This window comes from Acomys russatus, chromosome 6 (genome assembly GCF_903995435.1).
Source record: "Acomys russatus chromosome 6, mAcoRus1.1, whole genome shotgun sequence".
In the NCBI taxonomy this organism is placed as follows: Eukaryota; Metazoa; Chordata; class Mammalia; order Rodentia; family Muridae; genus Acomys; species Acomys russatus.
The window spans coordinates 34,066,365-34,303,544 of record NC_067142.1 but is presented as its reverse complement, the minus strand read 5'-3'; the positions used below and the strand labels follow the sequence as shown (position 1 = coordinate 34,303,544).

Sequence of the window (237,180 nt, the reverse complement as noted above, 5' to 3'; positions counted from 1 at the left end):
TCTCTAGCCCTTCCTCTCTGTTCCTTTTGAATGGAATAGAAACTCCTCATCCTTCTGGCTCAGCTACAGGGGAGCTTGTTAGACTTGGTTAAAAGGAAAAATGTGGGGCTGACTCCAATGGATATGTGTTCCTTCAGATGCAGGATCTGAGCATCCAAGCAAACCAAAGCCCAGAGAGTCCTGGCATGGTAGGCTTTTATCTAAAACCAGAGGCTGTTCTGCTTGAGACAGCTCTGGGTTTGAGCCAGTAGGACTCTGGTACTAGTCACGCATTCCCACCACGAGCCTACTCTGCTGCACTCTGTGGGCCCGTTTTTTTATGTCTATCTGCTTTGCACCACAGCCAACTGCTTTCATTTGTTTAAATGTTTTAATCTAATTTTTGAGCAAGTATTACATTGACATGGTTCAAACAGCAGAAGTCAAGTCTGTCTCCCCTCTCTGCTCTTATTTGTTCCACTTTCTAAACATTCACTGGTTACCACTGCTGTCATTGTCTCATCCTGCCAGAATGGGCATGCATAATATACATGCGTACACATCCATAATACACACACACACACACACACACACACACACACACACACACACACTTTTTTTTTTTTTTTTTTGATAGTCTCATTACTGCACAGACTGGCCTCAAACTTGTTAATTAGCAGAGGATGATCCTCCTGTCATTACCTCCTCCCCTGTGCCAGAATTACAGGCATTTGTCTCCATTTTTAATTTACATAGTGCTGGGGATCAAGCCCTGAGCATTATGCCGGCTAGGACAACATTCTGCCAACTGAGCTACATTCCTAGCATTTTCCCTTTTATTTGCAATACTGGTGATTGAACTATGTCCTTCTGTATGCTAGGCAAATGTCTACTATTTGGTCAGGTTCCTAATTCAGAGGGTTTTTATTTATTTATAGTGTGTGTGTACTTACTTTTCAATCCATATATATGCACATATATACATAAATAAGTATATATTTGTAGTATACCACAAGAATGCTTCTGCTTTAAAAAAATTCCTAATATATTTTAAAGTCTTTTCATTTTCTCATAACAGTTTATATCCATTGTGTGCTGGGTTTTTTTTGTTGTTGTTGTTGTTGTTTGTTTGTTTTTTTGTCAACTTGACACAAGTTTGGGTCATCCTGGAAGAGGGAACCTCAATTTCTGAATTGATAAAATGTTTCCTTAATATTGGCCTCTACAGGCCAATAAAATGCCCCTTAATGACTGATGAGGGAGAGCCCATTGAATATAGAGTTGTTATCCCTGGGCAGGTGGTCCTGGGAGGTACTAGAAAGGTAGCTGGGTTTTTTGGGCGGGGGATTAGGTCTTTTTGTTTGTTTGTTTTTGTTTTGTTTGAGACAGGGTTTCTCTGTGTAGCTTCGCCTGTCCTGGAACTCACTCCAGTCCCAGGTAATCTGAAACCATCTTCTGGCCTCTGTGGGCACCAGGCACACACATGTCATACAGTCATAAGTAAGTAAAAAAGAAATTGGAGCAAGCCATGGAGGGCAAACTAGTAGGAAACATTTCTCCGTGGCCTCTGCTTCGGTTCCTGCCTCCAGGTTCCTGCCCTGTCTGAGTGCCTGCCTTGTTCTCCCTCAATGATAGGTTGTGATTGGGCCATGTAAGCCAAATAAACCCTTGTTGCTTTTAGTCAGTGTTTTATCACGGCAGTATAAAACAAACTAAGACACAAATGGTAGCAGGATTGTGAGCTATCGCTGTGACAGCCCTGCTCATGCTGTTTCGGTCAGATTGTGAAAATAGATCCGACTTTGGGCTGGAAAAGCCATTGAGTGCTCAGAGCTTGAGAGATAAGAAGGCTGAAAATTATGTAGATAGTCGGGGGCAGGACTGTAACATTTCAGAGGGACATAAAGACTCTATCAGGGCTGTTCGTGTACGCAGATAAAACCTTTGCTTTTCTGGGACAGTCTAGGTTGGCTGGCTGGGGCTGAGAAAGTAGCTGTGATTAAGAAGAGAGCAGCAGTGTTGGGGTGAAATCTTCTGGGACTGTTTCTTTGGAGTCAGCACACAGAGGCCGTGGTGTAGAGGGTCCATGCCAGCAGCTAAGAATTTCCCAGGTGTTCCTGATTTTGAAAGTGCGAAGGGGTCATGGAGAGCAGCTGAGGCTTGGCACTGTGAGAGGCTACTGGTAAAGGTGCAGTCTCAGTTCAAGTAGAGACCGCAGGGTTGAAGGGGTCATGGAGAAAAGCTGAGACCTGGCACCCGGCGGTGTCGTCCACTGCATCCTCCATTCTTTCTTAGGGGATCAAAGAGAGAGAAATGCTTGGTAACTTTTTGTTGAGAGGGAAAGATCAAAAGTGAGCTAGAAGTGTGTGGTGTATGGATATTACGCCAGCACTTGGGACATTCCAGGCAGGAGGATCAGCAGTCCAACCTGGGCCAAATGAGATTATGTCTTAGAAACACTTTAGTTTTTAAAGAGTCAAATTAACAGCCAGGTGTGGTGGTGCAGGCCTTTAATCCCAGCACTCAGGGAGGCAGAGGTAGGTAGATCCCTATGGGTTTGAGGCCAGCTTGTGTGTGTGTGTGTGTGTGTGTGTGTGTGTGTGTGTGTGTGTGTGTGTGTGTGTATTGCCACAGAGTTTATATGGAGGTCAGAGGACAAGCTGAGGGAGTCAGTTCTCTTTTTCCATCATGTGGCTCCTCGGTAGCAAAGGTGGCACGTGCCTTTTCCCACTGAGCTATGCTACTTATATTCTTGTCTGAATTAAGAATTATATTCTTGTCTGTCTCTAAGAACTGTCACTCTGATTCTCCATTTCCAGGTCTGTGTCGTGATCTTTAGGTCTGTCCTTTGGTTTTATAAGATGGTATGAAGCGATGGCTCAAATGTTAAAAGCACTTGGCAGTCTTACCAAGGACCCAGGTTCAGTCCCTAGCACAACCATGGCAGCTCACAACCACCCACAATTCCAGTTCCCAGAGATTTCATGCCTTCTTCTGGCCTCCGTGGTCAGCAGGCACATGGTCATACACATAAAATAAATCTTAGAAGAAAACAATGTGCACAGATTATTTAGAAGGCAAAGTTAAAGGTCTGAGTCTCTGGCCCTCCTCTCATGGTAGCGTGATTGAAATGATACAGGTCTTGTTACTAATTCCTTTAGAGTAGATGTTTCCTGCCCAGTAATCACTTCCTTCCTTCTGGCAACAAGTTCCTTCAGGAAATGCACCACTGCTCTTACAGCATGTGGTTCAATTCACTCCAGGTTTCACGGGTGGGAATGTGATCTGGGCCTTATCATCGTTATCTTTGGCCTCACTGATTGGCCAAAAGAAGGGCTCACAACCAAGTCTTGCCGTAAGATCTGATCCAAGAACTTTGGTGGAGTGATAAGAAGTGCTGTCCCTGGAGCTGCTGGGCTGGCAGGCTGCAGGGGCGCTGGTGTCTGTCTTGGCTCTCGGAGAACAATGAGTCCTGACAGCATCATTGGAGCATCTGTACTAGCCATGCCTAAAAACCCTTCTGGACTTCACAGGCGATGAGCCAGTGATTTTTGTTTGCATATGTGTGGATTTTTGGTACTTGCATGGAAAGAGGCCAGAGAGTCTCCTTTAACAAGTCCCACCTGCCATCTCCTCCCCAAGTCCAACGCAAGTGGAATTCATCAGTTCTCTTAGCATCTATTTTGGTGGTCAAGGAAGATTGTCAGGATGGTCAGGATAGGCTATTGACCTGATGATGCAACACCATGACCAAGAGCGAGATGGGGGAGTAAGGTTCATTTGGTTTACACTTCCACATTGTAGTCCACTGTTGAAATCAGGACAGGAACTCAAACAGGCCAAGGACCTGGAGGCAGTGCTGCTTACTGGCTTGTTCCTCATGGCTTGCTCATCCTGCGTTCTTATAGAACCTATGTCGCGAGCACTGAGTACTTCGCACTCAGGATCCCGAATGAACTCAATCTGAGACTGATCAGTGGTTTTGCAGTTGCTAAGTTTATTAACATAAACGGGTTCAAGAATATCAGTCACCACTACACAAAAACAACACCAAATCAGTCCAAAAACACAAATGGCCAAAATCATATAATGATACCATTCCATACTATTCTATCTTATACTCAAGCATTCATAACTATCTTAATTCTAATAGGAGTAGCATCTAACATTCCTAATCAGGGTTATACGACCTGATGGAGAGTCGTGTCAGCGACGACAGGTCCAGAGCTGCGACTTCTGGTTACAGCAGTAGGGTCCTAGGAGCTTGAGCCGTCATTCGTGTTTGGGTATTTGGGCAGAGTCTCGGTCTGTTCGGTGGATCTCGTTCCGGGCAGTCAGGATTATGCGGCCATGGTGGAAGCGAGATACTGAATGGCTTTCAACCGCGGTTTATATACTTTTCACCGAGTTTGTTTACTCTTTATCACATCACACACTCAGGTCTGCTTATCTATTACTATACGCCACTCATGTTTACTAGCTCAGCTGGCTACAGCTGTCCTTATCACCTCATAACACACTTATTATGGTTTTCTACACTGAGCAGTTGACATTGCTCTTACATGCTCATTACAACCTAGGGCCACCAGACTAGGGGTGGCCCCACCCACAATGGTGGGCTGAGCCCTCCCACACCAACTAATAAGAAAATGCCCAACAGCTTTGCGTGCAGCCTCATCTTAAGGAAGTGTTTCCTCAATTGAGCTTCCCTCATCTCTGATGACTCTAGCTTTTGTCAAGTTGACATAAAACTAGCCAGGACAGCTATCATATGGACATGGGGCTAGGTGGGGACCCCAAGGGAGTAACATAAGGCAAGAGGATGCCGAAGCAGGAGGCAGGAGAGAATGGAAAGAGCAGGTGAGAACCACTGGGCACTGCCCTGTTTGGTGTTTGCAGTTAGCATCAGAACTACATAACTGCTCACCGTCAGCCTTGGGGACAAAGTGCAGGGAGCATCCACTGTCCTTAGGTTTTACTTAACCTCTCTCAGTTGCATTATCAGTAAAGTAAGAACAACAGTACTGACATGCTGCAGGTTATTGGAAGACTCAAAGGTTTTTGTTTGTTTTTTTGTTTTGTTTTGTTTTAGTGTAAAGAGCTAGTATCTGACGGTGACTCTTGGTCTAAATAGAAATGCGGAGATGGAGAACTCAAGCCCTAGGTGTTTTTGGTTGGAGGTCTGAGGGAAGTTGCTTGGAGAGGAGCTCCTTGCCCAAATGAAATAATCTCAGGGTCTTGGGTAAAGAAGGCAGGCAACAATAGGAAAGGGGCAGTCTGGTGGGATGTGGTGTCAGAAAATCTAAGCGAGAACAAGGACATAAAAGGTAAAGCCCTAGAGTGGCATAGGAAGGATGAAAGACACTAGAAAGACTTTCATCTCTGGTATAATAAACTACTTGTTAGAGGGATGGCCACGCCCCAGAGTAGGGGGCATGTGGCAGCAGGCAGGAGTGACCCTTGCCAAGCTGCAAAGTAGAATGTGTTGTTTCTACACATAGCATGTCTGCGTCCATTGCCCCGCCTCTCCTGGGTTTCACAGGCAGCCCTGCAGAGGCCTGGATTGCATGCTGCCCTGCAGCCAGTTATCTTGGGGAGTGGGTTCTAAAGCCACCCCCACCCCATCCTTCCTTCCTTTAAGCCACCTCAACCTAAACAAGACAACCTGCGCGGGAGGGAGGGGGTGACGGGGACACGCTGATGGAAAAATACACATTTGGCTGGAAAAAGTAACTTTATTTGTATGTGTTGAATTCCCGAAGCAGCCGAAGGATAAATAGCTGCCTGCCCACTAGGTGGGTGGTACAATCTGTTCTTATTTAGATAGCTTGCGGGGAGAGGTGAAGAGGGGGACTGGGTGGGTGGGGGGGCAGCAGCAGCAGCAGAGGGGAACTTGGGAGTCTTCAATGTTTATATGATCAGTCATGGATGTCATCTCTCCTCTTTAATTAGGGGTTTGGAGTTTAAAGCACTGCTCAGTTTGGTTGTCCCAGGAACAAAGCAGGCAGGAAAGCAGGCTGAGGACACTGCAGCTCCCCAGGGCTCACCTATGGTTGGATCACTGTCTCCACGCCCCTGCAAGTGCTCTACAGATGTCAACCATGCTGGGCCCCATGCAGGACGCTTTACAAGCACCATTTCATCCCATGCTCACAAGAGTCTCTGTAAGTACCACAAGGTGGCTATTTTACAGTGCTATGTACCAACAAAAAGGAAGATTTAATACTAAGAGCACACAATTGGTAAACAGTACCTATCAGAGGTGGAACTGGCTTTTCTTTCTCCTTTAAAAAAATTAAATTACATTTTAATTAAAAAAAAACAAAAACAAAAAACAAAAAAACAACTAAACCAAAAACTAAAACAAGGTCTTGTAGCCCAACCTGGCCTCAAATTCCATATGTAGCCAAGGATGGCTTTGAACTCCTGATCTTCCTGTTTCTACCTCCCAAGTGATAACTAGGTCTTGAATTCATCCATGTTTTCAGCCACTTCCCATCCTTCCCCGACTGAGAGAGGGAATTTAGACTTTTCTAATCTTTGGAGATGTCACGTCTCTCCCTAGCCCAAGTCCTCTGCAATCACCGTAGAAGAGATGGGCCAAAGACTTCCACTCTCAGCTCTTTTATGTTTGTAAAAAGTCTCCTGTAGCCTCTCTCCTCAGTGCCTGGAGCCAGGCAGTAGACAAATATTCTTAGTTAGGCTATGAAGAAGACTGATTGAGTATGAGTTAGGGGCTGGAGGCCTGCAGAAGCTGTGGTGCTGCTTTAGATTGGAGGATGGACTTCTGAGGCTGCATCTGAGCTGATGTTATCGTCCAGGTGGAGGAGGTGTATAAGAGGAAGGAAGTAATGAGGATAAAACGGGGTCTTCTGGGTCAGGAAAGTAGGCTAGTTTTGTTCTTGTCTTCATTGCACACCTGGAGGGTTTCAGGAGGAAAGCCAGTGGCCAGGAAACCAGAAGGCTATGGGATCCAGTAAGGTGAGAGGGGTGGCAGCTCAACTAGCACATTGGCCGTGGATGTGAGAGGGAGCTGCTAGAGACAAGCGGTCTAGGTGACACATTAGTGTGTAGAGGGTTTTGTTCTGTGGTATACAATTTCCCTACAACTGTTTAAGTCACATTTTGATTTTGCATCTGGTTAGGCCTGAACCAACCTGCATTTCCCTGGCACAGTGGTTACTTTTAAGGTGGACCAATGAGAGATTTTTGTCTAATGGAAAGTAGAGCTGCAGGGCCTGCTGGATGTAAGAAAGTATGACTGCCCTTAGTGTTCACCTTAGAGAACTTCAAGGATAAACGGCCACAGAGAGAGTTAGCAGATGAGGTGGCCAAGATCTCCACAATATTGCTGAGCCTCTGAACCTACCAATCCACATTTACCCTACTCCTTTCCATTTGAGAGGGCAATGGATTTTGTTACTGCCAGTCTGACAACTGAAATCACCCTAATATATTAATAGTTATCTAGGAACTCCAAGTCTGCCTAATAAGATACAAATCTGGGATACAATTCCTAGATTTTAGATCATAGTAACTGACTGAGAAGTGGGTTCAAGAGTTCTGTGCCAGGTGGTGGCGGGGCACGCCTTTAATCCCAGCATTCGGGAGGCAGAGGCAGGCGGATCGCTGTGAGTTCAAGGCTAGCCTTGTCTACAAAGCGAGTCCGAGACAGTCAAGGCTACACAGAGAAACTCTGTTTCAACCTCCCCGCAGCCAAAAAAAAGAGTTCTATGAGGGGGGCTGGAGAGATGGCTCAGCAGTTGTGTGTTTACTGCTCTTGGAGAAGACCTGGTTTTAGTTTTGAGTTTCCACACTGCTATTCAGAGCCATTTGGAACTCCAGTTCCAGGGGATCTGATGCTCCTTGAATTCTTGCATGCATAAATAGCTTGAAAAAGAATTCTATGAGGGTAGGTGATCTAACTCAGCAACAGTGTTTACCTACCATATCCAAGGTCCTGAGTTCAACCCCAGCACTGAAAAAATAAATCTGTAGAAGCTAGAAATTTGCATTTTTAATAAATGTTACCTGTCACTAATGAAACAGATAACTTCACATTTATCTCCTTTATGAGTTAGCACATGTACAGCTGCCTGCTCCTGGGTGACAGCGTAAGAATACCTTACCCAGCAGGTGCAGAACACATGCTTATTCTGATGCATTTTTCTTATGTATCACCTTATGTATAAAACCATCACTGCTAGACCAGGATAGAGACATTATAGTCTCTGTCTAGGCAGCCCCGGCCTGTACACCCTCAAAGTCTTTCACACAGCACCGGTAACCTTTTCTTGCATCAGCAAATTTACACATCAATTTGTAACTCTGTCATTTAATGGGATAGCAGGACTGGGAGGATAAAGTGTTGGCCATTTAACACCCCAAATCCACCATAAGACAACTGTATTATGAAATCACAATAGGGGATTCAAGTCTGGCAACTAATTGCTCAGAATAATATTTGTCATGGGCCAGGCATGGTGTTATATGCCTGTAATCCCAGTACTTGGGAGGCAGGGACATCCTCTGTGCATTTGAGGTTAGCCTTGGCCACATGGCAAGATTCTGTCTCAATGTACAACAAAACAGACTGCTGAACAAAGGAAAGTTACAGCACAGTAATTCTGACCAGCTATGTAAGTCCCAAAGTGAAAGCTGAAAACAATTAGACACCGACAAAAGGATAGACAGCCTTACTCCAGCTTTAAGGGTTCTGGAAAGCTGCACTCCCCAAAGCATAGGGGTATGATTCCTAACAGCTATTGTGCATCCACACTCTGTGTCTCCAGTGATGGTAAGCTGACAAAATATTTGAACATTCTGATCATATAGCACTGTGACCAGCGCACTCCCAGACACACATTTACTGTAAACACACACTTAACATTAAGTATTATTTATTTTTCAAGTTTAAAAGTTTTCAAAATACATATGTACAAGATAAATAAAACAAATCATCCTTAAAGAATAGTTGCATGGCAGAATTCGTAAACATACAAGGTCTTTTATAAGGATACAAACATTATGTCATCAAACACAAAGGGAAACATTCAAGAAAAGCAAGCAAGAGAGACCACCTTGTCACAGCCTGCACTAAGAGGGACCAGGACAGACTCTCTGGGCATCAGGGTGAAACTTCTTTTCTGTGCCTCCTAGTGGCCTGGCCTTCCTTTTCCGCGTGGAGTTGCTTTCCTCAGAGTCACCAAACTCTGATGAGGTGCCTACCTCCTTTTCATCAGCCTGCAAAGGAGAGAGGGAACGAACACAATGTTCACACAGTATTCATGGAAAAAAACCAAAGCTCTGTAATGCTATTGCCAGATACTCTTTAAGATTTTAATGTGCACGTATTTCCTTCAAAAGCCATCATCAGAGGGTTTTTTTGCATACCTTATTTTTTCATTTTAAACTTTATCAACTCAAAGAGCTAGTCATAATGGTGTACGCCTATAACAATCAGGAGGCTAAGGCAGGAGGACTGCTGGGTTTTAGGCTAGCCTTGACTACACAGTAAATTCAAGCCAGTTAGGGCTACATCAAACAAACAAACAAACAAACAAACAAACAAGCAAACAAACCTGTCTCAACAAACCACTCTATCAACTTAAATACCCGCCTGTTGCATCAATGGTTTTACTTTTTTTTTTTTTTAAATAAGAAATCAAACTTTCCCTCCTAAGCCTACCTTCCTATTATTTTGTAACTAGTCCCTGGCTCAATATAAAAAGAACAAATATGAAAAAAAATGAGTCACCTTCCCTCTATGCCTGCTACTCACAAGAACATGAGACTATCAAGCAGACGCTGCCTGCCCTCTAGTGTTGTCAACAGATGACAACTGTTAGAACAGAGGCCAACTGTTAGTTGAGCATCTAAGTAAGCATTTTGCTTAATAATTTTTAGATAGCTACAACAGGATAAAGAACCTAACTAGCCATTCTAGAGCACAGCATGAATTTAATAAATTTCTTAAGTATTATTTAGGCATATTCTCTATTTTATTTTTAAGTGCTTTATCTGGGATATGAATCTGTATTTTTGTTTGTTTGTTTGCTTGGTTTTTTTGCTTTTGGAGACGGTTTCTCTGTGTAGCCCTGGTTCCCTGGATTCACTTTGTAGACCAGGCTGGCCTTGAACTTATAGTGTTCACCTGCCTCTGCCTTCTGAGCAATATTCTTTCTTTAATTATGTAACTATCTGTGTGGGTTTGTGTACAAGTGAGTGCAGGAGGCACAGAAAAGATCCCTAAAAGCTGCAGTTATAGGCAGTTGTGAGCCTACTGATAGGGATGCTGAGTACTGAATTAGAGTCTTCAAAAAAGAAGCATGCCCTCTTAACCACTAAGTTGTCTCTCCAGCTCCTGGACATATAATATGTACATATACATATGTGTACATGTATACATCATGATTTATTAATTCTTTGAGAATTTCATACAATGTATTTGATGATATGCATTCCTTACTTCTCCCCTACCTCCTCCCAGATCCATCCCCTATCTTTCTCCAACATTATGCCCTCTTTTTATTTTTAATTTAAAACATGTTTTGACTGGACTGGAACTACTATGTAGATCAGGCTGGCCTCAAACTCACAGATACCTGCCTGCATCACCATACTGGGCCTTGTTTGTTTTTAAAATATAACCCACCATGTCCAATTTGTACTGGCCATATACCCATGGGTGTGGAGCAGTCCACCAGAGCATGACCTGAGAGGCCTTAAAGAAAGCTGATTGTCCATCTTCCAGGGCTATCAACTGTTCTCATTTTTATTAGCTCCTCAGTTAGGGATGAGGGCTGTTAGTCCTTCCCTTCCCCACAGGTATAATACTCAAACTGATAATATTAGCAATTATCATACCTTTTGTTTCTGTCTTGCATGAGTCTCTGTCCACTGCCTGGCATTCTTGAGAAAAGCTATCTTGTTATATTTAAATTCTGAGGACTGAAGTAAAATCAGAGTTAAAATAGAAACAGTAATGTGCTGTGATGATCTCCAGGTGCTAAGGTATTAAAGGTACAGATAAAGTAGGCTATTACTACTGAAGAAATGGGAATACGTACAATGTCAGCCATTAGTGGGTCATCAGGATTGGGCTCTGCCATGAGCAGCTGAATAGAGGTCAGTACAGTGGCGATGTTGAGGCATGGTCTCCACGCACCCTATATACAAATGAACAATTGCTTTTGTGCTAGAATGCAACATTGTTGAACCAGGGATGGTGACCCATGCTTGTAGTATCAGTATTTATGAGGTAGAGGCAGGAGTGCCAGGAGTTTAAAGCCATCCTTGGCTATGTGATAGTCTCAAAAAATAAAAATAAAAAAGAATGTGACACTGTAATAACCCAAAGACTTTTGGTTTGTCTGTTTGAGACAGGGTTTCATGTAAGTCCATGCTGGTCTTGAACTTGCTGTGCTATTATGGATGACCTTTAATTCCTGATCCTCCTGCTTTCCCTTTCAAGTCCCAAGAAGACTGATCAGGGTCAATTTGTTAACCCCTACTCACTTTTGGTGGCAATTTGAGAATATCTAGACAAATCCTTCCACTAGAATCAATGTTTGGATGATAAATTGGAGTCAGGAATCGGACCTGTGGTGGTTCAAATGGGTACCTGTGAGTGTGTAAGAACAGATTATTTGAGGATGGAGAGATGGCTCAGTGGTTAAGAGCACTGTCTTTTCTTCCAGAGGTCCTAAGTTCAATTCCCAGCAATGACATGGCGGCTTACAACCATTTATAATGTGATCTGATGCCCTCTTCTGGTGTGCAGGCATACATGCAGACAGAACACTATATACATAATAATAAATAAATCTTAAAAAAAAAAAAAGATACTCATTTCATCCTTTCTTCATTCTACACAAAACTACAGTTATAACTTACCTGACTAGAGACTTAAAGGAGACTTGCCTTAAAGGAGGGGCCTTAACACAAATGGTAGTTGCCAAGGGTTGGTGTCAGGGAAGACTTGGGGTGGGGGTGGAGGTGGGGGTAGAGTTTTAATGGGTATGAAATTATAGTTTGGGAAGATGACAAGTTCTGGAGATAGTATTAATAGTTGCACAACATATGAGCAGTGGTGGCATACACCTTTAATCCCAGCACTTGGAAGGCAGAGGCAGGCAGATCTCTATGAGTTTGAAGAGCTAGTCTACAAAGTGAGCTCCAGGACAGCCAGGGCTACACAATGAAACCCTGACTCTAAACAAGTGGGAGGAAAAAGCACAACAATATGAAATGTATATCTAAAATAGCCACAAGAGTTAACTTTATGTTATATAAAATATATATTTACCATAATCTTTTTGGAGGGGTGGGGCTCAGTTCTGATGTAGTCCATTATTTCAGAAAAGGAAATTGAACCCAGGGAGACAATAACAACTTACCACATTCCTAGTCATGGTAAGACTAGGATTAAAACACTGGTCTTTTTGTTTGTGTGGGGTTTTTTTTTTTTTTTGTTTTTTGGGTTTTTTTTTTTTTTTTTTTTTTTTTTTTTTGTCTCTAAGTGTAGCCTTGGCTGTCCTGGACTCACCTGGCTGGTTTTGAACTCACTAATCCACCTGCCTCTGCCTTTCCTAATGCTGGAATTACAAGTGTGTGCCACTATATCTGGCAAAACACTGGTTCTTAACTGCTACATTTAATGCTCTAAATACTCTATGTCTGTCTTCCAGCGGCCATGCCTTACCTTATAAGCTGCCTCTAATTCACACTTACCTCTCAGGAATGATAACTGCCAGTGTGAAAACACCTTTCTCATATGGTGTGTTGACTGCACCTAGTATTTCTTGAGGAAAGAAGGAAAATGAAAAGAGAACCAGATGATTTGACTCACCACATGAAGGGCTGAGGATGTACCTCAGCAGAGCACTTGCCTAGCATTCATAAAGCCCCGAGTTCAACAGGAAACAGTAAGTGAACCATACATGGTGGCATAATTTGAAATCCTAGTACTCTAGTGGCGGAGAAAGGGGAATCAGAAAGTCAAGGTCTTCCTTGGTTACATAGCAAGTTTGAGGCCAACCTAGGCTACATGAAACCCTTTCTCAAAAGGCAAAACAACAGAAACTATCAAATGAACCTAGTGAGGTGTACAGGTCTAGGTATAGGGGCTGGAGAGATGGCTCAGCAGTTAAGAGTGCTCAGTGTTCTTCCAAAGGACCAGAGTGTCGTCCTGACACCCACATCAGGTGCTTACAACTACTGCCTGTAACTCCAACTCAAGAGGATCTGATGCCCTCTTCTGGCTCCCTCGGGCACCTGCATATGTGTGCATGTAATCACAAACACACACAAATAAATAAAATCTAAAAAAAAAGGAACTGCGTGTAGGACCGTATTTAATTAGGGCTTTAGCTGAGTCTCCATGCAGTGCTTCCTGTCTGCCCATCTGCCCAGGAACACCACTGTACAACTAATAGCCAAATCTGGTTTGTATTCTTTTAAAAATTATAATGTATGTGTGTGTCTACACATGCTATGCCATGGACTTAGAAGTCAGAGAACTACTTATAGGAGCCGGTTCTCTCCTTCCACCACATGGATCCTGGAGATTAAACTTGAGTCGTTAGGCTTGGTGCCCTTACTTACTGTTCCTGCCTTCTACACCCCAACTCCTGCACTAGCTTTTTTATTAAGACAAAATCTCATTCTGTAACCTAATTGGCTTTAAGCCATTGAAGCAATCCTCTCCTCTCTCTCTCCCTTCCAGAATCCTGGGATTGTAGACATGTATCACCAATGCCCAGCTGACAACCTTAATTACAAACCAGTAAAAGATATATCAAGTCAAAGAAACAGGAAATGCTAAGCAAACTTTATGAAAGCAAACCAACTAAGGAAGAAAGATGGCAGTGCTCCTTCACCTTACTACACCCTACTTTCAAATATACCATGTGTGAAATTTAGGATAACCTTCAATAGGGCTACAACCATCACCACAGGCAGGATGAGATACCTACGAGCTCGCAAATCATCTACTCGGTCCTTTTCTTGCCAGCACGTGATGCCTGGGGGAGGTTCTATGGCTAACATGTGCAGTTCTCTCTTCAGGCGTGAGGCTTTCTGCATGGTCGCAAGTGAAATGAACCAAAAACAGTTCACTAAGGGTGAGCGAGGGCGTACTGGAAAAGAAAAGAAGCAACCATGAAATAGCCACAATGACTAGCATTTTCAGCATAGCTTCAGTTTAGCGAAGAACAGATTCTTATTACTCTCTTGTGACAAAAAATGCATCCATTAATAATTTATAGTCATGAGGATAGAGCCTGAGTCCAGTTCTGCTCACAAATGAATCCTAAGCATGCCTGGGCAGTGAGGGCCTGGGCAGACAGTAGCTGTGTGCTGTCTGTATGCTTTGTGAGAGCAAGATCAATGCAGCCAACATTCGGAGACACTTTAAGTTAGTGTTTAAGTGTCTGACATTCTCTCCATGTATTATGGACTCTACAGTTTCCTGATTCTTCAGGGAACTCAATCTATTAGCCCACTCTATTCCAGCATTCCTAACCCTTTTGTCTCAGTCATCAACATCAAGCATGCTCAAAGAACACTCACAAACATACCACTCAACTCGTAACCACACAAAGGATACTATTATTTTGATGCGTATTACAAAATAATCTCACAAATTATAGCTTTTTTGCTGCAAGTCAGATCAACACATCTTCTTTTCTTTCTTTTTCCTTGTAGTGCTGGACCAAGAGCCTTGTTCATAAATTTTACTTCAGCCTTTTTAATTTTTTTTAATTTTGAGATAGGTCTCCCTTAGTTGCCCAGGCTGATCTTGAGCACTCAGTAAACCCTTAAACTTGTGATTTTCCTACATCAGTCTACAAAGTAGTTGAGATTAAAAGCCTGGGCCACCAAGTCCAGCTAATGAATATATATATATTTTTAAAAGACTTATTTATTTATTATGTATACAGTGCTCTGCCTGCATATATACTCACAGGCCAGAAGAGGGCATCAGATTAGGCAACCATGTAGATGGTTGGGAGCCACCATGTGGTTGCTGGGAATTGAACTCAGGACCTCTGGAAGAACAGTCAGTGCTCTTAACCACTGAGCCATCTCTCTAGCCCATGAATATATTCTTAATGTTAATCTATTTTAAATCTTTTCCATACTCTCACATTTAAATATATTTTCCTATATACTCTTTAAATTTAAAAAAATACAACTTTTGTGCTGGAGAGATGGTTCAGTGGTTATAATCATTTGTTGCTTTGCCAGATGACCAGGGTTTGATTCCCAGCACCCATGTAGCAGCTCACAGCCATCTGTAACATCTCAGGTACCAGGCATGCATACGGTACATAGAATACATGCAGGCAATTTTGTTCTTCATACTTAAATCTTTCAACTACCAGTAACTGGTTTTTGGTTTTTTGTTTTTGTTTTTGTGTGTGTGTGTGCATAGCAAGAGGTAGAAGATCTAATTTTAATCTCCCCCACCAAAGTGAATAACCAATTGTCCTAGCACTATTTAAAAAAAAGAAAAAAGGAAACTCCACCCTTCTAATATGACCATAAAATTAAATTTCTAAACATGTGTGGATCGGTTTTAAGTCTTCTAAATTTGTTCCATTCATCATCTGGAACATTCTGAATCAAAACCTCACTGTTCTAGTTACTACAGCCTATTTATTTTTCATTTAAATTGTTTTCAGTTCAGGGACTGGGGATGTAACTTACTGCTATGTGCAAGACCCTGCACTAGTAAAGGTGGGGTGGGAGAAGGCTGCACGGCAAAACAGCCATCAGGTAAGTACTGCATATATTATGCTGGGCATGGGTGGCCCACATCTATAATCTCATCAATTGGGAGGCTGAGGCAGGAAGATCAGCAATAAACTGTCACCCTTGACTATACAGTTTGAGGCCAGTGTGGGGTATAATAAGATCTTGTCTCAAACTAAGAAAGCTACTTTCTGGCCCTGTGTGGTTGCTCACACTGGTAAGGAGAGCACTAAGCAAGCTGAATAAGAGGATTATTCTAGGTCTGAGGTCAGCCTGGGCCACAGTGTGGGGTCCTATGCATTAGTTTTCTCCTTCCTATGACAAAATACCCAATGAAGGCAACTCAAGAAAAGGAAGTGTGCATTTTGGCTCACAGCCTGAGGACGCAGTCCTGAGTAGTGGAGACTGCACTGCCGCAGGAATAGGAGGCAGCAGATATAACAGCTGGTGCTCAGCTCACTCAGTTCTGGGACTCTTGTCCACAGAATGGCTCCACCTATATTTATGGTGGGTCTTCCCACTTCAATCAATTCAATCTAGAAATGTCTTTACAGACATGCCCAAAGGTTAATCTCCTAGGTGATCCTAGATCCCATACTTTTTGTTATTTTGTCTTTTTTTTTCCCCCAGAGCTGAGGACTGAACCCAGGGCCTTGCGCTTGCTAGGCAAGCGCTCTACCACTGAGCTAAATCTCCAACCCCTAGATCCCATACTTAAGTTGACAATATTAGCCAACCTCATCTTATCTCAAAACAAAGTTCCTCTATTTTACTTATTTCTTACCAGTACATCCTTACTAGTAAACATAAATGTAATTTGTTTTAACTAAACCTTAATTCTGAAGTTGAATCTGCTGGGGGTTAGGAAGAAGGATGATTATTATACTAGTCAATACTTCTTCCTAGTTCATTTCGGTCCTCTGTTTTGGAGATAACTTCCAATGCCCTGACTAGATCTGACACCTCTTTTGATTTCCAACCTCAAAGGGAAAGCTTCCAACAGTGTGCTGAAGGGTACAATTCGCATGTAATTTTTTTTCCTAATCTTGTCCTTATCAGTTTGCTATGTTATGCCAGTCTTATGAGTTAGAAAGTATTGCCACTTTTTAATATATTGATAGTTTAGGAAATGATTGTCCTGGTGTTAATGTTTAGAAAATTAAATTTTAATTTAAACCCATTTTAAAAATATGGAAGCTAGTATTCATTTTCAATTTGTTTTCAGCCAATTTTGATAAATTTAATTTTGCTAGAAAGCATGGTGGTGCACACTTTTAAACTCAGTATTCAGGAAGGCAAAGGCAGATTGATTTCTGAGTGGGAGGCAGCCCAGTCTATACAAGTACCAGGCCATCTAGAACTACATAGGGAGACCCTACAAACTTATCTGTTCATTCAAAAATTACTGTGGTAGTGCTTTTCATTTCTAACCTTGTTCATCTAGACCACACTTTCCCCCTTTCCTTATGTTTTCCAGGCATGCATCAATTTTATTAATCTTTACAAATAACATTAAATAATTCTGTTGACAATGTATTCCAACAGTGTCTGCTCCTGTCTTTCTTACTGACATCTTGGTACTTTCTTAGCCTTCCTTTCCAGACTAGGCTTAGGGTCATGCTTCATTTTCCTCCTTTGCAGGGAACTCTTCCCCCCTTCCCCCTTCTCGCATTTGCTTTGAGATAGAGTCTCATGTACCCCAGACTGTTTACAATTTGGTATGTAGCTGAGGATGACTTCTGATCCCCTACCTCCACATGTTGGGATTACAGGTGCACACCACCACATCCAATTTACATGGCAATGGAGGCCGAGCCAGGGCTGTGCGGATGTTTGGCAAGCACGGCACCAACTGAGCTCTATCAGGTTGCTAATTTTCTTTTTAAACGTAAACACGTAAGGCTAAATATTGCTTTCTAATGTGTATATTCTCCTAAATTTTGATACAAAGTACAGTCTCCCATCCTTGGCCTACCAAGGCTGGCCTGGTAGTCTCTATGTATGTAGTCCATGCTGGCACCATTTTCTTCTGCCTAGGCTCCTAACGTGCTAGAAATCACAGGCATGTGCCACCACATCCAGTCTTGTTATTGGTTCCTCACATATTATTCATATCCTTAAAAATTGTTGGGTCTTGCTCAGAATGTCCTATAAAAAGGGAGACAGTTCAGTTGTTAAAATGCTTGATATATAGAGGACCTGAGTTTAATCCAGAACCCTCATAAAAAGTGGGGTGTGGTGGTGGTGGTGCATGAATATAGCCTTAGCATTTGGTTAGGGGAGAGAGAAGAAATAACTCTTACTAAATTGTTCTCTGGCCTTCCCACAGGTGCTAACACACACAAACACAAACACACACACACACACACACACACACTGAAGTAAAAATATGTACTGATCACATATGCAAAAATAAATTTAGTGCAAAAACAAAAATATCTCCTCAGCAACTTAAATAAATAGCTTAGCTAGTTGTGGTGACACAGATCTGCAATCTTATCACTTGGGAGGCAGAGGCAAGAGGATTACTAAAAATTCTACACCAGTCCGGTCTACAAGACAAGGTCCAGACTAGCCAGGGCTACAAACAAGACCCTGTTTCAAACACAACAAACTAAAACAAAAGTGGATGCTAGAGCAGAGTAGCTCCGTGATTAAGAGAATCTGTTTCTTTCACAGAGGTCCTGGGTTTGATTCCCAGCACCCATATGATGATGTCTCATAACCATCCATGACCTCAGTTCCAGGGGACCCAACAGGCATGCATGTGGCACAAAGAATTTATATACACACAGAGCAAAGTAAAATCAACTGGTCCATTGACTCCCATACAATAGAAAAGCCTCAGAACAACTTAATTTTTACTCTCGATTTCCACTATTTTGTTTCTTAATTCTATCTATCATTTTCTCTCTCTTTTGGTTTGTTTTGCTTATATTATTATTAGTATTATTTTAGTTTTTTCAAGACATGGTTTCTCTGTGTGGCCTTGGCTGTCCCAGACTCTCTTTGTACACCAGGCTGGCCTTGAACTCACAGTGATCTGCCTGCCTCTGCCTCCTGAGTGCTGGGATTAAAGGTTTTTAAAGATAGAGTTTCTCTTCGTGGCCCTAGCTGTCTTGGAACTTGCTTTGTAGACCAGGCTGGCTTCAAACCCAAAGACTGGCCTGGCCCTGCTGGGATTGAAGGTGTATGCTCAGCCTCTTTCATTTTCTTTAAACCCAATGAAGCCTTGCTATTTTGGGGGGGAGGGGAGCATTTGACTTACACTTCTACATGACAGTAAATTGTTGAAGGAAGCCAGGAATATTTGAATAGGACAGAAAGTTGGAGGCAGGAGCTGATGCAGAGGTCGTAAAAGGGTGCTGTTCACTGGCTTTCTCCCCAGGTCTGCTGAAACACTGCTATTTTACACAGTAAATCTGAAGAACTACTTTCAGCAAAACAAAACAAAAGCCTTCCAAATATGGAAAAACAGCTTAATGGGATAAAGCACTTGAATAATAGGCCTAACAACGTGATTCAATACCAGTAATCCACAACAGGAGAGAACAGTCTCCTCAAAGTTGTCTACTGACAATCAGTTAAAAAACAAACAAACAACCCCTATCCACAGCTAGGCGTGGTGGCACACACCTTTAATCCCAGCACTAGGGAGGCAGAGGCAGGTAGATCTCTGTGAGTTCGAGGCCAGCCTGGTCTATAAAAAGAGTTCCAGAACAGCCAGCGCTATAACATAGAGAAACCTTGTCTCAAAACAAAACAAAACAAACAAAAACACCAAAACAATTAATAACAACAACAATAATGTAAAGTAAAATAAAATGAACTATCTACAATTATAAACTGTATCTTTATATAAAATAAGAACACAGTGGGAAGGCATGCTAATTAGATTAGAATAAGAAAAAACATAAGCAATTTCTATCAAAGAAGCAACTGCAACCAGACTCTATGTTAACACAACTGGCATATACAAAGTTCTTCGGGGGCTGGAGAGATGGTTAAGCTGTTAAGAGCACAGCCTGCTTTTCCTGCGGACTCAGATTCAATTCCTAATACCCACCTGACAGCTCAGAACTGTTAACTTCTCTGGCCTCCGTGGACACCATGCATGCACGCGGTGCACATACATATATGCAAACACTCATATACATGAAATAAAAGTAAATAAAAAAATTAAAAGTCATTTGACATAAAAACCATCTCTTATTCTGTATTTTCTGAATATAAAGGCTCCTTATAGACTTGGTGGCATTGATACTGGAGGCTTCTAGGCAGAAGTCAGTTTCAGGTCAGCCTGGGCTACAGCGACAGCTGTCCCCCAAACAAAACAAACCCCTCAACCAACCAATCATACCAAAAAAGCTCCTTACACTGTAGCTTCAATAGGTGTTTTTCTTTCAATTTTTTTAAGCCGATGTTTTTAGCCTCTTTTCCAGCAATTACTCCTCACAAACGAATATTTACACCGCACTGACTATTCATAACATTCTTCCACACCTGTGTGTGCGCCCCATCAAAGGACAATTCCTTCCCGTCTGCAGTAGCGCACCCCACCCAGTCCTTCCACCCTCTGTGCTTCTTCATAAACCTGCAGCCTGTACTGTCGATTTACCTCAGATTCCCGAGAGCTGGCGTTTTGTTTTGTGCCTCAGGCCTGAGGTAAATAATCAACGCACAGAACCTGGGTAGGTGGCAGACGCTGGAGGTAGGACCTGCCTTGGCGTGCACTGGGCGGTTCTCTCTCCCCCCGCCGTGTTCCTCCTGGGTAGAAACGGGGCTCCTTCCCCCAACTCACTGTGACCTCGGGGTACGTTCCCTCGGGTAGCACCCGCAATACTCTTCAGCAGCTCCGCTTGCAGGCGCGAGAGTCTGCAGTACCCACGCAGCCTTTCCACCTACCCACCCAGAGACCGTTGAAATGACTCCACCCCCTCCGAACAAGGACTGTGATTGGCCAGCAGCAATCCCGGGAGGAGGGCGTGCACGCCTATTGGCCAGCGTCCGGAGCGTGCGTCCGCTTACGCAGGGCTCAAATTGGCGCGCGCACCGGGACCTGGAATCCCTTGTTCCCGCTGTCTGGGTGGTTGGAAGTCCGCTGTGAGCCGGGAAGACCAGGAAGTCACTTACAGGAGAGAAAACGAAAGCAGCTGGACATACTTACAATGGGGACTCGACTGCTAAGTAGCTGCCTTTATTTCTTGTTTTGGTCCTCCCTCCCTCCCTCTCCCTCTCTCTCTCTCTCTGCACTCTTGCGTCAGCCTCCTAAGTGCTAGAATTAGGCGCACAGCACGTCGCCCAAACTTTAAGGATTGTCAAAGGAAACTCCACTACTTCATTTAAGACCAGTGACCAGTAAAGGGACCGGGAATTTGAGACTAGCCTAGGTTACGTAGATTTCCTCCAGCTGTTAAACAAAAGACAACAAACCAACAAACGTACAATTCTGGTGGACAAAGGATTCCATCAGAACTCTGAATAATAAAGCGGATAGGTTAGATTTCTTCACCACTCGAAGTGTTCGTATGGAAGCTGAACAAGTTAGGGGTACTGCGAAAGAGATCCTTTGCACTACGGGGGAGCTTAGGATGAGGACCGCCCTCTGCCCTGTTAGTCAGTCCTGTTAGGAATTCTTTGTTACAGTAAAATGTTTTCCGTTACCATGTTGGAGTTACTGCTTAACTTACTACTGACATTTCTTGATATCTAGTACTTTCAGCGTCTTTTCTTATGGTTCTCTAGAAAACAGAATTCAAAATTGTCTTTGAGAAAAATCACAAACTGTATTGAGTTTGGTGGGAAGGATCAGCTACAGTTTGGACAAAGGAAAGGAGTTAGAGAAAGAGAAAGGGTCCCATTCTAGGTGTGTAGTTTCCGTTTTGTCCACCAGAGGGAGATATGTTAACTGGTGGGAATAAGCCAGAAAGATTGCCCTAAATGTTATTCTCTTTTCAATTTAATTAATTAATTTAGGATTTTTTTTTAATTATACAAGGGTCTCACTTTGCATCCAGGGGCTAACTATTTAGACCAGCCTGGCCTCCAACTCACAGAGATCTGCCGGCCTTTGCCTACCAAGTTCTGGGTTCAAAGGCATGTTCTATCTACTACACCTGGCCCTAATTAGGATTTTTTGCAAGGGCTTCTTTCTGAACCTCAGCCTGGCCTCAGAGTCACAACCGTCCTCCTGCCTGGGTATTACCACTATTTACTTATTTTGCTTTGTTTTGTTTATTTGAGGCAGGGTACCATATAGCTCAAGCTAGCCTCAGGGTTTCCCTTGTAGTCCTGGCTGTCCTGGTCTTGCTTTGTAGACGAGGCTCTCCTTGAACTCACAGAGATCCACTTGCCTGTGCCTCCCAAGCGCTGGGATTAAAGGCGTGCACCACCATGCCTGGTGCCTCTATTTTCTATGTGTTAAGATTATAAGCATGTGATACTTGAAAAGTAGATTGCTCTGATGTTACAACTAAAGTGTGAATTTGGAAAATTATTACTTGATAAAAACTTTATTTCTGCCAGGTGTGGTGGTGCACGCCTTTAGTCCCAGAACTTGGGAGGCAGAGGCAGGAGGATCTCTGTGAGTTCCAGGCCAGCCTGGTCTACAAAGTAAGTCCAGGACAGCCAGGTCTGTTACACAGAGAAACCCTGTCTCAAAAAAACAAAACAAAACAAAACAAAAAAATTTATTTGGGGCTGGAGAAATGGCTCAGTGGTTAAGGGCACTGGCTGCTCTTCCAGAGGACCCGGGTTCAATTTTCAGCACCTACATGGCAGCTCACCACTGCCAGGAGACCTGATACCCTCACACAGACATACATGCAGGCAAAACACCAATGCATGTAAAATAAAAATAAATTATTTAAAAATTTATTTCTTTTATACAATGACATCTGTGTTATTTAGTGAATGATTGTGGTGTGTGGTATATATGCGTGGTACATTCCAGTGTGCAGGTAAGTATGTGCACCCATGTAGCTCACGTGGAATCCAGGATGTTGGGGATCTTCCTCTGATTCTCTATATTTTATAGCCTGAAGACAGGGTCCTTAACATACCCAGACGCACATTGTTTCATAGGTTGTCTGGCCTGCCAGCTCTTGAGACTCGTCATGTGTTTCCCAAAGCTGGGGTTATAGGTACAATCAGCTGAGCTTGGCTTTTTATGTCAGCGTTGGGGACTTGAACTCAGGTCCTCATGTTTGCAAAGCAAGCGCTCTTACCCATTGAGCCAACTCCCCAGACCAGTGACCTGGAAAATATAAAAATTATGCTTTATTTGTACATGGGATCACTTGTTTGGGTTTAACTTGTAGTGACAAATGTTTTATTAGAGGGCTGGAGCATTTGCCTCAACCTTGAGGCCCAGCACTTGTTTATCAAGCTGGGGTCCAGGCAAACACCTGTAACTCCAGGGCTCAGGGAACTGATGCCCTTTTCTGGCCTTGGTGTATACTTGCACTCACTAAGGCATGCACAAATAAGTGCATAAATCTGTAAAATATTTTTTAGAGTATTTAAGACACTTAAGCTATCAAGCTCGTTTGTATAAGTTTATTCTCTGAGAGTTTTGCTTAGGTGAAGCTGTTTGGGGGGAAAAGCCACACTCTGCTTCAATTTTAAAAAACAAAGGTTAGCCAGGTATGGAGGCACACACTTTTAATCCCAGCACTCAGGTAGGTAGAGGCAGTTGGATCACTATGAGTTCAAGACCAGCCTGATCTACAAAGGGAGACTAGGAAAGCCAAGGCTACACAGAGAAACCCTGTCTTGAAAAACTATAAGCAAACAAACAAAACCAAAAAACTTTTCAAGTCATAGGAAGACAGATATGTAGTGGATGTAAACATGTTTTTGCTTTGACCCAAAGTGTGGGGTATGAAACAGACTTGTGTGAGGATGGATGATGTTTCCCTGCTGGAAACAGACTCGTGAGAGGGCAAGTGATGCTTTTCTGATAGAAGGGGAACTCCCACACATGGAGGCATGTTGTTTGCCAACTCATCAACATCCTGGTATGGACTCTGAGAAGAGATGTGTAGCCCCCAAACAGAGGTTTGGCTTTTGCATCCCTTCATATCGCTTGACTGTTAATCACTTTGAGATGGTCCCAGAGACAAATGCTCTGCTCCCGAGAATGCTCCGGGTTCCAGCTGCTCTTCCAAGTTCTGGCTGCTGTGGTTGCAGTCACTTTTGCTGAATTTCTGGTTTGCTGTTTAACGAGTCTGCTGGAATCCTGAAGACAAAGAGTGGAATCGTTCTAAGGAACTGAATCCAAAAAGTTTACTTCTCCTGTCCCCATTAACCTCTTCTCTCTCCTATCTAGGGTAGGTGGGTTGGAAGGGAGGTATAGTCAATAAACAACCCCAAATAAAGCAGGTTTGTAAAAAACAAAAAACAACAACAACAAAAAAAATCCAACCAAACAAAAACCAAAGCCTATACAGATATTTTTGTGCTATAATTTTTGACTAATGTAGTTAACTAATTATTTGGTAATACATAGCTGGTATTGTTTTTTAAATTACACGTATTACCTGTAGGCCTGGCTAGCGATCGATCAAGACACAGACCTGGGGCAGGGCAGATATCAATCCTCTAAACTACCTCCCATAGTGGGGCAGGCATGGGATCCTTTCCTCAATCCCATACCATCTGTTTCTAATAACTTCTATCAAGCTACCTCCCGTCCATAATCCCAAATACTTGCTAATGTTCTTCATCTGGGCCGGATTCTCCATCCACGCTGCGGGCCATGTGTTTCTCCTCCAGCTAACCCATAGCGGCCTACCTCTCTTCACTTCAGGTCTCTCTCCTTCCTTGTGGTGGTCTGTCTTCTTCCCAGAATTCCTCTCTCTTAACCCCACCTATCTCCTGCCCTGCCCAGGTGGGATGGCTCTTTTTTAAGCAAAAGGTGGGTCAGAGCCGGCAAGCAGTAATTGGCATCAAAATACATCAGACCATCCCCCCAACATCTCTTTTCTGTCTAAATAAAAAAGGCCATTTTTATATACAGTAAATACAACTATGAAAAATTATAAAAACCAATAGGTAAGACTTACACACATAATTTTTAATCAAAATATATTTGGCAACCCTGTAGAAAATATTATCTATTTTATCTTTGTAAATCTAAAGTTTTTCGCCTAAATTAACATCTATTGAAGTTCAAATCCATTAACCTAAAAGTATCTATCTAGACTTAAAAGTATCTTTTTAATTTTTAAACAACTAAGCTTAATTTTAAAATCAACTATCTGGTCTTTAATCCCATCAGAGACTTGAGAAAGAATAAGTTTAACTACCTGAGTAAAGGGAAGTGTAGGGTAGCAGGTTCCAAAATGAAAAAATGACAGAGACAGTTTACTGCCTGACCAGTTTCCTTTGTGGCTTAGGCTGTAGCAAGACCTTAGACTCTTGATCTTCTAAGATTATAGGTGCCTCTGTCACCATGCCCAGCTCCTACCTTATTTTGATACCAAATTCTCTTTGACTCTTTAGGCAGAGTTCTAGTTGGGAACTTTAGACAATTTTAATTATCAACAAGAAGTAGTTCTATGTGGACAAATTACTATGAAAATTTTCATTATTTGAAAATGTTTGTTTATTGAGGCAGGGTTTCTTGGTGTATTCCAGGCTGGCCTTGAACTCACAGAGATCCACCTGCCTCTGTCTTCTGAGTGCTGAGATTAAAGGTGTGTGCAACCACTGCTCAACTAAGTTTTTGTTTTATTAAAAGTTCAGGATATCATATAGTCTAGGCTGGCCTGGAACATGCTATGCAGCAAAGGATGACCTTGAACTCCTTATACTTCTGCCTGAACCCCCCAAGGCCTGAGAGGACAAGTCAGCTTCCATTTTTTCATTCCTCCTCCTTGTTTGCTGTTTTTGTTTTTTGGAGGGGAGATTTGAGGTGGTCTCACTATGTAGTCCAGGACGACTTTGAACTCAGTATATAGTCCAGGCTGCTCTAGAATGCCTGGCAATCATATATTAGTCTTTTGGGTGCTGAGATTACAGGTGTGAGCCGCCTAGTCTGGCCTAGTTATTCTAGTAGAAAAAGGGATGGGCAAGTGTTCATATGTTTGGAAATAATAAAAAAATTTTTTTTTAGAATGATCTAGTCACTCACATTTGTTATGAAAATTTTCCAACTAGTTATGAATCTTTCTGGACCTGGAATAAATGTCATATTGAAACTAATTTATGTAAAGCTGTATGTGCATACATGCTTTTCTCCATGTGGATTCACAACTAAAACGTGTTAATAAAACTAGATGTAAAACTAGGGCATGAATTCTAGTCCTTCTGGTACTTTATGTTTAGTCCTATCTTCTAATTACTGCTGCTGTTTTACTCTTCAAGTGTTAAGTGACAGAGAACTAAGCTTAGCGGTCGCAACAGTAATAAACTACTACTCCCAAAATGCCTAGAGAAAGAGGTTGCCGCTGGTCGGGGAGACTGTAGTAGCAAAGGTGCTCGACCCAGCAGTGGAGAAAGGTGCAGCTTGTCCTTGACTGGTTTCTAATGCATCCAGGGATCTGTAGTTCCCACAGGGCCACAGCGTGCCCTCAGGGCAGGTCTCTTACTTCAAGTCCCGTGATGACACGGGGCTTGGGCAGCGCCTGCGTGCTGAAGTTAAAGGAGCGTGTGGGCGGTGCCAGTAGCGGGAGGAGTAAAGATGGAGGCGCGGGGGCCTCCGCCTTCATTTCCCAGCTGAAGCCCTCCGAGGGAGGCGGCGGCGGCCACCCAAGGCTACCAGCAGTCTGGTGGTGATAGTTTTGGCAGCAGCTGCGGAGCCTCGAGCCATGGCGGAGCTGGAACACCTGGGAGGGAAGCGGGCTGAGTCGGCGCGAGCGCGGCGGGCTGAGCAGCTGCGGCGCTGGCGGGGCTCACTGACAGAACAGGAGCCCGCGGAGCGACAGGGCGCGGGGCGGCAGCTGCAGACAAGACGCGGGAGCCCCAGGGTCCGCTTCGAGGATGGTGCGGTCTTTCTGGCTGCTTGCTCCAGCGGGGACACGGACGAGGTGAAAAAGCTTCTGGCAAGAGGTGCGGACATCAACACGGTCAACGTGGACGGCTTGACAGCCTTGCACCAGGTAGGACTTCTCTTTCGGTCCTGTGGGTCTTTTACCTGCAAGCCCGTCACCCTGCGAGCTGTCTAACCAAGACTATTATCAGTGTCACCGCAGAGCTCTGTTGCAAAGACCATGCCACTTCAGTTATCTCACATTCTTGGCCGCCTCCTTTCACTCATTAAGTCTTTTCCTGACCCCCAAGGTTAGGGTCTTTTACTGGAAGCACTAGTGTCACCTGGGTGACTGGTCAGTGTTTGTATTTCCCTCCACCTACTTTGGTTGTCATGGTGACTGATGATTTGGTCCTTGGTGTTTTCTCTATAGATTAATCGTCTTTACTTCTGTCTTGTGCCTCTACGTCATGCCACTCATGGATACACTTAGTGTTATTAGTCTGATACCTTTTCAGAAAATTCAACTTTCGATTTGTGTGGCCTAGTTATCAAAATGTCTTAGGTCAGTTAAAGAAAAGTCCCCGTAGTGGATTAAGACCAACAGCTCTTTTGAAATGACACTTGTTTTGCTGATGTGTGATTTGTGCCTTCTCCAGGCCACCCTTAGAACACCCTTGACCTCATTGTTATGGGTGCCTTATTTTCCCTGCAGCAGTGCTACTTATGTCAGGGACAGACTTGTTTCTGTCTGGTACTTATGGAATAGACTTTGAATTTTATTTCTTAATCTATCTGTAGAAATGATAATATTTGAAGAAAATGACCATATATATGGATTTCAGGTAATCTGCTTGATAATAACACCTTGATTTCTTTCACTTACGCAACAATATTCTCTGTATACTGTCATAACTCCACCTTCTCTCCTCAATTGAAGTAAATCAGTTATTTTGGTGAGCTGAGAGCTGAGCACACACTCTTCCTTCCTTCATCCTTTCTTCCTCCTCTGTTTCCTTCTCCTCTTTTTTCTCTTCCTCCTCCTCACAGAAGCTCATATAGTTCAGGCTGACTTAGAATTCTCCACGTAACTGAGGATGGCCTTAGAGTTCTGATCCTTCTCTGTGCCCAGTGCTGGGACTGCCCCATCTCGGCCGTGCTGAGGATCCAGCCCAGGGCTTTGTGCGTGCCAGTCAAGAGCTCCACTGACGGAGCAACACCACCAGTCCTCTTTATTTTTCTTTTGCTCTATGTGCAAAGTGAATGTGTTCACAGAAGAATCCACTTTTACCCAGACATGGTGGCCCACATCTTTAGTCCCAGTACTTAGGAGACAGAGGCAGGCTGATATCTGAATTTGAAGCCAGCCTCATCTACAGAGTGAATTCCAGGACAGCCAGGGTTACACACACACACACACACACACACACACACACACACACACACACACACATCTACTTTTAAATAATAATTCAAGTTTATGTTAAGTCTCTTCTTTAAATATGTTTAGCTGACAGCTTAAAATTGTTCTTATTGCTCTCTTCATGTGGAAGAAAACTCTTCTCTCAGCCTATTACATTTATATATAGCAACCAGTATTTATATAGTACTTTGCTGTTTAAAAATGACTTCACGTGTGTTCGCTTATGTAAATCTTGGTAGAGTTCTTCTGCAGTGGGTATGGTTAATAATAATGTGACTCACATGTCACAGAGGAGAAGATTGAAACTACAAAAAGTTGTGTGTGAGAGAAGCTAGGAAGGAGGGAACTTATCCCTGCGTATTGATTTTTCAGATTTGAATCACAAAGCCCTATACTCCACTGAGTAATGTGGTAATGTGTAAAATGTGGTAGAAACTAAGAGAACTACATTCAACTTCTAAAAAGACTTAAATTAAGTTTTTTAACGTTTTGGAAGGGTGAAATCCACATACATGTAAGGGGCAGAGCTCAGCCAGTGTCTTCTTCAATCATTCTCCACTTTAATAATAATAATGTTGTTGTTGTTGTTGTTGTTGTTGTTATTATTATTATTATTATTACTTAGTTGAACTCAGTAACCTTGCTATTTTTAGTTTGATTAGTGTGTGTTTGTGTGTATGTATGTTGGTACATCTGTGCATGTGTCGTCATGTATATGTGGAGTTGAAAAGGACAACTTAAAGGGAGTCAGTTTTTTCCTTCCGTTGTGAGTCTGGAGCTGGAACTCAGTTGGCAGGCTTGCTCAGCAAGCATGTTTTCCAGCTGAGCCTTGTTTCTTTTACAAGTGAGTCTGCAAGCTAAGTTTAGTCCTCCCCATACATTTTAGTGTTACTCTGAGAAGTCACTCATGCCAGAGCTGCCCCTTTCAGTCCGGTCTCTCTCACTCCTGCGAGAGCCTCAGCCCTCTGTCTTTCTGACTTTATCAGGAGACTGCCGCGGCCGCGCCTCTCTTCACTCACACCCTCGATTGTGAAGTGCGCTGTCTCTCAGTTGCTGCACTCTTTATATTCAGGAACCTCTGGAAGTAGGAGAGGCAGGGATGCTAGCTGCAGAATGTTTCTTTCTCATCTGCAAACGTAATAGAAAATTTCTTTCACTTTTATAGGCCTGGCAGTCGAATTAAATATGCGTACTCAAGTTCTAGACAAATTCAGTTAAAGATTAACTTCTCAAAGATTTGATGTCAAGTTAAACAACTTTCTGTTTTGTATGTTTTCCCTCTTTGAGAAAGGGTCTCACACCCTTTCTTAATTTAGGCTAGCACCAAAGTCACCACGTAGCCCAAGCTGGCTTTGAGATCATGGCAGTACTGCTGTGTGAGTTCCCCAAGCTGAGTTTATAGAGGTGAGCTACTTCATCTTGCCTGCTCTGATGGAGAACCATCACTTTGAACCAAAACAAGGACCCTTCAATTGGCCTAAGAACTCCTAGCAGCCAGTTGGCAGAGTTACAGCGTGCCTCTCCATGATCTGAAGGGCTCTTAAGGTACAGGAAAGTTTTCCAGCCGTAGGACTGGAGCTACTAGTCACCAAGCAACCCACGTTACCACCATGTCACTGTTCAAGTGAATGAAGATTGGTTAGAGTCATCAGTTATAGTCACATGACAAGCATTATCTGGACAGTTGCTTCTTTTTCCTTGGCCACGGCCATTTGAACAGCTGTTGATTATCATCTTGGTGTGCTAGAAAAAGTTCCTATATGATGTTTGGGTCAGATTTTCTCTTTTTACAAGATCACAGTAGATAATTTGTATTATAGGTCATAATACCTTGGTACTATTTTTGACATAGAGACCTTTTCTGGTACCTCTGCTGAGATCGCAGGGACTCAAATCAAAGATAACAAATCCTAGGAGACTGTTCATAATACTTAAAATAGGCTGTAGCTAGCTCAAAGGCTAGACCAACTTTGACAAACGTTTGGAAACTGAGATAGATTAGCCAGATCTGCATATTTTTTCTTAATTAAATTTTTGCTTTGTTTTTCAAGATAGGGTTTCTCTGTGTAGCCCTGGCTATTTTGGAACTCACTCTGTAGACCAGGCTGGCCTTGAACCCAGAGATCTGCCTGCCTCTGTGTCCCAGGTGCTGATATTAAAAGTGTGAGCCACCACTGCACTGCTTAGCTAAAGCATTTTTTAAAAAGATTTATTTTTGGAGCCAGGTGCAGTGGTGCATGCCTGTAATTCCAGCACTCATGGAGGCAGAGGCGGGTGGATCTCTGTGAGTTCAAGGCCAGCCTGGTCTACAAAGTGAGTCCAGGACAGCCAAGGCTACACAGAGAAACCCTGTCTTGAAAACAAAACAAACAAACAAAAAACACATAACAAAAACCAAAACAAAACAAAAAAGTTTACTTTGGGGGTCTGCAGAGATGGCTCAGCAGTTAAGAGCACTGGCTGCTTTTCTAGAGGATTCAGGTTTGATTCCCAGCATTCACATCGTAGCACAAAACTGGCTATGATTTCTGTTCCAGGGGGTCTGCCCTCCTTCTCTGGCTTCTGTGTACCAGACATGTGTGTGATGCACAGACATACATGCAGAAAAATACTTATCCATATAAAGTAAAATATTAAAAATTAAAGTTATTTTTATATTTATCTTTTATGTTTCACCCTGTTGTACATCTGTACATCACACATATGCAATTCCCACTGAGGTCAGAAGAGGGCATCAGGTCCCCTGGATCTGGAGTTACTGATGTACACCACACATGTGCAATTCCCATAGACATCAGAAGAGGGCATCAGATCCCCTGGAACTGGAGTAACTGATGGTTATAAGATGTTTGATGTGGGTACTAGGAACTAAACTTAGATCCTTTGGAAGAGCAGCAAGTGCTTTTAACCACTGAGCCGTCTCTCCAGCCCTAAATTTTATTTTTTAAATCAGCATACAAAGTATTAGGTATGATGTTCTTTTTGATTTTAAAAAAAATTCATAATGGCGTTTTACAACAAAGCATGTTTCGGTTAATTCTCCATTCCCACGCTCTCTCTGCCCTCCTCCCCTCCTCAGACCCCTCTTGAACTCCTCCTCTTCTGATTTCACATCACAGTTGTCGTTTTGAACATCTCCCCTTCCTTGGCACCTCTTTTCGCCCTCTCTTGTACTCCTTTCCAGGGGTTTTGAGCCTTTACCCTTGTTCATGCCCATATGTACATGAGAGAGAACATGTGGTGGCTTCCTTTTTGAGTTTGGTTCACTTTATTTAATACAGTTTCCAGCTCATTCCATTTTTCCTATAAAGTTTTCTTTATAGCTGAGTAAAATTCCATTGTATATTGTCTTAGTCTCTGTTCTATTGCTGTGAAGAAACACCAAGACCAAAGCAACTTATTGATGAGAGCATTTAATTTGGGGGCTTGCTTATAGTTCCTGACCCTCATGTCAGGGAATGTGGTGACAGGCAGGCCGGCGTGGCACTGGAGCAGTAGTGAGAGCTCACGTCCTCATCTACAGGCAGGAGGTGGAGTTGGGGGTGGGGAGGGAGGAGGACAGAAAGAAGGATGGAGGGAAAGAGAGACAGAGACAGACAGATGAGCCTGTCCTGGGCTTTTTGAAGCCTCAAAGCACCCCCAGTGACACACCTTCTCCAACAAGGCCACACCTCCTAATCCTTCCTACATAGTTCCACCAACTAGGGAGTAAACATTCAAATAGATGAGCCCATAAGGGCTGTCTTCATTCAAACCATTCTACAGTTATCACATTTAAACCTTCTTTATTACTGTGTGTGTGTGTGTGTGTGTGTGTGTGTGTGTGTGTAGTTGCGTGTCACAGTACTCATGTAGTAGTTAGAGGACATGTTTTGGGAGTTGGTTCTTTTCCTTCCAGCACGTAGGACCTGGGGATTGAACTCAGGTCATTAGTCTTGGTGGCAGAGACCTTACCTAACCTGCTGAGCTGTCTAGCAGGCACGTTACTATATTTCATTATCTGTTCACCTATTGTTGGGCATCTAGGCTGGTTCCATTTCCTTGCTATTGTGAATGGGGTAGCAGTAAACATGGCTATCCAAGTATCTCTGTAGTAGGATAAAGGAGACTGAATGTATTTTGTTGAATAAATTAAAATTTGGTATGCTGCAGTCAGTGTCTTAGAGGCCTCCGTGAAGAAGGCGCTAATCTGAGGCTGTGATCCTTGGAAGCCCTTGTTTCGGCACAAAGGCTCCTCCATTTTATTTATATATACTCAACAAGAAATGTATGTGTTCCTAATCCAGCTTCTTTACTTGCTGAGGGTAAATCCCACCTGTCTTGGTGTCCTCACAGTTATGGACTTGTGTGGTTTAGGTTCATGTAGAGGTTTGTAGCCATCCATATTCCAGACTCAAATTCAGCTCGTGTGGCCTCTGTCATCTTTTTTGAGCCAGGTGTCACTATGTAGCCCATGACACCTCAAACATGGAATCCTCTTGCCTCTGCCTCCTGTGTGCTGGCGCTTCAAGCCTGGCTACCCCTGTCATTGGAGAACTGCTCCAGGTGACCATGTGACTTTAGAAAAGTTACAGTCACATATTTCTCTGAAAGAGAAGGGAAGAGTGGGGTAGCTGAGGGGAGGGGGTAGGGCAGTATGTGGTCCAGTGGGTGAGGGAAGAAGACGGACATGAATGGCTGTTCAGGTGCTAATCTATATGTAAAAGTAAGGCTTGTCTCTTAGCCGCTCATCTCTCATTCCAGTTCATGATGTGTTTCTCTCACAGTCTGTTCTGTGAAGTGACGTACTTACGCCTTACCCCAAGTATTGACTTAATTGCTTAGTGTCTGACGCATGACGCATGGCAGTATGGGATTTGGAAAATCCTGTTGGCTCCTTCAGGGCTGTGTTTGTAGAACCATCATCGTCCGTATCATTTCAATAGCACACCCTGTCACACTGTTTAATATGATGCATCAGGCTATGTTGGGCACCTGGCCCCTTGCCCTGTGTTAGTCCCAAGTTTCCATGCCTGAATACATCCCAGTAAGATTTGAACACTGCATTTTTTTTCCTTCTGTTTTGCAGTGCACATGCAATTCACTCTTAATTGTACTCATTCCCTGGCCAGATATCTTTGTTCTTTTTATTCATATCCTCTCCCCTCCCACCATCCTCCTCCTTTCTCTCCCTTTCGCTCTTTCTCTTCTCCCCTCTCCCTCGTTGCCCCCCTGGTGTGTGTGTGTGTGTGTGTGTGTGTGTGTGTGTGTGTGTACATACACTTGGAGGTCAGGGGACAGCTTCTGGGAGTTGTTTCTCTCCCTCTACCATATTCTTTCCAGGGAGTGATCAGGTAGCAAATGCCATTACTAGTTGAGCTATCTGGCCAGCCATTTTTAAATATTTTTAAAAGTGTGTGTGTGTGTGTGTGTGTGTGAGAGAGAGAGAGAGAGAGAAAGAGAGACAGACAGACAGACAGATAGAGAGAGACAGAGAGAAACAGAGAGAGACAGAGAGAAACATTTTGGTTATTTCCAAGTTGCTATCAACATTTGCAGAGTTTCACTGTGTGATAGCCTAGGCTGACCTTGAACTTGTCTTCCTAACTCAGTCTCTTGAGTTCTAGGATTATAGGTGTGTTCCACCTTGTCTGGCCCAAGACAGATTTTATGGTTTTTTGTTTTTGTTTTCTTTTTGTTTGTTTGGTTTGGTTTTTTGAGACAGGGTTTCTCTGTGTAGCCCTGGCTGTCCTAGACTTTGTAGACCAGGCTGGCCTCAAACACACAGTGATCCACCTGCCTCTGCCTCTGCCTCCCGAGTGCTGGGATTAAAGGCGTCCGCCACCACTGCCTGGCTCAGATTTTATAGTTTGTAGCATTCACCTTTTGATTGAGAATTCTGTGAGTTCTGATACAGGTGTATAATTTCACCATAATGAAGGTAAAGAACGCTGTCACCACCGTCACAGTTCATCTTCCCTCTCTAGAGCAATCATGGACCACAAGGGTCTTGAGATACAAACCAACAGATGCAAGTCTTGCTTGAAGCATGATTCTAATACACTGTTTGTTTTGTTCTGTTCTGTTTTGAGACAAGGCTCCTCAGTAGGTCTGCCTGCTTCTACCTCCAGAATGCTGGGACTAAAGGTGTGCTCTACCACCGCCTAGCTAATTCTACTAAACTTTCTTTAAAAATCAGAGAACAGAGAAACTTAAACACTACTGAGCGTTTTTTATGGCTTTAAGGAGACTCTTTTAAGGTGCCCACACTCATTCCTCTTTGTCCTATGTTAAACTCTCTTTCAAAAGAGGGGGGGGGGAGAGAGAGGGAGAGAGAGAGAGAGAGAGAGAGAGAGAGAGAGAGAAAATTTGATATTTGCATAAACTATTGAAATTGTGATTGCTTTTACATAAATGTCTATTTCTTAGAGATACTTGTAATTTGCTAATTGAAATACTTGCAAATGGGATGATATGTTGTCTGTAATCGAATATAAAATATCTATCTTGAGGTAGGGTTGAGGGACTGACACAGGAAACAAGATTAGTCATGAATTAATCATTTGAGATTCATTAGACCATTCTATTTTTGTATTTTAAGTATCCCTGCCCCCCCCCAAGCCTTGATGAATGTGATATCCAAAAGTAAAGTTTCTCTGATGCATTTTTTTTTCCTTAAACAAGGTTTCTCTGTGTAGCCCTGGTTGTCCTGGAACACTCTCTGTAGACGAGGCTGGCCTCAAACTCACAGAGCCGTTTGTTTCTGCCTCCTGAGTGGTGGGATTAAAGGCATGTGCCACCATGCCCAGCAGTCTCTGCTGTATTTTTATACCTGTTTTTGTTCATGCTCTCCTCTCCAGGCCAGGCTTTGCAAGTGCTCTACCACCAAACTGTGTTCAGTCTGTTCTGTTGGGACTGAAGAGATGGCTCAGCCTTGAGAGCACTGGCTATTCTCCCAGAGCACCTTAGGTTAAGAGTCCCAGCATCCACATGGAGGCTCACAACCAAGTCTGTAACTCAAGTTCCAGGGGGTTCAACACCCTCTTCTGGCCACCAGCCTTGCATGTACTGTATAGATATTCATGCAAACAAAACACTCATCAAATAAAAATAAATAAATATGAAAAAAAAAAAAAAAAAGATTTCTTGGCCTCACGACAGCCAGTAGTCCATGGTCCATTGTGAAAGAAACTTGAAAGTCTTAAAACAACCACTTCCCCAGTTTGGAGAACAGATATGCAGGGTACTTTGGCTTCGTGAAAGATTTTCTGCACAGGCACTGCCTCACAAAGGAGAAGGCGGGAGGCATCCAGGCCAAGTGTGGACAGATGATGGGCTTGTCTCAGGAAACGGAGCTGACATTTGGACATTTGGCGCATTCATATGGAGATTGGGTTGGCTGGCTTCTTGCTCTCTTTGAGGTTAAGGAAAAAACTGCTTTCCTAACGGAATAAATTTCACAGTGAGATGTTTGGTTTATGAGCTATGCTGTACTTTCATGCAGTCATTTCATGTGACACAATTTACGGGTTTTTGTTTTTGTTTTTGTTTTTCCTTTTTAAAAATGTTGCCTTCTTGGCAACCTTTAAGATTAAAAAAAAAGGGGGGTGGTGGCATAAGTATGAGATGGGGCTTTAATATGCTCAGACAGATTGACTGACTGTGTTTGGGTCCTGTGGACAAAGCTTCAGTTTCACGAATTGTTTCATATCAGTTTTCTTCCCCACACTGAGACCGCTACCCTCGACAGTAAGTAACATGAAAAGTGAAGGTGGAAGAATGGCTCATTATAACTCACCCCGGGTGATGGACAGCGGCTGTGGGGAACAGCCAAGCCGTAGACCCGCTAGTGAGGTTCAGCTCACCTGCCAGAGAGTTCCTGTAGCCTCATCAGTGTGTGTTAAGGCAGTAGCTGGGGAGTGTGAGTGCCCAGCAGATATTGAAACAGACCAGAATTACAAGCACAGCCGCTTTCAAGTAAGAATGGAGACTTTCCTGCTTCAGCCCTGTCTGTGCTGCTGTCATTCCGTGTCAGGATCATCAAGGCTCAAGGGTTTTGTTCTTGAGACTGGTTTTTCTGTATTGCACTGACTGGAATTCCTGGCCTCAGGAGATCTGCCCACCTCAGCTTCCTGAGTGACCTGGGCAGTGGGCACACATCCCTGCCGCTGGCTGAAGGCTTTTAAATAGGGAAAACTGGGACATACATGATGAATTTCATCTTTCTGTACAGTCTGTAAATTATTATAGTAAGGGTTCCTTTTTGTAATATTTTCCTGTATTGCCTCTATAATGTGCTCCTGTATTTAAATTATTAAAAGTCTGTTCTTTTCTTTCCTTTTTGAGACAGGATCTTACTATGTAGAGGTCTTACTGCTTCTGCCTCCTGAGTGCTGGGATTCCAAGTGTGCACCATCATCGCTGTGGCACACGCCTGGAACCCCAGCACTCCGGAAGAAGGCAGAGGCAGGTGGATCTCTGTGAGCTCAAGGCTAGCTTGGTCTACAAAGCAAGTCCAGGACAGCCAAGGAGACATAGAGAAAAACCCTATCTCAAAAAACCAAAAGCCAAACCAAAACCAAAAAGGTATGCACCATCATGCCCAGCCAATCTCTTTCTTCTCTGAAACAAGGGTTTGTTATTGGCTCAGGCTGGCCTTGAACTCTTGGTCCTCCTGCTTAGACCTGTATTGGAATTCTGCTGTACCAGCTCTGAATGGTCTTTGATTCTTCCCAACCCTCCATGTATGGAGATTGAATTTAGGCCTCTTGCATGTTAGAACACTCTATCACTGTGCTATATCCATTGCCCCCTTTTATTTTCTTTCTCTGAGACAGGGTATCACTGTGTAGCCCTGTGTGTCCTAGAACTCACTTTGTAGACCAGGCTGGCCTCAAATTCAGAGATGCCCCTGCCCCTGTTTTCTGAGTGCTGGGATTAAAAGCATGTGTCACCACACGTGGCTCCTTTTTAATTTTTGGCTTTTTTACTTTTTACATTTTGAGGCAGGATCCTGCTAAGTTGCCCAGGCTTGTCTTGAAATCACTCTGTAGCTGCCTATGCAGGGCTAGAACTTCCAAACTTCCAATCTTACTCTCTTGGCTTCCCATGTACCTGAGGTTACAGGTCTGCACCACCAAACCAGGCCTAAATGATGATTAATTAAATTATTTCACATAATTAAAAAATATGTTTATGGGTGTTTCTTCTAAACGTATACGTCTGCACACCATGGGTGTCTGGTGCCTTTGGAGGCCAGATGAGGGTGATGGATCCTATGAAGCTAGAATTACAGACAGTTAAGAAGCACCATGTGAGTGATGCTGGGAAGTGAACCCAGGTCTTCTGGAAGAGCAGTCAGTGTGCTTAACTGCTGAGCCAACTCTTCAGACTAGAAATGCTTTTTACAAAACAAGTATCAGGGCTGGTGAGATGGCTCAGCAGGTAAAGGTGTGACTCAGCTTTGGATGGAAAGAACAAACTCTCACAAATTGTCCTCTGACTTCTTCATGTGTACTTTTATCTGCACCTTCCCATACAAATATAAATAAAGACAGAACAAGATACAATTCAGATTTCTGGGCTATTGTTTTTGTTGATGTTCTGAATAAACTTTCCTTTACTATGGTTTCTAATCAGCAGTTTGTAATTATATTAGTAAAGGTCTTTCTTTCTTTCTTTCTTTTTTTTTTTTTAGTAAAGGTGTTTCTAATAATTAGTTGGCTGATGGCCCGTGTCTGTAAACGCCAGCTCTTGAGGAGGATGAGAGAGGAAGTTCGGCCTGAACTATGCTGGCAGTCAGTTTGTCAGGGCTTTGTTTGCTTTTGCTTTAGCAAGCTCTCCCTGTGCAGCCCTGGCTGGCCTGAAACTCGCCAAATAGACCAGGCTGGCCTTGAACTAGAGTCAGTCGTTTTGCCTCGGACTTCTGCATACTGCAGGCATTCCATGCCTGAGTCACCGTGTTGGTTAAACCTTGGGTTTTCCATTTAGATGTTAGCATCCATTAGCTGTGGTATCTTTTAAAACTTTTCTCTAAAGTTTTAAATTCTGATACTGATCATGAGAGTGAATATCTTTTCACACCTATGCTTTGTGTATACATATCTATGAGTATGTGTACATGTGTGTGCACATGTACACATGTGTACAAAAGAGGTTGTTGGCACCTGCTGTACGTGACAATCTCTCTGCCAAACACCTGCCCTCTTGGCAAATTCAGCTGTGGGTGTCTTACGAAAGGTCATCCCAGCTGGGCTTGTTGCCTGTTAGGCCCCTCACAGAAGGGCAGCGAGGCTTCACTAGCCCCTCACCTGAGCATCCAGCTGCTTCACACCACCTGCCTCAAGCAGCTCTGCCCTGATTGCACACGGCCTCTGGGAGGGGCTGGAGTATATAGGCCGGGAAGGGTCGGGGTGTGTTTCCTTCTCATCTGCAGGCCTCTGGGACAGCCATCATTCCTGTTGGGTAAAGACTTTCTGGTGTTGCCTCTTCAGGAAGAAGCCCCCTCACTCCCGTAAGTAACTCCTCACCCATGCTCTGTAAGGAGGCCTAATGAACTCATTGTTCTGCAGCGTGAACTCTGGTGGAATCAAGCCTCAGTTTGTCGTTGGCCTTTAGGAGGAGGGGTAGACCTTGGTTATGTCTCTCCCCCAAGGACGGAGTTTTAGGATCACCCCCCCCAGAGCTGGACTTAAAGGCGTTCATGGGACACCTGGCTTTGCTCTTACCCACTGAGCCATCACTCCAGACCATTCCTATGCTTTTGATGTCCTTTAAGAAAGAACCCAAGTGCTAGAAAGTTGGCTCAGTGCTTAAGAGCACTGGCTGCTCTTGCAGAAAACCTCAGTAAGACTTCCATCACCTATATGGCAGTCCATAACCATCTGTAACTCTGGCTCCAGAGGATCTGATATCCTCTTCTGACCGTTCCAGGCACCAGACACACATGGGGTGTAAGGAGGAGCCAAATTGAAGCCATTTTGAATAAAACTTTCTATTTAAATAGGGGCCAAGTAAGGTTTACGTTCCCAAGACCTCCCTGAGTAACGACATCCTGCTTGGTAGAGAGAGAAAAGTATGGGGTAACTGACATCCTGGTTGGCAAACTGAGACATGAATACTACGCACGTAGCCTCGCCACACTTGAATAAACCAACCAATGACAACAGGATAATTGTACCACAAAGACATGTTCCTAAAGAAGTCCCCTATTCCTAAATCCCGATTGGTGAGAAAATATAACTTGGCACAGGTGTTTGTGGTTTTTAAGCTTAAAAGCTCTAAATTCTGGCTCAGTTCATCTCCTGAGTCTGTTCTGGGCCCTGATTAATCAGTAGAGGCTCCATTATAGTAAATTTTTGTCATCTGCATTGACCTTGTGTTTGAGTTGTGTTAGATTTAAGTGGACCCCATAACAGGGGTATACATACATACATGGAGGCAAAGCACCCAAACATGTTAAATAATAAATATAAGAGGTAATCCAAGGTCTTGAAGATGTACAGTTGTGGTACCTCATCCCCAAGTTGCATAGTTTTAGAGCCTTCAGGTCTTCAAGTTGGTTTTTATGTACAGTATAAGGTAGGGAACCAATATCACTTTTGGGGGGTATGTAACTATAAATCTTTTCCAATATTGTTTGTTAAAACAAAACAAAACTAGTTCCTCCAAAAAGCAAGAAGAGTGCATTTCTATTTTTTTTTAACAAAAAAAAAAAAAAAAAAAAAAAAAAAAAAGAAAGAAAGAAAGAAAGAAAAGAAAACTCTAGTTTTGCTTTTTTTGTTTGTTTTGAGACTGAGTCTCATATTGTAGTCCAAGTTAGCCTATAAATTGTTTTGAGATTGGGTCTCAAGGAATTACTGTACGTCCCAGACTGGTTGAATTTTTGGCACTCTTCCTGTCTCAGTCTCCAAGTGATGGGATTATACTGGCAATAAATAAACAAACAAAAAAAACTTGCATTATTTATTTGTTTTGAGATTAGGTCTCATGTTATAGCCCAGATTGGTCTGGAATTCACCAGGAGAATAATTATTTGGAAGCTGAATTTATATTACCATTCTTGTAATTTCTTTTGCCTCAAAATATTTGTTGGTTTTCTCTCCTTAATAATTGTTTTTGTTTTTAATTTGGCTGTGTTTTTTGTTTTGTTTTTTTTTTTTATTTTTGAGACAGGGTCTTGCCATGTAATTTTAGCTAGCCTGGATCTTGCCTCATAGACCCTGCTGCTGGCCTTAAACTAACAGGGATGCACTTGCCTTTGCTTCCCAAGTACTGGGATGAAAGGTGTGTCTGTGCTGCCGCTCTTGTTTTAGATTTTATTGGTTAAATGTTGGTTAGCTGGAACATACTGGGAATTATATGTCTGATAGCACATTCCTATGCTTTTAAAGACCAAGAGAACTTAGACAGAGAGCATAAGCTAGGTAAAAATGTTGGTAAAACATTGAAGAATTTTGATCCTTGGCTTTCCTTGTGGAGAGCATATTAGTATAAGGTCTGCAGCTGTGAGGAATAACAGCCTCTGACGTTGAAAGCTCTTGCTTGCTTAAGCCAGTTTACTGTGTGTCACAGGTGTCACAACTTTGGAATCAGATACATGCAAACTGGAAATATAAATTGAATAGATTGCTAGAAATGTGAGAATGGTAATAAGGAGAAAACTAACGATGGTATACCTTAGGGCGTGGTGCATAAATGAGGCCTTATATAGAGAAATAATACAGTCCTTTGACAATTAAGAATAATTGACATTTATCACTTTTTTGATATAAAGTTATGCTTGAAGTTGTTGATTTGTAGCAAAAAAAAAAGTTCAGAAAGGGTCATTAAAGTTACAATAGGATAATGGACAACACCAGAGCACATTGTATATGATACACACACTGAGACTCACATTTTTAAAAATACTCTTAAGGCATTTATTTATTAATTTGTTCTCTGCCAGAATTTCACATTAGCTTACAGTTCAATTCAGTCTTTACATTTCTCTGAGGCTGTCACCTCAGAGTTTTATAAACCCCCTTCTCCATCAGTCAGTGTGACCAGCATCCACATGAAGAGCCCCATGTTGGCCTCCCTGTTCCCCTGGTGAACCAACTAGATGTTAATACTGCTCTGCTACAAGGCAACAGCTCCTAACTCAAACGCATCTGAAAAGGTGAGACTTCTGCAAAGTGCACTTTGAAGAAGAGGCACTTTTCCCTTATGAGAAGAAACCAGTGAATCCTCTAAGAATAATAAAAGGTAGTATTTAACAGTGAAACACATGATTTGGAGTGGAGACTTCAGATGTTGCTCTGCTGATCCAGGCTTCTTAATGCTCTTCTTGTTCCTCCTGTGGGCCCTCTTCATCAGGTATCACAAGCCTTGATCTGTGGCATAAAGAATATCTACAGTTGCCTGCAGTACAGGCTCATTCCCACCCCCCCTTCTCCTGGCTAATCAGTTCAGTGTTCCGTAGCTTTCCGCAGCAGACATCTTTCTCCTTCTCCCCATCTTCAGTAGTGAGCTTCAGTGCTTTGACCTGCTGTGTCAACTCGCTGCTTCAGCATCTCCATTGCCACACCAGGACTCTTCTGCACCGTCCCTGGGCCGGCCTTAGGAGCGGCAGTGGGTCTCTGTGTTGCAATGGGTCTCTGTGGAGCTGTAGTGCCAGAGCTGGGAGGTTTCTTCGGTTTACTCAGAGCTGGAGTGATAAGAGAAGGAGCCACTGCAGTTTCTTGACCTTGTCTGGCAGCTACAGGATCATACTCTTTTCCATCATAATTGGCATCAAAAAACTTCTTGAACCATTGAACAAATTCAAAATTGTCCTGAAATTTTCCTTTTACTAATTTATCCAGAGGACTAATTTTGTCAACACCCATCCTCCTGAAACCTGCTTATAGTATTTTGAAGTTCTGGATATATTCATGTTCTAGCTTAGCTTGAAATTTCACTTCCTTCAAGGCGATGGGGCCAGGGAAGAGCATATCCATAAACTGACAGTATGCAGCCCCTGAACACAACTGTTCTATCTTTGTCACATTCATCTGCAGAGATTCATTGATCCAAGCCAGCATGTCATGTTGTTAGGTTGTCACTGGTGATGGACGTTGAGTACACACTGACTGCCATCTTTGGCTCTGAGGGGACCCGTGTCTGCTCTCCGTGCACCTGGCTCCAGTTTCGTCTTCGCCTCGTTCAAACCCGAGACTCACATTTGAATGCTGAGAAATTGTTGGTCAAATAGAGCCAAAGGGTTTCTTAAGTGCATAGCACCATATCTTAGGTGTCAATGGAATTTTTAAAAAGCAAGCATTTTCTTCCTTTAGGAAATATAGCAAGACAAAATTACATGGAAAAAGAGATCAGGTGACCAAGTAGGATAACAGTGGGGTCCTGAGTAAATGGATACATTAATGTGCCTGTTCTCAAGAGCTAGCGTTTATTTTCAGTTAACTCCAGTTCCTGGGAGATTGGTCATCTTAAAAGGTGTTTATCGGGTAAGTGTGCTGAACATTTTGGAGCAGTGAAGGAATGTGTAAAGGGTTTTAAAGGATTTGTTTGATAAGATTGTGTCAGGTGCATTGATTTGAAGGAAGAGACACAAGATGCATGATTGGAGGGCTGGCGTGTAACTCAGTGCACTGTGGAGCAGGCACTGACAACTAGATCTAGTCCCCAGCACAAAGTCAAATAAAATGGCTGGAAGCCATGGTTAGGGATGAGGAGACAGTCCTCTCTCGTGCAGCTCTCATTCTACACGCTAGTGTGAGCACAAATAGGAAGGCAAGCAAGGGAGCAGGAAAAGGGGAAGAGTAAAGCTTAGTTTTAAGCATTTATGCGTTCAGGTAAGATTCTGAGATAACCAGACTGTTAATGTTTCAGGAACAATTGGAGTGCAGACCAAATATTTTATTTTCGGCTATCTCCAGCAAGGTGGCTACATGCCTCTTGGTTTAGCATCAAAAAGTGGAGGCAGGAATATGACCAGTTCAAGGCAGTCTGTGAGACCCTGGGGAGGGGAGTGACGGAGAGGAGAATAAGAGCCAGCTGGATCCTCAGTCTATTAGTCACCATAACTTATCATGTTATAAGTACTATCAACATAATTGCATGTTTTTTTAAAAATGTATTTCTTTGTGCCTGTGTCTTCACTAGAGTTTCTATTGATATATAGATCACAGGGTCAAAACAACTCGGGGAGGAAAGTGTATATTTTATCTTACAGCGTGTAGTCCATTATCCAGGGAAGTCAGGGCAAGAACTCAGGGCAGGAACTGATGCAGAGACCAGGGAGGGATATTGCTTACTGGCTTGCCCCTGACCTGCTTGGATGGCTTTCTATAGCACCCAGGACGGCCAGCCCAGGGGTAGGGGTGGGGGCAGCACTGCCCACAGTGAGCCTGGCCCGCTCATATCAATACAGTGCTGTAACTGTGTGCACACATATGTGTGGATGCCCAAGGAGGCCAGAAGAGGGCAACAGATTATCAGGAACTGGAGGTAAAGGTGGTTGTGAGCCACCAGACCTGGGCACTGGGGACTGAACTCAGGTCCTCTAGAGGAGCAGCAAGGGTTTCTAAGCACTGGTTCATCTCTCTAGCCCTTCCACTGAGTTTGTAAAGTTTATTGTATTTCTCTGCTTATTGCCAATGCTACTGTTCCAAGCTTCTGAGTAGAGCTAGATAAAAACTTAATGATATTCCTTGTTTGGCTCCTTAACACATACATTGACTTTTGAATTAAAGGGGCAGCACCGTAGAGAGGTTGAAAGCACAGTCCCAGACCGTGGCCACTTGGTGTGAATCCTGATCCTGCCACTTGGGTGCTTTGGACAGTTCACTTAATCTCCTTGTGCTTTAGTTTCATTGTAGGTGAAATGAAGGTAATAACAATTTCAAATGATGGAGTTATTATGAGAAATAACTGTTAATGTGCGGAAAGTGCTCACAACGCTGTCTGGCACAAAGTAAGAACTTATATGTGTTTTATTAAAGGAGATAAAATACCCTCATTGGATTTTCTTACAACTCACTAAGGTTGTGATAATCCTTGTTGGCTTTCTTACTCATTTTTATGCTTCTAACCACATTCACTTTTCCTCCTATTAACAGCTGATTATCTGGCTCTGCCCGGTTTCTTCTCCCCAGAGATATTCAGGAGCTATCATCTACACCTCCACACCGTCTGTAGCATTCCTCATTTCTTCCTCTCGTACCGGCTGACCAGTTTTCTGAGGATAACACCAAGCCAATTGTCTCTTGATTTCGGTTTCCATTCTCTTGTCCCCTGCTTTCTCCTTCTGATAAAGCATCTCTAGCTATGTCTTTGTTGTTGTTGTTTGGTCAGCGCTGAGGACTGAGGTTCTGCCACTGAGGGTACAGAGCAAGCCCTAATGTTTACCTTTTAAAAAATAAAAAGAGCTTCCAGAAGAACCTTCTCTCAGTCTTTTTATTTATTTATTTTTATTTTATGTGCATTTGTGTTTTGCCTTCATGTGCCTGTGTGAGGTGTCAGATCTCCTGGAACTAGAGTTACAGACAATTGTGATCTGTCCTGTGGGTGCTGGAAATTGAACCCGGGTCCTCTGGAAGGGCAGCCAGTGCTCTTAACCCCCGAGCCATGTCTCCAGCCCCACCTTCTCCTAGTATTACCTCCCTTTGAAACTACTGACTTGCTGATTTCTCTTTTATTCATCCTCTCTTTGCATGGCACACCCTCCCTAGTCTGCGGTCCTGCCATTCTATGGAAATGGTACCTTACTGTCCTTCTTTGTTCTCTATACTTTTGGGCCTCTTAATATTTTATTGACTTTTGTTCTTTATTACTTAAAATGTTTATCCTTTGGTTTGCAGAGCAAAGCTTTGTTTTTCAGATTCTTCTCATACCTCCTGGATCATCTTTTTTATTCCTCTTCCTTGGCCTACTTTCCCTCCGAGTTCCGGCTGCAGTCTCACTTTCTATCTTGTCTTCATTTGTAACCATACTCACTCCATGACCTCATCTGTCCCTTGAGTACTTATGATGTCCAGATCTTCTGCCCTTGACCTTTCTAGGCTTGACACTTTTCCTGGACTCCAGAAGTGTTTCGAGCTGCATACTAGACATCCCAATCTAGATGTCCTGTTTGGGTTATCTTGCACCCAGTATTTCCAGAGCAAAATCATTCTTACCCATTACAGTTTAATTGCTCCTCTTCTGCATTCTCTTCTTGAAAAAAATACCATTAGCCACTCTCATTTGAGGCATTTGTTCCCAACTGACAATTCCAGGGTTGATTCCTAAATGGCTACATAGAAATCATCTGGGTAGATGGAGCCACATGTTGACAGTAAGCTCTTGGACCTTATCTCCCTAAGTGCTTTTAAGGAAGATCTGAGGAGTAGTAGGAACCTTCTATTATTCTAAGTCTGGGAATGCCAACGAAAACTGAAATTTGTTTCCTGCTAATAGTTTAGATCTAGGCCAGGGTGGTGGCGCACGCCTTTAATCCCAGCACTCGGGAGGCAGAGGCAGGTGGATCACTGTAAGTTCAAGGCCAGCATGGTCTACAAACCTTGTATTGAAAAAAAAAAAGAAAAAGAAAAAGAAAAAAAGTTTAGATCTAAAATATTCCCCCGAAGGCTCATGTGGTGAAGGCATGGTTCTCAGTACAGCAATGGTGTGTGTGTGTGTGTGTGTGTGTGTGTGTGTGTGAGCATGGGTGCATATGATGCCATGGTCCACATATAGAAGTTAGAGGATAACTCATGGGAGTTACTGTTTCCCTTCCCCTGTGGATCCTGGGGATGGAACTGAGGTTGTCAGGTTGGAGGCAACTTGCCGAACTGTAGCACCAACCCAGAATTCATATGAAAGTATAGGCCCCTGGGCTCTGGCTCTGGAAATGCTAGTTTAGCAGGTCCAGAGGAGAGCCGGTGTTTCTGTATTTTTGCCCAGCACCTCAGGTTATTTCAGTTTTGCTTGTTTGAAACCATAGCAGGCAGAGTCAAAGACTTATTCCTTCATGGCATCGAAACTCTTTGAGCCATCTGACTAGTTTTTTCCTCCCATCCATCACATACTGCTCAGTGGCTGCTTGCTCTTCTTCAGCACTCTTTTGTCCATGCTGTTTTCTTTGCCTGTACTATCCCTCTGTGCTTCCGGACTTAGTAATCATTCTTAATTCCGTGAGGCTCAGGTATTGCTTTTCCTGTGAGGGCTGCCCTGCCAGAACCTCTTCCTTCTCATACCATGTTGTTCTTGCTGTTAGTTCAGCAAGTGCACATACTAAATTTCTTACTAAATTTCATTCTTGACTTGCCCTACACCAGTCTGAGTCTCTGATGGCGGGAACCATTTCTCAGTCATTTTCCTCTCTCAGGGCACCACGTGGATGCATGAATCAGTTCAGGGATGTTCTGTAAGGTAAAAACTTGCAGCATTAAAAAGAGCAGCGAACAGAAGACTGACCTTTGGTGAATTTAGGTATTTAAATTAAAGGAACCAAAAAGTGATTGGGGCAGGGGCTGAGGAACTAGTTAGTATATATCCTGGAAGTGCCTAAGGAAAAAGAATTTGTTCTTTGTTTAACTTGTCATTCATCCGTTTTCTTTACAAATGTCTGTTTATTGAGCAATGAATGCTATCAGGCACTATTCTAGAGAACCAGGAACGCCATGCTTTATAGAACTTGAATGAGCATTTGTGTCTAAAATAGTCTCACACACTGTTGGCATTCCTGTTCAGATGGAAAGGTATCCTGAGACCCAGGAGCCCAGGAACCTCACAACTCCGAGGTGGGATAATGTCCCAATGAAAGGGTATGTGGAGACATGGCTCCTGCACAGCTCTGAGAGGATGCCTCCTCTGCAGAGGTGTTTGTGCCTTGAGGGAGGATATCCCTAGCTGAGCTGGAGTGCTGCAGTGTAACAACTCTGCTAGCCCCTCCTCTTCTTGAGCCACTCCCAGGGAAGGGCATCCCTAGCAGAGCTGAGGAACTCAGGCCTCAGGCCTGCTTCTTCTCTTGCTTCTTTGCTTCCAATGAGAGAGTCACACCAGGCAGCAAATCTCCTAAGAGAGTTTTTGGGAGGGATGAATCTAGGGTTGGCTGCCTCTGCTCCTGGGAGAGAACAGCAGGGAACTGAGCAGAGACAGCCTTTATATAGGATGTCCTAGTGGGTGGAGCTTTCTAGGGCAGAGATTTCCAGGGTGAGGATTGGTGGGATTTCAAGTCCTAAGTTTGGGAGAGTTCAGGGATTTGTGGGCTTTCCTGCTCAGGGGTTTGGTGGCTCTTTTTAGACTTTGTTGTAATAAAGGAAGGAGCTTGACAAAGTAGTCATAAGAGGGCAATGTCAGCTCTAGTATCAAAAGTAGTAGAGTGGGTGTTATTAAGGTTTCAGGATGCAATCTGGTCCTCTGTATTGTTCAGAATGCCCTTTAGGGGGCCTGCCAATGCCAGCTTCCCTGACTATTGATGTGAATAATGGGCAGCTTTACTCAAGTGGCATGTCAGATCCATGATGGATACCCTGTGAGTAGCAGTGTGGACGGTCATTTCTGTGAGCTTCCAGTTCTGCTCTGGGATGAGTTTGCCCTGAGTCCTGGCTGCGCCTGCAGATGCAGAGATGGTGTTTTGGGTAGCGCCATGGCTCTCATTCCATTTCCCTCAGCGGCCTTCTATCATCTTCTAGATGGCAGTGATGGCGTGGACTGTTGTCACACGTCCTTTGATGATGCTGAAATCATCATGGATGACCTTGGCCCTAAGGACTAAGTAGTTGTTGGTACAGAAGACGTTGCTGACAATCATGTGTGAGTTGTGCTTCATGTCCATTACCTGTGTGGGAATATTGGCAGAAGGGGCAGAGATGGTGACCCTTTTGTCTCCACTCTTCACATAGGCCTTGGCCTGCATCATAGTAGGTAAAATGGCAATTGTTCTATTGCAGTGATGAAACACTATGACGAAAGGGAATGTGAGGAAGAAAGGGTTTATTTATCTTATTAGTTTTTTTTTTTCGTGTAACATTTTTGGTTCTCTGAGAGTTCATATCATGCACTCTGATCACATCCTTCCCAGTCCTCTCACGTCTGCTCCCCTTGCAACCACCCGATCCCCAAAGAAGTTAAAAAAAAAAAAAAATAAGAAAAACAAAACAAAAACAAAAGGGGAAAAAACACAAATAAACAGCAACAATTGACATCACAGCAAAAGTAGCCTTTTTGCTTTTCACAGTCAGCAGGAGTACAGATCATGGTCCTCCACACGGTTTCCAGCAGCAGCGTAGACCACGAGCATAGCCCCCTCTTGCAGTAGGACCCCAGGACCAGACAAGGCCTTTAAGGCTGTCTGGACCCTGAACATCAACATGGTAGCACAGGCCACTCACATCAATATGGCCCTCAGCAGCAGCATGGCCTATAGGTATCAACATGGCTTCAGGTGGCAGCACAGATCAGAGACCTCATGGCCTTTGGTGGTGATTGGACCATGGACATCAACACAGAACCAGTAGGACTACAGATTCAGATGTGGCCCTCCACAGCAGCACGGGCCCAGATACCACTATGGCTTTAGGTGGCAGCGTAGGTAACTCAGATCAATATGGCCCCAGTAGCAGCATGGCATAGGGACATCGGTGTGTCTTCAGGCTGCAGCACAGATCATGGCCCTGGGTGGTAACATGTGTCACAACCCTGGGTTTTTGGCCCATGGGTTAGTGCGTGAGGTGAGAGGAGGTGGTGTGGGCCCAGCTGCAAGAGAGAGTTAACTTTGCTTCCACTTCCACATTACACTTCATCATCAAAGTCAGTCATGACTGAAAACTCAAACAGGGAAGAAATCTGGAAGCAGGAGCTGATGCAGAGGCCGTGGAGGGGTACTACTTACTTGCTCCCCATGGTTTCCTTTCTTACAGTGCTCAGGACCACCAACCCAGGGGCGGTACCACCTACAGTGGGCTGGTCCCTTCCCCATCCCGCACTAGTTAAGAAAATGCCCTAGAGGCTTGTCAATGCTTGATCTTATGGAGGCATTTTCTTAATTGAGGTTCCTCTTCGGGTGATTCTAGATTGTACCAAGTTAACATAAAACTAGACAGCATACGGGTAGTCTCCACAAGATACTTGGTACCACCATTACCCATTTGGTGTTGGTGAGATCTTGCTCTTGAAAGATAGAGATGGCCTTCTCATCGATAACAGGCTTTCTAGTCTCAGCCTTGACTGTGCCATGGAACTTGCTGTATATGTCCCTATGCTAGAACATGTAGATCATGTAGTGAGCCAATGAGGAATGTCATTGGTGGTGACAGAATCTACTTTGATGGGATTGAAGACAGTCCTACTGACCAGATGGTTGATATGGCCAATCCATTCAAATTGACCTTTACTACTATGTCTTGGGATGAAGCTGGCACAGCATCAGATGTGACTGTCTCTACAATGAAGAGCAGAGATCCTTTTAGACAGCCTTATTATGAAGCCCTGGCTTGGCTGAAATAGCCCATGCTGACCTCAGACTTGTAATTCTCCGGTCTGTCTCCTGAGTCCTGAGATCATGCATAGGCATGTCCAGTACTGGTTCCACTTGCCTCTCGCTGTGATTATTGTCAGAATTGTGATTCCTGATTTCAGATGTTACCATCAAAATAAGAGTATTAAGTGGCCTGGGGACACAGTTTATAGTCTCCACACTGGGAGGTGGATGCAGAAAGAGTAGGAGTTCAAGGCTACCCTCAGTTACATACGGAGTTTGAGACATAGACTTTGCCTCAAGAAAAGGTGTTACATTTTGAACACAGGCAAAACTTTTCAGACCAGGTCTCCAAACTATCATCTAAATGCATGAGTTGAAAAATTCTTTCCACCTAAGCTGGGCATGGTGGTGTGTGCCTTTCATCTTGGCACTTGGGGTGTAGAAACTGGTGAATCCCAGAGTTTGAGGCCAGCCTGGTCTACAGAGTGAGTTCCAGGACAGCCAGGGCTACACAGAGACACCCTGTCTTGAAAAGGCAAACAAATAAAGAAATTCTTTCCAACTAATCAATCAGAACTGAGGTTTAGAGGCATAGAACCTATGTGCTGCATAGGCTGCTGTGTAAATCTATTTCAGTAAACATGCTGTGTGATAAGCAGAAAACTTAGATGATGAGACAGCTCTCTGCCCCTCTCTTTCTCTGTGTGTGTGTGTGTGTGTGTGTGTGCGCGCGCGCGCACGCACATGTGCGTGTACAAGGGTGGTACAGACATCAACGTGTGCATATGTGTGGAAACCAGGCACCAACCTTGGGTATCATTCCTTAGGCTCCAACCATCTTGCTTTGGGGGAGCAGAGTCTGACCTGGTTAGTTTTTGTCAACTGGATACAGCCTAGAATCACTTGGGAGGAGGGAGCTTCCACTGAAGATCTGATCACCCAGATCAGACTGGCCTGTGCCCAGGTCTGTGAGAGACTGTCTTGATTGATTGACATGGAGAGAGGACTGGACCCCTGTGGATGGTATCATCCCTAGGCAGGTGGCCCTGGCTCTGTAAAAAAAAAAAACAACTAGCCAAACAGGAGCCAGTGAGCAGTGTTTCTCGTGGTTCCTGCTTCAGTTCCTGCCTTGACTTCTCTCAGAGATGGACTGTGCCCTGGAAGTGTAAGCTGAAATAAACCCTGTCCATCCCTAAGCAAACCAGAGCAGGGCCTCTCACTGGGCCTGGAGCTTGCCACACAGGTGAGGCTGGGACAGCAAGCTCCAGGGGTCCGCCTGACTCCACACCCCCAGCATCGAGACGAGAAGCATGTACCCAGGTCTTTATGGTTGTGCAGCACACACTTCTGTGGCTCAGCTGTTTCTCCAACCTTAGAGCTTTCATGCTAGAGTTGCTGTTGCCCCAGTGGAGATACTTGTTAATAGTTTGGATATGGCAAGTGAATAAAGAGGAAACCGTGTTTCAAATAATTTTTATGAATGTTATTTGGATTCTTGTACTTGGCTCGTCTTCACTTCAGAGTGACTGTTGCAGTTCTGTACCCACTTCCTCTGCTGAAAGCCAAGCTTAAAGCTTCAGTGTTCAGCTCTCCCTACCCTTTCTCAGTGTCAATAGACAGCCTGCTTTGGTTAATCATTTATTCCAAGATTATTTTCTTCACATACAATAGTTAATTTCTCTGAACTTGAGTGTATCCCTTTGGAGACCTTTTAACTTCTCCAAAGAAATTCTTGGGTTTCTTTTCCCCCAGTGTTTTCCTTTTTGAGTCACGTTCTGTTCTAATACTCTAAAGGACTTAAGATACCAAGTATTAGAACTGGAGAAGAGACTCAGTGATCTGTTGCTCTTGAAGAGGACTGGAGTTTGGTCCCTAGTATCCACACGTTTCAGTCACAGCCAGCCATTATTCCAGTTCCAGGGGATCTGACACTCTCACCCTCTTCTGGCCTCTGTAGGCACCAGGCATGCACATGGTGCACAGACACACATGCAGAAAACATATCTATACATATAAAAATTTTTAAAAAAGTTATCAAGTGTCTACGGTACAGTTTCTGAGAGTCCTGTCTTTATCAAGGCTTTGTGTGGTTGTTGTGGTAACTGGATTGTGTCGAACCAGGGAGTCGCTTGCTTTGCCATGCCTAGCTATGTCCTCTTTCTTAATGGTGTCCTCTCATTTTTTTTATTTTATTATCCTTTATATATATATATATATATTTATATATATTTTTATCCTTTATATAAATGTACATATTTTATATACTCATTCCATACATAGAAGTGTACAAAAATACATACTTGCAAGGTTATTAAAATCCTCAGAGGATCTCAGTTATTTGTAGTTATTCAATGTAATAATAATTCTGTAGAGAGGCTGAAGCAGGAAGCCTGCAAATGTGAAGCCAGGCTGGGTTACATAGCCAGACTTCTCAAATAGTAATAATAAGGAAAGAAGAGAAAAATAAATAGTAGCTTCATTTTCTTCCCTCTGAACTGTAGTGGGGACAAAAGTCCCTAGCGATCACGTATTTTACTTTCACAGAAAAAAGGGTCATTCCATTTGATCCGGTGTAGATTGTGTAAGTAGTGTGTGAGTGAGTGTTGGGTGGCTTTGAACTGTGGGGGGCATGTGCCATCATCTTTCAGCATCCTCCTGTGGCCTGTGCCAGGACTCATGTAGCGGTCCTTTCCTTTCCAGGTAGGTTGCTGTGTATCTCGGTCTTTAGTTATGATTGTGTGTCCCTCTGTATCTGTGCTAAGCTAATGGGGAGCTACCTGCAACTACCGACATAGCCTACCCTGACCTTCAAACCAGCTCAAAGACTTCAAGCAGGAAAGCCAGTGCTTTACTTTCTGCGGTTTCTACGGTCCAAGAAGGAGACTCTTATTCCAAACCTTTTTATGTATCTGTTAATGTGTAGTATATTAAAACTGCTTGCCTTTGTCACTTCTTTTGACCCTCTTGCACACAAATACATTACTCTTCTCATCATTCTGACCAAATTCCAGACAAGAAGCAGCTTAGAGGAGGAGAGGGTTAGTTTGGCTCACAGTTTGAAGAGAGGCAGTCAGTCATGGAAGGGTAGACACGGCTGCTGTGTGGCTGTGGCGGTGGGTTGTTTGTCAGAAAAGAAGCCAGGGAGAGCATATACCAAGGCCTGAGCCTCCAGGGACCTGTCCTTAGGCTTCACATTCTAAAGGATTATGCTTCCCAAAGCAGCTTCACCACTTGGGGACCAAGTGCTCCCATGACCCATGGGAGACATTTACATCAAGTCAAACTCTGTAGTTTAAGATCAGAATTATTAGGGCAGCAGCCAAAAAGTAAAAGAGCTAAAGGACTATGAGGAGCCTGTCAGCCACTGTCAAATATATGAGTGTTCATTCAGCACTCACAGAGACAGATTATTTTAGAGTCACTTACGTCAGAGCCTAGGATTCACTATCTCATATATATATATTTCTTATAGACTTACTGTTTGTTATGTGTGAGTGTGTGCATGCCACAGAGAGTGTGTAGAGATCAGAGGATGATTTGTTGGGTTAGCTCTTCGCTGGGAAAGGGGTTGGCAGCACGTTTCCATCACCTCCAGTTTAGTGTAAAAGCTCTTGTTGCCCCCACATGCTTTTTGTGTTTCTGTCATTTTTTCACATCCCTGATTTCTCAGGTGAAAACTAATATGATTCTTTATTTTTCCAAGAGTACTAGCAGAGTAATGCCATTTATAAATCTCTCTTGACTTGCTGCATAGATTTCTTAGGGCTTAGCAGCAAAATACCAAAGGGCTAGTGAGCGTATTGTTTGATGGCTGGGCTCTGTGCAGGACCAACATTATGTAAGGCTTACAGGAGCCACAGAGAGGCTGAGTGTGGCAGCTCACGCCCCTAATGCTAGCAGGAGCTGAAGGTGAGAGGATTAGGAATTTTCTTGATGCCTCATTCTTTACAAAAAGACTGACGACGTGAATAAATTATAGGTAAGGAATATGTTTTCTTCTTTGTCAGTGCAAACTCAGTCCATCCAGAGTGTCGAGCACTAGCAGTGCTCAGGTCTAAATGCCGTGGCTGGCTTTGTGTGAGGAAGCCTGCAGGCGCCTGCCTTGGTGCTTCCAGTACATGGCAGGCCAACCTGGAGTAATGGCGCTGCTTGAAAAGAGGTAAATTAAGTTACTTTAGACTTTTGGTTTTTGCCACCCGGCCGTAAACTGGAGTACGCTTGCTAGTGATGGCATTGTGGTATATTAACAAGTAGGAAATACGGTGGGTTAATAAAGTTAGATAAGGTATCTCATTGAGTTGTAAAAGTTTTCAGAACAAGAAAGAGGAAGTTGGGTGTACATTTGTGACCCCAGCAGTGGGGAGACAGGGACGGGAAGATGCCCTGGAGGAGGCCGGCCACCCGGCTTAGCCTCCTTGGTCAGTAGAAGACCTTGTCTCACACAGAAGCTTGACAGACAGCTCCTAGGGTTGACCTTTGGCATCTGCATACGTGTGTACCCATGTTCACATGTGTGCGCTTGCACACGTGGATGCACGTACACATACACACAAAAATACATAGGTGGTCTCTGCTTACAAGTAAAGGCCTTGGTAGTTTAAAAGCAAAAGGGGCCTGTATTGTGTTATATGCTGCTCTTTAATTGAATTGAATAACTTCTGATGCTGTTAGCAAGATAGCCGTGACTTTCCAAAAGAACTTAAACGTACTATTTGGCTACTTCTTAAACTTAGCCTTGTTTATTGCTTCGTTGGTATAGGCTTTATTTGTGATGCCTGTATGGTAGAAAAGGATTTTTTGGAATATTTTTTATTACATTTATTTGTGTGTACGCTCAGCAGTGGAGACCAGGAGTACAACTTAATGGGAGCTAGGTCTCCCCACCATGGGGGTTCCTGCGATCAAATTTAGATATTCAGGCTTGGTGACAAATGCCATTACCCTCTGAGGAATCTCCCTGGTCCTGGAGAAAGTGACATAGTGGTTTCTTTAAGGCCAGTGATTAAGCTGTTCAGAGGTAAACTACAAGTATCTCGTCCCCGTCTGCCTATTCCCTCAGCTTTCTGAGGTTTCCTGGGCCAGATCCTCTAGAGTGAGAAGCCTGCTTCCTAGATGTGCCACACAGTGGTGCCGTAGGGGAACCCTGGGCAGCTTTGGGAAAGTAGCACCTCCCGAGGCCAGTCACTGAACTGGCCTTCGTCGTGCTGTCAGGGATGCTGTAATGAGCCGTGTATAGGAGCATCTTCAAAAGTAGCCAGTGTACAGAAGCAGGTTAATTCTAAAGTGGGGGAAACCTCTTTTTAAGTTACATAAAATTAATTTGAATCTATGCAAAATAGCTTCCCAAGTCACCATTTGTAATAGAAACGCAGTGAAGAATGTAATAAGGCTGGATGTCGTGGTGCACACTTTAACCTCAGCACTCAGGAGCAGAGGCAGCAGATTTCTGAGTTCAAGGTCAGGCTGGTCCACATAGTGAGTTCCGGGTGTAAAAGTGAGACCTTGCTTCAGGAAAGGAGAGAGAGAGAGAGAGAGAGAGAGAGAGAGAGAGAGAGAGAGAGAGAGAGAAGGAGGGAGAGAGAAAAGGAGGGGAGGGAGAGAGAAAAGGAGGGAGAGAGAGAAAGAAAGAGGAGAGGGTGGGGCTGAGGATGTAGTTTAGTGGAAGAGTGTATGCATAGCATTTACAAGGCATTAGGTTCAGTTCCTCAAGCCACAAAGAACAAAAAAAAAAAAAAAAAAAAAAAAAAAAAAAAAGGCGAGAGGGATGGAAAGAAGGAAGACAAAGAGGTTGAGGGAGTCAGAGAGCCAAGCCTGAAGATCCGGGTCCTTGTCCCTGGGACCTACATAGTGGAAGGAAAGGTGGACTCTCACAAGCTGTCTTCTCACCTCTACACATGCCATGGGTGTTCAAATGTTTTTTAAAGGAGCATGCTAGGAGAGGATCCTTTCACATTTATGACCTTAGAGCTGCCTATAACTCTAGCTCAGGAGAGCTGACGCCTTTTGGCCTCTACAGACACTTGAATGTGAGTGGCTTGCACACACCACCACCACCACCACCACCACTACAATAATAATAATTTCTTTAAAAGGATAAAGTTAGACTCTTCATATCATGTACAACATTTAATGCAAAATAGATCAAAGACCTGAAAGTCTTAGGAGAAAAATTCAAAGAGATGTTCTCTATGACTTTTCATTTAGAAAAGGACTTTTAATTCTGGTACCACAGTATGAGCAACAAAATATAAAACATAGTTTGGGCTCCCCTTAATACTTGAAAAGGACATTATTAAGAGAGTGTTGGCGGTTGGAGAGACTGCCTAGTGCATAAGAGCGCTCTCTTTACGCCAGAAGACCTGGGTTCAATTCCGAGAACCCACACAATGGTTCACAACTGTTTGTAACTCCAGTTCTAGGAATCTAACCCCCTCTTTTGATCTCTGTGGGCACCAAGCATGCATGTGTCACACAGACATATGTGCAGGCAAAATACCCACACATGTACATTTTTTAAAAATGTTGACAACTCATAGAATGGAAGAAAATCATGGCAAACTGCATAGCTCATAAGTAACATTTGCTTAGATTATATAAAGAACTCTTATACATCAATAATAAAACTTCAAATCTTTCATTTAAAATAGACAAAGTCACATCTCCAGTGAAGAGATAGATACAAGTGCCCAATGAACGTATGAAAAGATGTCCAACAACAGTGGCTGTACTGGTTAATTTCTTGTCATAGTTAGCTTTGCCATCTGACAGGAGAGCCCCAGCTGAGGATCTCTATATAGGTCAGATTGACCTGTGGGCGTTCCTTTGAGGTACTGAATGTTAATTGATAGAGGAGGGCGCAGCCTGCTGTGGAGGCAGCGTGACTGTGGAGGCTCGTGGTCCAGGGCTGTACACGAAGCTAAGCATGATGTAGTGAGCAAGCAGTGCTCCTCTGTGCTTTCCAGAGTCTTGCTTGAGTTCCTTTTCTGACTTCCCTCCACGATGGACTGTGACCTGGAAGTGAAAGCCAGCTCAGTGCTTTTCCTAAATTGTGTTCCATTAGAGTAGTACGTCACAGCAGGGTAGCACACAGTGCTGTATCAACAACCATCCTGACAAGAAGCGTCTTGAGGAAGAAAGGGTTTATTTCTGCTCACATTTAGAGTGGACGGTCCATTGTAGTGAGAAGGTTTTAGCGGCAGGAGCTTGAGGCAGATGTCCCATAGCATTCCTAATCAGGAAGTGCAGAGAGGACCACCACCACCACAGAATGGCGCCACCTACAGTTAAGGATTAACTTTGCAGACATGCCCAGAGGCTTGTCTCCTTAGAGAGCCTAGAGCCTCTGAGGTTGACAGTATAAACTATCCAGCGGTCTTCAGAAAAATGCAGTCAGAACCACCATGAGAAGGCTGGAAGTGTATCTCAGCGGCGGAAGACTTACGTTAGTACACAGGAAGCTCTTGGTTTGATCTCTAGCAAAACAAAAACAAGCATTTACAGTGAGACTTTAGATCACTGTTGCCATTAGTCATGATAATGATGACTAGAGTGTAGAAGTCATAAAATGGGCTGGCAAGTTAGCTCAGTGGATAAGGGCATCTGTTGCCAAACTTGATGATCTGAGTTTGATAGCTTTGGCACTCACACGGTGAAAACAGAGAACCAACTCCCCCATGTTGTTCTCTGTCCTCCACACATGCACTGTGACACAACCCACCCCTCCACGCATACACAAAATAAATACAAATGATAAAAAGTAAAAAAGGTAGTAAATGTTGGTAAGGTATGGAAAAATTAAGAACCCTCATACACTGTTGGTGGGAATGTAAGATGGTATAATTAATGGGGGAAAAGGCTATTCCTTACTCAGTGAATATATAGACTTCAAGTATCATGTGACCCAGCAAGTCTACTCCTAGGTATCTAAAAGAGAGATGAGTGGGTGGGAGAGATGGCTCAGTAGTCAAGAGCATTTGTTGCTGCTGCAGAGAAGCTGGGTTTATTTCTCAGCACCCACATGGCAGTTCACAGATGTCTGTAACTCCAGTCCCAGGGGATCTGATACCCTCTTGATATCTCCTTAGGCACTGGGCATGTAAGTGGTGCACAGACATACAGTCAAGCAAAACACTATTATTTAAAGTAGATTTTAAAAACACCCACAAAAACCTCAGTGTGTCACCTGAGTTTCATACTTTAAGTAAATGGTATGTCAATCATGTCTCATTAAATGTGCTTTACGTGCAAGAAATTATTTAATTTCATTATTAACAAAATGCATATCGAATCATTGCTTTTTTGTGTAGTATTTTAACAGAAAATTTAAAATTGCTTCTATTAAGTATGGATATTGAGGTGGACTTGGAGAAATAGTCTCAAATACTGTCTTGTAGACAAGAAAATCCTCTTCAGAAGGCAATTTTGCAGAATTTATAAAAAATATAATTTGTTCTTTAAGAGTCTTTAAATATGTAAAAAGGTATATGCACAGAAATGCTCATTAGTTATCTATTATTTATTACACCAAAGCAAGGGCCTGCACATATTATGACGTACTCTGCCATTACTGAACCCTTAGTCCCAGAGGTGTTCTGTCATTCATTGTTTATAGCAACAAAAATTAGCTCTATATAGTATGACATCTTGTTTGTTTGTGACAGGGTGTCTCTGCGTAGCCCTGGCTATCTTGGAACTCTCTCTTTGTAGACCAGGCTGACCTTGAACTCACAGAGATCCACCTGCCTCTGCCTCCTTGAGTGCTGGGATTAAAGGTGTGCACCACCACTGCCCAGCCAAGTATGGACATCTTTTGTGGTTATAAATAAACAGTAGACCTACACAGACCAATCTACCTCACAGAAAACATGTAGCGTATGTCCCCATTTATATCTTCAAAATTCTAGACTTAGGAAAGTCATCCCTGTGTAAGCATGTCAGTGTCTGGACAGCATTGTGCAGGATGTGCACTGAGCTGGGACAGGGTGTCTTAGTTAATTTTCTGCTGCAGTCATAGTATCTGAAACTGAGTAATTTATAAGGAGAAAGGCTTATTTTCACTCTTCTATTGTGGAAGCTGGGAATCTAAGGATACACCAAAGGCATCTACTTGGCTCTAGTAAGGATTTTAGATTGCTTCAACTCATTGTAGAAAACAGAAGGGCAAAATGGTTATAGAAGAGACACAACAAAAAAAGATAACTTTGCTTTAAAAACCGAACCAAAGTTCTCTAGCCCTAAAGTTCCAGTCCCACGAGGGCTAGAAGTCAATTCGATGAGATGGTATTAATTATCTTGAAGGGAGAACCCTTGTGGCTCAAATCCCCTCAGTGTGACTGTAGGCATGTGTGAATCCAACTGCCACACAGCAGCCCTATTATGCACCTTACTGACATATTGAGACCCTTGAGCTAACAGACTTGCAGGTGCCAGGGTTTCTCACCTGGGGAAGTAAGTTTGTATCAAAGAGGGGGGCATTGGTGGCCACACATCCTGCTCCCCACTACTTCTATGCCTTATGCCTGGGAGTCAGAGAGCCTGGCTGCAGTCTTGTGCTATGACATCATCACCCTTGAGAGGTGTTAGAAGAGACCCTACTACTGCCTAGTGGGCCATGACTTCCTGTGTTCAGAGTTCTGCCATGTTGTTTGTCTAGGTGCTGGGGCCTGAACTCTCCCCCAGAGACCCATCATGCTGTTGCCTACCTGCCAGTCTATGACATTAATAACTTTTAAAATAAACTCCTTACCCCAAGACTCCATCTCAGGGTGTCCTTGAACTCCTATCTGAGACCTTTCAGTGACTTGAAGACAAACCATCACTATTAGATTTTCATTAAGAAAAAAAAAAAAGGATTGACGTATATGGCTGTTTTGCCTGCATCCATGTTTGTGGGCCGAGTGTGCAGTGTCCCCGAGGCTATTGTTTCAAACCCTACTGTTTGTCTTTGTCTTTGCTCTGAAAGGATCATTTCATACTGTGTGCATACCTCAACCTTTGGCCAACCCTTTTCCCTTTTCTCAACAGATGATGTCACCCTTGACTTTGCTTCCCTCTTCACAGCCTACTCTGATCTGTTTTTGTCTTTTCTCACAGCACCAAAGAGCTTTTAAGCAGTCTTATTAAAGTCTTAATGACCTGAGGGTTGCCACAGTAAGTATGGCTCAGAAAGTAGGCTCTGAGCCAGAGTGACTAGATTCGGATGTTTGTTTCATTTTTATCTATGTGACCTTAAGCAAGTTAGAACTCTGAAAAATGAGACTAGTGATGCCCCTCTTCTAAGCTTGTTAGGAGGATTAAGTGAGTATATATATGGGACAAAGCTCAGCCCACAGTAAGTTCTTAGGTAAACATTATCACTACTGCTATGGCTACCTCTGCTTCTATAAGACGGTTGCTGCTTTCAGTCTCTCTTCACAGTCCACATGGCCTGGAACTCAGTGTTCAAATCAGGCTGGTGCAGACTGTGGGCTTATCTCGCTAGCTCTGCCTTCCTAGTGCTGGGATTTCCACCCCCATGCCACTCTGCTCATCCTCGTTGCCTTCCTCCTGCTGGGTGCAGAGGTGTTCCCCACCTCTTCTCATTTCCTTTACCCCTACAAAAGGCAACATAGGGAAAGGGGGGTCTCTGTAGTTACCAGGCCACATTACAGTCTTTTATTTCATACTGAAACAAAGAAAGGGGTGTCTGGGGAAACTGATCACTCTCAGCTAGTGCGTGGAGCGATGCCCATTGCCACCAGCGGCACTACGGCAACAGTCAAAACACAAAGCCAGAACAAACCATTCCTCGTGTTACTTCTACAGCAGCCAGTAGAGAGTTTGCAGCGTGACAGTGACTTAGAAAACTGAGGGAATCTGAAGCCCTTGCGCATCCTCAGGGCCCTGGTAGGGTTAGTCTGTGGGCAGTACCCCGAGCCATCACTGGACTCTCTATACACTATGAAGCATTTGGCTGGTTTAGATGACAGTTAAGTTGCCCTTTGGAAAGGTTTGTTGTTTAGCTTTCTTCTTTAAAACAGCTGTGAGTTTTTAGGAGACAGTATGTTAGTCATACCGGTCATTTTGCGTTTAGCGGACACAGGGAACTTCTGACGGGTTGGGCTGTACATGGCACAGGAGTCATTGGGCACAGTAGCAGACATGTGTGGCAGTGGTAAAAGCCGAGAGCAGAACACCCTGGCCCTGGCGAAAGTGGCAAGAGTCTTGGGTTGCCCGAGTAACTAGTTTCGTTAGGATCCTGACTGACTAGGTGAGAAAACATACCTTCATCTATTGATGATTCCCCAAAGAATTTAAGAGCAGGTTCAGAAAAGGGCTCCAGTTCTGGTAACTTCCTGCTTTTTGCATATGGTGTGTCTTATGTGGAGTTTTCAGATTTCATTGATTAATCTCTTCTTTCTTCCACAACCATACCCATATTATTTTGTGTGTGTGTGTGTGTGTGTGTGTGTGTGTGTGTGTGTGTGTCTGGCAGGCTTCTGAATTGCCAAACATTAGTATTGTAATTCTCAATGTGTGGATTCTTCCATGTTTGTTACCAGCTAATAACAGCACCAGGATGAACACTGGCGTGCAGATGATTTATTTTGTTCAGAAAAGGGTTTTGGCATTTCATATTTAATTTTATTCACGTTTCTCACATAGTGAGGTGATTTCCATTCCAGCTGTTATTGCACTGGGTTACCTTCTCATTGTTAGTGGTGTGTGTGCTTTTCGTGTAGAGCACCATGCTAGGTACTGGAGTCCAGTCGCCATCATAGTGTGTGTGGAAGCAGTCTGGCTGGGACTTGATCTGTCAAAGGTGACTACAGTAAAAAGCAGTGCAGTGCGCTGCCATTGGTCACTGAAGACTGGAGATGGTGGTGCCTACCTGCCAGCAGTTAGGCAGGCTCCATACAGAGAGTGATGCTGAAACTCTGATGATGTGTGTGAGGCGTTGAGGCATTTGGGAAACAGAACTTATGTGGGAGTGACTAATACCTGTCTTCAGGGGCCAGCTAAGCTGTGCTGTCAGCGTCCCAGCTCCTAGGCCACGTTAGGTCATGCAATGCTCCTCATTCTAAGAGAGACAGCTGGTGTTATTTCCACTTCAGTGATGAGATGCATGATCCAGAAAGGCGTTTAATAAGCTATACTAGGTCTTACTCCTCTTCCATTTCATAGCTGCTGTTTGAATTCAAACTTTCTGGCCAAAGTTGTCAATAAGGGGTCAGCAACGTCCAACAGACAGGCCACACCCTTCCAACATCCAACAGATAGGCCACACCCTTCCAACGTCCAACAGACAGGCCACACCCTTCCTACTGCTTGTTCAGTTGTTGTTTTGTGTGAGTTTTTCTTGTTCATGGTGTACTCTATAAGCTGATGTTTTGTTTTTTAATAAGCTCAAAGAGTTGAGAGGGTTTTAAAAATTTTTTCATATAAAACATACATGAAATTCAGATTTTGGTGTCCAGGAAAGTTTATTGGAACACAGCTACTTACAGATTTAGTATTGTATATGGCTGCTTTTATATTACAGTGGTTGAGTTTGTGTTCATCAGAGCCCACGAAAGCCTAAAATACTTTCTTTTTGACTCTATTTGAGAAAGTTTACCACACCTCACACTTTTATAATAAGAAAAAAAAAAATCTTATTGATCTTTTGAGACATGGTCTTGCTGTGTAACCCAGGCTAGCCTTAAACTAATGGCAATTCTCCTGCTGTAGCCTTCTAATTGCTGGGATTACAGACTTGAGCCACCACACCTGCCTTCATTTGTTTTATTATAAAACACAATGGTCATATATTCATAGCAATGGTTGGATTCTAATACAAGCGTTTCTCTTCCCTCCTCCCTCCACTCTCCCTTTCTTCCTTCTTTTCTTTTCTTTGTGGTGCTGTAAATTGAACCCAAGGCCCCATGTATGCTAGGCAGAGCTTCCATTACTAAACTGTATGCTCTTTGCACTAACTATCCTTTATAATTTTGTTTTTATATTCACCCTCTTGTCCTTACATAACCCTGAAATAAAGGACAGTTACATTTGGTTCTGTCTTACAGCCAGGAAATTTAGTCGGGATGGGCTGTGTCAGGTAAAAGTCAGAGTCTTCGGCCTGTACAGTATCTTGCAGTGTCTCCATTCCGTGCCCTCCACCTCTGTCCTAGATAGACAGCTGCTCAGGCGTGCATTTGAGGCCTTTCCATAAATGAGACTGAAAGAGCAAGGCAACACACGATCTCTCCCTAGCCGTTGTCACCTCTGCAACAGCGTCTGAAATTCAGTACTGGCAAGCTCTCCCAAACTCTGAGCCCACTGCCGGTGACGTGTTCCAGGAGGCTTGGATTGGATTGCAGATAAGTAGGCACTTCCCATCAAAAGTCAGGGGACAGTTCTCATTTTCATTCCTGTAAAGGGATGCTGTCGCACTGTCTGGCTTTAAGTCTTTGCCTTAAAACAGATGTTGAACCCCCTTTCAGACCCCCGCCTGCCTGTCTGTATTCCTCCTGCTCATTGTTCTGTTCTCGGAATATTCTTATTCCCGAACTTGGAAATAAATGCCATTTCTAACCAGTTAACTTCCAGAAGCTTCCCTTGTGAGTTTAGCACCAAGCTGCTCAGGGAGATTGGAATCTAACTCAGTGTGTCTGAACTCAAGTGATGTTCATGCTATTGGTCACCATGGATTAATTGTTTCACTTCTCCCCCTTTAAGGAGTGCGCTGTTGAGCTTGGTGCTTTCAAGAGTAAAGTTGTTTAGACTTCTAGTCTTTACCCAGTAGTGTCTTCTAATCCATTTGCAGAGGTGAATGTGCCAGGTGCAAACTTGGTTATGTGTAGATTTATACTGTTAAGATCCCTCAGAAAAAAAGATGCTGTATTAAAGAAAGTCAGCTACGGTTTTATTTTTTTTATTATTATTATTTTTTTAAGATTTATTTATTTATTTATTATGTATAAGGTGCTCTGCTGCATGTACACCTGGATGCCAAAAGAGGGCACCAGATCTCATTATAGATAGCTGTGGGTGCTGGGAATTGAACTCAGGACCTCTGGAAGAACAGTCGGTGCTCTTACCCTCTGAGCCATCTCTCCAGCCCCTCAGCTACGGTTTTAAAAAGCTCATAATACATATTTTTTTGGTTGTGGACAATACTGAGTTCAAAACATTGTTTTATACAAAGGGTCAGATGCCTCAGAGAACCAACCTGGAGTGGTAGCCGACAAGCGTTGACCTTTGTCGGAACTCAGTTAATCCAGGCATTAGATTTGTGGTTTTCACTGTATGCGCATTTTATTTCATATATTGAAGTGTAGTGTTGGTATGTGAAGTCCGTGAGACGTGCCTGATCTGTGATGAATGGATAAGGGATTGGTTTCATTAAAGCAAGTGTGATACAGTGTTAACAGTGAGCCTACTCGGTATGTGGATATTTGTTGTGAGAGTCTTTGCACTTTGCTGTGTTTGGAGAAATACCCAGTGGGTAGCGGGGTAGTGTGAATTGACAGGTTTAAGTGGCAGAGGTCATGGTGGGGATGTTTGTGTCCTCATGCTCTGCTCAAAGAAGCAGCTTTTATTAAACTCCTGCCATCTGGTACTTTGTGGAAACCTTGCTCTAGTTCTGACACAAATTACTTCTTACAAAAATATTTGTTTGCTTTTATTTTTATGTGGATTCGTGATTTGTCTGCCTGCATGTATGTCTTTGTATACCACATGCATGCATTGCCCTCGGAGGCCAGACGAGGGAGTTGGATCCCTTGGAGCAGGAGTTACAGAGGGTTGTGAGCTATCTTGTGGGTGCTGGAATTGATTCTGGTCCTCTGGAAGAACAGCCAGTGATATCAAGCCCAAGCTTTTTAAAAAGAAGTTTCCCTCCCTCTCTCTCTCTCTCTCTCTCTCTCTCTCTCTCTCTCTCTCTCTCTCTCTCTCTCTCTCTCTCTCTCTCTGTGTGTGTGTGTGTTAGTTTATATGTAAAGTGAATTTATATATTTACTTTACATCCTGATCTTAGCCCCTCTCCTCCTGGTCCCTCCGTCCCAACCTCTTCCCCATCCCCCTTGTCCTCAGAAGAGGGGAGCCCAACAACAACAACAACCCACCCAGCACATCAAGTTGCATCAGGACGGAGCTCATCCTCATCCACTGAGGCCAGGCAAGGCATCCAGGTTAGGCATGAAAAGCAGGCAACAGAGTGCTCAACTTACTAGGGGACACACATGAGGATCAAACTGCCCATTGGCTGCATGTGTGTAGGGGCCTAGGTCCAGTCCGTGCTCTTTGGTTGGTGCTTCCGTCTCTGTAAGCCCCCATGGTCTAGGTTAGCTGACTCTGCTGGTCTTCTTGCAGCGTTCTTGTTCCTCTGGGTCCTTCTATCCTCTCCCACTCCCCGAGCTCCGCCTAATGCTTGCCTGTGGGTCTTCCCATCTGATTTGATCAGCTGCTGGGTGGAGCTTCTCAGATAATGATTAAGTTAGGCTTCTGTCTATAAACATGATAAAGTGTCATTAATGGTGTCAGGGACTCTCTCAGGAGGTAGGTCTGAGACAGGGCCCGGCATTGGTTGGTCCTTCCCTCAGTGCCTTCTCTTTCTCTCTGCACATCTTGAAGGCAGGGTAAATGTTGGTTTGAAGGTTCTGTGGGTGGATTGGTGTTCCCCTCCCACCACTATAGTCCTGCCTGGCTGGAAGGTTGCCTCCTCAGTCTCTCTGTCCCCTGCTGCTAGGAGGCCCAGCTGGAATTGATTCTGGTCGTCTGGTCGTCTGGAATAGCAGCCAGTGCTCTTTAACTGCTGAGTTCTCTCAAGCACAAGATTTTTTGAAAGTTGAGGGTTTTGTTTGTTTTGTTTTGTATTTTTTGTTTTCAAGACAGGGTTTCTCTGCATAGCCCTGGCTGTCATGGATTTCACTCTATAGACCAGGCTGGCCTTGAACTCCTAGAGATACGCCTGCCCCTGCTTCCCAAGTGCTGGGATTAAAGGTGTGTGCCGCCGCCACGCCCCGCTGAAATGTTTTCTTTTGTTGTTGGCAGTAGCAGCACCAGTACCACAGAGAGAGAGAGAGAGAGAGAGAGAGAGAGAGAGAGAGAGAGAGAGAGAGAGAGAGAGAGAGAGAGAGTGTGTGTGTGTGTGTGTGTGTGTGTAGGTTAGAAGACAATTGAAAAAGTCAGTTCTCCCTCCTGTGTGGGTTCCTGAGTATTGAACTTAGGTTCAGGCTTATCAGCAAACACCCTCACCCACTGAGCTATCTCACTGGCTCATTCTTGGATCTTTGTGAGGATTAGAGACATGTACCACCATACCCAGCTTAGATCTCTCTCCATCGTTTTCTCCCAACCTTTCTTTCTGACAGAATGTCACTATGGCAGCCAGACCTAGGATTTATCTCAAGTGCTGGGTAATGGGCATGTCTTACCATGGCTGGATTTCAGATATGGGAAAACGCTTTAAAAACTTTCTAGGTAGGTGTGGTGGGCACACTTTCAATCCTAGTACTCCAAAGACAGAGGCAGGTAAAACTCTGAGTTTAAGACCAGTCTGGTCTGTATAGTAACTTCTAGGCTAGATAGGGCTACAGAGTGAGACTCTGTCTTTAAAAAAAATAAAAAATAAAAATAAACTACCAACAACAACAAACCTGGGCTGCGGTAGCACACACCTTTAATCTCAACACTTAAGGCAGAGGCAGGCAGATCTCTGAGTTCGAGGACAGCCTGGTCTACTGAGTTCCAGGACAGCCAAGGCTACATAGAGAAACTTTGTCTTGAAAACCAAAACAAACAAACAAACTCTTTTTATCTAGGCCTGGTGACACATATCTGAATCCTACCATGCTGCAGACAGAAGTAGGATGGCCACAAATTTGAGGCCAGCCTAGTCTGCTTAGTAAGACCTGGCTTCAGCAACAAAACAGAAGAACCTTTATTTGTAAAATACTTTTGCCAACCACTTTATATTCCTGAGATTTCAAGTTAAGAGAAGGAACTGGGACATCCTCCTGTAAAATCACCATTGTCATTATTGACCTGTGGCTTTAAAGGGATCTCAGCCATAGCTGAGAGCTTCTAGCGTAACCTTAGTTCCCCTGTTGTGTGGCTGCTGTGCAGTAATGTTCCTCGCCAGGGCATGCCACAGTATTTATGACACTGACCTACCCAGGACTTTGCTGTGGGTCAGGGAACAGCTGTGAGGTTGCGCTGTTTGGCACCCATATCTCCAGGCTCGCTTTAGGGTTATTTAAGCTGGGGAGGGCAGCAGCACATGCTAGTTTGCTGCACAGGTAAGAGTTCCCGAACCAAGTTAGGCTTCAAGGGAAATTAGCAGTAGAGGGGACTCAGAAACAGAAGTAGCCTCTACGACTTCTTATATACTGTTTGACTCAGTGGTGTCACAGTTAACTACAGCCTGGGCTTTAAAAATCTCAGTGCTGTTCTTTCTCCCTGTGACCATCCTCAGCATTCCACCCAGGAGTGCTTCTCATGCCACCCTCTCCCCCACACAGCCCCTGCACTGCCTTCTTCAGCCCCTCATCCTCAGTCGCCCGAGTGGTGGCTTTACCGTGAGCTCTTCCTGGCAAAAGTTCAGTCTTTGCATTCCCACCGCAGTCACAGTTTTGGGTGCAATCCTGGTGGGATCACTCTCTTCTCCCCCTTGCCTGGAGGAGAGCGGCAAAGCTCTTTGTCACAGGTTAGGATACAAGAGCCTTCTTAGCTACCAGCGCACTGTACCTGCCGCTCTTCCCACTAGCCTGTAGGACCAAGTTCAAACTTTTCAGTCTGGCAAATGAAGCCTTACTTAGATTTCCATGCATGTCTCTCTTCCATTTGAGCTCAAGTATGCCAAATTCTTGCCATTTCAAAAAACAAAAAACTAGCATTTTCCCCCATTCTGCAGACCTTTGTGTATGCCGTTTCCACAAATTGTCATTATGTCTGCTTTTCTAGTTGGTTAACTTCTCCTTCATAACATGTAAGTCATATCTTCTGGCACTGTGTGTCACAGGCCCCATTGGTAACTTCTTATTACACACTGTAAGACTTGTTCTTATCAATTATTTTATTTTACAGCGGGATTCCCATTGGGCTGGATTGTTTTGTTCCTCTTGCCTCCACTAAACAGCAGAACCTTACTTGCGTCTGGAATAACAGAGGATGTGTCTGTGAATGTTTGTTACGTGACTGCATGGAAAAGCACTTCATAGCATGAGAACACTGACAGATCCTTAGCCTGTCCTTTTGATAGTGTGAATCAGTATCTGGAACTCACGTCTGTCTTGATGGATTTGTTTTTAAACACATGCTAACAGTAGGCCTGCATCTGTAGCCAGTGACTGTCTTATGGTCAAACCTGGTCTCATTCCTAAACTTCTGTACAAGGCACAGAAGTTCTGGCCCATTGCTTTTCCTTTTTCCCTAGTAAATTTACTTACTACTTGTGAATTTCCTAACAAATTCACTTACTTACTAGTGAATCCTGAATGGGGTTTATTTGGAACTCACGTAGAGTTCATACTATATTTATGCCTCCATTTGTAAATATATTTATGTATATATATATTTACTTCCTTGTATGGAAAACAGTGACTCTTACAGACTCATGGTCACTATTACATGTATAGTAATGATAGCAACTGTTTACATAGCATGTGACTATGCTCCAGTGCTCAGTGTTTTATGTACATTAATTCATTATTTCCTAATTTGGGACTCCATGAAGTCCTTAAAATTAATGATATGATAATTTTCACAGGTAAAGAAGCTGGACCGTACATAGCTTGTTAAGGAGATCACTGAATCCAGGAATTCCAGTGCTGTAGTCTATTTTTAACTTTTAACTAGTATAGTGTACTAATAGGGTTATCTAATTATTTTGTTTAGTATCTTTTTTTAGTATTATTTATTTATTTATTGCTATGTGTACCGTGTTCTGCTTGTGTACATAGAGGGCATCAGATCACATTATAGATGGTTGTGAGCCACCACGTGGTTGCTGGGAATTGAACTCAGGACCTCTGAAGGAACAGCCAGTGCTCTTAACCGCTGAGCCATCCCTCCAGGCCCTTGTTTAGTATCTTTTACAGTGCAGAATGTATAGAATGTGCAGGCAATGAAAGTGATATAGACCAGTATATTTTGGCTGTACAAAACTCCCATTGAAAATATGCTGGGAAGCCGGGCGTGGTGGCACATGCCTTTAGTCCCAGCACTTGGGAGGCAGAGGCAGGCGGATCACTGTGAGTTCGAGGCCAGCCTGGTCTACAAAGTGAGTCCAGGATGGCCAAGACTACACAGAGAAACCCTGTCTCGAAAAACCAAAAAAAAAAAGCTAGGAAAATAATTTCTTGTTTAATAGGTCCCTTTGGAATAAAATTCTACATATTGATTCATACTGGGTGAATGTGAACTTCCTGTTATTTCTTTGTGGCTTCCATGTCTTACCCAACTTGGGCTGCAGAACTGTCTGTCAGTCTTTTCCCAAGGCTCACTTGACAGCCATGGATCTTTGCCCGAGCCGTGGCTTTCAAGCTGTACTCCTGCGGCTTGTGAAACACTTGTTTATGGGCACAGAGTGATCTGGAGTTTAATACAAAAATCCCTCTCCGTGGAACAGCAACTTATTCTACATGCCAAGCTGGCAGAAGTGTGGACCTCTGGGGGCTGTGGCTAAACCAGGTAGCCAAGATATGAAGGAGGTTTCTAATCCAGACTCATGCTAATAAATAGAATGGTAATGACAGCTCTTCAGTGCGTTCTTTGTAGTTTATACTTTATGCCTACTCTCGTCTGGAGTGGCTAGTCCAGTTTCACCAATTGGCTGCTTTCCTCAAGCAAATTTTTGGAGGATTAGTCTAATAACAAATTACTCTATATATGTTAAGTTTATTTTTAGGGAGATGGGATCGCATATTACAAACGTTTCATGAGCCAAGGGGTATCTTATCTCTGGCCCATGATCTCAAATTTGGATGCTTCTATACTGGTAGATAGAAAACACTTAATTTAGTTGGTTCTGCAATTGAATAGATGGCATTAAATAAGTCGTTAAGTTATACAGAATAAGTTAATTGTTTTTGAAGGTTACATTGTTTATTTGCGTTTCTGTGTGTGTGCACGCTATGGCATTTGTGTAGAGCTTGGAGAACAGCTTGCTGGAATCAGCTTTTTTCTTCCACCCACATGCATCCTAGAGATTGGACTTAGCTTGTCAGGCTTGGTGTCAAGCACCATTTTGTTGCCCATCCTCAAAAAAAAAAAAAAAGTGCCCATGATAGGGCTCAGTGTTAGGGACTGCCGAGTATGTACTTGGCCTCCAGTACCACAAAGTAAACAACACCAAAAAATATAATGGTAAGAATTAGAGTTATTAAACTATGTATACTTCTTTGTTCTAAGAGAAACAATGAGGTCTGGTCTTTTTACCAGTGCTAATAGGTCACATTTATTAACAGTTCCTCAGAGTTAGGACTACTGGGGCACAGAGCAGAGCTTGGAGCTTGGAGCATGAGTCTTCTGTGTGAAGACGATGCCATCATTTTAATAGATCATTTCTTTGTATTTTTCTTTTTAACTCTATTTAAATATTGTAAAATCATGTTTATCTGTGTGTGCATAATCATGTGCATATGAGTGTGGAAGTCAGAGGACAGTTTGTGGCAGGTGGTTCCCGGGTTTAAATTCAATTTGTCAGGTCTGGTGGTGACCACTGTTAAGTACAGGGCCATCTTGCAGGCTCATGATTTTGAAACTCAAATATTATTAAGCCTTAGGCCATATCACATATTTGTTGGTAAGGGAGGGAAGATGTTCTCTGGTCTTAATTTATAAACATTTGTAGTCTTGAAATCATATGCTAATTCTACTGAGAACAAAAATCACAATGGGACAGTTGATGGAAATTTTCATTTGTTTGTTTGTTTTGTGTTCTAAGAAAGAATCTTACTCTACAGCTGTAGCTGCCTCAACCTCCCTGTGTGGCCAGAGTGGCCTTGAACTTGTAAATCCTCACCCTCAGCTTTCTTGAGTGCTGAGTTAGGAAGCATGTACCACTATGCCTGGCTAATGGAAAATTCTTGACTGCTGCTGTCTCTTGGCCATCTCTGTCTGAAAGGCTACTGATCTGTGTCCAGAGCCTGCCTGAACAGTGAGTACATAGTCAGATATAGTTCTTGCCATCTGAGAGCCAGACGTTCTCTGCCAGGGGCATTCGGAGTTTTTCATACAGGACTGACAGCAGCTGGAGTCACCTGTCCCAGTGGAGTAGGCTGCTATAGCGATTCTCAGTTAAGCAGCAGTCACACTATATCATGTTTGGAGTGGAGAGACAGGGACTTGGAAGGACTGACTGACTCAAGCGCTGCATCTGTCAATCTTAAGGACTTTATGTTAAAGCCTTGTGTAGTGTGATCAAACTTACTAATATAGCACTACCGTCTTTAATTTCCTGGTATAATTTCTTGGCATATAATGAAGTCACCTTGCTGGAGCAAAAGGGTTTTGAGCTTACAGATTTGGGGTCCACAGGGAGTTTGTGTATCAGCACCACTCCATATCCTAGGTTTAATTCTGCTTGGGTGTTCAGCCAGAGTACCTCCAGCAAATCTGAGTGTGGTCATACAAACCTACACTCCCACTACTTTGGAGGTAGAGTCAGGAGGATCAGGAGTTAAAATCATCCTCCAATACCTAGTGAATCTGAAACCTGGGCTACATGATAACCTGTCTCAACCCTTTTTCCCATGCTAATGGGAGAACCATGGGGTTAGATTTATCAGGACTTTACTATTTGAATTAAAGCTTGGGTTAAAAAAAAGAATGAAAGCATTATATTTACCCTCTTATTTTGAAGAGCTGTGTAACCTTTGGTGGGGGGAACTTTTCATTTGGAAAAGAAGGGATCAGACTCTGCTGATATTGTCAACTAATATAGCAAAAAGTTGAGAATAAGTGGGCTCTAGACTCGGACTCGCTAGTCTGTGTCAGTTTGATGTCTCCTGTGGCTTCTGTAACATACTACCACAAACTCGTTGGCTTCCAACAACAAAAAAATTGTTCTTTCCAGTTCTGGAAAACAGATGTCTGAAACCGAGATGTCAGTAGGGCCATATTCCTTCTTGGATATGTGTGCTGTATTTAATACCACATATAGCTTATCTGTTCATCTGTTAATGACTTAGTTATTCTACAGTTTAGGATTGTGAGCAAATGTCTATGAATACGGCTGTGCAGATATCTCTTTGAGATTCTGCTTTCAGATCTTTCGATTTTCATGATACAGACTACTTTTGGATAGAATAGAAATGGTAATTGCAGGATTTGTTGTTTGTTTTTTGTTTTGTTTTGTTTTAAGGAATCACCATGCTGTTTCTATAGAGACTGCACCATTCTACTAATGCAATGGACACAACTTTAATTTTTCATGGCTTTTAAAAAATGTATCTACTTTATCTTTGAGGCAGATGTCACTCTCGCAGAGCACACTGTGTAGTCCAGGCTGCCCTGGGATCCAGAGGTCTACCTGTGGCTGCCTCCAGAGGGCTGCATTAAAGACACCTGTCAATTGTAATATTGATTTGCATTTCCTTAATGCTTGGTGATGTTAAGTGCTTTTGGCCGTTTGTAAACAAAAACACATATCTGTTCAAGTCTTTGCCCCCACCTCCATTTTTAAGGTTACACTGCTTTTGTTGAGTTTTAAATGTACCCTATACATTGTAGATATGAGTCTTTATTAGGTACCTGGCTTTCAATGTTTTTCCTGTCCTAAGAGCTGCCTGGGGTAATTGGCAGTGTCTTTTGGTACCCACCCCCACCCCACCCCCAGAAAGTGAGAACACTGTTTTCATCGGAATTTATTGAGATTAAAGCAAACACAGAAATTTTTTAAAAATGGGAGTTAGGCTATACTAAGCCCAGCTTCTGTCAATAGCCACCTGGCGCTGGCCTCTGAGAGAGTTGTTGCAGGCAAAACAGGCAGCATTGGTGTTCTCCTCAGACACAGCAGCAAGGTCAGCCTTGTGAGCAGCACTCCAGCACTTGGTGGTGCTGACAGTCGGAGGCTATTCTGGGACCCAGAAGACTTTGTTTTGTAAGGCTCTGCGCTCCCAGATTAACTCTGGCTTTGGTCAACCCCAGCCACTTTAGCCTTCTATCCAAGGAGCAGTGTTAGGTACAGTAGAAAGATCACAGCACCCATATTACTGATAAAAGAAAGTACCTTCCCCTAGAGAAAGCTTGTCTTCTCTACATGCTGACTGTGAAAGCCTTACCAAGCAGTTTTTTTGGAATAGTTCTTTTGGACTAAGAATTAACTACATACCTCTATTTCAGAACATAATACAATTTTTTTACTTCATCATATTCTTGTGTGTCTTTAGGAATACAAGGTAAGAGGAAGTGCACTTAAGCCACAGTGGAAGAGATCAGACTCAAAGGCAAAGAAGTTCCTCCACTGTTGTTGTGGCTAATACCCAAAGATTGCTTAACGTCTTCCTTCCCAAGGAAAGGCACGAGCTCTTGTCTGGAGAGCTCAGCAGAGCTCTGGGCAGAGGCATGGGCAGAGCTTTGCAGATGGGTGAGTCTGCTCATGGACCATGCTGCCGTCATGAGTCAGCAGCACAGCTGCAGATGGAGTGGGCAGAGGACATCTAAATTTAGTCCTTATTCAGTGCAGAGGACTTCAGGGAGCATCCTCTCCCTCATCCGTGCTCTAGTCATATCTTCCTGGAACCAAGGCGGGGGGTGGAGGAGAGGCAGTGCAGTCCAAGGTGTGCACACAGCAGAGTGCTGCCCCTCTCTTGCTTCCAGTTCAGTCATGGCATAGACTTTTTTTGTTCCATGTAACTCCTGGACTTAAGCATCCACATCATTTTGAAAATTAGGGAGTTTTCTGAAACTAGACATACAAATTCCTAAATCGGGCAAGTTCTGAGACATTTTAAATCAAATTACTCTCCTCCCATAAGTACTGGTTTGAGCCATGGTGAGTGAGGATTAAATACATTTGGTGGGCATGGCTGCTTAAAAATAATGCCAGGAACTGCTCCCAACTCTCTGCCGTGGGTAGATTCCCAGGGCCTCGGATGAGAACACTGATCTTTGGTTAGGTGCCCCTCCCTGTCAAGGGCAAATGCACTGGCTTTGCTTTGCTCTGCTCTGACTGCACATGCCGATGCTTTTGACAGTGTACTGTCCTTCACTTTGTAGAGGGAATGGAGAATGGCTTTAAGAGTCGGGGTGCTTTATTTTATCTAAAGTAATTCAGAGATTGATGTTCTGTCTGATCCTCCTATCTTTCCGGTGTGATATCTCTCTCTCTCTCTCTCTCTCTCTCTCTCTCTCTCTCTCTCTCTCTCTCTCTCTCTCTCTCTCTCTCTCTCTCACTCTCATGTCTGTATGCAAGTGATTGTAACATTTTTATTGAAGCATATGAAGGAAATTGAGTCTTACATAGCTATGTACTTGGAAGCAGGTATTTTAATAGACAGCTCAGTCAGTTATGGGTGTTGTTCTTAGATGGCTATCAAAACTCCTAATGGTGGTAATTTTGTTTTTTGCTTTTTCTGGTGGTTCTCATGTACCTTAAGTTAGCCTTGAACTCACTGTGCTGCAAAAGATACAGGGATTACATCTTTGCACCACTCTGCAGGGTTGATCTCAGGGCTTTATGCACCCAGGCAGACACTCTGCCAACTGAACTACATCCCCAACATTGTTTATTTGTTAAATATATGCCAATGCATTGTTTTACTCTGTTACATCAAAACCCACTCATCACCAGATGTGGTGGCTCACACCTTTAATCCCAGCATTCTAGAGGCAGAGGCAGGCGGATCGCTGTGAGTCTGAGGTTAGCGTGGTTTACAAAGTGAATCCAGGACTACTCAGAGAAACCTTGTCTTGAAAAGCCAAAAACTGACCAACCAAACAACCAAACAAGCCATTAATCAGCTGAGGGTGGTGGCTCATGCCTTTAATGCCAGCACTTGGTGTCATAGGCAGGTGGATCTCTGTGAGCTCAAAACCAGCTACATAGTGAGACCCTGTCTACAAAGGTAAACAGCAAAACCCATTAATCTGAGTTGTTCTTTGAATTAGTCTTTGACTGATGCCTGATCTTCTAACACTATGTATTTACTATCTGAAAAACGTGGGCTCATTGGTTTATGTAGATCTTCTGAATACACACACTTCATTATATAGTGTCAGCTGACCTGTAGGCCAGTGGTTCTCAACCTGTGAGTCTTGGCCCCTTTTTGGGGGGCCATATATCAGATCTCCTACATATCAGATGTTTACATTCCAATTCATAACAGTGGCAAAATTAGTTATGAAATAGCAATGAAAATTTTATAGTTGGGGATCACCACAAAATGAGAAACTGTTTTAAAGGGTGGCAGTATTAGGAAGGTTGAGAGCCACCGCTGTAGCTGACCCAGTGTAAGTATCAGAAGAGTGCGAGGAAACTGTCAAGCTCTTGACAGTGACTATGTGTCCCAAAATGTTGTTTTTCATTTGCATGGTCAAAAATTATAACAACAAATATTCCTTTTTTTTTTTTTTTTTTTTTTTTTTTGAGACTTAGGCTGTCCATTTTGAAGTCTGAATAACACTTTTTTTCTGTCAGTTAGTTTTCTGTACACATATTATTTTGTTAAAAAGTGGCAAGTTATAGGGCTGGAGAGATGGCTCAGCGGTTAAGAGCACTGACTGTTCTTTCAGAGGTCCTGAGTTCAATTCCCAGCAACCACATGGTGGCTCACAACCATCTATAATGCAATCTCATGCCTTCTTCTGGTATGCAGGTGTACATGCAGGCAGAACATTGTATATATAATAAGTAAATACATCTTTGTTTAAAAAAAAAAACCAAAAAAGTGACTAGTTCATCTTGCAACCCTAAACAAGGTACTTTTCCTAGAAACAACCATCATATTTCAGGAGCCACTGGAGGACTTCAAGTACGGTTTCCATTTTGTCACAGGGAATTTTAAAAAGACTTATCCTCAAATACTTTGTCTTAATTGTAAGTAAGCTTTTAAAATTATTTATTTCACCAGCCAAGGACAATACAGGTCGTAAACTTCAAACCCCTACCCAGATCTAGCCAATGGACAGGACATTCTCCACAGTTGAGTGGAGAGTGGGGTCTGACTTTCACACCTATTCTGGTGCCTCATATTTGACCACGTCCCCTGGATGGGGAGACCTGGTGGCACTCAGAGGAAGGATAGCAGGCTACCAAGAAGAGACTTGATACCCTATGAGCATATACAAGGGGAGGAAGTCCCCCTCAGTCACAGTCATAGGGGAGGGGAGTAAGGGGAAAATGGGAGGGAGGGTGGAATGGGAGGACACAAGGGATGGGATAACAATTGAGATGTAATATGAATAAATTAATAAAATTTAAAAAGATTATTTATTTATTTATTTATTTATTTATTCTGTGTATGGGATGTGTTGTTACCTGTATGTCTGTGCACCATATGCATGCAGTGCCAGAGGAGGCCAGAAGAGGGCATTAGATCCTCCAGAACTGGAGCTACAGGTGACTATTAGCTGCCATGTGGGAGGGGAGACTCAAACCTGGGTCTTCTGGAAGAGCAACCAGTGCTCTTAATTATTCAGCCATTTCTCCAGCCCCTAAATTAACAACCATTATGGCTTCATGACAGTCAGTTTAGGTTGAGTGGTCTCTTGATGCAGTTGCTTTGATTTAGCAGAGTTAGCCACCATTGTTTCAGCATCATTAGCACAATGTCAACATAAAGAAAAAAAAAAAAAATCACTTTCCTAGTATTATTGAGGAGATAATTTTATTTGGCTAATGCATTTTTCCTCAGCTAATGTTTTAACTATGTATTTATCTGCAATATGAAGGAGAGAACTCATAGGCAGGGTTTCTCATTTAATTTTTTGGAACTCTGTCTCCTTATAATTTCTTGTCATAGCCCAGGTGGCTATGAACTTGAGACAGTGCTTCTGCCCCAGCTTCCCCGGGGCTAAGATCCAGGCACATTACAGCCATGCTGGGTCATAGGCAAGTTTTTAAAAGGTAATTTCATTTCTTTTTAGGTCCTGAATTTTCCCACTTTGCTGTCCTTGCCAACTATTTCCTGTCTGTCTGTCTGTCTGTCTATCTATCTATCTATCTATCTATCTATCTATCTATCTATCTATCTTTGGTTTGTTGAGACAAGGTTTCTTTGTGCAGCCCTGGATGTCCTGGAACTCTCTCTGTAGATTATGCTGGTCTTGAACTCACAGAGATACTGCTGCCTCAGCCTCCCTAGTGCTGGAATTAAAGGAATGTGGCAGCACACTGGCTTCTTTTTTATTCTGTGTTAAAATTGCTTTTTTCTTTTTTATCTTTTCCTCCTCCTACCTCTTTTGTGTGTGTGTGTGTTTGCATGCATATGTGTATTATGTGCATGTATGCATGTGTACAGGTGTATGTCTCTGCTTGTAGAAGCCTGAGGACAGCCTTGGGGCTACCTCATATGCTGTCCACCTTTTTGAGACAGGCTCTCACTGGCTTGGAGCTTACTAGTAGTCGAGACTGGCCGTCCAGTGAGCACCATGAATCTGCATATCTTTGCCTCCTAGCTCTGGAATTACACGTACATGCCACCATGCCCGCTGTTTTACATAGCTTCTGGGAGTCGAACCAGCCCCATCTTGTTTTGTTTTGCTTTGTTTTTTAATATTTAGCTTACTTTTGAAGTAGAGTGTCACTGTGTAACCGACCTCAATCTTGAGCTCTTCTCTAGCCTCCCAAGTGCTGGGGCTTACAGGAATGTTCCACCATGGCTGGATCAACCAGATTTCATTGTGATTATTTCTTTTAGGCATATTAAATATTTAAAGAGCCTTTATTAAAACTACGTTTCCCCTACTTGCTGCTATGAAGGCAGAGGACAGTATCTGTCTGCAATTAGAAATATACTTTCCTGTATCATTTGAAGCCATTTGTAATAAACACATGAAAACATTTCTAACACACCTTTTATAACAAAATGCTGCAGTACTTACCCATTTACAGCACTGTAGAAATCATTTCACAGTTAATCCCACTAATACTGAAAACAATATCTAATAGTGCTTCTATGTTTGGAATTCATACTTCAGACACTTACTAGGAAAAATAAATAAATAGTGTATCAGAACTGCTGGCCACTGTCATTGTCCAGAATAGTGTCTGGTACGTAATAGAACTCAATAAATACTTGTTGAATGAATCAATGGGCTTTTCTTTTCAGGCCTGTATTGATGAAAACTTGGACATGGTGAAGTTTCTGGTGGAGAACAGAGCCAATGTAAACCAGCAAGACAACGAGGGCTGGACGCCCCTTCATGCAGCAGCTTCCTGTGGCTATCTCAACATCGCAGAGTGAGTGAGCGAGCGTCTGTTGTGGGTTTGGTGCAAACTCCTCCTCTGCTTCTCAGAAATGGCTGTTCACAAACAGTTATAATCTCCCTAAATTACAAAAGCAGAAAGTTGACACTGTGCTTTGTATCACCACTCAATGCATAGCTCTTAGCTCCAATTTTTGTTTGCTTCTGTTTTTGTATAATTCATATTTTCTGGACTATTCAGAGGCAGCATTAGCCTAGTGTGCTGTCTGGCTAATTCCCAAACAGCATGTCTGGCTTCTCTATAAACCTGTTTTTGTTTGTTTTTATAAATATTACTGCAGTAAATAGCAGTTTGTGAACTGCCACACATGGGACCAAAGCAAGGTAGTGAGAGGCAGTGCGCTCCACACTGGTTGAATGACTATGTTTAGTATGTTAGTAGCTGCTGACCTCCATGGGGGCAGGTTACCCTTCTTGGGGTAGAAGAATTTTGGTCACATGGTACCTACTATATGAGAAGCACAAAATAAATGTCTTAAATGAAAGAATGCTCAGTTCTTTTATTTCTACTTAAGAAAGAAACTTTGGCAAAAAAAAAAAAAGTTGTTTCAACAAGCATCTTTAAAATTTGCAGGGCAAATTTAAATTGATAAAGTAAATCTAATAAAGATAGTCTATGGCCTTTTGGAAATCAGATTGTCAAGTCCCTTTTAAGGATATGATTGGGGCTAGCACACTTTTTCTTAGTCAATAAACAGCAGGCAGCTATGTAGAGGTCTGAGAACTGCACCGGCCCAGGTTTCCTGGAGCACCTCTGAGTGGCTTGGTTTCCTCTTGACCCATGGGCTCTCAATTGGAGAAGTTAAACCCAGAGGGTATCAGAGCAGAGAGACGTGAGGCCCCAGTGCAGATGGAGGATAGGCCGTTGCCTAAGATGGTAGAAAACTGGATTGATCCCAAAGCCAAGGCCTCTGGAGAGTAGAGTTTTCTTTGTTCCTCACAGTGAGGATCTGTAGCCTCTTCACCACCCAGACTGCCTCCATTTCAGGCCCATGGTAAGGCCCAGACTGCCTCCATTTCAGGCCCACGGTAAGGCCCCGACTCTCATTTGTCCTCACTAATGTCAATGCTCCGGCACATAGAAGTCAAGATGACTTCTTTGTCCATTTTGAACTTACAATATTTACTTGAGAAACATGAGGCATATTGGCTTCATTATTTGTACTCTAGTATGGGTTCTGGCAGAACGTTCGTGATTGAGCCACAGAATCTCATTACATTCAATTTTTATACATTTTTTTCTTTCTCACTTTTCTAAGGCCAACTGACTCTTAAAATTAGAGTAATAGGTGATGTTTTCTTTATGCATACACAGACTTGTAATGCTTTCTGTGGTCTCTTTAATTCATTTTAAAGGACAAACAAGGTACCTTTGGGAATAAATTAAAAATTGGAAATCTTTTACTTAACCAAATATTACCTTGACTGAAGTAAGTTTATCAGTGACGATCACAAATTATACATTTAAATGTCTGACCAGGGTGAGCTGATGCACTGGAATCCACTGCAGATGTGGGGAGGAGCCAGAGATGGCATGCCATAGTTTACCTGGTAATACACATATTATTATTAGGCAGGTTTTTGTTTTACTGTCTTTATTTGTGATATTTTTTTATACAGCAGATCAGAGAAATAATATGATTATTTAATTGGGGATTGGAACAGAGTCCTGGTTGAGAAGTTGAATACTGGCTGGTTTTCCGTAGGACTTGAGTTGGATCTGCAGCACTCACGTGGCTGCCTATAACCCTCTATAAATTACAATCCCAGGGGATCTGGTACCCTCTTCTGGCCTGCAAGGCCAGGCATACTTGTGGTGCGCAGACGTTCATGGAGACAAAACACTCATACACACAAAATAGTAAAAGATATTTTTAAATTTAATTACTTTAGACACAGGGTATCAGCGTGTAGCTCTGGCTGACCTTTGGCTCTGCTCAGCCTCGACAGCCTTTGAACTTCAGCCCTTCTGCCTCAGGAGGTCAAGTGCTGGGGTCACAGATATGTGCTTTTCCACAATGGCAGTTGTTTGTGTCTTGACACAAATTTAAACTTATTTCTAGGACATTTCTTAGCACTGCCTTTTTAGGGAGTGGGGACGAAGGACCAAGAAGCTGACATTTTTCAGGAGACCCCCAGCCATTCTGTTTCATGTCCCTTGGTGACCCTTTCGTCACATATTTCTAGTGTGTGTTTGTGTGTGTGTGTGTGTGTGTGTGTGTGTGTGTGTGTGTGTGTGTGTATTTAGAGTTTATTTTTCCTCATTTTGAGTTCAAGTAGAATACTAGTTAGCTGGATTATTCCTAATGGTTTCTAATTCAGAATCAGCAGATTGACCCAACTATTTAGCAAAACTTATAGTTTATTGAAATGTTAACATATTTTGAGATTTTTTTTTAAAAAACCCATATTTTACTTCTGTACTTTATTCCTTAAGAGTAGCGAAGGGAGCCTGTGCAATGGCTTAACAGATTAAAGGCACTTGCCGCCAAATCTGACTGCCAGGTCTGATCCTTGGGACTCACATGGTGGAGGGAAAAAACTGATTCCTGTACGTTGTCATCTGACCTTCTTATATGACCTTTGGCATGCTCGTGTGCATATATACAGATAAATGAATAAATAAGCAAATCAATGTCAGGAAATAATAGCAAAATGCCTGTTATCAGTGCTCAGCTGGGCTTCCCGGGGACATGTGTGTCGCAGTGACACTTCTGAGCCTCTAGACAGTTAGCAGGCTCCTCCTGTGCCCTCAGCTTACTAGTCCTTATGCTGATGCTCCCCCGTCAGTGCAGGGTAGTGCAAATGGCTCTTAGTTTTCTTCTGTGAACTGGGGGATATGTGGAAAAATAGGAAGCTATATTCCTTGGTAGAAACCAGTTTTCATAAACATTAACCCAAGAAAACAGGTCAGAAATGGGAGAGGCGGCAGCCTACGTAGCCTGAGGATGTCGTACCTGACCCGTTAAGAGGTGGAGACCAAGAGATTTCATTAAATTCAAACAGTGTTCACAGAGTGCTAAGAAAAGAGAGGAAGCATCAAGATACAGCGTCTACTGTGGAAGACCTGCAGCTAATGTTTCCAGGGGCAGGAAGGTAGCAGTAACAGAAGGAGAGAGAGAATTCAGTTGGTGGGAACAGGCAAAAGATTCTTGAAGGCAAGAGTGTTTGAAATGGACCTTGGAAAGATGTGAAAGGTGTCTGTGTACAAGAGAGAAGGGAAGGAAGTGTTCCATTCACGTGTAGCACGTAGCTCACCCTGAGGAGGAGAGCTGGTTATGAAGGGTTGAGGGCTGGAGAGCTAGTAGTTGGAGTTGATAAGAGTATATATTTCAGTTCAACCAATATTTATTGTGTGCCTATTATGTATACTATTTGTATATTGATTTTTTTTTTTTTTTTTTTGAGGGTACAGGAGGTATGGTTGAATGCTTACTCAGCTTGAGGGGAAGAAACCAGAAAAGAAAAACTACTGGCTCTGTAGAAGTGAAAGAATATTTGGATATAGTGGTGGCACTCGGTAAATTTAAAAATACAGGTAGAGAGAATTAGCTTTAGAGTTGAGTAAGGTGTCTTCTTCTGAATCTCCGAGAGATGAAGTGCCACGGAGCTGTGTCTTAGTCAGTGTCCTATTGCTGTGAGGAGACACCATGACCACAGCAGCTCTCATAAGGAAGACATTTAACTGGGGCTGGGTTACGGTTTCAGAGGTTTAGTCCGTTGTCAGCATGGCAGCACACAGGCAGACATGGTGCCGGGGAAGTAGCTGAGAGTTCTACACCTGGATCTGCAGGCAGCAGGAAGGGAGAGAGAGACTCTAGGCTTGGCATGGACTTTTGAAATCTCAAAGCCCACTCCCAGGGACACATTTCCTCCAGTAATCCTTTGACATAGTGCCACTCCCTTGTGAACAAGTATTCAATCTATGAATACAAATGGGGCCACCACAGGCTGTATATAGAGAGAGTTGATGTATTAAGACTCTATTATGTCAAGGTTCTAGGCACCAAGAAAGCGAAGTTATGCATTTAATTTCATTTTTATTTACTTTTCTACTTTGCCAACTCTCAAATACACTGGCCATACATATATTGATTTAAAAAAAATTTAAGCCATCTAAAATGTAGTTCTTTGAATATCATATCATAGTAGATCAATAAATGTTAATTGAATTATTGATGCTTATTGAATTTTGAATCAATTGAAATATGATTTACATAGTTTTTCTTTCTCTTTTAAGTGCCTCGGAGTGTCTGAAAGTACTCCTAGAATTACTGGGAGTCTTTTTTTTTAATATATACATTTATATTATTACACATCTATACAGTAAGCTCCCTATAGCAATAAGAACCACAAAACAATCAGAAATTATATAAATGTTACATTCATGGTGTTTTGACTATTCGTATTTGACAGACTTGAAGAAAACATCTTTCCTATCTTGGTGCGTCTAAAATTCTGGATGTAAATCAATATCTATTATATCTTGTCATTATCAACTTAAAACATCTATCTAGACCTAAAAACATCTTAACCCCTAAACAACTAAGCTTAATTGTAAAACTAAACTATCTGGTCTTCAACCCCATCAGAGACTTGAGAAGTGCTGGAGGTTGGTTTGATGTATTTTGATGCTAATTACTGCTTGCTGTCTCTGTGACCTACCTTGCCTGAGAGCCTAACCTGTTTGACCAGTAAAAGGCCTTCACACCTGGACAGGGCAAATGGAATAAGCTTGGCTAAGGTTTCCAGGGCTGGAGGAGACAGAGAGAATCTTGGGAAGAAGGGAGACCACAGGAGAAGAGGAAGAAGGAGGCCATCATGGGTTAAGTGGAAGAGAAGCACATGGCTGGTGTGGTTGGAAACTTGGCTCAGATGAAGAACATTAGCAAGTATTTGGGATTATGGATAGGAGGCAGCTTGATAGAAATTATTAGAAACAGATGGCATAGGATTTCTGCCCCACTATGGGATGTAGTTTAGGGGATTAATATCTCCCCTGCCCCAGGTTAACTAAGGCTATTTTAAAATATAACAGGTGTCTGTATCTTGATTGATTGCTAGTGGGTTAGAAAATACTGCTGTAATAATAATTATAGGCCTAATAATAAACATTTCAACTACAACAAATTGGCGCACCACGTTGGGTGCCACTTGTTGGCTCTGATTCCTTTGTGATTCTACTTTATTAGGGATTTATTAAAGGCATGTCCCTCCCTCACAACCCGACTACCCTAAACAGGAGGGAAAGGAGATTAAAGAGAACAAGAATGAAACCTTCTGGGTATCAGTTCCATGGGGCAATTCCCCTGGCGTAATTCTCAGGAGTCTTGCAGATCATCTATCCAACAGAAGAAGCCTCACCATCCAAGGACCGAACTTGGAGGGATCCTCCGAGACCACTGTGGTCTCCAATCCTCCAACTCTCTGAGCCATCATGAGCAGGAATCTCCCATCATTCTCCCTGGTTCCTTCCTCCCATCAATGGCCGTTATGCAATACAGTAGCCTGGACAGAGTCGCAGGCCCCTGTCTTTTGTCTTGGGCTGATACTTCCTCCTCTGAGTCTATCTCAGATGTTTGTCAGTTTGTACAGACAAAGTCTCAGTGGGGTGACATCCCAAGACTGTTTTCACTTTGGGCTCAGACTAAGGTAAGATCACATTCTCTACACAGAGAAGGAATAAAATTAGTTACCTGAGTATATAGGGAGTGCAGGCTAGCAGCTTCCCAAATGAGAACATGACAGAGATGGTTGCTGCCTGAACAGTCGCCCAAAACTCTCTACAACATTGGAGCATCATCTTCAGCCTTCTGGCCCAATATATCTGATAGACATATTTGTGAGGCAGGAACTATTGAGGACTTGCTTACCCTGTCTTAGCAGAGTTTGGCCATCGACTCTCCCTGCATCAAGGCTTGCCCATTTTTAGACAGAATTCTGTCTATGGTAGAAATGAGACCATTTTGCCCAGTGACTTGTTTGCCACATTTGAAGCTATCTCCATAAGGAGGTTCTTTGATGCTCATCATCCTCTTTGAGGTAGGCTGGGTGTTGCCAGGAGTAAACCTGTCTCATTGTCAATGAATCTTTAAAATAATAAAAACTTCTTTATATGCCATATTTTGTATGTCTCAGGTTTTTGAAGACCTTATCTATTTTACCCTACCTCTCTATAGAATCATATCTGTTACACCTAGGATGTATATTCTTGTGACAAAAATAGACAAGTAATTGATGGATTATTGGGATTCTAATTGGCCTAAAATTAGTTTGATCTAGACTTAGACTCAAAAGACTGAGGCTAATAGTTTAAGCCATGTACTAATTATGTGATTTTAAGAAAATCACTTTCTTACCTAAATTTTTTTCTTGAGAAAATTACTTAACATGTTTGTACCTTGGTTCTGTTTTTGTTTTTGTTTTCGAGACAGGGCTTCTCTGTGTAGCCGTGACTGTCCTGGACTTGTTTTGTAGACTGGACTGGCCTCAAACTCACAGAGATCTGCCTGCCTCTGCCTCCCAAGTGCTGGGATCACAGGTGTGCGACACCACACCCAGATGAAGCTTGGTTCTTTTTAAAAAATATATGAGGTTTATTAAATGAATATGGGGAGAGAAGGAAAGAGGGAGGGGTACCCCAGAGAGAGAGAGAGAGACAGAGACAGAGACAGAGAAAGAGAGAGGGAGGGGTAGTAAGAGAGCAAACATTTACATTTAGTTTGTGTGTGTGTGTGTGTGCACGCACGTGTGCAGTGGTTTGCATTGAAAGTCTAGAGGGCCACTTGTAGGAGTCCATTCTCTTTCTACCATGTGGGACTGACTTAGGTGCTTGGGCTTGTCAGCAACTCCCCTCACCCCCAGCTAAGCCATCTCTCAGACTGTGAACCTCAGTTTCTTAAAGGCTAAAATACTTAGTTGCATTTACATTGTATTCATCATAATTTTGTTTTCAAGATTCATTTGTGTGTGTGCATGCGCGTGCGCACGCATGCTTGCATGGGAGATGGAGAGATGAAGGGGGAGAGAGGGAGGCAGAGGGAGAGGGTTGAGAGATAGCATTTTGAAAACTAAGATACTGGTAAGGTATTGAAATGATCAGCTCTTTCTTCTTCAGGATAATTATTCTGTATGGATTCAGAATGTGCTTTAGCATTTTAAATGTGTCTTCAGTAATTTAGTTTCCTTTATGAGTGAAGATTTACATAGATGGCTTGTTCTGTGGACGTATAATTCATGCAGATTCTGATACATACTTTATTCTTCAGTTTTCACACCAATGACAGTACTAAGCAAACTTCCCTCGACACTGCAGACATTTCCATGAGAACTGTTTACATAGCTTCTGAGTGTTATTTCTAATACTTGACGTGTAGTGCGTCTTTTTGAAAATTGATTTGGATCCTAGGAGGTTACACAAGTGAGGACTGCATGCCTCCCTATTTTACCCCACTAAGACAAGGTGTCATTTTGTAGTTTAGACTAGTCTTGAACTCGGCCTGTGGGTCAGGCTGGCCTCAAACTTGAGCTCCTCCTGTCTCAACATTCTAAGTGCTAGGATTCCAGGCCTGGGCTATACACCCTACCCTGCTCCCTATGGTGTTTTAGAAAGACTTAGTGTTTCTAGAAATGAAAGCATTGGTGTTATGAATATGAGTATGTAAGAAATCTTGTTGATGTTGCTCTTGTTGGGAAATTGAGGAGCCTGTGGTCATAATTATTGCAGGCTACTAGGTTGTGAAGTTAATAATAAATGAATATCAGAGAACCTCATCTACCCCATATTTAAAACCCAAATATGTCGTATTGTACATCAGACTCAAGACACATGGTATAAATTGCTATCAGGTTGACAAATAATAATTTATTTTTGCCCTACAGATATTTTATTAGCCATGGAGCCAGTGTGGGTATCGTGAACAGTGAAGGCGAAGTTCCTTCTGACCTTGCAGAAGAGCCAGCAATGAAAGATCTTCTTCTGGAACAAGTAAAGAAGCAAGGTAACCTAGGAGACCGGGTAGCTAGCAGAGGCCCTCACACTGCCCCTTACAGAACGGAATCCCTCTTCATTATCATGTGACAGGACAGGATTAAATCTGTCTGCACAGTATTAGTCATCCATTACCGGTGCCATGGGTCCTCTTACTAACGGACACAAGCACAGGCCAAATGCCCAAGGAAGAGCAGCCCTTTCTGTGCTGTTCTAGAGCTATGTACCCATCCTGTAGTTAGGAGTGGCCTGAGGAAGACTGTGGACTGCTCTTTGTGTGTGCACTGTGTTGTCTCTGCTGCACAGGATAGCTTGAAGAAGGGCTGGAATACAGTGTGGTCAAATCCATTTTGTGACTTTGTGTCCTTTTCCTTTGAGAACTCCAAGTGGTTCTGGGAAGTTATTTATTTAAACCTTTGAAAGGGTCTTTACTCATAGTAACTATGGAAACTATTCTGATAGTTTTTGTTTGTTTGTGATTTTAAGAGACGGTCTTCTTATTTCATAGCCCCACGTGCCCTAGAGCTCACTCTGGAGCCTGGACTGTCCTCAGACTTGCAGCAATCCTCCTGCCTCTGCCTCCCTATGTTGAGATTACAGGTGTGAGTCATCATACCTGGTTCTAGTGGTTTCTTGAGGTAAGAAACCTAACTTAGAATATGTTCTGAAATTATGTATTTCTATTTTGTAGTTTTATAAGAAGCTCATTTCAGGGAATAGGGTAGGGCTCTCCTATTAGACACTTTAAAGTCATTCTGCTTTGTTTTAATACATGGCCTTGCCTAGGCAGTCCATGGACAACTGCCTCAAATCTTCTTTCTCCATACACCAGTATTACAGGCATGCACTAGCAGACCTGGCTTTTGAATTCTTTCAACTTACAGTAATTGAATAGCCACGGACAGACATCAGATCTTAGGATTCTCTTAAAACTATCATGAAATACTGGATGGAATCTGTAGGGGTTGGAGGTTTGGTGGGGCGTTCTTCTAAACAACCAAAGTTATATCCAAAGCTTTAGTTGTACGCTAAGCTGCCTTAGGTGATGGATATTCCAGGTTGTGATATTACTGAGGCTCATATTTGGGTTTGTGTTTTATTGAATTAAATTTTTCATGCTAATTTTGTCTTCTCACTCCACTCATTTTATCTCCTAAAATATGTTTTTTTTAATTTATTTATTTATTATGTATACAGTGTTCTGTCTGCTGCATGTACATCTACAGGCCAGAAGAGGCCACCAGATCTCATTATAGATGGTTGTGAGCCAGCATTTCGTTGCTGGGAATTGAATTCAGGACCTCTGGAAGAGCAGTTAGTGAGTGTTCTTAACCTCTGAGCCATATCTCCAGTCCCCCTAAAATAATTTTTTTAGAAAAATTTATTTAGAACCATGGGTGGTGGCGCACACCTGTAATTCCAGCACTCAGGGAGGCAGAAGCAGGTGGATCTCTGTGAGTTCAAGAACAGCCTGGTCTACAAGCGAGTCCAGGACAGCCAAGGGTAACGTAGAAAGACCCTGTCTCAAAAAACCAAAACAAAACCAAGAAAAGATTTATTTAGCTTATGAATATGGATGTTTTGTCTACAGGTACATCTGCATACCAGAAGAAAGCATCAGATCCTAGAGTAGATAGATGGTTGTGAGCTGCCATATGGGTGCTGGGAGTTGAACTTAGTAGTGCCTCTAGAAGAGCAGCCAGTGCTCTTAACTGCTGAACCATCTATCCAACCCCAGCTCATATCCCAAAATGTTTTACAATTTGCAAATTTAAGTACCTTTTACTTTGAGAACTATTTTGATTGAACTCTTCCTTAAATGCTGTTTTGGAACAAGCATTTATGTGTGTGTTTCACTTGACAGCACAGGTAACTCTTACCATGTCTTAAGCAGGCTCCTCTTCACCCTAAGCATTGCCACACCAGACAGACGGTTCTTCAGCAGTTTGTGGTTTCTTATTTAAGAGCCAAGAAGGAGACTAGAAGCACAGATAGAGTCTGCTTACAAGTATAAGACCTTTTGACTGGTCTGTCCATGTCCTATGCTTTATATAATGAAGAATGTCCTCTTTACCCACCCCCACTTTTCTTTTTCTTTCTTTCTTTTTTTTTTTTGTTTTTGTTTTTGGTTTTGGTTTTTCGAGACAGGGTTTCTCTGTGTAGCCTTGGCCATCCTGGACTCACTTTGTAGACCAGGCTGGCCTCAAACTCACAGCGATCCGCCTGCCTCTGCCTCCCGAGTGCTGGGATTAAAGGCGTGCGCCACCACGCCCGGCCCCACCCCCATTTTTCAAGACAAGAGTTTCTTTGTGTATCCCTGGCTGTCCTGGAACTTGCTCTGTAGACCAGGCTGGCCTCAAACTCAGTGATCTGCCTGCCACTACCTCCCTAGTGCTGGGATTAAAGGTGTGCGCCACCACTGCCCGGCTAAGAATGCCCTTTCTTAGGGCCCTTCTTTACTGGCCTAGATATTGGAGAGTTGATAGTTAAATGGAAGAACTCTTGGAGTATCTCCATATGGTTGTAAGGGAAACAAAGTCTACATTGCCCTGAAAGCAGACTATAGTGTTGGCTTCAGAGCACTTACTAACCTCTGGGTTGCTTCAGGTAAGTATATACAAGTGCACATGGAGATGAGCTTTAGAAAGAGTTCACTTTTCTGTAGTTATCATACCTGAAATGAAGACTTTTGATAGTAACCTTGTGATGTAATGAGTGAAAAAGAGCCAAGAGCGTCAAGGAGTTCTAATGGCAGCTCTGCTACTGATATGTTTCGGGCCATATGCAAAGCACCCAGCCTTTCTGTTTGGTTCCTCATATGCCAAGCGAGGCTAGTAATAGATAATATTATAGTAACCCCACAGGCTTGTGGGAAACTAAGAACATATAACATGTTAAAGGACTTTGGCATTTATAGCTTCATAAAAATATTGTAAAGTTAAAAGCAGTATCTCATATGATTTTTTTTGTTTTTTGTTTTTTGAGACAGGGTCTCTCTGTGTAGCCTTGGCTGCCCTGGACTCACTTTGTAGACCAGGCTGGCCTCGAACTCACAGCAATCCGCCTGCCTCTGCCTCCCGAGTGCTGGGATTAAAGGCGTGCGCCACCACGCCTGGCTTCTCATCTGATTTTTATGTTCTGTTGAAAACAATGTTAGGTGTGTGCACTTCATGAATGTGCACCACATAGTGTTTAGACTGCCTTATTTAGCCTTGGTAATTTTATAATACAAATTGCATTGCTTTAAACTTGATGAGTTGAGTTAATGAGAAAACTTATTAATGGTAATATTTGTATGTTTGCTTTTGGTTTTTTGTTACTGTTGTTTTTGTTTTTTGAGACAGGGTTTCTCTGTGTAACCTTGTCTGTCCTGGACTTGTTTTATAGACCAGGCTGGCCTCAAACTCACAGAGATCCGCCTGCCTCTGCCTCCCTGAGTGCTGGAAGTACAGGCGTGCACCACTGCACCTCACATATCTGTATGTTTTGATTCTAATGAAAACATCCTGTCAGACTTTGGGGGAGCTTTAGTAACACTGCTGTCTGGTGTCTGGCTTCTGTAGGAGTTGATCTAGAACAGTCAAGAAAGGAAGAAGAGCAACAGATGCTGCAGGATGCCCGCCAGTGGCTCAACAGCGGGAAGATAGAAGATGTGAGGCAGGCTCGCTCAGGGGCCACAGCCTTGCATGTCGCTGCTGCCAAGGGTTACTCTGAGGTCCTCAGGTATGGAGCTCGGTATGCTGGGAGATAAGTTTTAAAAGCAGACGTTTTTAACTATGGTGTATTTTCTTGCTGGGTGTTTCCTCTTGCCCTGCCAAATTTCCTCATATTTTGCTAGTATTCCTTCATGAGTGGTCTCCCTCTCTTACTGTCCTTCTTCCTCAGGGACATGATATTAGATAGACTTGAGGCGCAGAGGCACAGTAAGACTTCTTTCAGTTCTGTGACTTGGCATCAGCTCTCCTGAAACCTTCTCCTCTGACTATACAGACCCGTGACCCTTGTGGTTCTATGATTTAGACAATTTCTGGGCATACTAGGTCTATTATAGATCTTGAGTATGCACTATCCAGCTTTCATAAGATAGTTAGGCCGCGTGTGTGTGTGTGTGTGTGTGTGTGTGTGTGTGTGTGTGTGTAGAAATGGCTCCATGGTAAAAACATCTACTGATGGCCTACGTTCAATCCCCTGGAGAACTGATTTCTCCAAGTGATTGTCCTACCACCACTTGTATACAGTGGCATGTATGTACCCATATTCACCACCACCACACACATGCGTACCAAATAAATCAACCTAAAATGTAATTTTAAAAGCAAGAAAAGAGAATTAGACTCTACTATTTTACCTTTTTGCAGATTTGCTTTTCTTATATTCATGCTTTCTATGGCTCTTGGTGATTAGTGTTGGCAGGACCTTCAGAATACAGGGCATGCTGTATTGCTAGACTCTCCCAGCACTCACACACTACCTAATATGGCCTTTCTAGTAGGTACCGCGGTGTGTAGGTGCTCTTTCTATCCATGCCTAAACATGGTAGTCATATGCTGCTCAATTCTTGGAAGGATAACGCAGTATGATTTGGACTTAGGAATCACATATTTTCCTCTTGCATAACATGGATACAAGTTAAGCTGTAGCGTTTTGGGTTAGCTAGAACCCTCTGTGGGTAATTTTAGAACTGGAGGTGTGGGATTCTGCAGAAAACGGTCGCGTCCTATAAAGGTCACCTCGAAAGCTCATTGGTAAAGTAGTCCAAAAGATATTTGAGTCCTCTTTTTGTATGTGAGCTCCTTTCTGAACTGGACATGCAAAGTATACCCTGTAATAGAGTGGTGTAGTTTGGCTAATTGGGTTGGGTTAATCGTAGGTACAAACTGATCTATATATTTCTATTATGTGGTGTATGTCCTAGTTGCTTTCTGTTGCCGTGACAAACACCATGACTAAAGTAGTATTGGGGAGGAAAAGGCTCATTGGCTTATATACCCTGAAAGCAGCCCATCACTGAGGGAAGGCAAGGCAAGAACTCAAACGGGCGGAGGCAGGAGCCACGGAGGACAACTGCTCACTGACTTACTTCCTCTAGCACACTCAGCTACTCTGCCCACCTGCCTTAGAGATGGCATTGCCCACAGTGGGCATTAACAATTAAGAAACGGCTCCACAAACTATAGAAATGATCCCTGAAAGTGGCTCATGCTGATAGGATTTGCTGAAGGAGGCGGAGGCAGGAGGATCACGAGTTCGAGGCCAGCCTAGGCTACACATTTTGCTCTTCGGGCTCTGGCTTCGGTTCCGGCAAGATGGCTAAACGCGCCAAGAAGGTCGGGATAGTCGGGAAATACGGGGCCCACTATGGTGCCTCCCTCCGGAAAATGGTGAAGAAAATTAAAATCAGCCAGCACGCCAAGTACACTTGCTCCTTCTGTGGCAAGACCAAGATGAAGAGACGAGCCGTTGGCATCTGGCACTGTGGTCCCTGCACAGTGGCTGGTGGGGCCTGGACCTACAATACCACTTCTGCCATCACAGTGAAGTCTGCCATCAGAAGACTCAAGGAACTGAGAAGTGCTACCGTTTGAGACGCCTAGCCTGCAATAAATGGGTTAATTTACATAAAAAAAAAAAAAGAAAGAAAGAAACGGCTCCACAGACATGCTCACGGAGCAGTCTGGTAGAGGTAGTTCTTTATGAGCTTCTCCCTTCCTAGGTGACTCGTGTTTATGTCAAGACAACAAAACTAACCAGCAGCACGATGCAACATGGACCTGTGCAGGGAACGCCATGCGTAGAACCATACAGAGAGGGTCAGTGAAGATCGCAATTGATGCTCAGTGTAGTAATATGAATTGCAAGCTGTCCCTTAGAGGGAAGAAGGACTCATAGGATGTCTAGAGGCTAGCCCGCACCTGAAGTGTCATTGAAGTGATAGCCTGTTTGGTGGAAAACTATAAAATTAAGGCCATAAATGTCCTTTTTGGGTCTCCTTCCAGACTTCTAATTCAGGCTGGCTATGAACTCGATGTTCAGGACCATGATGGCTGGACTCCTCTTCATGCTGCTGCGCACTGGGGAGTGAAAGAGGCTTGTTCCATCCTGGCAGAGGCACTCTGCGACATGGATATCCGGAACAAACTGGTTAGTGAGCCTGCACTTCTAAAAGGGCAGTGAGCTGAGGTGGCTAGGTGCCTAGCACGGGCTAACATCCCTGCTCCGTATCCCCTGGCTGCGCTAGTGGCTGAGCTGTCCTTCACCTCCTTGGCCTGCTGCTTATTATCAGTGTAAAAGTACATTTAATGACCAGATAAAATAAAACTCCACCAAGCAGGTCATCTGGTTCTAAACAAAAAGAAATGAAAAAGATAATCTGCTCTTGACTACAAAGGAACTTTGAGAGAAGTCGAGGCCCCTGTCTATGGTGAGGTATATACGGAGTCTTTTAACAGCTGAGCTTTCTGCACATAGGGCTCTGTAAGAACACTCTGTAATGGCCACGATTGTTCAGTTTTAACTAAAAGCAGTATTACCAGCCTCACTTCAAACAACTTAGAACCCTGGGACTCCTATCCCTGTGCCACTTGATTTTCTAGAATCCAGACACATGGCCTTGTCTTTCTCACATAATCCCGAATCCAGGTCTCATTCTTAGACTGCACGGACCATGTAGTTGTACTGGTGATTCCTAAAGGAAATAGCCTGCTAGTCTTCCCTCCTCTTCCTCAAAGGGAAATCATTTCTATCAGTCTTCAGTGTGGGTATGCCCCAGACTTTCTTTTGAGGTTTGAAAGAGCACTTACTACATTATCATCACAATAATATTTTAGAACAGGAATTATCCCCTAGACACCATACACCTTAGAATGGTGCAGTGATTTTTTGTCACCGCTGTTTTACAGAACTCTGTGTTTGAAGGATTTGCTGCTTCTTAAAATATCTCCTCTATGACTCATGAAGGCATCTCTACATAGACTAGACAGATTAAGAAGGCAGCTATAGGCTGGACATCTCCAAGCCAAGTCTGAAATCTGAAATATTCATAATCTCAGACTTGTAAACACTGATTTGATGCTCCAAGTAGAAAATTCCAGACCACAAAAGCACAAAATTATTTAAGGTATTATAAAAAAAAAAATCATCATTGGGCTATATGTGCATAAATAAATTTTGTGTTTATACTTAAGTCCTAGTCTCAAGATGCCTCAATACATATGTATATATGTATATGTATGCATCTATGCTAAGATCCAAAGTACTTCTAGTCCTAAGCATTTTGGATGAAGGAGATTCACTTTGAATCATAAGAATAAAAGTCAGTCAGTAGAGCTGGGTGTGGTAGTCCACACCTTTAATCCTAGTACTCAGGGAGCCAGAGGCAGGTGGATCTCTGAGTTCAAGGTCAGCCTGGTCTACAAAGCAAATCCAGGACAGCCAAGGCTACACAGAGAAACCTTGTCTCAAAAAAATAAATAAATAAGATAAATAAAAATAAAAATGAAAAACAAAACAAGAACAAAAAAGTTAGTAAGTAGATAGTGACTAGTCGCTGATGAAGTCACACGATTGATGCTTCTCTTTTCTCTCTGTCATGGCACCCTTTGTCCGGCTAGGGCCAGACACCATTTGATGTGGCTGACGAAGGTCTTGTGGAGCACTTGGAGATGCTTCAGAAGAAGCAAAATGTGGTAAGTTCGGTTGATGTTTTCAGAGCTTTCCTCACAGTTTATAGTCTATTCTGGTGTCTCAGTCACTTGCTTCAGTGTCATTTGTTCAGAGTTGAACTGGATGTATCTACATTTCACAGATGTTATCCGTTCCTTTCAGAAACCATCAACAGTATGCTTGAAAAAACCATGACCTAAAGGGCTACTTATCATAAAATAGCCTTCAGGCAGCTAAAAGTTGATTGCAGAGAAGAATGTATTTCTTTTTTTTTTTTTTCTTTAATTTTCTTGTTTGTTTCTTTCGAGATAGGGTTTGTCTCTTAGCCCTGGCTGTCCATGAACTCACTCTGTAGACCAGGCTGGCCTCAGACTCGGAGATCTGCCTGCCCCCGCCTCCCAGGTGTGCTGGGATCGGAAGTGTGTGCCACCACCACCCAACTGTATTTCTTTCTTAATGAGGTAATATACTGCAGTTGTCACGTGGTATTGGACGGTACTCGGTTAGCAGTGATTCATAGTTACTTCAGATCAATAAAATCCAGAATCCAGTCCTCTTCTCTTTCCTCCTTACCTTAAAACCTTTATTGATTCCATCTGCTTTTCTGCTTGGTGCTCTGCAGAGAAGCCACATACATGAGTAGGAACCACCCTCTGGTACCCAGGTAAAGAGTGACTAACTCAGATTTTCTGCCAGTGAGTAATTTTGACAGGGGAATAAAATTAGTGTAGGACAGGAAAAAGAAAAAAAAAACCCACTGGCTTTCCTCTGTTTTCATATAGTGCAGGGTATGGGAACTTGAGTTTAGGACAAACACAGGAAATAGAGTGGGTTTGGGTCAGAACTGTGTAGCTCAGTGATTTAACAGATCAATGTATCTAACAGGAAGAGCATTCGCCATCATGTCTGGACTGTTGATGTAGAATTCTCATTACTGTAGACTCAGAAAGCTACATACATGAAGTTCAGACAGACAACTTACGGTTCATATATTTCTTTGCTGAGTGTTCAGGATCATTTGAGTGGTAGGACAGTCCAAATGATATTTGCTATTAGCGATTAGCTTCATGCTATTAGCAGCAGCAGCCTTTCTTAGACTAGAGCTCCATTTTGTGTAGTTAAGTTTTTGTAATTGCAAACATACATGCCCTTTAACTAACATAATTGGGTTTTTGGCATAAATTATACCCCACCCCCACACACAAAACCATTTGGATTTGCCCCTAACCTCCAGGCTAGTCTGAACATGCAGTCCTTCTTCCTGAGCCCCCTAGTGACCAGTATGACAGGCTTTCACCCAGGCCCAGCTTCACCCCATGACCTTACTGTACTAAGGGGGACAGTGTTGGTCTTTGTCCTCTGCCTAACTTTGGGATCCAAGGACCTAAGTGCATTTTGTCTAGAGTATACATCTAAGTACCAGACCATTTCCCCCTAAGGGCTTATTTCCATATGGTGTCTGTCTTTGATTTCTTTAGAGTTATGGCTTCCCAGGCCCCCTTTAGTTCTTTATCTCTTAGAAGCTAGACTTTCTTTTTTCTTATTAAAGTTTGACTTAGGATTTTGAAGGGACAGTTTTCTTGATTCTCTAGCACCATGGTTTCTCTTCTGCTTTGGATAAAGATTTTCCTCTGTTACTTTCTTCCAAGGAGAAGGTTGGTGCACAGGGTGAGGATGTGTTTGTCTTTTTGTTTAATTCCACTATCCCTCTTTGTTCTTTCATCCTAGGTTTTTTTTTTTTTTTCCAGAATGATGGTACCATTTTGTCACTTCTCAATACTTTTGATTTTTCACAAATTGTCAACTTTCTCCCTTTTCTCTCTATTTTCTGAATTTCCAGCTTCGAAGTGAAAAGGAGACACGGAATAAACTCATTGAATCAGACCTGAATAGCAAGTTTCAAAGTGGGCTCTTCAAGAAGTAAGGCACAAGCTTACTTGTATGTAAGGAATGAGGTCAGCTTGATGCTGTGTGTGTGTGTGTGTGTGTGTGTGTGTGTGTGTATGCGCGCGCGCGTGAGAGTATATGTGTATTACTTGAGAATTTTTATATTAAGATAATTCTGTGATTTCAGTCAAATGAACTCTAAAGGTGGAAATATTTGTGGACAAGAGGAGATAGCGCTGACATGGGGCACTGAGGATGACTGAATGTGCTTCACAGGGAGAAACTGTATTGGCAGCACCTCTGCTAGCCTAGCCTGGCGGCTGTCAGTCCTGCCTGCTCCCTTTAGTAAACAGAGTGTTTCCTCGGCTCAGGGATTGCCTTTCTGTTTACCACTGTCTCAGTGCCTAGCAAGGTTTGTGGGGTGTAATAAAACCTGGTGAAGATTTGTTTGATGGCTTTTTAAAATATTGATCTGCTCCACTACCATCTTCTCCTTGTTGTTGATGGTGCTCTTGTCTGTGTGTTGGACAGACAGGGTCTCATTGAGCCACACTCTGAAGTCAGGAACAAACTGTAGGCTGTTGAAAAGCCAAGGGTCAAGGGAGCACACAGGTGTTAGAAGGATTTTCATGTCTTTACTGTTACTTCTACATAGAGATTTAGAGATTTGTTCCCTTTATTATACCTGACTGTCAGTGAACTTACATGGTTTACCATTTCTGAAATGCTTTCAAATTGTGCCTTTGATTTTAGCAAAGAAAAAATGCTTTATGAGGAAGAGGTCCCCAAGTCCCAAGAAACAGAGGAAGAAAACAAAGAATCCAGCAGCTCCAGCTCAGAGGAAGAGGAAGGGGAAGATGAAGTTTCCGAGTCAGAAACCGAGAAGGAGGCAGGTAAGGCCCTTCCTGTCTACTGCCTGTCGGAGCTGGGTCAGGCTTCACAGGCTTCCAGAAAGAGCTTGAGGTGTAGTTCCCAAGAGACTGGATTGCTGACGACAATATGCTTGGAAAAGCTGTGAGCTCAGTTAAAATACACCTGCCGCTCTGATGGCAGCCATCCAGTAAGGAGCACAGAGGAACCTAGTTGCCCTGCCCTTCCACCGGCAGGTCAGCCATAGACTGGATTCTAAGAAGGCAGTAGGCTGAGAGGCATGGGCCTTATCAAAACTTTGGGTTAAATATTTTCAACACAATGGTAAAAATTTGCATTTACTTATTATATGATTCTGAGTCTATAAACTGAATCCTAACTTTTTTCTTGTTTTGTGAAGCTTCCTCAGTTCCTGAGTAAGGGAATTAATGAAAGAACAAATCAGATTTACTTTTATTATTCATGTTAGTAATATATACTTCAGACTGTCTCCCTGTTGCTCATATTACCTGGTACAGGGTAAATAACCACTATTCCATACTGCTTAGGGATTGATAAAAATGTAAGGACACAGATCTGAAAAAGAAAAAAAAAAATCTATATATATTTAGCACAAATGCAAGGTCATGCTTTTTGCTTCCAGATGTTTTCAGTTCACGGTAAGGTGAAGGACTGAGGCTGTATCTCTGTTGTTTGGCTTTGCTGATAGTTTTTCTCAATCATGAGAGAAGACTGCCCGTCTTCATGTCTTAATCTGAAGCTCGTTGTCTGTTGCGGTAGGAAGTTAGAGGCCATCAGCTTTATAGGGAAGGCAGGCATCAGTTCAGTTTTCAGTAAAGGGGAATTTGACTTTATATTCATGGAGCCTTGGATTTCCATTATTTTATTTTATTTTATTTTATTATTTTTATGTGTATGGGTGTTTTGAATGCATGTCTGTGCACCACGTGCATGCAGTACCCATGGAGGCCAAAAGACAGCATCAGATCCCCAGGAACTGGAGTTGTAGATGGTTGTGAGTGCAATATGGGAGCTGGAAATGGAACCCAGATTCTCTGCAAGAGCAACCAGTGTTCTTGACTACTTATCCATCTCTGTAGCCTCTTAAAATTAAAAAAAAATTTTTCTATTATTAATCATTTGTAGCTATTCTGGAAAAGCATATATTACATCCATCAAAAGTTAAAAATGTCTATATCTTGTTATTTGTATTATTTACTGAGTACCCTCAGTCTAGCCTTCACACAGTATCTGGAATTCATATTTGGGCTTGCTCTATACTACATTTTATTTGTTAGCCACTATGATATTAGGAAAATTAGGAAGCTACCAAAACTGCTGATATTGCTTCGTGACTTATCCTCCTGCCTCAGGTCTCACTCCTTACAGACTATCCTGGTTTGGGTTACTCCCATGCTGAACCCCATGACCAAAGCAAGCTGGGGAGGAAATGGTTTATTTGGCTTATGTTTCCACCTCCATAATCCATCACTGAAGTTAGTCAGCACAGGAACTCAAACAGGGTGAGAACCTGGAGGCATGGCCTGATGCAGAGGCCGTGGAGGGTGCTACTTACTGGCCTGCTCTTCCTCAGCCTGCTTTCTTATAGAACTCAGGACTAGGAGATGGTTCCTCACAATAGGCTGGGTCCTCCCGCTAACCACTAATTTAAAAAATGCACAACAGGCTTTCACAAGGGGCATTTTCTTTTTCTTTTCCTCGAAACAAGGTTTCTCTGTGTAGCCCTGGCTATCCCAGAATTCACTCTGTTGACCAGGCTGGCCTCGAACTCACAGAGATAGCCTACCTCTGCCTCCGAAGTACTAGGATTAAATATGTGTACTACCACTGCCTGGCTGGAGATACTTTCTTGGTTGACGTTCCTTCCTTTCAGATGACTTTAGTTTGCATCAAGTTTAACATAAACTATCCAGCACACAGGCATATCCATATGCTATTGGAATAAAATATTGACAGGACACTTATGATCAAAGTATATTTCTGTTCAGAAATCTTCTGTGACCAGCCCCCCTCATTCTATCTTTGTCTGCAGAGTAAGTCCCGAACCCTGTGACCTAGCCTTCAAGGTCTCTGATAGTCTAGCTCCTACAGATGTTCCCAGTGCTCTACATAGGCAAGGACACACTGTAGCTAAATTGGATTGCTTGATTTTTCTCAAATATTACCTCAACATTCTTGGCTTTGAATGTTTAATTTTGCCTTCAAATTCATTTCAAAGCATCAGACATACTTGTTGGGCAAGTTCTTTTAGAAAGTGTAGGATCTAGAAGAGTGAAGTGTTTTTTTTCTGATATGGAAAATTAAAACAATTGGAGCCTGAATTAATTATCTTTCATATTGCAGTGACAAGTACCTGAGATGAACTGTTTAAGGGGGTGGGTATTGATTTTGGCTCATGTTTCAGAATCAGCTGGCTCTGTGTTTCAGGACTGTGGTTGAGCAGACTGTGGTATGGGATGGATGTAGTAGAGCCAAGCTGCACATATCATAGCAGGTGGGGAGTGGAGAGACAGAAGAGGGCCAGAAACAAGATAGTCACAGTGACTTGCTCACCTCCTACCATCTCCTAAAGATGCCTCCAGATTATGAGTCTGTCAGTGCATATCCATCAGTGCAGTCAGAGCTCTTATGATCCAGTCGCCTCTCTTAGGGGCTGCGTCTTCAACACTTGAGCCTAAACCTGTCAACTCGATGGGATCTACAGGCACTTTATAGACACATTTCTGGTCATGTCTGTGAAAGATTTTCCAGGTTAGATTATAATTGAGATGGGAAGAGGCACCATAAATTTGGGTGACATTGTTCTGTATGTAGGATTCCCAGACTACATAAAAAAAGAAAAGGATTTGACTGTGGCCGTGATGTGGCTGGCTACTTCTGCTCCTGAAACTATACCTTTTCTTCCCGTGATGGACTGTGCATGCTACAACGCCTTCCTTAAGTTGCTTTTGTCAGATCTTTTGTTCTTTCTGAGGCAAGTACCTAGTAGTATTCTGTATTTTCCTACTCTGTCTTTTTTTTTTAACTCCATTTCTATCTCTATAGCACAATGCATTATTTCTGATCTAGTCATTACCAGCTTTTCTGAGAACACTGACTTTATTACTGTACTCCAGGTTTCAGCATATGACTGTTGGCTCTGTTTTTTAACAATTAAACTTTATTATACAACCCAACTAGCTTACACAAGAAGGAAGAAAGGTTAAAGGGAAAAAAAAGTAAACCTTCCGGTATCCGTTCCATGGGACCGGTCCCTAGGTGTCTCTGGTCTGCGCGCTGGTCCTGCCTTTTTGCTGATCCTTTTTCAGATACACGCGTGCTCAAGCCTGGTCTGAACCTGCTGCTGCTCTGTCCTCTCTGCCTGCCTGTATCACGTGCAAAGGGTGGTCTCCTCCCATTGAGGGTCAATTAGAAACACAATAGTCCAGGTGGAGTCCCCAGGTCCGCTTCCTGAATTCCAGGCCCAGGATGGCTCCACCCAGTCTATCTCAAGGTTAATCTCAGGGAGTGTCCATGGTGTGTCCACGGGCAAAGCCCGCCAAGACTGCTTCCACCTGTGACAAAGCTAACAGTCCTTCTCATATATGACACCTACTCATGTTCACTAAATGATGGTGTTGACTGTAACTGTAGGGGCATAGAAAGCATTACAGGGATCAAATACATGCCGTGTGAGGGAGGTAAATGCGGTTTGTATTCACTAGGAGGTAAGATTATGACTCATTCCAAAAATTATAATACAACTTTATATCTCTATACTGCTTTTTAACTTTGCAATACACTTAAACAATTTCATTTAATCCCCATGACCATACTTCGGGGGGCATAAATCATTATCACTCCTGTTTTAGAATGAGATGTCAACATTTTACAGTCTTAGGTGAAGGCTAACCACACATATAAACATAATAATTTATTTTAAAAACTGTAGAAAAGTATAGGGTTCCCAAAGATCGTAGCAAAGGGAAATATAAGAAAGAACCATGGTGGTGCACGCCTTTAATCCCAGCACTAGGGAGGCAGAGGCAGGCGGATCGCTGTGAGTTCGAGGCCAGCCTGGTCTACAAAGTGAGTCCAGGACAGCCAAGGCTACACAGAGAGACCCTGTCTCAAAAAACCAAAAGAAAGAAAGAAAGAAAGAACCTCAGGGCATTCTCTCTTTCGAAATTGAGGTGATGCTAATGAAGGAAACAGAGACATATAACCAAGAGGTTGAGGAGAACCAGGACATGTATTTCTGCCTCAGAGAAGCCAGCAGTGGTGAGCAGTAATGAGAGGGGCACAGGGTGATGATCCAACAATTAGGAAATCACAGTAATCCTAGAGAGCAGTTTCAGTAGCCGGGTGTGGGCAGAAGCCAGATGGTTCTAGCAGACTCCCCTACTCATGTCTGTGGTTCTTTGTCAACTGAAATTTTACTCAAGTCTCAGAGCTCCACTCAGATCAACTTCTGTCACCTTGCCATGTAGATACACACCCCCACCCCACCGTTGACTTTAGTACCTATTTGTTTGAAGCTCTTTTGTATTAGTTTTCTCATGCTACTTAATATATGAAGTAGTTCTGTTTTTTGTTTGTTTATCATCCCTTCTGATGTCCCCATGGACAAGCTTTGGATGCATTTGAACATTCTTATGTGTCTTCTCTATCTTTCTGTATGCCATATGGCCTTCTCTGTGTGGGTGTTCATGAAATATGCTGGGAGGATGCACTGAGTCTTTCCTCATATTGCTTATTACATGACTGGACATTGAACAAATATCTATTGAATGCATCTTCCCATTTTTAAGTATTCACAGATAAAAATTAGTTTTCATGTATCTTAATAGTTAATATTATATTTAAAGTATAAATTGTATTTTGAGGAGAATATAAGCATTTTTATTATAAATTTTACTTTTTCTTTTCTTTTTTTTAATCTGGCTTAAATACTTTTTATATCAATTCCCTATTGCTTAATAATAAACCATCTCCAAACTTAATGTCTTAAAACAGTAACTCTTGAACTAGGGTGTGGCTCAGTTGGCAGAGTGCTTGCCTAGCTTATACAAGGCCCTGAGTTAGATCACCAGCACCACATAAAAGCTGGCCTGCTGACACACACCTGTAATTCTAGCCATTGGAAGGTAAAAGCAGAAGAATCAGGAGTTCAAGGTCACCCTCAACCACATAGCCAGTTTGATGTGAAACTGAGCTCCATAATACTCTGTCTCAGGGGGGAAAACAAAGACTCCTTATGTGAACTATTCTATGGCTTGGTGATTGGGAAGGGCTCTGCTGGATAGCTTGTCTCGCTCTTGGTGATGGTGTGCTTATTCATGTTTGTGCCTTCAACTAGTAAAGCGTATGGAGGGAGAGTTGGTCTTAGATGACATTGCTCATGTTTCTGGTAGTTGGCTGTGCTGTCCAAGGGCAAGTGATCTCCTCTCATCAAGCAGGCCTGCCCTATTTCTTCATGTGGCAGCTGGATTCTGGAATTAGTTACAGAGGGCAAAGCTGAGTGTCTCAATTGCTGATGTTTCAGAGGCCATTGCTTAGTCACTTGGCAAGTCCAGAGCTGGTGTGAAGAAGACACTACATGAAACTATGGTTCAGGGAGGCATGCTGCACCAGAAGCCAGGACTGTAACAATCGATTTCATTTTAATAAGGCTTAGATATATTTAGTACTTAAAGAATGCCTTGATCATTATAATAACTACCAAATAATAGCATTAAAACATAAAGAAGTTTACTATAGCCAATGAGCTCTGAAGTTTTAAAATGCTATTTCTAATCTTCATAAAAATTCTATTAAGGTGAAGATTAAAATCTCTGACTAACTAGAAAATAGAGGTTTAAACATGACCTGTAACTAAGTATCACACAGTTAGATGTAGCTTATAATTACCACAGGATCATGTAGTTTACTCTGGATCTGTTTTCAGAGTATAAACATCAGAATCACAGCCACTAGGTACAGACGCTGTGTTAGTTATTAATTGATATATGGCGAGATTGATGACCCTGCTGGGTTGGACCACTCCTAGTGTTCTGAGTCCATTTACTAAAGTTCTGCAACTTAATCAACAACATTTTCTGAGGTCCCTTCTACTCTTAGGCCCTATTGTAACACAAGAATTACTCACTACTCAAATTAGGCTAGTCAGTTACTAACCAGCGGATGTGTGAGTGTGATCACTGAGATGATATTCCTCCTCCACCTGTCCATCAGTCTGTCTTTCAGCTTTCTCTGGAGCTTTTTGGGGAACCCCAACTGTAGCAGCTTTCTTATTCTCTTCCTCAGAGGCTCCGCCCTTCTTTAAAATCTATAGTACCTGCTGATCTGAATCAACTATATGATCTTGTGTTTTCATTAAAATGTGTCTTTTTTTTTTTTTTAAACATAATTACCTAGATAGTAAAGTCTATCTTATACATTTTCTGTTTTAATTTCCTGGTCAGCTTCTTCACAAAACTGAACAGATTTTTTTGTATAGTGATGAATTTTAGAGACAGTTTTTATTGGAAGTAGTATTCTACCAAGATAAGGATAGCCTTGCTTTTTTTTTTTTTTTTTTTTTTTCTCTCTACTCTCAGTTGCTAGAGTTTGTCCTGGTGTGAGTCCAGACGTTCATTCCATGGTCCCAATAACCTGTTTTGATAATGGCAAAGCTCTTTTTCTTAGTAGAAAAGGATTTATACACACTAAGATTTTTATATTTATACTTGTTGCTTTTCTTGTCTTAAATAACAGATAAAAAGCCAGAAGCTGCTGTCAACCATTCCAACTCTGAAAGCAGGAGTCGTGTCATGGAGCAGATCCCAGCCCCGGCTCAGAGCACCTTCACTGCCTCTTCTGCCAGGAGAGTGAGTACTTGGGGGTTGATCTGAGGTCAGAGTTTACTCTACCGCAGTAGCACACTCAAAGGCCTCAACGACGCATTCTTGCAAAACAGTCAGAGTACCTGCTTGCCTGTGTTAAGCTCTTACACCAGAATACCATAAACGGTGATTTAAAACTGTGCTCCCAGTTCCGAGGGCTGGAGAGTTCCCGGAACAATATGCTAGCCAGTTTAGTTCCTCATAAGGGCTGTCTTCCTGGCTTAATGATGCCCACTTCTTGTATCTTAGCGTGTAGAGAGGGCACTGGTGTTCCTTGGTGAGAAGGGCAGCAGCCCTACCCTAGTGGCCTCATTATACTTTTGTCCCTTCCTCAGAGGCCCAGTCTCCTGATGCAGTTGTGATGGTTAAGGCTTCAGTGTGAATTTTGGAGGGACATAAAAATTCTGTCCATAACATTGGCCCCCCACGTCCTTGGGAAAACAATACCAAACAAATATGGCTATAAATGTGTACAGCAACAGGATGAGAGTACTCTGAGACCAAAAAGATCCTGTGTTTCACCTGTTTTCTTCATATTGAAATTGAAGATAACCGAACCCCTACCAAGACCTAGCTGACGAACATGATACTCTCCACCGTTGAGTGGAGAGTGAGATCTGACTCTCACATGAACTCTGGTGCCCCTTTTCTGACCATGTCCCCTGGATGGGGAGACCTGGTGGCACTCAGAGGAAGGATAGCTAGTTACCAAGAAGAGACTTGATATTCTGAGAGCATATATAGGGGGAGGAGGTCTCCCTCAGTCACAGACATAGGGGAGGGGAGAAGGGGAGAAATGGGAGGGAGGGAAGAATGGGAGGAAACAGGGGAAGGGCTAACAATCAAGATGTAATATGAATAAATTAATAATAAATTAATAATAAAAAAAAAGAAAATGAAGATAACTGTATACAAAGTAGACTGGATGGGAAGACACGTAGCATCCAGAATTGTTTCGATGACAATTGTCTTTTTTACTTCTCATGAACACTTCTCATGTTGCCCTATATGATGGGCAAGAGTGGGAGAAGAAGGACTTGTCTAAATGGCAGACGCTCCTGCGACAATTTTATGTAGGCCTACGATTCTGGCAGAGTCAGAGTTGGTTTGAGGCATTTGGAATGGGCAGTTAGGAAAAACTCTCTGGCCTTAGAGGGTTTTTTGTTTTGTTTTGTTTTTTTGAGACAAGGTTTCTCTGTGCAGCCTTGACAGTCCTAAAACTCACTCTGTAGACCAGGCTGGCCTTAAACTCAGAGATTCAGCTGCCTCTGCCTAAAGACGTGCATTGCCACTGCCGACGCCTTAGAAGTTTAACTGGCCACCTTAGTGGAAATGAAGCAAAGCCCAGCCAGACCTTATTTATTTTTAGAAGCATCATTGTGAGTCATTAGTCAGGCGTAGACAGTGCCGTTCTTGCTCACTATCCAGCTGTTTGCTTACACTTCAGATGCTGGCACTACTGTACTTCCTACTTTTTTTGTTTGTTTGTTTGTTTGTTTTGTTTTTTTGTTTTTCGAGACAGGGTTTCTCTGCGTAGCCTTGGCCATCCTGGACTCACTTTGTAGACCAGGCTGGCCTCGAACTCACAGCGATCCGCCTGCCTCTGCCTCCCGAGTGCTGGGATTAAAGGCGTGCGCCACCACGCCCGGCTTACTTGCTACTTTTTATAAAAGAACAATATCAACTTAAATACAATACATGCACAGAAAGAATAATTATTCTTTTTATATTACTTAATACAGTAAATTATTACAGTAGCAGTTTTCTTTAACCAGCTAGTTTCCCAATGACTGACACAGAAAGAAGCTCTATGCTGGGCAGATTCTGAGCTATTCTAATCCTAGTACCTTTAAAACCCACACAAGAGCCAATCAATTGCCAATCCGATGGCTCCCAGGGTGGCTTCTGCTCCCTCAGTATGTCCTCACAGTCGCATGCACCTCGCCATCCTGCATCATGGCAGCCCTTTCTCTCTGGCTTCCTGTTCTCCTGCTGCATCTTCGCAGCTCCTCTCTGTTCTCAAACCCAAGCCTGTGCACCTAAACTCTGATTCCTTCTCCTCTACCCAGTCGTAGGCTTCACCATCTTTATTTAGCCAATCAGAGATAATTGTGGAACATGCCTTATAATCATATGGTTATAGGAGATAGCTCAGCATTCCTAACAATGCACATTGCAGGGCGGCAACCAGATCTCAAGGCACTGAAATGAGGGTTTGAAAACAAAATTGGACCTTCCTCCAACACACATGTACTTCTGCTATTTTGCTAAAATAGTTCTGGGAAAGGAGGAAGGATTCCCATTAGAATCATGATGGCTTGTAAAAAGGAAGAGACTCAAAAATGTGTATATCCAGATGATTGATGACAAGATCCCTAGACCCTAGGAAAGGGACTGATTCCTTGATTCCTGGCATCTGAAAGACCAGTTATACCCTAAAGACCCTAGCCTGGTTTCTGGCTAGCCTATGATGTTTCCCTGCCTTATCCGTTTTTGTTTTTGCAGTATTTGGGATTGAACCTGGTATGTGTATGTCTTGTATGTGCTAAGCAAGCACCATATCTCCAGCCAGTTTCCCTGCATTGGCCATGAAGTTTTTTGGTTTTTGTGGGGTTTTTTGTTGTTTTGTTGGTTTTTTTTGTTGTTTTTTGTGTTTTGATGCTGATGCTAGAACTTAGGGTCTTGAACATGCTAGACAAACATAGTACCACTGAGCTGCATCTTGCTGGAAACTTTCTTTTCCTTTTCTGTGGTTTTGAGACGGGGTTATGTGGCCATCGGCCATGCTGGCCTCAAGCTTACTATGTAGCTGAGTCTGTCCATGATGTACGTACTTTCACCTTCTAAAGCTGAAGCTATAGGCATGTGTCACCATGCCAAACTGAAGCTTCCTTTTTGATACTAGAAATCCTTTTTTTTTTTTTTTTTTTTTTTTTTTTTTTTTTTAGTTTTTTGAGACAGAGCTTCTCTGTGCAATAGCCCTGACTGTCCTGGACTTGCTTTGTAGACCAGGCTGGCCTTGAACTCAGAGATCTACCTGCCTCTGCCTCCCGAGTGCTGGGATTAAAGGCCTGCACCACCTCACCTGGCTGATACTAGAAATCCTTAATGAAATTGTGGCAATGGTGAGCTTCTACTCTCTTTGAAAGGTGTTCTATCTAGGCAGAGTAAGAAAGATGGCGCTCTTCTCAGCCCTAAGCACTTTACCTTTTATATTTTCTTGTTCAATAAAACTGTCAAATTCTTTGAAATTGCTGCTTAATATCAAATAATTAGAATTTTGTGGAATTGCCATTAGTATTAACTTAAAATTAACTCACACATGAGAGACCTTGAAACACTCAGCCCTAAGTGATATTGTTTCCCTCACATCCCCCTCCCCACCCCCCAGGACTCAGGGAACGTTGTGGAAGAGGAGGCAGAAAGAGTGTAAGGAGCCAGCAGGGAAGGAGTGGAGGGCACCAAGGGCACAAGGCTCTTTTAAATCTATATCATGAAAGCTCATATGAACTCACAGAGACCAAGGCAGCATGCACAGGGCTTACACTGGTCTGAACCAGGTCTATTGGGAATATATGCCAGTTTAGTGTTTTTATGGGGCCCCTGAGTGTGCAAACTAGTGGGTCTCTGTTTCCTGCACCTACTCTTGGGTCTTCTCCTTGTGTTCGTGTTGTCCAATCCTGATATGTTAGTTTTGTTTTATTATATTATACTTTATTATTATCCCTTAGGAGATTATTTGTTTACTAATGAGATAAAAAGGGAGGGATCCAGAAGGCAGGGAGGTCAAGAGGAGCTTTGAGTATAGATGAAAGGGAAACTGTAATCATGTTATATTATGTAAAGAAAAAGTCTGTTTTCAATAAGAGGAAACAATTAGCTCATCATGTGAAAGAGCGCTGCCTTCGTATATATTTATGCATTAGCTCATCCTGTTTTTTCTGACTGTATTAGAGGGAAGAATTGAGCTCATTACCAGAGTTTTATAGATAAAGCACATTGAGACATAAAGAAGAAAAGTAGTTTATTTTCAGGTACCCAGAAGTCAAGAGAAAATGAATCACTGACCAGAATGCAGTTTCCTGGTGCTCAGGGACTGCTGGGTCACAAGGACATCAAAAGTCTTCCTTTCTCAGAGCAGGTCTGTGGGCAGCAGCACTAAGAATTGAAGTTCACTGCTGGCTTCTGAAGAAGCGCAGCTAGCACCGGCCAAGTGAGTGGGCACAGGGCCGCAAGCCTGCCAGGGGCTTGTTCTAGTGCATCCCAGGCTGCTCCGCCGAGCTTCCTCAGGTGGGGAAAAGCAAGCAGGGCAATGCAGAATAGATTCCCAGCACTGTTTTCCCTTCCTTTTTCTTCCCTGATAGTTGTCCAGTCTTTTCAACAAGACAGAAGAGCCCAAGGACGAATCTCCTTCTTCGTGGAGACTGGGACTCAGGAAAACTGGCAGTCACAATATGCTGAGTGAAGTGGCCAATTCCAGGGACGCCGTTAGGGACCGAGGTTCTTCCATCTACCGTTCCTCATCAAGCCCTCGGATCTCTGCTTTGCTGGATGGCAAGGATAAGGTGCACTGGGGGAGGGGAGGGTGCATGCAGGGCATTCCAGGGCAGTGTTCTCTGAAAACCAGTGGTGACTACAGATGGAAGTTTTTGCTAGTCACTGAGTAGACTATGAAGTCACTGAGTACAGACTATGAAGATGTTTTTGAAATGGAGAACAAAAGTAATTCCTCCTTACAAAAGGATGAGGGGCTTTTGGTATAAGGCATTTGGTGTCTTTAAAAATGAATTGGCCATGAGCCCGGCGTGGTGGCGCACGCCTTTAATCCCAGCACTCGGGAGGCAGAGGCAGGCGGATCACTGTGAGTTTGAGGCTAGCCTGGTCTACAAAGTGAGTACAGGATGGCCAAGGCTACACAGAGAAACCCCTATCTCGAAAAACCAAAAAAAAAAAAAAAAAAAAAAAAAAAATGAGTTGGCAAAAAAAAAAAAAGAAATCCTTAAACACAGCTTTTCCTGGGGGCTAGAGAGATGGCTCAGCAGTTAAGAGCAGTTAAGAGCACTGTCTGCTTTTCCAGAGGTCCTAAGTTCAATTCCCAGCAACCACAAGGTCTATATTGAGATCTGATGCCCTCTTTCCGGCCTGCAGGTGTACATACAGAGAGAGCATTCTTCACACACAGGAAAATAGGTTTCCCTTTTGGCTTTTCTTATGTTCATTCTTTCATACTTTCTAATCTAGAGCAAAACAATGACTCAGAGAAAGGGGAACATGGTCCAAATGGTCCTTCTCAATGAGTACCAGGAAACTTACTGTTTGGGTGCTTAGAAGCAAAGTTGAACCTTGACCTTGAATGCAGCTGGACACATTAGCACTTGGTGGTTGGTTGGTTGGTTGGTTGTTAAAAAACAAGACAGGTTGGCCTGGACCTTGCTGTATGGCATCCGCCTTCCAAGAGCTGGAATTCCAGCTGTATACTGCCATACCCTGCCTAGTAGAGTGTTTTAACCTATTTTTCATTTATAGAACTATATGATTAGGCTGACTTCACAAACAGTTCTCCATTCTACTCATCAAAGGAGAATTTGGTTCTAGGTTTACTGGGCTCAGTTAGCGTTCTTCTCTGGGGTCTTCCTTGTTACCACAGCCCTCTTACTGTCTTGCTTTTCTGGAGGTAACTTGAAGGGATGAGGGCTAGCACGTGGGTGAGGTGTTTTGTTGCATGTGTCCCCAAAGAAGTTGCATTTCAAGGAAAAAATAGCTGGAGACTGAATGTGACTGTTGTATGCAGGGTGCTAGCTATGTGGAGCTGCTTGTGGCTTCTCAGGCCCCTTCTCGCTCCCCTCAGAGCTGCTCTTTGTGTACGCTGTGCTGTTTCCTTCACTGGAGCGCTCTGACTTTCCTCTTGAGAATTATTTCCCTCCGTTGTAGGATTTTGATGAAGGAAAGGTAGGAATAAACTTTTGAAAGCTAACCTTTCGTAATACCACTTGAGATAGAATTAAGGATGACTCCGGACATGATAATGTGTAACTCCCGTAAGTCCCACTCCTCCCACCCACCCACACCCCCACTTGAGAGTTAAGGCAAATCTTAGTGTTGCAGCCTTGGCTGGTCCTGAACTTAATTAAATCTTCCTGTTTATATGCCCCATGGGCTGGGATTACACGAGTGCCACTATGCCTAGCAGAGTCCTGCTTTTTTTACCAAAAATGTTTTATGCTATGTCAGTGTTCAACCTTTATCGCATTTTACATGCTTTTGTTTTATAGGAAAAAGAAAACAAAAGCTATTTTAGTACGCTAGCACCCCGGCGGCTCAGCAGCACAAGTGACATTGAAGAGAAGGAGAACAGGTAATCACAGTACATGCCAGAAGATGGTTTCATTCAGTACCTCGGGGCTCGGGGATCTGGCTATTCTTCTGCTTTCCCCACAGGTGTTTTCAGTGCATTATGGATTGCTTGTCCTTCCGCTCAGAATACCTCCCAACCTTTACTCTCTCTCTCTCTCTGCCAGTTCTTCACCCTTTAAATTGTAACTCCAGTTTAGAAATCACTGTCTGTAGGCCCCTGACCCTTCCGAGTATGCATTTTAGTACCCCCGTAAGCTCTGTAAAGGCAACCCATGTCTGTTTTTGTTTCTCAAGCCACTCTGCCATCCCTGGCATACTGCATACCACATATTAAACAAAACATTGAATAGATTGTTTACTTGAAATGGTAGCTTCTAATTTGTAAGGAAGTAAAAATCTAATGCCTTCTTCATCAATTCAAATGAATAATGGAGATTTTAAAATATTGTTACATTTCAAGGCATACCCAAACGAGACCCTCTTTTTCTGAAGGCATGCTATGCTATTCCAGCAGGCACCATCTGGAAGCCTGTTGGAACTGCACTTCAGGCTGTGGCTCAGAGGTGCTGAACCACAATCTGAACTTTAGCAGAATTTCCTCGGTGATTCAAATAGACATTAAAGCTCAAGAGGGCTTTCACTGAGCCTACAGCCTCTACAGCAAAGACCCCAAGTTCTTGTGAGTGCAAAAGGCCTACCCCAGCCCCTTCTGGATATCTTCTTACTGCAGTGCTAAGGAGGCACCCAGCAGCACCCTTACTTCTGTAGTAACCTCATTGACTCTTTTGCACCCTGCCCCTGGGCACTAGTACAAGGTGCTTCTTAAGTGAGAGTAACAAATGACACAAAAAAAAGTCCCTCATCACAAAAGGGTGAGGGGCCTTTGATGGGAGGTATAATTCGCTACCTGTTGGAATGAGTTGGCTTTCATGTTGATAGAAGAAAGGCAAAATTAGTATAGGAAACAGGTATAGAAAAGAGGATCACTGGGAAAATGTGCCTGCTTCTTTAGCTGGTTCAGTTTTCCTCTGGCTTTTTTTCTCTGTTTACAGTCCAAATTGTTGGTAGGAATGAGTGTTTTGCTGTCTTGTCTTTCCTGCCTCTACAGAGAGTCAGCTGTTAATCTAGTGAGAAGTGGCTCCCACACCAGGCAGCTATGGAGGGATGAAGCAAAGGGAAGTGAAACCCCGCAGACAGCTGCTCCTCCCACCTATGTGTCAACATACTTGAAAAGGTACCAGCTGCAGAGGGGTGGGAGGCGGTCATCCTTCGCTCTGATCATAGGAATATGGGTAACGGTTGCATGCTTTTTATATCCAGGTAGCACCACAGAAATGAATGGCTTTTAGATTTCTTGGGATCAACATTTTCACTAATTTAAAATTAATTGTTCTCTTAATAACTGAGTTACAGTAAACTGATTCCAGTCCCCACCACAGACCCAACTTTACAACCCTCCCTCTTGGCCCTATTAAAATTTCAGTCTAAAGTGGCATCTAGAGATCTCTGGGGAAGATGGAATTTATACACTCTTGCCTAGTCTTGGCTTTCCCTCTTCTAAAACTAGAGTAGTTTTCATCACCAATTATGCTTGGGGGTGAGAGTGGGAGGGGCACGGCAGGGTGGTGAGGAGTGGGAAATGGGAGTAGTTTTCTGTTGGATTTAAGACATTTCATATTGAGCCTGTTACTTTAGGGACTTGAGTTGTTTTTGTTCTTCTATGACTTTACTGGCCCTCAGATCCATCAAGATGTGCAACTCGCGAGTTTGGTGTGCAGAGAAGGTACATGGTTCCTTTGGTCTCATCTGTACTCTCTTTCCTGCACTTGTTTTCTCTGCTTGCACAAGCTAGCCGGCAAGCACAGCACCTCTGCCAGAACCATTCAGCCACAAGAGACACTTAATAATATTTTCATTTGGATTTTGCTGCTGATGTAGAAGAATCTGTTTTTCATTGCTTACTCTGAATTCTTTCTTCACTTCCACTTTTAACCCTTCCAGCTGCCGCCTCCTGCCTTCATCGTGAGGCTTTGGCTAAGGCTATGAGAGCAGATTAGTTGTCTGTCGTCAAAACAATTTCTACCTGACAGGTAGTCAATGCTGGAACATGGGGAATAAGCTCTAATGGACACAGACAGCGCTGCCTCTAATACTTCAGTTCTATAGGGACATCCTCAGAAAGGTCTTGACTTGGAAGTATACAAGCCCAGTTCAGTGATCTCAATGGCTATTTTATTTTGTGTATTTATATAGGCAGGGCCTCATGGAGCCTAAGATGACCTTGAACTCTGTGTGTAGCCTAAAGTAACCTTGGAATTTTGATCTACCTGACTCCACATCCTAAGTGCTGAGACTGCAGGCACATGTCACTACAACACATTTATGAGACTAGGAATTGACCCAGGGCCTTCTGCACGCCAGGCAGGGCCTTCTGCACACCAGGCAGGGCCTTCTGCACGCCAGGCAGGGCCTTCTGCACGCCAGGCAGGGCAAGCATACTACCAACTGAGCTACAGCCAAGCCTACCGACTATTATACAAATCAAGTGTTTGGAGTTTTTTGAGCGTGTCACCTATTTCTCTTACAGAGAAATACCTTGATTCACCAAGATACATTACTATTTCTTACAATCAAATCCAATATCCAAGAAAACTTTTCTAAGAGAATTAAGTTCTCGAGGTAGGAAATAGAAAATTTCAATTTAGTTTCCATGCGTGGAGTTCTTTGGGCATGAGGTTGCTGATGTTCATGACCCAAACTGTCAGCAGATGGGTTTGAATGAATGGCTTTGGTTTGATGTAGTTTGGATAACATTATAGTGAACACAAAAGAGGACTGCAAATTGTGCTTAATTACATGAGCACTTTTTGGGAAAAGAGCTATAATTTACTTGATGTCTTAGATTTCCAGTGCTCATTTTCTGTGACCCTACAGTGATTTTCCCAAGAAGAGAGATTTGTATGGCATCACCGTTTGAAAAGAACGTGCAAGGAGGGATCCCTCATCCCCTGCTGTGCCGAGCTTTGGTCTTCTTCACTTTCTCTGTATCATCTCTCGTATTCAGCCAGGAACTAGTCTTGTACAGCCCAGTAAAATGCCTCTTTTCTAGTGACGTTTTCACAGCTTTTGTCATCGCGTGTCCCCACCACCCCAACTAGTGTTTCAATGCTATTACAGTCAGAAAGCACCATTACACACTCCTAACCCAAATAATGTTTTGCTGCAGTTGAGGTAGTCCTTACTGTCTTCAGATGAAAACAAACAAAACCGCTTGCCTTCCCCCCCTCCCCACTTATTATTTTGTAGGCTTAAAAGTTTAAATCCTCCCTAAGACGTTTTTCTTTAAGCTAAATGACTGCAGCTCTCAGGCCATTTTCCCCCCCACGTAGCTCCCTTCTCTCCTTTACTTTTTTGTTTTAAGTTTTAGACCTCCCCAATTCTTGGGTCTTCTGGCTTTGCAGCATTACTTCTCTGTCGTGTAGGTGGTTGTGTTGCATGATTTGGGGCCTTAGGTCTGTGGGGATTTTTTTTCTTCTTCTAATAATAGTCTCTTGTCATGTACTCTGTTTTCTTGCTTTCTCTTGTTGAATGCCACCTCTCCTCCTCTATTCTTTTGGATGATAAAATTTAAAAAAAAAAATCATCCTTCAAAGAGTGATGACTTCCTCACTCTTGGATGATTGCCTGCTTGCTGCTGGAGCCCCAGCTCTGGCTGGAGTTAGCTCTGCACTTCCTGGTTGCCATGCCATCTCTTTGGCCTACCTTCCTTTCATGTGCACAATCTGGGTGGGAAGGTGGTGTTGGGAAATGGTGGGTGAGCAGCATGTCCTGAAGAAAGTGACCATGTGCTGTTTTGCAGTGCTTCATTTGGTAAAAGTAGTGACCCCACCAGTCCCTACATTTCAGCCAATCGCAATTCATCTCCTGCTACCTCACCCATTACCATTGGTTCATCTACCTCTCGGGGCAGCCAGTGGCAACCTGCCTCTTCTTGCCCTGCACCAGTCAGTACAAACACTACTGCACCTGTGCAACATGTCAGGTAAGGCTTCTCGGGAGCCATTCGAGTTGCATCGTCACAGTTAACGCTTTTGGAAACACAAACAAGATTTGATGCAAAGAGGCTTTGTCAGTCAGTATAGGAGCAAGTTTAAACCCCAGAATTTAATGAAGATACTTTTGTGTTGACTTCCTGGCCAACAGTTGCTTATTGAATAAAACTGGATTCACACCATTGTCTTGATGTTCCAGGGTCAGTGTAGCATGAATTGCTTTCCGTTCTCAGCCACTTTTCCGGTTGTGATTACAGTTTTAGAGTCAGACCCATGATGGTGAATTATGTATTAAAACTTCTGCTTTATTTTATATACTAATGTTCTAGTAAAAATCTTATGCATTTAGTCATTTGGAAGACGACATACAAACTCAGATTAGATGAAAAGCTAATTCATGTTCCAAAAACCTCCTTACAGTCTTCGGAGGAATGCTAATTAGTATCCATTTGGGAACACTATGAGAAGAGAGAGGTTTGTGTTTGCAGAAACTGTTCTGGGAGCAGATCTTTCTGGTTTTTCCATTCATTTAAAGGTACCATGGCAGAGTGTCATTGTGAAAGCACAACAGAACTTCAGTTCCTTTATGCTTTGTTTATTTGGTTTATTTGGAAGCTGGGCCTCACAATGTAGGCCTGGATGGCTTCAGCGTCACTAAGTAAGCCAGGTTAGCTTTGAACTGAGAGATCTGCCTCATAAATGCTGGGATTAGACAAGTACCACCACACTCGGCTGACACCCTCACACACACACTTAATATATGTGTGTGTGTGTGTGTGTGTGTGCCTGCTTGTCTGTATGTGTACCACATGTGTACAGTGCCTGATGAGGCCAAAAAAGGGTACCAGACCTCTTGTAACTGCATTGTCTGGTGGTTGTGAGCCGCCTGTAGTAGGCACTGAAAACGAAACCAGGGTCTTCTGCATGAGCGTTGCATGCTCTTCACCAGAGCATTTTCCCAGCCATTAGTTGCACTTTGCAGTACAGGTTTTTACCCTGTCCTGGGTGTTGGAGGAGGCTGTTTTGATAGGGTTGTTGCTAGAACACCTGTTATGGTGGTGCTTGGTTGATGTTTACCTGTTTACTAGATTTCTTTCCATGAACCAAATAGTCATCATTAATTTGGTTAGAAAGCAGTATTTTATAATGCATTGTCATTAATACTGGAATAATTATGTGGAAATTTCAGGCTTGTGATTCTAATAATGGCATGTATAGTTGCATAGAAATTTATTAGATTCCTATAATAGTACAGCTACATTGGCATTCTGTATACTGTCACTAAAGGTGAAGAATCCAGACAGGAAGATGGAAGCTTGACTTGGTGGTTAGCACTTGCTTAGCATGCCTAAGGCCCTGGGTTCAACACACAGCAGTGAGGGGCTCACATAGATGAAACTGGGGAAGTTTTCGTTGAACCCTACTTTGTGGCAGGCACTGGACTAGTTTCTCTGCAAAATGCATCTGTGCGCTAGGACTTGGTTTATTCACATGTAGCAATAAATTCCTATAATATTGCTGTAAGTGTGATAAGGCTTCTTTTTTCTTAAAAGTAAGAAATCCCAGAAACAAGGCCAGCACAATAACTCCAAAGTCATTAAAAGAGCCAGAGCTTTTTCTTTACACCGTGGATTCTGTTTCTGAGGCTTGCCTCACTGTGCAGAATGACTGCTGGAGCTCTCACCATGCTGGCTGCATTCTGGGTAGGAAGTAACAGACAAGAGGGAAGCTGACAAAGACAGACATTTTCAGAAACGTTAGCTCTAGGCTATGTCTCTTGGGACATTTCAGGCATCTGGAAGACCTTGGAAGATGTGGATTCTTGGTAACTACAATGTTGCCCTAGCAAATACAGAGCACCCAGGGCTGGAGACATGGCTCCATGGGAAAAGGACCTTGCATCAAGCCTGACATCCCTGGATCTCACATAGTCAAAGGAAAGCACTGAAATTGCCTTCTGACCTCCACAAGCACGTCTGCATGTGTGCAATACCTGACCCACACACAGCAAATAAATGTAAAAAAATTATAATCTCAAAGATAAAAAATAACTTAAAAATATATAGGGCACCTGTTAGGAAGGTAAGGTAAGGAAGGTCAGGTAACTCCTGCCTTGGGCATTTATAGTTTCATAAGTAGCCCTCTGGTATATTAAGTATTGTATGTATTTTAAAATGAGGAATGCAAACCAAAAGCTTAATTATCTGCCCAGATCACACAGCCATTAGGGAACTGAAACAGGTTTTACATACAAATTAGCTCATGTAAAACCCACCCTTTTGGTCACATTTTGTTTATACTGAGCTTATATTTTATTCTGGGCACTATTTAAGTGTTGTGCATACATTATTTTGTCTCATCATCATGAGAACTCTGCATGATGCAGTATTATTTTCCATATTTTACAGATGAAGAGATCAGATCTTTAAGTAGGTTGAGTGTTAGCACCATGTGGCTCCATTATGTGGCTTCTGCTCTTGCTGTGGAGCTTTCCTGGCTGCTCTGAGCAGCCTGCTTATGAACTTACAGCGTGTTTCAAAATAATAGTAAAGTCCTACTGGACAGCAAAGTAAAGTAAAATTTATGCCATTTCAACAGTCTAACAAATTACAAGTCTAGCAGGATGGCTCAGCAAATAAAGATACTTGGGGCATAGACCTGGCAACCTGAGTTTGATCCCCAGAATCCATGTAAAGGAAGGAGAGAGTCAACTCCACAAAGTTGTCCTTTGACCTCTTTACATATACATGTGCGCACGCGCGCGCGCGCGCGCGCACACACACACACACACACACACACACACACACACTAATAAGTAGTCTTTAAAAAAGAAAATGCAGAAAAGCCAGAGCACATTAACCCCCAAAGAAACTTGAGTAAGTTTTTGTTAAGTACAAATGTTTTTGTTTCTGTTTTTGATGGAGAGGTGGACTCTGTTTCCCAGACTGGTCTTAACTCTTGGGTTTACAGAATCTTCCTGCCCCAGCCTCCTAGTATTGAGAGTTACAGGTACACACAGTTCTCTAGGTTGGCCCCACATTTCTTATGGCCATTCTTCTTGTTAATTTAATTAGTACTTCCTGTATACTAATAAATCTAAGAAATTATTTATCTCCAACTTTTTAGATGAGAAAATGAACATAAAATATCACTTTATTTGAGGTTTTAATTGCTTCTGGAGAAGTAGTTTATATATTTTTAGATATAGCTTTTTTCTTCAAAAGTGTTATATTTTTATGCATTTCTTAATGCCATGTTTAGACTTTATGATTTGATTACCTCTTTTCTACTTATCCTAATAATGTGATTATTTGGAAGTAAACATTTCTGATAATAATTGTGAGTAGGTGAAAAACAGATTTTTAACGTTCATGCTTTTCATTGCTTCTCCCATCTCTGCAAGTATCAATTTTGGATCTCTGTTACCCCAGCAACAAGCTGTGACATCACAAATGATAGCTTTTTGGGTGGAGAGCCAATGGTTGCTCCTGACTCTTTGTTAAGAAACAAAGATCTTATTTTCACATAAGTGACTTTAATTACACAGCTTGCTGTTGCAGTCTGTAGTTAAGGTTACATATAGAGTCCTGCTCGACTTCTGTTTCAGTTTCTTAGGTAGCTATGAATATAGAGAATTAGGTGCCTGACTAAAAGGAAAAAGACTGCAGCTGCTGGACTAGGTGAGAGAGAACCACATAGGCTGAGGTTGTAGAATGCTTTTCAAATGGATAATTCAAGAAGATGATCATCATCAAACCTAGGCTGAGGACTGCCACAAAGACTTCCCCTGCCAAGAATTGAGGGACAGGTGGAGACTTTATATCGTAAGTGATTTTAGTGTCTTTTTCACCTGTGGTGAGATCCTGTCTCTTTGTGCATGTGTGGAGGGAGGTCAGGTGGCAATGAGTCATTTAAGACACTCTTGCGTATGTCGCTACCTTGCCTCGTGCCACGGCTGATTTTTGTTTGTTTGTTTTTTAATCTCATGCAAAAAAAAAAAAAAACCCTATAAAATATTAAGTCCTTGGGAGAAGATGTCAGACTAAATGTATAATCATACTGTTCCAATATTTAAGAGCTCAGAATTAACAAACCAACAAACAAAATCTGAGCAAGAAGATTCTCATTAGACCTATGCCTCCTTTCTCTGGGCCAGGGTTCTGTTGTACACTGTGCCTGACCATTCTCCTTTTGCTCCTGTCTTCCTTAATTTCAGGACTCCTTACAAATCCCAGGCTGACTCGGCAGCAGAAAAGACAACAGACAGTGTCTCTTCCAGTACTCCACTGTGTGTGATCACCAACCGCCCTGCACCAAGCACTGCCAATGGGGTTCCAGCTGCCACAGTGTTCTCCTCCACTGGAATAGACTCCTCTGTGGAAGGCCGAGAGAAGAGAAGGTACAAGGTTGTTGATGCATTTTCAGGCCTCTGCTGTGAGATAAGAGACAGAAAAATGGGTATGAAGCCTTTGACCCAAGCTCAGATAGGTCTTAATTTTACTGTCTGGTTATGTCTTAGCTTGGGAGTTTTCCTGTGGTGGAGGTCTTATTTCTGACTGTTTAACATTATGTTGTGTGTATAGTCAGAGCTCTTTTTTTTCTATTTTTCTTATAATTGACAGGCATATTTTTGCCTTTTGTGATGGGGAGAAGCACAGGGAAAGAGCCTTTGTTTTGTTCTGAGTTTTCTGTGATCACTTCATGCAGCAAAGTAATACTGTGATAAAAAGCTCAAAGAAGCAGCGCTGGGCGTATGTGAGCAGAATACCAGGAAGGAAATGAGCATTTATGGTGATGTGGGATTGTGGCTCGCTTGCCTGCAGTTGTTGAGACTTGCTGTGCTTCCCCAGGCTGGCTATGATCCCTTGGTCCTCTTGCTTTGGCTTGCCTGAGACTAGGGGCACAGACGGTTACTATCATGCAGCAATTTTAGAGAGACATTCTGAGAGAGCAGATGTCGATCCACATGAGACAGATTCGTAGAAGAGCAGAAGTTTTCAGTTGTTAGGATTAAGGGACTGTGGACGGTGTAATGAAACAAAGAGCTGTTGACATTATCTTGAGCTTGAAGCCGTATAAAACCCAGTATACGTGGAAGGAAGACTCAGGCTATGGTATCGGTTTTCTAAGACTAGAAAAAGAGACAGACCTTTATCAAGATTTAGATTTTTAGTTTGACTTATTTTTCTACTTCTCACAGTCTGTGTGTGTGTGAGAAGCCAGGATGCTATCTAAAAAATACAGTACCGAACTTTTTAGTTCTTTGTTCATTGTGAAGACAACCTAAAGTACACATTTTGAGAAAGGAGAAGATGTGTATTTAAAATAGCACTTGCTTGTTATTTTTCTTTCCAAAAAATTAAAAAATCAATTATCTGGACTAAAAGGTCTCTGAGCCAATAGTTACCCTCTCTTCTTAAACACACATCTGTATGTGTATGTGTGCATGCATGAGTGCATGCCTACATGAGTGCCTGTGTGTGTACGTGCATGCCGTGTGTGATGCTGGTGCCCTTGGAGGCCAGAAGAAGGGATCAGATACCTTGGAGCTAAGAGTTACAGGAGGTTTTGAGCCTCCCTGACATGAGTGCTAGGACTCAAGTTCAAGTCCTCTGGAGGAGCAGCAAGTGTTCCTAAGAGTTGAGTCACTCTTAAGGGCTGAGCTATGCCCTCAGTTGTTCTCTTTTAATTGGCTTCTAGCCAAGGAAATAGTATAAGCCAGTCTTGAATGTGTAATGCTTGTGTATTTACTCTACTGAGCAGAGAAGTGCCATTTGCTTCATTTGAGAACCTACAGAGCAGTCTTTTCATTAGCTGAAAAAGAAGTCACTGTAACAAACGTTTCTTAGAGCAGGAGATATGACTCAACTGGTAAAGTGGTTTTTGTGCAATTATGAGGATCATTACCATCCTGGTGACAGCAAGACACAGCATCTCCACTTGGAGGAGGCAGAAGTAGGCAGTTTTGGAACTTCACTGAACAGGCAGCATGGCCAATCCATGGCCACCTGGTTCAGTGAGAGACCCTGTCTCCAAAAGTTAGAGTCGAGAGGTAGTTAAGGAAGACACCTCCCCTCACACACAACTATTTGTGAATATGCACATATTCACACAAATCCATACACCCACATCTCCCCCCCACCCCCCTCCCACAGTGTTTCTTAAGCTGAGAGAAGTGAAACAAGTTAGCTCATTAAGATGATGATCCTCGCAAAGATGAGGAAGCCATACTGTTTTCACACTGTATTGAGCTGCTGCATCCATTGGCGACTCATAGAGAGCCACTGCCTCTGTGGATGTCATGACCTACAGCAGGTAAGACAGCACCTAGTACAGATTCTGATTCTGTTTCAGCTGTTTCGTCAGTCCTCAGGTATCCACTGAGCACCTTCTACTTAACAAATAGGACGACCAGGATACATTTCCTCAAGAAGTAGTAGCCATAAGAATTAATAACTAGTTGGGCGTGGGTGGTAGACACCTTTAATCTCAGCACTTGGGAGACAGAGGAGATCTGTGAGTTCCAGGCCAGCCAGCGATAAGCAGTGGAACCCTGTCTGCATAAAACAAACAAAAGAATTAAAAAGACGAGACATTAGTGACCTGGAAGTATGCTGTATCAAGATGCATGAATACTAGGTTTTGGTGCCTCTTAGAGGAGCATGAAGTGGGCTGGAGAGATGGTTCAGTGTGTGTTGCTCTCGCAGAGAAGGCAGTCTCTACTCTCAGCACTCACATGGTGACTTGCAACCACCCTGACTCCAGTCCCAGGGGACCATGGCCCTCTTCTGCTTCCACGGGCACCAGACACACACAGTGTTCACATACATATATTCAGGCCAAACATTCATACACATAAAGACTGGCACGAGGAAAATAAGTAGAAATGACACTAGACCAAGAGCTGTTGGTCACTTGTTATGTATTAACTTTCATTCTTTTCAAAATCTTGGTTGCTGCTGTTCCCAGGAATCACATTAAGCCTAAGTAGTACATAAGTGAACTAGACAAATACGATACGAACCTAAAGGAAGCATATGTGCTGGTAAAGATCACAAGTGTTAATAATCACCTCTGTGATACATACGGTGTACGTTATTAATCTGAAAATTGAAAAAGGTTCCAAATTCCACACATATACAAAACTGGTTTTGTTTGTGTTTCTTGAAGAACAGGTCTTGCTGTGTCTTTCTGGCTGGTCTGGTGCTTACTATATAGCCCAGACCTCTTGCCTCAGCCTCCTTAGTTCTAGGATTACATATGCCACCATACCTGACTTCCTATACAAAACTATTTTTATGAGTAACATAACCTCATGTTCTGTGTATGGTGGATGTGTCAGTTTTGGACCCTGTGAAAAGCATCTTCGAGAAACCATTTAACAGGGGGACAGTTTATATTGCTCATGCTTCAGAAATTGCAGTTCATGGCCAGCAGCTTTATTTTTCTGTGCCTTTGGTGAGGTAAAACACCATGGTGGAGGGATGGACGAGCAAAGCTGCTCATGTCTGGCAACCAGGAGGGCAGAGAGCAACAGAGGCCGTGGACTAGAACAATATAGCTCCTGAGAATGTCCCTCCAGTGATCAATTCCACTAATGAAGCCACACCTCTGAATGTCTGCAACACTGAGCCGTCCTGATCCCACACTGCTCAGTTGTTGGGCCTATTAGCTGGAGACCACGTCTTCAATACAGGAGCATGTTGTGGGGGACACACCATATGAAACATAAAGCAATCTTATGTTTAGATATGGATTTCTTAGCCCAAAATAACTCGTTATGTTTAATCTCAAATTTTGAAAAAAAAAAAAATCAAAATCTAATATGCTTCTGATCCCTAGCAGTTTGGTTAAGAGATGCTCAGCCTATACCATAAAGAGGTAGTGTGTGAGTTATGAATGGTGTATTACAGAAATCTGCTCCTGAGCACTTCCCCTAGGGGACTCCCGAAGGTTCTCAGGAAGAGTGTGATGCTTAGACAAAGGTCTGTGGGATAAGTAGCAGCGAGGGGAAAAACTTTTTATTTAAGATTTATTTTATTTTATGTGTATGAGCATTTGGTCTGCATGTATATGTATGTATACCACATATGTGCCTGGTACCCAGAAAGTCAGAGGAGAGTGTTGGATCCCCTAGAACTGGAGTTATAGGTAGCTGTGAACCACCATGTGAACACTGGGAATTGAACCTGGATCCTTTGCAAGGGCAACAAGTGCTCTTAACCTCTGAGCCATCTCTCCAGCCCCTAGGGATGAAGCAGAGTTGTGGCAGTTGAAAAGACGTAAGTAAGTAATAAGAGCAGTGAGATTGTTTGGAGGAAATTCCAAGGTTTATAACTAAGTGAAGTATGGGGGAGAGTGGCTTAAGATGAGGCATGAGGAGGAGGAAGGAGGCATCTTCCAGCCAGTGATGAGGACTTAGGATTTATATCCTACAAACCATAATTAGCCAGTAGAATTTCTACAACAGTTTTATAGAGACACAATTAATATACCATATAATTGCACATTTAAAGGGGCATGATTGGTTGTTTATTTTTGTAATTATTTATTTTATGTGTGTGAATGTTTGCCTGAATGAATGCACATATGTCCATCACATACCTGTCTGGTGCCTGTGGAGGCTATAATTAGGGCATTCGATCCTTGGAACTGGACTTAGAGGAACTTGGAGCCATTGTGATGGTTGGGAGCCATCATGTAGGTGCTAAGAACTGAACCTGGGCCCTCTGTAAGATCAGCAAACGCTCTCAACCACTGAGCCATCTCTCCATCCAAAGACATTGGTTTTTAGAATATGGACCCAATAAGTGTAACTGTTAGCACAGTGAATTTTGAACATTCTTATTCCCTAAAAGGGAAATTGAATGCCTATTTCCCTCATCTCTTTATACCCCGTTCTTTACAATCTAAGCAACCCCGATAATATTTTCTGTTTTTCTTATTTTCAACCTTTCATATAAATGTAAACAAGATGAGAGTTTATGACTGGCCTCTTTCTAGTACATTTTTGAAGCGCATCCATGTTGAGGCAGGTATCAGGACTTTATTCCTTTTTTGTAGACCATCGTTCGGTGTTGTTTGCCTGTTCATAAACTGATGACATTTGGGTGAATGATGTCTCTATAAACATTTGCGTGTAGATTTTTGTGTGGACGTATTTCTCAGGTATATACCTAGTAGTGGATTTTGTAGGCAATATGCCACTAGACAATTTTAAACTTGAAGTATCTTGAGTTCTTTTTCTTTTTTTAAGGTTCTGGCTTTTCAACTCTGCCTGAAGCTATGAAATAGGACAGAATGGGTAATAATGAGTGTGAGGTGACTAGTAAGGAAACTGTTTTAGAAGAAAGGCACATAAGGCACATCAGGCTTGCACTGGGGATGGAGAAAAATGAAGGTGCTAAAATCTATTTATCACACTTAATAATTTGTAGAAAGGGAGCAGATGAATGCCATGCACGTGTGTGGAGGCTAGAGGGCAACCCACAGAAGTTGCCTCTCTCCTTCCAGCAGGTGGGGCCTGGGACTTGCACTCAGGTTGTCAGGGTTGGTGGCCAAGATTATTGCTATATTTATATGTAGCGCTGTGGATATAGAGGCTCAGACTTTCACTGTCACATGTGATGTCGGACATATGTAGCTGAGACTTGTAGCCAAGAACTTATATCAAGCTCGAACTCTAGAAGAGCTGTACAACTCACGAGAAGTGTAGATTACAAACCCTGCCTCCAGGAAATGAAAAGGAAGAGGATCTACTCAAGGATCTGGGTGGGGAAAGAGAAGTAATTGGAGGAAAACAATACTACACAGAGAATTTGGAATCCCAAGTTGTAAGTTTAACATAGAAGCCAGGCCTTTACCCTTGAAAGCCCGCAGCCCTGGCACAGGCACATAGTGTTATAAGTGAGTAGTCTTGTTAAATGGAGACTTGCATATGAGCATCTAACCTCATCTAATGAAAGACTGCCACATGCCAGGCAAAAGATTAAAGTTACATCATCAAAGAGAAAGAGCCTGTTTCCTGATCTTGAGTACTGACAATCTGTTCTGGGAAGGCAACCAATCAAATCAAATACTATCGTGTAATTTATAAGCTCGATGAAAGAGAAATGTAGAAATTGGTACTGGAGAGATGGCTCAGCAGTTAAAGAGCACTTTCTACTCTGGAAAAGGACCCAAATTTGGTCCCCAGCAGCTTACAACCTCTTATAAGGGCAGCTCCGTGGGATCTAATGTCCTTTTTAGATTCAAAGGGTAACTGCACTCATGTGCACATACACACATACACACATGCACACACATACATGGTTAATGTATAAATTTCTGTAAGAATGTGAAGGAGGGGAATCTGAATCAGACTGTGTCGGTGCCTGGGAAGTGACTAAAGGCAACTGGGCATAATGAGTAGCAACGGAGGGGGATAATTTAGAGGAAACATAAGAAATTCATGAAACAACCAACCTTCCTAGCCCTGAAGCTGGGAAAGGCGAGATCACTGTAGCACTTCCGGAAGTGTCTTCTATGAAAACAGGTTTAGAAGAAGAAGGGAGTGGAGCGGAGCGAGATGAACTGGGAAAACAGTAGATTAAGCGAAGTTAAACAGGCTCATTCAAAAGCCTTCTCTGGCCATCTGAGAAGAGTGATCGTTGGGCAGAGAAGGGGTTGGAAATGCGTAGAATGTAGCATGTCCCCAATAGGGTTGTTTTTACCTTGCAGAAACCCCCAAATTAATATTCCACTGGATGGTCTCTGGAAGTTGTGGAGCTAGAGAAGTAGGTAGGAACCAAATCAAGCCAGTTTTTGTCTGTGGTATGTTAAGAAACTTGGTCTTCTGTTCTCAGCGCTGTGGAATGCCATAGTAGAATTTTCAGTAGGGGAATGACTTGATCACATAAAACGTATCATTTAAGTCTTTACAGAATTAAAGTCATTTAGTTTCCTCCACTAGATGAGCATGAACTAAAAGGGAAAAAACATCAGATGTTTTGAAACAGCTAAATTTTTCTTCTGAAAAAGCATGCCGAGTGATAATTCTTCTCTTTTGAAACTTCGGCTGTCTCTATAATCAGCTCATTGTGGAAGTGTTTTGACTCCTGCAGGGAAACCATGATGGGGCCTTGAAGGCCTCATTCACAGGTCCAATTTGAAACAATTAGCAGCGTTGGGATAAATGGGGATTAGAAACAGGCCGCAGTGGGACTTAAGCAGTAGAAAGCCACCGCTCAGAAATAATCTCCATTTGTCTGGTAACTGAAGCGCTTAGACTGGGGAGTGGGACTTAGCACCCCATGTCACAGCTGGCTCTCCCCTGAGGGTTTGTTTCGAGGAAGGGATAGTGTGTGTGTGTATAGGACCGGCCAGCAATCAGTGTCGGCTTTATCCCTCCGGCACTGGATCTGGACTCAGTTGACCACTGACATATTGTTAAATGAACAAAGCCAGGTGCAAAGGATGTGTTATGATACCAAATAAACACAGCAATATTACCACTGTTTTGGAGGGGTGTGGGGAATTCTGCTTCCCCCTCCCCCCACAATGAAAAAGCATCACTGTTATAGTGGAATGGAAAGAGGAAAATAATCAAAGAGGAATTTGCTCTAGAACCAGTTTTCCTTGTGATATTAGTCTGTGGAGGTGACCATGTCCATCCAATGGTAATTGTCATAGCCTGTTAAGGTTTTCAGAACTCTAGAAAGTTTGTGGTGTGTGTGTATGTTTGTGTATGTATGTCTGTGTATGGGCATCTATATGTCTGTGTATGTGTACCTGTGTGCATGTCTCTTTATGTGTATGTGTATCTGTGTATGCATGTGTGTGTGTATGTATGTATGTTTATGTGTATATGTCTATGTCTCTCTCTGTGTATGTGTGTCTGTGTGTGTATATCTGTCTCTCTGTGTGTGTCTGTGTATGTATGTTTATGTGTATATGTCTATGTCTCTCTCTGTGTATGTGTGTCTGTGTGTGTATATCTGTCTCTGTGTGTGTCTGTGTATGTATGTTTATTTGTGCATGTATGTGTATGTGTTCTCTGTATGTGTGTGCATGTCTGTGTGTGCGTGTCTGTGTCTGTGAGTGTGTATGTCTGTGTGTGTTTCTCTGGTGTATGTATATCTGTGTATGTATGTGTGTGTGTATGTCTATGTTTATAGGTGTGTGTGTGTGTATGTCTGTCTGTGTGTGTGTAAGTCTGTGTGTCTGTGTCTTTGTGTGACCAGTGTAACTAGAGATTGAGCCTAGGGCCTGGCCTTGTGGCTGCTAGAGAAGCCCTATAGCTGAGTCACTTTGCCTACGCCTTTGTTAACTTTTTTTGTAAGTGGGGGAAACAGGGCCTTAAACTTGCTCTGTAGCCCTGGCAGAGCTTAGGGTCTCCATGCCTCATCCTCTGGAGTAGTTGGAACTTCAGGCCTGGCACATCATGTTTTGTTTTCTTAACAAGGACTCACTCTGTAGCTGAGGCAGCCCTCCTCAGAACTGTGTGTGAGCTGCCATGCCCAGCTTAATTTGTGGTTTTGAACACATTTCTCACAACAAAATATATAATACTATTTATTATTTTTAAGGGGCACATAGTCTTGGATTTACTAGTGCCCCTTGCCTAATAAAGCTCTCGTGCATTCAACTGTTATTCTCTTTGCGTGATGGGAAGGAGCAGGAGCTAAGCCCCTTGCTTTAGTGAATGGGCGTGAGGAAGCCTAAGATAACAGTCTTCACTTGGCATCAGTTAGGCCTCCCTTTTCTCTATTGAAATATTACTACTTAGCCAGGCCCAGTGGCGCACACCTATAATCCTAGCACTTGCGGGCGGGGGGGGGGGCGGGGATAGAGGCAGGTGGATCTCTGAGTTTGAGGCCAGGCTGGTCTACAAAGGGAGTCTAGGATAGCCAAGGCTACACAGAGAAACCCTGTCTTAAAAACAAACAAACAAACAGAACAAAAACTTTTCCACTTTTGAGGTAAAATAATACTCATTCAGAATAAAACTTTGTTCCAAGGCCAGCCTTGGATCTGCAGTAGTCCAGAATATAGCACTAATCACAGTCCTCCAATTTTTGAGTTGACCTGGGAACTGTAGGAAACAACAGGGCCAACTCTTTAGAGCCAGATGACTTGACTGGCAGACTTCAGGACAGAAATGGCAAGTGGCCAGCAGTTGGCAAATAGCTCTGTAGGGATGCCAGGCCAAGTGGCAGCTGTCACAGTCATGTAGTAGTCAAGTTCATTTTCCAAAGCTCCAAGTTTTCCTTAGCAACAGAATATAAATAATCCCCTGGGCTAATATTAGAGTCTGATAGCGACTGCCTTTGCCTGCCTTTCTGTTCTTTGTTTCCTTGGTAGCTTTTCTCTCTCCTCTAGCCAGCCTTGAATTTTATATCACTTTCTTCAGATCTTCATCCGTCCTTCCTTCCTTTCTTTTTTTAGAAATGGCTATAAATAGTTTGTTTCCACAAGAGACTAAATTTGCTTGTCCCTCTAAATAGCCCACAACTCTGCTTTGCTTCTCAAAGTATGACCCATATTGGCTGAGTCATATACCCTCATACCACCCTTCCTGAGTCCTTTGGAGTCTCTTTAAATTAGGTACTTATTCCAGCTAATGTGAAGCTGTCAACAGATTAATTTGACATCATCTTTGGAATGTTAGAAATTGAAAACAAATAATGAAGCCATCGTTTTTAAAAACACTTAAAAACTGCCTCTAAGCTATGACAATTGTCAATTTAAAAAAGAGATTTCTTAGAATCTCCAATCTCTCTCCATTTTTGCTCTAAAATGTTTTCCTTCTCCAAAAGTCTATAGCAAAGTTGAACCTACTTTTTCTTTATTGGTGTAAAGATGTTTTCCTTGTGTTAATATTGAACATGAAGGGAGCGAAGTAGCAGTAGGTGAATGGTAGGAACATGGTGGTAGGCAAATTGTACACTGAAAATAAAATGTCACCAAACAGCATCTCAGGCTTCCTACACCACCAGGGACAGCCCTACTGTTCTGCCCAGGTGAGGTGCAGGGCACTCTTCTCAATGCTGCAGCTGTTGAGAGCAGGACCGGCTCTCCAGAGTGCCACCTTACACAGCTCTCAGACATCAACATGGCCCCAGGCAGCAGCCCAGGCCGGGGACATCTGCTTGGCCGTTGGTGGTAACATGGGCCATGGACATCTGGCATTGACATAGACTCCTGCTGTTACAGAACGAGGGACCCAGACATGGCCCTTGGTGTCAGCATGGGCTGGGACATCACCATGGTCTCAGGTGACAGTGCAGACTACTCACATCATGCTGTTTCTCACCACCCTCACGTACGTCACCAGTTCTGCCTCTCCATAGTGCACAAATCGTTCCACGTCTCTTTCTCTCCCATCTCTTCACTGCATACTTGCTTATAGTGGCCTGGCTCACATGATGTGGTGGAGGGCAGGAGCCTCTGGGTGTCTTCTGCCCCAGCCAGGCTTCATGGCATGGCGTGGGAGCCTCCTATTGCCCAGGCTGGCCTTGAACTCATAATCTTCATGTCCCCCAGTTTCCTATTTGCTAGTGTTACAGATGAACCCCTCCACATTCAGTCAGAATGTGCCCGCTTTGAAACTACAGAATTGTGGAAGGCTGGACAGTACTGGGAAGTTATGATTTAGAGTGTTGTTTGAATATTTGCTATGTGATTTGGGGTAGAGCAGGTCCCTTTTCTGACCTGTTTGTTGAGTGTAAAAGGGGGCTCAGAATACCTTCTTTGTAAGTTTGTTGTGAGGATTAGAAATAATTTATGGAAAACACAGGTATTTTGCAAACTGTAAAATAATTTAATTGACATATCCATGTTGTTACAATTTAAGAAAAAAAAAAAAAACTCTTTCATCAAATCTGTGCTGGGCTTCTCTAGAGCTAATACATTTGGAAATAAGATCTACCCAAAGTCTAAGCGGCTTCTTTGTCAGAAATCAAGTGTGTAGAAGCATGAGCTTACTTCTGGGTCTTTAATTCGATTCCATTGACCAACCTGTCGGTTTTTATGCTAATACCATGCAGTTTTTGTTGTTGTTGTTTTGTTTTGTTTTACAATTGCTCAGGAGTTCAGCTTGAAATCAGTGTTGGTGATACCTCCAGAAGTTCTTTTATTGTACAGGATTTTTAAGCTATCCTGGTTTTCTTTTTTTTATTTTTCCATATGAAGTTGAATACTGTTCTTTCAAGGTCTGTACAGAATTGTGTTGGAATTTTGATGCGAATTGCATTGAATCTTTAGATTGCTTTTGACAAGATGGCCATTTTTACTGTGTTAATCCTACCAATCCACGAACATGGGAGATCTCGCCATAGTCTGATACCTTATTCATTTTCTTTCTTCAAAGACTTGAAGTTCTTGTCATACAAGTCTTTCACTTGCTTGCTTAGAGTTACACCAAGATATGTTATCTGTAGCTTTTGTGAAAGGTGTTGTTTCCCTAATTTCTTTCTCAGCCCATTTGTCATTTGTATATAGGAGGGCTATTGATTTTTTTCTTGAGTTAATTTTGTATCCAGCCATTTTGCTGAGGGTGTTTATTAGCTGTAGGAGTTCTCTGATAGAATTTGGGGGTTCACTTATGTATACTACCATATCATTTGAGAATAGCGATACTTTGACTTCTTTCTTTCCAATTTGTATCTCCGTGATCTCCTTTAGTTGTCTTATTGCTCTAGGTAGGACTTCAAGTGCTATATTGAATAGATTTGGACAGTCTTGTCCCTGATTTTAGTGGAATTGCGTTAAGTTTCTCTCCATTTAATTTTATGTTGGCTATTGGCTTGCCGTGTATTAACTTTATTATGTGTAGGTATGTACCTTGTATCCCTGATCTCTCCAAGATTTTTATCAGCAAAGGATGTTGGATTTTGTCAGAGACTTTTTCAGCACCTAATAAGATAGTCATGTATTCTTTCAGTTTGTTTATATGGTGAATTACATTGATGGGGTTTCTTTTTATTTTATTTTATTTATTTTTACATTGATGGATTTTCGTATGTTGAACCATCCCTGCATCTCTAGGATGAAGCCTACTTGGTCATAGTGGATGATGTTTTTCATGTGTTCTTGCATTCAGTTTGTGAGTGTTTTATTGAGTACGTTTGCATCAGTGTCCACAAGGGAAATTGGTCTGAATTTTCTTTCTTTGTTGAGTCTTTGTGTGGTTTAGGTATAAGGGTGATTGTGACCTCATAAAATGAATTTGGCAATCTTCCTTCTGTTTCTATTTTGTGGAATATTTTGAGGAGTATTGGTATTAGCTCTTCTTTGAAAGTTGGTTAGAATTCTGAGCGAAAACCATCTGGCCCTGGGCTTTTTTTGGTTGGGAAACTTTTAATGACTGCTTCTATTCCTTTAGGGGTTGCAGCCTAGTTAAATTGTTTATCTTATCTTGATTTAGCTTTGGTAAGTGGTGTCTATCAAGAAAAATTGTTCATTTCAATTAGATTTTTCAATTTTGTGGTATATAGGCTTTTGAAGTAAGACCTAATGATTTTTTGGATTTTATCTGTTGTTATGTCCCCCTTTTCATTTCTGATTCTGTTAAATTGAATACTATCTCTCTGCCTTTTAGTTAGTTCAGCTAGGAATTTGTCTATCTTGTTGATTTTTCTCAAAGAAGCAGCTCTTGGTTTCATTGAATTCTTTGTATTCTTCTCTTTGTTTCTAATTTGTTTATTTCAGTCTTGAGTTTATTTCCTGCCATCTACTCCTCTTGGGTGTGTTTGCTTCTTTTTGTTCTAGAGCTTTCAGGTGTGCTGTTAAGTCGCTAGCATGAGATCTCTCCAATTTCTATATGAAGGTGCTTAGTGCGATGAACTTTCCTCTCATCACTGCTTTCATTGTGTCCTGTGAGTTTGGGTATGTTGTGCCTTCATTTTCATTTAATTCTAAAAAGCCTTTAATTTCTTTCTTTATTTCTTCCTTGACCCAGTGGTCATTGAGTAGGGAGTGTTCAGTTATCATGGGTTTATAGGCTTTCTGTTGTTTCTGGTGTTGTTGAAGTCCAGCTTTAATCCATGGTGGTCTGATAAGATAAAAAGGGGTTATTTCAGTTTTCTTTTGTCTGTTGAGACTTGCTTTGTGTCCAGTTTTGGAGAAGGTTCTGTCAGGTCCTGAGGAGAAGGTATGTTCTTTTGGGTTTAGGTGAAATGTTCTGTAGCTATGTTAAGCCCATTTGATTCATACCATCTGTTAGTTTCTGTTTAGTTTCTCTCTAGATGACCGTCCATTGGTGAAAAGTGAGGTGTTGAAGTCTTCCACTAGTGATGTGTGGGGTTTGATGCATGATTTAAGCTTTAGTAATGTTTCTTTTACAAATGTGGGTGCCCTTGCATTTGGGGCATAGATGTTCAGATTTGAGACATCACCTTGGCAGATTTTTTCCTCTTGATGTGTGTGAAGTGTCCTTCCCCAGCTCTTTTGATTAATTTCGGTTGAAAGTCTATTTTATTAGATATTAGAATAGCTACTCCAGCTTGCTTCTTGGGTCCATTTGCTTGGAAAATCTTTTTCCTGCCCTTTACTCTGAGGTAATGTCTATATTTGTTGCTGAGGCATGTTTCTTAATTTCAATATTCTTAGTGTCTCAGAGAATAGAGACACCTGAGAAGATGAAGAAACAGGGAATGACAGTTGGTAGAACAGTCAAAACATTTACAGCATTTATTAAGTTCACTGTCTTATAACTTAGAGATAACTCAAAAACAGTAATACCAGATATTACTGACCAAATATTATTATGACATAATAATGACAAAGCTTGAGGTAAGCTGAGAATTATCAAAACATGAAACAGAGATTTGAAATAAGCACACATGGCTGGAAAATTGTATCATTATATGTACTGGAAGCAAGGTTGCCGCAAACATCCCATTTGTAAAAAACATTATCTGCAGATACAATAAAACAGCACAGCAAACAAGCGATGCCCGTATATACAGGGTCATACATCTCTATGATGTATTTCTAGATAACTAGGAAAACGTTTTATCATGGCAGCATAGTAAGTGACAGCTATACATAGGTCCTCTTTCTTTCTTCAGGAAGAGAATCCTAGAAACTCAGCACTTGGATACTTATTGGAAGCAACTTCTGGTGATCTAAGTGTGATGATGCCAGGAATTGACTCTTAGGAGGTACCGCCTTGCTTCAGGAACACCTGCTTTAGTTTCTAATGAAGATGAGAATACTTTAAGATTGGCTATGGGAATGTCTGCATGACTGAGTTTGCTGAAAACAGGTGAACAGTACATATCATGTACCAATGATCCCTGACTGTGTAAAGCTTTCTAAAAACATTAGTGTTGTTCAGCCCCATTGCACAGTTCTGGAAAGGAAGACCTGAATGCTGTCTGCTGAGAGTTAATATGATGGCACTTGGGTTTTATATGGTGGAAATGTCTATTATCTTTTTGCCATTTCTATTGCTAAACATTGCTATCAGAACACAATTGCACTTTTCCAGAGATAAGGACATTTTTCATTCACTCCCTTAACACACTACATAATGGTCCACGAGTAGGGACTTATGAAGTATCTCTCCTCCTCTCCTCCTCCCCTCGCCCCTCTCCTCTTCCTCCCCTCCTCCCTCCTCTTCCTCCTCAGTACACACTTGCTTAGAAAACAAGAATTTATTCCCCAACATAGCAGAAGCTCTTGTGACTATATCCTAATTCCTTAGCACTTTAGATGGGGGAGCAGTCACCTAACACTGCTCAGAGCTGGATCAGCCATGTTTTTATGGTTAGCTTCCTTCTGATAAAGAAGTTCTGTTTTCAGACCTGTGTTAGGAGGGGCCTAACATGTAGAAGGGGCCAAATGTTGTGCCTTAACTTTTTTTCTCATCTACCAGTTCATTTAACATGGTAGTAAAAGGTGGCTCCTCACCATAGTCTCAAAGAATGTTGTTTCTGTTGTTTCCTGAGAAATGACAAGGTTTTCACCTGTTTGTTGAAAATTGGGCTTCTGGTAAAAACCCCGTGCATAGGTGTGTGGCCATGTGTGTCAGGTAGTTCAGCCTTCTCCGGAATGGTTTGGCCGAGCAGTTTTGAATTTGAAATTCTTCTGTGGAAATCAGAGGCATGAACTGAGTCAAGCCTCTGCCGTGGGTCACTAGCATTCTCAGGGTTTCAGGGCTGCTCAGGAGAGTTGAGGTAAGGTATCAGTATTGGGGTGGGATGGCAGAATCAGCACTAACAATTACTATGACAGATGGCATCTTAGATTCATGCTTTGAATTGTTATGACAGTTAACATTTAGATACACACTTTCAATTGTTATGACAATTAACACTTAGACACATGCTTTCGATTGTAATGACTGTTAACACTTAGCTACAAGCTTTCAATTGCTGTATCAACATCTTGGATGCATGCTTTCAATTGTATCAACATCTTAGGTGCATAGTTTCAATTGCTGTATCAACTTCTTAGATGCATGCTTTCAATAGCTGTAACAATTAACATCTTAGGTACATGCTTTTGTGTTTGTCCTTTTGGTCTCCTTTTCCTTGTAGGTCTTTGGGAAGTTAAGTTGGTTGTTTTAATGGTGTGACTAGAGAAAGAGAAAATGCAGGTGGTAAGAATAAGATGCAGGTGTTTAAGATTACTGGCTTAGAACTTGTGTTTCTTCACATTCTTAATGGATTTGAAGAGGCATAAGGATGTAAGAAACAGACCCAAGGGTCAAGGTAGTACAAGCTAATTTTTTTCAGCTTTTTTTTTTTTAATTGAAAAATAATTCATGTTATATCTCATTTGCTATCCCATCCCATGCATCCTCCATTCCTCCCTCCCTCCTGCTTTCACCCCATTCCCCTTCCCTATGACTCTGACCGAGGGGGACCTCCTCCCCCTAAATATGATGCTAGGGTATCAAGTCTCTTCTTGGTAGTCTGCTATCCTTCCTCCGAGTGCCATCGGGCCTCCCCATCAAGGGGACATGGCCAAATATAAGTAATTTAAAATTTCAAGATCCAGGAAAGCTCTTATCTTTTAAAGATGAAATTAATCCTGTGTCTATTATTCTTAAATTGAATGCTAATGATGCGCAGGTATTAGTTGTTTATTCATCTTTTTTATTTGTCTTAAATATTACATAATATAAATTCTAACTAATCAAAAGTCATCATGTGTCCTCCAGCCCCTCTGCCTCTTACACTCTTTCTGCCTCTTGTGTAGGGTTCCCTGAGCTCTGAGGGGAGGGGCTTGATGGAGACATTTCATTTAGGGCTGATTATTCTACGGTTTCTCGTTCTCTGCACAATGCCTCGCTGTGGGCCCTATACTTGTTCCCATCCACTTCAGGAAGAAACTTCTCTGATGACGGCTGAACAAGGCACTAGCCTATGAATATAGCAGAATAGCCTTAGGAGTCACTTAATTACACTTTTTTCCCTGTTTTATACCATTATTATGTGATTTTACCCTAAGTCCCTGCACTATCTAGCCTTAGGTTCTTGGATTATTCACACAGTGCCCAATATAGGTTCCATTTTGTGGAGTGGCCCTTAAGTCAAATCAGTTATTGGTTGGTTACTCTCCCACAAGCTTTGTGCCACCGTTGTCCTAGCATATTTTTCAGGCAGGACACCATTGTAGATAAGGAGATATGGTTGGCATGGTGTTTACATTTCTTGTGAGAGTGCACAGAATATGTTCCTGTACCAAAGACACTGGAATGCAGGAGGGGAAAGCTCTATGTAGGCACCAGCTCAACGTCTCCATCTTTAATGAGTTGTGTAGGTGTTGTCTTCAGCAGTGGGGCGTTGCTGTCAGTTTGTAGAGACCAATCTATCTTGGCAACAGCCTGGGTTGTTTGGAGATTCCTATGGGGCCCCTTTGGCCAACAACTCAATTAGATGTAACCCAGTCTCAGTACTGTAAACTTTGGTGACAAGAGATGGCCAATTGGGACTCTTGTTTCCCCTACTATTTGATGACTTCATTTAGCTCACCTTCATGTATGTGTGTCTTTTAGGAAATTTCTACTATATACATTTCCATACTAGTCCTCAAATGAGCCTTAATATTAGCTGTCTCTCCCTGTATTCCTTCCCACAACTTCCTCTCCTTTCCTCTCCTCACTTTACGCTGCTATTCCAGCTCTCTCCATCCATAACTGTTGTTCTATTTCCCTTTTCTAAGGAGAGTAATCTGTTCCCTCTAGCCCAATGGTTCTCAACATGGGGGCTGTGACTTTTTGTGGGGGTTGAACAACTCTTTCACAGGCGTTGCCTAAGACCAATGGAAAACACAGTTATTATGATATGATTCATAAAGTAGGGAAATTATGGTTATGAAATAGCAATGAAATTAATTTTATGGTTGGAGGTCACCACAATGTGAGGTACTATATTAAAAGGTCACAGCATTAGGAAGGTTGAGAACACTGCACTAATCCCTCACTCTTTGTCTCCGTGGTTCTATGGATTGTAGCTTGGTCATAATTGACTTCACAGCTGATATCCATACATAAGCGAACACATGCTGTATTTGCCTGGGTCTGCAATACCTTACTCAGAGTGATTTTTTTTTCCTAGTTCCATTCAATTGCCTGAAAATTGATGATGTCTGTTTTGTTTTGTTTTGTTTTGTTTTTTGAGACAAGGTCTCTCTGTGTAGCCTTGGCTGTCCTGGACTCGCTTTCTAGACCAGGCTGGCTTCGAACTCACCATTATCCCTGTGCCTCTGCCTCCTAAGTGCTGGGATTAAATGTGTGTGCCACCATGCCTGGCTGATGATGTAATTTTTTTAAAAAGATTTATTTATTTATTATTTATACAGTGTTCTGCCTACATTGTGAACTTGCACACCAGAAGAAGGCATCAGATCTCAGTATATGTGGTTGTGGGCCACCATGTGATTGCTGGAAATTGAACTCAGGACCTTTGGAAGAGCAGACAGGGCTCTTAACCACTGAGCCATCTCTCCAGCCCCGATGATGTAATTTTTAACAGCTGAGTAACTCTGTTAAAAAACATCTAGGTTTCCAACTTCTGACTATTATGTTGGCAGTTGAGCAAGTGTGTTTGTGGTAGGATAAACATCTCTGTTTCATGAGGGCCCATTTCTGTGCTAATGGTGTTCTGCTCAAAAAGTCTTTTCCTGTGCCCATGAGAGCTCCTTCACTTAAAATACGATTGCTGGCTACTTTGCTTCCAGCTGCAGGCTGAAGCCAGAATTCTCTCCACAGTGTTCTTTAGCATACAGTTCTTAGGACTGATTTGATCAATTAAATAGTAATCTGTTGCTTTTTGTTCCTGTGTTGTGAACTTGTGAGGTTGTGTTTTACTGGGTTTTCTTCATGTAACATAGCCTAATACACAGATGTTAAATCAGTGTTTTCTGAATAAAATTGTAGGAGTCTTCTGTGCCCTTAAGGTGGCAGCAGAGGAATGCCAGTTGGCCTACTTGGACGTCTGACCCAGAGTCTAGTGTCTGGATCAATGCCCAGATGAGTGCATCTCCCATATTCCATTTTAAGTGTTTTAATACAGGAAATGCAGATGGCTTCTAGCACATGAAAGCCTTGTGGATTTCCTGGTACTTCTTCAGAGGACAGCAGCAGACACGGGACAGCAGCTCCCTGGGTCACAAGCAGGAGCATACTTTACCTTTCAACAAAGCAGCTCATGCCTTCACAGGCGAGCTTTGTAGCCTCTCTGGTCTGCATTTCTCCACTGGCTAGCTAGTGGGGTTAGGTAATAATAATAAATTCTAAAATTATGGGATCCTAAGTTTTCAGTGGCTGTCTAGTGAACATCATGTGCTTGCACTGTCCTCGGAACTATAGGTATAGTAGGACAGGGCTATGCCATGCGTTGTACTCGCAATATTGAGGATCTCTAATACACTTATTATCTCTTTCAGTTCAGCATTGTGTTCCGGCAAATATATTAGGATTCAGGGTGGGAAAAAAAAGTGAATGATAGAGAGATAGTATAGTGAGAATGGGCTTCATGGAGGTGGAATTTTAGTCAGCTTTTATATATACGAAAGGCTTACATAGCCTAAAGTGATTAATGATTTTGAAAGTCTAGTATATACCCAGACCCTCTTTTCCCCCATAATACATGTTAAGGCTCAGGTAGATTAAAGAACTTTTGAGTAATCATAATTAATAATGAAAAAGCAAGAATTTAAAACCAGGACCTTAGGACTACACTGTCATCCTTTGACCAGCAACACCACACAAAGGCATCTAAGAGGTTAGCCTTAGCTGGACCATTCCATACCATAAGGTTGACAATATGAGCGTGATGATTAGATCTCCTGATCTCTTTAAAGAGACCGTAATACTTGAAGGAAATGGGTACTAGGGGTATTAGGATGCTGCCATTTCTGAAAACACAGCAAATTGAAACTCTCTATCTCCTTTCAAATCTGATGGGAAGTGAAGGGCTTCTGAGAATCAAAAAAGAAGTTGCCTTGTACAGCATTGAGTGAGGCGCTCGCTATGGTTGTATCTTTGGCAGAGTTCTGGGGCACTGGGTAAGATAGTTCTGTTTAAGAAGTATTTACAAATAGGGCTTAGCTGACAGGATTACCTGGATGGTTGTTCCTGGTTCTTCTTTCAATAATAGTCTTTCTTCCTCAAGGCCTTAGATAACTGGGCCATATATTACTTACCTCATTGATTGGCTTCCTCTTAGGAAATCTCATTCTTCTAACCTGAGGTGGGTAGGACAGAGTGTGATTCACTGTCCCCATGCACTAGAGCTGAAAGTGGCCCACTGATCATTGACATGTAAATAAAATGTAGTGATGCTTCAAGGATCCTTCAGGACCAAATTGTATTATAATGAAGCCAACAGTGTTTAGAACAACTCTTGGCCCACACAATTCATAAGTAATGGGAGGTAAAACCACAAGCTCAGTTGCTTTGTGATAGAAATGTGCTCTGTACAGATGTGGCTTGTCCTTTGTGATAGAAATGTGCTCTGTACAGATGTGGTTTGTCCTTGGCAGGTGCACTTCTTTCCCATCTTAGGACTCATCTACGGCCCTGCACTGTGCTCTGATGTTACAAGTCTCACCTCTTTTAGCTGCTTGTTGGTCTTGAAAAATCCCTCTACTTTCACTTTATCCACTCCCTAGCTTCTTACTCACTCTTTAGCCTATTAAAATGGAAATTCTGCAATTCTGCTCCGCTTGCCAGCCCAGTGACATTCCTCTGGCAACCATATCCTTTGTTTGGTTGGTTGGTTTTGGTTTTGGTTTTTTTGGGTTTTTTGTTTGTTTTTGTTTTTTTGAGACAGGGTTTCTCTGTTAATCTTGACTGTCCTGAACTCCCTTTGTAGACCAGGCTGGCCCTGAACTCACAGAGATCCTTCTGCCTCTGCCTCCTGAGTGCTGGGATTGAAGGCATGGGCCACCATGCTCAGCGGCCATGCCCTTCTCAATGATTGGATTCCAAGGTGTCTTCATCTTTTACCTTGAACTCTCAGCGGGACTTTATAAAATTCACTACTATTTTTAAAGAGTGTCCTGTCATGGCCTCTTAGGTACCATTCTTTCCTGGCTCCCTGTTGTCATTCTGAAGTCCCTTCTTGGCATCTTTTCAGTTCCTGCTTCTTCTGTAACATGCAAGCATCACTTCCCTCGTGTCCTTAGCTGCTTCAGCTGTCTGTGCGAGCTCTCTGCCCTGGAGCTCTTGCTGCTTTTCATGATGCACGTTAGAAGGCTTAGGGAAGTGCTCGACTTACTCTCTAGACACTCTTGAGAAGTAGTCATTTGCAGCCATTATTTTCCTTCCCCTTGGCCCATCTCCCTTATTTCTTCATCTGTCTCAAGTATTGCTTTATGTAATTTTAGGGTTCTCAAGTCCCCTTAAGAAAAGGAGCAGAGACAAACCAGACTAAGCCATTCTTCCCTCTGGCCTTTAAAACAGGAAAGGTCTCTTCTTGTGTATTAAAAAACAACAACAACAACAACAACAACAAAAACAACTATCCTGCATATGTGCTGCCAAACTGAGAAATTCAGACATCAGACTTGAAGAGTTTGCTGATGGAGAAGCAAAGCAGGCATCTGTCAGAAGCCCTTTTCTCCTTCATCCTCGCTCCCCACGAGCAAGGCCTCTCTTTCTCCTTAAGGATCTCTCCGTTCTGTCTGGGGATGCAGCCTAGTGGTAGAGTTCCTGCTTGGTATAAACAAGCTCCTGAGTTTGATTTCCCTACAGCCAAACCCCCAACCCCTTCCCTTCTCCCGCTCCTCCATCAGTACTGCTCTGTTAACTCAGGCCCTGCCATTGGACCTCGGGCTTTCTTGTCCCCTCCCTTCCTCTCCCCGCCAAGGCTGTGCTCTGTAGGTAAGACCAGGTCAGTGACTCCTGCTCAAACCCCAGACTATGCCCCCTGAGAGTTTCCTCCCCTCTTTTCCCAGGAAGCTTCTTACTCCTTAGGTCCTGGTCATTGCTCCTCCGAGGTCTTTCATTCCTTAGCCCCTCAAAGAATATCTGGTTTTCTCTGCAGAAGAATCTTGGCATTTTGGTCTTATACACTGACTATCACTGTGTACATCTCCCCGTAAGATTCTGCTCATGATCAGGCCTTCTCCATTTTTAAATATAGTATCCAGGATAGATAATACAAAAGCAAAGATGGGAAAATTACTGGAATGAAAAAAAATGAATAAACCAACACACTACCAGCCAAACTAGGAAGTAGAAAATTACTAAATGAATAGGAAATTATATATTATAAGACACATAACTGTAATAACACAGATTCCATGTTTCACACATAACCTTAATTCAGTTCACTAATTGTGTGTAATACCCAGTAGAGTAGGCACAGTACAATCTGCTAATGCCATAATGACAAAGAGTAATGCCCATATTTCTGGGACTTTAGAGGGGTGGTTAGCACTGGATGGATGGAAGGCAAAGGATCTCCTTTCACTAGACTTGAGCTCACTGCTGAAGTCTACAGTGTGGAGCAGGGCATTCGGCATGCGTTGGAGAGCACCTGTGCTTCCCATGCGATTGCCAAGTATAGCCCATAAAACTTTAGATGCAGAAAACAAACCCTGTTGTGTATGTTAGGTCTCAAAGGCAAACTGCTAACTGAGGTGCCTATTAACATCAAAATGGACTCTGGCTGCCAGTCTCCCTCAGTCCCTGCCTCTCACAGAGTCCTCCTGGCTGGCATACCCTGCCCCTACACTGAAATCAGCACAGGACTGGGCCGGGCTCCCTGCCCCCAGATGCTTTTCTCTATACAGCCTCAGATTCTGGCTGCCAGCCCTTTTGACCTCTTGGCCTCCTGGCCGCTGCTCTTGATTCCTGCTCTCCAGGCCTCTTGGCTGCTGGCTCTGCCCTCTCTTCTCTTTCTCCTGACATGGCCTTGTCCAGTCTGCTGTCATGTTCACTTTAGACGCTTCCAGATGCCACTGGCTATGCTCTCCCTTATGTCTGTAATAAAACCCCCAAGCCCTTAGGAATAGTCATGTTCTTTTGTTTTATTTTTCCATTCAGTGTATATTTTACTACTTAAAATAATCCTTTGTAGATTGAAGTTCACTTGTTTCTTGTTTTTCAAAACGGTCTCATTCTAACACTTGTGACAAGACTCTTGTCTCAGTCCTTTCCTGTGGCCCCAGTGCTGCGATTCAGGTGTGAGCCACCACATCTGGCTTTCAAATATGAAATCTTTATTTTTGTTGTTTTGTTTTGTTTTGTTTTTTGCTTTTCAAAGCAGGGTTTTCTCTGTGTAGCCTTGGCTGTTCTGGACTCACTTTGTAGACCAGGCTGACCTCAAACTCACAGTGATCCTCCTTCCTCTGCCTCCCGAGTGCTGGCATTAAAGACGTGCACTACCATGCCCAGTGGGTGTGAGATCTTTTAAATAGTAGCATATAAGGTGTTCCATAATGAACATATATTTTAATAACACAATCCATATTCTCAGCACTAGCAAGACCATTGCTAATATCCATATATAATCTATTTATGTTTAAGTCATGGTAGGTATTTTTTTATTGTAAAAATTATTAAGCATTTTAAGCGTGCCACCTATGTATCCTTTGACAAGATTATATCTCAGCATATTGCTAGATTTGCCCCAGTTCTGTTACAATAAAACACAAAGACTGCAGTTTAAGTACTTGTGACTCTCTCTTCTCTGGCATCCCTTGACTCCTACACTAGAAGTAACCCAGCTCTAAATTTGGTATTTGACACTCTCAAACATTTATTACCTCATTTCCTTACATAAATACATAATACTTTTTACATGTTTTTATATTTTCTATACATCGACTCATTCCTGACATTCTGAAACTTTGTCTTTTCTCTCAACATTGTTTTTTTTTCCCTACTGTAAATGTTGACTTTAGTTCATTACATGATTATACTATGATCCACTGTTTTCTCTACTAATGGACACTGAAGCACTCTCTTTCTCTCATAATACTAATGATACTTCTGCTGTGTGTACTCTTGTTCATATTTCCTTATGTAAATATGCAAGAGTTTCTCATGGGTCTTTCCACTGAGAATTCTGAGTATAAAGGGTGCAGTCATATTTCTCTTATTTACAACTGGGATATATTTGAAACATTGTTTTATTTTTCTTTCTTTCTTTCTTTCTTTTTTTCCAATCAAAGAAAGATAAAATACCTTCTTTTTTTCTTGCTACTGGTGAGACATTTTCTCTTATTTACAGGCTTTTCTGGTTTTCCTGATTTAAAATTTTCTTGAAAATGTGTTTTTAGTGATTTGATGTCATTGTTGATATTGTATATCTTTTTTAAAGTCCAGGTGTTTTCTGTTGTATACCTGTAATACTTTCTGGTTTATTCTGTAATACTTATGTAAATTTTATCATAATTTGTTATCCTTCCTATTACGATTGACTTGTTTCTATGAGTATATGTTGACTTTCTTATTTTAAACAGCAAGACAGTGATGGTACCCTGTTCTGCTCTGCATTCAGTGATAAATGATGGAGACAGTTGGTCAGGTCTCGGCGGTATAGCCTGTGGATATGCAGTAGAGCAGCATGCACTGGCCTCGTTGGCACATGAATCTGTCATTCTTGGCATCAGTAACACCTGCTGTGACCAATGAACTAATTGTAAAGTGACCTACATAAGTAAAGCACTATCATTTGTGAAAGTGGCTTTGGCTCTGAACACCGGCATGTTTTTTTTGAGCAAGTGTTCAGAAGGATGGCGACTCAAGATTATACTGTGCCGATTGAAGCTAGGTCACAAGCCGTGCATCAAAACGAGTTCTACAAGACGTAATTTAGTGCTGAAGAACTTGAAGACTAGAATAAGGTATTTGCAGAGTTTCTCTGTGAAAGGCCAGGTAGCAAACACTTTAGGCTTTGCAAGCCATGCACTTGCTGTTGTGTCCGCTCGCTGTCTGCAGCGCAGCATGGCAGCAGTGGGTGTATAGCCTTGACCCTGATGCACATCCATGACTGCTTGAGCACTGTAGGGGACACACATTTTAAAGGTTTACTTTCTGGTCCTTTCCTTCAAGAACGTGTTGTACTCAAGGACTGAAGATTTCACACCATTGACATTTAGGGCCAGATCATTCTGCCTTTCCCATGGAAGAGACATGCAACGTTGTCCCTGATAGCACCAATCTAGAAGATTTGGAAATGTCCCCCCTCCTCTGTGTTCTCTCTTATCTCTGTCTGTCTGTCTGTCTCTCTCTCTCTCTCTCTCTCTCTCTCTTTCTTTCTTTTGGGGGGGCGGTTACTGGAGTGATTGCATGGGCTCCTTGCTTGAACTTCAACCTTGATGCCAGTGCTGAATGAGAGTTCACAGTGGTGAGCAATCCTTTGAATGCAGTTATACTTAACCATGAAGTCAGGTCATACCTACTAGATAGCATATACTAGCGTGCTGGCTAGTTATTTGTCAGTTTGACGCAAACTAGACATACCTGGGGGAAAGGAACCTCAACAGAGGAATTACTCCCATCAGATAGGTTCATAGACATGTCTTTGGGGCATTTTTCTGATTGCTAAATGTTTGAGGAGGGCCTAACCCACTGAAGACAATGTCACCACCCCAGGGCAGGTGGCCCTCCCTGTGTTACATAAGACAGGTAGATGAAGGAGAGCCTGGGAGCAGGCCAGTAAGCACCATTCCTCTGCACCCTCAGCTTTAGTTCCTGCTTCCAGGTTCCTGCTTGAGTTCCCACCTTGGCTTCCGTAGATGGTGGGCTATAACTTATAAGCTTCCTTCCCTGAAGCTGCTTTTGGTCAGTGTTTCATCAAAGTAGCAGCAAGCAAACTTAGCTGTAGAAATCGTCCTGATCCTTGGGCAGCTTCTCAACCTGAGCAGTGCTTGCAGTTTTCCTGTCCAGGCTTAACCCCTTTATACAGAGCTCGGATCTGTCTTTGCCTTCCTGTCATGTGTTCTTTTTTATCAGTCTCTTTTCCTCCCTTGCTCTGCGCCAGCTGGCTGGGCCTGAGCCTCCAGCAAGGCAGTATTTACAGCTCGCTTGGGTGGATGCCGCAGCTAGGGTAGCCCAAGGGCAGATGAAATGGCATCCAGAAAGGGATGCTGCACCTCCCTGCTCTGTCTTCTTTCACATAGGAAGAATTCCTCTCCCTTCTGTCAAATGACAAGGAGTATTGATTGGCTTGGCACAGTATATAAAATATGCATCTAATGGAATGGTATTTTGGGAACTATTAGCAGCACTGGCTTGCTGAGCCCCAAGATTTTACTCTCCTCCTCTTCCTTTTCCTCCTTCCTAGTAGCAGCTTCTTAGCAAATTACAAGCTCTGCCTCTGGCTTTCTGGGTAGCAGTGGCAGTGCAAGCTTTCTCTAGTTTCCAAGGGAGACGAGTGCTGAGACTGCAGTGTTTCCCAGCAGCCACTTACCTTTCTTGCTGTTCATCTGCATGCATGTCTTGACCTTCATTCTGCTATGCAGGCCTGCTCAAGAAGGTAACAGTGTTTTCTTGGAGTTCTCTGTGTTGGCTGGGGGGGCAGAGGGAAAGCAGGGTGGTATGGGTAAAGGTATATATGGAGACGGCAGAGTATAAATGCTGCAATTAGAAAAAAAAATAAGTGGCTCTGAGGCACTCTGGTCTGTGAACATCTTCCTGTTTGCTGTACTTATAAAATACCCTGAAGGTGGGAGCCCTGGCAGAAGCTTTTGTAAAACTTAAAATTGCTGCATATAAAAGCATAAAGTTATAGTAACGTTACCTATGGGAAGCATGGGAGAAAAATGAGAACTTGGAGAAGAAAATGTTATAAATTGTTCTCAAGCATTCTGACTTCATGAATTCTATTAAGCGTGTGTTATACACATTTAAGGGAAGAGTTGAGGTTATGCTCTTCAGTCTATTCCCAGAACTCCAGAGCTGTGCTTCCTAGTGTCATAGTCAGTATTCTTGTGTCTCTGTTTAAATTTAATGACAACATTAAAAATAATGTCCTCTGTTGCACTGGCCACATTTAAAATGGTCAGTAGACACATATAGTTACTGGATTCTATATTAGACTGTTATTGGACGTTTCCATTATTATACAAAGCTCCATTGAAGGAACTAAAGAAAGTGACCCATAGAATATGGGAAGCTCAGTACAATTAAAGTTCTATATCATGAGTCCTGAGTCTGGATTCAGCCAACTCCAGGTTGAAAATATTCAGGAGGAAAAAAATACATCTGAAGTTAGCATGTATAGCATTCTCTTGCCATTCGTTAGCTAGTTCAGTATAATGACCAGTTTCATAGCATTTACATTGTACTGAGCAATGGAAGTAGGCTAGAGGTGACTTAAGGTACATATTTAAAGAGGGTATATAAAATATCTGCAAATGCTATTTGATTTTATATGAGACATGGCTTTGGGTACTTGGAGGTGGGGTGAGTCCTGGAACCAAGCCCCCTGGAGTATTTAGAGATGACTGCGTTTGGCCAGACCAATGAATAGGCTTTTAGCATGAAGGCTAAAAGACCTTTCGCCCACAATCAACAATCAGTACAAATATGAGTCCACTATGGTTAAAGCCAACTGAAGTCTTGAAATACACCTTGCCTACTTCTTATTTTGTGACTGAAGATACTATGGTCCTAGATGAAGATTTGGTTTTTATGGGTTGCTCACAGCAGCCTTATGTAAATGTAAAACCATCCTCTACCTTCAGGCTGTTTGGTAATGCAAACTTGAGTGAGACATCAGAGGAGGCCAGTAGAAGGTCAGAGTGAGACATCTCAGCCTACTCATTCCTGCTGCTGATAGATTTGGGGGAGGATATGTCTTCCAAGTGTAGCTAGAATGTTCTGATGCTTTGTGACAGAAACAAACGTTTTCATTATGCAATGAAGGACAGTTCTGGATGCAGGAGAGCATCATAATTGTGAGTGACCTTGTAATCTTGGCTTTTCCGCTTCTTCCTTGGTCCTCAATTAAGTCTTCTGCAAGGTAGGGATAATTTTATCATCTCTATCCTGAATCTTGGAGCTAGACCAAAGTTTGAAGTCTTTTAGGCATTGGTCTACTGAAATAACGGCTAAGTCGGGCTGTGGTGGCACAGCCTTTAATCCCAGCACTCAGGAAGCAGAGGCACGTGGATCTCTGTGAGACTGAGGTCAGCCTGGTCTACACAAATTAGTTCTAGGACAGCCAGGGCTAGCTACACAACAAACAAAAACAAACAGAAGATGAGAGAAAACACTGCTATGGAAATTAGACTTTGTTATAAGGATTTTAATGAAACATTGTATATCACTAAGAAAAGAGAAAATTCCCCTAAAAATAGAATGTTTGTTTTTAAAACAGAAACTGTAAATAAGCCCATTACAGAATTTGAATATTTTGTTTAAAACTTTCCTTCAAAGAACTCAGGTAACTTTTATTGGGGAATTTTATCAATTATGTAACCCAAATCATACATACATTCATACACAAAATAGACCAGCAGAGAATATTTCCCAACACACACAACCTTAACTTACAAAGCTGACCACTAGAAGAGAAAATCAGAGGCCGCATTCCTTTTATGACTGTAAGTGTAGAATTTTGGGTCTGGGGCCATGGTTGAGCTGGCAGAATGTTTGCTGTAGTCTAGCAGTGGGGATATAGAAATACTCAAATAAAATAAGGTGGAGGGTAATTAAGGAAGCACTTGGCATTGACTCTGGCTTCTGTACACAACTAGGAGTGCACACATACACACACATACACACACATTTATATCTTGAGCTGAGTGTGTGGCTCAGTGATAGAGTACTTGACTAGCGTGCACACACAGCCACAAAAGCAAAAATAAAATATAAAGCACAAAACCTGGGGCCTTTTGTTTGAAATGTACAGAATTTTAAATAAAAATCAATATGGTGTTGCCATACAAGCAGGAGGGCTTGAGTTCAGATCCCGAGCACTCACATAAAAAGCTAAAATGGCACACAACTGTAACGTCATCACTGGGGTGCAGGGAGAGGAGGCTTGCCAGATCTTATCTGCCAGCCAGTCTAGCCAGATCAGTGAGCTCCAGTTTTAGTGACTTTGTTTCAAAAACTAGTATAGAAAGATGGGCTAGGGAGATGTATACTAGTGTTTGCCACACAAGTGTGAGTACCTGAGCTCAGAACCTGTGCTGAATGTGTAGCATGCTCAACTGTAATCCAGGTGCTCCTATAGGGAATAGGAGGTGGGGACAGGAGAAGCTTCTGGACCAACTAGCCTTTCACATGCAGTAGTAAGGTGAGCCTGTCTAAAATAAAGTAAAGATGAACGTTGCTCCAGGTGTCTCTAAGCTCCATGCGTATGCTGTGGTGTGTGCACACGCAGTGACGTCTGCACTCCGGCATTTACACACATTAATCTCCATGTGAACATGTGGACACATGCATCAGTAAACACAAAAGCTTAGCCTGATTCCTATGCGAATAGGAAGTTTTGGTTTAATTTGCTGGGTGGTACCTAAAGAAAATTTACAGCCAGCATCCCCTGTAGCAGTAAAGTGCAGATGGCAAGAACAGAGCATGGACACTTGCTATCGTTTCCTCTCTCCCAGTCTGAACAGTAGGGCAAGAAAAGAAAGAAAAATGGTAAGGACAAGAGAGAAGAAACAAAATTCAACTCTCTTTTTACAGAAGGCACTCTTCTGTATGAGCGGCGGCACATTTACAAATACTTTGAATGTCGTAGCAGCATTTACTGAAGGCATATAGCTTTCTGGCCGTTTTGACCTTTACGGACATTTATTTTAGCTGTGGGCATCCCTTCAGTTTTGGAGTGCCTTCTTGTTCCTCCGGCGCAGGCAGCTAAGGTTTTATGCTGTTTCCTCTCCTCCTCCTCAGGTCTTACCTGACTCCTGTGCGGGATGAGGAGGCAGAGTCTTTACGGAAAGCGCGCTCCAGACAAGCTCGGCAGACGCGAAGGTCTACTCAAGTAAGCACAACACCCCTGCCCCAGTGTTCTTTTGTCTTTCTGCCTGCCAGTGGAATAAGAATTAAAGATACTGAAATGAATGTCTTTATTCCAGCCACTGCGTTATAGTTGTCGCCACACCTACAGTCACACCTACAGCTATGCTGTGTAGAATCAAATAAGCTATGGCTGTCTCTGCTCGCTCTCACCTCCGTCACCTCCGCTCCTCCAGGCTCAGGACTCACCATTTTAGCTTGGCTTGAGAACTGTAGGGAGCCTGTAGCCCTCCTCACGTGGAGAATCTCTAAGGAAGCTAATGGCAGTCTGAAACGTTAAATAGCGTTTCCATTTCACTCAACACACACAGGCTATTCTTAGATAAATACATGAGAACATATTTTCGTATAAAAACTTGTATAGAGATTATATAGCTACATTACTCAAAATAGCCAAACAGTAGAACCGACCCAATAATGTACTCCGTAATAACCAGTACTAAGCTGCTACTAGTATATGTCCACTAGCCAGCGAATGAGCAAAATATGCCATATCTGTATAGTGAAATGTCATTTGGAACTAAGAAGTCATGTTACAGGAGCTGGAAAGATACAAAGGATCAGTGTTCGCTCCCAGCACTACTGCCTGCATCTCCGGCTCCACAGGATCCAGCAGCCTTGTCTGGCCTCCCTTGGGCATCTGCATACACACATTACAAACCAACACACAGACATACACATAAATAAAACAAAACTAAAGTGGTGTTACAATGTGGATGAACTTCGAGAAAACATTTCAAGTGAAACGAAGAGCTCACTTGTTACGAGTCCATTACGTGATATATCCAAAATGGCGCATGCAGAGATTGAGAAAGTTGAATAGTGCTAAGGTTCAGGGAAGAAGAATGGAGGAGACTTGCTAGTGAGTGTGGTTTCCTTTGGGGATGATGAAAATGTCCTGAAAGTAGATAGCAGTGACAGTCAGATCATATACACTAAAAGGCAGAATTGTATGATATATAGGTTAAATATTAATTACACAGAAAGGCCTTTAATGGGAGCCATGAAAGCCGTTGAAGGAGGAATGTGATGCAGTTCACACTGTTTTGCAGAGATGGGAGTGGTAGGGAGAGGATGTTTGCCAAGCCAGGAACCAGAAGCCTAGTTAGGAAGCTGTTCATAGTAGTCCCAGCTGAAAATGGCGAGGCAAGGCCTCAGGTTGCAATGGCTGTGGGTGTGAGGAAAGGCTCTGAGTGTGTGTTGAAGGAGGCCAAGAAAGCCCGTGAAGTGGCACGAAAGGAACATCCAAAGAAATGAAAAGTAGAAAACAGCAGTAGCGTCTGAAATGAAGGAGAAATCAATGTGCAGCAGAAAGGAAGCGTTCAAGGGGTTTATTTAGATGGTGCAGAAGTCAAGAAGGGAAGTCGATGACTGGGAAAGCGACATTACACATAGCAGCAGAAAGTTTGATTCTGTCTTAACTGACCCTCCTGGAATGGGTCTCGTATTCTACCTTCACTGTTGCCCGCTTCCCATCGAGTCCACCTTCCATGAAGCCCATAACTATTTTTTGTTTTTCTTTTATTCCAGTCAATATTCATGAGAAAACTCACCCATTTGTCCATTTTTAAGTTTATGCTTCAGCGTCATTAAGTCATTCCCGTCACCACTGTCCATCTCTAGAACATTTTTGTCTTTCCAAACTGAAACTCTGTATTCATTAAGCAGTTACCCTGTGCAAAGCAAGCAATGTTCCATTTTCTATCCATGAATTTGACTACTTTATGAACTACTTTATGATGAAATCATATGCCATGTGCCCCATCTGTTTGGCTCATTGCATGTAACATAATGCTAGGGTTCATTCATGTTGTCCGTGTGACATCATTTTATTTATTAGGTCTGTACATAACATGCCACATTTGCTTATCCTTCACCTTTTAGTGGGCACATGGCTACCACAGTAAACCACTACGCAATTGTCTGTCCACACATCTCCAGACCCTGCTTTCAGCCCATTGAGGATATATGTAGAAATATGTGCTGTCTTGTATGATAATCCTATTTTTAATACTGAGCAGTTGCTGAACTACTCTCATGGTAGCTGCCCTACTTTCTACTCCTGTCAGCATCCACAAGTATCCTCATTTCTCCAGATCTTTCTCAATATTTGTTTTATAGTTTGGGGACTTTTATTATTATACCCACTCTAGGGAGTATGAGATAGAAGACTGGTGATATTATTTTTTTACATTTTAATTTTTTTATTGAGAATGACACATACATGCAGGTCAGAAGACAGCTTGTGAGAGACAGTTCTCTCCCTCTACCATGTGGGGCCCCACATGTCAATCTCAGGTCCTCAGGCTTGGCGGCATGTGCCTTTACCCACTGGACCATTTCAGTGTCCCACTAACTATATTTCTACTATCATCTTTTCTTTCAGTATACAGTAGGAAAATAATCAGAATATATGCATATGAATGTATAATTGGCTATATGAATGAATTAGAAATAATAGTGGGGAAATACAGACCACTCTTAAGTGGTTTTAAATTTATTTATGAAGAGACAGGAAAGGGTAGCTGGAAAAGGACACACAATTAAAAGTGGAAGAGCCAAAATGTATAAATATCTTGTAATGAAACCAGATATGATTGGCATGCCTATAATCCCACCATTTGGGAGGTAGAGGTATTAAGAGCTCTAATTGGGAGCAAAGGTATTAGGTTCAAGGCTAACCTCAGCTACATGGTGATTTAGAGGTCAGCCTGGGCTACATAAAAACCATTTCAAAAAAAGAAAGAAAGAAATTTTATAGAAAAACACTCAATAGAGAAAGCCAAAGTCCACATCAGAACTAGGAAGGATATTCTGAGTGTGGACATGAAACTATTTTCTTAGATTCTCAAAGGGATGTCGGGTCCCCAAAAGAAAACTTATCCAGAAAGTAAATGTCCAGTTCCTTAGTGTGGCAGTGACCCAGCCTCTGCCTGCTTCCCTCAGTTTCACTGCTCTCATTCTCCTCCCACCCCTTCACCTTTGCTAAAGCGGTGACAGACGCCTGCATCATCCCAACTCCCTATTTCTGAGTCTTTGGACAGACTCCCTTTAGCCACAGTGCCTTTTCCCCTCACACCCTTCCAAAGAAGCTCTTGCTGAGGTCAGAGGACAACTTCATGTGTTAGTCACTGCCTTCTGCAAACCTTGTTTGAGGCAGGGTCTCTTGTTCATCCCTGAGCATACCAAGCAAACTGGCTTAACAAGCCTCCAAGGACTCTGCAGTCTGTTCTCCCCGTCTCCCCAGAGGTGTGTTGACATGGGTTCTGGAGATCCAAACTCTGACCCTCTGACTCAATTATCTATGGAGCTATCTGTTCATGTCCCAGTGTTTCTATCTTAATATGTACACAATATCTTATGATCATCTATTTTTTATGTGTAATTTCTGGTAGATTAAATTTCTTGAAAAGGGTGCTGGTGAGCTCGGTCAACAGTTAAATGTGCTTCCTGCTCTTGCAGAGGACCCAGGTTCAGTTCCTCTGTCTACACAGAGCTTACAACCACCTGTAACTGCAGTTCCAGGAGAGCCACACCCTCTTCTGGCTTCTGTAGGCTCCTGCTAGCACATGATGTACCCCAACTCAGGCAGGCTCACACACATGTCTATAACTTAAGAATAAATAAACCTTTAAAGAAAGTTTCTTGAAAAGAATTGCTTGACTTGCCTCTGTATTTTAATTTCTTAATGATATCAGTTATTTAAAAGAATGAATAAAATTATGAGAACTAATTTAGTTAAAAGGCAGTTATGAGGCTGGAGAGAGAGTCCTGCAGTAAAGGGTGCTTTCTGCTCTTGCAGAGAACCCCCCATGGCCAGGTGACTCACAACTGCATGTTGTCAGGGTATCTGACAACCTCCACAAATCTTACACTTATGTACATACATAAGGACATGCATATACACATAATTTCATAGACTAAAAGGATGTTATGGATGTGTAGTGCTCAGTGGCCACCTTCCGGCTTTGGGACATGCCTCCTCCAAGGCTCTAAGAACATAACCACTCGACTAGAATAATCTCATTTTCTTCTCAGTGCTGTCCTGCTCCAAGTCTGTCATTCGCTTTGCTTCTGTCCTGCTGCTCCAGTGACCCCCAGGGGGGACATTAATTGTTCACACATCTCTGTGTGATTCCTAAAGTTACTCAGGAAAGGATGTTAGAGAAAAAAATATAGCAATTTAGGAAGTTTTATTGTTTCAGCCTAACTATGCACTTCCATCTACTTGAACCAGATTTTTGAAAAAAAAAATTTATATTATGTGCATTGGTGTTTGACTTGCATGCATGGCCATGTGAGGATGTCAGATCATGGAGTTACAGACTGGTGTGAGCTGCCATGTAGGTGCTGGGATATGAACCCAGGCTCTTATCCACTGAGTCATCTCTCCAGCCCTTAAGCCAGATTTTAAAAGTTTGCTTTTCCCAGTAGTTACTGTTTAGAGAACAAGAGGATAACCATTTGATCTTGGGAGAGGGTATAAGCACACTCAAATAATTGAGCACAATTTGGTGTGAGCCAAATACATCTATAACAGCAGATATCACTGGTGACCTATTTCTGGAAGACTAAGTTAGGAAGCTAAAATATTAGTTGAGTGTACATAGATTTGGGTCTGAGTTCTCTGTACGCTGTGGTGCTTATTTTTAAGCATGTGTTGCTAGAAATGGCCTTCTGTTGGAAGCTTTCGAGCCAGTTTCCCTGTTAGTGTGACGCTGTCTTTACCGTTTGACATTTTCCCAGGGTGTTACCCTAACAGACCTTCAAGAAGCAGAAAAGACTTTCAGCCGGTCGAGGGCAGAGAGGCAAGCTCAGGAGCAGCCTGGTGAGAAGCTTGAAGATCCTGGCGGGCTTGAAGGGAGCACCAAGAAGCAGGAGCCATCAGCAGCCCCAACAAAGGAAGCTGAGGCAGGCCAGCCACCATGGGGCAGGAGTCTGGATGAAGAGGTGAGCTCTTTTCACTGGCATGCTCTGCACCACAGCAGGATCATTTGGTGAAGCTTCACCAGTGGTGGTTTAAATGTTATCCTGCCTTGCAGTGAACCATTCCTAAAAAGACACTGTGTGTTGATAGCTGTCTTTGGTGCAGACTTATTTGACTGAAAAAAAAAATCCAAAGGATTGCCATTCTCATTTTCTCAGAGGAAATGCTTTTGAGTGAATGTCTGACTGTTCTGTAAAGAGAGAATATAGCATGATAAAATGCAGATAAGATGTAAGTGTTTCCATGCTGGACACTGTTTTAAGCATTTCAAATATATTAATTGATTTAATCCCCAGGAGATCCCTCTAAGATAGGTATTAGTACTCCTATATTATAGATGAGAAAATTGAGTCTCACAGGCTGAGTAATTTCCATTACACTCTACACAGTGAGCATTTAAATACAGGTAGTCTGACCCTACAGCTTGTTTACCATTAATGTGTTGTTTCCCAAACTCCCGGGAGTCACCATCTGTGTGGACACGTGTCTCTAGTAGAAGTGGTATTCACAGAGAGGGCCAAGGGTATACTTAGGGCAAGCATGCCCCTGGTTTCAGTTGTAACTTTGTCTCTGTAATTACCACTACCACGCCTCTCTCAGAAGCGTCCCAGTGTGGGCTGGTAAGTGTCATGGTCACGGGAGAAAAGAGAGGGGCGATCGCCCACTTGTTGGGGCTCTGAGTGCTAAGTTTAGTGAACTCATATTATCAGGCATTTGTTTGTTTTGTTAAGTTATTATGTACTGAGTGCTGGCTCTCAGAGAGTGTTCAGTTCCCTAACACACACTTTCTAATTAAGTCCTCAGCATCCTGTCTGAGGATGATCGATCCCTATTTTACAGATGAGGAGGTTGAAGCCTAGAGAAGTTAAGTTTTTCAAGGTCACACAGTTACCGCCTGCTGAGGATAGACTTTAAGCCAAGTTCTTTCTGACTCCAAAAGCTCTGTGCCTCATAGTTTCTGTGTTTTGTAGTGTATAAATTTAAAAGTATGTAACCTCCATCTTGTGAACCTAATACATAGTAAGAATTTATATTTTGAAGAATCTTCAGGTAACTAAGCTAAGGCTAATTGTTGACGTCTATGTTTTAACTTGTAAAACATTTTCCAAAGGGGGGAAATAGAAATTTTTTTAAGTTTCAGGAAAGTAGTTTAGTGGAATAGTCTTACCTAGCATGTGTCAGGCATTGGTATGATGCCTAGAACAGAAGAGATGAGCTTTTCAGGGAATCGTGTGGTGTTGGTGGGTTATCCAGGCATTTGTTCTCTGTCCTCCGGCCATCAGTGCACTCCTGTTTCTTCACACTCCCGAGCTCTTTATTTCCCATGACCTCTGCCTTTGAGCACTCCATCTTAAAAACAGCTTTGCTCTTCCCATTTTCAAGATCAAAAGAATCTTTCCTAGCACTGAGCTAATTAGTGCCCTGTGGTCATTTTAGGAACAGTTTGTCTCAACTGCTGCAGTCACAATGGTATCCTTAGGGTATGAGTCCAGAAGCTGTTGTTTCTGACCCCCTTATAACTCTAATGTAGCTAGTAGGTTGGACATCAACTGTTAGTAAGTCTCCTTAATAACTGAGAAGGTCCATTTTGAGGACACTTACTGTCTTTATCCTTTGATTGAGTTTGACCCTTAACACCTCATCCTGTGGACTGTTTCCAGCCTATCTATCATCGCCTAAGGAGTCCAACCCAACCAGACAAACCCCCAACACCAGTGTCTCCTTCTACATCAAGACCCTCACTCTACACGAGTTCTCACTTACTGCGGACAAGCAGAGCTTCAGTCCCTGATTCTGAGAACTCAGAGGCCACCACAAACACCACAGCTGCAAAGGAAATGGACAAGAGTGGTACGTATAGCTTCAGAAGCCACTCCCCAGTATGCATGGCCAGGTTTTTAAGACCCACACTGTGTTATCTTTGGGCAGAGAAAGAAGAAGCTGATTTGGATGATCAGTCCTCTAACAGGCTGTCGATCCGAGAGAGGAGGCGACCTAAGGACCGGCGAAGAGGCACGGGCATTAACTTCTGGACAAAGGACGTAAGTACATATGGTCTGTGCGAGACACACCATGTCACCTGTGACCACCAGCCTCCCTCCTGAGGTCAAAAGGAAGAGCCCCATGTGGTACCATGACTCCCATAGAGATGACTAAGAAAGTGAGAAGACCCAAGTGGTATGGGACTTACTGGTTCATTCCTGCTAAGTGCCTAGAGCAGTTCTGGGCACAAAGTAGACACTCTGTATCTGGTAAAGACGTTGAAACCTGGAGATTTGCAACTACTGTGTGAGCAAATTGGCAAATGTTAGCAGTCCTCTGTGGTGGTCCCTGAAAACCGTGCAATCAAGAGTGTCTTCATACGGCCTGTAAGCCAAGAGTCTAACTATTCTAGGATGATAAGAATTTTGAAGGTGGGAGATGGAAAGATAGCTTAATGGTTTAGAGCACTTGCTGCTCTTCCAGAAGACCCAGGTTCAATTCTCCGTACCCACATGGTGGCTCACAGCCGTCCATAACCCCAGTTCCAGGGATGCGACAGGCACGTGCATGGCGCACATACTTGTATGTTGGTAAAACATTCAGATGCGTAAAGTGAATACATCTTTTTGGGCTTTGTTTTTGTTTGTTTGTTTTTTTTTTTAATCTTTTAAATTTTTTCAAAGGGCTTAAAATCTATAAGTTGACACAAGTTTATCTGACTTTTACCTTTCTGTAGGGAAAAGGATCAAATGATAGAGAACAGGTGACCAGTGTTTACTAAACACAAACACATAGCACTTTAATGCACTCCCTTCATAGCTGGTTCTAACCTTCTCATTCAAGCCTGCTACTAGCATTTTTTTAAACCTAGTGGCCAATACCCTAAACCAGAGGCCCCTGGTTCCTAATGAACCATTTGAAAATTAGATAAAACTGTCCAGTGACAGAAGAAATGTAACAGTAGTAATCACCCATTACAAACCATCTTTCATTCCTTGTCTTAGGACTGCATTGGTAGTGCTTTCTTTTGTTTTGTTTTGTTTTGCCAGTGCTGGGGATTGACCTCAGGGTCTTGCACAAGCTAGACAAACAAGCACTCTACCAATAGGCTGCATCCCCAGACCAGAGGTGACAACTTTTAAAGTCTTGCTCTTTGAAGAATACCTTTTCCCCAACTGTATTTGATTTGACAGTTTTCCCCACAGTGATGTTTCTAAGTCCCCTGCCTGTGACAGCTGTTGAAAGAGGCAGCAGTAGCATCACTTGGCTTGAAGTCTTCATTGCCCATGTTTAAAAATGCCAAGAAGTATAATTGATGGGAACTGACCTTATTTTTCAAGAGGTCTGTGACGACACTCCTTTTGTTTTTCCTTCTCTTTCCATTTCAGGAGGATGAAACAGATGCCTCTGAAGAGGTCAAAGAAGCATGGGTAAGTGGCAGACCAATGACACACAGTCCCTTTGGGGCTCAGGCTTGTTCTTAGGCATGAAGTTTTAGGAGATGAGCAGATCTGTGCAAACATGGGTTGAGGGTGAAGATGAGCATTCTTCCAAGGGGTATGGCCGGTGCTCATTGCTGCTGCTTCCCAGTGTCTGGCTGTGCTCGCTGCCAGGGGTATAGGCTCCACTTTTCTCTCTTGAATATGATATTACTGGATTGGATAAAGTACTTTGAAATCTTTGGAAGAAAAGTAAAAACTGATACAAGTTCCTAATGGCTCTCCTCTAACAGAAAAGAGCATAAATATAGAGATCATAAAATTTGAGGCCGTTTACAAGTTATTTATATTGGTCTTTGAGTGACCATAAGCACCTCACCTCTTTTGAAGCCTGGCATCCATCTCCCCTCTGCACTGAAAGGCCAGTACCCAGCATGCCTCCTCTGAACTACTTTTATACCTCCAAACATTGGGGTTGTGTTTACAGGAAAGAGGGAGTTTGGTGTTGGTAAAAATTAATACAAACCCATGTGCTTTACTTTTCAAAGCATGTAAAATGGCTTTTAGCACCATACAGCTTATTATTCTACATTTATTCTCAGAATATATTTAGTTATCTTTACAGAAATCAACAGTGAGCAATAAAGACAAAAGTAGCAAATCGTAATTGTTCTATCTCAATAGACTAGATCCCAAATAGTAATTGTTTGGTGGGATATGCTTCCAATCCCTTATGAGTCATGCAGAAGAAAGAGCACAAATTTCTTAGATTTGGTGTGTGTGTGTGTGTGTGTGTGTGTGTGTGTGTATGTGTGTGTGTGTGTGTGTGTGTGTGTGTGTGTGTTAGGAGATAGGTATGGGTGCACTAGCATATGTGTGTACCATATGGAGACCAAAGGTATTTGAAAAGGATCTCAGACTGGACCTGGAGCTCATGTATTGGGCTAGACTGGCTGGTTAGCAAACTCCAAGGGTCCTCCTGTCTTTCACCTTCTCAAGTGCGGGGATTACAGGCACACAGTGCTGTGTCTAGCCTCTTACATAGGTGCTAAGAATGTCAACTCAGGTCTCCTTTACTATCTAAGCCATCTCTAGCTCCTATATGGCAAATTTAAGGGCACACTGGGCCATGGAGTAAGGCCTTGTCTCGAATGGGGATGGAGTAATTAATAATATAGGTAAGAATTGTCTATCTTGATTGACGTTGAGGCTATATCAAAGATGAATTGTGTTGTTTAAAAATAACACAGAAAAATCTCTTGGAGCAAGGGTGTGTGTGTGTGTGTGTGTGTGTGTGTGTGTGTGTGTGTGTGTGTGTGTGTGTGTGTGTGTATGCCCTCAACTCTCTTCTTTAAGGGTTTTGAAAAGGCTTTTGGAGACAGAAAGGTTCCTTTGGGGAACTGTGCTTAAAGAAGGATCTGAGTAATAGATTACAAAGCACTGGAAAGGACCATAATCCCCATAGAGTTCATGCAGGTCACTTAGAGCCAAGGAATCACAGGGAAGATTTTGTTGTCATAGGATGTCTTTTGTCAATAAAAATCTCTGTCTGTACTAAACTTCTGGGCACTGGAAAATCCTAGCCTAGGGCCCATGAAGCAAGAAGAATAAAATGCTCTTGATACAGTGCCTCTTATGGAATTTCATTTTAAGGCTGTTGAATTAAAAGTATGGAGACGACTTTCTGCTTTGTGTAGAAAAGCATGGACTGTTAAGGTTTGACACAAAAGTCAGGCTAAAGACTATTCCATTTATCCAATTGTTTGTGGCATCTACTAGTGTTTCCCAAGTGTCGGGCAGGCTCCAGTCTTTAGCTCTGCATTTTATGTAGGTGCCTTTGCATTTATGCAGGGAAGCTAGGGTTAGTCCAAGCACCCGCCAGCACTGCTTGATGTTCTGTAAAGGAACAGCTGCTGATGCGGCAGCCTGGGTGAGGCTGCCTTTTAAAGTAGTCCTGTTTGCTTGTCCCATTACTTGTTCTGTTTTCCCTTCTAGTTCACTCCTTGCTAATGCTAGTAGGCATTATCCATATGGGTCCACAGAAAAGTACCCAGTGATGACCCAAAATAAATAGCAACAATCTTACCTAAAGACAGTCAGTAGTGTCTAATGACTCTTAGGATCATTCTCTGTTTCCTACACTGTACTGTCCTTCTGTCAGACAGTTGACTCAGCTCTACAGCAATCAATGTGCCACTCAAAGGAGAGACATGTTGTTGAAGTGACGCTGTCACTGGTCAGTGTAGATACTGCTGAGAAGTCAGGGAAACTGAAACCGTATCTGCTATTGAAGTTGTACCAGCTCCTCACTCTTCCTAGTGTGGTGATAGCTGTTGTTTTTAAAGTTGACTCTGACGTCTATTTTTTCAACTAAAATATAATTTATAATCAATAAAATATATAAATGGTAAAATGCACCATTTGGAAAATCTTGACCTGGCAGGATATACAACTCCATCACCTCATGAAGTCCTCTGTTGTCCTTCCCAGTCAATCCTTTCTCATTGTCACTATAATTTTGTATGGGCTCATCCAGCGATATTTAATTTTAAGAAACAAGCTTGAGTGGTCATCATCTCTAGCATATGTCTCCACTTGTGATCAGAGCAAAGCAATTCCCGATATATAGGATTCTTTTCTCTTCTTAAATGTTTCAGAAGATTCCCTACTGTCTCCCTCACCTGCCAATAACAACTGTGGCTAAGAAGGCCTTCTGTGTAACCTAAGCTCTGCTGACATCACTAAAATCCATTTCCTCTTTTAGATACTTAGGAAAATGTAAACAAGACTTATTCACATGAGAGGTATGGCCAAGGATAGCACTGATGTGTTCTCAGTACAGTCACATGCTGCTGTTCTTGTGACCTTAAGGAACACAGTGAGAAGTCTAGGGACCTTGTTAAGCTCAGCAGAGTAAATATAGTTATGGTCAAACCCCACTCCACTTGTAAGTCCACCAGGTAGTGAAACTGACAAAGAATATGTAATTTGGAATCTTAGCACATCCTTGACAGATGTGTTTTTTGGCTGTTCTGGAACTTCCATTTAATATTTTTCAGACAGTCTGTCTCATACCCACATTATGTAACAGGTAGTCTCTGGAAATCTTTAGATATCTTGTCTTCCTAAGTGAAAAAAACCTGAATTTAAATGTTATTATAAATGTCTTTAAGTTCAGGGGTATGCTGGATATTTTCTGTATAGCAGCCCTCCTTTTATTCATGGGGAGTATTTTCTAATACCCCTGGGCGGGGCTGCCTATCATTGAAGGCAGAACTGTACTGTACATGCACTGGGCTTTCTCTTATGTAACATACAAGTCAGTCATAGCAAACAATAAGAAAGACTATTTATAATTGTATACTGAGTAAAATGACCGGCATCATTACTCTTATATTTCAGGACATTACTCAGTAAACTAAGGGTGACTTGAACAGAAGCACTGAAATCTTGCTGTCTTAGAGGTTAATCTGATTGCTAGGAAGGGTCCTAAGTGACTGGTGGGGAATATGGCAGGCTCTGGACAAAGAGATGACTCGTATTCCAGGCAGGGCGGGGTGGAAGGTGTGAGACTGATGGCACTACTGAAAACAGCACCACTTTTCTTTTTTGGCTGTTCTGGAACTTCCATTTAATATTTTTCAGACAGTCTGAAAGTAGCTAAATCCATGGAAAGCTAAAGTGCCAGAAAGGTCTGTGTGACTACTGTAGTAGCAGCAGTCTAGAGCTGTCCTCTGGACGGAGCAACTTAGGTTTGGATCCTGTCCATCTTTTCCTACCTTTGTCTTTGGCCTGTCTTTTGCTTGACATAAGGTCTGCTTGTTTTTTCCATCTACTCTTCTGCGGCAGTCTGTTTCCCAGCCCAATCCTGTTGTGTAATTGACTTTATCACTAGAGGGCACAAGTAGTCAGCAGAAAAGATACTGGTGAGCATGCAGAATGATGCCCTAAGCAGAAGCAGAACCAAAGACGAACGCTAGTTCAACATAGGACAGACATCTGCCTTGTAACTTTTTGTATCATGAGTTACAAGATAATTTGGAGGTAATTTGGATCAGGAACCTAGTCTCACAGTTAAGTAAGGCCCAAAGAAGCTAATTATTTGGAGACATGAAATCTCTAGGTGCTCCGATGGCCTGTAATGGGGAAGCTTTTTATGAGACATAGTGACACAGACTTGAAAATGTGGCTTACATCTCTTCTGTACCCTGTTCATCCACTTGGGTTTTTTACCTAGCAGGTTACATGTTTGAGTTGACTTGCTAGTAGCTTGTGGCCTCCTTGAACAAAGAAGCATCTTAGAGCTTCTGAAGCTGCTCAGACTACCAAGATTCCATGGATAAGAGCATCACCATGCTGCCTCCTTCACATAGGTGGGTAGCTAGTTCTGTCAGGAGTAAGAAGTGACATCCTTTTGTTAGGAAAGTCCACCCCCACCCATAGTTCCCCAAAGCTTTTTTGTTTTTTAAAGAGAATCAGATGATACTCAATCTGAACAAACTCATTGAAACTTCACCCTCTAAGTAAGCAGTGGAGCTATCTTAATCCTGAGAGGAAGTCAATAACCATCCCTTAAAACGCATTGTTAATTTGTATATTCAAGGTACCTACCTGTTCTAGATAACTGTTAGCCAGCTAGTGGAGAGGTCTGTTAGTAAGGTGCTCTAAAAGAGGTAAACAATTTAAGCATTCTCCAAATAAGAGTACAACTTAACTTTGCTGGCAAGGCTGAGTTCTGAATGTTAACAAAAAATCAAGGCCCCAGATATGGCTCTACTGCCAACCACTAAATGCATTTCGTATTTTGTTCCTCTTCCCTTTTGTTCAGATCTTCCTGTTCTTTCTCTCAGTAAGTGCTCTTTTGGACCATTTGTGGTCAGGCATTTTTCTAGATTCTGAGGATGCAATGATGAAGAAAAAGTCTTGTTCTTGTGGAATTTACTTTCCAACAGTAGAGACCAGTAATAAATAAATACTTAAATAGGTGGTAAGTGCTATGGGGAAAAAAATGAGTAAAAAGGAAAAAGAGGAGCGTCGTATTATGGATAGGACAATAATCAGGCCAGGTTGCATTGACAAAACATGATCTGAGTTAAAGAATTTAAGATAGGAAGCTAGACATGAGGGTAGTGTGGAAGCAAAAGGAACAGCAGTCACTAAGACCCCGAGGCAGCTGGGCCCTGCATGTTTGAGGACCGACTGAAAAAACAAATGTGGCTGGAGAAGAATGAACAAAAAGGCAGACGGATAGGCGATGTCACTGTCACCACTTCAGCTTTTGGCGTGCAGTTATGGGTACCTGTTGTAGATTTTCACACCAGACAAAGTGATGCTTTGTGGATTCTGCTGCCATATTGAAGACTATACCCTACGTGGTACAAGAACGTCAGACTTAGGGGGAGAAAATGAGTAAAGGTAGTTTAGGACCAAGTTGATAGCAGGAATATTCTGGAAAGTTACATTCATGATGTATTTTGAAAATGGGGACCACCTAGACTTGCTGTTCGTTTGACTATAGTACGAAGAAAGAGAAGTGGCGGTCGACTAAGTCATCTCTACGAGTGGAGTTTCTAGCTGAGATGGAGACTGCTAGAACAAGAACAGGTCTGGCAGAAGAAAGGCAGGCATCTGCTTTGGGGTTTAGAAGTATTGAGCTTACTAGGTTCAACTGACATATTTTTACATGCAACTGTCAAGAGAGCAGTTGAATGTGCATGTGGAGTTCATGTTAGAGGTCCAGGCTGGATTTATAAACTCAGATGTCAGGAAACATACAGATGATGTGTAAAACCATGGGACTGGATGCAGTTACCAGGAACATAACTGCAGAGAAGGGACCAAAGACAAAACTCTGGAGCACCCCGAAACCCAAGCAAGATGACTGAGGGCTGTCAGGGGAGAGCAGTCTTAGCTTAAGAATGTCTTAAGATGAGTGCATTTCCCCTTTTTCCAAATTAAATCAAAACAGAACAATGCAATAGGTTGTTTTGGTTTTGTTCTTTGCCATGATTTTTATTGCATTGTAATATTAACCATTAAAAAAAAATCTACTTTCCTTTTGTCAAAGTGGTATGAGAGTGCTGACTATCCCAGAGCCTCCTCTCACACCCTTTGAAACAAAGACCGCTGCCTCTCTGCAGACCTTGTCCAGAGCATTGAGCCTGTTCTTAAAGAATCACAAAGGGGATGCTGGCTATCCATGAAAATTGTTGGATTGACCCACCTCTTGGTCCCTCTTTCCTTTCTTATTTTTCTCTGCTTTGTTGTATTTTTTATTAGCTAGCTCTTCCATTTCAGTTATAAAGCTTTTTTGATAAACATTTATTTCTAGATGCTACTGAATTCTAGACTTTGAATTAGTTTATTGTGACTCAGTTGACTATCATAGGTTGAGTTTATAACTGAAAAATTTTAAAGCCACTGAGTTTAACCATCTCATTTTAAAGATGAGAGGACCAGTGCAGTGGCTCAGTGGGCAAAACCTGATGACCCAAGTTCAGTCCCCAGAATCCATGGTGAAAGGAGAGTACCAACTCCCAAAAGTTGTCCTCTGACCCCCATACCTGTACTGTGGCACATAAAGGTCCACACACTTTTCTCTGTCACATATACATACACTACATGGCTAAAAAGAAATAAGTCACAACAGAGGCCCAGAGATGAAGTGACCCACTGAACTAGTTTGGATAAGATAGTTCTTCATTTCTGTTTCCTTGAGTATAAACTAGAGATAGTTATAGTACCTACTATGTATTTATGTAATAAAAATGAAGCTACTACATGTAAGTTATTAATGGTGAGTCCTAAGGTCCTAGGTCAGTCTACAGTGTTTCTTTGGGGACTTTCATTGATCCTTAGGATCATGTGATCTTACAGTTGTCTACTAATTTTCCCTTAAAGAAAAAACTATTTGGAGAGTTGAGAAATAGGCCAGATCCCTCTCTACTTCTTAGGGGAGTGCCTTTTATTGTTCTCAGCTTTAGCTCGCGACCTCACTATGGAGCCCAGGCTGGCTCTTCCACCCTCTGTCCTGAGTACTGAGATGACAGACGTGCCACCACACCTGGCTTTCTGAGACAGCTTGAGGAAGCTTTTAGGGATTGCTGAGGTAGAGAGAAGAAAATGTGTAGAAAAGAGCAGGACTGAGTGTTTCAAATTTCACTCAGAATCCCAAGAGCTTCCAAGCAAACCAAATCCCTACACATTCCTCTTGGGCCAAGCCAACTTGCATTGTTGTGCCCAAATTACTGTCCTGTCTTTGCTCTTCTGTGGATTTTCCAACAGTTCTGTGTATACAGGTCTTTACTAGTTCTCTCCTCCCTCCTCTTCAGATGAATCTGTGCTATTTCTCTAATCTTTCACAACTGCTCCTGGCTATTTGCTGGATCTTTTCTCTCAAGCAGTATTTTTTCATCTTGATATTTATTAGTCTCATGAAGCACCTTTGCCTGTCTGTTCACTCTCCACCACTGGGCAGTGTCTTGGCCTTTCTCCTTTTCAGTGAAGTCCTAGGTCTGTTTTGCCTTTTCCTCTCTACTGGGGCCTGATTGCCTAATATGGTAAGGTATTTCCCAGACAAGACCGTACTGTTGTGCTGGAACAACAGCTTGCCTGAGTTTAAAGACACGGTAGGTAAGCTATCAGATAGACCTAGTTATTTATGTAGTAAAGCAATGTTTTTATAGGACACCATATAACAACCACAATTTTTTTCCCTTGGTAGGCTTTTCTCTTGCTTTTAACAGAGTTAAAAGGATAATAAAATACAGATTTTCTCCACTCAACTTCTTTATCTTTTGAGAGATAAGGGAAAGAATAAATACATAAAAGCACCAGAACGAGAGCGTTTTGAGATGTCTGAGAAATTTGATAACATGATAGTGTTCGTAAGTTTCTTTTTTAAATAGGGATAGATTTAATAAGCGATAACTGTTATAAGCAGTTCTCTGGGAGCCAGCCCTGGGGAATTAGCAGGCATTCTGTTTGTAGAATAACAAGCTGTCCTGGATTCGTGCAGTTTGCAACAATGGCAGTTGGGAGCAGAGAATGGAAATGGGTAAGTGGCAGTCAACCAGCTGTCCGGGGAGTTGCTTGCCATGCAGTGTTCACTGAAGACTCTTCCTTAGTGGCCACCAGCACCCCGACCTGGAAGGACCTCTGCTCTCACTGTACATGTGCACTTGTTTTGCAACTGTAGTTTCTTAAAATACTGCAGATGCTATGGTTTTCTATATATGGACTGTGCCTTGCTCTAGCTCAGGCTGCATAAACCATCTCAAGGACAGAGTTCCTTTTGGCATATTCCTTTTATGAGCCCATTAATTTTAGGACATGCTGTTGCCAAGGGAATCTCAGCAATCAAAGCTCGCATGTACTCCTTGGAGACCCTAGAAGTCTGAACCCAGTGTCATGTTACATCAGTGAACTCTCCTTTAATCAGAAATCTTTTTAAAGACTGAATAAACTGGCCTTCAAGGCAATCTGTTTGGGCTTCTTTTACATGTCTTATCTGGAAATGCGGATGAGTTATCAACTATTAGAAAAAGTTAATTAACTTCTGACCTTCTCTTTTTTGTGCCTTTCTTCTTTCTGCCTCCAGTTGCCTACAAGCCATTAGTTCGTGTTAGAACCTGTAACCTCATGTGTACTTTTTGGGGAAACACTCATGAGCTTGAAATTCAGAGAGAAGGTTTTTGTTTTTTTTTTTTAATGGTTATAAAAAAGGTAATATGTTTCAGTAGAAAAAATTTATGAAGTACAGACAAGTATAAAACCGGTTCTCAAAAACAGCAGGAGCACTTCGAGAGGAGGCTGTAAAAGGGCAGTGTTTTCAGGGCGCAGGGTCCTGGAGGAGTGCGCATACAACGGCTGGGAGTGGGCAGAGGTGCTGATTTGCAATGCTCCAGGTGAAACAGACTTCCCTAGGGAGTCTTAGACAGATCTGAAATTAAAATCATCTTATGTATAAATTCAGTTGATGGGGAGCAATTCTAAAAATTCAGGCACCATACAGGTTAGAGAGAAATTATACTTACTCATCCCTGATGGCAATGCCACTTGGATACTGAAGGCTTTTACAAGACGCTCTACTCTACTCTGCATTTGACCTCTTCCTACATAGTAATTATGATGTAGCCAAACCTGTGGCTACTTCATTATGTCTTATAGTATTATTGATCCAAGAATTATATACTTATATATTATAACACAGTGTGTATGTGTGTGTGTGTGATTTTTAATTTTTATGTGGTAGAAGTGTAGCTCAGGCATGAGGCTGGTTAAATTTCTACTACCAAAATAATGTGTGTGCATGCTGGTATAAATTTCATTATAAATTACTCTTCTTTATTTGTTTATTTTAATGATTTTAGTTAAATTTTATAGCTTCATTTCAGAACAGTAAAGGTAAGGATATTAAAATGTTTATCATAAAAACGGAATTTTTTCTGCCATAAAAATATGAAAAAATTATGGCCATATTCCTTAGACAACATTATTAACATGCTGATGAGTGGAACTATGGAGATGGCTCCGTGGGTAATGGCCCCTGCTGCCAAACCTTGGGCCGGCTGACTTAAACGCCTTGAACCCACATGGCAGAAGGAGAGACTTGACTATCTTACAGGTTGTCCTCTGACCTCTGTACATGTGCCACGGTTTGTGGGCCTTCACACATATGTACACACGCAATCAACAAAGAAGTAAAGAAATTTAAAAACACACTCTGGTTCCTGTTTGTATTTTTCCAGAATGTTTCTATTTTTCAGTACGCATTCAAAACCAACTTCATGATATTCTTGAAAGAAGGGCCATTTTCCACTTGAACATTCCTGAGACCCCGTCATTACCATGATGACAGTTTCATGAGGTTGTCTTCAAAGCACTTGGGTTCAAGCCTTTTATCAAAGTAGTCAGTGTCTGATGGCTTTGATCATAAGAGAGCCTCCGGGAATAATTGTTCCCCTTTGAGCTGGAGTCTAAGGAGCGTCTCGGTTACAGAAGTGCTCATTTCTTCTGTTGATAGCATGCTGGCGAGCCATAACCATGGCTTAGGCTTAGCTAATGTTAGTGTTCTAGCCTCGTGATTGAGGGAGGAAGCTTAGTGTGGGCTTTGAAGCCCCCTTCCACCAAATGAAGTGTTTATAGGTTTGCCCGGCAGGATTGCTAAGCCTGTGGCACTAGCAGATATTACTTGTAGACGTGCTATTTTATTTTAGGTAGGACCTAAAAGTTTGGATAGGTAAAATGTAAAGATGAATGGTTAGAAGTTACCAGTTCTAATTTTTCTCCTACCATCTTGTCATCAATAAAGCATATTTAAAAATTGGATAACAGTCACGTAGTGGCATGACTCTCTCAGGCAAACCATAATTTCATATCTAAACATGATCCTTTCTATTGCATAAATGTTTATACAGAAGTACCCTAACAGAGCATTGGATTTTAAAAATGCTTGATGTTTTTTATGCTTTAGAATTTTCTAAATGTTTTGATATAAACTTGAACTCTTACACCTTATACGGTATCGATGGGTTTGGCTGCAGAGCAGAAAGGAGGTGTATTTTAAAGATACTTCAGCCAAAACAAGGACCACAGCCCACAGCTATAGTCCAGTTCCTTGGAGACTGAGGTCAGAAAGTTGCTCTATACCAGCTACTAAAGTGCTTATTATGGCGTTGAGCCCACAGCCCTTACTATGCTTCTGAAAAAAAATAGAAGGTGATAGAAATATTTTAAGATCAAAGTAACATGTTTGGATATTATATCACCAAATAAAACTGTACACACTAAGGTAGCATCTTACCTAGGAATTCTGGCACTTTGGAAAAAGAAAAGCCAAGTTGTTAAGTCCCGGCCTGTCAGCTGAGACTGCATAGTCAGTTTCTCATGTGCTCAGATGTCAGGCATGGTCACCTGTGGCTGTGCTGAAGAGGCAGCCCTGCCTCTCTGAGGTCCACCAATCAGCAAACTTTTTGTAAAAGGTCTAGTGTTTGCTCCTTTGGGGGACATTCAGTCTGTGAAAGCTGCTTGGCTCTCCTGTTACAGTAGGAAAGCAGTTACAGGAAACTTGTCAGCCAGTAGAAGTGGCTATGTCCCAACCAAACTTCAGTTGTGAAAGTGGCACACCGGATTTGCCTTGGTGACCTCCGCCCCTAAGTTACTGGTTCAGATAGTGTTTGCTGATGTCAATGTGACACCTACTGTGAGTTCTCTGTCATCTGGGTACCTGTCTGAGTCATTGACAGGTCTTGATTGACCTTGATTGACAGGTCTTGACTGAATCTTGATTCTTTACCCTCATCGGTTTGCAGAGAGAGGGATACATGCTGGGATACATGGGATATATGCTGTTTGTCCTCACCTGGGAAAACATTAAAGAGAGGCATCTGAATATGAAAATGAAGAGGGGGCCTGGAGAAATGGCTCAGCCATTAAAGGCTAGGCTCACAGCCAAAAATAAAAATGAAGAGGGAAGGAAGCTGTTTTCATTTTATTTTAAACATGGTTGCTCAGGGTTAGAGCTGTAGCTCACTTGTTACAGTTCTTGCCCAAGATGCATGAACCCATGGGTTCAATCCCAGCACTGAGCAAACCTCATGTGGAGACACCAGTTGTGTAATCTCGGCACTCAGGAGATGCTGGCAGGAGGAACAGAAACTCACGGTCATCTTCAGATGCACAGTGAGGTGGAGGCCAGCCCGAGCTACATGAGACCTGTAATAATAACTATAACACAGTTTATTTATTCTGATTCAGTTTATTTTATTTTATTTATTTATTTTGGTTTTTCGAGACAGAGTCTCTCTGTGTTAGCCTTGGCTGTCCTGAACTCACTTTGTAGACCAGGCTGGCCTCGAACTCAGCAATCCACCTGTCTCTGCCTCCCAAGTGCTGGGATTAAAGGCATGCGCCACCATGCCCGGCTCAGTTTATTGCCTTTTAAGGAGAAAGTGTGAAATGAGTTTTTGTGCTGTGTCTGTGTTCACTTTTCTCATCTAGTCCTAAGCCTCCATAACCACACAAAGCTCAGTCTCTGAGGCTGGTTAGTAAAGAGTACAGTCTAGGCACGCATGTGTGCTCGCTTGACACTTAAGAAGCTGTGTTCATATGGACTAACCAAGAATGACTTCACCTTTCAGACACACGGATTCTTGGAAAGGTGCTATGCAGAAAACTGTTCATTGCTGTCATTAACTTTAAATGCTAGTTATGGTTTGTCTCTTTCAGTCAGGAGTGGATTATAATATATACAATATATGTGAGGGGGAGAGGAGAGAGAGAGAGACAGAGAGAGAGAGAGAGAGAGAGAGAGAGACAGAAAGAGGGGGGGGGAGAGGAGAGAGATTGAGATGGAGATTTGCCTTGTCCACTTTTAGCCTACTGGAATTTATGGGTTTATAGATGGAACATCAAACATCTTTAAAGCTTTGAACCTGATTGCTTGAGATGATCATGAGTAGAAGTAAATATTTGGAAGGAGAACCTAGAATCATTATTTTTCAGCAACATTAGGGGAAGCCCATCAGAATGACTATGGGTGCTGTGAATGGTTAGAGTAGGAATGGCCCGTAGAGGCCACAGTTGGGAAAGCTAACCTAGAATGGCTTTGTAATGATTATTCCTGATTATCAACTTAACTACGTCTGGAATTAACTAAAACCCAAGCGGCTGGGTACATCTGTGATGGATCTTTCTTAATTAAATAATTTGAGGAGGGAATATGCAGCTTTAGTCCGGATTTTTTGAGGTGCGAAGATCAACCTTTAATCTGGGCCACACCTTCTGCCGAAAACATATATAAAAGACATGGAAGAAGGCAGCTTTTGCTCTTTGCCCGCTTGCTTGCTGTCAAGTCCATTCCTTCACTGCCATTAAGGCCCATTTCTTGTGCATTCTGGCATCTTCTGAAGACTAGCTGAGATATCCAGCCTCACTGACTGAGCAACTACTGGATTCTTGGACTTCCCATTGGTAGACATCCATTGTTGGACTAACTACAGCCTATAAGCCACTCTTAAAATCCCATATATGTGTGTGTGTATATGCATATATATACACATGTATGTATGCATGTATATACATATATACATATAGGTATGTATTATATGTGTGTGTGTATGTATATGTGTGTGTGTGTGTGTGTGTGTATATATATACACAGAGAGAGAGAGAGAGAGAGAGATTCATCCTATCAGTTCTGTTCTTCTAGAGAACCCTGACAGCTTCCTAAAAAAAAAAAAAGCATTCGAAAAACTATTACAGGAACTGTATCCTCTCAGATATTCCCCCTTCCCACTTATGTCATCACTCCAGAAATGTTCCACAGATAAAACAATATAGCAGGAGAATGTAATTAAAAGTCAGGCAGTAGAAGTTTTGAACTCCTACTTTACTGTGAGTACAAGCCTGTGTCATAACCTAGCTTGCTCTGTGAATGAGCCACTCCCCACTATGTTTTTAAATTAGCTCCCTAAAGACATTGTTTTTCTTGTTTTTTTCATTATTTTTTCCTGAAAATATTGTGAGGTAGTTTGGGGCTTTTACCCTCCCTGCAACCTACAGCTGACCTCCAAGGAGCAAATGTGACTTGTACTAAAGTGCTCACTAGAAAACCATTTCTGGGAGCTGGGCGTGGTGGTGCACACCTGTAATCCCAGCACGCAGCAGAGGCAGGCTGATCTCTGTGAGTTCATGGCCCACCTGGTCTACAGAGTGAGTTCTAGGACAGTCAGGACTACATAGAGAGACCCTGTCTCAATAAATAAAAAGAAAGTAACTTCAGAATTGCTAATGAATATAAGAGAAAGTACATAACCTCCCTTTTAAAAAAGCATTAATTAGAATCATGAAGATAAAACTAATTACAACAAACAAAGACAGAAGGATTTGGCCTTTTTGTCTTCTACTTTTGGTAATACAAGTTAATTTCTTTGAGGAAGTAAATTGCCAAACTTTTGTTCATTTGCATGTCCTTTCTTTCATTTTTGTTTTTGTTTTTCAAGACAGGGTTTCTCTGTATAGCCCTGGCTGTCCTGGATTTGCTTTGTAGACAAGGCTGTCCTAGAATTTACAGAGATCCACCTGCCTCTGTCTCCCATTTGCTGGGATTAAAGATGTGTTCCATCACGCCCAGCTTGCTTTCTTTCTTTCTTTCTTTCTTTCCTTCCTTTTCTTCTCCTCCTCCTCCTTCTTCTTCTACTTCTCCTTTTCCTCCTTTTCCTCCTCTTCCTCCTCCTCCTGTTGTTGTTGTTTTGCTTTTCAAGACAGGGTTTCTTTGTGAACCTTGACTGTCCTGGAGTCACTTTGTAAACCAGGCTGGCCTCAAACACACTGAGGTCCGCCTGCCTCCACCTCCCTGAGGGCTGGGATTACAGGCATGCACCACTGTGCCTGGCAGTTGCCAAACTATCAGAAGCCTGAAATTGATCTAGGATTTCTATTGATGGAAATGTATATTTTAGTGACTAGTCGTACAGATATAGCTACAGGTAATGTCTTATGCTAGAACATTCCAACAAAAGGTGTATTATATATACTTATCTCTAAATATTTTGTTGTTCCACAAAAAGTTTGAGTACTTACTAGGTAGAAGATTGTTAGGCACTGTTGACTAAAATAGACTTGGTCCATTTAGCCATTAATGATAGTAGAGAAATTGGAAATAACCTAAATGCCTAGCACTCTGGCAGTAGTTAGAAAACAGTGAATCATTTGTGCAGTGAAATACCATGACTCATAGCTTGTTTTGCCACTTAGCCATTTAGGACTCATTCATTGGACTAGAACTCAATATGAACTAGCCATTAAAACTAAGTTATAGTTATGGTACACACCTTTAATTCTAGTTCTCAAGAAGCAAAGACAAGTGGGCTCAAGGCCAGCCTGGTCTGCATAGCAAGTTGTAGGCCAATCAGAGTTATCTGGTGTGACTCATTTAAGTGTCTTGAAAACCAAAAACCAAGGTGTAAACAAGATAAAAACTTATGATAAAATATTACTGGATGAACTAGATCCAAAGTCACAGATACAATATGGTCGCATCTGTATATCCCAGGCTGGCCTTGTGCTCTTTATCCTCCTGCCTCAACCACCTGCTTTAGTGGACTCTTTATGATTTGAAAGACAGTTGTTTGCGTTTACTCGTCTGTATGTGTTCATGTGTAAGAGTGTAGAGGTATGTGCCTGTGCGTGCATGCACATGTGTGCAGTGCTCAGAGAACCTTGGATGTCATTCCCTGGGTGTTTTCCACCTTTTGAGACCAAATCTCTCATTGGCCTGGAACCTCACCACTGGACTAGACTGGCCCCATGACGAGGCTGCCTATCTGCTGCTGTTACCATCCCTGAGCCTACAGGCAGGACCTGGCTTTCTTTTTATGTGGATTCTGGGGATCCAGACTCAGGTCCTCCTCATGCTTTGCAAGGCAAACATTTTCCTGACTAAGCTATTTCCTGAGCCCCCAAATAAGACTTTTGTTGGGTATTTTTATCTCTCTCTCCTAACTGGTGGCTTATTTCAGCTGGGGTTGAAGTTTTGGACAGTGAGCTCCCTCCCTTTTTACCATCTGTGTCCACACCATGTAGCACCTCACATATAGTGGTGTGGATGGTGAGATGTCTTTAAATTAGTGGCTGTTTTTATTGTTTTATGTATCTTTAAAGGGCTGTGGTATCGCATGAGATGTAGTTAAGCTACATACTTTATGCACTATATTTAATTTCTAACCAACTCTCTGTTCTGTTTAGAACTCACCTCTCAGCCTACTGTTCTTTGCTGTCATTTCTATATTTCTATTCACATAACAGCATGTGCAGGGTCAGGTTTTCCCTGTCCTGTAGCTTGGCTGTAGGCTTCTCAGTTTGTCACCATCTCTGCTCGGATCAAGTCAGTTTGGGGTTTATTATATTTCTGTTGTCTTCTCAGCTATCAGTGATTCTGTTGAAAAGACATATTTCCTTGGTTTTGTCAAAGGCTTATATATAAGATTTTTGCTTTGGCCTGAGATTATTTGCTTCTTCTATTTAAAACTTAGATTAAGAGATGGACAGACAGCTTAGCAGCTCAGAGCACTGGCTACTCTTACAGAGGACCTGGGTTTAATTCCCAACACCCATACCAGCTCACAGCTATCTTTAACTCCAGTTCTATAGGATCCTATGTCCTCTTCTGGTTTATGGGTGTATTGGAAGCATGTAGTTGCATAGACATACATGCACATACACATACATATAAAAATAAAAAAATCTTGCCTGGTGCAGTGGTGCATACCTTTACTCCTAGCACTCTGGAAGGCAGAAACAGGTGTATCTCTGTGAGTTCAAGACCAACCTGGTCTACAGAGTGAGTCCAAGACAACCAAGGCTACACAGAGAAACCCTGTATCGAAAACCAAAATAATAATAATAACAACAACAATAAATCATCTTTTGGAAAAGGCCCTAGATTATGTGTATACCTAGGTAGAACTTCACCCAACTTCCCACGTTGTTCCTTTGCAGAATGGTGCCCAAACAAAGCCGAGTATCTCATGATTCTGACTTCCACTTGACTTGAAGGTAGATTTTAGGAATGTTTGGGGGGAAGGTCTTTACCTGGAAAATTATTTATTTAGCTGACTGAAGAGTGGAGGAGTCAGCCAGTTTTTGAAGTCCCAAACTGTTACGTTACAGTTCAGAGGGCTCTTAAAAAGCTCTCCTAGCCCAGCTCCCTGTTTTGCAGATGCAAACCTGGGGCCCTCCGAGGGGTGTGGTTTAACCAAGTCCTGTAGTGCCTCTGTGGTAGAAACTAAATGAGTGCTGTGAGTTCTCGGGGCAGCGTTCTTTCCACTGTGCTGATGGCTGGCTTCCAGCACAGGACTGCAGGTTGGTGCGTGTGACAGGACCCTGCTGACTGCAGCAATTCTTCATGAGCTGAAAAGCACCATCTGCTTTGGTTCAGTCTGATTCCACTGTAGTCTGCCACTACCCCAAGTGTCTTACCTTTTTAAAAATCAGCTTCCTGTTACTTCTGATTCTTTTTAAAATAAATGTATGATATATTCAGTGCAAATTTTATAAACCCTTAGAGGAGCAAGACTACTTATGGAAACTATTTCAGAGTCTGAAAAGAAAAAATTAGAATTTACACCACCTTGTCTTGGTGTGAAACAATAAAAGGAGGCAAGAAACAAACACTGAGTACTCTCCAATATTTGCCGTACCTAGGTTTCATGGGATGGAACCCAGGACTTTATAGTCACCTTTCTGTGTGCTTAACAGCACCTCCATTGCTCTTTGAGTTGATTTCATTTGCAGTGGTGGACTTTGGGTACTTAAGAAAATATATTCTGTGGTATGGAAAAGGTATTTGCTCTTTTGTTTACTCATTAGCATATGATGCTAACTAAATATACAGAGATTGACTCTTCTCTTCACTCCAGTAATACATTGTTACCATCACCCCAGTCTGCTATCCTAGGCAGGAGTAATACATTGTTACCATCACCCCAGTCTGCTATCCTAGGCAGGAGTAATAACATTGTTACTATCACCCCAGTCTGCGCTCCTAGGCTGGAGTAATACATTGTTACCATCACCCCAGTCTGCTATCCTAGGCAGGAGTAATTCATTGTTACCATCACCCCAGTCTGCTATCCTAGGCAGGAGTAATTCATTGTTACCATCACCCCAGTCTGCTATCCTAGGCAGGAGTAATAACATTGTTACTATCACCCCAGTCCACTATCCCAGATAATAGCAGGGCATGTTGCACCATGCAGGCTGCTTAGAACAGAGCCTGTTGACTCGAGATTAGCTTCTGCCTGACCTTTATACTCAGAACAGTGTGTGGTTCTATGTGTGCTGCTCAGCTCAGGCATCAGGAAGCTCAATTCTTTCCTATATTGCATGCTGAACAGCAGCCTACAGGATTCTAATTAATTTGATTTCCACAATGGTCCTGTTTTCCACAAACATTTCCATGCCTCATGAACCTCACAAGTGGTGTTTCTTACAGAAATGCATGTGTAGCTCTCACACTCTGCAAGTGTTTGCCTCAGCATGAGTGTGTGTATATAGAATTACACTGGCTCTGCATTGTGGGAATGACAGAGTTGACAGGACCATTAACTTGTATACTCTGGGAATTGTTTCCCCCTTCCCCCATGACTACCTAAAGGAGTATTATTTCTGAATTATGATGTGGGGTTGAAATATAATTTTAAAAGTATGTACACAGAATATTCTCTGCTTATTATGAATTACAATAATCTGGATAGCAAATAGCATTCTGAAGTTGTTGGGGTTTTTTTGTTGTTGTTGTTTTTTGGTTTGGTTTTTTTTGTTTTGTTTTGTTTTTCAACTTTTCTTTCATGGTGACTGAGGTTTGTGGGGCATTTATTTTGTTTGGCTTGGGTGTGATCCCTGTATCTCAGGAATAGTAGGAAAATGGTGGTGATAGTTTCAAATAGTCTCACTGTGTAGCCCGGCTGTATATCTCAGGCTGGCTTCAGAGTGATAGTGTCCTTGTGTTGGCCTTTCAAATGTTAGGATTATGGGTATGGTTTTTTTCCTTTTTTTTTTTTTTTTTTTTTTTTTTCCTTCTTCTTCTTCTTCTTCTTCTTTCCTTTTTTGTCCACAAAGGTAAATGATTAGAACTGTTTAAAACACATTCTGGCATAAATAGCAGTAAAAGCTTTTATGATGTTTTTGTGGAATTACATTCAGAAAGTAGCCTTTTATGATAGTAATTTTTGAACATTTTTACATATACATTTATATTATTACACATATATACAATAAACTACCTATAGCAAGAAGAACCATGACACAATCAGGAATTATATAAATGTTACATTCTTAGTGTTTGGCTATTTGTATTTGACATCCTTGAAGAAAAACATCTTTCCTATCTTGGTGCATCTAAAATCCTGAATGTAAATCAATATCTATCATATCTTGTATTATTAACTTAAAACATCTATCTAAACCTAAAAACATCTTAACCTCTAAACAACTAAGCTTAATTGTAAAACTAAACTATCTGGTCTTCAACCCCACCAGAGACTTGAGAAGGAATAAACTTGATTACCTGAGTATACTGGGAGTGCAGGTCAGTAGCTTTCCAAATGAGAAGACGACAGAGCCAGTTTGCTACCTCAATGGTCACCCAAAACTCTCTATAACATTGGAGCATCATCTTCAGCCTTCTGGCCCAGTTTATCTGATGTATGGCTGGGTTTCATGTGGCTGTCCCATCTCCATTTGCCTTGTCTCCAGAGGAACGTGTGTTTAAAGCCAGAACCAACACTTACATCCTGTGAGAAGGGAAAGGCACACTGATCATCAGTGGAAATAGGGCAGACCAAAAAAGAAATGTTAACTGATTTAGAAAAAGTAGTTTGAGAATAAGAGAGGTTGGAGAATTAGGAGTTAAACCACGGCAGCATCTTTATCTATTTTTACTTTTGTTTGGACGTCAAGGTGGGTACTATTTTGTTCACTGTCTCTCTTCTCTTCTTCTCTTTTCCCCTTTCTTTCTTTCTTTGTGCTGGAAATTGAACCTAGGGCCTTGAGTGTGGTAGGTACACACTCTACCACTTAGCTTTAACTGTGTTAGGGTATGTAAACATGGAGATAAAGTGTGGCATATCAACACCTAACAAAGCATACATGTGTCTGCAGTGCCCATAGAGCAGAGAGGCTGCGTAACAGATAGCTGTATGGCAGGAGGGCTTTTGTTAAAACTTTGTTACTAATTATTGTTCCCACAGCATGGAGCTTTTGGCCAAAGTTATAAGCTTTCAAGTCAGTTACCAAAAAGTAAAATTAAATGAAGCTAATGACAATTTTGGAATTTGAGCTTAAATTGGATTTGTAATTTATTTTTCAATCAGTGTTATGATGCTTCTGTGACTATAACTTTAAGTTACAGGTCTCACCTTCCAGAAGCTCACTGTCATCAAGTACATGAGCCTACATTTTACCATATTTTAGTTGTCAGAACATTTTGCCTGACATAGAGATTATAAATGTAATCTACTTGTTACAGATATCTTTATCCTATAAATAGATTTATTCAAATTATTTGTGTATTTTTTGCACTGAGGGGAAACAATCTAACAATGGCCACCATAGGTTCATATATTTGAATGCTTTGTCACCAGGGAGTGGAAATGTTGCAAGGATTGCAAGGATTAAGAGGTATGGTCTTGTTGGAGGAAGTGTGGCATGGGGGGTGAACTTTGAGGTTTCCAAAGCTCGGATAGCCCCAATCTTTCTCTTCCTCCCTTCTCCCTCCCTCCCTCTCTTCCTCCCTTGCCTGTCAGTCAGCATGTCTCCAAACTCCCCACCATGGTGACAATGTACTAAACCTCTGAAACTGTAAGCTAGACCTCAATTAAATGTTGGAGGCAGAGGCAGGCAGCTCTCTGTGAGCTCAAGGGTAGCCTGGTCTGCAGACCAAGTTCCAGAACAGCCAGTGTTGTTACACAGAGAAACCCTGTCTTAAAAAAACAAAACAAAACAAAAAACAGCTTTCTTTTGTAGGAGTTACTTTGGTCATAGTATCTTTTCACAGCAATAGAATAGTGACTAAGACAAGTGTCTTTCTCTTTGACTTTTTACAATAACTTGAGCCATTGTATATGTATGATACATTGGGTAGATTTCAAATGTACAGTCTCATAAATTTTGGGCTGTGTATGCATAAAACTATCTCTTTGAATATCTGTGGTTTTAACAAAAGTCTCAAGATAAATCATATACTTTAAAAATATTTTCTTCAGTCAAGTCTACAAAAACCAGAAGCAATCAGGGTCAAAGCTTTAAAGATGTTTGATGTTTCCTTTATAAACTCCCAAATAAAAGTTGATAAGGCAAATAATCTCTCTGTCTCTCTGTGTTTCTCTGTCTCTCTCTCCATGTGGATATATATACACAATCTACTCCTGACTGAAGGAGTCAAACCATAATTAGCAATTAAAGTTAATGATCACAATTAACAATTTAAAAATATTTTCTTCTTCTTCTTCTTCTTCTTCTTCTTCTTCTTCTTCTTCTTCTTCTTCTTCTTCTTCTTCCTTTTTACATTTCTGTGTGTTTGCACACACATGCATGCCTTAGCACTAGAGGACACATGGAGGTCAAGGAACAGCTTGTGGGATCTGGTTCTCTCCTCTCACCGTGTAGGATCTGGGGATCTAACTCAGACTGTTGGTTTGGCAGTAACTGCCTTCCCTAAGCCATCTCCATACGTAAGTTTAAGCTATACTTTTTAGTTCTTTTTAACTCCATCTTTAAATTAACACTTTGTTAACCAGGCAGTGGTGGCGCACACCTCTAATTCTAAATTCAGGAGGGAGAGGCAGTTATATCTCTGAGTTCAAGGCTAGCCTGGTTTACAGAGTTCTAGGACATCCAGGGCTACACAGAGAAGCCCTATCTAGAAAACAAACAAACAAACAAACAAACAGAAAACTACTTTTGTAGCTTTTAATTTTACCAAAAAGATTAAATTCATTCTAAGCAATGTGAGCTTCCCCCCCCCCCCCCTTATCAGAATGCCTCCAACATTTTAGCAGGCTAATTCCTTTTTAAGGTCTGTCTCCAGTGCAGAGGACATGCACATTTCCAAACTGACCTAAATATCAGTATGTCACCAGAATCTGAGTCTGGCTTCTCGTCCTTGGGATTACCATCAAAAGAATTTAGACTAGACAGAACCTAGATTTAGACTATGCCAGAGTAAAGTAGAGCACAGCCTGACATGTGAGAGGGTGGACGATGATCAGAGACCATCACAGCGTTCTGCTCTGTAATGGAAGTAGATAATGACAAGAGGGATCTACAGTCCGGGCAGGTTTTATACCATTTCTAAGCTGCTTTTCCTGAGGAACTTTGTCTTGTTTTCTTAGTTGACAGGTCTGTTTGGTTTGACTTTTACAGAGGGCCAATGGTATGACTTCGCTCTTTATCAGAATATCTCTTGCTAGATAGTAATTTTGTATGGTTTATGGCCCTTGGAGCCAGGTTTATATAGTTATCTATTAAAAGTCATCCTCAGCCAATTTGAGACCAGCTTGCACTAGATAAGACCTGTCTCAAAAAAGCAAAACAACAAAAAAAACAAAACAAAACAAAACAAAAAACACTGTTTAAGCTATTTCCTAACAATCTCCAGGCAGTTCATGTCTTCTCCAGGATCAGAGAGAAGACTCTGGTCTTATTCTTCTGACCATAATTAGTAACTATAGACTTCTCTAGTTAAATCCATTGTTTTACAGGCTGTTTGGTACAAGGGTGAGGTCCAGTCCCCAGACCTTCCAGGCTGATAATAACCTACCACTTCCCATCATTGTGGCAGTGAACGTCCTCACATGAGAAGCATTGTCTCTCCCTCATTCTTGAAAACCTCTACCCAGATTCTGAGCTGTCACTTTCAACTTTACTGCTGTTTTAAATGTGGGTCTTACAAAGACATGTAAAAGTGGAAGAAAGTGCAAGTTGGTCACATGAAAAAGAAGTAGCTTTCCACAAATGCTTGCCTTTCTAAGCTGCTAAGTGTAAATTCAATTACAAAACATGAAACTCAGGACTGAGGAGATGGCTTAGTCCATAGAATTCTTTCTGGGCAAGCATGAGGAACTGGGTTTGGATTCTTAGAACCCAGAGCTTCTGAGTAGACAGAAACAGAAGGCTCTCAGGCTCTCCCTCCCAGGCTTATTGGCCAGCTGGTCTACCTGATGCAACAATTCCAGGGCATATCTTCAGAGTGATTTTTCTTTATAACTCCTTACCCTTAAATAAGTTCCTGAGATCTAAAATTTCACAATACTAAGACATGGTTTTTAAACTAAATGACAGCAAAATTGGGAATGTTTTGTAGACTAGTAAAAGTTATTTTGGGGCTTATGAGATGGTTTGGTGGTTAAAGTTCCTGCCACAGGACCACAGAAACATTAAGACCAAGGTTTACATTTCCAGAGCCCATGCTGGGTGGGCATGAAGGACTGCCTAGAATTCCAGCACTTAGAAGATGGAGACAAAAGATCCCTGGAAAGCTGGCTAGCTAGGCTGGCCATGCTGTGTAGGTCTGGGTTCAACTGAGAGACTTTGACTCCATGAAGAAGATGGAGAGTGATCAAGGAAGAATACAACATCAACCTTGGGTCCACCACATCCACACACACATATACACACACATACATGTGAACACATATGTGCGATGCATACATGAAGGGAAAGATCTATAAGCTCCATCTGGCAATTTGTAGATCCTGTTTCACCTTTTTCTCTGTTGCTACCTTATACCTTATGGTGGCGCTGCCTCCTCCCTCATTCCAAACAGCCCACCAGAATGTACACAGGCTTTCAGGTAGATGTATTTCTCAGCCTGATTTTTTTTAAGCTTTTATTGCCTTTTTCAAAAAGAGCACAATGGAAAGCCCATTTTTTAATTGACAGAATTGCCCAGCTTACCTCTGCTCTACATTCCGTGCATGTGTAATGAAGGCCGACCCCCTACCCTAGAGCCATTGATTTCAAAGGAGAAGTGAGGGCAAGAGATTCATTTTGTGATCAAATACCTAATCTGTTTTTCCTCACTCAGGAGCACCTGTACAGCAGTCATTATTACCTGTGCTGTCATCACTAATCTTGCCTGTCTCTGCCAAAGGGGAGGATGCTTATGGCACATAGGCCAAAGCAGAGAATTGAGATGGGAAAACAGGGGCTGAAGAGATGGTTCAGTGATTAAGAGCACTTGCTGCTTTTGCAAAGGGCTGGGGTTCTGTTCCCAGCACACAAGTGGTAGCTCACAACCACCTATAACTCCAATTCCAGGGGATTCTACACCTTCTTCTGGCCCCTGTAGGCAACAGATAGATATACATGTGGTAAATATACATATAGATATACATGTAAGCAAAGTACTCATAAAAATAAATCTTTAAAATGGGAAAATAGAAAGGGAGAACTGACAAATAACTCTTTCCCTTCAGAATTTTACATTCTTCCTCATCCCCCAAACACTATCTGCAGCCTTTCTAGATGCCTAGCAGTAAAGCACCAGTGTAAATGCACAGTCCAACAAATGGAGCTCCTGCTGACACTAAGGGTCTTCTAATTTGCCTCTGTGCCATCAGAAGTACCTTAAAGCATCTTATTTGGGCTTGAGAATGTCACTCGGTGTTTGAGTACTTGCATAGCATGTACAAGGCCCTGGGTTCAAGCCCCAGCACTTCAACCAAACCAAACCAAACAACAGCAAAAACCAGAGTATTTGGAGCTGTAGAAATGGCTAAGTGATTAAGAGAACTGGCTGCTCTTCCAGAGGACCCAGGTTCAATTTCCAGCACCCACATGGCAGCTCATATCTGTAGCTCCAGTTCCAGGGGACACAACATCTTCACAAAGACTTGAATGCAGGCAAAACACCAATGCACATAAAGTATATTATTGTGAAAATAATTTTAAGATTATTTGCTTAGTATAAAGTCAGGATTGAGTATAGAAGGGCTTGGAGAGTTGAGTCAGCACTTAGAAGTACTGCAGGACCCAACTTCAATCCCAGCCTCTTGACACTCCAGCTGAGGAGGGTCCAAGGCTCTCCACTGGCCTCTGTGGTAAGCAGTACACACAGTGCACACAGACACCGACACATAAAAAAAAAATATGTAGAAGATGAGGGGTTGAGTTTTTATTATTTTTAAAGCTGTTAGGGGACCCTTTGTAGTTATATAAATCTTAAGATTTCCTGTGATCTCTTTGGAGATAGAAATCACATTTTTACATCCCTAATGGAACTTTGCAGAGTAAGCACCTTAATAGTAGTTAGATTAATCAAGGAAAAGTGGCTGTTGATAATGAAAAGTAAAAATCTGTTCCATTGACCCTTATATTCACAACAAGCTAAAAAATGATTGTTCTCTCTCTGATTCTTAGCTCCAAAGAAAGGGTAAACTATTTAAGGTTCAATTCTGACAATATTTGACTCCTCACCACCTCCCTGAGCTAAAATGCATGTATTATACAACTCAGTCCATTACAGACTAAGCCACTTCAAAGTTGGTTTCCAGGAAGCCGCCAAGAAATTCTTGCAGGACGAGGTAATGTCTACTGAACTGTCGGGGGTCGCCTCTGGGCCTTGAAGACCTTTACAGTCTGGAAGCTGTGCTCACCTTCCCTAGGGGGCTTTCCCATAGTTTTCCATAGTGGATTAAATATACAACAGTAAAGAATTCTTTTGTCGCTGTACCAAAAATATCATAATAGGTGTTGTGTTTTTTAGACGCTTATGTTTCAGGCTTGAAGATGACTCCAGAAGAACTTAGGGTTACACCTGGTTTCTGTGTGTGTGTGTGTGTGTGTGTGTGTGTGTGTGTGTGTGTACGCGCTGTGGAATAAATGTGAAGGTAATAGGCGTCAGTTCTCGTCTTCCACCTTGGTTTTAGGCAGGGTATGCTCTAGTTTTGCTGCTGTGTAGCTGGCCGGTGAGCTTCCGGCCAGTTCTCTGTCCTGCGGTGTAGTGCTGGCATTACAGATGGCATCACCACATCTGGCTCTTAGAGTTGGGCTCAGGCCATCAGGCGTATACAGCAAAGGCTTGTAACTGCTGAGCCATCTCACTGCCCTCCTTTTCTTTCTTTTTTTTTTTTTTTAAGTCTCTATACTTTTTAAACTCTTCCATCCTACTCCATAACTTAAGCTTGAAAAATGAAGACAGAGGCAACTGCTGCTGTCCCCTTCTTCAAATGGTAATGACACTTGGTTTTGAGTTGGCAGCTGGCAGGGGGGAGGGGGGACATCTTCTGTTATAATTTAGAAAAGTGAGTTGGGATTCCCAATGTTCTTTCCTTGACATGATGGTAAGGACAAGTTCCTCTGGTTAAAACATTTGACAGCAAGGCTGGGCCACGGGGCACACACTTTAATCCCAGGACTCCAGAGGAGGCAGAACTCTTGAGTTTGAGGCCAGTCAGAGCTACAAAGTCAGACTCTGTCTCAAAAAATCTTTTAGTGACATTCAAGGAATCTTTATGTCATGTACGACATATACAGGCTGCATCTGAGTCTCTATATTTGTGTGGTGAACAGTCTAACATCATATATCATCATTTCTCTCACCTTATAACAGTGTCTGTCAAATCCCGTATTTGGATTTGTAAGTAGTAACTTTTGTAGTGTTTTTCAGACTTGACTGATCAAATGCACAGTTGGATCAGTTTTACTTCCAAGCACATACCCCTTGCCAGTTCGATAGCTCAGAAACTGGATGGCTATCGTTGCATTATGCCAGACTAAAAACCGTTCTGCTCTTTTCTTCAGCGAATGCCTTGTGTTGATGTTTTGGCTATATCAATGTCTTCACACTACCATCTTCAAACCTTTTGCTGTAACTATAATTTGAAATGCACCGTACACTGTGATCCAGTGCATATTGTGTACACTTATAAGTGTATTCTGTGTGACTAAAACAACAGTTTCAAGAAAAGCATAGCGCACTCCAAATTTACTAGTCTGCTTCACTTTTTGTTGAGCTATGAACCACTAATTTGATTTATGACCCATTAATGAGTCTCCAATTATAGTCATTGTGCCCTCCCAAATGCTTGTCTGTTGCACTGACAAACTCCATCCTGTGAAATCCCAGAGTCCTCTGAAATGAGAAGCTATTTCTCAAGAGTTCCCTGGAGGTAAAGCATTTCTCTGTCCTCTTTTCCCACCCCAGTAAGATGAAAGAACTAAAATGTTTCTGTTTTAGTTTTGAAGCAATTTCAAACCACATAAATATTTAAGAATAAGACAAACAACTCTTTATGCCCTTCACTCAGTGACAAATTCAGGTTTCACCAATTGTCTCAATAACATCACTTCTAGTTAAAGGACCAAAGCCACCAAGTGTTTCCTCTCTAGTCCTTCCTTAATCGTCTTTATGTTGATGTTTGAGATAAGAGCCTAGTCGTACCTATCCTTGGTTTGGGTGTACCCAATGGTTCATTATAATTAGCACCAGTCTGCGTTTGGTGCCATGGTGTGATGATGTTACAGGGATGACACTATGTTTTTTCTTTTCAAACTATTTGTCCTGTTCCCTATGGTGTTGCCTGCCACTGAAAGATTAAGGTGGCATATGCCAAGATTCTCCATGGCAGAGTTCCCTTTGCCTTTTAGTTATTAATAAATATGCTATCAAGGAACACTCAGGATCTTATAAAATTCACTCAATCATCCACTTTAACCACTGGTCTGGCCTGCGTTACTATTCCTTTCCTGGACTGATTTTACAATGAGGGCAGATAAAAAAAAAAAATTTATGATTTTTTTTTCTAACTTCATCATTCTACATTTGTAGTAGACATTTTACCATAAGGAAAGACTTTCCTTATTTATTTTTTATTGTTCTCTCCTTATATTGGTGTATATTCATGGATGTCTATTTTCCTTAATGGCTAGTTCGTTGTTACCATTTTTGATGTTCACGTGTCCCTTTCCAAAACAAATTTTTGGTGTCCTTTTGTTATGTCCCTACTAAGAACCAGGCTCATTTCTTTTCCTCCCCCAGATCTAGAATCAGCTGCTGTCCCAGGAGCCCTGTTCCTTTGAGAGTGGCATTCAGCAGCAATAATGGAGGTGCTGGTCTGCAAATGCTATGGGTATTGCTCTTCCAGCCTTCTCAGTAAGCAGAAGCAAGGGAACACATGCATGCACACCTTGCCATTTAATTATCTATACTGAAAATCGTGAACCATATCACTACTTCTAGTTCTGTATAAGACACAGAGGTCATTCTGGCTTACTTTTCTCCCCCTTCATATGTAATTTATATCTTTTTTAAAAAACAACAAAAAACCAATTGCTTTTATCTTTAGTACATTTAATTTTTTGTTCAACATCTTTGTGTGAATGCAGTCCCTAACTATACCAGGCTGTGGCTTCACCACTATATCCTGCCTTTATTCCAGGCCTCTACCTTCCAAGAAATAAGATAAGGAACAGGGTGAGGAGAGGGAAAAGTTCTTCCTTAAATCCTTGAACAGATTCTGTTATCCCTGTAATAGTAGTCTTTTACGTGGCTCTAAGGAAAGTAAGGCCAGGCGCTAGAGAGCGCTCAGCATTGAAGAGTGGGTGCTGCTCTCGCAGAGAACCCAAGTTCAGTCCCCAACACCCACAACAGGCAGGTCCAACCATCTGTAACTCCAGCTCCAGGAAATCTGACGCCTCTGGCCTCCTTGTGCACGTGCACTCTTGTAATTATATGCAGACACACATAATTTAAAACAAAAGCATTCTTTAAGAAATAAAAGGGGAAAACTATAGCATAAAATGTGAAAGCTAGCCCTGCAGTAGCGGTGCATGCCTTTAATCCCAGCACTTGGGAGGCAGAGGCAAGCAGATCTCTGAGTTCAAGGCCAGCCTGGTCTACAGAGTGAGTTCCAGCACAGCTAGAGCTGTTACACAGAGAAACCTTGTCTCGAAAAACCAAAAAAAGAAAAAAAGAAAAGAAAAGAAAGTGAAAGCTAATATTTAGGCTTTTGCCTTAGTGGTTTTTTGTTGTTGTTATTTGTTTGTTTTTGTTTTTTAGAGTTTTATAAATGCAAATGTGTATTGGCCAAGTACTTTTTGTGATACCACCTTATATTGAACGTAGTCCATTGGGTATGATTTAGTTGATTTTCTGTATATTAATCCTAAACCAGATCACTCCACATTATATATCACCATTTGGGAAGTGACCCAAATAAAATGCACTTAGGTTAAAGAATCCATCAGGTGGTTGGTCAGAGGTTTAGCTTTCATCCAGGTATGTGACCGTGAAGCCCTCATGCTCTCTCACCACAAATACAGCATGATGGCGTCTTTTCTCTTGCTTTGATAAGATGCCTGGGGGGAAGCCAGGTGGGAGAAAGGGGGGGCTGTTTTAGTTTACAACTCCAGATTACATCTCATCATACTTGAGAAATGAAGGTGACGGGAACTTGAAACATCCACAGTCACACCCACAGTCGAGAACAGAGAGAAATGGCTGTGTGCACACTTGCTAGTGCTCAGTTCACTTTCTCTTTGATACAGAAGTCTTGGACCCAAACAAGGAATGGTACCCCACTTTAGGCTAGGTCTTCCCACATCACTTATAATAAGCACAGTCTCCCACAGACACACCCACAGGCCAGCCTGCTCTGGTAGACAGTTTCTCACTGAAACTGTTCTCATAGGTGATTCTAGATTGCTCTGGTTAACTGTTAAAACCAACCATGACAGTGGGAACACAGTCACTGACAAGGACGGATCAGCACCAGCAAAGCAGACTTCAAACTATGCCATTTCATTTTTTTGATTTGCGTAATAAGAAAGAAACAAGAAAAACACTCACCCTATTCATTAACTTTTCCTGTAAGTTTTGGGAATGTTGAATCAACAGGGGTTCTGATCAGGACCCCCTCTATAAGTAAGGGTCTTCATTCATGGTTCACACATTTGGTATATGTTAACTCAAACAAAACCATTTATTTTCTTGTTCTTGTAGTTAGAGAATATTGAACTGACTACCTGGGACTCTTAATTCATTTATAGCCACCAACCCCTTCCCTTTATCTTTACCTAAAGGAAATAAAGCATCGAGCCCATCACTTTGTCCTGCCCCTCTGCAATAAGTTATGTTTTAAACAAGTCTCTTCAGCAAAGCTTAGCTCATGGGAGTCTGTTTCATGGATTTTTCTTAACCAGGCTCTTTGGTCACTGATTCAATTTGAGAAAGAATAGCTTCAGTTTTCAACTGAAGAATTCCTGCCTGGGGAAGCAAAGAGAGGAGCAGTTCTTGATCTCAGATGTCCCTTTAAGCTGACTGTCTTCCCAGGGGGCACAACAAGTGTGGCTGTGCCATCATCTGAGGGGTGGGTACCAAGATTGTCCTGGCCAGGCCGTTAAAATGTAAGATGGGCCATTATGGAGGTGGTTTGACTCTCTGAACCATACTTTAGAAATGATACCCAGAGGTGCATGACTTGAAAACTAGACTCTCTGTCGAACTGCAGCTGAGTACATTCCCTTTCTATTTGTTTTACTAGATATGAAATATGCTTTCATTTTACTGAAGGAATTAATGTTTTTTGAATCTGAAAGGAACAAAACATGTTTCAGAAAATTGAAAACATTTATATACAAAGAAGGAAGTGAACAAAGAGTTTAGATTCAACTTCTTGGAGACGCGTTCTGGACACGACCTAGTGTGTTTTCTATGAGTGTCTCGGGTTCTCTAAGTCATCTTTAAGGCCTTGGTTTCCTTGATGCCCTCGATTGGTAGGTAGGTCTTTTCACACCAGCTTTTATTCGCCTGCATCATCAAGAGCTCATCCTCGATGGTGGTGTTCTGCTCACTTCTTGTGGCTGCATAACTTTGACCAAGTCACTTAACCTGTAGAACTTGAGTTTCCGCATCTAACAGATAATAATATTATCAATGTGCTTTTCAGCATGGCTGAGGGGAGAAGATGACACAGGGTATATGAAAACACTAAGTAGAGACAAAATGGCCATATAAGAATAAAGGGGCCAGCCTGGTCTACAAAGTGAGTCCAGGACATCCAAGGCTACACAGAGAAACCCTGTCTTGAAAAACAAAACAAACAAGAATGAAGGGGGTTTATGATCTCTTTCCAATCGCTGGTAAGTGAACTTACTGTATAAATTTGAGATAAACAGGTCCAGAAACTGCTGCTGCTCAGAGGTGTTCTTATTGTCTTTTTAAAAAATAGTATAACTATGATGGTGTTCATTCGGCATACAGACAGGGTAATTAACTGTGTATGGTAACGTAACGTAGATGGGGGCCGGTAATGTGGCTCAATGAATAAAGGCTCTGATTCCAAGCCTGACCACCTGAGTTCAATCCCTGGAACCCACATGGTGAAAGAAAAAAAAAGAAAACAACTCCCCTAAGTTGTCTTCACACACACACACACACACACACACACACACACACACACACACACACACACACAGAGGCACATGTGCACCACCAGACAAAATAAATGTAACCAAAAATTCGTAGATAAAAATTTTCACAATAATTGGCCTTTTTAAATGGAGCTTATAATTCCAGCCTATTGTAGGACTAATGAGTCTTTATGGAATTGTTTTCAGCTTGAAGGTAAATCAAGACTTCTTTATAAATCCTTTTCAAACTGCGTTCATTAAACTAACCCTCCCCCCAACAGATGACTGCTTTTGCTTATTTAATTTCACAAGTTAGTGTTTGGAATAAAAAAGATATCAAAACAATCAAGGCAAAAGAGTCATTAGTTGGAAGGATTTAAGGAGAAAAAAGTATAAATTTCATGTGGAAAAGGGAGGGTAGGATAGAGTTTCCAAGAGCTGGGAGGGAAGGGAGTTAGTTGTTACTTTGAGGATAAACCCACTGGCTTAGAAAGCATTTGGCTTGGAAATGTTGGACAGTGCAGTGATGACAACAATGCAAGAGATTAAATTTGAGATGTTTCTTCAAGGCCAAATCCAAACTCCTTCAACGCCCAGCAAAGAAATTCCTTTCTTGTTAACTCTTAATTTTCTCTGCGCTGCTGAGCCCTGTCATCTTGGAGTTCTGAAACTGTCATCTATTAATTGTTGTTTCTCTCCTCCTCTTATGCTACTTTCAAACCTCATTCCTTCCTGATTGTGGTATTTTAAGAAGCTCTGACACGTTTTTCTATTAGAGACGTAGCCAATAAGATCTCTGGTCTACAGAGCTTAGTTTGCTGTGAGCCGGAGTTTCAAACTGCTGGTCTTTCTCACAATGCAAGAATGACAAGGCATTAAAACTTCACATCAAAGGCTTGAAGGTACTTTCATATTTCTGTCTGGGCCGGTTACTTGAGAGAGATGAGAGTAGAAAATCACCATTCTCATATGAAAAAAAAAAAAGTTTTAGAGAAATGAGCTTTGGCAACTGCTGTCCGCCCTGGGATAGTAACTAGCGGAGGCTGTGCGCGGGGTTGCCCCTAGGCAGACCCACAGCCTCTGTTCCTAGAAGATACTGCCTCTCTTTTCCTTCTACGAGTGGCAACCAAGTTCTGGGTTGAAAGTGAATCCTTGCCCTTGGCTACTCTCCAGCATTCCTCGCTGAGCGAATGGGGATTTGGAATGTCAGAAAATAGAAGAGGGGAGGGGAAAGATGTGCGTATGACTCTGAGCATTTAGAGCAAAGGCAGCTCGTCTGGAAGGACTTAGGAAAGCTTCACTTCCTCAGACGGCTGCTTCCTCCTCATACACGCTTAGTTCCTTTTCTGGGTTTTAGCTGTTTAACCTGAGTTTACCACAGCAGTTCAGACCCTCACAGCCCAGTGGAATCAGGCTGAGGCAAGACGGGGATTGCCAGAGGACTTGTGTTTCTTCCTTCTGGATAAAGTGACAGTGCTTGTCCCCAGATTCATCTGCAGCAAGATCCAGAACCGTCATTCCTCTGGGATTTAATCTGGAGTCGTTGGGAGCCCAGATTCAGGTTTTATTCAGAGGCAGCCTGAGTAAGAAGTGACCTTTGGACAGAATCAAGGATCCAGTCTAGGCATGAAAGGCGGTGGTTGGCACATGCCTTCTACTGTTCATACTTGTGATTGAAGCCGCTCTGGAGTACTGAGGGGACACGAGGCTCACACGCTGCAACTGTGGACTGCTTCAGAGCTCAGGACTGTAATCTGCAAGGCGGCTTTTATCCTTTATTTAGTTCTACCCAAGTCATCTTGTATCGGCGCAAAAGGAGAAAGTCTCTAAGAGTAATCTACAGACACCGTTCCCAGCTTTGTGTGTCTGTCTGCATCCCTGGGAACCATGTCCTCTTTATATACGAGAAGTAAGGAATTCACACGGAATAGGAAATCTCAGTCTGATTCTCCCCCAGCATCTCCCTCCCCAACTGCCAAGACTCTCCGAGTAAGCCTTTTTTATTTATGTCTGATCATAGTTATGCCAAAGGTGGGACATGTGTTTACATGTAACGTGCAGGTTGAGACTGAGAAAAGGGGCATGTCAGAATAGAGAGGAGGCAACAAAGGGGAAACAGAAGTAAAGCCCAGCTAGCTTTCCTAAAGGGGTTGTGGTTCATAATACTTGCTATGTCTTAAGTAAAAGCAGACTTAAATAATTCAGGCTATGGCTTCTGCCTTTTAGCTTTTAATCTGTTGTAAACTGCTTGGCAGTAAGACTCTGGAGAGCCTTTTGCTTTGTGTTTGTTGCTGTTTAGTCTTTCATTTTGTATTATTGTGTTTGTTTGGTTGGTTGGTTGATTGTTTTTGTTTTGAGCAAGGGTCTTACTACGTAGCTTTGGTTGGCCTAGAGCTCATTATGTAGACCAGGCTGGCCTCAAAATAAAAGAGATCTGCCTGCCTCGGCTTCCCAGGTACTGAGAATAAAGGCAGGCATGTGCCACCATGTCTAGCAGATTCTAGAGTTTTATCACAATGTCTTACGGAGATTTTCTTTAGAGTGTTTTTCCCCCCTGTTTAGTTGCTGTGTTTTATGGATCAATGCTGTTTCAAGAGAAAAAGCTCCCAGGTGGCATGAAGCTGTGTGCATGAGATTTTCATCATTTGCAAGCTCTAAATGCATATTCATATGTGTGTGCATGAGATAGTATATGCCTTTGCCTGCTTTATATATCTCTATGAATGACAAAAAGTCAATGCATTAAGCCTCGCAACTTTCCTCTCAGGTGCCATCAGGAAGCTTCTTGCTTAAAAAGCCAAAGAAATAACTCTGACCTTTGACAACCAGCTGGGTTAAGGTGCTTACAATATCTTTGGCAGAGCCATTTAAGATTTTCTCCATTTCCTCTGTGACATTTGTATATAATTTAGTGTCCTCCTTGGTCAAAAGCTGGCAAAAGCAAAAAATGTTACCAGTGGCAAATGAGCAGTGAGAAGCCCCGATGGGCATATTAGGCAGTAGGCAAGGAGCAGCTCCCTCTTAGGAGCTAGACTGTGGTGTAGCGCATACACAGCTTAGGAAGAGGGCAGCAGGCTTCCTTATTTGGAGAGCTATGGGAAGAAAAGCTGCAAGAAACCTCCGCAGACTGTGGCTTCTTTTTATTGTTTTATTTTCATTTTCAGTGTCTCCTTCCAAGTGTAAGTTATCATAAAGTACAATCTCAGATGCAGCCTATTGGTCTGTGACTCTAACCAGAGATATTTAGTTACTAGAATGGCCCCCCAAAAGATCGTGTGGAACTGTTTTGCTCATGATTCTTTTGATAAGGGACCAAGGGAGGTCATGATGTAGTGTCTCCATTGCTGAGCTCCTGGGCTTTGGGAATGTTTCTTCCCCTGTGGACCAGGGCCTCCCTTTACTACAGGGCTCCGGGCACTTTTTGCAGCAGCTGTTGGGTATTTTCTGGTGGCCTGTAACTGATGTCCGCAAAACTGAACACTGTTACTTCAATTAATGCTTCCTTTTGCTGCCTTCCTGCCATCGTACTCCACAGTGCCTTTGGATATAAAGAGCCCCTTGTTAACATCCAGTCCTTGAAGCCACAGCTCCCAGAGTCATCTGTGACACCTGTGATCACTCAGCAGGTTTCTGTTTAGTAACTGCCCTCTTTTTTTCTTTTTTCACTCCTTCGTTAGCAGTTTGGCGCTTCTTTCTTCCTGCCTTCGCCCTTCCTGTCCTCTTTCGCCTACCTCCCACCCCTGCCTTTAGACAGAGGGCACAGTGGGAGAAAATGTGAGAGTTTAGATTACAGAAAATCAAAACATGGGTAGATTTAATAAGTAGTAGCCGGTGGCTGTAGATTCCCACAATAGCACCAGCTTACTATAACCAACTTCCAGTGTCCAGATGGCATGAGCCATACTGTAGAGAATGCCAGTTTTCATACGGCATTCATGTTCCAGTGTGTCTTAATGACTCAGACACAGAAAAATATGCAAAAGTAATTTGGAGGCTGTTGACTCTTGGGACTAGTTCCCAAGCTAAGGATCATCTAATGGGATTTCTCTGGTCCATTCATTTACTCTCATGTTTCAGTATTTGGGGTACTCCGTAAAAACTGGGTATACTTGGGTTTTGGACGTACCTTAACAGCACGTTGACTGTGATCTTGTGTTCATGTGTCTTCTGATGCCTGGCTGCAACAAGTTGGTTCTCTCTCTGCCACCCTGCAAGCTGGCTGCTAAATGGGTTACGTAAAAGGGGCGTGGCTTCCCAGCATCACTTGGATAGAAAGCAGCAGAGTTGAAGGCTCAGGTTTCTCTTCTTTCAAAACCCTTATCAGCAACACTGGAGTGCAAGCAAACAGACTTGAAGGTCAAGTTTAAGGGTCTCCTTAGGAGCCAAGATACTAGTTAAAAACCTAGGTAGCTGTAGAAGTCCATAACTGAATCTCTTGTGACTGGTTCTTAAATTCCAGTCATGCCCTCTGAAGCTAAAAACACCACAGATCCCAGACCCTGTAGGCCTTGGGTTTCTCTTAAAGAAAATGCCTAAGTCTTTGCAGTACAGACATGGCCAATTACTCAGTCTTCAAGTCCCCCCACTCCCATCCCAATATTTTTTTTTTAACTAGAGATTGCATCATTGAAAAGGTACAGCCCCTGATTGATCCAACAGTCTTCAAAACAGGACTGAATTTCTGAACAAGTATTTGAAAGTTTATTACTATTTTAGTAATGTTAAAGGAGCTGACTATGAAATGCTTCCTATAAGGAAAATGTCCTCAGAGAATGTTTAAATAATTGCTATTTAAATACAGAATATTTCGGACATTTTGTTCTTCAACAAATGTTCATGGAGCCCTATAGGTAAATTAAAGCTAGCTGAATAGGTACTATTTTAACTTGCAAAAACAAAGGTAGGATGAATTTTCATGAGTACAAAAACAGAAACTATTTTATTACATACCTTTACTGTTTGAACTCTTGGCAGTATCTGATGCTTTTTGAATTGCGTGATGCCAGATTTCTGTATTTAATAATCCTGTGATCCTTTTAATAATGTAAGTCTAATCCAGGCCAACAAGATGGCTTAGTAGGTTAGGCTCTTCCCACTAAGCCTGATGACCTGAGTTTGATCCCCAGCAAATGATGGAAGAAGAGGACCAACTCCCACAAGTTGTCCTCTGACCTTTGTACAAATACATGTGCTCACACACAAATGTAAATAAATAAATAAATGTAAAAACAAAGCCCACTACTACCTGCCTGGATATTGTGTGAGTGAAATAACACTCATATGCAGAAGAAAGTACATGTCCTCAGCAGTCAAGATTCATGGTTACTTTTACTCATTCATATTTTTAAATAATATTTTTATTTTCTGTACATAAATTATAATGTTAAACATGATTTTAAAAAATACCTCCACTAAATGCTGGAGAGATGGTGCCATGATTAAGAGTACTTTATTCCTATATAAGACTAGCAACCACATGCTGACTCACAACCATCCACAACTTCAACTCCATGGAACCCAGTGACTTCTGGAAGTATCTGGCACGCATATGATATACATACAGACATGCAGACAAAACATTCTTACACATAAAATAAAAAATACCCCTTACCTGGTGTGGTGGTGGCATATGCCTATAAACCTAGCTCTCAGGAAACTGATACAAAAATTCTAAGATCACAAATTTGAGACTAGCCTTTGCTACATAGTTGAATTCAAGGCCAGCCTCGGCTACATAGTAAGAGATTGTCTCTTTCAACAACCTTTCTCTTCATTAAAGTGTCCACTGTCCTCCTCATTCTCCTGAGCCCCTCCAGCCCTCGCTGAGAATGGTTGTGATATGTTGGTGGCATTGCTGTTCAAGTCTTCTGTGGATTAATGATGTAACTTCTTGAACAGGTTCTTTTGGCATCTCCTGTATCTACAGCCAAGTCTGAAGGATTTGGTCTGGATTTCTCTGGTCTGACGTCTCTGTGAGCTGTTGGCTTGTCATCTAATTTGTTCTGGAAAAGCAGAACAATGCCTCTTTGTAGTAGAAATTCTCTTCTCTTACCAAGAAGCAAGTGGAACATAAAATGCATGATTTGTACAGTCACCAGAACAGCTTCTTTTCAGAGCAGTTTTTCAGCACTAAATTGTAAGCCAGGCCTAGTTGTGATCCCAGCTGCTCAGGAGGCAGAGGCAGGAGGACCAACAAGCTCAAGGACTGCCCAGCCAACTTAGTAAGACCCTGTCTCAAAATAAGTTATATAAAAAAAAAAAAAAAAAAAAAAACAGAGCTTGAGGAATCTTATTCACTGAGCCTAGAATGTGCAAGGGCTTATATTAAATCCCATTGCCACCAAAATTTAAAAAGAAAAAAATTAAAAATTCTGAACCACATATATCAAAGTATTATTTGCTGGTTAAAATATGCCCATTTAATATAGTATAACATAACTGAGAACAGCTCTCAGGAGGCAAGGCAGAAGGATCACAAGATTAAAGCTAGTTTGCTGAGCTTTATAACAAAGTGTGTGTTTTGTGTGTGCGCACATGTGTATTGTGTGTGCACGTGTGTTTGAGCACAGGCGTGTGCAGGCATGCTGGTAGATATTCAAAGTGTAGTGCTTATTTGATAACTGTGCTGACTAACTACATCCTGAAGTAAGTAGACCAGCATCTGAATATCTGAATCCTAGCAATCTTTTAATTGGTTAATTGCTGACTAGATTGCTCATTTATGATATAAGGATTTCACCTGTATTAGGGACTCAAGATCCTAGCATGTAATCTGGATTGCTTCAGGTCTAACTTCTCAATTGAAAAGGTTTCATGTATTTTCATACCAACTACTAGTGTGCACAAAGGGAGCAGTTAATGTACTTTATTTTATAATCACCCTGATCATTACATTAGATAAACTGAATGATAAATAGATTGAGCTTCCGTGAGAGCTTATTTGTGCAGACCCTCTGGTTTTCAGGACAAGAGCATTCTGCATCCTCCCTTTTCAGCCTTGGTTATTGATCAGCTTGAGAGGTGCTTTGTAGACCTCTGGCCAACACCAAATACTTGTATAGTCTATCGTTTTATGCCCTTTACCTAGGACTCTACATCAGGGGCATCACCAGTCTGGACTCCTTTTTTGTTTTTCTTCATTAAACTCCACTTACAATTCATTATCATGGAATGAGAAACATTTTTTCTGGGTAATTAGGGTACAATCTGTTAGCCATTTTTTTTTCTGCCTAATTAAAGCAACTATTTATTGTTTGTTTGTTTTATTCCACTCAAGAAAAGTCAATAAGCTGTGATTCTTCAGACCAAAGGATCCTCCTGGGCAGTACAAGTCTGTAGGAGGGAAAGCAGATTCCCCTTTGGAAGCTATTACTCAAGTTCTAAGTAGATGCGTACTGACCTAGCTAATCTGTGCCCAGCACAGAGCCTTGATAAGGCGGCTTCTGAAGCCAGGGTGTATGTCAGAAAGACCGGGAGTCCTGAAGACATTAGCTCTTCTCCTGCAAGCTGGGCGCTACCCTTCCTGCTCTACTTCCCATGCTCCCATGCTCCCATGGCAAGTCATTAACAAGTCATCTTCTCTGTTTTGATGTGTGGTCTTACTATAGGGTAGTCTTCAATTCATGGGCAATCCTCCTGCCTCAACTTTCCAAGTAACTGCAATTGTAGACTGTGCCACATGCCAACCAGTCTGCTCTACTATTAATCCTCTCACAGTTAACATCTCCTGAGCATCGGCTATGTTGTAATTCATAAATGAAGGACATATTTGCTAATTGGAGAGATGAAAAACAAAGTTCATATCACAGGGAGATAAATTTTCTAATAACATAGATCCAGAGTATTTTAGTTGAATCAAGTAGAAAATGTTTACAGAATAGAATGGCAAAATAAAATGTTTGCCTTGTATTTGCAGAATAGAGGCTAGATGACAAAGAAGACGCACATTATAGAAACAGGGAGGGTGTTTGTGTGTGTGAGGATACGGCCTTGTTTTCAGAGCTGCAGTTCAGTGTGGCTGAAGTGAAAGATATATTTGTAATAGGAAATAAGGGATCATACCAGGCGGCTCTTAGTCTTTCATTCTGAGGACTTAGGGAGTATCCTGTGGACAAAGAATTGACAAAGGGTTTGAAGTAGAGTTGTGATCCAAATTGCATACTGGAGAAATAACATCAGAAGCTGAACACTGGGGCAGGCAGGAAATGCCCCAGTCAGTTGTCCCCTTGATGGCAGGGTTTCAGGTAAGACGTGGCAGATCTGAGATGTTCTCCAAGGGGCACAGGGAAGTGAACACTGATAGAACAGGAGCAAGGATGGACACAGAAAAGTGACAAACTGAAAAGTGACAAAAAGACAAAGGAAGAAACATGTTGAGTGGGAAAAGTGATTTTAGGTTAAAATTGATTGAATAAGATTGAGATGTTCAGATAGTGACATTCAGGAAATGTAGGTTTAACATGTCTAAGACACAGTTTGAAAGGCTGCAGAATTGAAAACTCTGAGGGCCAACATGATGCCTCAAGGAGAAAATCTGCACTAAAAATACAGTAAAAAAGCATCTTTACGCTACATGTCTAATGCATATAAGAAACAAACGAATTTCTTGTTTTGGGGTCTGCCTCCAACATTTCTTATGCAAATGCCCCCAAATCTAGAGAGAGCACCTGAGATACTTTTGATCCAGGTGCTAAGAGCTGATCTAGAGCTCAAGACATAAGAAATTAATTACGGACTGAAAAGATTGATAGTGTTGACTAAAGCTATGAGAGGTAAACATGTCTAAGAAAGGACTACGCATAAAGTGGAGGTAGCAGCCAACAGCAGAGATGGTGCTGCTGCCCCTGACTGTTTGCACATCCCACCGGAAGCTCGTGCAGTAAGATGGCAGGTTCTGTATTGCTTTCCCAGGAGCACTGGAATCAGCGCTCTGTTACAGCAGGAAGCTCCTGGTCTCAAAGGATCCAGAAGCTGAGGAAATTGAGTCAGCTGGCTATGAGTGTGCAGCTGACTCCTAGTTTTCAGTGAGTAGCAGTTGTGTGGCCAGGAATTGTGTCTTTACAGTTTGAAGACATTCCCAGACCATTCACGTTAACTTGGCTTGGCTTTCACTCGGTCTCATGTTGGGGGCTGACAGTTAGTTGTACCCAGAAGGCCAAGGGAAATGACTGGAGTTGGACTTCATCAGCCTTTTGTTCTTTCTTAGTTCTGAACTTGACGTGCTTTTTATGCATTGGGTGTTGGTTGCCTGGAACTGGGGTGTCTTCACAGCCCCTGCTCCAGCCAACGTCTTTGGTCATATGGTGCTGTTAGAATATACGTAGCTATTTTAAAAGGCTGTGTGAAAAGTTAAGTAGTTTTGGATTGAAGTTGAATTGTAAAGTAAATCTTTTAAAATGGTTGCATTGCTTTGAGGAAGAATAACATACACAAAGCAAAATAATGAGTTTAAATGGCTGTCGGTTAGAAGGGGTACGTGGGAAATGGGCTGGATCCACAAAATCTTTCACTTGAGCACCAAGGAATTTATTTGATCTTAATCTCTCTAATAGTCATCAAGCATTGGGAGAATCAAAGGACCAAAGAGGGACAAGAGAGGCAGCATGGAAACACAGGAGAAACTGGCACTTTGAGTAACCATCATTAACACAGCACTTATATTTCCTACCTTATTTAATTGCTATCAGTAACCTTAAGCCCTGAGGACCATTATCCCATTTCATTGATGAAACCTTTGAGTTGGAGGGCATCAGGCAGTTACCTAAGATCTCATAACTGAAAATACCATCCAGGACCCAGAGCCTTTTTCCTAACCTTAAGATGTGCAGCTGTTACTGTGACTCTATGAATTAGCTCCTAGATGGTTGACAGTATTCCTGACTACTGAATCTGATTTGAAAAAGGAGATGAGGGCAACTCAACCTATTTCAAAGGAGAAGAAACCTTGCAGACTAATTGGGAAAGAGACTTTTTATACCATTTTAAAACTATAATTTTAAAATTAGAATTAAGAGCAAATAAATTCCTTAACACTCAAGTGAAACGTTTTATTTATGGATCTAGCCCACATCCTACTTAGCTTCTCTGACCTACAGCCATTTCAGCTCATTATTTTGCAGTCTAGATAAAGCTATTGGCTTCTACCTTTGGAAAGGAAAAAAAATACGCCATGCCCTGTGGTAGTGTGACCCCACATCATGTCTAGTATGTCTGACAATTATATATAAATTGTTACTTTAAAGCCATTTTTAGAACTCAAAAACAGATCCTTATAGTCAGGTAATTTTTTATTTTGTTTATGCTATTAATTTGCTTTGTTAAATACATTTTCAACAAATATTGCAACTTGGAACCAATTAAGTTGTAACAAGTTTGGAAATAGTAGAGCATGAACTGCTTAGGGTTTTCTTACCTGAAGGACTCTTGCTCTGCCTCCAGTCAGCTACAGTGTTTCCTCTGCTGAGGTCTACATTTTAACAGACCAAATCAGCTCTAGGAGACCCCTAAATCCAAACAACTGTGGTTTTGAAGATTCCATTTCCCTGTAGAAGAATGAAAGTAGAATAATAATTTTTGGTTCAGTTTCTTTGTTTTGTTGGTTTGATTTTGTTTTAGTTTTTGCAGGGGCAGGAAAATTTAATCTTAGAGCTCTGCCTTTCAGAAGGGAGTGATATTATGGGGTATATTTGGTTCTAGCAAAGCCCTAACCTGTGGCAGATTTCCCATAAGTCACACATGATTGTGTCATTTCTAATGACCACCAGGCTCAGACTCTAGGATGTCTATAACCCTACTTAAAGTGTTGTCCAAGATCTCTGGTAAGTATGAGTCTCTCCCTTTTTGTTTACTGTAGGAACCAGATAACCTGGCCCCTGATTGCATTCAATCAGTTTATTTGTTGCCTTACTCTATTTTATAGGCATGCCTACAAGATCAAAGGTGTGTCTTAGATTTTGTAATTGTATATTTATTATTCTACTGGCAATGCTGGCAAGACACAGGTACTTAAGGAAAAGACAGAGTGAACACTGCTGTCTGTCTAAAACATCACTGTTTGAAGAGTCGGGGGCTAAATGCTAGAGATCACCATTTCTGAACCAAACGCTGAACATGGGTTATCCCAAGGCAATTCAAATGACTCCTGTTCATCACACTAGTACATCTATGGCTCCAATAGATGAGCTGATATTTTGGTTTCTGTGGGGAAAAAAGAAAAAGTTAAAAACAAAGGATATCCTGATCTATAGAAGTTACTGAGAAATAGTGTTGGCCTCATGTGGCTTAGGTGCTTGGGATTATTTTCCTTTTGAATATTTACTGTTTGTATTGTGTGCTATGGTGCATGAATGGAGGACCAAGAACAGCTTAGTGAACTGGGTTCTATCCTCTGACCTCTCTATGGTTCAGGTCAGCCGACTGGAGCCGTGTAGGGGAAGTGCCTTACCTGCTGAACTACCTTGCCCGCCCTTCTTTTCCTCTTGGGATGTGAAACCTAGGAAGCCACTTTCAATTTTTTAATTAACAGCTTGGTGCAAATAAAATTCAAACAACTGTTATCCAACAAACTATGGCATTTATTATGTTGAAGGAAGGAAGGAAGGAAGGAAGGAAGGAAGGAAGGGAGGAGGAAAAAGAAGGGGGGAGGGAGGGAGAGGAGGGAGGAAGAAAAATCCATCTCAGCCAGCCAGGCATGATGTCATAGGCCTATCATCCCAACACTGGAGGCATTAGAAGTTCAAAGCATATGTAGCTACATGGTGATTTTGATGACAGTCTCAGGTACATAAAACCATATCTCATAAAAACAAAACACATTCGCTTGCACGCATGCACACAAAGACATGGTTGCATTCAGGAGGCAGGAGCAAGAGGGTTGCCACAGTTAGAAGCCATGAGGGCTACGTGGTGAGACCCTGTCCCAAAAATCAAACAAACAGAAAACATCTCTTGGGCTTTGAGCGTGGGAAGCTTATCATTTTGAAGAGGTGTGACTGGGCACTCAGAAACACAAGGACACCTGAAGACTGGGCTTCCAGGGGGCTCAGATCGGAGCTGGGAACTTTTCAATTAATGGCTTTCTTGTGCTGAGGATGGTGTTCAGCACATGCTAGGCAAGTGCTCTGCCACTGAGCTACAGCCCCAGTCCCAAATGTCTGAATTACTATATGCAATATTAGCAAACTGCCTTTGGAGGAGCAGTTAGGCTTTACTGGGCCCAGTTATGAATGATTGCAATATATATTCAAGTAGCTGTGCACACTGGTATATCCAGGCCGTAGGTAGAGTGACCCTATTGCAGGGAAGTCACAGCACATTGATAGCTAGTTAGAAAACATGGGTGAGCTCATAACCTTAGAATTATCTTTAAAAAATGGTTTGCCTCAGATATTGTATAGAAGACTTTGTATGTTCATATAATTCCTCCTAAGGTAAGTACGTTTTGTAATTCCAAAATAACCCAGACATTCTTTAGGACCTGCAGAACTATGAGCTGTAAAATCCCAGTAACATTTCAGGAGCTTAATAAATGCACCAGAACAACAGTATTTGTAAAATGTAGCCCACTTTTTTTTTTTACTTGTTATATTTATTTGAGGCGCTCACATATGCTACAGCATGGGTGTGGAGGTCAGAGAACAACTTGCAGGGTCAGTTCTCTTCTTCCACACTGTGGGTCTTGGAGAGTCACATTCACAACATCGAGCTTGGTAGCCAGGAGCCTTTTCTCACATAGTCATCTGCCAACTCCAGTCATTTTTTATTTTAAAATGTAGTAAGATATAGTAGAATATGCAAGGTACTACTACTCGGCAGGTATCTTCATTCATTCATTCCTCCACACTGAACAAACAAGTAAGGAGCCAATAATGAGTCATTATCAGCATGTGACATTTTCCCCCAAGTAGTTACAGGGTCTAAGAGATGGCTCGGTGGTCAAGCACTGGCAAGCCAGACAAGCTGAGTTTGATTCCTGGGATCCATGGAATGTAATGTAGAACTTATGCCACCCGCCCCAACACCCACCCTATCTGAACTGCTGAGGCATGTGGAGGGGCTGGTCCTACAGATCCAAAGCTGCAGGATCTCCATGACACAGGGCAACATCAGGACTCTGAGAGGAGTCCCAGTGAGAATCCAGTACTGGCAGTGTAGCAGAAGCCAGAGGCCTCAAATCAGACAGATGACGCATTACAATGAACATTTGCAAGCAAAGGAGTGTGGACAAAGGGGTATACTGTGTGACAAGTTATAACACAGCGCAGCTTCCACAATAAGATTTTTTTCTTTTGCATGTGTTTGTGGGGGTGGGTGCAAGAGTTAGAGGGCAGGTACAAAGGAACAGGGAATGAGATTGTGGTGCATGATGTGAAACTCACAAAGAATCAATAAAAAGTTAAATAATAATAAAAAAAAGAAGTAAGTCAAATCCAAAGGTGATCTCTCACGTTTTTGCTTATTTATAATCATGGATTCACTTAATAAATATTCATCAGTTTCTAACACACAAAAAAGAACTGATGCCGCAAAGTTGTCCTCTGTCCCCCACATATGCACATCGTACACAGCCATTAACAATAATAAATAAAAATACAATATAGCTATAACATATATTAAGTGGTGAATGTGACTTTCTCATGTAGCTATTTTTCCATATGTATTAAGTAGTAGTTGGTAAAGACAAATAGAAGAGTTTAATATGTGGAAGATGAATGTGATTTAATAGTTGCTGATTTTGCCAGGCGGTAGTGGGGCACGCCTTTAATCCCAGCACTCAGGAGGCAGAGGCAGGTGGATCGCTGTGAGTTCAAGGCCAGCCTGGTCTACAAAGCAAGTCCAGGACAGCCAAGGCTACACAGAGAGACCCTGTCTTGAAAAACCAAAAAAAAAAAAAAAAAAAAAAGTTGCTTTTTTTTTTTTTTTTTGGCTTAGAAATCTACTGTCTCTCACACAGGCTTACACGGATAAGCACTTTTTCTAGCATAAAGCAGTGTTTTTAGTGTCGTTTGAATGCTGAATATATGTGGTTACTCAGTGCAGCTGAGAGGCCATATTTCCTCTAGGATGTTACTAACTGGGCCATGCTTTGTTGTTAAAGGGAGAAAGTTGGAAATGGCTCTCAGTTTATAGCCTGGCCTAATCTCCAGACCCTATATTTATGAAAAGATAGGTTTGCATGACTATGTAACCATTGTATACACAGTTGACCTTATGATAGGCAGACCTGATGGCACAACAGGGCAAAACATATGAAGGGTGGAAAAGACCCAAATGCCCTTGCTGGACTGAAGGGGGAAGCGGCTGAGTGAGAAGGGATGTGGAAACCCCCCACAAGCCCCAAGTGGCCACTAGCTGAAAGCAGGGAAGCCACAGGGACCTGCAGCCTAAGCTGCAGGATCTTGGAGTCTCCTGACGGATGAGCTCAAAGGCGAGAACAAAGAAGCCACTGGAGCAGCGCCAGCGCTGTGACCTACAAAGCTGAGATAATGCTAATGCATGTTTTAGGATTCCAAGTTTCATGGTCATTTGTTTTGGTGGTAATAGAAAACTAGTACAATTGAAACTTTGATGGTAATAAGGAGATAATGCTTTTTAATGAACATGTAGGGAAACTAATATAGCCCTTGTCTTCCCATGATCCATCAATCACATCTCTACACAAATCTTGTTCTTTTTTCATCTATTTTAAGCTTGTATAAGATCCTAACTATTGTACTGGAGATACAGACTTGGAAAGATCTATTCCAACACTACAGACCAGTAATTGTCCATATTCAAGTTTCCTTGAAATCTTATGCATTTGAATTATGAGGTGCAAGGCCAGGACACTTTTGTCTTACATAGACATATTGAGGAAACCAAAATAGTTTGTGACTGCATGCACGTGTGTGTGTGTGTGTGTGTGTGTGTGTGTGAGAGAGAGAGAGAGAGAGAGAGAGAGAGAGAGAGAGAGAGAGAGAGAGAGAGAGAGAGAGAAGAGAGAAGAGAGATTATTACTCTGACTGGGCTTTCAAGGGCTCTGAAATTTGGTCTTAAATTCTGTCCTTGCAGCCTCACTTCTATTGGCTTGTTTCTCATCAGCCTTCAGTCTTGAGAACTCTGAAAAGAAAGGGTGGTTCTCTGTGGGGCATCCCAGAATAGCTCATCTTGTTTCCCCTGGCTCAGCTAGAATACAGAACATGATATAAAATGTTCCTTCTGCTTAGTCCTTCTTTTGGAAATGTAAATAGGAGGGTTTTTTTTTTTTTTTTTTTTTTTTTTTTTTCCCATCACTGTGGGGTCAGACCCTGACTCCAAAGAACATGAGTTAAAGCAGTTTCAGCCTTGGCAGTAGACATGTGACTTGGTCTGTTCCTTTCCCTTGGGCCCAGCTTTCCAGAGCCATGACTTTATTTTAAACTTGGTAAAAAGGGTTTGGTTTCAATTATGTGCCTTTCTGAATCCTGATACCTTTCAAGTTAAAAGCTTATGTGAGGATTTTCTTTTCTTTCCTTTCCTTTTCTTTTCTTTTTAAGTATTCTCTCTCTCTCTCTCTTTTTTAAAGATTTGTTTATTTATATGTACAGTATTCTACCTACTAGTACACCTGCAGGCCAGAAGAGGACACCAGATCTCATTATAGATGGTTGTGAGCCACCATATGGTTGCTGGGAATTGAACTCAGGACCTCAGGAAGAGCAGCCAGCGCTCTTTACCTCTGAGCCATCTCTCCAGCCCGTTGTGGGGATTTTCTAATCCAGCCTCTGGTGTGTTGGAGGTCCTCCTCATTTCAGAAATCAAAACCATACTGGCTTTCCATCCCTCTCTAGGACTGCCGTCTGAGTTAGTGGCCGTCTTCTCTGCTCTCTCAGGAGAAGCAGCCAAGCATGGGCTGTTATCGAGTATTTCAAGAGGTATGAAAAGAAGGCGCCTGCTTCTTAATTTGGGGCTTTTCTCAGCCCATGTTTTAACAGCTAGGCATTCTTTTCACCTCAGCTCACTGGATTCTTACTGGTTTCTCAATAGCTTTAAGTCTCCTCTGCTCCGGGTCCCATTCCCAGTATCTATTTGCTGACTCCACCTGAGCCATTTAAGCTGTGAAAGTAATCCCTCCACTGAGGCATTTTTACCTAGTTCAAACACCAGAGACCCATCTCAATGGCCATTTTTCATTTGTCTTGAGTGAAAGGTAGAGCAAAATGATCTGTAACAAAAACTCTTAAAGATGTTCCTTCCAAGACTTCCTGATTAAAATACATGCTGTAATATATTTGGGCGTTAACCTGCAAATTGGGTGAAGCTTCACACCTTTTTTTGAAATATTTAATCTTATTTTGTAGACATAAGATACCTAGACCTTAGAGAGGACTAAATGTAACTGTTGTGCTTTTAAAAGAACAACTGTTCAGAGGCCATAAGTAAGAGAACCAGGCCATTCCCAGAGCATAGGTGGCTATAATCCCAGTCTCCCGAGGAGCAGAGATCTCTGAACTCTGTGACCTAGAACTCCTCGTTTCCTGGCCTCCTCTGTGCAGACCCTTCAGTGTTCACTTCCCTGGTCTGTGCTGTGCTTGCCTCTGATGGCACTTCCTTGCTCACTGTTCCCCTGAGACCATTTACGCACACTTATCTCTAGATTTACTCAGTAGTCTCCCTGTAGGGATTAGCCAGCCGCTTTCTACAGTGAGAAGCCATGTCAGCCTAACAGTTGAAATGTGCTTAGTTTGAGCGACAACAGAATGAAGAGAAGCTGGCTTTATGTCTCCTGTACCAATCACCCACCCACCCCTTCCCCATGGTACTCAAAGCCTTTTCTCCCTGGATCTAACTCATGTTTTGTTTTGTTTATCTAGAATATCAAAAAGCAAAGCAAACCAGAACCTCCTAGAGATGTTTACTAGTGAAAAATCCATTAGGAAGTATAATTCAAAAACCTAAGCTGATTTATCAGGAGTTAGGCAAGTAAGCATTAACCCTGTGTGTTTCAGATGTCTTGCCTTGCAGCTTATAAGCATACCCTCCTTAGGATATAAACTTAATGGAATCCTTTTCTTTAGAAGTCCATTTTTCCTTCTTTTAGAAATATATTTAGATAACCATTTTACCTCTACTGTACCCAAATATCACGGACTTCTGAGATATAGGAAATCTATATATCCTCCACTGGTCAATTGGGTTGGCTATTCTAGGACATTGCTAGAGCTAGCCTAGAACCCAAAAAATTCCACATCACTCCAAAGTCAGGTAAAAAGCTAGAGGGGACAGTCTGGAAACAGTCGGCAATTTACTCAGAGATGGTCTTTCCAGCCTGTTTGGGTCTAAGTGGATCATGTACTGCCTCATCTGTTGGATCCCTCCTCCCTCGGATCCCTCCTCCCTCGGGTCCCTCCTCCCTTGTACATCCTATAAAAGGTCACCAGAAAGGAGTTGGTAACAGAGAATCTTAACATGCCTGTTATTAGCTCCAGGCAGGCAGGAGTGTCATCCTCAGCTTCTTAGATGGCATCTGTAAGAACCATCGAGGAAGACCATAGTGGCAAGAACTTGTGGCGGTCACAACCCTGAGCACACTGGCATTGGCTTTCTTCACACGCTCTCATCTGTGGAATCTGCCTGTTCATATCCAGGTGCCTGTGGGCTTTCCTGGCTGCTGCTTAAGATTACTAACCTACTCTTTGTGATTTTCCATTTTTAAGAGTTTGTATTTTACATCAGCATCTTTTGTGGAGACTGTACAGTATACACAGGCATTCTTGTAACTGTCTTAGAAGTTTACTTGGGTGAGACCATGGGGCATATTTTGTTTCTAGAACATTGTAAATTTAAAAAAATAACAAGTTAATTACATGTTATTCTTATAGCAGTAAATTAATGGAAATGATTAGCACACTTTATCATCTGAAGTTGCCAAGATTGATACATAGTAAAATTTCTAATTTTCCTGTTATAGTGGGGCAGGACACTTTTTAATCATGTAGAGGTGGGTGCCAGAGTCCACACAGTAAAAATGAAAGCTGGAGATGTCATTAAATCTTATCCCACAGCAGGATATTTACACAGAGGGAACTGGAGTTGGGGGAAGAACATTTCCAATTGAGGAACCATATTTTAGGAAAATGAAGTCAGCTAGACAGACCTGACTTAATTGTCAGAAAGTTTATCAGACTGTCTGTGCACACTCTGTAGAGATGTTTATGTTTCAGTAGCATGAAGCAAACCAAGGCCCTAAGCCAGTCTCTTCAGTTATACACAAGTCATTCTTTATACCTAGAAGAATGTGAGCCCGTCTCTGGAGAGGCTACAGAATGCGGCTCCTGTCAGGATGCTGTTGTTTAAAGGCCGTTGTGCCAGGAGTGTGAGAGAGACTTAAAGCATCGCTTTGCATCTGAGACAAATTTCCTAGCCTAGAGGTGCTAAGCTAACTTCACTGCACTAACGAGCACCAACATCAGCACAGAGAAAGAAAGAGGAAAGGGACCAATGCCTTAAAAACATATTTCCTCCCAGTTACCACATGTGACTCTTACCAGTGGATAGTTGCTACCTGCCCAGGTTTCATGGGTTGACCAGTAGAAATTAAAACTGAGAGCCAGCCAAGGATATCACACCTAGAAGCATGATGGACAGTTCAGTGAGCTCTAGTTACCAGTATCCATGCTCTGGCCCTGTCAGCACCAGTGGTGCCTTAACTGGGAACAAGAGTGTGACTTTCAGGTAAGCACTTTTAAGTTAAGACTTTAAAGCACTCACTATAACAACACGTTGTCATTGTTGAAGCAATGGGCATGTGTATATATGTATTTCTCTGCCATCATCTTCTCAGAACTCATCTTTCTGGAAACTTCTTACAGGAGCCCAGGAGTCACTGCTTGCCTTCACACACACAGTCACATATCTTCCCGCTCATACTCCACACAAGCTCACCAAGTGTGCTCGCAGGGTTCTCCTGGCTTGTCATGCTACCAGCTAGGCCTCTTTCTCTGGGCCTCTCCTACAAGGCCCTGACACCATAGGCCCAGTTATTCACAAGTATTTGACAAGTCACAATTAACATTTTCCTGGGCAGTAGGTTTTAACTCACCTACATGCTCTAACCCTGATCTTACCACCAAGCTAGTGAATGGACACAGCAAACACAGCAAACACTCTCAGTCTAATTCTCTTCTCTCACTCCCGCCCCATCCTGGGAATTGAAGCTGGGGTCTAACACGTGCTAAGCAAGGCCTCCACTGAGCCGTATTCCTTGACTTCTTTTTACTTTTTGTTTTGAGACAAGATCGCACTAAGTTGCCCAGGTTGGCCATGGCCTCACTCTGTACCCCACATAGGCTTTGTTCGTGTGCTCTTCCTGCCTGAGCCTCCCGAAGAGCTGTGATTACAGACCTGTGCTGCCTCCCTCAGCTCTTAAGACACTGCTACATAGAGAGTAATAGTGGTTATTGAGAGGTATTTTAAAACAAACATTTATTTATTGTGTTCGTGTGTGGCCACACATGCCACAGCATTCATGTGCAGGTCAAAGGAGAGCTTTTGGAAGTTGGTTCTCTCCTCCTACAATGCAGACTCGAACTGAGGTGGCAAGTGCCTTTGCCTGCTGGGCTCTTGTCTCGTTGGTGGTGTTGTTAGTGGTGTTTTTAATGCTGAAGGGGAAAACTTTAGATAATGGTGATGATCTGTGATCGTATGGGGTATAGGTAGATAAGACTTGTAAAACCTGAGGGAAATAGATAGCTGGCTGTCACACCTTTAATCCCAGCACTCGGGAGGCAGAGACAGGCAGGGCTCTGAGTGTGAGGCCAGGCTCTGTCAAAACAAAAACAAAACAAAAAAGAAAAAAGAAAACAGAACAAAAACAGATATAAATGTAAGAAAAAGATTGTTGTAACCCCAAATTTCTAAATTTTAGACTTCTCAAAGGACATCACATGCATATGAGAATGTTACAGATACACCATAATTTTTTTCTAAATGGTTCCCTCTTACCTCAACTGGAACCTGTCTCCATGTTTAAAATGTATGCCTCGGGCAAGATCATTTTGTGAGTAATGTCACTTCCTGTCAAGCCTGATGGTTTAAGCTCAGTCCCTGGGACCCAAATGGAAGGAGAGAACTTTCTCCTGAAACCTCACCTCTGACCTCCACACCTGTGCACACGTGCACACATGCATGCACACACAATGAATGAATGAATATAATTCAAATGTGTTGGCACGCTTTTTACGCACTTTTAATGGGGTTCTTATGCCTCTTCCTTCCTTCTCCACACCAATCCCTTCCAACACCCAGTATGAGAAAAAAAACGTTAGTGGGGAAAAGGGACGTAGTTCTCTCTTGACTACTTCCTAGTTAGGGTCATCAGGTTCCTTGGGGCAAGTATAGTCTTCATGGTCAGGATATCTTCACCTTCTTCTCATCAGACTGCATCAACAGCAACCAGAAGCAGCAGGGGGGAATAGCAAACACCTTCTTCCTTCAAGGGCCCCTGTCCCTCTCTGGGCTCTGGCATTTATTCCCTCTCAGAGTCCACAGAATTAAACTGTCTACAGCTGGCAAAGATCACACCCCTCTCAGAGCCTGCACAAGGCAAATATCTGCTGCTGTGGACAGTCTGAAGCAGACCCATATCCCACACCTGGGATTAAAACAAAAATGTGTTTACATAATATAGCTGAGTTTTTAAAGAAACCAAAACTCTCACTACGCAAATGTATTAGTCCCACGGTGTTTAGCCAGAGATGCACCATCGAATTGTGTGGGAACTTATTAACGACACATAAAAGAAATCTCTACTCCCTAGCCCCAGAAAAAGGACCCACAGAATTAGGGTGTGCTTATTTGACAAGTGCTTGTGACCATTCTAAGTACAACCCTTGACTTGAAGAGGGATTCCACAGAAAGCAGTCCCAGGACAACTCCAGGGTGTGAGGTATTAGGCTGCGCTATGCCTGTGCTGGCAAAACAGTGGCTTCTGAGGATTTAACAAGCAGTGCCATGGCGTGCTGCTCCTGCGTGAAGGGCCCTTCCTCTTTTAGCAGATTACTGCACATTGCTTCTCCTCACTCTCCTGTCGTCTGTCTTTTGAGGGTGTGCTACTCTTTTGCTTTTGTTTGTTGGGTTTTGGTTTTTCAAGATAGCGTTTCTCTATGTAACACTGGCTGTCCAGGGACTCTCTTTGTAGACTAAGCTGCCCTTGAACTCACAGACATAGTGCTCTGCCTCTGCTTCCAGTTCTGGAATTAAAGGCATGCACCACCGTACCTGGCTTGAGGCTTTGTTACTCATAATATCTCAGAATAGGAAGTAAATAAACTCGCATAAATCAATTGAATACTTGTTTGCTTTGAGCTCCTTTTTAGTGCAAGGATAGAAGGACAAAGGTCATTTATGTTTTAAAGATGGAAGATGAAGACATAGTTACTGTTGTTGCTTCTTTTTTTTTTTTTTTTAAACAAGGACTAAGCTTTAGTTTTCATCTATGAGATGCCTTTCTTCTAAAATCTCTGAATGCTTTACTATTCTTTTTAAGTTTTTAGCAGCATCTAGGGACTAGGCTAGGACTGGCCTACAGCTCCCACAGCTCCCTCATTCCTCCTCCTTTACTGTAGATCTGGGAAGAAGTTGACCTGAGTATTTGTGTTTATAAATCGCACTGCCTACTCAGGGAAGGCTTGGGCAGTTGGGAAACTGAAAGAAATCAATGGGATGACTATTTCACTTTAGATGGCTCAGTGTCACAAGAAAGCCAGTGACAGTCACTCCTGCAGCACAGGCTCGGTTGTCTAGTTGGTGGAGAGGGAAACATTTGACCACTCTGTATTTGGGGGATCTGCCAGTTTAAAAGGATGTTCTCTCCAAAGCCCAGATCCAGTGAGCCGTGGACTGCAAAGAAGTGTGGGTTTGAGCTATGTGGCCTTTTGTGCCATCAGTTCAATTAGCAACTCCTGTCTCCACTGTGACATTGAGACAAATGCATTTATGAATGGAAATATAAATTAGTCTCTTGCTAATACTATTTTCTTTTTCTTTTTTGTTTTTTGTCTCCTTTCTCTAGCATGAAAGACTTTCTAGGTAAGAACTCTCTTTTATATGCATGCTTAATTCTTGTGAGTGATTGTATGTCCAGTTAAATTTAGTTTCACGAAACAGTTCAGTAGTGATCTTCGGATCTTTCCTTTTCCTTTCTTCAGTCACCATAATAATTCAGACTTACCTCTTGCCCAGTGTCAAACAGCAGCTTTCCCCTCGCCTTCCTGCCTCCAGACTCTCTTCTGCCCAGCTCACCTTGCTCACTTCCAACTGATGAGCTGTCCTGAAGCATCAGTACCAGGCCCTGTGCTGGGCACTAGGGAGTAGCATGAATGAGGCACTGCCCGGCCTACAGTGAGTTTACAACCTACTGGAGCAACAAATCGTTTCAGAAGATGCAGAAAGTGCCATTCAGACGTTCAGTCAGACATCGTGGGTGCACAGAAGGGGCAGTTAACGTAATCTGATAGTTTAGAAGTCAGGGTTATTGCCTGAGATGAAATATTGTCACTTTATAGTGAACCCAGCCATATGTCTTATATCTAAATGGTGCTTATGAATATCTTATCACATTTGCAATTACTAAAATAAATAAGTACATAATGAGTGAGTTCACCCAGAAGCAAAAAGAGACAAACGGTATATACTCACTTATATCAAAACACTAGTCCAAGGGATACATACCATGAAAAACTTTACTTACCAAGAAAGTGGGTCAGAGGAGAGGACATCCTATTGAGACTTTAGGCAAGAGTAGCATGGAAGATTGGGGAAATAGTAGGACCCATCTGGGTCCTGGGGTCCTCCTCAAACTAAGGCACCAGCCAAGGAGAATATAGGCAGTAAGCTTCGAACCCCTTCCAAGACCTAGCCGACGAACATGATACTCTCCACTGTTGAGTGCAGAGTGAGATCTGACTCTCACACGAACTCTGGTGCCCCTCTTCTGACCACGTCCCCTGGATGGGGAGGCCTGGTGGCACTGAGGAAGGATAGCAAGTTACCAAGAAGAGACTTGATATTCTAAGAGCATATATAGGGGGAGGAGGTCTCCCTCAATCACAGGCATAGGGGAGGGGAGAAGGGGGAAGTGGGAGGGAGGGAAGAATGGGAGGAAACAGGGGAAGGGCTAACAATCGAGATGTAATATGAATAAATTAATTTTAAAAATGTAAAAAAAAAAATAAATAAATAAATAAATAAATAAAATAAGTAAGTAAGGATCCCCTATAATTTTTCACATAGTATCTAAGATAGAAAGCTGGTCTTCCTAGAGAAGAAAATAAGGAAGATAGCAACTTTGGAACTAAATGTTCGCGTCTCTCTCCACTATTCCTGTGATGGAGAGATTAAGAAGATGGGACACGGAGCAGGTGTAGTTTTAGAGTGTCACGGGGAGATTGGTCTCACAGTCTGTTTGGTAGCTGAGCTAGTTCGACCTTGTAAAAATATACTAAGATTTATGTGTAGTCTTCCTCTGTCTGCGCTCTCACCAAGTACAGCCAAGGATGAATAATTTACCTGTCAAGTAGTATAAAACGACTTTGCTTAGCAAAATGCAAAGAATAGTATTTTGCTATAGCTCATCTTTAAAGAACTCCATTATGTTATAGTGGCCAAACTAAAGGGCACTTCTCTACAGAATTCAGAATATATCAAAAATCCAGTTCAGGAGTAAGACAGAGGGCTGATGAGATGGTTCGACCTCCACACCCACACGCATATGTGCACACATATAAATAATTAAGTAAATGTATGAAAATAATAACAAGCAAAGAGATTGACAGAACACAGTCCATACCATAGCACTTTCAAAAGTCATATATGTATGATGGGAATTTTCATCTCATGAGTGATTACAGATTTATTGAGAAAATTGTTTTGGTTTGGGGGTTGGTTTTTTTTGTTTTGTTTTGTTTTTTGTTTTGGTTTGGTTTTTTGCTTCTTTTGAGAAATTACATTCTTCCTTCAATCCATACTTTAAAAAAAAAAAACAGAAATATATTTCAAGTAGTTACACTTTTTAAAGAGAAAGGCCTTTTCTACAACAATAGCACAAGACAGAATTTTATTATCTATATATAGGAAACACCTTCCCACACAGTACCCTAAAGATTACAAAGTGTTAAGTTTCATTATGTAATTTTACATTGTTATTAAAAAATTAACTCTAAATATGTGGGCATGGTGACTCAGACTTCTAATTCCAGCACTTGGAAGACTGAAGCAGAAAGAATCAGAAGTTCAAGGTCAGCCTGGACTACATAGGAAATCCTACACCAACTTAGGCAATATGAGGCCCTATCTCAAAATAAATACATACACAAACAAACTAAAATAAAAAAATAGGAGATTGATGCTTTTAAGAGGGGAAAAAAGAGTTACTATCAACAGACAAAAACAAAGTGAGATTTTAAACTGTGAAATGTATTAGTTGTAAATGCTCTCCTGTGTAAGAGTGTCATCCCAGGGTGTGACAAGGGGAAGCTGCTTGCTTTACTAAACAAAGTGTGACCAGCCATCCAGAAGCCAATAACCAAACACTTTGAAGCTCCCTCACAATGTAAACACTAAAACAGAACAAAAATAGCATTTTCCTATAAAGTTGATGTGATGTAAATCCTGGTTGTCAACTTGATATACCTAAGAAGAGTTCCCTCTTCAGCTAAAGAACTGTCCTCATCAGATTGGCCTGTGGACATGTCTGTGGGCCATTTTCTTGATTGATGTAGGAAGGAGGCCCCTGTCCACTGTGGATGTTGCCATCCAAGGCAGGTAGGCCTGGGCTGTATAAGAAAAGGTAGCAGGATGTGAGCCTGGAAGCAAGCCAGTACCTATTGTTCCCCAGTCGGAATCTGCTTGAAGCACCTGCCTGGAGCTCCTGCCATGACTTGGATGATAGACTGTAACCTGTAAGCTAAAATAACCCCCTTTCTTCCCCAAGTTGCTCTTGGTCATGGTGTTTATCACAGCTCTAGAAAGCAAACCAGGACAGATGGAAAGGGTTAAATCTCTTTGGAAGGCAGGATAGCTATACATAAATAAGTGTTCAAAATATAGTAGACCTTGATCACACAGTTACATTTCTAACTTTTTTTTTCTAAGAAAGTAATTGGACAGTTGAGCCACTGGTGGCAAGTGGCACACCCCAGTAATTCCACCACTCAAGAGGTAGAGGCAGGAGGATCAGGAGTTCAAGATCATCAGCTAACATAGTAAGTTTGAGGCCATTCTGGGCTCTTTGAGGCCCTGCCTCGAACAGAAAACAACAACTCCCCCCGCCCCAAAGAGTAACTGGCTAACTTTACCAAGACTTACAAATTAGACTGCACATTTTAGTAAATATATTAATAGCTAACAAGTTTGAAGCAATGTGTCTACCACCTGAAATTTGGTTAAATTACCAGATAGTCATTGTTAAGAACTAAGTATATGGTAAGATACTCACAGAATCATTAATGTAGAGAGGGGGAGTTAATGTAGGTCTTAGCTGGCTTTATGGGAATATTGTTTTAACATTTTTTTATTTGACATTACAGAAATACATGAAATCTACTGTTAATAACCGTTATTTTGTGGGCAAGATTAAGGGGTAAATACGTTGGTGTTACTTAATGTATTGTTTTTGTAGTCAGGAAAGTTGTCAATACAGAGATTTCCATGAGTAGGGAGTTGGGGGGGGGGTGAGAAGAGCACGGGTCCTGGCTCCTCTAGGAGAAGGGGGGCCAGCTAGCTTCTCTTGCAGCTGCTGCTTTACTCCTGCCTCACTGCCCTCTGCGACCTCCCCCCCTCCCCCATCTGCCTTTCACAGCTTACTTCACATCCTCTGGCTTTGCCAGCAGCCACCACAGAAACCAGACAAAGCAGTTCAGGGGACAGTGTTCTGGAGGGCTGGTTTGCACACAGCACTGTGATATGTGCAAAGCTCAGGAAAACATAAGCTGGTGTGAAGGATTAAAATGACACTAGGACACAAAGCTGGTACACTTAGCGGTGCTGGAAATGAAGCCACCAACAGCTCCAGAAGCTCGCTTGCCAGATGTAGAAATCTTAAGTACAAGCACAAGTCGTGATATGGAACATAGGGAATCAAATGGGCTGCCTGTGGGTGTTTGACTCCAGCAACCCTGCCGTGCGCCCAAAAGCCCGAGCATCTTGCTGTGGCTGCCGTTCTTCCTCTCTCCCCACTGGCTTGCTCTCCAAGCCCATGTGTTTCTGATTCGTTGATAGTTCATTGCAATCATTTTCCAAGAGCTCTTCATACCCGAGAAACTTTGACTGTTAAAGGCGCACTCTTTAGGGAAGCTGTTCAACTCCAGATAAATTTGAAAGCTCTAAGACTTAGAAAAGGCACAGACTAGCCTTAGGCTGTATCTCTCTCTCTCTCTCTCTCTCTCTCTCTCTCTCTCTCTCTCTCTCTCTCTCTCTCTCTCTCTCTCTCTCTCTCTCTCTCACGCACACACACACACACACACACACACACACACACACACACACACAGTGTTCTCAAACCAACCTTTCTATCTTCAATACTTACCTTACAGGTTGGAGTCAGGAGGCAGTAACCCGACCAGCAGCGATTCTTACAGTGACCGAGCCTCAGCAAGAGCCCGTCGGGAGGCCAGGGAAGCTCGTCTGGCCAGCCTGACCAGCCGAGTAGAAGAGGACAGCAACAGGGATTATAAAAAAGTAGGCTCTCTTTCCAGGCTCCTGTCTCAGCTTGTGATACAGAACCTCTTAGCCTTTGCCACTGTGAAAACAATGAGCAAACCTTAAATAAGGAACACAGAGGTACTTAAGTCATTCCTTTGTCCCCTTCACCTCTCCTCCCACTAAAGACTATTTGTATATTTTTTTTATTGCAGTAAGTATATTTCTTAGGTCAAATATTTAGACATATAGGGCAAAATAAGAAATTTACTGTTTTTAAAAAGAATAAAAAGTGTGATGCTTTGTGTCTGAGCACATGAGAATTATTTGGGCAGATTTATTTTTTAAGAAACATGTGCTTTTAATAAGGTGTTTTGAAGAGCAACCAAACACTTTTTGGTGTTAGCTTTTAAAAAATCATTTTCATCCAGTTCTTGCTCCTTGGACTTTGAAAACACTTCCTTTCAGATGTTTGAGATATGGGGAGGGGGTGAAGGGGCAAGGAGGAACCAAAACATTTTGGTTAAGGACATTTTTCTTGGTTGATGTTTTTGTTAAGCAGAATTTGACAAAAATCACCCAATGGTGGAGCAGAAAGTGTGAGTTCTACTACTGGGAGCCCCCCACCCCACCCCCAGTTGCCTGGTTCTCTTTTCTTCACAGCTCTACGAGAGTGCCCTGACTGAAAACCAAAAACTGAAAACAAAACTTCAGGAGGCCCAGCTGGAGCTTGCCGACATAAAATCCAAGCTTGAGAAGATGGCCCAGGTACGGGAGGAGCGGGGGAGGCAGGGCCCATACAAGGAAGCGAACCAGGAGTCAAGGGGACAGGTTGTGAGACAGAGTCCAAGTGGCACGTCCCCCAAGCCGATGAAATGGAAGTTTTATAGTGGCTGTTTAACTTAGTAATTCTGAAAACTAGTGGTTAAGTTCAGTGGCCAGCTAACTGAGAGTGAGAACAGCAGAGCTAATGTTACTACAGCTTCCCACTGCAGAGTACACCAGGCTCAGGGCTAGATGGCTCCTGGCCTGCTCATACTTGAGCGCAGCCCTCTGAGCTCGCCTCATGGAGAGCACCGACGACACTCTGTAACCGACAACAGAGAGCCCCAAGTGGAGCCCAGAAATCATTATATGATTTGTTTACATCAGGGAATGAAGGGGTTCCAGAGTAGGCTCCAGGAGGACTCCACCCTGGAGCCAAAGTGTCCCCGCTTGTATCTGGCAGTAAGAAACTACTAGAATGAGTGGGTAAATCACTCACTCTCACTGCCAGGCCTGATTTAATTGCACAAAGCTTGAAAGGCTGCCGGGGGCAATGACCTCATTGCTCATGAAGAAAGCTACAGCAGCCTCTCTCGGGTTATTGCAGAGTTAACAGGAAGTCTATTGAGTTACTGCCCTCCCAGAATGCCTGGGGACTAAGTATTTCAAAAGTGGAACTGAGGGCTCTTCACGAGGATATGAAATGAAAACCAGAAGTGGCTACTTAATCTGGTAATATGATATAATCCAAAAGCAAAAATGAAATTATAGGCTCATGTAGTCCCAAGCACATGATACGTAGTCAGGGAGGGGTTGAATACCATCTTAGCATCTTATTGTAGCCCCTCTGACATGCGATGCACAAGGGAACAAAGTGGGCACAGGAACCAAACATGGCTCTTACTGTTCTTTCTGAGACCTACAGCTAGCACATACTAGGTTTAAAGCCATTTTGTGAAACAAACAAAGGTCTCTGTATCTAAAGAAAAGGCCATGACACAATTATGACCCTGCCACCAGTGGGGGATGGGCTAAATAAGCTTTATGGTCACTTTCCCCCCCTGCATTACTAAGCTAGGCAGTACGTCTGTTCTAAATAGCTTCCAGATGGACAGAAGTTAGTACTAAATGCAGCCCTGAAGCTGCTCCCAGAAGGTGAGCCCTTTGCAGGCCATAACAGAGCAGCCCCACAAAGAACACTGCAGCTTGCTCCTAGTAGGAGCCGCTGGCGCTAGCCTGGGGAGCTCTCAACAAGCTGCGCGGAGTGGCCCACACAGAACATCAGAATAGAACCAGCCTTCCCCAGTCACTGGGGCAGCACTACTTGCCAGCCAGCTGCCCGGCGGGGTATGCTCGGATAACCAAATGCAAGCTATTCAAAGCTCAGAAAGAAATGATGGTGCTACAAACCAAGTCTCTATTTACCAAAAATGGAGATGTTTGGTAGGATCGTGGAGGGAGGGAGGGCCTGTCAGCCTCATGCATTTGCTTGGAGACAGTTCCCACATGGACACATACAGCATTTTACGTAAGAGGTCGACTCAAAGTCAAAGGAGTTATAATTTAAAACTATACAAGCAAACAAAAAACTAGTTCTTTGTATTCTGAACTTTGCAAATCTTGAAATCTCCCAGTTTGTCAGGCTTAGGAAAGAGACAAAGTAAGATATAAACAAACTCCGAGACCTGCAAGTGCATTTTCCCCTTTCTGCCTCTCAGGTGTAGTATAAAGGCTGACAGCCGTGACCTTCAGAGCAGAAGGTGAAAGACTAGGCTGAGAGCCAGAATTCCAAGTTTTATTGTTAGTTTATGTGTTTGGTAATTGAGGAAGAAAGAAGAGAAGGGGGAGGGAACCTTCTGCAGGGCCAGCCTGATGTCCCCCTTTATTGCAGATGTATTAGATAATATAAAATAGTCATCCTTTATTCATTACATGTCTACTGAATGTACAAAGTTCCGCCCAGTCCTATAATGCAAAGACCAAAGGAGACTTAAAGGTTCCTACATGACCTGAAGTTGCTCTTCCTAGGTTTAGTGGCCAAGTCTTTTTACTCCTCTGAAGGGTTAAAACTGAAAGTCAGCGATGATCTACATATATACTGTAACTCCTTTATTCAGATAAAAGCCTGTTGGCAGATTAGGAAGGAAAGCAAACAGATAAAAGTGGAACTGCTCTGTTAAGACACCAGAAACTAGCTAAGAAGACTGGATCCCTCATGTGAAGACCACCACCCTAGAAGGAAAATGGACAGAAGAGACAGGGAAAGATTAAGTTTGGGGGGTTCCCGCCTTCAAAGAAGAGCTACTTCTCTAGAGGCGGGGTGGGGTGACCCAGTGTAGGAAGTGGTTGGCTCTAACGGAGAGGGGAGGTGAGAGTCAGGTGTTATGAGGACTGCTCCTGCCTTCCTTCTGAGGGCTCCCCATACTGCTCTTCTACAGACTGTTCAGGGCAAGTGCCTGACTTAGCGATCTCACAGTCTGTTTGCTGGAGACCCTTGCTAAAGGAAGCCCAGAGCCTTGCTGTCTCTTTCTGGATGTGTGGTACTGAACCAGATTAAAACTAGGCTTCCTACTATATGTGAAACAGCCCAGATAGCAGGTGTTTTTCTTCCATTTGCACAGCAGAAGCAAGAGAAGACCTCTGACCGGTCCTCGGTGCTGGAGATGGAGAAACGGGTAAGTTCATCTCCCCTGGCCTCCGCCTGCGCGTCTCCTGGCCTTCTCCAGCTCCGCTGTCCTTGCCAATGGAAAAAGTTCATCTTAAGAAGGCGGGAGCTCTGCCACATTCCACTCCCAGCTTAATGATAAATTTTTTTTGTCTGACCCTGGACAGTAATTTGATGGCCAGTCCTTTTGGCTTCCTCATTTAGCCCTGGGAAATTGTCCCAGGCATTCTTCTGCCTTCAGAACTGCACACGTAGACAGAGCTGTAAGATACTTGGCTAGTTACACACGCACAAGGTCTAAGGGTTTCCTGCCCTTTCCCTTGCCTTAGACAGAAAGGACGCTTTCAGCTGGTCATGTATACGCACATCTAAAACACCCACATTTGAGAGGCAGAGGCAGGAGGATCATCATAAATTCAAGGCCAGCCTGCGCTATATAGAGAGTTCTAGGCCATCCATGGCTGCATAGCAAAACCTAGTCTCAAAAGAGGAAAGACAGCCAGGTGGCTCAGCGGTGAAAGTGCTTGCTGTGTATAAGCCTGACAGCTTGGTTTCCATCAGCAGAATCCATGGTGGACGGAGAGAACTGGTTCCCAAACGGCATGCCTATACGCACACACATGTGCAAACACACACACACACACACACACTCATACAAATACTTTTAAAAGTAAGTTTTTCATCAAGGCCCTTTGCCAATGATTTAGGTCTTACCATTTAAGGCTGAACAGTCTCAGCTTTTCATCAGCCCCCTGGTGGAGGGCATTCGGGTCAGGCTCCTGACCCCAGCCAAGGTGTTATCTGGGATTTGATATTCTCAAGTTGAGGAAACTCACTTAGATTTAGTGATGAATCCTCTGATTTGGCTCTAAGGATGTAGTTAGTATGTTCCTGTCTGTCTTATTGTCTGTGGAAAAAGCTAAGCTGTCTATTTCGCTCCCTTGGCCTATAACCAATCCTCCTTGGCATCTCATGTAATTAAAGGCTCCTCACTGAGTTCAGGCTAAATTAAGAGTTCCTGACTGGGAGAGGATGCAGGGGGATGGGAAGCTGGCAGGCAATGATGTCTACTTCCCCACTGACCATCTACTCCCCACCACGGAAGAAGCAGTTCCCTGGGAACCAGGGTGCTCCGTTACTAAAGGTGATGGATTTTGTGTCTACACAGCAAGGGCCCTAGTTACTTCCAGTCTTTTGAAAGAATTAACTTGGAAAGAACATTAGCAGGTTGCCACCCTGTATCTTCTACTCTTCTTACAGAAGACTTAAACCACAGGCTCCTCGTCAGTGAAGTAGCTCCATCCCATGGCCGCAGGGCAGGGGATGTGGAGAAAGGTTTGCCCTAGTCTAGAAGACTCAAGCCATGCAGCTGCTGCGGTATATGGCGTGTAGGAGGCAGCTCCCGCACCCGTTACCCCTTCAGTGAGCTCATTGTTTCTAAACAGGAGAGGCGAGCGTTGGAACGGAAAATGTCGGAAATGGAAGAAGAGATGAAGGTACGAAAAGTTTCTTTGTCTTGGTGTGTGCCTGTTCTCTGAACACTTGCCTAAACTAGATACTTGAGCCTAGGCTTGCCTGCTATAATTGCCACTGCCGGCTGAGCACCCCCAAGAAGAGATGCTGGGTTAGAGGACGTGAGCACCTCTCCTCAGCCATCTCTTAGGTACTCTCTGTTCATGTTGCATCCGCTGTGGACACCTCAGAAGCCTTCTAAGAGCAATTGATGAGTTTGTGGGGAGACTTCTGGCAGACGGGAGGCAATATCCCAAGTTGAACTTCTAAGGTTTTCAAAGGCTGGGTGAAAGGGCTAGGACAAACTCCTCGCTCTGCAGAGTCCCCACCAGGACAGCTCCATGACACCTGGGCATGGCCACAGGCCTGTCTCCCCACATGCAGCTCTTGCAGGAGGAATACAAGCTGAGTCATTCCACAGCAGTATGAAAATGTATTTGCATATTGAGTTCCTGTCCTAGGCCATCTCCTCTGCAGTACTCCCAAGTTCTTGGCCTCCACCCACTAGAGCAGACTCATGCCTCCACATGACCTTCTTGAGGGCTCACTGCCTTCCTCTTCTCGAGGATGACCGACAGTGACATCACCTCTCTTAGCCACTTGAATGGATTGCTGCCAGTTTTGAGTGCCAGTCTGCTGCTATAGCAGGGGAGCACAGGAGGGCTGGAAGGAGCATGGAGCTGCTCAGGGTAGCCATCTACCTAAGGTATTGGAGCAGCCCATCCCTGCAGTGCCTTGTGCTAACTGCTATTGTCACCTACTACTTGCTCAGCTTTTTCCTTTCTTCAAGAATCTTATTTTAGTGGATATGGAATGCCAAATCAGATGTAGATTTCTATAGCTGGGAGGCAGAAACCCTGGGACAGTGTCAGACAAATCCCCAAATGTCCTCCCATAAGCAAGCGTCTCTGGTGTGTAAGTGGATTCCTGCTTCCTAAGAGATAGTTGTTTTAATGGCCTAAAGAGATGTTATTTATGCATATCCCACCACACACACACACACACACACACACACACACACACACACACACACAATGTTTTCAGGTTATGATCAGGTCAAAGGTTATAGTTTTACCAAACCCTGGACTCACAATCCGGTTACCCCTTATAGTTGTAGAGTGGAGGGGAAATGACAATTCCTGCCTCTCGTTTCCTACTCGCCAACCCACAGCTGTGACTAGTAATAGTCATACAGAATTTGAAGCAATAACTACTTATCCTTCAAACACTCTAAATTCCCAGGTTGACTTTTATGTAGCAGAAAGTAGAAATAGTGTTTGATTCTCTTGAGACAGAACACTACCTTCACAGACACCACTGAGTTTTTCCATCTTCTGGGTTTTCTAACCCCCGCCCCCTCACTTGTGGCAGTCTTTTCTTCCTCTTAGCATAGTACACTAGTACTGCCAAACAGCTCTCCATGTTGGGCACGTACAGCTCTATATGCATGAGGGCTTCCCGTCTGAAACCCTTAGCTATACATCTGCACTCTGCCGTTGGACTGCTGTCCATACTGCTTGCTAACAAATGGCCTGGGCAAGGGTGGCTAGAGAGATGACTCCATGGTTGACAGCACTTGCTGGGCTCAGTTCCCAGCACCCATATGATCTTTTATAATCATCTGCAACTCCAGTTCCAGGGGATCTGATGCCCACTTCTGACCTCTGTGGACACCAGGCACATATATTGTATACACACATATATGCAGATAGAATATTCATACACATAAATTAAACTAACGCTTAACTAAAAAAAAAATTTTTTTTTGTTTGTTTTGGTTTTTTTGTTTTGTTTGATTTGCTTTTTCGAGACAGGGTTTCTCTGGATAGTTCTGGCTGTCCTGGACTCACTTTGTAGAACAGACTGGCCTTGAACTCACAGTGATCCACCTGCCTCTGCCTCCCAAGTGCTGGGATTATAAGCATGTGCCACCATGCCTGGCTCACTTAACTAAAATTTTTTTTTAAATACATATTAAAAATACTCAAAAGCCTTTGCCTGGGTATGGTGGCATATACCTGTAATCCCAGCACTTGGGAAGCAGAGGCAATTTCTGTGAGCTTAAGGCCAGCCTAGCCTACATAAAGATCCTGTCTCAAAGAACCAAATAAACAAATAAAATAAGCAACCACAAAAAAAATTATAAGGAAAGGGCTAATAATGTTGCTGAATAGATAGCATGCTTACTTAGCATGGAGCCAGCTTGATCCTCAGGACCCCATGAACCAGGCATGGTGGTGCACACTTGTAACATTCAGGAGTTCAGAGCCGTCTTTGCTCTGAACTCACTACATAACAAGTTCTAGGCCAGCATAGGACACATGAGACCCAGTCTCCAAAAAAGGGAGGGGAGGGAGTGGAAAGGAAGGACCTACATGGAAATCAGGCCAAAGCTCACATCCCCCCATGAGTGCCCTGAAGCCCAAAGCCAAGCTGTGTGCAAAGACTTAAAAGTGGCGCGGTCCTGTAATCACAGCACCAAGTACACAGAGAAACCCTGTCTCAAACAAACAAACAAAAAAGACTCAAAAGTGGTCAAAAAGGGGGGGGGGGGAAACTTTGAGTTCTTTCTTATTTCTGTTCCCACTTTAAGCTGGCAAGAACAGAAGCTCTTCCCTGTTCTAAATTGTTCTCAATCTTTTGGGTTGACACAGGTTTGAATGTTTCTATGTTCTTATCGTATCAAGCTGTGGTTTTCTAAGCTAGGCCATAAGTTCATATCTTCAGTATTCCAAGAGATTACGACACATGAAAATGTTTCTTTCCAATCAAAAGTCATTTGCCAACAGCTTTAAAAGTAAATTTAAGAGGCTGGAGAGATGGCTCAGAGGTTAAGAGCACTGGCTGCTCTAGCAGAGGACCTGGGTTCAATTCCCAACATGCACCTGGTGGTTTACAACTATCTATAACTCCAATCCCAGAGGTTCCAATGCCCTCTTCTGGCCACCTCTGGTACTGCAAACGTGGCACAGACATACATGCAGGCAAAACCACCCATGCAGTCAGTAAGCTGTTTTGAGACTTTGCTTAAAAATCCACCATATTGCCAGGCATGGTGGTACATGCCTTTAATCCCAGCATTTGGGAGGCAGAGGCAGGCAGATCACTATGAGTTCGAGGCCAGCCTGGTCTACAAAGCGAGTCTAGGACAGCCAAGGATACACAGAGAAACTTTGTCTAAAAAAAAAAAAATCCACCGTATCACTCAGTCCCCTGCCACATACAAACCCAAGTGGAGAAGAAATGCCTGCAGACTGTTCTGCCTGAGTAACAGTAAACATAGTTTGCTCAATCCTAGCATAACATTCCAGATTGCAACTGGTCTAGCTCCCTCTACAGGACTAAGGGGGAAGAGCATCAGACCCTCCCAGCCACACCAGCGTTAGGGTTCTGTCTGTACCTTCTTCAAATTCATGAATATATTATGAGATTGTTATGGCTGGCTCTAAGGGAGTTGAAGAAAATGATTGTTTAGCTCTCAAGGTCTTCATTAAGCTATCATTTATGCTGATCAATTTTTCTAAGTATTAGTGACTAAAATAGTTGTCAAGCCTTGGGGCCAGTTGCTGTGTTTGTGCATGTTTGGGTTATGCAGGAGGTCAGTCTTTCCTGGAGCCATCAACAGGGCGCTAGAGTAGGGGTGACTTCCCATGAATGCGTGAGAGCTCACATCTAAAAGGGACATCACTGCCCGTTTTTCTCACACCACCAAAACACAGGTCAAGTGAGAGACAGGCTCTCCAGGTATGTGTAGGGCTTTGTGTTTGGGAGAGGGAAAGGTAAGTATGAATTCTCCCCAGGAGGAACTCCACCCCACCTGACGGAGCTGACAGGCATGTGTGTCAGTGTGCACTGAGCTGGCAGAGCTGGCTCTGTGCTTGTCCTGGGATGGCCACATCCAATCTGCTCTCTCCTCCACGAAGCTTTAGCTTCCTTGCGAGACCCTAGCCTCCACCTTCCTTTCCCCAGGCCCTTGCATGTGGAAGGCCCAGCAGCCATTCCCCTGTCAGTTGCTTCTGGGATTCTACTTTGCTCACTCTGGAAGTACCACTAACCAACTTGTTCTGTGTTCCACCCCTTCCCACCTTGCTCCATGCTCTGCCCTCCCCTTTTTCATCTCTTTGCCAGGCTTGTTTTCACGACTGCTTCCTACAGAACATTCCACCACATGATTTCCTACCTCTCTCCATCATGCTGAGCTTCTCCCAGCCAGAACCGCCTGTGTTCACATGTCAGACCAGGTCACTTTCCTATCTGGTTGCTGCAATATCCCTGGGAGGCAAAGACCACTTCACATAATGAAACGAGTGTATTGAAAGCTTCAGTCAGATGCCAACACCAATGTACAGCACTAGCCAGGGGTCTTCTGTGTCTCTGAAATATGATCCGTGCTCATGTCTTTAAACTCCCCCTCACCTGTGCCCTCCGTGAGCAAGATGCTTCCAGCCAGCCAGGATGGCCCAGTCTACTCTCCCATAGCTGCATGGAGCTGCTTGGCAGCCCTACCTTTTCCAGGATAGTCATCCTTCCTCTTTGGCCAAAGAACTGTTCAGCAGTTTGTCTCTGCTTGTTTTTCCTTTTCACTGTTTTCTTTTATGCTACTTTTATCTTTTTTTGCTGGTTCACTCCCAAACCATTGCCCCGCTAATCTTTTATTCCTGTCCTTTCTCACTGTGTAGCATGAGAGACTCCTCTGATACCTGGAACCTTTTTGTCACCACTATAACCCTAACCCTACTTGCCTAACAAAGTCATTCCCCTCTTCCAAAAGAGCTGATAGACTCAGTTTCAAGGTCAGTGCAGAGGATCCCTTGGGAAGTCACTTAGCAGACTCAGCAGGCCTGTGTTCATCACTTTATTGAAGTCTCCAAGTCACTTGTGAACACTGAGATATGGGGATGACCGTCTGTGCCGGCTGTTCATTCGCAACACTGACGCCCAGGTGGGCAGACTACACCGTGATCCAGACAGTTCCATCACCTCTCTGCTTCTGCGCATTCACAATGTCCAGGGTGTACGTCTGTTTGAGCACATTGAGGCAGCTCCCAGCCTTGCCACGAACTAGGGCAGAGAGCACACCATTAGCTGTGAACTTAGTGATCCCCATAATCACACATAGCAGGTCAGAGGACACGCTCTGTGTGCTCTTGAGGAGAGCCGGGAAGGTTAGTTAAGCTTCTTGCAAAACAGCTGACAGGTCTGCCCACGGGGCTAGCAGGTGTCACATCAGCCTTCTTAATAATGCATGCTTATATGCAGAAAGTGTTTAAAGAAAACATTCCTCTTGTGTCTTTTTTAATGAAGTAATAAATTAAGAGAAAATTTCAGGAAGAAAACAACTAGATGTCGGGGGTCCAGTGTGAGGACAAGATGAAGGGAAAAGGAAGGGGTGATGTTTGGATTTAGGGACACCCACCCTCAAAACCCTCAGCCCCAGGCCCAGTGACAATGAAGGGGAATCCCCAAGACTGTGGCTCTGCATGTGAGTTTGTCAGACGGCCCCAAGCTACATGTTGGCCGCTCCATCTCATGTGATGCTCGCATCGCCAACTGCAGCATGCTAAGAGCTCATCCAAGCACCGCGGACAGTCCTTCCTGATCTGGTGCAGTCTCCTTCCTCCCGCCCGTGCAGCTGGCCCTCATCTCCTACCGCCTTCCCCGTTTCCTTTCTTGCATGCAAACTAAAAACAGAAACAAAAAGTCACATAGTTTCTTTGTCCTCCTTTTTTCTCCTCTGCTCTGTCTTGTCTCTGTCCTGTCTGTCTCCATGTCTCACTCTCTGCAGAACCTTCACCAGCTAAAACAGATTCAAACCTTGAAGCAGATGAACGAGCAACTGCAGGCTGAGAACAGGGCCCTGACCCGGGTGGTGGCCAGACTCTCCAAGTCCATCGAGTCCTCGGACCCCCAGGAGCTCTAGCTATTGCCCTTCCTCCTCCTCACTGCCCTCCTCTGCTACTCCAGGCAGGTTTACTCTCCTTGCCGGTCCCACAAGCCCAGTGTCCATCCCTTCTATCAGGGTCTCTATGTCCATGTCCAGGTATCAGTAAAACTTGGTTATCTGAAGATGGAGCCAGTACTCAGGCCATATACTGGGACATAAGAACCTAGTCCAAGGGTGGCAACAGGGAGACTTGTCTGGGCAAGCAGAGTGTCGCTGTTCAAGCTGCCACGTTGCCTCCTCTTCCCATATAGGTTTGCTTACTCAGCTGCACATAGAGACACACTGCACATGCTTACCTGTGTGCATACATGTACACATGTTTATTTCATCCACGGCGTCTTTGCCAAGCTGAGAGAGAGCTTTCTCAGCCAGCAGAAACCCCAATGTATATCAGTCAGAGCCTGGAGTAACCAAGCATGAGAATTCTCAAGCGGGACTGCACGTTAGGCCCACCTGGGAGCTGTTACCACACACCATGCCCCGCCCATTCCAAAAGCTCTATCATTTGTATTGAGGGATAGAGACGTGGGCATCTGCATTTTTTTTAAAACTCCCTAACGATGTGTATGTGTTGAAAACCTCAACCCTTTGAATACCAGATGGAAATTCATCCCAAGTGACAGCACTGCTGGATGGATATGACTAGGCCTAAAGGCCAGGCCTCCCTGACCCCACCTCTGCTACCAGCAAAAACACCCTCAGTCCCACCGTGGGGTGGACCTCGACAAGAATTCTTTACCTCCTTGTGTAAGCCCTTGCTTTCATCTTCCTCTTTCAGAAACATTCCTCCCACTCCCCTCACAAGTCTCCTGGCTCTAGGGATGCGTCCCCCACTGCCCAGTATGTGGGCCTTGAGGCAGAACGCAGGCAATATAAATGAGCCCTTCCTAATGGGTTTGCCTTGCAGAGGAGATGGCAAGCAGTGGAGCAGAGAGCAGAGAGCGGGATTTATTTTCAACTGAAAACCACCCCTCTAAAAAGTGTGTTTGGCAAACTAGAACCTTCTCCTGGCTGTGGATCTGAAGGATAGGCTACATACACTGATTGTTTTCCCATGCCCAGATAGTGTGATGGGGTCACTGCTGCCCTAAATGGGTTCTTGATTTTCTGCAACAGGCAAATTAGTCTTGACTGGGCCTGTCTTCTTTTCTTTCTTTCTGCCTATTTGCATTTGCCTTTAGGGTCAGTAGCTGGCAACTAATTCCCACTAGTTCTGAAGCACCCAGATTACCATAAGGGATGAGCTAATGTCCCACTACAGAGGCTGTCACAGGTATAGAGGGAGTAGAAAGGGATGTGCTGCCGTGGCCAGGCAGTGGGCAGCCAGCATTAGGTCTAAACTCTGCCTTTCAAAGTTAGCTTCAAAGGTCCCAAAGAGGAGCCAGGCAGTGGTGGTGCACGCCTTAGTCCCAAAGCTCTGTGGTGGTATGTGTGCTTAGTGTGCACCAGGACCCTTGGTTCGGTCCTAGGATGCAGACATGCATGCACACAGGTGCATACATATACACTCTGGGAAATTTTGACTTAAGGCAAAGTAGAGACCTCCAAAGATGTCCCAGTTACTTTTGGTCTCCCTATTTGTTTAAATTAGATATTATCCTGGCACTTATTTAATGACTATGCTTGAGTGCTTTATGTTTTGCTCATTGGCTCCACAACACTGTTGTATATATTGAAAAACAAAACAGATTCCAGAGTCAGAAGCAAGCCCAAGGTCCCTTGGAAAATAAATGGTTGAACAAAAATTCAAACACTGTGTTCCAAGATCTGCACTCTGCACCACAGTGATATAAACCATCTGCATATTCGGCATAGTCTTAACCACTGGTTAAACACAGAGTCTAAGCAACGTAGGAGCAATCTGTTAAGCAGATACAGCACAGGATAGCATTGCTGTAGAAGAGTGACAGACAGAATTCTGCTTTTTCACTATTCTGACTTAAAAGGCCAGTTTTAGCTAGTCATGAGAGTGCACCCCTTTAGCCTGAGCCATGCCAATAGTCAAAAAAGAATTAAAAGAATTGTATTTGACAAATAAAACTCCTGTGGAATTCAGATTTTAATGTCCAGAAATTAAGATTTATTGGAAGCAAATCAGTAGGTGTCCCCTGCTAAGCCACACTCACACGGCAAAGACTGTGTGCCCTGTTGCCTAGTCTAAGATACTCACTGTGTGGACCTTGTCATAAAAAGCCTGCCAGCTGACTCCTCCCAGTAGGAAAGATGGCCATGTGGCCAAGAGGTTGTGCCACTCTCACCCCTTTTGAATCGCCCCTGCAAGTCTCATCTCTGGGTTTAGCCCCAGCCAGCTCTGCCTTCAGGGAAAGGGAAGACTCACTTCCCACCCAGGCAAAGCAGCTCAGGTAAGGCTCTCCCACCCATCGCTCGCCTTCCCTGGCACACCCTAAAGCTTCAGAACCCCGTACCTTTCTTTAACTCAGTCCTCATCATAGGCTGTAAGAAAACATGTGCTCGGTTTTGTCTGAAGTGTCTGAACATCAAGCTGGTAGGCTAGACATTTAGAAACGCAGAAGCTGAAGTCTAGAGAGTTAAGATGTGCTATAAAACCTTGCACTGTGTATTTCTTCCCACACGTGTTCTTAGTTAACCCTTAACGTCAGCCTAGTGTCAGACAGCACAGCTCACTCTTCTCTCTCTTTGAGCATGGAGCCTGTGCGCCCCTTCCTTGGTCTCTGCACGCCACTGGTACATTTTTACATTATCTTAAGATGTTAGATATTGATTGCAGCTGTGCAATTGTCTTGTCCCGCTTCCTCCCATGCCCAAAGAGTTGAGTTCTTAATGTAGGGGAGGAAAATCCCCAACACAGCACATTGTACCTCGTTTTTAAAAGCAGCTCATTTCTGAGGTGGTGAGCAAGAAACACAACCTATTGGCGTAGGTAATGCTTCTTCACACCTGTGGAGTCCTGCTAAGAAATAGGGCTTTCAGGGGCTGGAAAGGTGGCCCAGAAGTTAAGAGCACTGGCTGTTCCTCCAGAGGATCCAAGTTCAATTCCCAGCACCTACATGGTCTCACAACCTACCATATGTAACTCCTGTTCCAGAGGAGCTAATGCCTTCTCCTGGACTCCACAGGCACCAGGCACAGGCACACAGGCAGGCAAAACACGCATGCATATAAAAGAAACATTCTTTTAAAGTTAAAAAGCCCCACCCAGGCAAGCAAGTGCCCGGATGGAACATTAGAGATGGAAGGTGCCAGCCTGGGCAGAGTACTCCCTTATGATAGGCATGAAAGAGCTCGCTGTGATGTAGCAGGGATCCCCAGCACTGGGAAGCCTGCACACACACCAGCCCTTCCATCTCTGTAGACTCTGAGGCCCATCTGAGGGAGCAGGGCAGTTGCTATTTTTTTATAGCTACAAACAGAATACAGAGAAGTGGTTTGTCTAAAGCAGTGGTTCTGTAATTTGCAACTATTATGAATCGTAAGTATCTGTGTTTCCCAGTGGTCTTAGGCAACCCTTGTTGCTAGTCTAGTGCTAGTCTAAAGCACTGAGGACTGCTGACAGTGAACACTTCTGAATTTATTGCTGGGCTATAACTATTTTGGTGTATGTTTTCCATTCCTACCTACAGTGAAGAGGTGGTCATTGGACTTGGGCACATATGGGTTTAATATCATCACTGGAATTTAACTAGCTAGCTGCCTAGACCAGTGATGACATTTGTTCCCTCACATATATAGATAAAAACATCTGCAATACAAGGTTCCTGAGGTGACAGTGAGACTTTTCAACCTCCCCACAGTGTAGATGTTGTTTCCCATTTGTTCCCTGACGGGGCATGGGGATATGTATACACATACGTACACACTGTGTAATGTAACCCGCATCTTCCTGGCAAAGTTGGGGAGACAAAGTTTGTATTCCTTCAGGTACATTATAGAGCCCCTAGTTTAACAGCAGAGCCAAGAGCTAGAGCTACATGCCGTGTGATTCCTCAGGGCAGGCTACCGTTCTCTGGAAGCCTTGTTCTCCGTATGACCGACCAATGAAAGAGAGGGTATCTGCATGAGAGCGAAGATACCGAGTTCCAGAGCCTTTACTGCGAAGTTGTACTTACCTTCCAACCCCAGCCTGCTGCCAGCAAGGCCCACACACGAACTGTAGCTCATTAACACTTTTCAGATACACTAAGTATCTGTCAAAGTGCCTGATCGTGTAATAAAGACTTGGGTGTCCAAGCTGGAAATCGCTTTTCCTGTGTTCCTTGAGTTGAGCAACGGTGTGTTGTCATGTTCCAAGATGGAAGAACTGACAGATGGAATCCCCACTCTGTCCCTTCTGTCTCTGCTTGCCAGAATTATAACACCATCCACTAAGTGCTGGTAATGCCCCCTGGTCTGTTGAGGATAGGTATGTACAGAAAGACCAGTGAGAATTTGCATGGGTTCTGGTTACCAAAGGCATCAGGATGACCTTGGTCATCTCGGCATATGGCAGAAAAGCCAAGTTCTAGTCCTCAGCTTGTACTTTGTTCCTTACGGGTAGAAAGCAGTGCCATCTAACCTTTAAAGGCCACCATGTCTGACTCCTTGCTGAACGTCTTCCCTATGTCCTCACCAGCATACTTTGGCAGTCTCCCCAGGCTCTCTAGGCTTCAGGTGAGTTCAAGGGCAGGAACAGTTGCAAATAGCTATTGGCTCACTAGAATGGAACTAAAGGCTATGTGGAATGCAAAGCTGGCTAAAATGATGAGGAGCTCTGTTTTCCCTAAATATTTACATTTCCAACCCAGTAAATAGGAAGAGTTGAGGGGGTTTATCCCTGAGCGAAAGGGTAGTGAGAACTTGTCACACAGCCATCAGGAGGCCCTGCTCACCAGCTGGCTCGGTCCGGGAGGGTAGAGGCAGCCACCGTGCCAGGCTCTAACACACCTTTCCCTCTGTCCCCACAGGTGTTAACAGAACTGAAATCCGACAATCAGAGGCTGAAAGATGAAAATGGTGCCCTCATCAGAGTCATCAGCAAACTGTCCAAATAATGAGGTCAGATCTGGGATGAGGCGACAGCACTTGCTGCCTGCCCTTCGTTTCCAGCTATGGCCTTGTGGCCAAAAGAAGTGAATGTTTCAGAAGAAGGTCATCTCCTTCTGATGCTCCCCAGTCACCTGCTCTGCACTGTACATGTTCTCTGCACACTCAATGCCCCATCGCCCCTGCACCTCTATCCCAAGTCTTATGACAGTTTTAACTGAAGCGTGATTGTGACCATTTCAAGCAATCTGGAGAAAGCCTTGTGTGGTACATCAAGTTCAGCTATGGACCCCCAACTTTCTGCTGCTTTGTCCACATTGGTTTCGGTCCAATATGTAAGGCTTTGACCCATAGCCTTTACACTGACCCACTGTACCTTGATATAGGTGAGTCTTGTGGTGGCCACTCTGGGGTCCCATCTGGGGTGCCAAGACGAAGGGCAGACTGTGGGCTTGCTCTTTGGACTTCCTGCCTCTAGAGCTGTTTGCTTAGAGTCCAAGGTGACTGGCTCTGGCTGAGGCCCTGTGTTATTCACCTCTCAGGAACTAACTTGTTTTTACTTTTCTATCAATAACCTAGGAGCATCCCTGACTGGTCTTAGCCCCATTTCTCCCCTTCTGTGAGGCTTAGGTGGCCCCAGACTCTCTTGCTCCTTTTCTTTCTGTCCTTTTATGGTTTCTGCCCCAGGCCTGGTGGCAAAAAAGCTGCAACAGAGCTCCTGGCCTCAGTTGTTTGGGGATGTTATGGAAAACCATCCCTCTGTTGCCTTGGTGCCATGACCCCTGTCCCTGCAAAGCTAGAGGGTGGCTTCCAGGTCAGCCCACTGCTCACATCTCCCACTTGTCTCCTTACAAAGTGACCTGCTGGACTCTTGAAGCAGTACATAGTAGCTCACACCTACAGCCCAGCACCCAGGAAGCCAGGGCAGGAGGACCAGGAGTTTGAGGCCAGCCACATAATAGCAAGACCCTCCCGAGAGAAAGGAATTCTGGGTACTGAGCGCTCACTTTGCCTGTTTCCTTGGCCTTTCTTTTCTTCCCCACACAGGCACCTGCTCCTAATGAGAAATGAAGCTGTTGCAAGGAGGCCCAAGGGAGAGTGGGTGGAAGCTAAAGAGCGGAAGCAGGCTAGGGGCGGGGGGGACAGCTGAGGACACTTGGAACACTGCTCATAGTGTGAGGATGGTGGTAACTCACTTCCTGGTAGTCACATCCAGGGGGAGAGATGTTCCCTTCTTAGAAACCAACAGGAGAAAGGACTGCTGGGTAGAGACTGAAGAAGACGAAGTGTAGTCATTTGAGAGTGCCAAGGCCCATAGATCATCTGGCCCCGCTCCCTTGTGTTGCAGGGACTCTGTCCCTGCCGCCAAAGCTTTGGCCTATGATCAGTTTGTGGTAGCTATGTATTTATTACTTGAGGCTTGGGCCCCTCTAGTAACCAGAGTTTTTACTAATAGAAGCTGAGGTCTGCTGCCTCCTGCCAGGACAGCACATTAGATATAGGTGGGTGGTGGTCTCCACTTCCCTGGTCCCTTCGTTCCCTCCTCAGATGTCGCTACCTGTCACACCTTGACTACCATCCTCTAGAGTCTAGACGAAAGCAGCCCTTTAGATGATCATGCCTCGACCTGTACAGGGCACCCCACAGTTCTAGCACACAGCTAAACTGCTAGCTCTTGTTGATTATCCAGCGCTGATGGGAATTATGTGGGGTTTGTAGGCATTTTGTCCTTTGGTCCACGCTAAAGGCGGGTCCTTTGATGCCTCATCTTTTGGGCATGGCCAGTGATGTGGACCACCCTAACACTACCTCTGTTAGTTTCTTTCATAAAGACACCACCGTCCTTTTTGGTGGCCCTTGCAGCCTCCACGTGCTCTTAAATAGAAGTTGTAATTCAGGGTTGCATGCTGATAGACTCTGAGCACCTACGAGGTTCTCCTTTCCACTTCAACCCGCACTTCGGAGGAGGCTGCGCTGGGCCGCTCTCCTACTGGGAAGCACTGAGCCACGGGAGGAAGGACCTGCCTTCTGCTCTAGGAGTGTTCCCTTCCTGCTGGGCGACATTCTCCTAGCATGGCTAGGTTATCAGGAAAGAGGGGATTTCTGCCTCTTTCTTAGAAAAAGAAAACAAGATGTTTAGGAAAACAGTTTGAGCCTCCTCCATACAAGTGTTTGCCTTTGAGGCAGGTTCTCAAAACTCACAAACTGGCATTACACCAGCCGCTCTGTGTGGCTGTCCATGTTAAGATGCCATCTCTTGCCAGGAAGGTTTCAGTCTCTGTGGCTAAGAACCCATCAGAGCACAGGCGATCCTAGGTCATTCCGGCATGTCCTTTGGGGCCACTAACTTTATTAGACAGAAAACATTGTGAATTTAGTCTCTTCAAAATCACACTGACTGAAAGCTCCATGGAAGAGCCAGGCCTTCTGATAGCCAGCTACCTCTGGGGGCTTGGCCAGCTACACACTGTGGGTCTCCCCAGTGGCTGCCAGCCTCACCTGCTGGCTTGTGGTGAGTGAGCGAGCTTGCAGCTGGAGCTTACTGACCCACGGCAAGCAGCCAGCCACGCAGGACCCTCTCACACTAGTCATAGAGAATTAAGACCAGAACACGAATATTCTCTTTCACTTGACAGCTTTCAATAGGCAAGCCGTCTTTGGGAGCAATGGCTGGCCCGTCCAGAGATTCTCTGTCTGGAGCTTGCCTATTTGATTTTCAGGGTCTTCTGAGCCCCAGCCCCATCCCAGTCTCTAGGGGAAGGGTTATTCACATTTAACGGTGTTACCTCAAAAGCATCTGAAGACCAGCTCTCTCTTGGGTCCACTTAGTACACTGAATTCTCAACTAGGCTGTTCTCGTATCCTAGAACCTCGTGGTTCTCACCCCACCCTCCACCCCCGCTTCTGCCCCCTAGATGCAAGTATTGTTCTCTGGGAGTGCTTATGGCTTGCCCTCAGGCTGTACAGGAGCAGAGTCCGTGTGCCCTACAAGAGTATATGAACCAGAGATCAAGGAGCTCTCCATGCCACGCCTTTTGCAGTGTTGCCTAGCAGAGACAGCTGTTTCCGCCCAGTGTCAACATACTGACAGTGTTTAGGAGGTGGGCCCTGGGGAAGAGAGAACTGTAGAAAACATTTGTCAGCTGCTTTCAGACTGTTGTGTACCTTGAAAGAGAAGCCTCATTGGGCAGCTAAGCCACCAGGGTGGTTCAGTGACTAGCTTCACCCAGCAGGGGAGCTACAGCTTCCACTGTCACCTCACAAGGACACTGCTGCAGGACCCCAGGCTCTAGTCCACTGTGTCCTCCCTCAGGACCACAGGCTCTAGTCCGTTGCTTACAGGCCTTTTCAGAGGTGTCCAGATTCATGCCCAATTATAGCTACCACTTGGTCACCATTCTATTCTGAAGGTAGGTTCAAACCCCTAAACATAGGTTCCCTTGACCCAGGAAGTGAGGCAGCTTTGAGGGCAGGATAAGGTGCCACAGGGAGTCCAGGGCCAACCTATTTAACCTCAGGCAAGATAATATTTAAAGTCCCCTTGGCTTAAAATTCTGTGATTTATTTTTAGGAAGATGAGGACTTTAGATGCTTAGATTTCTGCTTCAAAATCATTTAACTTCAAATTTTCAAGATCAGTCTTGCTTTCCTCCCAAATTTAAGCTGTTTCGGATCAGCGTGTCAAGGCTGACCCCTCCTCCAGGATGGAAAGTGAGTTTAACATTGAGAGCTGTTGAATAGTGTTGCCACTGCTTTTCCTCCTAGGTGCCTAGGTGAAAATACTACCAGCCTGCAGAGGTCGAGATTGGAGCTGGTGGGGGTGGAGAGAGCAGGGAGTTACAGGCAGCCAGTGGATACACTGTCACTAGGAAACCAGCGGCTGCTCAGCCACCTCTCCCAGGAACCAGTGCCACTTTTCTTGAGCTCTGCCTTCAACAGCAGGAGAGCGGTCTGCAGTGAAGCCTGCAATCCAGTGGGCTGGCTTTGGCCAAGCTCTGCCTCTGACGCTGCTGCTGTTCAAGGAGCTCTTTTCACAGAAGACACCATGAAACGCAGTAGGTGTTTACAGACCCCACGCTGCATAGCATAGAGTGGTGCCCAGCTCTGGCCAGGCTCCTTCAGTCGGGGCTTGGATGTGAGGAAAGGGCCAAACCCTGAAAGTGGGTGCCTGCATGCTGGAGTGGGTAAAGGCAGAAGGGGAAGGTCTGGGAATGTGGAGTAGGATGGAGGCCAGGCCTCCGCACCTGGAAGTGTGTTCTGTTTCCTTAAGTTCACCCCTCAGCTCCAGCTGAGCGAGATTTTAATCAGCTTCCCTAATGGGTATTGACACTGCTCTGAGCAGTCGACTCTGTCAGGGACAACTATTGATTGCTTGTGTTCTGATTAGATTGGAAAAATAGATCAACTTCATTATAGCCCAGGAGCTGTCATTGTCACAGCTACAAAGGAATGAAGTGGTCTCTGGGGGCCGAGGAGAATAACTAGACTCCCGACAAGCCAGAAGGTAGCTGAAAGTTGTATGTGTCTCCTTGAGAGCTGTGGCTAAGGGTCACAGTTGTCCTGAGGTGTGCCTTGCAGCCAAGCCTGGATGCCCACCGTGGCTCAGTGGTGGAGGAGGGAACGTCGAAAGCCCATGGCACTGGCCTTACCTCAGCAGACCTGACAAGGTGAGGGTCTCTTTGAGCACCAGCCTGGTGCTTTCACCAGGCTGGTGCTTTCAAAAAGAGGTCTGGCATTTTGATTAGAAAGGAGAACCCAGAAACAAGTTTTATCCAAGTGTAGCTCCATCTCTTTTGCTCTTCCCACACCCTCCTAGTTCCCCAAAGGACGCCTCTCCCACTCATCTGCTTGCCCTCCAGACTGGGAACCAGCCAGCACGACATTTTGTTACTTTACCTCTAAATTTTCCCCTAATGCTTCCAATAAAATTGTACTTGGGTGGCCCCTTAAGGTGTCATCAAGACACTAGCTTAGGCCCTTCCAAAAATAAGCACTCCATCCCCCTTCCTTCCCTCTCATCTCCCTCCACAAGCCTTAGGTTCTTGAGGAAAGAGCGTTTCCAGTAATCAGCCAGGAGTCCTGGAGGATTTTCAAATGCAAACAGCATGTCACCCACCCCCACCCCGCACCTGCCCACCACCCACAGCCAGCCCCTATCCACTTTCAAAGCTCCCTGGCTGTGCTAACAGCCTTCAGAGACCAGGTCTGGCTTACAGGTGCAGATGACTCCCCTGATGCAGGGCCATTCCATCTTTTCTGGAAGATGTGACTGGTTGCGGCAGCATAGGGCAGAGTGTTTCCTCAGCACAGGCTGGACACCCAGGCAGGAGAGAAGACCCTTAGAGCCTCTGCTGTGCTCCTCAACCCAGAACTGGGGATCAGAACAAGGGTCACTCAGGCCAGAGTAGCTCGACTGTCTCCAAAGTGCAAGTGTCTGTGCTGTTCTGGCCCCTGCTTATCCTAGGCTGGGGGGAGACTAGGTGAAAGGCACCAGAAGGCAGGTACAGAAGAAAGGATTCTGAGAGGGCACGCCTTTCTAGTCAGCATCCCTTAAGCAGCTCTGGCTTCCTCCTGCTTAGATCCTTAAACAGAGCCATGATTTCCCTTAAGAGGGGGGTGATGGGGTGGGGGTACTTCCCGTCAGTGTTTCAGAGCCTTTCCGGCTTTCCGGCTTTCTCCTAGTCGTGTTTCCCCTGCTCCATCCTTGACCACCACTTCTGCACTAGCATTTGCATTTCCTCTCCCCACCTCACTCACGCTTAATGCACCGAATGGAACTGCTTTCCAGCTGAGTTGTGTGGATTAACTTCAGCCAACTGTAAATACACCTGGAGGAGGCACCTGAGGGAGGGCAAGCCAGACTGGCTTTGTGAACTGAATGTATTTTTATGCAATTTTGAGTGGCCTTTCAACCCTAAGATGGATGGATTTGTTTTACTGGTTGTTGTTATATAGTGTTAAGTATTCTGTGTTTGAAAGTTTGAGGATAATATTCACATCTATATGATGCCTGTAAACACAACAGTATTTATAAATGAGTAAATAAAATTGTTTTAACTTTGTGCCATGAGATTGCTAGAACCTCCCATTCACCAAGTAGCCCCGAACAGTCCCCACTGACTTAGAAGTCTCGCTGCCATAGGCTGTAGTTACCACCTGCCTGCCCAGGGAAGGTCTCTTGGAGCACCAACAGATTTCCTGGGTTGATTATCCAAGGAAAAGCCCAGAGTGAAAGTTTGGAACAAGCCTGAAAAAAAATAAGGGTTCCCAGTGTCTAAGAGGGTGGCTAGTCCTTTGAAGGTTAAAAAAAAAAAAGGAATGTATAGCCCCCCTGGATACACCCTAACACCCACCCTACATAGGGAGTGCTGGTGGGGGTGCCGGGCACATGCAGGCTCCCAGCACCACCCTCAGTCCTCCACTGTGTAAGGATTCCTGAGGTCACTGGGACAGAAGATCCAAAACCCACTCCTTAGTGCCACACTATGCATCTGAAGCTAACCCTGGGGGTCACTAGAGGTTGAATCTAACTGAAGGGAAGGCACCTAGCTCAGGGAGCTGCTGTGCAGGCTGCTGGCCGAGCTGGGGAGTGGGCAGCCAGGCTTTAGGCCTGCTGTCTACCAAGTGGAAATCCTTGGTCACTGACTCGGAGGGAGGGAAGATTCTTTTCCCCTGCTGTCACCCAGCTGTTTGTAGCTCAAGCAGCAAGAAGAAAAAAAAAAAAAACAGGCATGATGTCACAGTTGAAGAGTTCAGCCCTGGCCTTGGAGCTTGAGGCAGAGGCAAAGATGACTGACACAAGGGGCTCCTAGACCACAAACGTCATTTCTCTGGGCTTCCACCCCCACCCCCCCCCCCCCCCCCCCCCCCCCACTGGCTGGGTAAGGTCCATGGAGCCAGTGTCATCTACTGGTCACGGGTGCCAGCCATCCTGGTACCTCCCTGCAGCAGAGCAAGGTACTCGCATGGGCCACCTAGCCCATGGCCTCCAGCCAGACCGAAGCAGATCTGGGCCCCTGCCAGCTGCACACAGGCACTCTGCCCATATGCCTTACTGCCCCTTGGCCATCTGGACTTGACGCAAAACACATGTCTAGTGCACGATGGTCCTAGACAAGTGTCACACATTAAGAAGTGACAGACTGATGGGCTGACCTTCTTTGGGGCTGGGAACTAAAGAGTTACTTTTCCTGGTCTTAGCCATACTGCCCCATGCTCTGCCCCTAAGTGCTCTGAAGCCTTATGGCCCCCGGTGTCTCGGCCTCATGAGTCAGAGACAGGCAGCCTTCCTTACAGTGCAAAGTTGGAGATTTTTGTAGTTTCTACTTTTTAAACATTTACTCCCTGGGACCAGCAGCCTCCCTGTTGTCAGGGTCAGACTGTGGCTGTCCCCTAAGCCCAGATCTTCTGGAGGGAACATAAGAATGTAGTCCTTGTCCTCCCAGGACAGTGGACCCCATGTGATTATGATCCACCAGGAACCCCCATCTATCCTTCCCCCCAAAAAATCTCAGAAGAGGATAGGCTGTGACCCCTTCTAGGCTGGGCTGGAGGCCAGAGCCCCCTAACCAGCTCACCTTCCTACTTGACCTTGCTGACCCTTAGGGACAGCTCCCTGCCCCCCTGCCCTGGCCCAGTACAATAAATAAATAAATAAATAAATAAATAATGATAGAAATGCTCCCCGCCCCCAGGTTGCTTTCAGCTCTTTTCTTTAATAAGGAGACGCAGCTCATTACAAAATAACAATTTGACAAGAGATCAGACAAGAACAACAGAGTCCACATAAGGGGATGGAGAGAGCAATGCCAAGCGGAGGAGGGTAGAGGGAGGGAGGGCTACACGTGTCCTTCTTATGAAGACAGGGAGGGCTCCTGGTGGGGCCAGTGCATTCCAGGGGTAACAGGGGCACGCATAGGTTCTGCCCCCAGCCCTAGTTTTGAAAGTTCTGGGCCCAGGGTTTTCAGAAAGCAAATCAAGGCCTTAGATGAGCAGGAGTTAGGGCAGAATGGTCAGGCTTCCAGGTCACTTCTCTAAACTCCTGGTTGCTGAGGGAAGCTGGGAGTGAGACTCTAAGGCCACACAGTGCTCCTACCACCTCGCCAGGCTGCGCTGCCACATATCCCTGTTCCTGTGGAGACCAGGCCTCACCAGCCCACCTCAGTCTACCCTGAAACTGCTCCAGTTTTTTGTTGTTGTTGTTTGTTTGTTTGTTTTTTGCGCCAGTTGCCACCTTCTTTACGTCAGTAGCGCAGAGGTC

At 42.9% G+C, this 237,180-nt stretch overlaps 3 protein-coding genes, 1 long non-coding RNA gene and 1 pseudogene across 8 annotated transcripts; 2 read left to right on the top strand and 3 right to left on the bottom strand.

Annotated features, from left to right (window-relative positions):
- Positions 1–8,860: 8,860 nt before the first annotated feature.
- Ube2t (ubiquitin conjugating enzyme E2 T) lies at positions 8,861–20,579 on the bottom strand. Its single transcript, XM_051148238.1, has 7 exons — positions 20,537–20,579; positions 13,956–14,117; positions 12,712–12,781; positions 11,497–11,602; positions 11,049–11,147; positions 10,846–10,929; positions 8,861–9,222 (listed from the first exon to the last, which is right to left on the bottom strand). Exons 2-7 carry the CDS (start codon positions 14,062–14,064, stop codon positions 9,076–9,078), a joined length of 615 nt encoding a protein of 204 aa, XP_051004195.1. The 5' UTR covers positions 14,065–14,117; positions 20,537–20,579; the 3' UTR covers positions 8,861–9,075.
- Positions 20,580–26,388: 5,809 nt separating this feature from the next.
- Ppp1r12b (protein phosphatase 1 regulatory subunit 12B) lies at positions 26,389–229,179 on the top strand. Of its 5 annotated transcripts, XM_051147458.1 has the most exons (25): positions 26,389–26,837; positions 77,787–77,917; positions 85,825–85,943; positions 89,497–89,656; positions 91,930–92,074; positions 93,544–93,618; positions 95,436–95,515; positions 96,236–96,375; positions 103,109–103,221; positions 107,601–107,801; positions 109,509–109,591; positions 110,699–110,824; positions 113,450–113,632; positions 117,859–118,041; positions 146,935–147,025; positions 151,807–152,010; positions 153,709–153,898; positions 153,977–154,089; positions 155,419–155,460; positions 208,409–208,425; positions 212,928–213,072; positions 213,697–213,801; positions 216,420–216,473; positions 217,909–217,959; positions 228,842–229,179. In XM_051147458.1, the coding sequence occupies exons 1-25, from the start codon at positions 26,547–26,549 to the stop codon at positions 228,926–228,928; spliced, it is 3,129 nt and encodes a 1,042-aa protein (XP_051003415.1). In that variant the 5' UTR covers positions 26,389–26,546; the 3' UTR covers positions 228,929–229,179. The 5 variants fall into 5 exon arrangements, with proteins under 5 accessions (XP_051003415.1, XP_051003416.1, XP_051003411.1 ...); XM_051147459.1 differs by lacking the exon at positions 113,450–113,632; XM_051147454.1 differs by lacking the exons at positions 26,389–26,837; positions 77,787–77,917; positions 85,825–85,943; ... (7 more) ...; positions 109,509–109,591; positions 110,699–110,824 and adding exons at positions 111,315–111,373; positions 223,761–223,939.
- On the bottom strand, positions 41,124–42,227 carry LOC127190444 (microtubule-associated protein RP/EB family member 1-like; annotated as a pseudogene).
- LOC127190884 (60S ribosomal protein L37a-like) lies at positions 91,240–91,518 on the top strand. Its single transcript, XM_051148177.1, has one exon. It carries the CDS (start codon positions 91,240–91,242, stop codon positions 91,516–91,518), a length of 279 nt encoding a protein of 92 aa, XP_051004134.1.
- Positions 133,068–147,318, bottom strand: LOC127190445 (uncharacterized). Its single transcript, XR_007830777.1, has 3 exons — positions 147,214–147,318; positions 143,501–143,599; positions 133,068–133,203 (listed from the first exon to the last, which is right to left on the bottom strand). It is a non-coding gene; the product is annotated as an uncharacterized LOC127190445 (long non-coding RNA).
- Positions 229,180–237,180: the final 8,001 nt, after the last annotated feature.

What these genes read in the sequence shown, in the direction of transcription:
- Ube2t (XM_051148238.1), bottom strand. Translation starts at nt 14,064, where the DNA reads ATGCAGAAAGCCTCACGCCTGAAGAGAGAACTGCACATGTTAGCCATA. An exon ending in ACCCACTAATGGCTGACATT is followed by an intron (nt 10,930 to 11,048) that starts GTACGTATTCCC and finishes ATTTTACTTCAG; the next exon opens with TCCTCAGAATTTAAATATAA. An exon ending in ATGCAAGACAGAAACAAAAG is followed by an intron (nt 9,223 to 10,845) that starts GTATGATAATTG and finishes TCTCCTTTGCAG; the next exon opens with GCTGATGAAAAGGAGGTAGG.
- Ppp1r12b (XM_051147458.1), top strand. Translation starts at nt 26,547, where the DNA reads ATGGCGGAGCTGGAACACCTGGGAGGGAAGCGGGCTGAGTCGGCGCGA. An exon ending in CAAAGTGGGCTCTTCAAGAA is followed by an intron (nt 95,516 to 96,235) that starts GTAAGGCACAAG and finishes CTTTGATTTTAG; the next exon opens with CAAAGAAAAAATGCTTTATG. An exon ending in GCAACAGGGATTATAAAAAA is followed by an intron (nt 213,073 to 213,696) that starts GTAGGCTCTCTT and finishes TTTTCTTCACAG; the next exon opens with CTCTACGAGAGTGCCCTGAC.
- LOC127190884 (XM_051148177.1), top strand. Translation starts at nt 91,240, where the DNA reads ATGGCTAAACGCGCCAAGAAGGTCGGGATAGTCGGGAAATACGGGGCC.